At 45.9% G+C, this 245,444-nt stretch overlaps 2 protein-coding genes and 1 non-coding gene across 4 annotated transcripts; 2 read left to right on the forward strand and 1 right to left on the reverse strand.

The window, feature by feature from the left end:
- Positions 1–31,865: 31,865 nt before the first annotated feature.
- Positions 31,866–198,982, reverse strand: N6AMT1 (N-6 adenine-specific DNA methyltransferase 1). 2 transcript variants are annotated; one of them, XM_030215902.1, is made up of 7 exons: positions 198,862–198,982; positions 186,139–186,271; positions 146,246–146,332; positions 108,684–108,774; positions 85,199–85,286; positions 42,067–42,204; positions 31,866–32,143 (listed from the first exon to the last, which is right to left on the reverse strand). In XM_030215902.1, the coding sequence occupies exons 2-7, from the start codon at positions 186,264–186,266 to the stop codon at positions 32,037–32,039; spliced, it is 639 nt and encodes a 212-aa protein (XP_030071762.1). In that variant the 5' UTR covers positions 186,267–186,271; positions 198,862–198,982; the 3' UTR covers positions 31,866–32,036. The 2 variants fall into 2 exon arrangements, with proteins under 2 accessions (XP_030071762.1, XP_030071761.1); XM_030215901.1 differs by having other exon boundaries at positions 42,067–42,208; positions 85,203–85,286; positions 198,862–198,979.
- A 28-nt stretch (positions 198,983–199,010) lies between these two features.
- On the forward strand, positions 199,011–235,219 carry LOC115478513 (60S ribosomal protein L18a). The gene is made up of 5 exons (XM_030215903.1): positions 199,011–199,118; positions 203,227–203,406; positions 224,891–225,020; positions 234,076–234,185; positions 235,059–235,219. Exons 1-5 carry the CDS (start codon positions 199,101–199,103, stop codon positions 235,149–235,151), a joined length of 531 nt encoding a protein of 176 aa, XP_030071763.1. The 5' UTR covers positions 199,011–199,100; the 3' UTR covers positions 235,152–235,219.
- LOC115479377 lies at positions 204,937–205,066 on the forward strand. Its single transcript, XR_003943676.1, has one exon. It is a non-coding gene; the product is annotated as a small nucleolar RNA SNORA68 (small nucleolar RNA).
- Positions 235,220–245,444: the final 10,225 nt, after the last annotated feature.

Raw genomic sequence — 245,444 nt, forward strand, 5'->3', positions numbered from 1 at the left:
GTGTAATTTTGTATCCTGGAGGGCAAAGCTCTAGAATTATTGGATCTTTGGAGTCATGGATCCAAGTTTCACTAATAAGTAGGAAGTCAAGATGGTCTGCTGTGATCCAGTCGGTTATTATTGTGGTTTTATTAACTACCAATCTGGCATTGATGTATCCTATTTGTATTTGTTGGTGGTGTTCAGTTGTTTGAGGTGGTGATAATTTCTAACAGCTGTCTGTTTTCTTGTTGTGTGAGTTTATTATGTACTTTCTTTCCTTTCTGTTGCTGATGAATGTGGATAGGCATGTTGTGTATGGGTTGTGTGGGTGATTTGTGAGTTGTGGGAGTGTTGCTGTTTCTATTGACCAGTTCACCCCTTCAAAGAAATGTAATAGATTGGTGAGGCAAGATTTCCCTTCACTAAATCCATGTTGGCTTTGTCTCATTAATCCATGCTTTTGAATATGCTCTGTACTTTTGTTCTTTCTAATAGTCTCTACTATTTTGCCTGGCACCAACATCAGGCTCACTGGTCTATAATTTCCCAGATCTCCTCTGGTGTAATCAGGTGCACCAGCTGCCTATGTGGGGCTCTGTGAAGGAAAAATCTTCTTCTGGTATGGACTACCTACTTGAATGCCTTCAGTCCTAGGGAATGTAGGTTTTTTTTTTTTATTGAATCAGCTGTAATTAAGGGTACAGTTTTATGAGTTGGTGTTGGGAGGACTATGCCAAAAAGATGGGTTTCCAGTTTGTGGGTGGGAAGGGTTCTGTGGAGGAGGGTGGGAATGTTTTATGGTCTTTCCTGCAGGGGTCTGGGGCTTCAAGAGTACATGACTACAGATCCCGGAGTTTTCCTTGGATCTGTGTTCTGGGGAGGGGAGGGGGTTGGGGGAATGACTCATAAAGCTCTTGATGACTGATTTCTTTCTTTTTTTATTTGTATGAAATCTTTATTGAACAATTTTCAAGAAAAAGCCACAGATTACAGTGATCTGAAACATGCTTACATTAACATATGTGACCAACAATACCAAGACATCTAGGAGTGCTATACCCCAACAACACAACACAATAGTAGTTCTTGAAATACAGCAAGGTAACTTTAACTTCAAAGTGTTTTCCTTTTTCTTTTTTATACCCCCTTCCCCGTAACCCCCCCCCCCCCCCCCCCCGTTCATCCCCCCCCCCCTACCACCACTCTCCCTCCCCAGCACCCTATGGCCCCCTTAAAACCCCCACAGAACCCCCCCCCCCCCTTATCCCACTTAGGGTCTAGTCACAACTTGAATCATCACACTAAGAACAGAGTCAAAAAAGGATCCCAAAGAGGGGCATAATCGAACGGGAACGACCATCTCTAAGGGCGCCCATCTCTAAGGACGTCCTGGCGAAGGGGTGGGGAAACACGTATTATCGAAACAAGATGGAAGTCCATCTTTCATTTTGATAATACAGTCGGGGATGCCCAAATCTTTAACATTTAGGTTGACCTAAGAGATGGTCAACCTAAATGTTGAGATGGTCGACCTTAGAGATGGGCAACCTCGGTTTTCGCCGCTAATGGAAACCGAGGATGCCCATCTCAAAAATCACCAAATCCAAGCTATTTGGTCATGGGAGGAGCCAACATTCGTAGTGCACTGGTCCCCCCTCACATGCCAGGACACCAACCGGGCACCCTAGGGGGCACTGCAGTGGACTTCAGAAATTGCTCCCAGGTGCATAGCTCCCTTTCCTTGTGTGCTGAGCCCCCAAAACCCACTCCCCACAACTGTACACCACTACCATAGCCCTTAGGGATGAAGGGGGGCACCTACATTTGGGTTCAGTGGATTTTGGAGGGCTCACATTTACCACCACAAGTGTAAGGTGGGGGGATGGGCCTGGGTCCGCCTGCCTGAAGTGCACTGCACCCACTAAAAACTGCTCCAGGGACCTGCACACTGCTGTCATGGAGCTGGGTATGACATTTGAGGCTGGAAAAAATGTTTTTTAATTTTTTGGGGGGGTGGGAGGGGGTTGGTGACCACTGGGGGAGTAAGGGGAGGTCATCCCCGATTCTCTCCGGTGGTCATCTGGTCAGTTCGGGCACCTTTTCGAGACTTGGTCTTGAAAAAAAATGGACCAAGTAAAATGGGCCAAATGCTCGTCAGGGACGCTCTTCTTTTTTCCATTATCAGCCGAGGACGCCCATCTCTTAAGCCCGCCCCTGGTCCCACCTTCGGTACGCTGCCAACACCCCCGGGAACGTTGGTCGTCCCCGCAACGGAAAGCAGTTGAGGACACCCAAAATCGGCTTTCGATTATGCCGATTTGGGCGACCCTGAGAGAAGGACGCCCATCTCCCGATTTGTGTTGAAAGATCGGCGCCCTTCTCTTTCGAAAATGCCCCTGAAATTGTCCCCCATTTAGCAAGTGAATTACATTTGAGTGCGCCAAGTCTCTCCATTTCACAAATATACCAGAGTTTATTTAGCCATTTAGTAATAGAAGGAGCACAAGGTTGCTTCCAGTGCGCAGCTAATGTCACACGAGCAGCAGACATCACATGTCTCACCAAGACAGCTTGAAACCTGGTCAGACCGGGAGGTTTTTTACAGAACAAAAAATAAAGCGGACACCAGCTAAGTGATCTACCTAACCACCTCTTCAACCAATACTGTATTCCCTTCCAGAATGCTCTAGCCTTCACACATTTCCACCAAAGGTGTTCCATAATCCCCTTTCCCTCACACCCCGTCCAGCATAACGCTGACACCTAGGGATAAACTTGACTAAGATGTGCCAGCGTCAAATACCACCTATATAGCCCCTTGACATAATTTTCTTTAAGGGGAACTTACTCCTCAATTCGCTGACTTATTTTCCAAGAAGCCCGCTCCAGGAGAGACCAGTCCTCTTCAACAATTTCAATCTCCAACTCATCCTGCCATCTCCACCTATGCGTATAAGAAAGCTTAGCCTGTGATCTCAAATGCTTATACAAACCACAAATCAGACCCTTCGTTCCAACAACTTCCTCACACAAATCTTCCAAAAAAGAATTTTCCCTAAGTATCTGAGTCTTAATGGTGGGGACGCTAAGAAGTGCCTCAGCTGAGTGTAGGCATAAAACTCCTGTGGCAAAATAGAAAACTCCATCATAGTGTCGAAAGATTTAAGGGAATCTCCCTCATAGAATTGACCCCAACATGTGAGACCTAACAAAGCCCATCGAGCAAAAGGCCCCCGACCCAATCCCGGAGGAAAAATTGGATTCATCCAGATAGGACATAAACATGACCACACACCCTCAGGTTTCAGAAACAGAGAGTCCCAATAATATAGAGTGGATGAAATCAAAGGACAAACGCTTAAAGGAATGCTACAATATTTTCTAGGGATCCACATGAGCCCACCAATTAGAGAGGGATTCACGGCCTCCTGTTCCAGTTTAACCCAAAGTTTCTGAGAGGAGTTCTGGTACCATTCTAACGCCGAACGAGCCTGAGCCACCCGATAATACAAAACAACATTCAGCACCCCCAAACCCCCCTTCATCAGGTCCTGATACAGAAGGAAACAGGGCAATCTAGGCCGTTTGTTGTGCCAAATGAACAAATGTTATCTGCTTTGCACCTTGAAAAGAAAAGAACGAGACAATTTCAAAGGAAGGACCTGAAATAGATACATCAATCTGGGAAGAACATTCATTTTTATAGTAGCTATACGCCCAAACCAAGACAGGTCAGAGCAGTCCCACCGATCCAAATCTCTATAGATATCCCTCAAAAGAGGAGAATAGTTTGCAGAAAATAAGTCAGCGAATTGAGGAGTAACAGCAACACCTAAGTACTTCAATCCTTAGAAAACCCAGCGACAGGAAAATGTATCTTTAAGAGACGCCAGCAGGTTGGAAGAAATGCCAACCGGCATAGCTTCCGATTTACTCATATTAAGTTTAAAGCCGGAAACCATAGAATACTCATTTAAGACTTGTAACAAATTAAGGAACGAGATCAATGGCTTCGTTAAAGAAAGTAGTATGTCATCCACAAATAAAGACACTTTGTACTCATGTCCTCCCACTGAAACTCCTGTAACATTAAGATTTGAGTGCAACTGTTCGGCCAACGGTTCCATTACTAAAGCAAAAAGCATCGGAGAGAGGGGACAACCCTGCCTCGTCCCCCTTCCCAGCGGGAACAACAAGGAATTACCACCATTAATCCGCACACAAGCAGATGGGGATGCATATAGAGCCTGAATCCACCCCCTAAAGTGAGAACCAAATCCGAATTTCTCTAACACTTTATCCAGAAAAGGCCAATGGACTCTGTCGAAGGCCTTCTCCACATCCAATCCCAGAAGACAAAAAGAAAAATCATCCTGATGTGCAAGATGAATTAAATTAAGCACCTGATGAATATTATCCATAGTTTGCCAGCCAGGAACAAATTCGACTTGGTCTGGATGAACCAGAGCCGACAACACCGAAGCTAGCCTATTAGCCTACACTTTTGCCACAATTTTAACATCAGAATTGAGAACTGAAATTGGATAGGACGCACACTGAGTCCTACCCTTGCCTGGCTTCGGAATCACAGCTATCCATGCTTCCATCATAGATCTTGGGAGGGGGTTACCCTCTGGAACTTCATTAATAAAACTCATTCGGGAAGCCATCTAAACCCAGTGACTTACCCCCTGGAAGCTGTTTAATAACCTTGTGAACCTCTTCTATTGTGATCAGTGGCTTAGCAAGGGCGGGGCGGTGGGGGCGGTCCGCCCCGGGTGTCAGCGGGTGGGGGGGTGCTCCGCTCCTGCTGCTCCCACCCTGTCCTGCCTTAAAAAAATTTTTTTCGAAGCGCCGGAGTGGCAGGCAGCGCCTCGCGTCTGCCCTGCTAGTAAAAAGCTCCTCGACATCGTCGGCGGGTCTTCCCACATTGAGTCCCGCCCTCCTCTGAGGTAACTTCCTATTACCGCGAGGGCAGGCGGGAATCAATGTGGGAAGGCCCGACGACGACGTCGAGGAGCTTTTTACTAGCAGGGCAGACGCAAGGCGCTGCCTGCGACTTCGGTGCTTTGAAAAAAATTTTTTTAAGGCAGGACAGGGTGGGAGCAGAACGGAGCTGGTAGGTGTGTCGGGTAGGGTGGGAGGGGGGACTCAGAGGGGTGCTCAAAGGGGAGAAGGGGATTGGGGAGGGTGGGGGAAGGAGCCCAGAGGGAAGAAGGGGATTTGGGAGGGTGGGGGAGCCCAGATGGGTGCCCAGAGGGGAGAAGGGGATTGGGGAGGGTGGGGGAGCCCAGTTGGGTGCCCGAAGGGGATTGGGGAGGGTGGGAGAGCCCAGATGGGTGCCCAGAGGGAAGAAGGGGATTGGGGAGTGTGGGGGAGCTCAGATGGGTGCCCGAAGGGGATTGGGGAGGGTGGGGGAGCCCAGATTGGTGCCCAGAGGGGAGAAGGGGATTGGGGAGGGTGGGGAAGCCCAGATGGGTGCCCAGAGAGGAGAAGGGGATTGGGGAGGGTGGGGGAGCCCAGATGGGTGCCCAGAGGGGAGAAGGGGATTGGGGAGGGTTGGGGTACCCAGAGAGGAGAAAGGGATTGGGGAGGGTGGGGGAGCCCAGATGGGTGTCCAGAAGAGAGAAGGGGATTCTCCGAGGACAAGCAGGCTGCTTGTTCTCACTGATGGGTGACGTCCACGGCAGCCCCTCCAATCGGAAACTTCACTAGCAAAGGCCTTTGCTAGTCCTCGCAGCGCGCCATGCGCATCGCGCATGCGTGGCCGTCTTCCCGCCTGAACCGGCTCGTGTTCGTCAGTCTTCTTTTGTCCGCGCTCGTTTCGGTCGTGTTTACGCCGTTCGCGCCCCTTAAGTTGACCCTCGCGCGTCTTTTTGACTTTTCGCTACTAAAAAAAACAAAAAAGAAAAGGATTTCGGAAGAAGACCTTTCGGTCTTTTTCCCCTTCCTGTATTTCCAGCTTTTGCCCCGTTAAGTTTTCTTTCGTTTTTGGGGTAGGCCCTTTTGAGGCCTCAGGTCAAATTTTTTCTCCCCCTCTTTTTGGTGCCTTACCGCAATTATGATTTCACCGGCGTGATTTCTCCGCCCATGTCATCGAAGTCTCCCAGCGGCTTCAAGAAGTGCACTCAGTGCGCCCGGGTAATCTCGCTCACTGACAGGCACGCGTCATGTCTTCAGTGTCTGGGGGCTGGGCACCGCCCGCAGGCCTGTAGTCTTTGCGCCCTTTTACAGAAAAGGACTCAGGTAGCGAGATTGGCCCAGTGGAATGTTTTGTTCTCGGGCTCTTCGTTGGCATCAGCACCGGGAGTATCGAGTGCGTCGACGTCGACAGCGTCAAGACCTCTGCCCTCGGCCGCGACTGCATCGACTGCATCGAGGCATCGACCCTCTGCGTCGTCGGGGCTGAGACATCGGAAGGCTGCGTCGGCGTCAGTGGTACTGGGACCTCCACTAGTGCTGATGTCGTCGGACGGTGCTGCTTCCACTGGAGTGCAGGTGAGGGCTGTCCATTCCCCTGCTGGTGGCGGTGAGCCATCGGGTGGGTCTCCCCCTACCCTGAGGGCTCCTGCGGTACAGCCCCCCCCCCGAGACCGACCTTCTTCGGCCTCGGCCCCGAGGAAGCGATGGCTGGATTCTACGTCCTCCTCGTCGGTACTGGGAAGCTCCGGTGACATGCTTCGTTTGAAAAAGTCAAAGAAGCATCGACACCGGTCTCCTTCCCGTGTTGGTACCGAGAGCTCTGGGTCGCCGAGGGAGTCGGCACCCAGTAGGCATCAGCACCGGGAGGACAGCTCACCCTCTGTTCAGGAGGTGTCGATGCGCTCCACCTTGGACAGCCCGGAACAGCCTCCACGCCCGGAACAGACTCTGACATCGACACCTGCATCGGCTTCCATGTCTTTCTCCACAGCCGCTCTGCACGAGAGTCTCCGGGCCGTTCTCCCAGAGATCCTGGGAGAGCTGTTGCGCCCTTCCCCTCCGGTACCGGGAGTGCTTGCGCCACCGGTACCGTCGAGTGAGGCGCCGGCTGGCCCTTTCCCCGGGGTGAGGTCTCCGACATCGGTGCTGCTTGCGGTACCGACTGCGGTCGCCTCCCAGGAAGGCTCCCCGACGACGTCGGCGGAGGGAGCTTCGCCGGTGCGGGCGAGGGAGTCTACCTCTCGACGCTCCCACCGTGGCCGTGGTTCCACGGAGTCGAGCCGGGCACGGCTTCAGACACAGGTCCGTGAACTTGTGTCTGATACCGATGGTGAGGCCTCGTGGGAGGAGGAGGAGGACATCAGATATTTCTCTGACGAGGAGTCTGATGGCCTTCCTTCTGATCCCACTCCCTCCCCTGAAAGGCAGCTTTCTCCTCCCGAGAGTCTGTCTTTTGCGGCTTTTGTCCGGGAGATGTCTACGGCCATCCCCTTCCCGGTGGTTGTGGAGGACGAGCCCAGGGCTGAAATGTTTGAGCTCCTGGACTATCCTTCTCCACCTAAGGAAGCGTCCACAGTACCCATGCATCATGTCCTAAAAAAGACATTGCTGGCGAACTGGACCAAGCCTTTAAGTAATCCCCACATTCCCAAGAAGATCGAGTCCCAGTACCGGATCCATGGGGACCCAGAGCTGATGCGCACTCAGTTGCCTCACGACTGGAGTTGTGGATTTGGCCCTAAAGAAGGCTAAGAGTTCTAGAGAGCATGCTTCGGCGCCCCCGGGCAAAGGCTCTAGAACCTTAGACTCCTTTGGGAGGAAGGCCTACCATTCCTCTATGCTCGTGGTCAAAATTCAGTCTTACCAGCTCTACACGAGCATACACATGCGGAACAATGTGTGGCAGTTGGCGGGCTTGGTGGACAAGCTCCCTCCTGAGCAAGCCAAGCCGTTTCAGGAGGTGGTCAGGCAGCTGAAGGCGTGCAGAAAATTCCTGGCCAGAGGGGTGCATGACACCTTTGATGTTGTGTCCAGGGCCGCTACTCAAGGTGTGGTGATGCGCAGACTCTCATGGCTGCGTGCCTCCGACCTGGAGAATAGGATCCAGCAGCGGATTGCGGCCTCGCCTTGCCGTGCGGACAATATTTTTGGAGAGAAGGTCGAACAGGTGGTAGAGCAGCTCCACCAGCGGGATACCGCTTTCGACAAGTTCTCCCGCCGGTAGCCTTCAGCTTCTACCTCCACAGGTAGACGTTTTTATGGGGAAGGAAGACAATTCCCTACTCTTCTGGTAAGCGTAGGTACAATCCTCCTTCTCGACAGCCTGCGGCCCAGGCTAAGCCCCAGCGCGCGCGCTCTCTTCAGCAGCGTGCGCCTCAGCAAGGCCCCTCGGCTCCCCAGCAAAAGCAAGGGACGAGCTTTTGACTGGCTCCAGCAGAGCATAGCCGACATCCAAGTGTCAGTGCCGGGCGATCTGCCGGTCGGAGGGAGGTTGAAAGTTTTTCACCAAAGGTGGCCTCTCATAACCTCCGATCAGTGGGTTTCTTCAAATAGTCCGGCAAGGATACACCCTCAATTTGGCCTCCAAACCTCCAAATTGTCCACCGGGAGCTCAGTCTTACAGCTTCCAGCACAAGCAGGTACTTGCAGAGGAACTCTCCGCCCTTCTCAGCGCCAATGCGGTCGAGCCCGTGCCATCCGGGCAAGAAGAGCTGGGATTCTATTCCAGGTACTTCCTTGTGGAAAAGAAAACAGGGGGGATGCGTCCCATCCTAGACCTAAGGGCCCTGAACAAATATCTGGTCAAGGAAAAGTTCAGGATGCTTTCCCTGGGCACCCTTCTCCCCATGATTCAGGAAAATGATTGGCTATGCTCTCTGGACTTGAAGGACGCCTACACACACATCCCGATACTGCCAGCTCACAGACAGTATCTGCGATTTCAGCTGGGCACACGTCACTTCCAGTACTGTGTGCTACCCTTTGGGCTCGCCTCTGCGCCCAGAGTGTTCACGAAGTGCTTAGCTGTAGTAGCAGCAGCACTTCGCAGGCTTGGGGTACACGTGTTCCCATATCTCGACGATTGGCTGGTGAAGAACACATCCGAGGCAGGAGCTCTACAGTCCATGCAGATGACTATTCGCCTCCTGGAGCTACTGGGGTTTGTGATAAATCATCCAAAGTCCCATCTTCTCCCAGTACAGAGACTCAAATTCATAGGAGCTCTGCTGGATTCTTGGACGGCTCGTGCCTATCTCCCAGAGGCGAGAGCCAACAACTTGTTGTCCCTCGTCTCGTGGGTGCGAGCGTCCCAGCAGATCACAGCTCGGCAGATGTTGAGATTGCTGGGCCACATGGCCTCCACAGTTCATGTGACTCCCATGGCCTGCCTTCACATGAGATCTGCTCAATGGACCCTAGCTTCCCAGTGGTTTCAGGCTGCTGGGGCTCTAGAAGACGTGATCCACCTGTCCACGAGTTTTCTCAAATCCCTGTATTGGTGGACGATTTGGTCCAATTTGACTCTGGGACGTCCTTTCCAAATTCCTCAGCCACAAAAAGTGCTGACTACGGATACGTCTCTCCTGGGGTGGGGAGCTCATGTCGATGGGCTTCACACCCAGGGAAGCTGATCCCTCCAGGAACGCGATCTGCAGATCAATCTTCTGGAGTTACGAGCGGTCTGGAACGCTCTGAAGGCTTTCAGAGATCGGCTGTCCCACCAAATTATCCAAATTCAGACAGACAACCAGGTTGCCATGTATTACATCAACAAGCAGGGGGGCACCGGATCTCGCCCCCTGTGTCAGGAAGCCGTCAGCATGTGGCTCTGGGCTCGCCGTCACAGCATGGTGCTCCAAGCCACATATCTGGCAGGCGTAAACAACAGTCTGGCCGACAGACTGAGCAGGATTATGCAACCTCACGAGTGGTCGCTCAGTTCCCGAGTAGTGCGCCAGATCTTCCAGGTGTGGGGCACCCCCTTGGTAGATCTCTTTGCATCTCGAGCCAACCACAAAGTCTCTCAGTTCTGTTCCAGGCTTCAGGCCCACGGCAGACTGGCATCGGATGCCTTCCTCCTGGACTGGGGGGACGGTCTGCTGTATGCTTATCCTCCCATACCTCTGGTGGGGAAGACTTTGTTGAAACTCAAGCAAGACCGAGGCACCATGATTCTGATTGCTCCTTTTTGGCGACGTCAGATCTGGTTCCCTCTTCTTCTGGAGTTGTCCTCCGAAGAACCGTGGAGATTGGAGTGTTTTCCGACCCTCATCTCACAGGTCGAAGGGGCGCTTCTGCATCCCAACCTCCGGTCTCTGGCTCTCACGGCCTGGATGTTGAGAGCGTAGACTTTGCCTCTTTGGGTCTGTCAGAGGGTGTCTCCCGCATCTTGCTTGCTTCCAGGAAAGATTCCACTAAGAGGAGTTACTTCTTTCTATGGAGGAGGTTTGCCGTCTGGTGTGACAGTAAGGCCCTAGATCCTCGCTCTTGTCCTACACAGACACTGCTTGAATACCTTCTGCACTTGTCTGAGTCTGGTCTCAAGACCAACTCTGTCAGGGTTCATCTTAGTGCAATTAGTGCATACCATTACCGTGTGGAAGGTAAGCCGATCTCAGGACAGCCTTTAGTTGTTCGCTTCATGAGAGGTTTGTTTTTGTCAAAGCCCCCTGTCAAACCTCCTACAGTGTCATGGGATCTCAATGTCGTTCTCACCCAGCTGATGAAACCTCCTTTTGAGCAACTGAATTCCTGCCATCTGAAGTACTTGACCTGGAAGGTCATTTTCTTGGTGGCAGTTACTTCAGCTCGTAGAGTCAGTGAGCTTCAGGCCCTGGTAGCCCAGGCCCCTTACACCAAATTTCATCATAACAGAGTAGTCCTCCGCACTCACCCTAAGTTCTTGCCAAAGGTTATGTCGGAGTTCCATCTGAACCAGTCAATTGTCTTGCCAACATTCTTTCCCCGTCCTCATTCCTGCCCTGCTGAACGTCAGCTGCACACATTGGACTGCAAGAGAGCATTGGCCTTCTATCTGGAGCAGACACAGCCCAACAGACAGTCCGCCCAATTGTTTGTTTCTTTTGATCCCAACAGGAGGGGAGTGGCTGTGGGGAAACGCACCATATCCAACTGGCTAGCAGATTGCATTTCCTTCACTTACGCCCAGGCTGGGCTGGCTCTTGAGGGTCATGTCACGGCTCATAATGTTAGAGCCATGGCAGCGTCAGTGGCCCACTTGAAGTCAGCCACTATTGAAGAGATCTGCAAAGCTGTGACGTGGTCATCTGTCCACACATTCACATCTCATTACTGCCTGCAGCAGGATACCCGACGCGACAGTCTGTTCGGGCAGTCAGTGCTTCAGAATCTGTTCGGGGTTTAGAATCCAACTCCACCCTCCTAGGCCCATGTTTATTCTGTTCCAGGCTACACTCTCAGTTAGTTGGATAAATTGTTAGGTCAATCTCAGTTATGTCATCGCCGTTGAGAGGCCCAATTGACCATGTTTGTTGTTTTGAGTGAGCCTGGGGGCTAGGGATACCCCATCAGTGAGAACAAGCAGCCTGCTTGTCCTCGGAGAAAGAGTATGCTACATACCTGTAGAAGGTATTCTCCGAGGACAGCAGGCTGATTGTTCTCACAAACCCGCCCGCCTCCCCTTTGGAGTTGTGTCTTCCCTTGTCTTTGTCTTGCTACATATGAGACTGACGAACACGAGCCGGTTCGGGCGGGAAGACGGCCGCGCATGCGCGGTGCGCATGGGCGCTTGAGGACTAGCAAAGGCCTTTGCTAGTGAAGTTTCCGATTGGAGGGGCTGCCGTGGACGTCACCCATCAGTGAGAACAATCAGCCTGCTGTCCTCGGAGAATACCTTCTACAGGTATGTAGCATTCGCTTTGGGGAGGGTGGGGGAGCCCAGATGGGTGCCCAGAGGGGAGAAGGGGATTGAGGAGGGTGGGGGAGCCCAGATGGGTGCCCAGAGGGGAGTAGGGGATTGGGGAGGGTGGGGGAGCCCAGATGGGTGCCCAGAGGGAAGAAGGGGATTGGGGAGGGTGGGGACAGACCCTGGATGGAAGGGGGGAGCGTGAGGGAGGGCAGACCCTAGATGGATGGGAGAGGGAAGGCAGACGGATTGAAGGGGCAGAGAGAAAGGGGAAGATGGTGGGTGGAACGGGGAGAGAAAAAGAGGGCAGTCTGGGGCAAATGGTGGATGGAAGGGGCAGAGATTGAGGGCAGATGTGGATGGAAGGGAGAGAGAGAGAGGGCAGATGTTGATGGAAGAGGGAGAGAGATGGCAGACTGGAGCAGATGTGGATGGAAGGGAGAGAGAGGGCAGACAGTGGATGGAAGGGACATTAGAGAGGGCAGACACTGGATGGCAGAGAGAGAGAGCGAAGACAGATGCTGGATGGAAGGAAGACAGTGAAAAGAAGATGAGGAAAGCAGAAACCAGAGACAACAAAATGTAAATATATATTTTTATTATTTTGCTTTAGGATATAGTTTTGTAGCTGTGTTAATGTTTATAAATAGAACATGTAAACAAGGTAATCTTTTTATTGGACTAATTTTAATACATTTTGACTTAACTTTCAGAGAACAAAACCCCCTTCCTCAGGTCAGGATAGGATACTATAACAGCACTATACTGTATTGACCTGAGGAAGGAGATTTTGGCCTCTGGAAGCTAAATGTATTAGTCCAATAAAATGGTATTATTTTATTTTCTGTATTTCTTTTATTTCTATTTGTTAATTTGTAAAGTGGTGATTGGTATTTGTTAGTTTTTTCAAATTTACATCTGCTGTCTTTATATTTTGCACAGTACTAGGGGACAGTTTCTGTTTCTGTGGTGTTGCATTGTATGCAGAGTCTGGCATCGGGGGTTCAGTTTAATTTTTGTCTAAATAGAAAGTTTATGATTACTTATTCTATAGTGGATTAGGGTGTATCTGTGTTTGTGAAAAAGACATGGCTTTCAATTGGCATTGACTTTGCTGGATCGACGATCTGTACTATTCTGTCTGGTTTCGTTTTACAATAGGTGAATTGATGTTCTAGTGCTCACTGTAGTGTTTAAGATGCTTTCCTTTTCCTTGTGTGACTCGTAGAAATGACTGCTTATGGTATGGTAGAATTGCTCTATAGGTCCTGAGTGTTTTGTATTCTCGGTATGCCTAGTACTGGATTTGGGGGGGGGGGGGGTGTTAAAAAATGACCGGCCCCAGGTGTCAACTACCCTAGCTACGCCACTGATTGTGATCAAGCCCTCTAATAACTCAAACTGCTCAGGAGATAGCGTAGGCAAAAATCGCGCTGCTAAGTATTCATCGATATAGTCAGATGACAAAGACGTATCAACTGAATAAAGATTATGGTAGAAATCCCGAAATCTGTGGCGAATGTGAGGAGATGTGGTAAAAAAGGAGCCACTACCATCATCTATTTTAAAGATCGTCCTATCAACTATGTTTTGGTGCAGCTGACTCGCTGATGCCCCGGTTGATTACTATGACCATAATGGGTCAAAGATTGACGCTGAGTGATAAACTGGAGCTGCTCTGAAGAAATTCCATCTAAATGCAAGAGCATGGCCTGTAGTTCCCTGAGAGAATTGACCGAACCAGTTTTTTATGTAGAATTTCTAAATTGTGGATTCGAGACAAACATTCAGCTATTTCTGTTCTCCAGAATCTTGCTTTACGGCTCGCTTTTTGAAGAAAATAACCTCTAGTGACCACCTTTAATGCGTCCCACACTACTCCCTTGGAGGAGACCGAATACAAATTATTTTGCAAATACTCCACTACTTTTCTATATCCAGCAACTAATTCGGAGTCCTCTAACAAAGAAGTGTTCAAGGTCCACCTTGTATCTCTAGCCTCATCACAAAAAGATGGTAAAGTCACCCAGACGGGAGCATGATCAGATATTGTAATAGACCCCATTCCAGTTTCAAAATGTCCCTCAGCCAGACGAGTATCCACAAATATATAGTCTATTCTAGAATATGAATTATGGGAATGAGAATAGAATGTACAGTCCCTAACACCTGGATGTTCCAGTCGCCAAGAGTCACAAACCCCCTGATCTCGTACCAATTCAGCCAAAGCGCACGAGATCTTATAATCATTTGCCACAGGAGGACCAGACCTATCCACAGCTGGATGAGTGGTAGAATTGAAATCCCCCCCCCCCCCCCCAAAACACAATCAAGTGAGCAGCCTGAATATCTGGGATCTTAGAACGAATAGTTTGAAAAAAGACCTCTTGAAATTGATTTGGAGCATATATTGAGGCCAGCACTAGCGGATTAGCATCCATGTGCTAAGTCAAAAACAAAATTCTGCCTGCAGGGTCCCTTTTTATGTGATCAACCGTTATCTGTAAAGAAGAATGCAATCAAGTTGCAACACCTCTTTTCTTTGAGCCATCACTAACCGAAGCACAAAACATGAGGATAACTAGGATGAGTCAGCAACCTCTTGTGGTCTCTCCGGAAGTGGGTCTCCTGCAAAAAGACAACCTGAGGGCCATGGTATACAATTTCCTTAAACATTTTTTGGTGTTTCTGGGGAGAATTGAGTCCCTTAACATTGTATGAAAAAACTTTTAAAGATGACATTCACATAACGATTAGAGCTATAAGCAGCAACCAGTCATCAAATGAAAACGATGTTCTGATCCAAAAGAATCTAACATACCCCATATCAATACCCCCCTAACACTCTGCAATCCCCCCAAGCTCCTCCCAGCCCCCCAACCTTTGACCCCACACACACCAACTACCCCATCCAACCCCCCCTCCCAGTCTCAATAGCCCCCATCCCCCTAACCACCAAACAGATATCTGTCAGGTCTCAAAGCAGCAACTAGGTTTGTGAGCCCTTGGGCCGCTGCCAAGGAGTGGCAGTGGCAGGCAAAACCACCCCAACCAGCACTGGGCTAACACACACACAAAGCAGGGACTGCAGACAGGGATAAGTGAAGCAGGAACACACTGGACAAGAACACTTGGACTGGAACACAGGACTGGAGCAAGGCTTCACCTGCACTTGACCACCCTTCCCCAGAAGTTGAGCCCCTGGGTGCAGGCGGCTGGCAGGACTTAGACTGAGCAGGAACTGGATACTAGAGTGGAGGAGTGGCCTAGTGGTTAGGGTGGTGGACTCTGGTCCTGGGGAACTGAGGAACTGAGTTCGATTCCCACTTCAGGCACGGCTCCTTGTGACTCTGGGCAAGTCACTTAACCCTCCATTGCCCCAGGTACAAATAAGTACCTGTATATGTAAGCCACATTGAGCCTGCCATGAGTGGGAAAGCGTGGGGTATAAATGTAACTTAAAAAAAACACACACACACACACACACAACAGAGTCAAGACTACAAGCTGCCAGGCAGCCACTAAGACAGAAACACAGACAGGAGGGAGTCAGGACTAAAAGCTGTCAAGCAGCCACTAATAAAGAACACAGACACAAGACAAGGAAATGCAGACCAGAAACAAGACTAGGAACTAAACAATAAAACCAAAGCTAACTACACACAAACAAACAAGAACCAGGCAAGAACTCAGAATAAAACTGGACTAGGCAGAAGTACACACAGCACAGCCACATACCAGGGACCTTAGATGATGCAAAGGCAAACACAGAAGTTTCTAGGTGATTAATAAAGCCCATCAGCACCTGAGGCTCAGCTGCAGCAATCTCAAGGCAACTACGGGTGCTGTTCAGGCACAAACAAGAAAGACAAGTCTGGCAGCCTGGAAGATCCGGACCGGACTGGGCTGAAGCCTGGAATGGGTAGGGACAGCAAGACAGTCTATGGCAGCCACCGGTTCTGGCCACCAGAGGGCGAGGGGAGCACAAACCAAGAAGCAGGCAGAAAGCATACTGAAGCATAGAGAGGCTCAACATACACAGGCGCAGCACAGTGGAGCAATCAGAGCCATGCTGGAAGCAGCCAGCACACAGAGACAGAGCTAACTCAGGAAGAACAGACAAAAGCCAGCTTAGAAGCTGACCACCAGAAATAAGGTAAGCCTGAGAGGGGTCACGGCCACAGACGTGACAGATATCCACCCTAAAGGGAAACCTGAGTGGGAACCTAGAAGGAGAAAACAAGCCATGCCCCGAATAAAACCACCCAAACCCCCCCCCCCCCCCCCCCCCCCCACTTCCATCCATCAAGCCACATTTGTGCACAAGAATCCCGTTCTTATACAAATATGCAACACAATTCAATAGCTTAGAAAAAAAACCCACAAGTTCAAGCCCAATAATAAGCAGAGGACCGGGCCCATGGCAACAGACAGAACTAAGTCCAAATCATCACTTTTAATTCATCTTCTTTCTCTTTGGAGAAACTCTCTGCCACTGCTGGAGCCTCTCCTTGGTAACTAGAGCCACAGGGTATTTTGGCAAAGAAGAGTCAGTCATATTTGTTTCAATCAGAATTTTCCAAGCTTCCTCCAATTTACGGGGTCTATACGCTTTCCCCTGTATTGAAAAACACAGCACAAATGGAAAAGCCCAACGATAGTTCACTTTCTCTTAGACAGAATATCCAGAACCGGTTTCATGGCCCGCCTCAAGGACAATGTAAATGAGGACAAATCTTGATACACTGAAACCTTAGCATCATTAAACTTCAAGGTAGTAACATTTCGAGCTTTCTGAAGAAGAGTTTCTTTGTCAGAAAAGTTAGCAAATGGATACACGATATCTCAGCTGCTTGTCTCAAGGCTTCCCCAAAGCATAATGAGCTCTCTCAATCATAATAGAGGCTGCATCTCCACCATCACCCAGCAGCTGCCCACATAATAATCGAATTATTATAGGAACATTCTCCAAATCTCTAGACTCAGGGACTCCCCGAAATCGCAAGTTCTTCCTCTGCCCACAATTCTCAAGATCATCCATTTTATACTGTAAATCGTCAATGCGATCATCCACTTTACCCAGGCGAGTCTCTGCTGTAGCGAGGTGCTCCGAGTGATCTAAAGCACACGCCTCCAGCTCCTCCACGCGCCCACCCAGTTCCTTAAGGTTGATGCTCAAAACATCGATTTTGTCCAAGATTTCCTCTTTGGAGGTCTTAATCTCAGTCTGGATATTCACTAAACACCGTTGTAAAGATTTAGAGGAGACTCGCTTAGACTGCGAAGTGCATGCGTCTGCAATAGAAACTGCCGAATCCGAGTAAGAGTGAAGGGCTGGGGAAACATGGCGCTGAGAGGCCTTATCAGTCAATCGAGTCGAAAGGCGCTCCGGGTCCATATGCCCCGAGGAAGGCAACTTACTCATGTTTGTCCAAGAGAAACACATCTATATCAATTTTTTACTCGAGATTGGCACAAACGTGGCTGCTGAATCAGTCCAAGGATGCTGATTATTAGCAAGGAGGTGCGGGGAGCTAAAGATCTAAGCGGCCATTCAGAGCTTTGACGTCACTTCCTCCAGCTTAATGACTGATTTCTTTATCTCAGGGGCTTCCTATTCTGTTGTTTTCTTTTTTTTTTTCCTGTGGTTGTTGTCCTTGCCTCATGTTTACATCGATTTGCTTGTGTTCTGTCATCAATAAAAATTGTTGTATCTTAAAAGTCAAAAGTTTTTCCCTCCTGTCTTTAACATTCACCCATTCTGAATAAACTCTGTCCAGATTTAATATTCCCCATCCTAAAGATAATTCTTAAAATGCATTAGCATTTCCAAATGTTGCAACTGAAGCCTATTCCTCAAATTTGTTTTTAAATTGTACATAAAGCTGAAACCACTCAGGTTTAAAAGCTGCTGTAGTTTGCTTTTGTTTCAGATATCGCAATTTTGACATTTTAAAGATTAGACCATTTTTAAAGTTTATTTATATTGTGCAATAAATTAATACAACAGTACTTGAAGTTTGTGAGCCATGCGGAACTGGAAGTTCATGTACCAAAGATAATAAAAGAATTATGAATTCAAGAGAACGACTAATAGTACACAAAGTATATTCTTATTACAGAGGGGCAAAATTCTGAAGCCAGATGATTTTGTTAGAAATTTAAATTTCTGGGCGCGGGTTTGCCGAGTCATGCGCACAGCTTAGAGGGAACATTGTCACTCACACACACATGCATATGCAGAGGGGCTGTAAAGAATTCCATGAGCCATTGCTCCATGTGCTTTCCCCACTTGTATTTGTTGATTTGTTGTAAATTCTACTGTGAAATATGAAAGGGCATTTTCAATATGACGTCTAATTCCAACTTTGAACGTTTTGCACAAAACGTCCAAAATCCAAATAGGAAAGAAGGTCATTTTCGAAAAGAAAAATGTCTCTCTCTCTTTTTTTTTTTTTTTTTTTAAATACTGTTTTGAACAAGGTTTTGTGCATTGGACATTTTGTTTTTTGGTCCATTTTTGAAAAAAAGAAAAACAAATAAGTGCAAAATGTAGAGATTCATGCCATTGGGATGTAGAAGGAGCCAGCATTTTTAGTAGATTGGTCCCCCAGACATCCCAGGAGAGCAATGGTGCACTTATGTGTGAACTTCATAAAAATGCTCCCAGGTACACATTGAGGCATATTTTCAAAGCACTTAGCCTTCCAAAGTTCCATAGAAACCTATGGAACTTTGGAAGGCTAAGTGCTTTGAAAATATGCCTCATACTCACCTTTGCTCTCTTATCTTGTCCCCTGAGCCTTTCAAAACCCACGGTCCCCCACTACAATAGGCCATATGGGTGAAGGGGGCACCCATATGTGGGTACAGTTGGGTTCTGGTGACTTTGGGAGGGGTCACAGTTTCCAGCATAAGTGTGACAGGTACAGGGAGATAGGGACCTGAGCCCCCCCCCCCCCCCCCCCCCCCCACACTGTATAGTGCACTGCATCGACCACTACACTACTCAGGGACCTGCATGCTGCTCTAACAGACCTGACTTTAACATCTGAGGCTGTCGTAGATGCTGGTAAGTCATATTTTTATTCACATTTTTGGGGGTGGGGAGGGGGTCAGTGACCACAGGGGGAGGTATTGGGGGGTTACCTCTGATTTCCTCTAGTGGTTATCTGGTAATTTAGGGCACCTTTTTGTGCCTTATTTGTTCTGAAAACAGCTTTAGACCAAAACGTTGAAGTTTCAGTCTTAGATGTTTTGGTTTTGTTCCATTATGGCTGTAAAACGTCCAAGAGTTAGGAACGCCCTAATCCTGCCTTTGAAACACCCTGACATACCCCCTTGTAATTTGGATGCACTGCAGACGAATTGCATAGATAAGAGTCTGCAAAATAGGTTTCGAAAAATACCGATTTGGATGTTTTGAGAAGAAAAACATCCAAATGGTGCTTTATGACACTTTTTGGGATCTTTTTTGAAAAAGAGCCCTTCCCCCCTAGTGACCCAATTGTATAGCTTATTTTATGGTTGCTACGTATAGTAACACCTAATGATCAAACAGTGTTGTTTACTACTGGCTGCTATGTTTATAACCTCCTAGTAGTGAAGAAACACAGCAATACCGGTTGCACTGCTACAGTCACAGGCTATGGTTAAATGTAAAATGTGTGCTTTCAAATCTTTCAGCTGTTAATGAAAGGTAATGGTTAGATACAATATCACTCTTGGTTTCATTTTACTATTATTTACAAAACAATGGAATGTTTAGAAACCACATCATTCAAACCAGCTCTTCCCTCTAACATCGGAAATGATGGCAGATAAAGACCTGTATGTTCCATCCAAATCTGCCCAACAAGGTGGCCAGAGTTGCACTTGCTGCTCCATGCAGATTATATCCACCTATGTCCTGTTTACAGTGTCAATATCATTTAATTTTGCTCTAGGTCAGATATAATCACACACACAGATTCCAAAGAATACCATGAGCTGTGTGCGTTCAAGCTTTTTCCGCTTGTGTTAAGTTTACGAAAGGCAGGATATTTCATTATGTTTCCCCTACTGAGAAAAATGCCTCACAGGAGTTTAAACTCAATTTATCTTTAATGTGTTCCAGTTTCTGCCTGTAGGTTCGCATAGTTAAATCCTTAGTACATACTAGTCAAACAGGAAAATGTGGAAGAGATGTTCTGCAAGCCAAATTTAGGCTCTTAGGTAGAAAGCTCAAATCCAGAACCTCTAGGGTAGCATTTTCTGAAGTGCTACCCATTCCACGCGCAGGGCCCAAGAGGCAGGGAGAGCTCCGGAGTCTCAATGCGTGGATGAGATGATGGTGCAAGGAGGAGGGTTTCAGATTTGTTAGGAACTGGGCAACATTCTGGGGAAGGGGGAGCCTATTCCGAAAGAATGGGCTCCACCTTAACCAGGGTGGGACCACGCTGCTGGCATCAGCATTTAAAAAGTAGATAGAGCAGCTTTTAAACTAGAAATGGGGGGGGGGGGGGGGGGGGAGGCCAGCAGTCGCTCAAAAGCGCATGGTTCAGAATAAGCTATCTTTCAAAGATATCACCAAAACAGGGAAGATAAGGTATCCTGATAGTGAGGTTGCAAAAGAGACCATAGTAAATCAGGTGTCCTTAAATAAAAATAAAAAGCAGACAAAAGATTGCAAATTAATTCTGTCAAGTACTGAGCATGATGAAGTAAATAGGAACAACAAACATAGTTTGAAATGTCTATATATGTGAATGCCAGAAGCCTAAAAAATAAGATGGGAGAGTTAGAATATATTGCACTAAATAAAAAATTAGATATAATAGGCATCTCTGAGACCTGGTGGAAGGAGGATAACCAGTGGGACACTGTCATACCGGGGTACAAATTATATCGTAGTGATAAGGTGGATCGAATTGGTGGAGGGGTAGCTGTATGTTAAGGAGTGCCTTGAATCAAATAAGACTGAAAATTCTGCAGGAAACAAAACACACCTTAGAATCCCTATGGATTGAAATCCCATGTGTAAAGGGGAAAAGGATAGTGATAGGAGTGTACTACCGTCCACCTGGCCTGTACATTTCTACAGATGGATGTAGAAATGTTAAAGGAAATTAGGGACGCTAACAAACTGGGCAACACAATAATAATGGGCGATTTTAATTACCCCGATATTGACTGGGTAAAGTAACATCAGGGCACGCTAGGGAGGTAAAATTTCTTGACAAAATCAAGGACAGTTTTATGGAGCAGCTGGTACAGAAGCCGACAAGAGAAGGAAAAATTCTAGACCTAGTCCTTAGTGGAGTGCATGATCTGGTGCTGGGGCCACTTAATAACAGTGATCATAATATGATCAGATTTGATATTAGCTTTGGAGTAAGTATACGCAGGAAATCCAATACGTTAGCGTTTAACTTTCAAAAAGGAGACTATGATAAAATGAGAAGAACGGTGGAAAAAAAAACTTAGAGGAGCAGCTGTGACAGTTAAATATTTACATCAGATGTGGATGCTGTTCAAAAATACTAATCTGGAAGCCCAGGCCAAATATATTCCCTGTATTTAAAAAGGAGGAAGGAAGACCAAACAAAAGCCGGCATGGTTAAAAAGTGATGTGAAGGAAACTATTAGAGCTAAAAGAAAATCCTTCAGAAAATGGAAGAAGGAACCGACTGAAAATAATAAGAAACAGCCTAAGGAATGTCAAGTCAAGTGCAAAGCGCTGATAAAAAAGGCAAAGAGGAACTTTCAAAAAAGACTGCGTTGGAGGCAAAAACACATAGTAAAATTCTTTTTAGAAATATTAAAAACAGGCAGTGGCGTAGCTAGGGTAGTTGACACCCGGGGCCGGTCATTTTTTAACACCCCCCCCCCCCCCCCAAAATCCAGTACTAGGCATGCCGAGAATCATAGGAGCCACCTTTTCAAAATTATTGGGGGTGCTAAGCCCAATGGAAATGACCCCTCTCTGGACACTTACAAGGAATTTTCTCAATATTGGGGGTGCTCAAGCACCCACAGCACCCACAGAGTCTGCTCCAATGCCGAGAATACAAAACACTCAGGACCTATAGAGCAATTCTACCATACCATAAGCAGTCATTTCTACGAGTCACACAAGGAAAAGGAAAGCATCTTAAACACTAAAGTGAGCACTAGAACATCAATTCACCTATTGTAAAACGAAACCAGACAGAATAATACAGATCGTAGACCCTGCACAGTCAATGCCAACTGAAAGCCATGTCTTTTTCACAAACACAGATACACCCTAATCCACTATAAAATAAGTAATCATAAACTTTCTATTTAGACAAAAATTAAACTGAACCCCCAATGCCAGACTCTGCATACAATGCAACACCACAGAAACAGAAACTGTCCCCTAGTACTGTGCAAAATATAAAGACAGCAGATGTAAATTTGAAAAAACTAACAAGTACCAATCACCACTTTACAAATTAACAAATAGAAATAAAACAAATATAGAAAGTAAAATAATACCATTTTATTGGACTAATACATTTAGCTTTCAGAGGCCAAAACCTCCGTCCTCGGGTCAGTACAGTATAGTGCTGTTACAGTATCCTATCCTATCCTGACCTGAGGAAGGGGATTTTGTTCTCCAAAAGTTAGTCAAAATGTATTAAAATTAGTCCAATAAAAAGATTACCTTGTTTACATGTTCTATTATAAACATTTATTAACACAGCTACAATACTACTTTATCCTAAAGCAAAAAAAACAAAAATATATATTTTATTTACAGTTTGTTGTCTCTGGTTTCTGCTTCCTCATCTTCTTTTCACCGTCTTCCTTCCATCCAGCATCTGTCTTCGTTCTCTGCCATCCAGTGTCAGCCCTCTCTGCTGTTCCCTCCATCCAATGTCTGCCCTCTCTCTGCCCCTTCCATCCAATGTCTGCCCTCTCTCCCTGCCCCTTCCATCCACATCTGCCCTCTATCTCTGCCCCTTCCATTCACTGTCTGCCCTTTCCCTTCCATCCACTCCACTGTCTGCCCCTTTCTCTCTGCCCCTTCAATCCACCATTTGCCCTCCCTCTCCCATCCATCCAGGGTCTGCCCTCCCTCTCGCTCCCCCTTCCATCTCGGATCTGTCCCCTCTCTCTCTGCCCTTTTTTCAGCCCCCAGTTCCAGCCCCTTCTCCCCTCTGAACACCCCCCACCCCAGTCCCCTTCTCCCCTCCCCTTCTCCGTCTGTGACCCACCACCCAGTCCTCTTCTCCCCTCTGAACACCCCCACCCCAGTCCCCTTCTCCCCTCCCCTTCTCCTGTCTGAGACCCCCACCCCGTCCCCTTCTCCCCTCCCCATCTCCCATCTGAGATCCCCAACCCAGTCCCCTTCTCCCCTCCCGTCTGAGATCCCACCCCAGTCCCCTTCTCCCCTCCCCTTTTCCCCCTCTGAACACCCCCACCCCAGTCCCCTTCTCCCCTCCCCCTCCCCTGTCTGAGATCCCCACCCCAGTCCCCTTCTCCCCTCCCCTTTTCCCCTCTGAACACCCCCACCCGAGTCCCTTTCGCCCCTCTCCTTCCCCACCTCAGTCCCGTTCTCACTACTGTCTGAATCGGCGAAGCAGCATCGCAGGCAGCGCCTCGTCTGCCCTGCTGCTTGTAAAAAAATCAAATCTCCTTCTCCTCGTCTTGACGTCGACTCGGGCCTTCCAATCAATCACTATGTCCCGCCCGGCGCCCGCCCTCGCGGAAGTTACCTTAGAGGAGGACAGGACATAGTGATTGATTGGAAGGCCCGAGTCGACGTCAAGACGAGGAGAAGGAGAGATTTGATTTTTTCACAAGCAGGACAGACGAGGCGCTGCCTGCGACGCTGCTTCGCCGATTTTTGTTTAAAGGAGGCGGCAGGAGCGGAGCACCCCCCACCCACTGGCACCCGGGGCGGACCGCCCCCACCGCCCCCCCCCCCCCCTTGGTACGCCACTGAAAACAGGAAGCCGGCAAAATTATCAGTTGGACCGCTAGATGTCCGAGGGGTAAAAGGGGCGATCAGGGAAGACAAAGCCATAGCGGAGAGATTAAATTAATTCTGTGCTTCGGTCTTCACCAAGGAAGATTTGGGAGAGATACTGGTGCCAGAAATGGTATTCAAAGCTGACGAGTCAAAGAAACTGAATGAAATATCTATAAACCTGGAGGATGTAATGGGACAATTTGACAAACTGAAGAGTAGTCACAAATAAACAATCTGCAACGAGTGTGTAGCTATAACAAAGAAACTATCAAACACATCACTCAAATATAGTGTCACAGTGGGGATTCAGATCTGAAAGATAAAGTATATCCAAATTTTAAAAAATAGCCTCAGTATATCAGGGAGCCTGACTTTTATGCTCCACATAAATATTACCATCACAGGCTTCCACCACCTTCCGAAAAACAACACAGAGAAAAACTCCCAAAATATTTCAAAATTTATAAAGAAATGGGAGAAAAATCTGTGTTTAAAAAACGGAAGGGAGGATAACAATATTTAACAAAATACAGATCTAAATATCCATGACACTAAATCACGCTATGAATATAAATCACCCAGCCAAACACTAATTAGTAATAACACACTGGACTGAAATCTTCATTCAAAAGAAAAAGCCTTCCTTGGAGTAAAGCCACCTCAATATAGAACAAAAAGTCTCATAACCTTCTCAAAATTGGTCAAACTTTCCATCTATACTAATGAATGGGTTCCTATTTCTAACAGGAAGTGAACTTTACTTAGCTCAAAACATCCAAATTTGTTCCAACGGAGGTACAATCTCTTTAACTTTTCACAGTCTGTAGCAAATCTCCTGGACATAACATAGTAACATAGTAGATGACGGCAGAAAAAGACCTGCATGGTTCATCCAGTCTGCCCAACAAGATAAACTCATATGTGCTACTTTTTGTGTATACCTTACCTTGATTTGTATCTGTCATTTTCAGGCCACAGACAGTATAAGTCTGCCCAGCACTATCCCTGCCTCCCAACCACTGGCTCTGGGACAGACCGTATAAGTCTGCCCAGCAATATCCTCGCCTCCCACCTAATCTCAGCTAAGCTTCTGAGGATCCATTCCCTCGGAACAGGATTCCTTTATGTTTATCCCACGCATGTTTGAATTCCGTTACCGTTTTCCTCTCCACCACCTCCCGTGGGAGAGCATTCCAAGCATCCACCACTCTCTCTGTGAAAAAATACTTCCTGACATTTTTCTTCAGTCTGCCCCCCTTCAATCTCGTATCGTGCCCTCTAGTTCTACCGCCTTCCCATCTCCGGAAAAGGTTCGTGTGTGGATTAATACCCATCCAAGAGTACTGATTGAATTGAAAAATGAACTTGTGGAACTATTGTTAGGAATATATAATTTATCTTTAAAATCTAGCGTGGTACCGGAAGATTGGAGGGTGGCCAATGTAACGCCAATTTTTTAAAAAGGTTCCAGAGGAGATCTGGGAAATTAAAGATTGGTCAGCTTGACATCGGTGCCGGGCAAAATGGTACAGACTATTATAAAGAACAAAATTACAAAGCATATTCCAAAGCATGGATTAATGTGACAAAGCCAACATGGATTTAGTGAAGGGAAATCTTGCCTCAACAATCTATTACATTTCTTTGAAGGGGTGAACAAACATGTGGATAAAGGTGAGCCGGTTGATATTGTGTATCTGGATTTTCAAAAGGCGTTTGACAAAGTACCTCATGAAAGACTCCAGAGGAACTTGGAGAGTCATGGGATAGAAGGTAGCGGCCTATTGTGAATTAAAAACTGGTTAAAAGATAGAAAACCGAGAATAGGGTCAAATGGTCAGTATTCTCAATGGAGAAGGGTAGTTAGTGGGGTTCCCCAGGAGTCTGTGCTGGGACAGTTGCTTCTTAACATATTTATATATTACCTAGAAATGGGAGTAACTAGTGAGGTAATTAATTTTGATGACACAAAGTTATTCAAAGTTGTTAAATCGCAAGAGGATTGTGAAAAATTACCTTACGAGACTGGGCGTCTAAATGGCAGATGGCGTTTAATGTGAGCAAGTGCAAAGTGATGCATGTGGGAAAGAGGAACCCAAATTATAGATACGTAATGCAAGGTTCCACGTTAGGAGTCACCAACCAAGAAAGGGATCTAGGTGTCGTCGTTGATGATATGTTGAATTCTTCTGATCAGTGTGCTGCGGCGGCTAAGAAAGCAAATAGGTATTATTAGGAAAGGAATGGAAATCAAAAATGAGGACGTTATAATGCCTTTGTATCACTCCATGGTGCGACTGCACTTCAAATATTGTGTTCAATTCTGGTCACATCTCAAAAAAGATATAGTGGAATTAGAAAGGGTGTAGAGAAGAGCGACAAAAATGATAAAGGAGATGGGACGACTTCCCTATGAGGAAAGGCTAAAGCAGCTAGTGCTCTTCAGTTTGGAGAAAAGACGGCTGAGGGGAGATATGATAGAGGTCTATAAAATAATGAGTGGAGTGGAATGGGTAGACGTGAATTGTTTGTTTACTCTTTCCAAAAATACTAGGACTAGGGGGCATTCAATGAAGCTACAAAGTAGTACATTTAAAACAAATCGGAGAAGATTTTTCTTCACTCAACGTGTAATTAAACTTTGGAATTCGTTGCCAGAGAATGTGATAAAAGCAGTTTGCTTAGCAGGGTTTTAAAAAGGTTTGGCCGGCTTCCTAAAGGAAAAGTCCATAGACCATTATTAAAATGGACGGGGAAAATCCACTGCTCATTTTTGGGATAAGCAGCATAAAATGTTTTGTACTTTTTGGGGATCTTGCCAGGTATTTGTGACCTGGATTGGCCACTGTTGGAAACAGGATGCTGGCTTGATGGACCTTTGGTCTGTCCCAGTATGGCAATACTTATGTACTTATATTTACTGACAATTGTTTCCCATAAAATAAAATGTTCTATGTATAACAAGTGAAGACCTTACTGTTAAAGAATATAATTCATTTTGTTCGAGTACAGTAGCTGGACTTTTATGACAGAATGAAAAAATTACTTTTTTATTGCTTGTACCTTTTTTGGATCAAGATATAAAAGATCAGGATAAGCTGTAGTTGATAAATCATAGTTTGAAATTCACATAGTGAAGCTGGGAGAAAGTGGTTAAAACTGGTCAGATTTGAGCCCAGACGTGTTGCTTAGTATTTAAAAGATCAGAGGCTTGTGCACATAAGGGGCTCACCCCCAAGCTTAGAATAATTAATCTTAACAACCACAGTAATATGTGCCCACCTAATTTCTAACAATCTGTAATTGAGATCCTCTGGTTTCATCATGTGTACGAACTATGCAAACAACCATATAGTAAAGCCACACAGGAGCAGAGGGTGACAAACTGACTTTCAGCCTGGGAGAGAATGCTCAAAGGTTCTTTATTTAAAGGCACCAGAGATATGACCTGACATGAGTCTGTGTTTTTGCGGACACAGCTGCCTGCCTCAGGGTTCACAAGAAACACTCTATGTCTATGTAAACAGAATTTGAACCTGGTGCAATAGATGAATGCACATTCCAGGATAAAAAACTGCACTAGATATACGGTGTGCAGTCTCTCAAAACAGTTCTCAATATACAGCCTCAATGAAGGGCAAACATATAGTAACATAGTCAATGATGGCAGATAAAGACCTGCACAGTCCACCCAGTCTGCCCAACAAGATAAACTCATAGCATAAGGTATGATGCAATAATACATATGCATACTTGATCTTGATTTGTCCTTGCCATTTTCAGGGCACAGAACACAGAAATCTGGCCAGCACTGGCCTTGTTCCCCAACAACTGAAGCTATCATCAAAGCCCCACTCCAGCCCATTCAAACTTGTCCAGCCATGAACACGGCACAGACCATAGAAATCTGCCCAGCATTGGCTTTGCTTCCTAATTGCTGGAGTTGCCATCTACTCACCATTAAGTTTGTTTGGTTCCATTCTTTCCATGCAAGATTCCTTTGTGTTTTATCCCATGCATTTTTAAATTCTGTTACCGTTTTCACCTCCTCCAACTCCCATGGGAGGGCATTCCAGGTATCTACCACCATGAAAAAGTACTTCCTGACATTATTCTTGAGTCAGCCCACCTGCAACCTAAATACATGTCCTCTAGTTCCACCGTGTTCCTGTCTCTGGAAAATGTTTGTATATTAATACTTTTCAAATACTGAACACACTGGGAGAACAAAAATAGACAAAGCTTTTTCCACATGTAAAGCTTGTTTTACACATAGAAACATATGTATGTAAAATACATGCACTTGGAAAGTAAGCACCTACTGTTATGCAAATCTGCATGTAGGCATTCCCAGGGGCATAGCTTGGGTGGAAAAGAGGTAAAGCTATGATATATAAATGTACATTATAAAATATATATGTGCCCACATACATTGCACACACAAATTCACATCGGTTGTTTTTTTTTTTTTTTTTTAAAGCTGTATATTTCTGTGCTCTTGGGGCTGGTCTCTGGGAATCTATTTTATAAAATCATATAGGCACTTATGTTGCCTTTAAAAAATAGGATCTAAATAGCCACCTTTTGGGGATTCTCACTTAGGTATCTCGTTTTAAAATCAAGCCCCTAGTGACTGAATCATGTACTTTCCTTCTGGTTGCTTTGTGTACAACCTCCTGGTGGCGGAGAAACATTGTTATACCTATTGCCTTGGAACAGAGGCACCGTGTTGGTCAATTTTTTACACAGCTAGTGGTGTGCTGCCAATTTCTTATCAAGAGGACTTCAACAGTTCTGTTCAACTTGTGAGACAGTCCTTGATTCTACAAAATTATTTAAGCATTTACCACTTCTTAAAGAGTAAAATGTGCATAAAATGTGTAATACTGAAAATTGAATTCCAGTTCCAAGATTCTTGATGAACTGACACATATTACTGGGTCAGCATAACAATTTTATAAAAATACTGTGCATGAGTTTTTGAAAACGAAACCATCCTCAGATGTCCCATCAGAGACATTATTTCACAATGGAACAAAAACCTCAGTCATCAAGACAGCACATGTACAATATTTTTGGATGAAGCTTACACTCACAGCAGAGGGCTTTTCATCAATGAATTAATCTGTGGCACTGGCTAATAAAGTCTCTGTCTACTGAGGCCTCTGTTAGAGCTCAAAACAGAGCATCTCTTTGCTGCAGGAGGTCTATGAGTCCACAGTTAGGAGTGCTGCTTTGAAAGAACAAATGTGCTCTTGCTTAAGAATCATGAAGAAGGATCTGAGGAAGCTAGAAGAATGGTCTAAGGTTTGGCAATTAAAATTCAATGCGAAGAAATGCAAAGTGATGCATTTAGGGAATAGAAATCCACGGGAAACGTATGTGTTAGGCTGGGAGAGTCTGATAGGTACGAACGGGGAGAGGGATCTTGGGGTGATAGTATCTGAAGATTTGAAGGCGACGAAAGAGTGTGACAAGGCGGTGACTGTAGCTAGAAGGTTGTTAGGCTGTATAGAGAGAGGTGTGACCAGCAGAAGAAAGGGGGTGTTGATGCCCCTGTATAAGTCGTTGGTGAGGCCCCACCTGGAGTATTGTGTTCAGTTTTGGAGGCCGTATCTTGCTAAGGATGTAAAAAGAATTGAAGCGGTGCAAAGAAAAGCTACGAGAATGGTATGGGATTTGCGTTACAAGACGTATGAGGAGAGACTTGCTGAACTAAACATGTATACTCTGGAGGAAAGGAGAAACAGGGGTGATATGATACAGACGCTCAAATATTTGAAAGGTATTAATCCGCAAATGAACCTTTACCGGAGATGCGAAGGCGGTAGAACGAGAGGACATGAAATGAGATTGAAGGGGGCAGACTCAAGAAAAATGTCAGGAAGTATTTTTTCACGGAGAGAGTAGTGGATGCTTGGAATGCCCTCCCGCGGGAGGTGGTGGAAATGAAAACGGTAATGGAATTCAAACATGCATGGGATAAGCATAAAGGAATCCTGTGCAGAAGGAATGGATCCTCAGGAGCTTAGTCGAGATCGGTGGCAGAGCCGGTGGTGGGAGGCAGGGCTGGTGGTTGGTAGGCAGGGATAGTGCTGGGCAGACTTATACGGTCTGTGCCAAAGCCGGTGGTTGGGAGGCGGGGATAGTGCTGGGCAGACTTATACGGTCTGTGCCCTGAAGAGCACAGGTACAAATCAAAGTAGGGTATACACAAAAAGTAGCACATATGAGTTATCTTGTTGGGCAGACTGGATGGACCGTGCAGGTCTTTTTCTGCCGTCATCTACTATGTTACTTTGTTGAGAATCAAAGTAAACCACAAATCGTTCTTCAAGGATGTTGACTCTTTAGCTCTATGAAAGACTCAAAGACAGAAAGGTGCCAAAGAGTCTGTGAGACACGTTTCTATTTCCAGTTGAAGAGACCAATACACAGACCGAAGGCCTGTGGGCTCTAGGAAAGAATTTGCCTAAAAATACTGACAGTCCAAATAAGGTACAACTGTTACTGCCAAACAGCTTACAATCTGAATTACAGAGCTCTGTGGTAGGGTTTTTTAGGTTACCAGCCAGCTCATTTTCGAAAGTGATCGCCAGCCATTTTCCGACATAAATCGGGAGATGGCCGGCGATCTCGGAAAAGCGGCCAAATCGGTATAATCGAAAGCTGCTTTTTTGGCAACATCGCCACTTTCCCGTCGCATCACCGGCCAAAGTTCAAAGGGGTGTGTCAGCGGTGAAGCGAAGGCAGGACATGGCCGGGCATGGGCGTGGCTACCAGATGGCTGGCTTTCGGCGATAATGGAAAAAAAAAAACGTCGATAAGCAGTATATCGCCGGGTTTACTTGGTCCTTTTATTTTCACAACCAAGCCTCAAAAAGGTACACCAGATGACCACTGGAGGGAATGGGGGATGACCTCCTCATACTCCCCCAGTGGTCACCAATCCCCTCCCATACTAAAAAAATAAAACTAAAAACCTTTTTGCCAGCCTGTATGCCAGCCTCAAATGCCGTACCCACCTCCATGACAGCAGAATGTGTTGTATCCTCCGACAGCCTTTCCCTGGTTGCGATGTGGCTCTCGGGTGAGTGTGATACCTTTTCTGTTAGGTGCCCTGCAGAGTCACATTAGCAATGCATTGTGGTGGGTGTAGGGTACTGGGCCCTGTTTTGTTTCCAGTAGTCCATGAGGTAGTGGCCATTTTTGTATGTAAGCCAGTTTTAGATCCCTTTCATGTGTTACCCACGTTAGAGAACGTTATTACCTTGAGTGTGGCTGAAAGAGGGCATTGTACACCATTCTGCCAGCTCTGACCTACTGCTAATCTCAGTACCAGGGAGACTCATTGCCAGTGGGGCACAACCTCTGATCTGCAGTTAACTGTGAGTAAACGTGCTTATTCAAATAAAGGGCTTTTTCAAAGAGATTAGTCTTCAAGTGTCAACTGGTGTGCCAAGGTTATACAGCAACAACAAGTCCTAGAGGTCTGCGTGTATGCAGGTCCCTGGAGCACTTTTAGTGGGTACCGCACTTAAGGCAGGCAGACCCAGGCCCATCCCCCCCACCTATAACACTTGTGCTGGTAATGGAAGTCCTCCAAAACCCACTCTACCCACATGTAGTTGCCCCCTTCACCCCTAAGAGCTTTGGTAGTGTTGTACATTTGTGGGTAGTGGGTTTGGGGGGGGGGGGGGGGTTGGGGGGGCTCAGCACCCAAAGCAAGGGAGCTATGCATGTGGGAGGTTTTTCTGAAGTCCACCACACTGACCCCTAGGGTGCCCAGCTGGTGTCCTGGCATGTCAGGGGGACCAGTGCGCTACAAATGCTGGCTCATCCCATGACCAAATGCCTTGGATTTTGCTGATTTGGAGATGGCCAGCATTTTTTTCCATTATCGCTGAAAAACAAACCCGGCCATCTCAAACCCGGCGAACTCCAAGGCATTTGGCCGGGCTAAACCATATTATCGCAAAAAAGATGGCCGGCCATCTTTTTCGATAATACGGTTCCGGCCAGCTGTAGCGCCACCGCCAACATAGATCGCCGGCGATCTATTTGGCTGGCGACGTTTGATTATGCCCCTCCAGATCATCTCTAAAACCTGCTTAAACTCACCTAGCTAGCCTATCACAGCAAAAGAACTTACCATAACATAGCACCTTTAATGGCTCAAAATCATGACCTGATATACGTGAAGCCAAACACTGATCACCTTAACAGCAGTTTCATGCAGTACATAAAAAAAATTCAACATAGTAGTCAGGATTTCCAGAATTTCAAAACAGCAAGAGCTTCTCTTCCTGCTTGTCTGGAGAGAGCCACAGTGCCCCCTAAACCATAGTTCTTCATTGTTTCTAGAATTTCATCTGCAAATAAAACATAAACATAGTTACAAGATCATAGGCTTGTTTTAAATATTGATAAAGCCCGGACATGTTGGATTACTGACAGGAGTGAGGTACGCAAAATTACTCCAGTTTTATGGGGATTACCAATTCCAACAGTAGTCATTTAAATATTTGGGTATCGTAGTAGATTCTCAGCTATCCTTTGATTTACAAGTTTTAGCTTATTAAAAAAGGGTTCTACATTAAGATTATTAAGATCAATAAAACATTTGTTTGATGAAAATACTTTACATACATTACTTCATGTGCTGTTGGACTACTGTAATGTAATATATGCAGGGATGTCCACTTCTAGTATTAGGTGTCTTCAGACATTGCAGAATACAGCCCTCAGACTTTTAGGAAATTGTAGGAAATTCAATCATGTGACACCTCTCTATTTGAAATACATTGACTACCAATTCTATATAGAGTAAACTTTAACCCTCCTATGTACAAAGCCGCACAGCACTGCCGACACAGCCCATTCAAAGTGAATGGGCTGTGTCGGTAGTACTGCACTGTCAGCCACTAGCGCGACTTTGTAAACAGGGGCCAAAGTGCTTAGTCTTGACTCATAAAGCATACTATTCATTACACCCAAGATATCTAACCCCCCTGTTTACTAAGCCCCGCTAGTGACTGCCGTGCAGCTGTGTTGGCATTACCGCACCGCCAGTGCTAGCATGGCTTAGTAAATGGGGGGGGGTGAGTAAATGCATTAACAATCCCTTATTTATTTTATTTATTTATTTGTAGCATTTATATCCCACATTTTCCCACCTATTTGCAGGCTCAGTGTGGCTTACATTTGCCATAATGGCAGTTGCCATTTCCAGGTAACAGAATTACAATTGGTATTGCATTAAGGAGCATACATACATGGTAACATATATGGGACATAGTGTATATGGAACAAATTGTGATATATATATATATATATATATATAACATGTGATACATATATGGTCAAGAATAATTTGTGGTAGTGCAAGAGGGTTCCTGAGTAATACATTATGGTAGTGCAAGGAGATTCCTGGGTAATACATACATGCTAAAGAATACATTATGATAGTGCAAGAAGGTTCCTGAGTAATAAGTTAGATTATAACAGACGTTAGTCCATCGTCTGTTGAGAGATTCTGTTCAATAGAGGGATAATAGCAGAGAGGTTGAACAGTCAAGTGATAGAAGTTTGCATTTGTAAAGATTGTGTATCGTGTTAATAATTAGTATTTAAGTTGGATGTTTGTGGTAGGCCTTCTTGAAGAGGTCTGTTTTCAGAAGTCTTCGGAAGATGGTTAGGTCTTGCATTGTTTTTACGGCCTTCGGTAGTGCGTTCCATAGCTGCGTGCAGATGTATGAGAAGTTGGACGCGTATATGGATTTGTATTTTATACCTTTCCAGTTAGGGTAGTGGAGATTAAGGAATGTGCGTGATGATTTTTTAGCGTTCCTAATAGGCAAGTCTTTAAGGTCTGACATGTAGGTTGGGGCTTCTCCATAGATGGACCAGGGTACAGACTTTGAACGCAATTCGTTCTTTTAGTGGGAGCCAGTGTAGTTTTTCTCTTAGGGGTTTGGCGTTTTCAAATTTCATTTTCCCGAATATGAGTCTGGCTGCTGTGTTTTGGGCGGTTTGCAGCTTCTTGATGATGTGTTCTTTGCATCTGGCATAAATGGCATTGCAATAATCTAGATTACTTAGCACCATTGATTGTACTAGGCTGCAGAATACTTCCCTTGGGAAGAAAGGTTTGATTCTTTTAAGTTTCCACATTGAATAGAACATCTTCTTTACTGTGTTTTTCGCATGATCTTCAAGTGTTAGATTTCGGTCAATAGTGACACCCAGAATTTTCAAGCTGTCTGAGACTGGGAGAGTGTAGTCTGGGGTGTTTATGGTCTTGGGTTTGTTTGTGTTGTATTGTGAGGACAGGATGAGACACTGTGTTTTTTCTGCGTTTAGCTTAAGTTGGAATGCGTCCGCCCATGAGTTCATTAGTTGGAGACTATGTGTGATTTTGTTTGTGATTTCGGCTATGTCTTGTTTGAATTGGATGTATATCGTAACATCATTGGCATAAATGTAGGGGTTAAGACCTTGGTTGGACAATGATTTGGCTAAAGGTGTCATCATTAGGTTGAAGAGGGTTGGTAAGAGCGGTGATCCTTGTGGTACACTGCATTTAGGTTTCCATGGTGTTGATGTTTTTGAATTTGAGATCACTTGGTAGGATCTAGCTGTTAAGAAGCCTTTAAACTATCCTAGTACGTTTCCTCCAATCCCAAAGTAGTCTAGGATGTTCGGGAGTATTTGGTGGCTGACCATGTCGAACGCGCTGGACATATCAAATTGTAGGAGAAGCACATTGTTTCCAGTTGCAATTAGGTGTTTAAATTTGGTTATGAGAGTGGTCATCACTGTTTCAGTACTATGGTTGGATCTAAATCCTGATTGCGATTCATGTAATATTGTGAATTTGTTTAGGTAATTGGTGAGTTGCTTGGTTACCATACTTTCCATTAGTTTTACTATCAGAGGGATGGATGCAACTGGTCGATAGTTGGTTGTATCGTTTAATTTTTTCTTTAGGTCTTTGGATATGGGTGTAAGTAAAATATTTCCTTTGTCCTTGGGGAAAAGTCCATGTTGTAACATGTACTTCAAATGTGATGTGAGGTCTGTTATGAATCGTCTGGGGGCGGACCTTATTAGGTTGCTGGGGCAGGTATCCAGTTTGGACTGGGTTTTGGAGAATTTGTTGAGTTCTTGAGTGATGGTTTCTTCGGTTAGCAAATCGAAGTCATTCCAGATTCGGTCTGCTGGGTGTTCCCCAGGAATAGGGTCCAGGCAATCCATATATTTTTCATGATCAGTGGTATTGAGTGGTAGTGTGGATCGGAGGTTTATAATTTTTTCATTGAGGTATTTGGCAAGTTGGTCTGCCGATGGGGTATCTGTGCTGTCTGTGGTAACCGATGCGGTGTCTATAAGTTTATTCACGAGTTGGTAGAGTTTATGTGCGTCTTTATAATCTGGGCCTATCTTAGTTTTGTAAAAAGCTCTTTTGGTTTTTCTTATTGTATATTTGTATTGTCTTTGCATTTGTTTCCAGGCTTTGAGTGCGTGTTCATTCTTTATTTTTTGCCATGCTCGCTCGAGTCTCCTGACTTGTGTTTTTAGTTTTTTCAGTTCTTCGTTGAACCAAGTTATTGAGCTGTGTCTTCGTGTGGTTCTTGTTTGTATGGGAAAATTAGGTTCTTACCTTGGTAATTTTCTTTCCTTTAGTCATAGCAGATGAAGCCATTACGTATGGGTTATGTCCATCAACCAGCAGGGGAGATAGAGAGCACTCAAACTTTCACAGTGCCCTCTTGGCCAGCTAGCTCCACTGCCTCTTCAGTATTTGAAGCTTCCAAAGCAGTATGGCAAACCGCAATGGGAATCACAAGAGCTTTCCTCACAGCGAACGATGGCCCATCACAAGGGCATGAACTCATAAAGGAGGGAATGCACATCCTCCTGGAGGGAATAAACTCATCCTCCTTATTGTATAAGTGGAGGGGAACACACGCGCCTCCTGGAGGGAATCACACATCCTACCAACACACTGGAGGGAATGAACTCATCCTCCTATTTATAGAACTGGAGGGGAACACACGCGCCTCCTGGAGAGAATCAACACATCCTCCAAATAAAAACATGCTGGAGGGAATGAACACATCCTCCTAAATTTAAACTGAACATGAATCCTGAAGATTGTTTTCCAACTTTCTCCCAAGGAAGGAACTTCAGGAAATTAGAACAGAACCTGAAAAACAGATTCACAGCATACAGACAATCATACAGGGAGGGCTCATGGCTTCATCTGCTATGACTAAAGGAAAGAAAATTACCAAGGTAAGAACCTAATTTTCCCTTCCTTGTCATCAAGCAGATGAAGCCATTACGTATGGGATGTAACAAAGCAATCCCTAGATAGGGTGGGAACAAGCCACACCACACGCTAGCACTTGTGCACCAAAACGCGCATCCCTCCTGGCAGCCACATCCAGCCTGTAATGTCGGGCAAAGGAGAGCTTAGAAGCCCATGTTGCTGCACTGCATATCTCTTGAGAGAGTGCTCCAGTTTCAGCCCAAGAGGAAGAAATCGCTGTAGTAGAATGTGCCTTAAAGGCTACAGGCGGAACCCTGCCGGCCAGCAGATAAGCTGAAAAGATAGTTTCTTTGAGCCAGCGGGCAATAGTGGCTTTAGACGCTGGAGACCCTCTGCGAGAACCGGATAGCAAAACAAACAGATGATCAGAAGTCCTGAAAGAGTTAGTAACTCGCAGATACTGCAGCAGAGTCCTGCGCACATCCAAAAGGTGCAGCTGCCCAAAAGATTCTGGAAACTCTTCCTCTGAAAAAGAGGGCAAGAAAATAGGCTGGTTTAGGTGAAAGGCTGAAACCACCTTAGGCATAAAGGAAGGCACGGTCCGAAATGTGACTCCGGACTCTGAAAATTGCAGAAATGGGTCTCTACAGGACAGCGCCTGGAGCTCTGACACCGTCTCGCCGAGGTAATGGCCACCAGAAAAACGGCCTTCAGTGTCAAATCTTTCTCCGATGCTCGCCGAAGCGGCTCAAAAGGAGATGCCTGCAGGGTTTTCAAAACTAGCCCCAGGTTCCAAGCTGGACAGGGTGCTCGCACTGGAGGTCGGAGCCGAAGCACCCCTCTAAGAAAACCGTGCCACATCTGGGTGAGCAGCCAAAGACACGCCTTCCACCTTACCACAAAGGGAGGCCAACGCTGCCACCTGCACCCGCAGGGAATTATAGGCCAAGCCTTTTTGTACACCTTCCTGCAAAAAGTCTAGAATCGGCGAGACAGGAGCCCCGCATTGGAGCAATGGCTCTGGAAGCACACCAAGACTCAAACAGGCACCAAATCCTGGCATAAGCCACGGAAGTGGACCGCTTGCGGGCTTGCAGGAGAGTGGAAATAACTTTATTGGAATAACCTTTATCCCTCAATTGCGCCCTCTCAATAGCCATGCCATAAGACCAAAGCGGCCGGCGTCCTCCATGGCTACCGGTCCCTGAGTCAACAGGTTCGGTACCAGAGGTAACGGCAGAGGAGCCTCCAGGAGCATCTGTCGGAGGTCTGCATACCAAGGTCTCCTTGGCCAATCCGGGGCGATGAGGACCACTTCTCCTGGGTGCAGCCGAATCCGCAAGAGCAGGCGCCCTATCAAGGGCCATGGGGGAAACACATAAAGTAGACCCGGAGGCCAGGGTTGAGCCAAGGCATCCAACCCCGCCGAGCGAGGATCTCTCCGTCTGCTGAAGAAGCACGGGACTTTGGAATTGGCACTTGTCGCCATTAGATCCATCACGGGCTTGCCCCATTTGGCACAGATCTGCAGGAAAACTTCTTCTGCCAGATTCCATTCTGCTGGATCGATCTGATGCCTGCTCAGATAATCGGCCTGCACATTGCTCTGACCTGCAATATGAGCTGCCGACAGACACTGAAGATGCAACTCGGCCCAGTGGTAAATCAGTTCGGCCTGCGCGGCTAGTGCTCTGCACCTTGTTCCGCCTTGTCGATTTATATAGGCCACCGTTGTCGTGTTGTCCGACATCACTCTGACAGCCAATCCTTCCAGGGTCACTTGAAAGGCCAGAAGCGCCTGAAACACCGCTTTCAACTCTAGGCGGTTGATGGACCACTCCGACTCCTCGGGTGTCCATAGACCCTGGGCATGCTTCCCCTTGCAGAGTGCGCCCCAGCCCTTCAGGCTGGCATCTGTTACCACTAGGCACCAAACGGGGAGCGTCAGTGGCATTCCTCGCCGCAGCATGCTGTCCGAGAGCCACCACTCCATGCTGAGTCGGGCCGCAGGGAGCCAAGTAAGTCTGCATTGGTAATCCTGAGAAATAGGAGACCATCTCCGGAGTAGGGAATACTGTAGAGATCTCAGGTGCGCTCTCGCCCAGGGTACCACTTCCATCGTGGCAGTCATCGATCCCAGCAGCTGGACAATGTCCCAAGCTCGCGGACGGGGCATCCTCAGGAGCAGACGAACCTGATTCTGATGCTTGCACCGCCTTAGCTCGGGTAGGAACACATAGCCCGAGACTGTGTCGAACCTGGCCCCCAAAACCTCTAAAGATTGTGAAGGGGACAGGTGACGTTTGGCCATATTGACGACCCAGCCTAGAGATTGCAGTACTGAGACCACTCTGGCTGTAGCTTGTAAGCTCTCTGTTGCCGAGTCTGCTCTGATGAGCCAGTCGTCTAGGTACGGGTGAACCCTGATACCTTCTCGCCTGAGAAAAGGTTCGGGGAGCTGTGGCGAGGCCAAAAGGCAAGGCCCTGAACTGGAAATGTTTTCCCAACACCGCAAACCTCAGAAACTTCTGGTGCGGGAGCCAAATCGGTATGTGCAAGTAAGCTTCTTTCAGGTCTAGAGACGTGAGAAACTCTCCTGGCTGTACCGCCGCAATGACGGAGCGCAGGGATTCCATGTGGAAATGCCGCGCTCTCAGGGACTTGTTCACTTCTTTTAAGTCCAGAATAGGGCGAAAGGACCCACCTTTTCGCGGCACCACAAAGTAGATGGAGTATCGGCCGCAGCCTTGCTCTGCGGGAGGTACCGGGGTCACTGCCCCTAACTGAATCAGACCTTGTAAAGTCTCTTCCACCTCCGCCCGTTTGACGGCAGAACCGCATCGGGACTCCACAAACACGTCTCTTACTGGGGCGTTGAATTCTATTCTGTATCCATCTCTGATCAGGTCCAGAACCCACTGATCTGAGGAAATCTTGGCCCACTCCTCGACAAAGAGGGAAAGCCGTCCTCCGATGACAGGCATCGAGGAGAGGGCCGGTGCACCATCATTGAGAGGGTCGCCCCTGAACTCCTGGTCTTGAGCCACTGGCTGCGGAACGCTTGTCCGAGCGAAAGGAGTTCCTCTGCTGACCACGGGCACGTGAAGTGAACCCAGCAGAACGCCCTGGGTGGTACCTTCTAGCTTCACGGAAGCGAAGTCTGTACGAGGAGTGGACCACCTGGCCCTTAGAGGAAGGCCTCTGCCTATCTTCGGGCAAACGCTGGGGTTTTGGATCACCCAGGCCTTTCACAATTTTCTCCAACTCCTCACCAAATAGGAGAAGTCCTTGAAAAGGCAACTTCACCAACCTTTGCTTAGAGTCCATGTCCGCTGCCCAGTGTTGTAGCCACAGACGACGGCGAGCCGCCACTGCTACTGCCATTTGTTTAGCCGAAGCTCTGACAAGGTCATAAAGGGCATCAGCCAGAAAGGACAAGGCCACCTCCATCCGCGGAGCCACATCCAAGAAGGGCTCCGCTCCATCTCCGGGCTGAGCCACTGCCTGTTGCAGCCAAGCTAGGCAGGCTCTAACAGCATAACAGCTGCATGCAGACGCCCGAACAGTGAGACCTGCAATTTCAAAGGACCGTTTCAATGCTGTTTCCAGCCTACGGTCTTGAACATCCTTCAGGGCAACACCTCCTTCAACAGGGAGGGTAGTTCTCTTTGTCACCGCAGTGACTAGGGCATCCACTGTAGGCATTTGAAAACGAGCCATATGTCCCTCACGCAGAGGGTATAACTGCCCCATAGTCCTGGAAACTCTCAAAGGTCCCTCGGGGTCAGCCCACTGAGCCGAAACAAGCTCTAGGATGGAGTCATGCAAAGGGAAGGCCCGAGCAGCTTTCTTGGTACTAGCCATCCTGGGATTACCCGAGGAGGCCATGCCACTGTCAGGATCTTCAATCGAGAGGGCCTGCAGGGTATCTGAAATAAGCGCTGGCAGCTCATCACGGTGGAAAATCCTCACCGCGGAGGGATCATCCAGATCCTGTGGTAAATCCGCACCTGACTCTGGTTCCTCAGACCAACATCCTCAGGAGCAGAACGTCTGTCAGAGTTCTCCGAATCCTCACACCCCGACCACGGGGGGGAAAAAAGGTGCACCACAATCTGAAGGGGAATTAACCTTTCTGCGCTTATCTTTAGGCCAAGCATCCGGGAAAAAAGCCTCACTGGGCAGTCCCAGGCCAGAATCCATCAGGGGGGCAATCAGAGGAGCCTCAGGCGACCCTTGAGGAAGGGCTCTTTTCATCATGTATGCTTTATGCAGCAAAAGCACAAAATCCGGGGAGAAAATCTCACCCTGGGCACCCAAATCCTGTCCGGTGCTAGCCACTCCTGAAATAACCTCATCTCGAGGTGCCCCACCCGGCTCAGGTCTCTCCGTGTCCACGGAGGCCGCGCCATGTGGTGTAAGCAAAATGGCGCCCGCTGCCAGCTCAGAGCGGGAAGAAACATCGCTCGCCATGCTCGGGCCGGCTCCTACGCCAGTACAGCACGATTTACAGAGCCCTGCTGCTGATTTGCGCTTGCCACAAGTGGAACAGTGCTTTACATTGTCCGCAGCCATCGCTGAAAAACGGCGGTAAAATCCAAGATGGCGGTTTCGCGCCAAAATCGCCCCGATCGCGGGCCCACCCCGGAGGAGTTGGAAAACACTCTTACCTCAAAGGATCTAGTGTACAACTACGATCCTGCTGAAAATCAGGTCAAAAACCTCTGTTCCATTTTTTTTTTTTTTTAAGCTGTGAGGAAAGCAGAGGTATTGAAGACTCCGGAGGCTCAGATGAGTGGGAAAGGCAGGGAAAGGGCGAACCTATATGCCTGCATCCACTGTTGGTGGGTAAGGACAGGGAAAGCAAGGCAATATGTCCACATCCACAGAGGTATGGGTAAGGCAGGGAAAGGGCTAACCTATGTGCCTTTAAAGTGAGGCTGCTATAGCCTCCAACACTCCGGTTAACAACTGGCAAGCCAGGAACCACCTCCCGGCAGATTTTTCTGGAGCTCGAGCAAGCTGCAGCCACCCTGCTAGGGGAGATACTGGTCGAAATTGCCCCATTCCTTGTTATCAAGCAGATGAAGCCATTACGTATAGGTTATGTCCATCAACCAGCAGGGGAGATAGAGAGCACTCAAACTTTCACAGTGCCCTCTTGGCCAGCTAGCTCCACTGCCTCTTCAGTATTCTCTATTTCTTTTCTTTGTGATGTGTTTGTCCCCGTGGGCATATCTTCTATGATGTAAATCACTTTGGATACAGCTACACTGTAATCTAGCAGCATGTAAACACAATAGAACAGAATAAACAAGATCTTTCAGAAACAGACAGAAATACATTAGCATGCTTGGATATTTCCAACTGTTCTAAGAGAAGAAAGAGTAGGAATGAAAAACATTACACAATATGCATCAATGAGACAGACTAATTTTTATGACCAGTATATACTGTACAATATCAAAAATTCCACGTGTGAACAATTTTTTTCAAAATAATGGCTCAACATACCAAAAAGACTAAAATGAAGTAAACTAATGGTCTCCCACTTCAATCACACTGACAAATAGATACTTGCAGAAATTGCCAGCACAAGCATTAAACCATAGGGTGGCTGAAAGAGAATGTCACCACTGGTGTTTAAAATGCTAATAAAACATTATCAGTCTCCCATTATTGGAAAGTGTCAATTGGTACTGAGCAATTGAATGTAAAGTATCAAAACAGTGTCTTAACTGTGCCCCAAAATGAAACTTCAACAACAGCTCCATCACTTAGCTTTATCCAAAAACAGACCAATATGCAACTTAAATAGGGGCAGAGGTCCAACGAGGCTCCTCAGTTTGAAATCTGCTTCAGGACCGGCCTAACACTCACTCAAATGTTGCCAATGATTCACAAAGTAACCATGCCAGAATCCAACTTATTATACATTCCATCTTTCTATTCACTTTATTTCTGTGGATATTGTATTAACTAATGTGAATCATGTAGGAAGAGTGAGAATGATTTTTCTACCTGGATTGTTATCTTTAAGTACAACTAAGTAAAACAGGCCTCCTTCAGAAAGCAGATCAGTGATGTATGGAAAAAGTCTGTCCATGACTTCTCTCCCATTTTTGCCTCCAGCCCAGGCTGCCTCTATGCCACAGCTTCCTACCTATGATGCAAAAGGAAAATGGAAAAAAAATTAGGAATACATATTACTTGGATTTCTGAACTAACTTCAGACAAAGCAAAGATACTTATCTGTAACAGGTATTCTCTGAGGACAGCAGCACATGTGGATAACATGATCACGCATTGCACAGTCCAAAGCTTGTAACAAAACTAAAAGAGCTTTATGGTGTACAAGACACAGTCCACTGTACGTGCCTTCCCGCCCGTCACGAGAGTACAGTTACCACAGTACAATACTATAGCATAAAAAGAAAAATAGGAGACAACTCCAAGGGGAGGTGGAAGGGTTGTGAGAATATAAGGCCTGCTGTCCTCAGAGAATACCTGCTACAGGTAAGTATCTTCGTTGTCTCTGAGGACAAGCAAGCCTATTTCTCAATTATGGGGAATCCCTAGCAACCAGACCTCGCAACGACAGGATATAACACAGATCAACCAGAAACTATATACAAACTGAGAAGAAAGAGTAGGAATGAAAAACATTACACAATATGCATCAATGCAGCCTGGAACAGAATAAAATGGAGCCTAGGGGGGTGGAGTTGGATTCTAGACCCCAAAAAGATTCTGAAAAAACTGTCTGTCCGAATCAACTGTTGCGTTAGATATCCTGCTCAAGGCAGTAACAAGATGTGAATGTGTAGACTGAAGACCACGTTGCAGCCTTGCAAATTTCTTCAATGGAGGCTGACTTCAAGTGGGCTACCAACGCAGCAGCCATGGCTCTAACATTGTGAGCCTTGACATGACCCTCCAGGGTCAGCCCAGCTTGGGTATAAGTGAAGGAAATGCAATCTTCCAGCCAATTAGAAATTGTGTATTTCCTGATGGCGACCCAAAGATGGGCTGACTGTCTGTGGGGCCTTGTCCACTCCATGTAGTAGGCCAATGCTTGCTTGCAGTCAAAGGTGTTATGATTCTGTTAGAATTCTGCTAGTCAGACAGAGGAATGCTTGGGAATGCTCCTGATTGGCCATCAGGGGCTGAGCTGATGTCAGTCTGATCTACTTAAGCTTACCTTTCCCTATAACCCCTGCTTTGGCGTTATTCCTATTCTGCTGAAGCTTTGTCTGAGCTATTAGCTCTGTATTTTCGTGGCGTTTGGTTACTCCTTACCTCACTTGCTGTTTTCTGTTGCTTGTCTCTGTCTGCTGGCTGCTTCCAGTGTGTGTCTAATTACCTCTTTACTCTGCACCTGGGATTCTCTCTATTTGGCTGTGGTGCTGTGTGGTGAGTTCCTACCTCGTCCCATTCTAGTTTGTTTGTTTTAGTTCCCCTTCCTTCGGAGTTACCCTAGTGTGCTGTGTTTGTATTCTGATTGTAAGTCCTGCCCTTGTAGCAGACTCCGGCCCCTTTGTTTCTCTCCGTGGGGGGTTGTTTGTTTGCTCTTTCCCTATACTTTTGATTAATCCTTTATCTGCAGTGTTCCCTGCTTCTGGCAGCTGTGCATTCAGAGCTTGGTTTAACCCTTTGTCTGCAGAGTTTCCCTGCTTCTGGCAGTTGTCTGCTTAGTGCAGTCTTCCCTTGTGACCATTCTAGTTCTTCCTTTACTGTAACTATCTTCTGTATTGCTGAGCACTATTCCCTTTCTGTGCTGGGTGTGTGTGTTAGGCTCCGCACTCCATTTTTGCTGATTTTTTCTTTCCCTGTCTGCTGAGGGTCTCCGCCTACAGTATCTTTATTTCGCAGTCCCTCATTTCCTTTATGTGCCATGGGGTTCTGCGCGACATGTTTCTGTGTGTGCTTCCCTTTCTTCCCTCCCTACGTATGAGTCAGTTCCGGTTCGGCCGTGAGGCCCGCATGCTTGAATTCTGAGTAAATGGGATCTCAATAGGCCGTGAGGCCCGCCTGTATGCCCTATCTTCCCTTCTCTGGAGGTGCAAGTTGGTTGCTGTGTGTGTGTGCAGGGCTTGGTAGCTGGGGTAGTGTGTAGTGCCTGTTCAGCCCAACCTCAGCCTCGGCCTAACTCCTATACTAGGCCTTGGCCTGAGCTCAAGGGCTCACAACCGGAGCAACAAAAGATGTGCAAGGAGCTCACACCAGAATGGGCATAAGGTGAGGAAAGAATGTTGGCAAGTCTAGATAGAACTCTGACCCCACTGTAGGCAGGAACTTAGGGTGCGTGAGGAGGACTACTCTGTTGTGATGAAACTTAGCATAAGGTGCATCCGCTACTAAGGCCTGAAGCTCACTGACTTTACCAGCTGAAGTAACAGCTACCAAGAAACTGACCTTCCAGGTCATGTACTTCAGATGGCAGGAATCCAGTGGATGAAAAGCAGCTTTCATCAGCTGGGTGAGAATGACGTTGGCGTCCCATAACACAGGTGGAAGTTTGACAGGGAACTTTTACAAAAGCAAACCTCTCATAAAGCGAACAACTAGAAGCTGTCTAGAGATGAGCTTACCTCCTACACGTTGATAAGCACTAATTGCACTGAGGTGAACCCTTACTGGGTTGGTCTTGAGACCAGACTCAGATAGGTGTAGAAGGTATTCAAGCAGGGTCTGTGTAGGGCATGAAAAAAAATCTAAGGTCTTGCCCTCACACCAGACGTAAACCTCCTCCACTTAAAAGAGTAACATCTCTTAGTGGAATCTTTCCCGGCAGCCAGCAAGACCCAGGAGACACCCTCTGGAAGACCAAAGGAAGCAAATTCTAGGCTCTCAACATCCAGGCTGTGAGGGACAGGGACTGGATGTAGAAGTGACCCCTCGTTCTGAGTGATGAGGGTTGGAAAACACTCCAATCTCCACGGTTCTTCGGAGGACAACTCCAGAAGAAGAGGGAACCAAATCCGACACGGCCAGAAGGGTGTGATCAGGATCATGGTTCCGCGGTCTTGCTTGAGTTTCAGCAGAGTCTTCTCTACTAGAGGTATGAGAGGATACACATACAGAAGGCCTGTTCCCCAATGAAGGAGAAAGGCATCTGACGCTAGTCTGTCATGGGCCTGAAGCCAGGAACAGAACTGAGGGACCTTGTGATTGAGTGGCAAAAAGATCCACCGAGGGGGTGCCCCATGCTCAGAAGATCTTGCGGGCTAAGCCCATATTCAGTGACCACTCATGGAGGTTGCATTACCCTGCTCAGTCTGTTGGCCAGACTGTTGTTTACACTCGCCAGATAAGTGGCTTGGAGATTGTCCAAGGGCTTCTTCCCTGACCCTCAGGGGTTCCTCACATACCCTCCCCTCCCTTATGTGATTGTCAGACCCGGACTCAAAGACTCTAACCGAGTTTGGGTCGGCAATCCTAGATAATGCATCCGCATTTCCTACGAGCTTCCCTGCCTGATGTTCCACCTCTTATTGGAATGGCTGTAAGGCTAGGTACCAGCGCATCAACCTGGCGTTATTATTCTTCATTTGTGTCAGCCATTTCAGGGGGGCATGGTCTGTCACCAGTCTGAATGGGCGCCCCTCTAAATAATATTGGCTGCTATGGCTTTAGCCGAGATGTTACGTAGTGGCATTGCCCAGGGAAATCTAGAGGCCATATCCACCACCACTAATATATAGGTGTATCCCCTACTGGACTTGATAAGGGGCCAGACAATATCCATCGCTATCCACCCCATGGGCTGGCCTATACGCAGAAGGGGGCACAAAGGAATGCGCCCTGGCCCTTGCACAGATACCCTTTGGCAATTAGCACAGGAGTTACAATATTTTTCTACTTCTTTATACACCCCGGGCCAATAAAAACGATTCAGGACCTGCATTAGGGTATTTTGCCCCCCTTTATGTCCCCCTAGAGGGTGGTCATGAGCCAATCTCATAACCAGCAGCCGGAAGCCCCTAGGAACCACCAATTGTTTCCTATATCCCTCTCCTCCTCCTCCCGGGACCAACCAGAATAGCAAGCCCTTCTCCACCGTAAATCGGGGATAGCTTGTCGCCTCTTCCCCCTTGGCTTGCTCCCATACATATGTTAGAGATGGGTGTGACTCTTGCTCCCTCAAGAAATACGGGAACTGCCCCCTAAGAGTATCCGGGTCAGTAGGGTGCTCACCTTCTGCTTCCCCCATAGTCTGTCTCGGGGCCCTCTGGGTATTCCTTTTAAGCACTCGCTCCTTCCTTGTTTTCCTGGGAGAAGCCAGAATATCTACATTAAAGGGAAATAGCTGAGATATGGAAGTTTCAGGTTCCCGCTCTTGGCGCTCTTGAGCCCTGGTGGTTACTAGGGCCTCCTTTTCTTTTAGACACTGAGAAAAAGGGGGCCAGTCCCTGCCCAAATAAGCTCCTGAGGAAGCCGGGGAAGGACCGCAACTGCTACCCAATTACTCCCCTTGGGCCCCGTTATCCTGACCTTATGCAGAGCATAGCGGGTCATAGCACCATGTTTGCACTGAATCGCTACCTCCCCTTTATAGGATTTAGTTTCCGTCCCTAGCTGGTCCCTAACTTGCTTCCACAATCCCTGAGACAACATTGTCTGATCAGCTCCCGAATCCAGCAGACCCTACGCCTCTACCCTTTGGGTATATTGGGGAGCCACCTACTGACTGGCGTGAGAGGTGAGGCCCACCCTCCCATGATAGTCCTTGCGCCAGTGCCCCTTCTTCCCGCACCTGTAACAAAGCTTTCTCCTCTCCCCTTCCTCCTGTTGGGGACCCAACGGCACCGCCCGGGAGCTCCAGCTACGCTCACCTCCTTGGGGTCCCTCCCCCACCTTCCCATGGTGCCGAGATTCCAGATAGCATTCCATACTTCCTATAGCCTCTTCTAAAGTTTTACAGCCCTCCAAACCAGATCCACCCTTAATCCGGTAGGTAGGGTCTCTAAGTACTGTTCCAGGATTAATTCCTGCATTATCTGGGGAACCGTTTTCCTCTCTGGCTCTAACCACTTCCCTGCCAGATCCCCTAATATCTGGGCCAAGGCCCTGGCTGTCTCCCCCCTCCGCAACTCCCTAAATGTCCTCCTATAGGTTTGCCTGCTCAGCCCATACCGGTCCAGGATTGCCCCTTTTAACTTAGCATAATCCCTTACCTCTAATGAGAGAAGGCTCCGGAAAGCCGCTAGAACCTCTCCTCACAAGGAAGGGGCTAAGCGAATGGCCCACTGCTCCAGGGGCCACCCTGCAGCCGTGGCCACCCTTTCAAAAGCACCCAAATAGTACTCTATATCATCATTGTCCGCAAGCTTGCCCCATGAGAGCCAGTTAATATTTAAAGGTCCTACTGCTGCAGAAGGTCCCTCTAAACTCATCGGGGCTGAGGTCAGACTCTCTGCCTGGGCAGCCCCACCTCCTGACAAAAAGTCTTGGAATAAGTCCAATAAGGGCCGCTGCTGCACCCGCGTGGCTGCCAAGGACTCTTCCATCGACCTCTGGGCCACCTCCTATTGCGACTGGAATTGATCAGTCATGAAGGTGAACAGCTCCCTAGGATCCATAATGATCACCTTCCAGCGGCCCCTGAAAAGGGAAACACAAGAAACACACCAAGTGCGGCCGTCCAAAAAATTTTTTTTTCCCTTTTTTTTTTTCTTTCTTCCAAGCCCAGGTAAACACCTGAGAATCCTCAACTGCTTCCTTACACGCTTACTACTACTACTACTACTACTTATCATTTCTAAAGCGCTACTAGACGTACAAGAGATAAGGGAATATTAAAAGTGAGGATGATAAAATAAGGGTTCTGAACCAGAAACAGGAGAGTATTTCGCCTTTAGCTGCGTCGGCCCCTTGGATGGGCTGCTGGAACCCTTGCCTCCTGACCTCCGTCCTGCCAACGACTGTCCGGAATTCCCTGAGTCTCCTGCACCTGGTAGTTCAACAGATCCCACCACTGCCACCAAAATATGTCAGCAGGCCACCACCTTCAGGCCTTCCTGCAGGTATGAACTTGGCTGACCCTGGAAGGGCCCTTCCCTGGACACAGCACTCCCAGAAGCAGACTCCAAAAATATGCTTAAAACTGTTTTATTCCATCAGCAAGGCCAGGACATTTCCTCTTCCAGACACAGTCCTTGATTACAGCACATATCACCCCTTGTTCCTCCCCCCCCCCCCCCCCCCCCAGCCACAGTTTCTGGATACAGTTTAAATCATTCACTGCTTCCCCAGCATGGCCTGATTCCTGGACACAGTTTTAAATCACTCACTGTTTCACCAGCATGGCAGTGTTCTGAACACAGTTCAAGTCACTCACTGTTCCCCCAGCATGGCACCACTTCTGGACACAGTTTAAATTACTCACTGCTTCCTAGCATGGCATGACTTCTGGACACAGTTTAAATCACTCACTGCTTCCTAGCATGGCATGACTTCTGGACACAGTTTAAATCACTCACTGCTTCCCCAGCATGGCATGACTTCTGGACACAGTTCAAATCACTCACTGCTTCGCCAGCATGTCATGAATTCTGGACACAGTTCAAATCACTCAAAGCTTCCCCAGCATGGCCAGGTTCCTGGACACAGTTCAAATCACTACCTGTTTCTCCAGCTGGGACTGACTTCTGGCCACAGCTGAAATCATTCACTGCTTTACAGCACGGCACCTCTCTTCCCCTTGAGTGGAACAGCTGCTTAACTTTTCCTCCAAGCTTTCCCCAGCCTTGAAGAAGGTTTGTTATGAAGCCTTTCAACTTCTTCCCTTGTACCTGAGCTAGAGCAGCAATCTCCATGGGCTCACTTCCCCAGTCATCTTGGGCTTGGATCTCCTTTCTGACCTCTTTCCCCCCCCCCCCCCCATTACATGGGCTCCTCTCCCTTTATGGTCCCCAGCTGGTCCTCTCCCTCCTGATTATTCCTCCTCAGCCAATCCCTTTCCTCTCCCTTGGGATCCTGGGACTTGTAGTTCCCTTGTTGCTCCTTTTGCTTGCCCCCAGGGCTTTGCAGGGGTTATTGGGAACTGTAGTCCTCCTCCCTTCTCCAGCTCTTGGGAAACTTATGCCTCCGTGGGGGGCGTGGCTTCCCAGCCCCTAGGATCCTGGGACTTGTAGTTAGAATCCCGGGTATGAAACCTACCCATCTTGTTCCTCTCCTGGATCCCTTCTTCCCTGACCCTCAGGGATTCCTCACAAGATACATGCTTTGACAGCATGCCCAATGCCACATCTGAACAGCTTCCTGACACAGAGGGCAAGATCTAGTGCCCTCCTGCTTGTTGGTGTAGTACATCGCAACCTGATTGTCTGTTTGAATCAAGATGATTTGATTGGACAGCCGATCTCTAAAAGCCTTCAGAGAGTTCCAGATCGCTCATAATTCCAGGAGGTTGATCTGAAGACCTGTTTCCTGGAAGGACCAGGCTCCTTGAGTGTGAAGTCAATTAACATGAGTTCCCCACCCTAGGAGGAATGCATCCGTTGTCAGCGCTTTCCCTGGCTGAGAAATTTGGAATGGTCGTCCCATGGTCAAATTAGACCAGATCGTCTACTGAAGAGAATTTCGAAAATCGGTGGACAGTTGGATCACATCCTCCAGATTCCCTGCAGCTTGATACCACTGGGAAGCTAGGGTCCAATGAGCTGATCTCATATGTAGACGTGCCATGGGTGTTACATGAACTGTGGAGGCCATGTGCCCCAGATGTCTCAACATCTGCTGAGCTGTGACCTGCTGAGACGCTTGAACTGTTGACACCAGGGACAGAAGGTTGTCCGCCCTTGTCTCGAGAAGATAAGCCCGAGCTGCCTCCTTGTCCAGCAGTGCTCCAATGAATTCCAAATTCTGAACAGGAGTGAGATGGGACTTGGAGTAATTTATTACGAACCCCAGTAGCTCTAGCACTTGAATTGTATTTGCATGGACTCCAGAGCACCTTCCTCCGAGGTGCTCATTACCAGCCAATCGTCGAGATAAGGAAACACATGCACTCCCAGTCTGCATAGCGATGCTGCGACTACCGTTAGACACTCTGGGCGCAGATGCCAGGCCAAAAGGCAGTACACGGTACTGAAAGTGCTGTGTTCCTAGCCGAAATCAAAGATACTTCCTGTGAGCTGGGAGTATCGAGATGTGTGTGTAAGCATCCTTTAAGTCCAGAGAGCATAGCCAATCGTTCTCCTGAATCATGGGGAGAAAGGTGGAAGGGAAACTATCCTGAACTTTTCTCGGAGTAGGAATTTGTTCAGGGCCCTTAGGTCTAGGATGGGATGCATCCCCCGTTTTCTTTTGTACAAGGAAGTACCTGGAATAGAATCCCAGCCTTTCTTCCCCTGGTGGAATGAATTTGACCAATGGGCCTTTAGAGGGGCGGAGAGTTCCTCTGCAAGTACCTGCCTGTGCTGGGACCTGTAAAAATGAGCTCCCGGTGGGCAATTTGGAGGTTTGAATTCTAGATTTAGGGTGTATCCTAACCAAACTATTTGAAGAACCCACCGGTCAGAGGTTACGAGAGGCCACCTTTGGTGAAAAAACAATAACCTCCCTCCAACCGGTAAGTCGCCCGGTATGGACACTTTTAATGTGGCTATGCTTAACTTGAGCCAATCAAAAGCTCATCCCTTGCTTTTGCTGGGGAGCAGCTGAGGCCTTAGGCGTACACTGTTGATGAGAATAAGCGCGCTGGGGCTGAGCCTGGGTAGGCTGTTGAGAAGCTGGAGTGTACCTACGCCTTGCATAGGAATAGCGAGCACCCCTCTTCCCACCAAAAAACCTCGTAGATGAGGAGGTAGTAGCAGAAGACGCCTGGCGGGAGAGAGAATCCATAGCATCATTGTGCTTCTTGAGCTGGTCAACTAGATCCTCTACTTTCTCACCAAAAAGGTTATCCCCCCGGCAAGGAACATCTGCCATCCGCTGCTGGACCGAATGATCCAGGTCACAGACATGCAGCCATGAGAGTCTGTGCATCACTATACCCTGGGCAGCGATCCTGGATGCTACATCAAAAGTGTTGAACGTACCCTTAGCCAGGAATTTTCGACACACCTTCTGCTGCCTGACCACCTGGCGAAAAGGCTCGGCCTGCTCCGGAGGGAGTGCATCAACCAAGCTAGACAGTTGCCTCACCGAGTTCCGCAAGTGAATGATCGTGAAGAGCTGGTATGTTTGGATTTTGGCAGCGAGCATAGCGACCTGATACGCCTTCCTCCCAAAAGAGTCCAAGGTTCTAGATTCTCTGCCTGGAGGCACCGAGGCATAGTCCCTAGTACTCTTGGCTCTTTTGAGAGCGGAGTCCACCAACATGGAATTGTGAGGTAGCTGAGACCTCATCAATCCAGGCTCCCCGTGGATCCAAAATTGGGATTCAGCCTTTTTCAGGATCACGGAATTAGACAGAGGGAACGACCAGTTTCGCATAAGGACTTCCTTCAGTATATTATGCAAAGGAGCCGTTGCAGCCTCTCTAGGCAGAGAAGGATAATCCAGGACCTCGAGCATCTCAGCCCTGGGTTCATCCTCCATAGGGAAGGAAATAGCCGCAGCCATTTCCTGGACAAAGGAGGTGAAAGATAGACACTGGTGGAGAAAGTCTCCTTTCTAGTGGAGGGGAAGGTTCAGAAGGAATCCCATAGGACTTGTCAGAAGAAAAGTACCTGGGATCCTTCTCTTCCTCCCATGAACGTTCATCTTCAGTATCGGACAAGACATCCCTCAGAGCAGTCCGAAACTGAGCCTGCCTCGAGACGCCGAAGAACGACATCCTCGATGGCGGTGCCAAAAAGTCGACGCCCGCCTGGACTCCGGTGAAGCTTCCTCCACCAACGTCGAAGGAGAGTCGACCTGGGTGGCAGGCGGCACCAAGGTCGGCGACCTCACCACAGGCGAAGGGCCAGATGCCGCTGCAGCAGACGGTACGGAAGGCGCAAGCACCCCCAACACTGAAGCAGACTGGTGCAGCAACCCTGCCAGCAGCTCTGGAAGCAGGGCCCTGATGTGCTCGTCGAGAGCCATCGTCGGACAAGGCTGCGGGGTCGGTAAAGGAGCCGGTGGCAGAATCTGTCAAGGCTCGGGAGCAGGTACCAGGCTGCTAGACCGACGCATCGGCACCTCCTGAATACAGAGCGATCCTCTTGGCGCCGAAGCTTCTTGGGTGCCGAATCCCTCGATGCCCCGGAGCTCCCGGCACCAAGTGTCGAAGGAGAATGATGACGGTGCTTCTTCGCCTTCGCTCGACGCCCGTCATCGAGACTCTTCGGTACCGATGAGGAAGATATTGAATCCTCACATCTCTCCTCATGTCTCCTCGGGGCCGGGTCCAACAAAGGTCGGTCCCGGGGGGGCCTGCATAACAGGAGGCCTCGAGAGAGGTGGAGACCCACTCGATGCCTCACTGCTCCCAGCACAAGTTGGTCGTTCCGCAGCCATTACCTTCACTCCTGACGTTGATGCGTCCCTCAATGTCGATGCCGCCAACCTCGGTACCGATGTCGAAGAACCGGACTGAGCCCCAAAAAGCTTCTCTCGTTGGGCCTCACGAGACGCTTGGGTCTGTTTCTTCATGCGAAGACACAGACTGCAAGGGGCTGGGCTATGGTCGGGCCCAAGGCACTGGATACACCAAGCGTGGGTATCAGCACCCGAGATGGTCCGGTTGCACCGAGTACAACATTTGAAGCCGCTGGGTGTCTTCGATGACATGGAGGAAAAAAACGGCTTTGGCAAAATCAAAAGACGTGATCGTGCCTGTTAAAAGAAAAAAGGGCACGAAAAGAAGGGGACAAGCCGGCCGCATCAAAAAACAAAGGAAACTTTAAAAGGGCAAAAGAAAAATAAAGAAAACTACGGGAATTTTTTTTTTTAAACTGTAAATATTTATTAAAAAAAGAAAGAAAGAAGGCAAAAGCCACAAACGAAGAAACTCTTTCCCGGGCCTGAGAGAGCGGGGAAAAAACTTGACCGCACCTCAATGCGGAGAAAAAAATAACTGAGCGGGAACGCTCACGTGATGGGCAGGAAATCAATCCGTGCATGCGCTGTGCGCGCTGCACGCGTGCCAGAAGACTCTGGTAAAAATTTTAAATATTTTGCTTGCAAAATACCAGTTCCCGGGCCGATGCAGACATCAACCCACATGTGAGAACAAGCAGGCTGCTTGTCCTCGGAGAATCGAAGATACTTCTGGTGGGCTGGAAGTATTTGGATGTGGGTATATGCATCCTTTAAGTCCATAGAGCATAGCTTTTCCTGAATCATGGGTAGAAGGGTGCCCAGGGAAACCATCCTGAACTTTTCTTTGACTAGGAATTTGTACAGAGCCCTTAGGTCTAGGATGGGGCACATACCCCGTCTTCTTCTGTACAAGAAGCACCTAGAATAGAATCTCCACCCTTCTTCCACTGGTGGAATGGGCTCAACCACATTGGCTTCAGAAGGGCTAAGAGTTCCTCTGTAAATACCTGCTCATACTGAAAGCTGTTGTAATGAGCTCTCGATGGACAATTTGGAGGTTTTTGATACTTATTGAGGTTACGTATCCAAGACAGACTATTTGGATAACCCACTGGTCAGAGGTTATAATAGATCAACTTTCTTGGAAAAACTTTAGCCTCCCCCTGACTGGCAAGTCATCTGGAACAGACACCTTGACAGCGGCTATGCTCTGCTGGAGCCAGTCAAAAGCTCATCCCCAGCTTTGACTAGGGAGCAACAGGGGCCTTAGGCACATGATGTTGACTGGAACGAGTGCACTGAGACTGAGCTTAAGAAGGCTGGCGAGGAGAGATAGCATACCTATACCTCTGGGAGTAATAGGCACCTCTCCTCGACTTGCCAAAAGACCTCCTCGATGAGGAGATAGATGCAGAAGGTGCCCGGCGGGAGAGAGAAGACATGTATCAGTGTGTTTCTTCATCTGGTCAGTGACCTTCTCAACCTTCTCTCCAGAAAGGTTATCCCCCGGGCATGGGGCATCTGCCAACCTCTGCAGGTTCCAAGTCTGAGACACGCAGCCATGAGAGTCTACGCATTGCTATACTTTGGGCAGATATACTGGATGCCACATCAAAAGTGTCGTAAGCACCCCTGCCCAAGAATTTACAGCACGCCTTCTGCTGCTTGGCCAACTGGAGAAGTGACTCGGTGGGTCAGAGTCAGCAAAGTCAAGCATCTTGCACACTGAGTCCCACAAGTAGACTCTCATGAAGAGCTGGTATGATTGTATATGTGACATGAGCATAGAGGCCTGGAACATCTTCCTCCCAAAAGAGTCCAAGGTCCTAGCTTCTCTGCCTGGGGATGCAGAAGCATAGTCTCTAGAACTCTTGGCCCTTTTTAGGGTGGATTCCACCACCAAGGAATGATGAGACAACTAAGGCTTATCAAATCCAAGTGTGCTATGTGTCTGGTACATGGTATCGAAGTACTGGAACAGACAGATGGGATTCCCAGTTCCACACACAAGAACATCCTACAGGATCTCGTTCAGTGGTACAGTCACAGCTCTCTAGGAGGAGACTCGTAGTCCAGGACCTCGAGCATCTTAGCCCTGGGCTCATCCTCCACCTCTAAAGGAAATGGAATGGCCTCCACCATTTCCTTAACAAAAGAGGGGAAGGAAAGGCTCTCAGGGGAGACTTCCTCCTTTCCTGTAGAGGGGAGGGGTCGGAGGGGATGCCAATGGACTCATCCTTCAAAAAAAAAAAGTGGCTCCTCCTCCGACTCACATGAGTGCTCCTCATCAGTGTCAGTCAAAAACTCATTTGAGGGCTGAGACCGAGCCTGCCTTGACTTAGAGGAACCATGTCCCAGAGAAGGGTGTCAAGGAGTTGGTTCTGGCCTCGACTCTGGCGAAGCTTCCTCCACTGATGTTGAGGAGATACCAGATTGGGTGGCAGTTGACACCTGCATCGGAGGCCGCACCGCAGGCTGAGGGCTAAGCGGGGCCGCAATGGGAGGAAAAGCAGGCACAAGCACCCCCGATGCAAATGCAGTCCATTGAATGAAGCCAGTCAGTAGCTCAGGGAGCAAGTCCCAGATGCACTCATTGAGGGCTGACATTGGGAAAGCATTGGTTCAGTCTGCAAAACCAGTGGTGTTGAGACGGAGCCTGGTCTTGGCTGCTGAGAGACCAACGCACCGGCACCTCTTATATGGAGGGGGAGCGGTCCTTCCGGCACCATCGTTACTCAGGTGCTGAACCCCTCTATGCCCTTGAGCTCTCAGTACTATGTATCGAGGGGGACCGATGCCAGTGCTTCTTGGCCTTCACCAGAAGCTGGTCATTGAGGCTCCTCAGTGCCAACGAGGACAATGTTGAACCCTCATGCTGCCTCGGGGTCGGGTCTGACACTGGTCAGTCCGGGGGCCCTGCAGAGCAGTCAGCATCGAGGCAGGTGAAGACCCACTCGCTGCACAACTACTCCCAGTGTCAACAGGTCTAGCAGCCATACATACAGATGCTCCCAATGCAGGTGCAACACCTGACGTTGATGTCGACACCACCGACCTCAATGCTGATGTAGACATCGAGGAATCGTATCTGGCTCCAAAAATTCTCTCTTGCTGAGCATCTCTGGCCAACTGGATCCTTTTCTTCTTAGGAAGACAGAGAACACAGTTAGCGGGGCTATGGTCGGGCCCCAGGCACTAGAGACACCAAGAATGGGTGTCCTTAGCACAGATGGCCCAATTGCACTGGGTACACTACAGCACTTAAAACCACCGGGCACTTTCGTGGACATGAAAGGAAAACTTCCAAAGCTAAATCAAATGGCTCGATGGTACCAAAACAGGGGCAAATCACCAGGAAAAAACGGGGAAACCTCAACCAAAGTAAAGGCCTAAAAGTGGCCTGATGACACAGAAAATAAACAAAATTTAAACAAAGCAAAATCCACTAAAACAATAAAGGGAAGAAAAAAAAGGAAACCCAAAATACGGGAGAACAAAACAAGGCTGAAAACAGCACAAAAAGCATACAAAAAATCCCTACTGGACTGAGATATAAGGGACAGAGAAAAAATACGCCATTCTCACTGTGGAAAAAGTAGAACTGCAGTAACTGTGCTCTCATGGCAGACAGGAAGGCACGTGCGTATATGCAGTGGAGTGTGTCTCGTGCTCCACAAAACACTTTTAGGCTTGATATAAGCTCTGGACTGGGCAACGCAGGATCACGTTACCCACACGTGAGAATAAGTAGGCCTGCTTGTCCTTGGAGAAATTAATTGATACTATTCCCTTAATTCTAGAAAGTGGTGCACCCAAATTTCCAACTAGCATGCAAATTTGCCACACAACTTCAAGAATAAGATCAGTTACACACGTAACTTAATTACTTTAGTAGCTAATTGGCCTTAACAACCAGTTATTGGCTATAATTGGTGATAACTGGCGCTATTGGCAGTAACTGCCCTTAGTCAGTATTCTAAAAGTTACGCGCTCAAATTCCAGAGTGCGCAACTTCAAGGGGGCATGGATAAGTCAGGGCGTATCATGTAGTTACACACGCAGATTATAGAATACTAGTATTTACACAGTTAGGTGTGATTCCAAAGGTTAAACTAGTCTGCACAGAGAGACAAATGTAATACTGCTTCCTAACAATCCTCTGTAATAAATATAATAAAGTGAATCTTTATAAACAAACATTATTATTGAAATAAATTATATGCCCAACAACAAGGCTCTAAATTTTTGTAAAAGGAACCACTCAGTGCTCCTCTTACGTGCCATATTTTAACGTGAACAAATATATAGCCTATAATGGCTAAATCACTTCTAAAGGGTCAATAACACAAAGCCCAATAACCATTGCTGTGTATAAATTCACACATTCAAACGTGTAACACAATAAAGATTATATGTGTAGAAAAGACTGACCCAACAAAGGCAACACCAACGTTCTATGAAGCCTCCAGCCGGAAGTGTGAAGGGGCGAGATATCCGGTTTCCCTATGAGTGTCTGCCCCGCCCTCTCTGTAACACAGTCAGTGAAGGAAAACAGCAGAGCACAAAATCAAATCGCTGGCTCTGTAACAGTGAAGGACTCAGAGGGGGGAGGGGAGAGAGGCCAGAGGGCAGGGACACACACACTCCCACATGCACACAGAAGAAAACATTGCTAGCCCCCGTTTCATTTGCATCAGAAACGGGGCTTTTTTTACTAGTAAATTACATATTTCTAACAATAGCCCTGCAAGTTCATTTTTCAATTCTATCAGTACTCTGGGATGAATACCAACTGGTCCAGGTGATTTGCTACTCTTCAATTTGTCAAATTGCCCCATTACATCTTCCAGGTTTATAGAGCTTTCAAAATTCAGTTTATCTGACTCAGTTTTGAATACCATTTATGGCACCGGTATCTCTCCCAAATCTTCCTCAGTGAAGACCAAAGCAAAGAATTCATTTAAATCTCTCCTCTATGGCTTTGTCTTCCCTGAGTGCCCCTTTTATCCCTCGATCATCTAATGGTCCAACTGTTTATTTTGCCGGCTTCCTGCTATGTATTTTTCCTCCAACACAATCTTTTTTTCAAAGACCCACTTTGCCTTCCTTATGTTGACTTGCCATTCCTTATTCTGCTTCTTTTTATTTTCAGTTGGATCCTTCTTCCATTTTCTGAAGGGTTTTTTTTTTTTTTTTTTTAGCTCTAATAGCTTCCTTCACTTCAGTTTTTAACTATGCCGGCTGTCGTTTGGCCTTCCTTCCTCCTTTTTTATTACACAGAATATAACTGATCTGGGTTTCTAGGATGGCATTTTTGAACAGCATCCACATCTAGTGTAAAATTTTGACCTTCGCAGCTGCTCCTCTAAGGTTTTTCTTCACCATTCATAGTAACATAGTAAATGACGGCAGAAAAAGACCTGCATGGTCCATCCAGTCTGCCCAACTAGATAAACTCATATGTGCTACTTTTTGTGTATACCTTACCTTGATTTGTACCTGTCCTTTTCAGGGCACAGACCGTGTAAGACTGCCCAGCACTATCCCCGCCTCCCAACCACCAGCCCCGCCTCCCACCACCAGCTCTGGCACAGATCGTATAAGTCTGCCCAGCACTATCCCCGCCTCCCGCCACCGGCTCTGCCACCCAATTTCGGCTAAGCTCCTTAGGATCCATTCCTTCTGAACAGGATTCCTTTATGTTTATCCCACGCGTGTTTGAATTCTGTTACCGTTTTCATTTCCACCACCTCCCACGGGAGGGCATTCCAAGCATCCACTACTCTCTCCGTGAAAAAATACTTCCTGACATTTTTCTTGAGTCTGCCCCCCTTCAATCTCATTTCATGTCCTCTCGTTCTACCGCCTTCGCACCTCCGGAAAAGGTTCGTTTGCGGATTAATACTTTTCAAATATTTGAACGTTGTATCATATCACCCCTGTTTCTCCTTTCCTCCAGAGTATACATGTTCAGGTCATCAAGTCTCTCCTCATATGTCTTGTAACGCAAATCCTTTACTATTCTCGTAGCTTTTCTTTGCACCGCTTCAATTCTTTTTACATCCTTCGCAAGGTACGGCCTCCAAAACTGAACACAATACTCTAGGTGGGGCCTCACCAACGACTTATACAGGGGCATCAACACCTCCTTTTTTCTGCTGGTCACACCTCTCTCTATACAGCCTAACAACCTTCTAGCTACGGCCACCGCCTTGTCACACTGTTTCGTCGCCTTCAGATCCTCAGATACTATCACCCCAAGATCCCTCTCCCCGTCCGTACCTATCAGATTCTCCCCTCCTAACACATACGTCTCCCGAGGATTTCTATTCCCTAAGTGCATCACTTTGCATTTCTTCGCATTGAATTTTAATTGCCAAACCTTAGACCATTCTTCTAGCTTCCTCAGATCCTTTTTCATGTTTTCCACTCCCTCCCGGGTGTCCACTCTGTTACAGATCTTAGTATCATCCGCAAATAGGCAAACTTTACCTTCTAACCCTTCGGCAATGTTACTCACAAATATATTGAACAGAATCGGTCCCAGCACCGATCCTTGAGGCACACCACTACTCACCTTTCCCTCCTCCGAGCGAATTCCATTCACCACCACCCTCTGGCTTCTGTCCGTCAACCAGTTCCTAATCCAGTTCACCACTTCGGGTCCTATCTTCAGCTCATCCAGTTTATTTAAGAGCCTCCTGTGGGGAACCGTGTCAAAAGCTTTGCTGAAATCTAAGTAGATTACGTCCATAGCTCGTCCCTGATTCAATTCTCCTGTCACCCAATCAAAGAACTCAATGAGATTCGTTTGGCATGATTTCCCTTTGGTAAAACCATGTTGTCTCGGATTTTGCAACTTATTGGCTTCCAGGAAATTCACTATCCTTTCCTTCAGCATCGCTTCCATTTTATCCATTCTTCTCATTTTATCATAGTCTCCTTTTTTGAAAGTTAAAAGCTAACATATTGGATTTCCTGTGTATACTTACTCCGGAGCTGATATCACATCTCATCATATTGTGATCACTGTTATCAAGCAGCCCCAGCATCATTACCTCCAGCACCAGATCATGCACTCCACTAAGGACTAGGTCTAGATTTTTTTCTCCCCTTGTTGGCTCCTGTACCAGCTGCACCATAAAGCAGTCCTTGAGTTCGTCAAGGAATTTTACCTTCCTAGCATGCCCCGATGTTACACTTACCCAGTCAATATTGGAGTAATTGAATTCACCCATTATTATTGTTTCCCAGTTTGTTAGCCTCCCTAATTTCTGATAACATTTCTACATTTGTCTGTTCATCCTGACCAAGTGTCGGTAGTACACTCCTATCACTATCCTTTTCCCCTTTTCACATGGAATTTCAGTCCAAAGGGATTCCAAGATGTGTTTTGTGTCCTGCAGAAATTTCAATCTATTTGATTCAAGACCCTCCTTAACATACAATGCTACCCCGTCCACCAATTCGATCCATCCTATCACTATGATATAATTTGTACCCTGGTATGACAAGTGTCCCTCTGGTAATTCTCCTTCCATCAGGTCTCAGAGATGCCTATTATATCTAATTTTTCATTTAGTGCAATATATTCTAACCCTTCTGTTTCTTCGATTACACTGGCTGCCTTTCCCTTACCAGTCTTTCTTTAAGATTTTTTCTTTGGTTCATAAGTCCTATCACACTTGTTCCCCTTCTTTTCTTTCCTCTCTGGTCATTCCTTACACTCCCTCAAGCATAGGTGGTCGGTGGCCCAACTATTTGGGGAGGCTAAAGGGGGTGGGGTTAAGGGCAGGGCCAGGGGCGGAGCTTACATCCATAATTGTCTGACAACACACAGAAAAAAAAATAGTCACAATACCTTTTTATTAAATTTAGATATTAGATATGTATCATATGTCAAAGAATAAAGTGGTTGCTCAAAGCATATACTAACTGCAAAACACTATGCACAACTTTGTGCAAAAACACACTCAGAACCTTACTGTACCATAAATATTACACTGGGCAGACCCTAATATACCAATATACCACCCACACAGAAAATGCAGACCATCAACAATATGAAACAAGGGATCATAATATCACAATTCTCATGTGGAGCCACAAAACACACTTTTAGGGTGGATAGTGTTCACAATGAGCTCCTTTTATTAACGACCATATGTAGATCCTTCAAGAGGTAGTGTGTCATTATTTAGGCTCTACACCCTTTCTGATGTTTTGGTGCCACTTCAGTATGGCCAACACACAATCTCTCCACTGCAAAACACTATACACAAACTTGTGCAAAAACACACTCATAACCTTACTAAACCATAACAGCACTAATTCCAAGGACAGCACGAGCTACAACCTTATGCGTGGAAAGGCAGCACTATAATTACACCAGGCTCTAAAACACCAGTACACAACCTAGTGAAACAAAAAAACAAACAAACAAAAAAGGCTGCAAATGCTACACGCTAGCAGAATACTACATCTTGATCACACATGAGAAACACATGACACAACAGATATGAAGACAAAAAACTGAACTGGAAAGTTACCTCAAGAAGTCAGACTCAGCATGCAGTAATACTAGAAAAATTGAAACTTACCTGCAAAATATCACAGATGGCACATTTCCAAAAGCTAAAGAAAAACCACACAAAGTATGGAGGTGCACTTGATCCCCACGAAACAAGCAGGAGAAAACAAAGGAGGGCTGGGAAAAATAGGCTCTATCCAAACAATGGGGGAGATGTATATTATAATTACACAATGATATTTATTGCAAATGGTTGACTCAACACAGCCGTGTTTCGGCACCGTAGCACCTTCTTGAGGAGTCTATAAAAACAAATACAGTAACAAATATAAAACATAAATATTGCGAACAAAGGAAATGTATCTATATATACATATATATATTGATATCTATATATATATATTTTTTTGAATTTCAAATGGACATTGTGAAAATGATCCTCCCCTCTGCCTGAGGGTCCTCGGGATCTCCCCTTCACCCTTGCTGCCCAACCTCCTGGTTCACTGCAGTCCACAGGGCAGGGCTCAAAGAAATCCACTTCAAAGCAAACTTAACAAGTTCTTTATTTTGCTTGGGATCCAACAGTCCAGCAGTGCAAAAAGACACAATACTTGAATCAACAAAAAAAAACCTCACAATTCCCCCTGTTGCTCCTCTCAGGGGTACAAACACAGCAAGAAAAAAAACTTTTAACTCCCAGGCTTCCAGCACCCAGCTGGGCTCCTTTTAGACAGTTTTATAGCCCTGGGTCTTCTTTCTCCCCCCCTCTACCTTGGGAGGGGCCAAAACACTGCAAGCAGTTCCAAAAAAACAAACAAACACAGTTCTTGAGGCTTCAGCACACAGCTCAAACCCCTTCAGCTTCTTTTAGGCTTTTTAGCCACAGTTCACACTCCACCTTCTTCCTGCTGGGCTCAGCCCACTCCAGGAAAAATCTCTCGTCCCTCTTCAACCAGAACTCTTTAAACTCAAAGTTCATTCACAGCCTGAGCTCTGGAAAATGAAAAGGCCCCACCCATCTGGGTCACTCTCTCTAAGCACTGACCCATCCTCCCACATGGCCTTTCCTCTTTCCTCTCTTAGCCCAGTTACCATACCATGAAGTTACCTGGTCCCTTAGCTTGTTACCTAAGGAGTGAGCCCAGGCTGAGAGGTCCATAGGCTCTTCCTCGCTCTCCTCTCTTTCTCTCTGCCCAGCTTCTTGATACTCCATGGGCTCCCCGTCCCACCCACTTTGCAGCTGTTCCTCTTTCCCTTGATTACCCTGCAGGGGCACCACCCTTTCCTTGTTAGAGTTCTCCCCCTGTTCCTGCTGGGGAAGGTAATCTCTGTACCAGGCTTTGCCCCGAGGTTGCTGGGAAATGTAGTCTCTTCCTCTCCTCCATTTTACAGGGGTCACGAACCTTTCTCTGCTCTCTCTCGGGGGATGCTGGGTAATGTAGTCTTTTTCCCTCCACCCTTTTCTAGGGGGCATTACTACTTCTCTCGCTCTCTGGGGATGGAATGGAGGGCAGGCTCTGTTCTGCCTATGTCTGCTCGTGAGCCGCCTCCCTTCTTCCTCTTCCACTTCCATCTTATCTACCCCCAGGTCCTCTCCTTCACAACATCTAAAAAACATATATGAATAAAAATAAACATACATAAAATATCATAAATACAAAAACAAGATCATAAACATATTCAAATCAATAAAATAGATAATATTGAATAATATTAATTGTTATTGTTATTAAAATGGTGTTGCAAGATAAATAAATACATGAATAATAGAAAAAAAACAAATGCATATAAAAGAAAACATTAAAAAAATTATATATGTATATATTATATACTTTTTGGTGTATTTTCATGTATGTTTCCATAAACACTATACAGCAAAAATCAACAGTATACGATGGTTTACATATATAAATGTCCAGAAATCTTTTGCCAGAAGACAGTATAAGGATAATGCAAAATATGACAAATGAACAACATTGCATATAAGTAAGGGGAATTCTGATACCTTTAGATCGATATATGACAAAAAGTAGGGAGCATACATGGTCTGTGGGCTGGGTAATTACATATAAACTGTGTCTGAAAAATAGTGTATATTGAGCATAAAGGATAAGGTTTGCTTACAACTTTCCGCCATTGGTAAGTACTCAGAAAAAAAAGGAAAAAATGAAAAGAAATATATAATAAAAAATATATATAATACTAAGAAATGGTAAAAATAAATATAAAAATACTCAGAAAAGGGGGAGAAGGGGAAGTGAGAAAAAAGGGGGGAGTGGGGAGGAGAGAAAAGAGAATGAAAAAGGATAAAAGGATTAAATTTACAGCCACTCCTGGTAGTTCATGTTCATCCTTTTTTCACACATACATTGTTTCTTTCAGAAGGAATTGTGCATTCCTCAGTATCTCCCAGTGTGTTAACCACCAAAACACTGAATATACCTTTGAAAGGTTAGTAATATATTTCTTTTGGATTTGCTTCCCTCTTGGTATATATATATATTTTTTTTCTTTTATCCTTTTTCATTCTCTTTTCTCTCCTCCCCCCTCCCCCCATTTTTTCTCACTTCCCCTTCTCCCCCTTTTTCTGAGAATTTTTATATTTATTTTTACCATTTCTTAGTATTATATATATTTTTTATTATATATTTCTTTTCATTTTTTCTTTTTTTTCTGAGTACTTACCAATGGCGGAAAGTTGTAAGCAAACCTTATCCTTTATGCTCAATATAAACTATTTTTCAGACACAGTTTATATGTAATTACCCAGCCCACAGACCATGTATGCTCCCTACTTTTTGTCATATATCGATCTACTTACGTATATGCAATGTTGTTCATTTGTCATATTTTGCATTATCCTTATACTGTCTTCTGGCAAAAGATTTCTGGACATTTATATATGTAAACCATCGTATACTGTTGATTTTTGCTGTATAGTGTTTATGGAAACATACATGAAAATACACCACAATTCAAAAAGTATATATATATATATATATATATATATATATATATATATATATATATATATATATATATTCTTTGATGTTTTCTTTTATATGCATTTGGTTTTTTTTTGTATTATTCATGTATTTATTTATCTTGCAACACCATTTTAATAACAATGTTCAATATTATCTATTTTATTGATTTGAATATGTTTATGATCTTTTTGTATTTATGATATTTTATGTATGTTTATTATTATTCATATATGCTTTTTAGATGTCCATTTGAAATTAAAAAAAAATATATATATATAGATAGATAGATAAATATTGTGAACAAAGGAAATGTATGTTTTATATTTGTTACTTTATTTCTTTTTATAGAGAAGGCGCTACGGCGCCGACACATGGCTGTGTTGAGTCAACCATTTGCAATAAATATCATTGTGTAATTATAATATATGTCTCCCCCATTGTTTGGATAGAGCCTATTTTCCCCACCCCTCCTTTGTTTTTTTCCACATTTCCAAAAGCTGACATATTCCAATTAATAAATTCTGAACAAAAAAATGTTTTCTACCTTTGCTGTCTGAGCATTTAGTTTTTCTATTAGCTTTGGTCCCAGTGTCTTCTGTTTTATGCAGTGTCTTCTTTCCATTTGATATTTTTTCTCTCACCATGTCCACCATCCTTCTGTGTCCTTATGCGTCCTGTCTACCATCTGTAGCCCTGTCCCTATCCTTTCTCCAGTTTCAACATCTGCCCTTAAAGTGGTCCAATCCAGCCCTTAAATTCAGCAATTTTCCCTCCATCCATATCCAGCATTTCTTCTCACTCCCCTCCCCTCCATCCATGAGCATCTACTTCCTCTGTCTTCCCTCCCCTCCATCCATGTCAAGCATTTCTCCTCTCTCCCTTCCCCTCCATCCGTGTGAATCTCCTTCCTTTGTCTTTCCTTCCCTCCATCCTTGTCCAACATTTCTCCTCTCTTCCCTGCCCTCCACTCCATCCATGTCCAGTATTTCTCCTCTCTTCCCTCCCCTCCATCCATCCACGTCCAACAACCCTCCATTCTCCCCTGCCCTCTCCCTCCATCCACCCATATCCTGCAAATTTCCTCTCTTCCCCGCCCCCATTCATCCATCCATGTCCAGCAATTCTCCTCTCCTCTGCCCTCCCCTCCATCCATCCATGTCCAGCAAGTCTCCTCCATTCTCCCCTGCCCTCTCCTCCATCCATCCATGTCCAGCAATTCTCCTCTCTCCCCTCCCCTCCATCCATGTCCAGGAACTCTCCATTCTCCCCTGCCCTCTCCTCCACCCACCCATATCCAGCAAATCTCTTCTCTCCCCTGCCCTCATTCATCCATCCATGTCCAGCAATTCTCCTCTCTCTCCTGTCCTCCCCTCCATCCATCCATGTCCAGCAATTCTCCTCTCTCCCCTGCCCTCCCCTCCTCTCCAGCGATCTCTTCTCTCCCCTGCCCTCCTCTCCTTTCCAATGATCTCTTCTCTCCCCCTGCCCTCCCCTTCTCTCCATGTCCAGTGATCTATTCTCTCCCCCTGCCCTCTCCTCCTCTCCATGTCCAGCGATCTGTTCTCTCCCCCTCCCCTCCATGTCCATTGATTCTCCCTGCCCTCCCTCAGCTCCCTGACAGCCCTCCTCTCCATTCCTTCCTGCCCCCCAATGCGGTTAACCCTTTTACTCTCCGTGGCAGCGACGTCAGTGAAGAAGAAGGCACTGCAGCCTCGTCGCCAGCTTCTCCCTTCCCTCTTCACACAGTGTCCCGCCCTCGCGGAAACAGGAAATGCATCATTGCAGAAGGCGGGACACTGTGTGAAGAGGGAAGGGAGAAGCTGGAGCCGGAGGCGAGCCTGCAGTGCCTTCTTCACCACCGACATCGCTGCCATGGAAAGTAAAAGGGTTAAAACACGCACACACGCTGTTGGGGGGGAGGGAGGAACGGAGAGGAGGAAGGCTGCCGGTCGGGGAGCTGAGGCCGGGAAGGAAGGAGGGACCGCCAGAGAGCTACCTGGCTGCAGCGCTGCACCAGCCCTGCATTTGTGGGGGCAGCAGCCAAGGGAAGGTCACAGTTGGGCTGGGGAGGCTTAGCCTCCCCAAGCCTCTTATACGGGGCACCTATGCCCACAATATCCTTACCCTCACTAGACTCACACCTAAATTTGCACATCTGGAATCTATGAGACACTCTGCCATTTTCTTGGTCCCACACTTTAGAAAGACTTATCTCCTTCTATTCATTCTGAATCTTCTCTTAAGAAATTCAAGATTTTACTAAAAACACACTTATTTTCTGTTGCCCTTAGCACCGACTTTCAGTGATGATTTATTTCATGATCAGGGTTTCTCTGTTAAGATAACTATTTTTTTTTAAGTTCTGTTTGTTCTTATTGCGTATGCTTTCTTTACTATCTTAATGGAATTCCATTTCTTTTCTTTTTCGATTGTTTAAATTTTTTAATCTTATTTTTTAGCCTTTGTAAACCACCCTGACCTGTCTGTTCAGATAGGGCAATATATCAAATTTTAATAAACAAACTCTCCTATTTTATTTCTTAAGCTTCTGGCATTTGCATATAGACATTTCAAACTATGTTTGTTGTTCTTATTTGGATGTTGCTCAGCTGTTGACAGTAATAAATTGCAATCTTTTGTCTGCTTTTTATTTAAAGATACCTGCAGGCTCATTTTCGAAAGAGATGGACTTCCAAAAAGTGGCATAAATTGGCACTTGGACGTCCAAATCAGTATAATTGAAACCCGATTTTGAACATCTTTCTCTGAAGTCTGTCGCAAGGACGTCCAAATCTCAAGGGGGCATATCGGAGGCGTGGTCGAGGCGGGACTTGGGCGTTCCTAAGACTTGGACATCTTTGAGCCATAATGGAAAAAAGCAAAGATGTCCAGGACTAAAACTTGGACATTTTCACCCAGACCTGTTTTTATTACAAATAAGGCACAAAAAGGTGCACGAAATGACCACTGGAGGGAATCAGGGATGACCTCCCATTACTCCCCCAGTGGTCAATAACCCCCTCCCACCCTCAAAAACATGGTTAAAAATATTACTTGCCAGCCTCTATGCCAGCCTCAGATGTCATACTCAGGTCCATGACAGCGCATGCAGGTCCCTGGAGTAGTTTAGTAGTAGGTGCAGTGCACTTCAGACAGGTGGACACAGGCCCACATCCCCCCTACCTGTTACATTTGTGGAGGAAACAGCGAGCCCTCCAAAACCCACCAGAAAGTGAATGATACATACCTGTAGCAGGTGTTCTCCGAGGACAGCAGGCTGATTGTTCTCACGACTGGGTGACGTCCGCGTCAGCCCCCACCAACCGGAAGAAGCTTCGCGGGCCGTCTTCCCGCCCGTGCGCGACCGTTCCCGCCAGTTGAATGACAAGCAAAAAGATGAAAACGCAACTCCAAAGGGGAGGAGGGAGGGTAGGTGAGAACAATCAGCCTGCTGTCCTCGGAGAACACCTGCTACAGGTATGTATCATTCACTTTCTCCGAGGACAAGCAGGCTGCTTGTTCTCACGACTGGGGTATCCCTAGCTCTCAGGCTCACTCAAAACAAGAACCCAGGTCAATTGAACCTCGCAACGGCGAGGGCATAACAAAAATTGACCTACAAAGAACAACTAACTGAGAGTGCAGCCTGACCAGAATAAATTCGGGTCCTGGAGGGTGGAGTTGGATTTACACCCCAAACAGATTCTGCAGCACCGACTGCCCGAACCGACTGTCGCGTCGGGTATCCTGCTGGAGGCAGTAATGTGATGTGAATGTGTGGACAGATGACCACGTCGCAGCCTTGCAAATCTCTTCAATAGTGGCTGACTTCAGGTGGGCCACTGACGCTGCCATGGCTCTAACACTATGAGCCATGACATGACCCTCAAGAGCCAGCCCAGCCTGGGCGTAAGTGAAGGAAATGCAATCTGCTAGCCAATTGGAGATGGTGCGTTTCCCGACAGCGACCCCTAGCCTGTTAGGGTCGAAAGAAACAAACAATTGGGCGGACTGTCTGTGGGGCTGTGTCCGCTCCAAGTAGAAGGCCAATGCTCTCTTGCAGTCCAATGTGTGCAACTGACGTTCAGCAGGGCGGGTATGCGGCCTGGGAAAGAATGTTGGCAAGACAATTGACTGGTTAAGATGGAACTCCGACACCACCTTCGGCAGGAACTTTGGGTGGGTGCGGAGCACTACTCTGTTGTGATGAAATTTGGTATAAGGAGCATGAGCTACCAGGGCTTGAAGCTCACTGACCCTACGAGCTGAAGTAACTGCCACCAAGAAAATGACCTTCCAGGTCAAGTACTTCAGATGGCAGGTATTCAGTGGCTCAAAAGGAGGTTTCATCAGCTGGGTGAGGACGACGTTGAGATCCCATGACACTGTAGGAGGCTTGATAGGGGGCTTTGACAAAAGCAAGCCTCTCATGAATCGAACGACTAAAGGCTCTCCAGAGATGGCTTTACCTTCCACACGATAATGGTAAGCACTAATCGCACTAAGGTGATTCCTTACTGAGTTGGTCTTGAGGCCAGACTCTGACAAGTGCAGAAGGTATTCAAGCAGGTTCTGTGCAGGGCAAGAACGAGGTTCTAGGGCCTTGCTCTCACACCAAATGACAAACCTCCTCCACTTGAAAAAGTAACTCTTTTTAGTGGAATCCTTCCTAGAGGCAAGCAAGACACGGGAGACACCCTCAGACAGACCCAACGCAGTGAAGTCTACGCCCTCAACATCCAGGCCGTGAGAGCCAGGGACTGAAGGTTGGGGTGCAGCAACGCTCCGTCGTTCTGCGAGATGAGAGTCGGAAAACACTCCAATCTCCACGGTTCTTCTGAGGACAACTCCAGAAGAAGAGGGAACCAGATCTGACGGGGCCAAAAGGGCGCTATCAGAATCATGGTGCCGTGGTCTTGCTTGAGCTTCAGTAAGGTCTTCCCCACCAAAGGTATGGGAGGATAAGCATACAGGAGGCCGGTCCCCCAATGGAGGAGAAAGGCATCCGACGCTAGCCTGCCGTGTGCCTGTAGTCTGGAACAGAACAGAGGCAGCTTGTGGTTGGTCTGAGAGGCGAAAAGGTCCACCGAGGGGGTGCCCCACTCTCGGAAGATCTTGCGTACCACTCTGGAATGAAGTGACCGCTCGTGCGGTTGCATGACTCTGCTCAGTCTGTCGGCCAGACTGTTGTTTACGCCTGCCAGGTATGTGGCTTGGAGAAGCATGCCGAACCGGCGGGCCCAACTCCACATCCCGACGGCGAGATCCGGTGCCCCCCTGCTTGTTGGTGTAATACATTGCAACCTGATTGTCTGTCCGAATTTGAATAATTTGGCAGGACAGCCGATCTCTGAAAGCCTTCAGTGCGTTCCAGATCGCTCGGAGCTCCAGGAGGTTGATCTGCAGATCCTTTTCCTGGAGGGACCACAGACCCTGGGTGTGGAGCCCATCGACATGAGCTCCCCACCCCAGGCGAGATGCATCCGTCGTCAACACTTTCGTGGGCTGCGGAATTTGGAATGGACGTCCCAGGGTCAAATTGGTCCGAATGGTCCACCAGAGCAGTGAAGTGCGGCAACTGGTGGAGAGGCGGATGACATCTTCTAGATTCCTGGTGGCTTGGAACCACTGGGAAGCTAGGGTCCATTGAGCAGATCTCATGTGAAGATGAGCCATGGGAGTCACATGAACTGTGGAGGCCATATGACCCAGAAGTCTCAACATCTGCCGAGCTGTGACCTGCTGAGACGCTCTGGTCCGCGAAGCAAGGGACAGGAGGTTGTTGGCCCTCGCTTCGGGAAGAAAGGCCTGAGCCGTCTGGGTATTCAGCAGAGCTCCTATGAATTCCAGAGACTGGGTTGGCTGGAGATGGGACTTTGGGCAATTTATCACAAACCCCAGCAGCTCCAGGAGTTGAATAGTGCACTGCATGGACCGGAGGGCTCCTGCCTCCGAGGTGTTCTTGACCAGCCAATCGTCGAGATATGGGAACACGTGCACTCCCAGCTTGCGTAGATACGCCGCCACCACCACGAGGCACTTTGTAAACACTCGTGGGGCAGAGGCGAGCCCAAAGGGCAGCACACCATACTGAAAGTGCCGTGCGCCCAGGCGGAATCTGAGATACTGTCTGTGAGCTGGCAGTATCGGGATGTGAGTGTATGCGTCCTTTAAATCCAGGGAACATAGCCAATCGTTTTTCTGAATCATTGGCAGAAGGGTGCCCAAGGAAAGCATCCTGAACTTTTCTTTGACCAGGAATTTGTTCAGGCCTCTCAGGTCTAGGATGGGACGCATCCCCCCTGTTTTCTTTTCCACAAGGAAGTACCTGGAATAGAATCCCTGCCCTTCCTGCCCGGGTGGTACGGGCTCGACCGCATTGGCGCTGAGAAGGGCGGAGAGTTCCTCTGCAAGTACCTGCTTGTGATGGGAGCTGAAAGATTGAGCTCCCGGAGGACAATTTGGTGGCAGGGAGGCCAAATTCAGGGCGTATCCGCACCGCACTATTTGGAGAACCCACTGGTCGGAGGTTATGAGAGGCCACCTTTGGTGAAAAAATTTTAACCTCCCCCCGACCGGCAGATCGTCCGGTACGGACACTTTGAGGGCGGCTATGTTCCCGTGGATCCAGTCAAAAGCCCGTCCCCGGCTTTTGCTGTGGAGGCGCAGGGGGCTGCTTAGGCGCACGCTGTTGACGAGAACGAGCGCGCTGGGGCTGTCCCTGTGCCTGACGAGGCCTTCAGGCCGGCTGGGTGTACCTACGCTTTGCAAAAGAATAGGGTGCAGCCTGCCGGGCCCGGGAAAAACGTCCACCTGCTGAGGTGGATGCTGAAGGCGCCCGGTGGGAGAGCTTGTCGAGGGCGGTTTCCCGCTGATGCAGTTGGTCCACCAGCTGCTCGACCTTCTCACCAAAAATATTATCCCCCCGGCAAGGGACGTCGGCCAGTCTCTGCTGGTTGCGGTTGTCCAGGTCAGAGGCACGCAGCCATGAGAGCCTGCGCATCACTATACCTTGGGCCGCAGCACGAGATGCCACGTCACAGGTGTCATAGATACCCCTGGACAGGAACTTTCTGCACGCCTTCAGCTGCCTGACCACCTCCTGATAAGGCCTGGACTGCTCCGGCGGGAGCTTATCGACCAGGTCCGCCAGTTGCTTCACATTGTTCCGCATGTGGATGCTCGTATAGAGCTGGTATGACTGGATGCGGGTCACGAGCATGAAGGATTGGTAGGCCTTCCTCCCAAACGAGTCCAGAGTGCGAGACTCCCGCCCCGGGGGCGTCGAGGCGGTATCCCTCGAACTCCGTGCCTTCTTGAGAGCAGAATCCATGACCGCCGAGTCATGGGGCAATTGGGGCCGCATTAACTCTGGGTCAGAGTGGATTCTGTACTGGGATTCCGCTTTCTTGGGGATGATGGGATTAGATAGCGGTCTCATCCAGTTCCGAAGCAGTGTCTCTTTGAGGACATTGTGCAACGGCACCGTGGAGGACTCTCTAGGTGGTGATGGATAGTCGAGGACCTCGAGCATCTCAGCCCTTGGCTCATCCACAGAGACCACGGGGAAGGGAATGCAGATAGACATATCCCTGACAAAGGAGGCAAAAGAGAGGCTCTCCGGGGGTGAGAGTTTCCTCTCCGGTGAAGGCGTGGGGTCAGAGGGGAGGCCCGCAGACTCCTCTGAGGAGAAATATCTGGGGTCCTCCTCTTCCCCCCACGAGGCCTCTTCCTCGGTATCGGACATAAGCTCATGTAGCTGAGTCTTTAACCGGGCCCGGCTCGACGTCGAGGCACCGAGGCCTCGGTGTCGTCGAGCGGTGGACTCCCGCGCCGGCGGGGACGAAGCTCCCTCCATCGACGGGGACTCCACCTGCGTGGCGGTCGAGACCGGCGCCGCAAGCGGCGGTGGTGTCGACGGCCTCGGCACCGGGCTAGAGCTCGCCGGCGCCACAGTCAACGGCGCCGAGGGCGCAAGCACCCCCAGCGCCGGCACAGCCTGGCGCATCAGCCCTTCCAGGATCCCTGGAAGGATGGCTCGGAGGCACTCGTCCAGGCCCACTGCCGGGAAAGACGGTGGGGCCGGTAGAGGTGTCGGTGCCAGAAGCTGCTCGGGTCCAGGAGACGGCACCGGTGCTGGGACCCTGACGCGGCGGTACCTCCACCACCGAGAAGGGGATCTCTCCTCTCGACGAGGACGCTTCGGCGTCGACTCCTTGCCGGCACCGGAACCCTGGTGCATCGAGGGCGACCGATGACGGTGCTTTTTTGATTTTTTGCGATGCCCGTCATCGGCGCCAGGTGGAGCAGAGGAGGAGGAGGTCGATCCCCCTCGGTTACGAGGAACCGGGTCCGACAGGGTTCGTTCCCGAGGGCCATGGGCCGAGGGAGTGACCGGGGCCGATTGCCCACGCGGCCTCTCACCTCTACCTTCACCGGAGGACCGGCGGGCCGACGGGACCTGTGCTCCTGGGGTCGATGCCATCGGTGCCGATTTCTCGGGCATCGATACCGGTACCGAAGAACCGGCTGTCGATACCGATGCCGTCGAGGTCGACGTCGAGGGGCCGGCGCAAGTTCCAAAAAGACGGTCCCGAAGAACTGAGTCCGTTTCCGGAGACCGAGACACAGGGAACACGATTTGATATTGTGCTCCGGCCCGAGGCACTGGAGGCACCAAGCGTGGGTGTTGGTCTGCGAGATCGGCCGGCCGCACCGACCACACTTTTTTAAATCCACTCGGGACCTTCGAGGACATCGACGGAAAAATCGCGTCGGCGAAGTTAAAGTCATCGATGGTGGCTGTAATCACACCTCGAAAAAAGAAATCGACCGTGCGGCCACTAGGCCGCAACGCGACGCCCCCGCTAGAAATGAGGGAAAAAGGGAGCGCGTGCTCCTTTTTTTTTTTTTTTAAAAGAAAGAAAAGTGGAGCGCGCGGCAACGAAATAAAATAAAATAAAAAGGTTCGCGTAAACGCGACGGTTTTTCCGGGGCTGAAAACAGAGAGAGCGGCGAAGGCACGACTCTCTCCAGTCACGCAAAAAAAGGAACTGGCGGGAACGGTCGCGCACGGGCGGGAAGACGGCTGCGCATGCGCGGTGGGCGTGCCCTGCGTGCGGACCGCCCGCGAAGCTTCTTCCGGTTGGTGGGGGCTGACGCGGACGTCACCCAGTCGTGAGAACAAGCAGCCTGCTTGTCCTCGGAGAAATCCTCTGTACCCACTTATAGGTGCCCCCCTTCACCCATGTGGGCTATGGTAGTGGTGTACAGTTGGTGGTACTGGGTTTTGGGGGGCTCAACAGACAAGGTAAGGGAGCTATGTACCTGGGAGCAGTTTATGAAGTCCACTGCAGTGCCCCCTAGGGTGCCCAATTGCTGTCCTGGCAAGTCAGGGGGACCAGTGTACTAAAAATGCTGGTTCCTCCCACGTCCAAATGGCTGAAAATCAAAGACATCCAAATCCAAGGATGTCCAAGGTATTTTCGAACACAAAGATGGACGTTCATCTTTTTGTCACACCCCTTAGCTCATCGGCGGGGCTCTCCGGCGACGCGGGGATGCTCGCCATCTCTGCGGGTCCGGCACTTCAGGGCGGTGCTGCACCCTTCTGCAGCCCTTTCCGGCACGCGCCCGGGTCCCCTGGGTCACCCTGCCTGCGGTCAGGTCGGCGCTCTTCCTGGGGAGCTTCCGAGGTTGCTTGCAGCCGCCGGCCCGCCTTCCTGCTCCGTGGGCAGGCTTCTGCGCCCCTCCCCTCACTGCCTTCCTGACCTATCAAGCTCTCTTTCTCCAGGTGCCTCCTGTTGACGTCAGATGCCTGCACTACTTCAGGAGAGCTTTCCTCTGCATTATTGCTTCGGCTTCTAGTTGGTAAGCGTTTATCTTCACGGTGTTCTGCCTGTGTTCCTGGTTCTTGACCTTGCTTGTATCTGGATTACTCTCCCATCTGCTGCCTGCCTGTAAGACCTTGCTTGTACCTGGATTACTCTCTCTCGTCAGCTGCCTGCCTGTAAGACCTTGCTTGTACCTGGATTACTCTCTCGTCAGCTGCCTGCCTGAAAGACCTTGCTTGTACCTGGATCTCTCCTTTACCAGCTGCCTGCCTTCTACTCTCCTCCGGCTGGTTTCCTCAGCGCCCCTCTCATCTTCTCTCTACGTAAGTCCTGTCGGCTGCCCGCACCTGGGGGCTCAACCCCTGGGGAACGGCGGTCACCGCAGGTGAACCTCGGGGTTGCTCGGCCGCCAAGCAGAGTCAGGGTGTGTATCCTCGCACTCAGCAGTGCTCCATTTGGTACAAAGAACTCACAAACGTAACACTTTTTTCGAAAATGACCTTTTCCCCGTCTCCGAATTTGGACGTTCTACAAAGACGTCCAAATTCCAACTTAGACATTTCTTTTGAAAATGCCCCTCCTGGTCTACTATGATCTCTATTGCAACCTTGCTATCAGGATACCCTATCTTCACTGTTTTGGTGATATCTTTGAAGGATACCTTGCTCCGAACCATGCACTTTTGAACGACTGTCAGCCTTCCCTCAGTTTCTAGTTTAAAAGCTGCTTTATCTCCTTTTTAAATGCCGATTCCAGCAGCCTGGTTCCACCTTGGTTAAGGGGGAGCCCATCATTCCGGACATAGGCGGTCAGTGGCCCAACCGTCTGGGGAGGCTAAATGGGGCGGAGTTAGGGGTGGTGCCAGGGGTGGGGCTTATATCTATAATTGTCTGACAACACACAGGAAAAAAAAATAAGTACAAGTAAAATAGTCACAATACCTTTTATTACATTTAGATATTAGATATGTATCATATGTCAAACAATAAAGTGGTTGTTCAAAGCCCATATTAACCAATGTATACTAGTCAAAAATGTTATCAATTATTAAACACTGCTATTTCCATCCATTGAAAATCCCAAAATGAAATGGTCACATTAGTAAAGTAACATTATGCATGAAAAGGCAGCACTGTAAATATTACAATGGGCAGACCCTAATACACCAAAATACCACCCATACGGAAAACACAGACCAACAATATGAAACAAGGGATCATAATACCACAATTCCTCATGTACAGCCAAAAAACAACCTGTTAGGGTGGATAGTATTCACAATGAACTCCTTTTATTAACGACCAGATAGAGATAAGAGTTTTCAATTTTGGTACAGTATAAGTCATCGCAAGAACAAAATATAAGAAAACCAATGGACTGCATTAGGGGCTTATAGCCCATTTAGTTATGTTTCAACAAAAGAGATCTGCATGAAACAAAATATTTATTTTTATTTTGACTTATAAAACCTCTCTCTCCCTCCCTCTCTCTCTCTGCCCCAATTCAACATTGCCCCATTGACTTGCCCCCACCACCATCCAACATTGCCCCTATGTCTCCCCATCTCTCTCTCCTCTTCATCATCCAGCATCATCACCCCATCCCCTCATCAGTCTCCTGTTCAACAAAGCAATTTAGCAATAAGAGACCCAAACCAATGGACTGCATTAGGGGCTTATAGCCCATTTAGTTAGGTTTAAACAAAAGAGATCTGCATGAAACAAAATATTAAATTTTTACTTTAACATATAAAACCTCTCTCTCTCTGCCCCAATCCAGCATTGCCTCACTGTCTTGCCCCTCACCACCATCCAACATTGTCCCTATGTCTCCCCATCTCTCTCGCCTCCCTTCAACATCCAGCATCATCACGCCGACCCAAATACTCCTTACTGCTTGCTTGTGCGATCCGCTGACTCCCTCCCTGGCTCGGTCGGTGTCGGTCACTGATTGAAAAGAGCCGCAGCATGCTGCAACACTCAGACTCACAGTCACAGCCAGGCTCTGACGCAGGAAAGGCAGCAGGCAGGAACTGTGTTACAGGTGGGAGGTTCCCTTCCGTCAGAGCCAAAACCGCTGGGGAAGGAGCCTTAGGGATATATCAAGTCAGGCAGGCAGCTGCAGCCGGTGAGAAAAGAAATGAGCAGGAGGGCGGGGCGGGTGGGTGTCGGCGCCGGCAGGGAGAGAAAACTACAATTTTGATCCTGCCCTGCTGAATTCGAGAAGAAGGCAGGGGAAGCAGGTCAGGGTTGGGCTCTTATACGGGGTGCCTATGATTCCGGAATAGGCCTTTTCCCCAGAATGTTGCCCAGTTCCTTACAAATCTAAAACCCTCCTCCCTGCACCATCGCCTCATCTATGCATTGAGACTCCGGAGCTCTGCTTGTCTCTTGGGCCCACAAAAACCAAAAGGGGTTCACACTTTCCACAAAAGTACAGCAACACAAGAAGAGTGAAAGAAACCAACTTCAAGAGATCAGTCCAAACGCAAGAGTATGATGCTCCCAAATCAAAACTTTATTTGGACCCTACATGGTTCATGTTTCGTCTTTAAAAAGCCTTCATCAGGGGTCTATAGAATAACATAACATATAAATAGTAATTAATTTAAAATCATAACAAACAAGATATATATAAAAACACACAAAAATCAAAAATATAAATTGATTAATTAAAAAAAAGTACAATAAAGATAATCAATTAATAAAAATGTTTAAATCGTTGGATTAATAAATAATATAGCTGTTATAGCACTAATTCTATTTTTACATCAACATATGAACACCATAAATGATGGATGATTATATTAAAAAAGACTCTACAACAAAGCATACCTCAATTCAGCCATAACATAAATAAATTATATTAATCAGCTTAATTGTTCACATAAAGTTATGATTTGATAGAGAGTGCGGTAGAACAATAATATTAAAAAGAGCATATAGCAGAACAAAAATATAAATTACATAATTAAAAATTAATATGATGGGGTGATCCATTAAGCTAATGTAACATACCTAATTATAAAAATAAATCTTTCAATTTTAGTTATAAAGATAAAAATACAAAGCATTTCATAAGGATCAGATTATTACGTTTATAAACATATATAAATCACATAGATATATAGTATAAGATCATAAGCATAAAAGAAAAAAGGAAAACCTACCAATCAATGAGTGCACAGTTATGTAATGACTGACGGTGGAGCACATAAAACAAATGTCTCTGTAAAAGAACAAAAATATAAAAATATTTATAAATAGAAAAATAATAATGTGAAAAATAAAAATAAAGTGAAAAATAAAAATAAAAATGTGAAAAAAGAAAAATAAATGATAAAAAGAAAATAATAAATAAAAATGATATATATAACCCCCCCCCCCCAAATAAAAGAAAAATGACAAATTAACTAAAAAAAACTGAACTAAAAAAAAATTGGGAAAAAACATATCCACGAACATAACCTATCAAGAAGTGTGTAGCCCAGTATCATGGGCTAAGATTAAAATAAAACACAACTAGATTTACAGAATCAACAAAACCGAGTTGCAAAAATAAAAAAATAATAGAATAAAGTAGAATAAAATGTCTCCTGAAAAGCAATATATATCAAAATGATCAGACTACATATAAATATATCCATAACGATAAAAAATTGGTATTATCTTTTAGAAATAAAGTGAAAACGTTAATGTTAACCTTCAGATGTGCAAAAAGTTGTGTAGGTAATAAAATGGGGAAACACAGGTAATGGGATATAAGACTAATGCTAAGAAGACGTTAAAAAGACCCCGCCATCTGTAAAACCTAAAATACATCTCAAAAAGGGCATAATAAACATCTATAATTAAGAATTATATTTTAGCGAATCATCTAGTGATTTATTGCAGCTAAACAAAATACAAAAAATATAATTAAAATAAATATTAAGGAATGAAAAATAAAAGCCGTAGCGAAAGAAAAAGCCACTGAAAGAGAGAGTGAAGAATATCTTAAAGGAAAAATAGTATTTTAACAGTTAATCCAGTGCGCTATTTGCAACTGAAAGATATGTAAAAAATATAAAAAATATATTTTAACCCGAAGCGCACTGAAAAGTCGCCAAAAGGAGAACATACCTTGATCAAGGAAAATAAGTTTTCTCGCACCGGCAGGTACAAATTGAAAAAGTTGGTGCCAAAACATCCGCTTTTAAATAGCACTGTGCGTAAGACGTGGACATGTCCGATAGGATGCATAAAGTCTCCAAAAGTTTGATTGACAAATATGGTAGCTAATAAATTTAAATCGCCAACCGTGACTTAATCTAAAAGGACACTAAACTAATGGGTTGAAAGGAATACTAAGCAATCATTGATTTACACAACCAATCAGCGATCTGTCTAATCTCATAAGTGTGAATCAAGGAAAAATGGCTAAATGTTAAAATGATATGCAAATATTGGTTAAAAATAATGGTTAAAAATAACCAGCCAATTTCTAATCTAAACGGACTTTAAATCAATTGGTGAATGCATCAAAGTAACTCAAAAGGCTAAACCATAATAAAAATTAATAAAAATTAAGGACCAATTGATAATTAATTATAGTGAATAATTATATTCACATTATATTAAATTATAAACGCATTATATTATATATTTTTTGATATAATCTTTTAAAGAAAAATAAATTCACCATACATCCTGGCCAAAATAGTGATGAAGACATCAGGGATATATATAGCTAAACAAAAGAATATTTAAACAGCTAAGCAATAAAATAATATGATAATCTTCTCCAAAAAACTTAATTTGCAAGTGTAGTAGGATTTAAAAAGTGAAACCGAAACCTAGCCTAGACGGTCTTTGAATCAATTAGTAAAAGGGGCGCGACCAAGTAACTCAAAAGAATAAGCACTCGTAAAAGTCAGAAAATAATCATATTGTATGTTCAAACTTAAAAGCTGACTGGCTAATATGTAAAATGAATCTATTTCATGATTTAAAAATTGAAAAAACTATAGAAATAATACAGAAGGAATTCAGCTGAATTAATAATATGTAATTCAACAGTCTGCCTTTAAAAATATGATATAAAGATAAGAATACAAAGCAAGTGAAAAACTGGGAACAAATGTTAGTGTTGTGATAAAAAAAAAAATTTTATTTTTATTTTTAAACCCATCATGCTATATTTATTAAGTGTTGTCTTTTAAAATGAAAAAAATGAATGAACTCACCACGCAACCTAGCTAAAAGACAATATACCAATTTATATTTAAAAAATGGATAACAATATAGAATAATGAAAACAAATAAATACTTTAGAAACCAGAGGCAATATAGTTGAATATCCACAGAAAAATAATTATGAATATAATTAATAACACATAATAATTGAATGTCAAAATTTTTTTTTAAAAATCCATTTGATAAAACATTATGGTAAATGTAATATAAGATAAATTTGAATATATATATAAATATCAAAAACTGATTGTTTGATATGCACATGAATATGAATTAAATGAAAATAAGAATAAAAATTAAAATAATAATAATAATGATGAATAATAATAATGAGGAGTCAGTGGCAAAAATATATATGCATAAAAAATATATATATTCATAAAAAATTCCACAACCATATGTAAATGAAAAATAAAAAGGAAAATAAAAAATGAAAATGAAAAAGATAAAAATAAAAATAAAGGAGGAAAATGACAAAGGACATCCAAAAATTATAATGAATATGATATGAATGATTGTACTAATAAAAGTCACATAAATGGTTATACTAGTCATGATGTCAGTACAAAAAAAGTTAGGAATAAAAACAAAATAACTATGAAAAATATAATATGTATGAAAAAAATATCGCAAAACAAATCTGCACTCATAGAAAGTGTAAGTATTCGATTTCCTTATTTAGCCCTTTTGGAGCTACACAATCAGCTAAATAAATTGCACGTTCTGCTCTCAACAATATTTGATCAATATTACCACCATGGACATTTTGTTTGATGAGCTGCAATACAAAGAATTTTAAATCATCAATATTGTGTTTAGCATCGATCCAGTGTTCTACTAATGGGGCTGATTTAATCTATCTCCTAATGCAGCTACGATGTTCAATTATCCGGGTTTTTATTTTCCTTTTAGTCTTACCAATATAAATATTATTACAAGGACATAAAATCATGTATATAACATTTTCAGAGTTGCAATCACTATCAAATTTTAACTTATATTTTCTACCTGTGGTGAGGTGTATAAACAAATCTAACTGGAGTGAATGTGCACAAACAGTGCAAGAATTGCAAGGTCTGTGTCCGCCAAAAATATGAGTTGAATTGTCTCTAATTATTGGAAGAGACGATGGATCTAAATGATTTCTAAGATTTGGATTGCGGGAAAGAGCAACATTTTTTATATTTTTTACATATCTTTCAGTTGCAAATAGCGCACTGGATTAACTGTTAAAATACTATTTTTCCTTTAAGATATTCTTCCCTCTCTCCTTCAGTGGCTTTTTCTTTCGCTACAGCTTTTATTTATCATTCCTTAATATTTATTTTAATTATATTTTTTGTATTTTGTTTAGCTGCAATAAATCACTAGATGATTCGCTAAAATATAATTCTTAACTATAGATGTTTATTATGCCCTTTTTGAGATGTATTTTAGGTTTTACAGATGGCGGGGTCTTTAACGTCTTCTTAGCATTATTCTTATATCCCATTACCTGTGTTTCCCCATTTTTATTACCTACGCAATTTTGTGCACATCTGAAGGATAACATTAATGTTTTCACTTTATTTCTAAAAGATAATACCAATTTTTTATCGTTATGGATATATTTATATGTAGTCTGATCATTTTGATATATATTGCTTTTCAGGAGACATTTTATTCTACTTTATTCTATTATTTTTTTATTTTTGCAACTCGGTTTTGTTGGTTCTGTAAATCTGGTTGTGTTTTATTTTAATCTTAGCCCATGATACTGGGCTACACACTTCTTGATAGGTTATGTTCTTGGATATGTTTTTTCCCAATTTTTTTTTAGTTCAGTTTTTTTTAGTTAATTTGTCATTTTTCTTTTATTTGGGGGGGGGTTATATATATCATTTTTATTTATTATTTTTCTTTTTATCATTTATTTTTCTTTTTTCACATTATTATTTTTATTTTTCACATTATTATTTTTCTATTTATAAATATTTTTATATTTTTGTTCTTTTACAGAGACATTTGTTTTATGTGCTCCACCGTCAATCATTACATAACTGTGCACTCATTGATTGGTAGGTTTTCCTTTTTTCTTTTATGCTTATGATCTTATACTATATATCTATGTGATTTATATATGTTTATAAACGTAATAATCTGATCCTTATGAAATGCTTTGTATTTTTATCTTTATAACTAAAATTGAAAGATTTATTTTTATAATTAGGTATGTTACATTAGCTTAATGGATCACCCCATCATATTAATTTTAATTATTTAATTTATATTTTTGTTCTGCTATATGCTCTTTTTAATATTATTGTTCTACCGCACTCTCTATCAAATCATAACTTTATGTGAACAAACAATTAAGCTGATTAATATAATTTATTTATGTTATGGTTGAATTGAGGTATGCTTTGTTGTAGAGTCTTTTTTAATATAATCATCCATCATTTATGGTGTTCATATGTTGATGTAAAATAGAATTAGTGCAATAACAGCTATATTATTTATTAATCCAAAGATTTAAAAAATTGTATTAATTATCTTTATTCTACTTACTCTTTTTTTATTAATCAATTTATATTTTTGATTTTTGTGTGTTTTTATATATATCTTGTTTGTTATGATTTTAAATTAATTACTATTTATATGTTATGTTATTCTATAGACCCCTGATGAAGGCTTTTTAAAGACGAAACACAGACCATGTAGGGTCCAAATAAAGTTTTGATTTGGGAGCATCTTACTCTTGCATTTGGACTGATCTCTTGAAGTTGGTTTCTTTCCACTCTTCTTGTGTTGTTGTCTCTTGGGCCCTGCACATGGAATGTGGAGCACTTCTGAAAATGCTACCCTAGAGGTTCTGGATTTGAGTTTTCTACTTAAGAACCTAAAATTTGGTTTCCAGAACCTCCCTCTCACATTATCACTGGTACCCACATATATCAAGACAGCTGGCTCCTCCCCAGCACTATCTAAAATCCTATCAAGGTGATGCGTGATCCACAAAGAATTACCTCCTATTGGTACAAGAGTACCAGAAAACATCAATTATCTGCATGAGTTTTTTTTCTTTATCCAACTTGCAATGTGTGAATACTTTTATAAATGTTTTGATGGGGGTGGAAACAGCAGTGGGGAGGGAACTACACATGGTGGAGTGTGGTGTATGTGTGTGTACTGTATGCATGTGTGGGTGGAGGATATAGGTGACGTATGTGTATATGAGTAGTGGGTTTGGGGAATGTGGGCGGAAACTGTTTGTGTGGGTAGGAGGGAATAGCTGGGGAGACTAGCAGGCTCATTTTTGAAAGAGAAGGACACCCATCTTTCAACACAAATCGGAAGATGGGCGTCTTTCTCACAGGGTCACCCAAATCGGCATAATCGAAAGCCGATTTTGGGCGTCCCCAACTGCTTTCCATCGCAGGGATGGCCAAAGTTCACAGGGGCATGTCGGAGGCGTAGCAAAGGCGGGAATTGGGCGTGCTTAACACACGGGCATCCTCGACCCATAATGGAAACATAAAGGGCGTCCCTGACGAGCACTTGGATGACTTTACCTGGTCTTTTTTTTCTTACGACCAAGCCTCAAAAAGGTGCCGAACTGACCAGATGACCACCAGAGAGAATCATGGATCACTTCCCCTTACTCCCCCAGTGGTCACTAATCCCCTCCCAACCTCAAAAAACATCTTTAAAAATATTTTGTGCCAGCTTCTATACCAGCCTCAGGTCCATCACAGCAGTATGCAGGTCCCTGGAGCAGTTTTAGTGCGTGCAGTGCACTTCAGGCAGGCGGACCCAGGCCCACCCCCCCTACCTGTTACACTTGTGGTGGTAAATGTGAGCCCTCCAAAACCCACCACACCCACATCTAGGTGCCCCCTTCACCCGTAAGAGCTATGGTAGTGGTGTACAGTTGTGGGTAGTGAGTTTGGGGGGGGGGGGTTGGGGGGCTCAGCACACAAGGTAAGGGAGCTATGTACCTGGGACCAATTTATGAAATCCACTGCAGTACCCCCTAGGGTGCCTGGTTGGTGTCCTAGCATGTCAGGGGGACCAGTGCACTACGAATGCTGGCTCCTCCCACGACCAAAGGGCTTGCATTTGGTCGTTTCTGAGATGGGTGTCCTTGGTTTCCATTATCGCCGAAAATCAGAAACGACCAAGTCTAGGGGCGACCATCTCTAAGGACGACCTAAATGTCAAGATTTGGGCGTCCCCAACCGTATTATCGAAATAAAAGATGGACGTCCATCTTGTTTCGATAATACGGGTTTCCCTGTCCCTTCACCAGGATGTTTTGTGAGGATGTCCTCAACAAAACTTGGACGTCCCTTTCGATTATGCCCCTCCATGTGTAAAGATGGGGTTTGTGGGGTACATGAGGGGTGGACAGGCTCTTCTTTTTTCTCTGGGAGTCCCTAGGCCCTGCTAGGGTTTTCTATCTTTATATTTAGATTGCTTTGCTTGGACTTTAAAGCTTTCCTTAAAGTGGAGTGGAGTGGAGGAGTAGCCTAGTGGTTAGTGCAGCGGACTTTGATCCTGTGGAACTGGGTTCAATTCCCACTGCAGCTCCTTGTGACTGTGGGTAAGTCACTTAACCCTCCATTGCCCCAGGTACAAAATAAGTACCTGTATATATGTAAACCGCTTTGAATGTAGTTGCAAAATACTACAGAAAGGCAGTATCAAGTCCCATTTCCCTCTCCGGTAGGGGGTACCTAAATATCTTTCAGATAAGCTAAACAAGAACAGCAACGCTCTTTGTGATCCTCTCAACACTGTTTAAAAGGTCTAGAGCCTTTAGTTGTATTGGCCATCTTTGTGGAACCCTATATCCAATACTGTTAATAATTTATCCAGTTATTTCAGATTCTATAACATTTTGAAAACTTGGATTTTTGAAAATCCCTTTAAAGATGCCTTCCTCCTTCATTGGAGGACAGGCCTTCTGTATGCAGATCCTCCCATTCCTCTCATGGGGAAGGCTTTACTGAAACTCAAGCAAGACAGTGGGATCATGATTCTGATCGCGTCTTACTGGCCTTGGTAGATCTAGTTCCCTCTTCTTCTGGAGTTATCCTCCGAAGAACCGTGGAGATTGGAGTGTTTTCCGAAGCACATCACGCAGAACGAGGGACCTCATCTTTGAGTTTTCTAATATTTTGATGATTTGAATCAGGAAGTGTTTTAACATATTTTAAAGTTGTATGCAGATATGCATTTGATTTTTTTTTTTTTAGATCATAAGATGCATCACATATCTAAACTGTTCTAATGCTAATTTTCAAAAGTGGTATATCAAAGCAACTCAAATATTCTTCAGAACTCTGTCAACCCTGCAGCATTACCTCCACTTCACTTGGTAAAGCCTGGGGAATACTGTCAGCTCTGCTGTTCTGGTCACAGCCAGCTCCTTCTCTTCAGCTGTAGGAACCTGAGGAACCTCACAGGCCTTGCTGTTTCCGCCACCAGCAGCTCCTCTTATTCTTATTCTTTAACTCGTGAGGCCTAGGGAAGTCTGCAAGCCTTGGTGCTTATGCTACCGTATTCAGCTCCTCCAGCAGAGCTTGTCAAATAATGTGCATTCTGTCCTATTAATAGTATTCCTTTCTTTTTTTTTTAATTAATATATTCTAAGAATTATAAAACAAACAATACAAAAAGCGCCCAATTACAAAGAAATGGTTTTACAGCTTCAACAGTGAATTACATATGTGTAATCCTGCCTAAACCCTAACCCATCAATGCCCCCCACTGACCTCTAAACAGCTACTCCAAGCCATGCATCCTGTCTAACCTTTTATTTTAGAATATACGCCACCTTGACCTGTACATCAGATAATGCGGAATAACAATCACTCAATAAACATAAACTTACATTTTCTGTTTGTCCACCTGCCCTATACTACTACCTGCCTATGATATCAGTGATACAGATGGATAGACAAATGGACAAAACATAATAAAATAAATACTTTTTAAATTTTATTTAATAAAGCATGTTAAAATCATGGGAGCACATGAATGGGAAAACACTGACAATAAGTGCAACCAGTACTTTACATTTCTAAAACTTGAATTTTCATATTTTAAATGTGCTTACCTCTACAGATGGAGTTACTACATAAGGAGGGTTGAACATCAGAATATCTACTATTCCACGTAATCTTGGTAATAATCCTTGGACCTTGTTACAAGAGAGAAGATATGAAACCAGTATTTAAATTCATTTTTTAAACTTTGGTTGTTGCTTCAATAACTAGTTGTCATTTGCAGAATACATATAATCAAAGATGTTACAGACAAACAGTGCCTTGCAGAAGTATTCACATCCTTGTACTTTTTTCTTTCTGCTCTTTAAAAAATGCAGCACATGAAGGGCAATTCTATAATAGGGCACCTATAATTATGTGCTTGGGGGGCATGTGGTAGGAGTCCATTCTGAAAAGGAAGGTAGGAGCCTACTTTCCTTTACAGCAGGGGTTTTCAACCAAATCCTCGAGGCACACCTAGCCACTCAGGTTTTCAGGATACCCACAAGGAAGAATCAGGATGTGGGTATAATGCATCCTTTAAGCATGGGCGTAGTTTGGGGGGTGAGGGGGCATTGCCCCCCAAACGCAGGGCAAGCGCAACGATGCAGGCAGTTCTGCCTCCGTCCCACCCTCAGCACTCCCACCGACAGACCTCCTCTCCGTTCCTCCCCCCCCCCCCCCCCCCCGGCGCGTTTAACCTTTTTATTTTCAGTGGCAGCGATGGCAGTGAAGAAGAAAGTACTGGGGATTGCCTCCAGCTTCTCCCTTCCCTCACACAGTGTCCCGCCCTTGCTGAAACAGGAAATGCATCATCGCGGAAGGCGGGACACTGTGTGAGGGAAGGGAGAAGCTGGAGGCAATCCCGAGTGCTTTCTTCTTCACTGCTGTCGCTGCCACTGAACATAAAAAGGTTAAACGTGCCGGGGGGGGGGGGGGGGGAAGGAACAGAGAGGAGGGCTGTCGGGGAGCTGAGGGAGAGCAGGGAAAATCGCTGGACATGGATGGGAGGGGAGGGCAGGGGGAGAGAAGAGATTGCTGGACATGGAGAGGAGGGCAGGGGGAGAGCAGAGATCGCTGGACATGGAGAGGAGGGAAGGGCAGGGGGACGGAAGAGATACCTGGACATGGAAAGGAGAGGAGGGCAGGGGGAGAGAAGAGATCGCCGGACATAGAGAGGAGGGGAGGGTAAAGATAGCTGGACATGGAGAGGAGAGGAGGGCAGGGGGAGAGAAGAGATAGCTGGACATGGAGAGGAGAGGAGAGCAAGGGGAGAGAAGAGATCGCTGGACAGGAGAGGAGGAGAGAGCAGGGGAGAGAGGAGAATTGCTGGACATGGATGGATGAATGAGGGCGGGGAGAGAGGAATTTTTCTGGATATGGGTTGATGGAGGAGAGGGCAGGGGAGAGAGGAGAATTGTTGGACATGGATGGATGAATGTAGGGGGCAGGAGAGAGGAAATTTGCTGGATATGGGTGGATGGAGGAGAGGGCAGGGGAGACTGGAGAGTTGCTGGACATGGATGGATGGAGGAGAGGGAAGTCAGGAAGGAGATGCACATGGATGGAGGGGAGGGAAGAGAGAAGAAATGCTGGACATGGATGGAGTGAAGGGCAGTTAAGAGAGGAGAAATGTTGGACAAGGATGGAGGGAAGGAAAGACAAAGGAAGGAGATGAACGCGGATGGAGGGGAAGGGAGAGAGGAGAAATGCTGGACATGGATGGAGGGGAAGGAAGACAGAGGAAGCAGATACACATGGATGGATGGAGGGGAAACTGCTGAATTTAAGGGCTGGATCGGAACACTTTGAGGGCAGATACATAACACTTGAGGAAGGATAGGGACAGGGCTACAGATGGTAGACAGGACGCATAAGGACACAGGAGGATGGTGGACATGGTGAGTGAAAAAATATCAAATGGAAAGAAGACACTGCATAAAACAGAAGACACTGGGACCAAAGCGAATACAAAAACTAAATGCTCAGACAACAAAGGTAGAAAAAAGTATTTTATTCAGAATTTATTAATTGGAATATGTCAGCTTTTGGAAATTTGCATTTGTGATATTTTGCATGTAAGTTTCAATTTTTCTAGTATTGCTGCATGCTGAGTCTAACTTCTTGAGGTAACTTTCCAGTTCAGTATTTTGCCTTCATATTTTTTTTTATTTCTAGTTCCTTGTGTCATATCTGTTGTCATGTGTTTTTTATGTGTGATCAAGGTGCAGTATTCTGCTAGTGTGTAGTATTTGCAGCCGTTTTGGTTTTGTTTTTTCATTAGGTAGTGTACTGGTGTTTAGAGCCCGGTGTAATTATAGTGCTGCCTTTCCATTAATAAGGTTGTAGCTTGTCCTGTCCTTGGAATTAGAGCTGTTATGGTTTGGTAAGGTTATGAGTGTGTTTTTGCACAAGTTTGTGTATAGTGTTTTGCAGTGGAGAGATTGTGTGTTGGCCTTACTGAGGTGGCACCAAAACATCAGAAAGGGTGTAGAGCCTAAATCATGACACACTACTTCTTGAAGGACCTACATATAGAGCTTATGCATTTCTAAGGTCTACACTGCCATGGTATGGGAAAAGGGGTCTGGAAATACTACTGGAGAGAAAGAAGGAGTGCTGGGTAAGGAGGAAAGAAGGAAGGAAGGGAGAAAGAGAGCTGGTTTTCGGGAATAACCATAATGTATATGTATGAGATATCTCATGCATATTCATTATGGTTATTCCCAAAAAAGCCAGCTCTTTCTCCCTTCCTTCCTTCCTCCATATTAGCATATTCATTTGCATCTATATACATATATATATATACAAATGAATATGCTAATATGCCCCGCCCCATCCTTTGCTCCCCCAAATGAAACAGTCAAACTACGCCCACGCCTTTAAGTCCAGAGAGCATAGCCAATCATTTTCCTAAATCATGGGGAGAAGGGTGCCCAGGGAAACCATCCTAAACTTTTCTTTGACTAGGAATTTGTTCAGGGCCCTTAGGGTCTAGGATGGGACACATCCCCCGTCTTCTTCTGTACAAGAGGTACATAGAATAGAATCTTCACCCTTCTTCCACTGGTGGAACGGGCTCAACCACATTGGTTTCAGAAGGGTTAAAAGTTCCTCTGCAAGTACCTGCTCATGCTGAAAGCTGAAGTAATGAGCTCTGGGTGGGAAATTTGGAGGTTTGAGATGCCAATTAAGGGCATATTCGAGACAGACTATTTGGAGAATCTACCAGTCGGTGGTTTTAAGGGGACGCCTGTCACAAAAAAACTTCAGCCTCCCCCCCCCGACTGGCAAATCATTTGGAACGGACACATTGATAGCGGCTATGCTCTGCTGGAGCCAGTCAAAAAGTCATCCCGTTTGACTGGGGAGCAGTAGGTGCCTTAGGCGCACACTGCTGACAAGAACGGGGCTGAGAATGAGCAGGCTGGCGAGAGAAGGCAGCATACCTACTCCTCTAAGAGTAATAGGCACTCCTTCTCAACTTGCAAAAAGACCTCCTAGATGAGGAGGTAGATGCAGAAGGTGCCCATCAGGAGAGAGAAGATGGTATCAGTATGCTTCTTGATTTGGTCAGCGACCTCAAATTTCTCTCCAAAAAGGTTATCCCCCAGCATGGGGCTTCCACAAACCTCTAATGAACCCCCGTCTCCAAGTACTACTACTACTACTATTTAGCATTTCTATAGCGCTACAAGGCGTACGCAGCGCTGCACAAACATAGAAGAAAGACAGTCCCTGCTCAAAGAGCTTACAATCTAATAGAAACATGCAGCCATGAGTCTATGCATTGCTATACTTTGAGCAGAGATCCTGGATGCCACATCAAAAGTGTTATGTGCCTCTGGTCAGGAACTTACGACACTCCTTCTGCTGTTTGGCCAACTGGAGCAGTGACTTGGCCTGCTCCAGTGAGAGACAATCCGCCAAGTCCAGCATCTTGCGCGCCGAGTCCTGCAAGTAGATGCTCGTGAAGAGCTGGTATGTCTGAATGCGTGACATGAGCATAGCGGCTTGGAACATCTTCCTCTCAACAGAGTCCAAGGTTCTAGCTTCTCTGTCTGGGGGCACCGAAGCATGGTCTCTAGAACTCCTGTATTTTTTGAGGGCACATTCCACCATCATGAAATGGTGAGGCAACTGGGACATCAGATCCAGGTATGCTGTGGATCCGGTACATAGTGTCGATCTTCTTGGGCAGTACTGGGACTGACAGAGGAGACTCCCAATTCTGAAAGAGAACTTCCTTCAGTACCTCATGGTCAGTCATAGTCCCGAACCTCAAGCATCTTGGCCCCAGGCTCGTCCTCTACCTCTACAGGAAATGGAATGGCATCAGCCATTTCTTTCACAAAAGAGGGAAAAGAAAGGCTCTCCAGAGGGGATTTTCTTCTTTCAAGTGGAGGGGAGGGTTCAAAGGGGATGCCATGGGACTCAACCTGTGAAAAGTACCTGGGATCCTTCTCTGACTCCCATGAGCATTCCTCATGGGAGGGCTGAGACCGAGCCTGCCTCAACTTAGAGAAGGCATGCCCTAGAGAAGGGCGTCAAGGAGTTGGCTCCCACCTCCAATCCGTTAAAGCTTCCTGCACTGACGTCGATAGAGTGCCAACTTGGGTGGCAGTCGACACTGGGGCCATACGAGACACCGGCGTTGGAGGCCGCACCGCAGGCTGAGGGTCAAGTGGAGCCACAATGGGAGGCAGAGTAGACGCAAGCACCCCCGATGCCAATGCGCACCATTGAAAGAGGCCATCCATCAGTTCGTGGAGCAAGGCCCGGATGCGCTCATCGACGATTGACACTGGGAAAGGCTGGGGTGCTGGCTCAGGCTGCAGAACTGGCGGGGTCGAGATGGGAGCCGAGTCCTGGCTGCTGGGAGACCGATGCATTGGCACCACCTGAATGGAGGGAGATTGGACCTCTGGGTGTCGAATCTCTCAATATCCCGGAGCTCCTGGCACTGTGCATTGAAGAGCATCAATGCCGATGCTTCTTGGCATTCGCCCAAAGATTGATATTGAGGCTCCTCAGTGCCAATGAGGACAGTGTTGAATCCTCATGTTGCCTCAGGGTCGGGTCCAACGCTGGATGGTCCCGGGGGCCCTGCACAGCAGTCGACATGGAGACAGGTGGAGACCCACTTGATGCATCACTGCTCCCTGTGTCTACAGGTCTAGCAGCAGCCATACGTACTGATGCTCCCAATGCCAGTGCAGTACTCAACATCAATGCCAATGCCGCCAACCTCAATGCCGATGCTGAGAAATCGGACCTGTCTCCAAAAATCCTCTCATGTTGAGCCTCTCTGGCAATCTGGGTCCACTTCTTCATAAGAAAGCAAAGGACATAGTTAGCAGGGCTATGGTCGGACCCCAAACAAGAATAGGTGTCCTTGCCAGAGATGGTCCGATTGCACCAAGTACAGTGCTTGAAGCCACTGGGAACATGAGTGGACATGGACAGAAAAACCTCCGCAGCCAAATCAAATGAAGCAATGGTGTCAGAAACAAAGAGCAAAGTACCAGTGAAAAAGAACGGGAAAGACCGGCAGAAGTCAAGGCCTAAACACGGCCAAATATGTGCATCCTCCATTTCTGTAGAGACACTGTGACTAATGCTAAACATTTTGTGAAGACCCTGGGTGCTGATGTGAGGCCAAATGGCAGAACGCAGTACTGGTAGTTATGTTTCCCTGTTCAAAATCTCAGATACTTCTTCTGACTGAGATGCATCTGTATGTGGGTACAGGCAACCTTCAAATCCAGAGAGCATAGCCAATCTTGTTCCTAAATCATGGTGAGTAGGGTGCCCAGGGAAACCATCCTAAAGTTTTGTTTGGCCAGATATTTGTTCAGGGCCCTTAGTTCTAAGATGAAACAAAATTCCCCTGTCCTCTTGGTGACCAGGAAGTACTTGGAATAAAATCCCTTCTCTTTTTCCCCTGATGGAACGGACTTGACTGCATTGGCCTGTAAAAGGGAAGATAGTTCCTTTATCAGCAAATCCTGGTGCTGAGAACCTAACTTGGATGCTTTTGGTGGGCCTAGCCTGTCCGGTCTACTTTGAGAACCCATCAGTCTGAGTTGACAAGGGGCCACATTCCTTGATATAAATTCAGTTTCCCTCTTACCAGAAGGTCATCCAGGATGACTATAGGTATTGCAGCTATACCCTCTGGAAGCCAGTCAAAAGCTTGCCCCCTGCTTTGATTGGGGAGCTGGCTGGGTCTTCTGGGCTCTCTGTTGCCGCAGACAGGAATGAGAACCCTGGTTATTCTGAGAAGATGGGGGGGGGGGGGGGGGACTATGTTTTGAGAGTTGTAAGACCTCTGCTGCTCTCTGTCAGAATACCTCCTGGATGTGGCGGCCAAGCCAGGAGTGGGCCAGGTAGTATACTTGATTATTTCATTTCACTCCTTGATAAGGTCTGCTACCTCTTCTACCATGTCAACAAAAAAGTTGTCTCCCTGACATGGAAGATCTGCTATCTTCTCCTGAACTGCTGGTTCCAGGTCTGAGGATGCAGCCAGGTGAGTCTGTGCAACCCAGTACTCATGGCGGAGGCTCTGGATGCTGTATCAAAAGCATCCTAGGTTGCCTGGACCATGAACTTTCTGCACTCCTGCTCTTTGGCTACTAGCTGACACAGCTCCTCAGCCTTCTCCCGAGGGATATTGTCTGCAGACTCTGTCAAATTGCACACAATATTATGTAAGTGAATACTCATTTAAAGCTGGTATGAAACTATGTGGGAAATGAGAGTGTTCTGATAAAGTGAATTTACTCACCTGTAGCAGGTGTTCTCCAAGGGCAAGCAGGACATGTATTCTCACATATGGTTAATATCAGCCAATGGAACCCCGGTGCAGATGCTACACAGCATTCTAAAGTATTCTTTTGACAGCATCCCACCTCTTATGTGCGAGTGCCTTCCCACCCAGCATGAGCGTGCAGGACCACCAGTATAATATCAAAGAAAAAGTATACAAATCCTAGAGGAGGAGGGAAGGGATGTGAGAATATGTATCCTGCTGTTCTCGAACACCTGCTACAGGTGAATAACTTTGTCTTCTCAGGGGACAAGCTGAACACTGTTTCTCACATATTATTATTATTATTTATTTGTATCCCACATTTTCCTACCTATTTGTAGGCTCAATGTGGCTTACATATGGGAATCCCTAGCTACCAGGCTCACCAAACATGACAACACAAGGACAACAGGGACTTGGAACGGCAAGGCCAAACAGAACGAACTGACCTGAAACTATATACAATCTTCTTGTGAGGGTGCAGCCTGGAAATGGGCTTAGGTGGATGGAGTTGGATTCTGGACACCACATAAATTCTGCAGGACTGTCTTACCATACTGGCTATTATGTCAGATATGTCAGATATCCAGGCAGTAATGAGTTGTGAATGTGTGGACCGATAACCATGTTGCAGCTTTGCAAATTTCCTCAATGGAGACTGATCTCAAGTGGGCTACTAACATAGCCATGGCTCTAACATTGTGAGCTGTGACATGATCCTCCAGAGTCAGCCCTGACTGGGCGTAAGTGAAGAAGATAGTCGGCTAGCCAATTGGACAATGTTCATTTTCTGATTGCTGTTCCCATCCTGTTTGGATCAAAAGAAAGAAAAACTGGGTGGACTATCTATATGGGCTTTAGTCCGCTCCATATAGAAGACTAATGCTAGCTTGCATTCCAAGGTGTGCAGTGTCCTTTCGCTAGGATGGTCATGAGATTAAGAACATAAGAATAGCAATACTGGGTCAGACCAATGGTCCATGTAGTCCAGTATCCTGCTTCCAACAGGTCCAATCCAGGTCACAAGTACCTGGCACAAACCCAAATAATAGTAACAATCCATGCTACCAAACCCGGGGCAAGCAGTGGCTTCCCCCATGTCCATCTCAATAACAAACTAAGAACTTTTCCTCCAGGAACTTGTCAAAACTTTTTTTAAAAACCCAGATACGCTAACCGCTGTTACCACATTCTCCGGCAATGAGTTCCAGAGCTTAGCTATTCTTTGAGTGAAAAATAATTTCCTCCAATTTCTTTTAAAAGAATTTCCATGCAATTTCATTGAGTGTCCACTGGTCTTTATACTTTTTGAAAGAGTGAAAAATCGATTTATTACTACCCATTCTACACAACTCAGGATTTTGTAGATCTCAATCATACCCCCTTTCAGCCGTCTCTTTTCCAAGTTGAAGAGCCCTAACCTCCTTAGCCTTCACTTATATGAGAGGCATTCCAACCCCTTTATCATTTTGGTCGCTCTTCTTTGAACTTTTCCTGCCAGGTATGTGGCTTAGAGCACCATGCTGTGACTGGTGACTCACTGTCGCTTCCTGACACAAGGAGTAGGATCCCGTATCCCCCTGCTTGTTCACATAATACATAGCAACCTGGTTGTCCATTTTAATTAGAATAATTTGGTTCAGCAGTCAATCCCTGAAAGCCCTTAGAATGTTCAACATCGCCCTTAGCTCTAGGAGGTTGATGTGAAGTTCAGTCTCCTGAGCAAACCAAAGTCTCTGAATGTGAAGCCCATCTACATGAGCTCTCCACTACAGGTTGGATGCATCCATTGTCAGCACCCTCCGAGGCAATGGGAGTTAGAGGGCAATTTGGAGGTTTGTGCTGCCGATTGAGAGTGTAACCAGCCCAGACTATTTTCAGAACTCACTGTCTGAGGTTACAAGACACCACCTTTATTGGAAAAATTCAACCTCCCTCCCACTGAAAGGTCATTCAGGATCGACACTTTTATTGCAGCTATGCTCTCTTGGAGCCAGTCAAAAGCCCATCCCCGGCTTCAACTGGGGAGCCTGCTAAGGTCTCTGGGCCCATCGCTGCCTAGGATGGGAACACTGTTGCTGAAGATGAGAAGATGTAAACCTACGCCTTCGAAAGTAGTTGGAACTTCTATATCCTCAAGAAAATTTCTGCGATGTGGAGAATGCAGAAGGAGGCTGAGATAAGGACTTAATGGTATCAGCATGTTTCCTAATGAGGTCCATGATCTCTTCCAACTTGTCCCCAAAAATACTGGCTAATGTTCCCTGCCGTGAAGACAATCTACTACTACTACTATTACTACTATTTAGCATTTCTATAGCGCTACAAGGCATACACAGCGCTGCACAAACATAGAAGAAAGACAGTCCCTGCTCAAAGAGCTTACAATCTAATAGACAAAAAATAAATAAAGTAAGCAAATCAATCAATTAATGTGAATGGGAAGGAAGAGAGGAGGGTAGGTGGAGGCGAGTGGTTACAAGTGGTTACGAGTCAAAAGCAATGTTAAAGAGGTGGGCTTTCAGTCTAGATTTAAAGGTGGCCAAGGATGGGGCAAGACGTAGGGGCTCAGGAAGTTTATTCCAGGCGTAGGGTGCAGCGAGACAGAAGGCGCGAAGTCTGGAGTTGGCAGTAGTGGAGAAGGGAACAGATAAGAAGGATTTATCCATGGAGCGGAGTGCACGGGAAGGGGTGTAGGGAAGGACGAGTGTGGAGAGATACTGGGGAGCAGCAGAGTGAATACATTTATAGGTTAGTAGAAGAAGTTTGAACAGGATGCGAAAACGGATAGAGAGCCAGTGAAGGGTCTTGAGGAGAGGGGTAGTATGAGTAAAGCGACCCTGGCGGAAGATGAGACGGGCAGCAGAGTTTTGAACCGACTGGAGAGGGGAGAGGTGACTAAGTGGGAGGCCAGCAAGAAGCAGATTGCAGTAGTCTAAACGAGAGGTGACAAGGGTGTGGATGAGAGTTTTGGTAGAGTGCTCAGAAAGAAAGGGGCGGATTTTACGGATGTTGTAGAGAAAGAAACGACAGGTCTTGGCGGTCTGCTGGATATGAGCAGAGAAGGAGAGAGAAGAGTCAAAGATGACCCCAAGGTTTCGAGCTGAGGAGACAGGGAGAATGAGAGAGCCATCAACAGAAATAGAAAACGGAGGGAGCGGGGAGGTGGGTTTGGGGGGGAAAATGAGAAGCTCGGTTTTGGTCAAATTTAATTTCAGGTGGCGTTGAGATATCCAGGCAGCAATGTCAGACAAGCACGCTGAAACTTTGGTTTGGATGCAAGGTGAGATATCAGGGGTAGAAAGGTAGATTTGGGAGTCATCAGCATAGAGATGGTAGGAAAAGCCATGGGATGAGATTAATGAACCAAGGGAAGAAGTGTAGATAGAATAGAGGAGGGGACCAAGAACAGAACCCTGAGGTACGCTGACAGGCAGAGGGATAGAAGTAGAAGAGGATCCACCAGAGTGAACACTAAAGGTGCGGAGGGAGAGGTAGGAAGAGAACCAGGAAAGGACAGAGCCCTGGAATCCAAGTGAGGACAGGGTATCGAGAAGTATGCTGTGATCGACAGTGTCAAAAGCAGCGGAAAGATCAAGAAGAATGAGGATGGAATATTGACCTCTGGATTTAGCCAGTAATAGGTCATTGGAGACTTTAGTAAGCGCAGTTTCGGTTGAGTGGAGAGGGCGAAAACCAGATTGTAATGGGTCAAGAATAGCATGTGAGGAGAGGAAATCAAGGCAGCGGCGGTGAACAGCACGCTCAAGTAATTTGGAGAGAAAAGGAAGGAGGGAGATGGGTCGGTAATTAGAGGGACAAGTAGGGTCAAGTGAAGGCTTCTTAAGGAGAGGTGTGACCACACAATCTCCCCTGAACCACAAGTTCACGGACAGAAACATGCAGCCATGAGTGTCTCACATTCCTACACCCAAGGCAGAGAGCCGGTACACCCTATCAAAGGAGTCAAAAGTGTCCTTAGCTAGGTATTTTCTGAACTTCTTCTGCTTGCTGGTGAACCTCTATGGCTTGCTCCAGTGGGAGAGTGTCCGCAAAGGTAAGCACGCTGGATGTCATGACCTCTCTGCTCTGTGAAAAAAACAAAGACTGCTGGTCCTGTGTGCTCATGCTGGGAGGGAAGATACTCGTGCATGCACAGTGAGACACCATCAAAGGCTTCTTAAAGCTATAGAATGCTGGGTACATCTGTACCGAGGCTCTGTCAGATGACGTCACCCATATGTGAGAACGATGTCCTGCTTGCTTGTCCTCGGAGAAAACGTCTTCCCAAAAGATACCAAGGTCTTAGCCTCCTTTGCTGGGGACATTTTGAAGTAAGTCTTAGAGTTGGCTCTGGATCTGACCACCACGAAATGAGGAGGAAGCTGAAGCTTTTCGAATCCTAGAGCCTTCTGACTACATACATCAAGTTGACCTTATTGACCTGCTGTACAGAGAGGGATGGGCACTGTCACAGCTACCTTTGGGGGGCAGCATATCAAATTATAGGATATCTCAGCCCTGAGCTCATCCTCAGTCTCCGTGTAGGAGTAGCCTAATGGTTAAGGCAATGAGATGAGATCCTGGGGAACTAGGATCAATTCCCACTGCATCTCCTTGTGACCCTGGGCAAGTCACTTAACCCTCCAGGTACAAAAAACACCTTAGATTGTGAGCCCACTAGGGACAGAGAAAGTACCTGCATATAATACATACAGTGCTGCGTATGTCTAGTAGTGCTGAAGTAATGATAAGTAGCAGTAGTAGTAGTAGTCTCCAAATCAAATGAGACAGAGCCATCTCTCTGACAAAGTCAAAGGAGGAGAGCTCCTCTGGAGGTGACTTTCTCCTTCATGTGGTGGGAAAGGTCAAGGGGAAACCAAGGGATCCCTCCTCCAAGAGGACCTCTAGGAACAGCCGAATCAGACTCATAAAAGTACTTTCCTCAATGTCTGAGTCTCTGCCTGCCTTGCACAAATGACATCTTAATTCGGGCTGGGCCAGGGATGTTGAGGTAATGGAAACCCCCAGTGTGCTGAGGCTTCCGCCCTCTCCCAAGACTGGAGATCAACACTGGTTTGGTGCACATCAGCTCTGATACCACTTGAGACCTCAGTGTTGATGCAAGCAGTTCATGGGCCTCCAGAATGGGCTGGAATGCCTGAGATGCTGGCAACAAAACCCTCATATCTTCCTGAATCGTAGCCCAGAGCCACTCCTCAAAGGCTGCCAGGTTGGTCACATCCTTCAAAGTCATTAGGGTAGTATCAGTAACCTGGTCTCGGCTTGATGGAAGCTGTTGTACCCCATCCAGTTCTCAGGAGGGTCAGCTGGGAGTACTTTGAGGGCATCGGTGACATTGATGCCTCAGTGCTCTTGGCATTGTGATTAAAAGGGAGATCGACACCAATGCTTCTTGATCACCATTGGAGTGTCTCAGCATTGATGAGGACGACAAATCCTTTCTCACCCTTGGGATGGTATCAGAGGATGCCTTGTTATGAAGGCTCCCTTAATGTATTCCCAATGTCTGATGCAGCTCCTAGAGACATACAGACTATATCTCCAATGCCGAAGTTGATGGACCAGATTTCTCAGCACCAAAAATTCATTTGCATTGCTTCTCTTGATACCTCTTCTTGACATCTGTGAACAGAGTTTACAAGAAGAGGGAATATGATCGGCCCCCAAGCACTGCAGGCACCAATTATGTGTGTCCATTATGAACATGGTCCTGCCACTTCTTAAAACCACTGGGAGTTTTCTGGGAAAAACAGCCAAAGCTAAATCAAGTGGCTCGATGGTGAGAAGATTCACGACTGGGCACCCGAGGCTTAAGGAGGCCTAATGGGAAAACTTGTAAGTGCCTAAACTTCTGACTAAACAAAATAAATGTGGGGGAGGAGGGAAGGAACACTGGCTCCATGCAAGACACTTACAATTCAGTGTACTGTTAGTCTTGACGTGGCGCTGTGTTTCATCAAAATTGCCTGCTTCAGGAGTCTTACTGTCACTACAAGTTCATCAAAATAGCGTGTCAAATATGTCACAGAGATGGGGCAGTCTTGAAAAAGACTTAGAATATGCTTCAGGAGTGGTGTAAAGACAGCTGACAATTAGCACAGCAAATTCAGTGGGTTTCACTGGATGATGAAAAAACAGAAGAACAAATCTCTGAGGTCCAAGGATAGACACGAACACAGTGAAGGGGACTAAAAAAGACGATGCTCCCAAGTATTTCAATGTTTTTCAGCATCCAAGACCTGACACGGGCTGTATTTCAGCCACTATGCCTGCATCAGGAGTCTCAAAGGATGTTTCTGAAACAGTACGTCCTATAGCGCTGTGCGCCAAGCATAATTCTGGCAAACACTGGCTATCGCCAAACAGTAAAATCAATCCAAACTCAGAATGCGAACAACATTCCACAAAGAACTCATTTGACTCTATCAACACAGCTGCTTTAATGTGTATTTTGAATAACACTTTTTAGATAACAGAATGTGAAAATTGTACAAAGGTGTCATAAATGTGAACTAAGGCCCAGAAGTACTAGGAAAATAGAGCAAAAATAGCTTCTAGTCTAAAGTTAAAGGAAGAGTTCCACACTCAACGTCATAGAATGCACGAAAAAGAGAAATGGTGCATTTGAGAGTTTGTTTTAATTAAAAATCACAATTATTCCTTTTTCTGTAATTCATATAAATATGCACACCACCTAATATAATGTTTAAGATAGTATTGTAGGTGTCATGCATGGATATACCAAGGGTGCAGCCACACAGGGTGCAAGGGAGGCAGGGTGCCAAAATTGGTCACTGTCCATTGTCTCCTCTTCTTGGCTGTGGGCCAGTTGCAGTGGGGAAGTTGTCACACAGGGTGCGATTCTGGCCTGGTACTGTGTGTGTAACTGTATTTATTTAGTTCCATTAGCCAGCCTCCTAAATGGAATAAATGGAGCCTTTCAGCTGGCAATAATATGTTAAAATTTTTTTTACTGAGATTGTGAAGACTTTTCAAGACACTGTGACTTGCTGATATGCACACTTCAAGAGGAGTGGTTTAAGGAAAGATAAAAGAGGAGAGTTAAAAAGGAGCTGTAAAATGAAGAGATGAACATATAGAAAATGGCTCTCTGGAGCTCTCTTCATCTGCTAAATTTGAATCATTAAAGAAATATGAAATAAGATGGCCACCCCACATTTATTTTGATCCACTCTTTTAGGAAGCAAAAATCATTTGAGGAAATAAAGCAAATGTCAACATATGTTCAAGTTCTCTCTTACAATGTGTCACCTTCAAAAATATTATGGGGCTCATTTTCAAAACAGAAAAACATCCAAAAAAACGGCCCAAAGCAGCAGATGGATGTTTTTCTTGCAAAAACGTCCAAATCGCTATTTTGAAAACACATTTTTTTAGACGGTTTTCTATGCAGTCCACATCACAAGGGGGCATATCAGGAGCGTGTCAGAGGCAGAATTTAAGAACTCCCAACACTTAAGATATTTTTCTGCCATAATGGAACAAAGCAAAAACATCCAAGACTAAAACCTAGACATTTTGGGCTAGACCTGTTTTACTAACGATTAAGTCACAAAAAGGTGCCCCACATGACCAAAAGACCACTGGAGAGCTTAAGGTATGACCCCTCCCCCCTTACTCCCCCAGTGGTCGATGACTACCTAAAGATGCAAAAGAAATAGTATATACCAAGCTTTATGACAGCTTTAGATGTTATGGCCAGCCCTATTAGAGCAGCAAGCAGGTTCCTGGAGTAGCCTAGCGGTTGATGCAGTGCACTGTAGAGAAGGGGACCCAGGCCCATAACCCACTCTGTGTCACATCCCTCACAACCGTAGCGGGCCGACACTCCGACGGTGCTGCACTGGACCAATGTTTCTTTCGGCAGTGCTAGGCTTGTGCAGAAGTTGCTGGGGTTGCTGGCATTGCCCGCCGTCCCACCCGTGCTTCGGTGCTCCATCCTGCAGGCTGCTCGGGCCATGGCCCCACCTCCTTGCTCCGCGGGGATTGGCCTCCCCTGCAGGCGGGCTCATGTTCTCCTTCCTTACCATTGGCCTTTTCACAGCTCTTCTCCCCAGTAGTACCTGCTGACATCAGACGCCAGCACTATTTCTGGAAGCCTTTCCTCTGCTTTATTGCTTCCGCTTCCACTTTGGTGGGTGTTGCTTGCTCGGTAGTGCGTTTCTCCTCTGCTTTGTTCCTTGCTACTGCCTGTACCTGGATTACTCTCGTGTCTGCTGCCTGCCTACTGACACTGCCTGAAGCTGGATTACTCTCCTGCCTGCTGCCTGCCCATTGGACATTGCTTGTACCAGGACCATTCCCTTCTGTTCCCTCTGGCTGGTTCCTCAGCGCCCCTCTCCTCAGCTTCCCACACAAGTCCTGCCGGCTGCCCGCACCTGGAGGCTCAACCTCCGGGGAACAGGGGTCACCGCAGGTGAACCTCGGGGTTGCCCGGCTGCCAAGCAGAGTCCGGGGGCGTGTCACACGCTCAGCAGTGCTCCACTTGGCACAAGAACTCACAAGTCTGACACTCTGTTACACTTGTGGAGGAAAGTATGACCCCTCTATAAACCTACTGTACCCACATATAGGTGACACTTGCAGGCATAAGGGCTATTGTATGTTTATGTTTATTAAAAAACTTGATATCCTGCCGTTTCTGAGTGCAGGTCATAGCGGCTAACAATTAAAACAATAGAAATCTACTATAATAAAAAGCATCTCCAACATTCTGAAGCTGACTCCGTGGCAGTGAAGAGTTTTGTAGGGTCCGTGCTGCCTGTAACGCTGTATCCATCTCCTGTCCTGACGGTTGCATGCTTTCTGGTTCGTCACAAGCAGCAGTGACCAACCACAGGATAGCAGCATGAGGCACACCAACTTACAAAGAAGTTTCCTCCTCGAAATCAATGTTCTTGGTCCCCTTCATTGCCGCCTCTCCCGCCACCATACCTGGCGAAACCTGATTCCCCTCCAGCAAGATGGAATCCTCTGCCACCTCCTCCGGCGAGGTCTGCTGCCCCTTCGAGTCGCCATTTGCTTTGGCGCTCGGCACTACGGCCCCATCTGGTTGTGGCGGTGGAGGGGTAGCTGGTCCTAGTGGGCTGATCGAGAATTCGCTCTCCAAACTGGGGCTCTTCCTTGCCCCAGTAGCGGAAGCGCCCATCGGGGTAGACACCAAAAACGAGGAGATGGACGTTTGTCCCAAAGAGGAGGGCACTAGCCTCGGGAGGGGAGGTCCCTTAGGCTTACCCTTCCTCTTTGGCACGCTCGTTCGTGGAGAAAAGGTAAATTTTTAAGTTCTTAAGATGAGCGTTCCTCTCCCGCGTCCTGCTCAGTTGCCATCTTGGAATCTCTCCGTCTGCTCCCTCTTCTGACAACATTGATTAATAGATCCCTTACTGAAGGGTTGTTCCCATGATTTTTAAGAGGGCAGCTGTCCATCCATTACTTAAAAATTAGAAACTTGAGCCTAATGTGGTAAATAATTATCGACCGATTTCATCTTTAATGTTTTTTGCTAAGATTTTAGAAAAGGTTGTTTTACTGCAGGATTTTAACAATATTCTTGATAGTTCACAATTTGGCTTCTGAGCAAAAAACTCAACTTTCACCTTACTAATCTCTATTTTTGACATGATTCAAGTAGGTTTTGATAGGGGTGAATGCTATTTTATGGTGTTTTTAGACATCACAGTGGCCTTTGTGTCAAGATTGTGGTTGTGACCCCTCTCAGACTCACCTTATTTCCGGCGGTCAGCTTCTGAGCTGGCTTCTGTCTGTTCTTCCTGAGTTAGCTCTGTCTCTGTGTGCTGGCTGCTTCCAGCATGGCTCTAATTACTCCACTATACTGCACCTGTGTGTGTTAAGCCTCTCTGTGCTTCAGTATGCTTTCGGCCTGTGTCCTGTAGTTGTGACTTCATCAGTCAGGGCCTTGATAAGGAACTGGTGTTCTTCTATTCAGTGCCTTTGCATCGCCTAAGGTCTCTACGTCAGTTGGTGTGCTGCTGCACTTCGGCTTGTTTCTGTCTGTGGGCTTTTGCCCTCTGCTCTAGTGTGTCTGTTTGTGGGCTTTGGCCTTCTGCATCAGTGTTTCTGTCTGTGGGCTGTTGCCTTCTGTTTCAGTGTGTCTATTTGTAGGCTTTTGCCTTCTGCTTCAGTGCGTCTGTTTGTGGGCTGTTGCCTTCTGCTTCAGTGTGTCTCCCTGTGGGCATGTCTGCCTTCTGCTTCTGTGGGTCTGTTTTATTTCCCTGTGTGTGTGTGGCCTAGCTTTGTGTTTTGCCTTGTTTGTCTATTTTGTGTTTCTTGTTCCCTCCTGCCTTTTTCCTCTAAGCTTGTTGCTGAACCCTGTTCCCTGAGGAAGGTTTCTCCAGTTCTATGTCCTGATTCCTAGTCCCTGTTAGTCAAGCTTGCTTTTGAGTCCTATTCCCTGTGTGTGTTCCTGGATCCCGTAAGTCCTGCCGGCTGCCCGCACCTAGGGGCTCAACCCCTAGGGAACAGCAGTCAAGTATAGGTGAAGTCTGTTCCAGTCCGAGTGTGTTAGTCCAGTGTGTTCCTGCCTGCTACTTTTTACATCTGCAGTCCCTGCCTTGTTTGTGTGCTAGCCCAGTGCTGGTTGAGGTGGTTTTGCCTGCCACTGCCACTCCTCGGCAGTGATCCAAGGGCTCACAAATCCTGTTTTCCCTGGAAAGCCTGACACTTTGACACTTTAGCTCATGGGGTTCTCTTACAGCACTTGAAATCTCTAGGGATTAATGAGAAAGTCTGGGATTGGTTTAAATCTTTTCTATCCAATCGCTCATTTTGTATGCAAAATGTTCTCAACTGCTCTGAATGGAAACCACTTTTAGCAGGTGTTCCTCAAGGATCTGCTTTGTCTGCAGTACTTTTTATTTCCCCATTCAGAAATCTATTGATGAATCCCTGACTTTTCTTTCAATTTGTTTACAAGTGGTTAATAGTTGGACGAAAGCAAATCACTTTAAACTGAATATTGTTAAAACACAAGTGTTGCTCTTGTCAAGTAATAATTCTCCTATAGGTGTACCACCAACAATTAAATGTGATGATATTTCCATCCCAATTCTTACAGAATATAAATATTTGGGTGCGATTGTTGATTCGTGTTTATCTTTGAAAGCCCTAGTAAAGAGTGTAATCAATAAAACTTTTTTCCGCCTTAAAATACTCAGGAGATTAGAAGACCTAGTATCTGTTGCTAATTTTCATACAGTATTACAAGCAATGATTTCAGCTGTTTTGGACTATTGTAACTCTCTTTATTTAGGCCTTCCTAATTATGTGGTGCAGGCAATTTAGATTGCATAGAATGCTACTGCTCGATTGTTATCTGGTATGTCTAGATATGACCATATCAAGCCTATATTGAAGAATCTCCACTGGTTGCCAATTGAGTAGCAGATTAAATTTAAGATCTTAAGCTTATTCAGTGGCATAGCCAGACTTGACATTTTGAGGAGGCCCAGACTTAACATGAGGGAACAATAGGCATATAAGTGTGAGTAGTGCTTGGTATACTCCGAAATAATGCCTGAGAAGGCATTTGATGACAGATTTCTAGTAAACAGTCTATCCTGCACCAAACCTAAACCCCATACATTCTTATGGAAACTTTAGGCTCCTTTTATAAAGCCAAGATAGTGATTCCTGGCATGGCAAATGTGACGAAGCCTATTCAATTCCTATGAGCTTTGTCGCATTTGCTGCATGGGAATCACTACTGCAGCTTTGTAAAAGGAACCTTTTGGAAAAACTGACATTTTAAAATAAATTTGCATTACCCCATAACTTAAACTTTGCCATTAAAGTAGAGTTGAGTCTGGTTAACATCTCAATACACAACAAAGTATCCTGCAAAATAATTACAACAATGGTACATATCCTTCAACTTTGCTTTATAATAAATATAAACACCTTAATAAGCTGTATTAATAAAACAGTTACATACTTTTGAAGTAGCAGTTTAAATACGTAGCCTAAGAAATCTAATATAAAAAAAAATACCAACCCCTAACACTGCACACTGGACTATCAAGCTGTTAATTTAAACATATATTTTGTATCCACAGAAATCCCCATAGCTCCTCCTCTAAAAATGGATGCAAAGCAGAAAAAGGGCATTTCCTCAGGAACTTGCAATTCAAAAAAAAGTTGATTTTGGTACAATCTCAATAAAAACATAGATCCTTTCCAGTCCCAAGCATATTATGAAGTACTGTATCTATAATACAAAGCCTACAGAAATCACTCAGGACCTGTAGAGCTAATCTACTTTACCATAATCTCACTAAGCTACAGATGTAACACAACAAGGACCAGACTACCAGGCCTCAGTCACAAGCACTGAACACAAATATACCCTTGCAGGTACAAAATAAGTGACCACGAACTTAAAATATGGATACATAGACAAAAATTAAACTTGAAGCCCAAGAAGCCACACTCTGCAGGCAGTAAAACACTAGAGAAAGAGAAATAGAAACAGCACCCTGCACTCTTCAAACTACAAAGAAAGCAGTGTAAACTACATTTACTGTAATTCCCATTCACTAAATTAAGAATAAAATTATTCTTTCTACCTTTGTTGTCTGGTTGTTGTTTTTTTTTTTCCAATCATGTTTGTCCCAGTCTCCAGTTTTTGCTTTCCTCTAGCTTTTCTTAATTTTCTTTACAAGATCTCCAGTCCATTTCCTATTTCTTCTCTCCTTCCTCTTCATTTCTTCTCCTATATCCACTTCTGACTTTGATCTTTTCCCTTCAGCTTTCCTTCATTTATTTTTCCACCTCTCAATCTACTCAGACTTCATTTGTTCTTAGAATTCAATCTTCGTCTTTTTAAAGCCACATCTACCTACAGCTTTTCATCTCCCTCACCCCAATCATCCCATTCTTCATCCTGTTATTCCTGTTTTTTTATAACTCTCCCCTCTTCCAACACCTTCTATTTCCTCCCTTCAAATACAGCATCCTCTCTCTATTTTCACTCCTCTGACCAGTATCTTCTCTCTTTCTCTCGCCCCTTCTGTCCAGAATATCCTCCATCCTTATCTCAATCCAACATCTCTCCCCATCACCCTGCTCCCCCTCTTATCCAGCATTCCTCCATGCCCCTCTCCCCTTCCATGTCAGCATCTCCCCTATATCCCTATTCCTCCCATGGCAAGCATATCTCCTCTCTGTCCCCATCCCCGTCCAATGTCTAGCACTCCCATCATTTTCTTACTCCCCACCCCTCATTTCCAGCATCTCCAGTTTTTCTACTCACCCCATGGCCAGCATCCTCCAGTATCCCTTTTTCCTCCCTTCCTGATCTAACATCATCTCTTTCCCCCTCCTCCAAGCCAGCATCTTCATCCATCCATTCTAGTACATCCCTTCTCTTCCTCCCACCCCCATTCCAATTCAGCATCTCCATTCTGTCACCTTACTCTCCCCCATGTCTACTATATCCCCTTCTTCTCCCTCTTTGTTGTCTGGGCAATACTATTTTTCTAATTGGGCTGGTCTCAGTCTCTTTTCCACTTTCCTTATATCAGTCTTCTCCTAAATTCTTTTTCAGGTTTGCCTTTCCATTTCTTCTCTCTTTTGTCTTCTCTATAGCTGTCTGGCTCTAATTCCCCCCCCCCCCCCTCACTTTTCTCTTGTTTTTTATCTGCCTATTTAATTTTACCCTCATTCTCCCCTTCTCTCACCCTCTAGTCATTAGTCTCCTCCTTTCACGTCTCATCTACCTACTGGTTTTTCCCATTTCCCTCTCATCCCCTCTCCAGCACTCCCACACCGCATACTACCTAGTGAGAAAAAAGAACAGATAGGACTGCTACAGATCTCTACACAGAAACCACACCTAGGTCAAATGCACAAAACACAAACAGGCCCTCAACAAATAGGAAACAAAGGACCACAAATTAGTAATACAGAGCTGAAAAGACTGAAATGAACCCTCAAGAAGTCAGACCTTGCATACAGCAAACAGAGAAACAAAAACTAAAATGCAGAGAGGCACATTTCCCAAAACCGACATATTCCAATTAATACATTCAAAATAAAATACTTTTTATACCTTTCTTGTCTGAGCATTTTAATTTTCCTATTCACTTTGGTTAAAGTGTCTGTGTTATGATTCTGCCAGTTTGGCAGGGGAAGGGGGGTGGACTTCACTCCTGATTGGCTGGCAGGGTCTGACTGACGTCAGGGGGTGTACTTTAGCCTGCTTCCTCCTGCCCTTCCTGCTTTGACGTTACATTTCCTTGTAACTAGAAAGCCGCGCAGGTTGTGGCTTTCCTAGAAAGCCGTGCAGGTCTGGCTTTGATCTATGTTTCTGTTTAGGGATTCCTTTTCCCTGCCCCTGTTTGTGTTAGCTGGTTGGTAATCAGCTCACTGCCTCCAGCTGGGCTCTCCCTCTCTGTGTGCAGTTCTCAGTGGGAAGTCGGGCTGTGTGTTTGTTCAGCAGGGGGGGGGGGGCTGCGCTCCGAGCTTTCTTTCTTTCTGTTTGTTTATTTTAGGATCTTCCTGGTGTGCCTGCCTGCTAGCTCAGTAAGTTTAACCCTTTGTGTGCTGTGGCTCTGCATCTGTCTTCTGGGTGTTCTGTCAGAGATTTCTTTTCTCTTCTGTTGTGTCTTTTCCCTGGCTTTTGGCTGGGGCCAGGGTTTTTCTTTTGTTTGCTGTTCCTGTCTCTGGCTTGTAGGGGCTTCCTGTATTTAGTTCCCCTGTCCTGCGCTGGTCCCCTGGGAGGGTGTGGCCCTGCTCTGGTTCCTTTGTTCCTCCCTTTGCCTTGCGGCTGGTGTTCAGCGCGTGCCTGGCACCTTGGGGTCCCGGGGGGACTCCTGGGTCTCTTTCACCCCTCCCTGTGTGTGTCTGGGTTCCAGTTCGGCCGTGAGGCCCACAGGAGTGGCTCTGAGCGCCTGGCTTCCAGTTTGGCCGCGAGGCCCGCCTGTATGCCTATTTCCCTTTCTTCCTGAGGTGCTGCGGGGGAGGGTAGGTTAGGGGTATTACGTAGCTGGGGTGTGCAGTGGTGAGTCGGTCTCCCCTTGGCCTGGGTCGGCGCTCTGCTGGCCTCGGCCAGGGCTCAAGGGCTCACGACCAACCCAACGGATTACAGTCTGTTTTCTGCTTTTCTCAGTTTTTTTTCCTGTCCTTGCAGGGTCTCCTGTCAATTTGACATTTCTTTTCTCACCAAGTTTACCATCTATCTGCATCCCCAGTTGTACGGTCCAGCATCTCATCTGTGTCCCTATCTTTATCCTCCCCCATGTTTAGCATCTGTTCTCTCAGGAACCCCATCTCCCTCTTTTCCAGCATTGCCCTCCCCCCTTGGCCCCTATCTTTCCAGTATTGCCCTCCCCCTTTGGCCCCATCTCCTTCTTTTCCAGCATTGCCCTCCCCTCTTGGCCCCCATCTCCCTCTTTTCCAATATTGCCCTCCCCCACTTGGCCCCCATCACTCTATTTTCCAGCATTGACTCCCCTCCCAGGCCAATATCATTCCCTCTCTCCCCTCTTCCTTCCCCCCATGGTCTGGCATTTCTCCTACTCCCCTGTGGGTCCTGCATTTCTCTCTTATGCTTTCCCTTCCTTTCCCCTCCCCACAGTCTTCCCTACTTCTTTTCTAGTACCAGCAGCGACAGCTGCAGCAATTAGAGCAGGATGCTTTCAGCTGGCATTGGAGCTTTCTCTCTGCAAGGTCCTGCCTATTTTGATGCAACTTCCTATTTCCGTGTAGGTGAGACCTTGCAAAGAGAAAGCTCCGACGCCAGCTGGAAGCAGCCTGCTCTGTTTGTAACTCAATAAAAAATGATTTAAAAAGAAAAAAGAGAGGTAGGGAAGACTGTGGGGGTGGGAGAGGAAGGAAGAGGGTGAGGCAGTGATGCAAGACTGGGGGGGGGGGGGTAGGGAAGGAAGCGGAAGAGGGGAAAACATATAGAGGGCAGACGTGGGGAAAAACTTGCCATTTCTAAAACTGGCCCTGCATAGAAAGCCTGTGCACCTGACTGGGGGGGGGGGTGCTTGAGCCAAGATCAGGGGGCCTGGGCCCCCGAGCCCCCCGTAGCTACGCCCCTCTTAATACATAAAGCATTGAACGATGATGCTCCACTAATGCTGGCAACCTCCCTTTGGTTCTACACACCCTTGTGAAGCCTATGCACCTCGGACAAATTTTTACTTGATATACTTTGCTTTAAACATATCACAGCCAATACTGCGATACAGGTGAGAGTGTGCCAGCGACAGTAACTGGGAGGAGGAAGGTGTGAAAGAGATTCATATAGACGTGTTGGGGGTAAATGGGGAGAGGATGTATGCGATCCAGAGAGATGAAAATGCTGTCATGAGGAGAAGAGCCGCTGTGCATCAGACTGTGGCCTCCTCCTCTATTGGCCAAAGCTTGACTAGCACTTTGAACCTCATTACAATAGCTGTTCCTCATAGTTCAAAGTGCATAATTAATGACTTATCAGTAAAAATGTTTAACAAAGTGTATTTACTAATCATCTATGATTTTCAGAAACAGTTCTCTTTTAAAAAAATGTATTTTTTTTCAAAAACAGTGATGAAATGTAATATTAAAACAAAAAAAGTAGAAAAGAAACCCACTAATGAGATCCAAAAAAGAAAACAGAATCAAGCCAACAAAGAATTTGAGCAATCTTGATAGTAGGGATGCTATAATAGGTTTCTGGGACATGTCTCACCAGGTCAGTAATTACTGGCTGAATATGTACTTTGTTCCGTAGTGCTGTCTGCTGTGTACAGAAAGCTGCTGAGGGGTTGATGTCTGTACATCTGTAACCAAACAAAAAATACTTGATGAAACACATAAAACATGCTTAACAGAGTACTGATATCAGAAACATTAAGCAGGGTGACTGAATGGCTGAGCACTGAATATATATACGGCAGTGGCATACATTCAAATTAAAGGTCCTCAAATAACAATTTGGAAAAGGAAAGCCAGAGTGGGAGTTTCCACCTCAGAAAGTCTAGAAATAGCTGCAAGTGGCCTTTTTCCTTGGGCCCCCCTGAACTGCTGTCAGACTTGTGAGTTCTTGTACCAAGTACAGCGCTGCTGAGCCCGGTACTCGGACCAGGTTCTGCTTGGCGGCCATACAACCCCGGGTTTCACCTGCGCTGCCCGTCATTCCCCAGAGGTTGAGCCCCTAGGTGCGGGTGGCCTGCAGGACTTACGAGACGGGGCTGGAAGCAGGGTGATGAACGTATCAGCCAGGCAGGCAGCAGGCAAGAGAGTGATCCAGGTACACGCAATGTCAATAGGCAGGCAGGAGAGTAATCCAGGTACAGGCAAAGTCAATAGGCAGACAGCAGGCAAGATGGTAATCCAGGTACAGGCAATGTCAATAGGCAGGCAGCAGGCTAGAGAGTAATCCAGGTGCAGGCAAAGTCAATAGGCAGGCAGCAGGCAAGAGAGAGTAATACAAGTACAGGCAAAGTCAGCAACGAGGGACAAAGTAGAGAAGAAGCAAACAACAGAGCAAAGTAAACACCTACCAAAGCATTGAGGCTGGGAAGGGTTCCACAGAAATAGTGCTGGCATCAGGCTTTCACTGGAAACAGCTGAGAAGAAGAGTAAGGGAAGCAGCCAGGCATCCAATAGGGAAAGAGCAGAGGAAGCAAGGGACAGCCCATAGGTAAGGCCTGAGAGATGGACAATCAGTACACCAGTCACAGGGAGCCAATCCCCATGGAGCAAGGAGGCAGGGCAGAGATGCTGTTGAAGGGAACCCCGGCCCTACACCGACTGAGGGAGCGCCATTACCAGCAAGGTGAGGGGCTTGACAACTGCAGGGACTTACTAGGCAAAATAGAGAGTGGCATAGACCCAAATCCTTTGGGCATACCCCATATAATTTAGTATATAGATCAATGCCTCCTGTGTCCGTCAGGTAGCTGGCCTCTGGCCAACTCAGTCATCTATCCACTTTTGGTTGGTAAATGGGTACCCAACCTAGGCGGGAGGTGTAAAGATGACTGGGAGAAGCAATGGAAAACCACATCACTAATAATCTGCTCTCATAAGTTGTTCACAACTTGGTACTTGCATACAGGGGACCAGCTTTACCTCTAAACAAAAACAGCATTTTCCAGTTTAACCTTAAATCTGTAACATATGTATTTGGAAGTGACATCATCGACCTGGATGGCCACTTAATCTGAGAGCTCCACACTCCTCACCTACATTTCTGCTATATCAGCTGTCATCGAGACTTCCAATTCATAACCTTCCCCCGTGCATGTTAAATATTGCTTATGACTTCAAAGTATAAAGCTTCTGAATCAGGTAATTTTAGCCGCTCTGCTTCCCGCTCATGCAGCATACTAATTCTCCAACGCGTGGTGTCCTGTGTGACTCCAAGGTTGAGACATCCTTGGGAGAGGAGGAGGATGCAGGAGCTGTCTGTGGCTTGGCTTGGGAATTGAAACACTGCAAGGGTAATCTGTGGCCCCACACGTGCAGATTTATTTTTTCTCAGTAATCTGGCTCTGTGACGTCTCCAAACTGCCTTTTACCTGCATGGTGGCTTCTGCTGTTGGTGTTCCTGCAGCCAAGCCTCATTCCTAGTTTTGACCTCATCAGCCAACTCCTTTATAGAGGACCTTGGAACTTTAATGCCTTGTTTTTGCAACAGGTCTCTTTACCTTTTTCTTGCTGTAATGTTATTGTTTGAATCTGAGTGTACTGGTGTTCTTGTTAGCTGTATCTCTGGGCACAGCCTTGAGCTGTTCCTGTGTGGGTGTGTTCTTGTTTGAATCTGAGTGAATTACTTTTCTGTTAGCTGGGCTTCCAGGCACAGCCCTGTAATGTTTATGGGTGTGGTTCTTGTTTGAACCTGTGTGAATTACTTTTCTGTGTTTGGAATCTGAGTGGCTGTGTGGCACAGCCTTGCTTCTTTGTGTGGGTTCCCTTTACCCTGTGCTTACTGTATCTGATGTTTGAATTTGAGTGGTTGTGTGGCTCCCCTTTACCCTTTGAGTGTCGTGTAGCACAGCCTTGAGTGATTTCCCTTTACCCTTTGCTAGCTGTCCGAGTGCTGTGTGGCACAGCCTTGAGTGCTTCTATAAGTAGTTTCCCTTTACCCTTTGCTAAATGTCTGAGTGCCATGTGGAACAGCCTTGAGTTGTTTCTCTGTGTGGCTTCCCTTTACCCTTTGAGTGGATCTGTGGCACAACCTTTCTTCTTTGTGTGGCTCCTCTTTATCCTTTGAGTGGCCATCAGGCTTATTTTCGAAAGAGAAGGGCGCCCATCTTCCGACACAAATCGGGAGATGGGCGTCTTTCTCTCAGGGGCGCCCAAATCGGCATAATCAAAAGCCAATTTTGGGCGCCCTCAATTGCTTTCCGTCATGGGGACGACCAATGTTCATGGGGGGGGGGGGGGGGGGTGTCGGCAGCGTAACAAAGGTTGGACTGGGGCGTACTTAACACATGGGCATCCTCAACCGATAATGGAAAAATGAAGGGTGTCCCTGACGAGCACTTGGCCAACTTTATTTGGTCCATTTTTTCTTGCAACCAAGCCTCAAAAAGGTGCCCAAACTGACCAGATGACCACCGGAGGGAATCGGGGATGACCTCCCCTTACTCCCCCAGCGGTCACTAACCCCCTCCCACCCTAAAAAAGACTTTAAAAAATGTTTTCCCAGCCTCTATGCCAGCTTCAAATGTTATACCCAGCTCCATGACAGAAGTAAGCAGGTCCCTGGAGCAGTTTTAGTGGGTGCAGTGCACTTCAGGCAGGCGGACCCAGGACCATCCCCCCCACCTGTTACACTTGTGGTGGTAAATGTGGTGTACAGTTGTGGGGAGTGGGTTTGGTGGGGGTTGGGGGTTTCAGCTCCCACGGTAAGGGAGCTATGCACATAGGAGCAATTTGTGAAGTCCACTGCAGTGCCCCCTAGGGTGCCCGGTTGGTGTCCTGGCATATGAGGGGGGCCAGTGCACTACGAATGCTGGCTCCTCCCATGATCAAATGGCTTGGATTTGGTCGTTTCTGAGATGGGCGTCTTTGGTTTCCATTATCGCCGAAAATTGGGGACGACCATCTCTAAGGTCGACCTAAATGTGGAGATTTGGGCGTCCCCGACCGTATTATCAAAACGAAAGATGGACGCCCATCTTGTTTCGATAATACGGGTTTCCCCGCCCCTTCGCAGGGACGTCCTGCGAGGACAGCCCCAGGAAAACTTGGGCGTCCCATTCGATTATGCTCCTCCACATGGCCCAGCCTTGGTCTGTTTCTTTGTGTGGCTGCCCTTTACCTTAGAATGGCCGTTTGGCCCAGCCTTGAGTTGCTACCTTAGATTGGCCGTGTGGCCCAGCCTTGAGTTGCTTCTCTGTGTGGCCCCCCTTTACCCTTTGAGTGGCCGTGTGGCCCAGCCTTGACTTGTTTCTTTGCATGACTTCTCTTTACCTTAGAATGACCATGTGGCACTGCCTTGAGTTGTTTCTCTGTGCGGCTTCCCTTTACCCTTTGAGTGGCTGTGTGGCACAGCCTTGCTTCTTTGTGTAGCTCCCCTTTATCCTTTGAGTGGCCATGTGGCCCGGCCTTGATTTTGTGTGGCTTCCCTTTACCTTAGAATGGCTGTATGGCCCTGCCTTGAGTTGCTTCTCTGTGTGGCTTCCCTTTACCTTTTGAGTGGCCTCTCTGTGTGGCATGAGTGGGCTGCTCTTCTGTTTAACTGTGGCTACTAGCACAGCCCTGAGCTTCCTCTCTGTTTGGTTCTATTTGAGTGGGTAGTTCTCCCTTTTAGCTGTGGCTACTAGCACAGCCCTGAGCTGCCTCTCTGTGTGGCACGGGTGGGCAGCTTTTCGTTTAGATGTGGCTACTGGCATAGCCCTGAGCTACCTCTCTGTGTGATTTCTGTTTGAGTCCTCTCTGTTGAGGTTTCTGTTGTAGTCTGAGTGGCTTACCCTTTCGTTTAGCTATGGCTTCTAGCACAGTCCTGAGCTACCTCTTTGTGTGCTTTCTGTTTGAGTCTTCTCTGTGAGGTTTCTGTTTGAGTCTGAGTGGCTTATCCTTTGTGTGGGGTTGTCTTTTCCCTTCAGTTTGTTCGAGCCTGTGTGCAGGTTCTTTTTACCTCTTGTTTGTGGCTATGTTTTGTGCAGCGTGTGTGCACTGCTTGGTTAGTATTTGCTTAGAGGATTTCATTCTGTTTCTTTCTCCTTTCTTTCTGTTTGTCTGGGTTCCAGTTCGGCCTTGCGGCCCCCTTATGCTTGGACACTGTTATGTATGGGTTCCAGTTTGGCCTTGCGGCCCGTATGAGTGTCCTTCCTTCCGTTCCTGGTTCCTGCTACAGCCAGAGTCTGTTTCTACCTTGGCTTGAGTGTGCACTACTTATTTGCCTTGTGCCTTGTCTTGGGTTGTTCTGGATCCACTTCTTGGTCTGTCTTGTCTGGATTCAGCGTCTGGCTCGCCTCTGCTTTGTGCTTGTGCAATCCCAGAGAACTTCTCTGCTGCAGCCCTGGTTGCAGTTCAAGGGCTCACCATCCCTGAATCTTGACAAAGGTCATGCGGGTCATGATTTTGGACAAGATTGACATTATTCATACTGACATGAGGAAACGGGAAGCATAATTAGAGCATGTTGAAAGTAAAATGGATGAGGCTCTCACTGAACCACATGCTCAAATGGCTGTGTTCCTGATCCATACAGAGAAGATTCAATTTAAGAATGATGATTTGGAGAATCAGGGACAGAGAAAGAATCTCCGGTTCTGGGGTGTCCCGGAGTCGGATGGGACTAAAAATGTTTTGGTGATTGTCCAGGAACTATTCAGACAGTTGTTGTTGGATACCGAAGTGCGCACAGAGCTCTGTTGAAATAGAGAGAGCACATCGAGACCTTGGATATATGGCGCAGAAATGCCCTTGTAATATCATTGTGCAGTTTGCTAAGTACTCTATCAAGGAGCAGATTTTGCAGACAGTGTAACAAGTGACTAAACTGAAATTTAAAGATGCTCCTATACAGGTGTATCAGGATCTCTCTTCCTACGCTCTAGCCAAGAGGCATGAGATGAAGCTTATTTGTGATTGTTTGAATAAGGAAATGATCAAATACCGGTAGGTATTTTCATTCAGGTTGTGTTTTGGTGCTGCTGGAAAGCTGCATCATGTTCAGTCTTTGAAGAAAGCCCAGAAAATTCTTCATGAAGCAGGCATTGCTCCGGTACCTACATCCATGTCCACTGGCTCCTCCTCTGCAGGCTTCCTGTTTGAAGGTGTTTCAGTGACGTGTATCTGATAAGAATACAGAGGTCGCAAGCAGTCTTCGGGACCTTGAACTGCCCAGTGTATTCCTGGTATTGCCACTTCTTTGTGTTTGACTAGTTTGTTTTTGCAACCAATGCAATTTTTGAAGGAGGTTTTTTTAATGCTTTTTTCTTGTGTGTATATAACTGTTGGTATTTATTCTTAGCTGATCTTTGAGTAGAGTGTATGGGGGGTATGAGTATTTGAGGCATTATTAGTATGATTGGTAGGTTTTTAAGGGGGGAGGGGGTTCCTGGGAGGGCTCTGATTGGGTGATTCATACTTTAGTGAGGGATTTGGCTGGTTCTCTTTTGCGGGGTGGGGAGGGTGCTGGGTTTGTTGCTGTATGGGTAGGGAAAGGGGGATCTTGGATTGTTTTTAAATGAGTAGGATGCTCAGATGGAAGGAATATACTGTTGTACTTTTTTCTAGAGTGGGCATTCTGCCTCTGTTTTTTCTCTTATTTTAAGTGTAAGCGTCTATTTTAACTCAATGTGAAGGGCCTGAATTCTCCAGTCAAGTGACAGTGGCTGTATGTGAAGCTGTACTGTTTGACATCCTCCTTTGTTTTTTGCGCAGGAGACTCATTTTAAACCAGAGCATGAAAGTAGTCAATATCCAACTGTTTTGTTTGCTCTGAATATACTGACACTAGGACGTGTGGAGTAGCTATTTTAGTGCACAGGGATGTACAGGCTTAGATACTCAAAGTCAAGACTGATTTAGGTGGCTGTTTTTTGTTTGTACATTTGCAGGTGGGCATGGTGGATTTTACTTTGGCAACGTTTATGCCCCAAATGTTGATCAACACCTTTTTTAAGGCTTTAGTGCCTCGACTGAAACTTTTCCAGGTGGATAAATTAATCCTTGGAGGGTGATTTTAATACTCTGCTTAATCTCACTTTGGACACCACAGGGGGTACAGGGGGTATGGTACATAATTCTTAATCTTTAGGAAACATTTTGAAGGAGCTGGGGGTCTATGATGCTTGACGGGAGGTGCACCCTGGCAGGAGCAATTATACTTTTTAACTCTCCTCCCCATAAGATGTATTCCCGTATTAATTATAGTTTTTTAGATGGATCTTTTGTGTTCTTTGCACTGCCCGGCAGATACTGGTAACATAATATTCTCGAACCATGCACCTTGTGTTGTTGTTCTTCCACAAGGAGTTGTTGATACTAGTGATAGGGACTGGTACTTGAATGTTAATCTCCTACAAGAGCATCATATTCTTGAATGCTGTAGGTGCTTTCTTTGTATTTAGATATTTAATTTGCATTCTGGGTCCTCATTGGGAGTAGGTTGGGATGCTTTAAAGGCTACCACCCAGGGATTTTTTATCTGCTTGGTAGCTCAGAAAAAGAAACAAAAGCTTGCCCAAATATCACAGTGGTGTGAATTTTTGCAATGCTTGAAAAGCAGCATAAATCTACTCCGTCATTGGCTTTGCTTGCAGAGTAGCAGACAGCTAGACAGCAGCTGCGGGATTTGAAGCAGCTAGTTCTGGATGTCAAGACCGGTCTCTAACCACTAAGCCACTCCTCCGTTTATAGAGGAGACAAGGTTTGGAATGCCCGGGGCAGCTTTTAGATGACGATGAACTTCATGATTTAAAACTGTTTGCTGCTAACTCATCACTATGCTTACCTGCAATTGTTGCATTTTCTTTTTGCTAAGCATCTTAAAGCTCTTGTACTATAAGATCCTACTTATTTGCAAGATTTGTGTGAGGATTACTTGTTTACTAAGGGCCTTGTTTCTGCTTTGTATCGCTATTTGTGCCAGTAGAGTCCGGTCCCTGTGGCTCACTGATGTAGATGGGAATTGGAACTGAGAGTGACCTACTCTGAAGATGATTGGGACAAAATGGGACTTGCTGTCTATTTAACAACTAAGGCCTTAAACTTACAGGAAAACTCTATCAAAGTGCTGTAGCACTGGTATCTCACCCCTGTGCGCTTGCAGCACCATTTTTCTACAGCTTTGCCCTTTTCTTGGAATTGCTGTGAGAATGGGCACATATTTGGTGGTGATGCTTGAAACCTTGGGCCTTTCAGTAGGTGGTTCAAGCCCTTATTTTGTTGCTTTTGGGATATCATGTTCCTTGGGACCCTATTTTCTTCTTGAGCAAACCAGTCCCGAGATTTCCTATTGCAAAGGACTTTCAAGGCCAACAATGTTTTATTTCCATTTAGCTGACCTTAGCCCAGTTCTGGAAGAAACCCGAGTCTCCTTCACTGCAGGCCTAGACATTTCAACTTTGTTATATTTTTGTAATGGGTAAATTAGGAGCTATGCGTTTGAAAGCTCTTGGTAGGTGGGAAAAGTTGCTTCCTTGGGCTCTTGATATGTTGGTATTGTCAATACTCTATTGTTTGCATCATTCCATTTCTGTGCATATTTTGCTTGCTATTTGAGAAGGGGGAAGAGAAGTTGGGGGAAGGGGAGTTTGTTACCTGTTTGAAAACCTTGAAAAGATGAGATTGTGATTTTTGTGATTTGACTTGGCAGAGTGTACTATTTGCCTTGCTGTTCTCTTGGGTGTTAATCTTATAGCTGTTATTGTTGATTCACAGTTTCATATTATTGTGTACAATTTTTGCTTATTTTTGTATTGCTCTATTTTTCATCAATAAAAAAGACCTTGTTCAATTAAAAAAAAAATCTATCACATATGAATTATCAGCCAACACCACAACTTTCAAATTTTGTGTGGTTCATAACAGAAAGTGTGTTTAAGTGCCCAAAGAATGCCTTGATAGTATTCTGGCATCTCAAATTTCTTCATTTTGATGCTACGTGGAGGGGCATTTTCGAAAGGTCGTCCAAGTATGAATGAGGACGCCCTCACAAAGTCGGCCAAAATCAGGTATATATAATGGAAAAATAGTATGGATGTCCTTAGACATTCCATTATCGCAGTTGAAAATGCCCAAATCAGGGACGCCCAAAGTATAGGAAAAATACTGCAAAGACATCCTTAGTACAGTAACAAGGACGCGTTTCTCACAGAACTGCCGAAGGATGTCCATCTTACTAGGCCGACCTAAAGACGGCGGTCCTGTAACAGGGACGTCCCTCGGCGGTTCTACGAGAAAGACGTCCTTATTACTATACTTTGGACTTCTTTGATGTACTTGGTTGTTCCGTAAGTACAGTGCATGTAGTTGCAGACATCCAGATACGGAAAATATAAAGAACATTCATAAATGTAAAATACAGGAACAAGGACGTGTGTCTCAGAGAACTGCCGAAGGACAGCGGGCCTGTAAGAGGATCGTCCTTCGGCAGCTATGGGAAATATAAGGAACATACATATTTTATTGTATATACATGAAGAGGTTCGCACACTTGATAATGATTCAGATAAGAAAGACTCCGCACGAGTGAACACGTACTCATACAAATAAGGCCCCGCACGCATGACGATGGTCCATGCACATCATGGACGTCCATGCGTGATGGTCATCCACGTGGTGACCCATCATATGGGGCCAAGATGTCCACGTGCTGACCAGTCCATATATGGGATGGTCGTCCATATATGGAACTGTGAACGTAAGGACGTCTATCACGCATGGGCGTCCATATAAGACGATGCACGTTTTCCAACGGTTATTCACTGAGAAACATAGCTCTCAGACGGGAGCCAAACTTTAGTGAGCAAGAAACTTTGTGCCTAGTGCACCCGTGCTTGAAGCACAGGCATATTCTTTTTTGCCACCACCACCACCTGCCCCCCAGGACTGTCTCCATCCAAGCCTGGTGTGAGATAAAGGACAGGTTGGAGAGGTAAGTGTTTGCTCCCCCCCCCCCCCCACTCCTGGGCAATCAGGGCTCCCCCTCCTGTAGCCACACATATAAGAGCTCCCTCAGCAGTGTAAGCACAAACTGTAGTCTGCATTCAAGGGCAATCAGTGATATGTGCACATGCACATTCATTAATAGAATCTATGTACTAGAAAGGAAAAATATTCCCACATCCCTACAATACTGCACACAAACGGTACTCTCTGTCCTCATGTCCACCTCAATGACATCATCTGTACCAATGTAATGTGTCCCCCCCCCCCCAATCAGTGTTGTGAGTCTCTCCTATTTGATTTCCAAATGAATTTGTGTACTGAAGACAAGAAGGGCCATCCCCTGACTCCTGCTGTACAAACTTATATCTTGCAGAAGATTTGGCATTCTGAGGGACCTCGAGTCCCTCCAGCGGAGGTTCCGCCGAATGAAGAGGGAGAGCCCTGACATGATCAAGGCACTGAGACGGCGCCTCAGGGCTCAACGTAAGTATTATAAACAGGGCACTGTCCTGTACAATATCAGTTTCTGTGTGGCTAATAGGCAACTAGTAAGTCACAACACCTCAGTCCCAGATCAAGGTCTGAGATTGCAGCTACACTCCCATGAGTGTGGCTGTAACTTCCAAGTAACCTCCTCTGAGATAAATGAGATGACATGCCTCACTTCTGTATCCCCCTTTCTGGGGTGGATATGGTTTCATGGTATTCATGCCTGATGTCCTCCTCTTAGTGGATGTCACAGTATGATTTGAAAGTAATGTAAAGAAATAGTGCTTCCACTCCCCCTCCTCCTCCCCCCCCCCCCAAAAAAAAATGGTCATCCTACCATAGTCACAACTCAAAATGCTGCTGAGGAATGAGTGTTCCCTGCCAACACATCTTATAGTGTATTCCTTTTTCAGACCAGCTTCCAGAGGTCCCTGTCATGTCATCTCATGCATCTCACACCCCATATGTCTAGCCCAGGGCTCACCACTCACCCCACCTTTCCCCATTCCTGCCTTATGCCAGCCAGCCAGTTCCTGCACTATGCAAGCCATGTTGAATGTGATGATCTCAAGGACAATCCTTTTACATACACAGGGCGTCAGCAGCAGCAGGAGGAGGAGGAAGCTGAGGCAGCAACAAGCCAAGAGGCAGACCCCTAGCATGACATCCCTCCCCTTGAGGGGGATGAGGACCCAACACCACCCGCCCTCTCCACCCCATCCCCAGCCCCAGCACTGTGCCTCCTGCAGCAACTGGTGAATAGCCAAAACCAGTTGCTGCAGGAGGTGTCAGCAATGAGGCTGGAGATGGTGGCAATGTGGCAGGCTACGAGCAGCACTTCAGGGCGCAGAGGCTGCTCCTGGTGCTGCTCGTTAGCCTGCTGCAGAGGGCCATGCAGGAAGGAGGACAACACCTCCCTTGAAACACTGTTTCCCAAAAAATATATATTGTACATAGTTCTATTTTTGGTTTTGTTAAATATAAGTTTCATATTTTTGATATAACAGGGTGTGTGTCTCTACTTTGTGCACTACATATTATCAAATGCTGGGGTTGATTTGAGAGGAGGCAGCAATCTGGGTTGCATGACAGGTGAACTGTGACAGAGAAACTTTGGTACATATGTGTGATGTGTGGCCATACAGAAGACCACCTGTTCCTTCCAAACTGCATGGCTGTATAGTAATGGGGGGGGGAGGCTGGGTGGGCATTTTTGTTGAGGAACACAAATGCCCATCCAGCCTCTCCCCCCTTACCATAGAGCCCCACAGCACAGAGTTGTGTAAATAATAGGTATGTTGTCTAGCACTAGTGATCTGCCAAGTAGAAACTTGCAGATAACCATAGGTAGCGCATAGACAATGTTTGCTCTCTGATCACCAGACACCCTTACCCACAACCAAACCTCATTGGTGAGGGCCAGGAAGCAGCTACAAACAGCTGGGTCATCTTTTTACATTGAAGGTATTAGCAATGGTATATAGTGCTGAGGAGAAAAGGGAAAACAAGGGTAAAAGCATTAGATGGATGTTTACTTCATCACAATTGCAATATAATACATCAGGTACAGAAGGGCACATGCTAGGGGAATTATACAGGCACCAGGCTGTAGCCACCTGCAGGTAATTCAGAATAAAAACTGTAACCAGAATCACTCTCCCTCACCATTACTTAACGGCTCAAGGCCGTGGTAGGTATGCACCTGTGGCCACCTTGAAAATAGTTTGCAGGATAGAATTTAGAAATGTTGTTCCATAACTATGGAGGATTGTAGGACTTTGTTGAATAATGTGGAAAAGACATTCAGTGCATACATGCTTCCCCCCTCCCCACCCCCAACAACCTTCAGAATGGGTGGGCACTTCATAAAAGGGGACTGGGGTTCACCACATAAAGAAGGATAGAACCTACCGGGGAGCGTTACAGCAGCTCCAACGGCTGGACCACAGTATCGAGGGCCTACGGAGTGACCTGAAAGCACACAGTGCAGCAATGATGCAGCAACAAGAGGCGTCTCCTTCCACCACTGCACAGCAACCACCGGCAAACCTGTTGAAAATAGAGGTAAGATTTGAATGCAGAGAACATAGAGAGAATAGGGAGCCCTTGACCATGAGGGATGCACACATCCATTCTCAGGGCCTCTCCCCCTCCCCCACCCCACAGGCAGCCACAACTGAGTGTGTCCAACAGAGAACAAGGCATCTGTACAATGAATTGGGTAGAAACAATCATGGCTCTCAGAGTGCAGTGTATTACTTGACCAGCTGTCCTGCAAGATGCAAGAAGTGTTTGTTTAGCACCTACATAGCGGAAAGGGAAGAGGTGGCTGAGAGATATCAGCTTACCTTGAACTTGTGGTACAATGGCACCAAAGCAACCACCCACCCGCAAGGGTAATTTCAGCGACCCTGAAATTGAACTGCTGGTTCAGGAAATGCAGAGGAGGCACATGCATCTCTTTGCTCCCACGGGCCAGAGGCTGGCTGCTACAACGAAGCAGAGAGAAAGGGAGGCAGTAAGGGACCGGCTCAACCGGTCTTCCACTGTGGCAGGGATGTGGAAGACTGCAAACGAAAGTGGCGCCGGCTGGGGCGTGATGTCAGGAGGAAGGCTGGTGCAAACCCCATCAGCAGATGACACCACTAACTTGACCCCCATCGAGCACATCAGCACAGCCTGAGGGTTCAGGTAGGTTGACCATTAGGAAGCTGGGGTATCTGTGGTGCTGTACTACACTATGTTTTACACAAGTGGAGGACAGTGTGGTGCTCCTCAGTAGGGAAAGGGGGGGACGAACACCACATGCAATGCAAATCACTATTCATTACAGACCATGACACAGGGAGTAGGAGGTAGGGGAGGGTTTCCAGCAATGTGTGTGTAGGTTACCACTGTTTCACAGCTTTGGAGGCCTTCCCCATCACCAAACTCTGCATATCTCCTTCCCACACCTCTGTGCTGTAGCCACTGTGTTCTCTGCACTCCTTCCACAGTTCTAGGTCTACCTACCTGCCTATGTGGCTCTCTTGCACATCAGTCTCTGTAGTACACTGCGCTCCTTGTCTCCAGCTCTGTACCATGTACAATGACATCTGTGGCTTGCCTGCCAATGCCATTCCTCACCATCTCTTTGCTGGGTCTTTGCCTGTGGGGCTATGTATATGAATGCTGAAAAACAAAAGTGGGTTATTTTGACCAACACACTTCCTCCCCTTTTGCTATGCAGGTGATGACAGCCAGTCAGAGGAAGAAGCTGGCCCTAGTGGCCACCAGGCCCAGCACACAGAGCAGCAAACCAGTGGGCCTGCACAAGAAACCACACAGGACCATGGGGTGGAACCACAGGACCCAGCAGCAGCAGCGCCGGCTCTCCCTCCACCACCTGCAGCAGAGGCTTTCCCTCCACCACCCTCAGCCTTTGCCAATGGTGGCACTGAAGAAGAAGCTGAAGATGCAGAAGGGGGGGGGCACCTTCTCAGCAGAGGCCAGCCAGCCAGAGGAGGCAGCTACTGCGCCTCACCACACGATTGCTGGGCCAGAATGTGCAGATGGAAGACTACCGGCGCAAGAAATTGAAGCTGCAACGGGAAGCGCTCCAGGCCCAACGGGAAGCACTCCAGGTGCCACGGAAAGTGGTACAGGCCCAACGTGAAGTGATACAGCAGCTCTGACGGCTGGAGCACAGCATCGAGGGCCTACGCCATGACCTGAGAGCACCTAATACAACCCTGATGCAGCAACAACAACTGGCGTCGACTTCCACCACTGCACAGCAACCACCTGCTAAGAGGAGCTTGAGATCCTCAGCCTCCCCAGCCACTGGTCCAGCAACCACCACACCAGCTCCCCTTCTGGATCCTGTGCCCAGGTTGCAGGGCAAGCCACAGAGCGCAAGGTGGCCGGACTTCCACAGGGCAGCCGAGGCAGCAGGCTGCCTTGTGGACACAGAGGAGGAGAGTGGGAGCTCATCAGAGGACTCTCAACAGAGTTCCCCTGCAGCACCAGCTGCAAAGGAACACGGTGGGAGGGGTAGGAGGGGTAAGAGGGGACGGGAACAGGGCCAGGGGAGGGGACGGGGAAAGTGATGGGACATGCTGGGGGGTGAGGGTTGGAGGGAGGGGAAAATGCACAGAGCGGGTGATGGTGGTGGGAGAGGGGGTGGTGTTGGTATTGGTGTGTAAATACACAGTGACAGAAATAAATGTCAACTTACTCTCACACAAAACTTGTCTCGATCAGTTTTTGCCTGGCTATGACCCCCAGCTAAGTACATTACATAAGTAATGCCATACTGGGAAAAGACCAAGGGTCCATCGAGCCCAGCATCCTGTCCACGACAGCGGCCAATCCAGGCCAAGGGCACCTGGCAAGCTTCCCAAACGTACAAACATTCTATACATGTTATTCCTGGAATTTTGGAGTTTTCCAAGTCCGTTTAGTAGCGGTTTATGGACTTGTCCTTTAGGAAACCGTCCAACCCCTTTTTAAACTCTGCTAAGCTAACTGCCTTCACCACTTTCTCCGGCAACGAATTCCAGAGTTTAATTACACGTTGGGTGAAGAAAAACTTTCTCCGATTTGTTTTAAATTTACTACACTGTAGTTTCATCGCATGCCCCCTAGTCCTAGTATTTTTGGAAAGTGTGAACAGACGCTTCACATCCACCTGTTCCACTCCACTCATTATTTTATATACCTCTATCATGTCTCCCCTCAGCCGTCTATTCTCCAAGCTGTATAGCCCTAGCCTCCTTAGTCTTTCTTCATAGGGAAGTCGTCCCATCCCCTCTATCATTTTAGTCGCCCTTCGCTGCACCTTTTCCAATTCTACTATATCTTTCTTGAGATGCGGCGACCAGAATTGAACACAATACTCAAGGTGCGGTCGCACCATGGAGCGATACAACGGCATTATAACATCCTCACACCTGTTTTCCATACCTTTCCTGATAATACCCAACATTCTATTCGCTTTCTTAGCCGCAGCAGCACACTGAGCAGAAGGTTTCAGTGTGTTATCGACGACGACACCCAGATCCCTTTCTTGGTCCGTAACTCCTAACGTGGAACCTTGCATGACGTAGCTATAATTCGGGTTCTTTTTTCCCACATGCATCACCTTGCACTTGCTCACATTAAACATCATCTGCCATTTAGCAGCCCAGTCTCCCAGTCTCGTAAGGTCCTCTTGTAATTTTTCACAATCCTGTCGCGATTTAACGACTTTGAATAACTTTGTGTCATCAGCAAATTTAATTACCTCGCTAGTTACTCCCATCTCTAAATCATTTATAAATATATTAAAAAGCAGCGGTCCTAGCACGGACCCCTGAGGAACCCCACTAACTACCCTTCTCCATTGTGAATACTGCCCATTTAACCCCACTCTCTGTTTCCTATCCTTCAACCAGTTTTTAATCCACAATAGGACATTTCCTCCTATCCCATGACCCTCCAATTTCCTCTGTAGCCTTTCATGAGGTACCTTGTCAAACGCCTTTTGAAAATCCAGATACACAATATCAACCGACTCTGCTCTGCTCTGTGGCTGGGAGGTGGAGGGGGCTCCTCATCCTGTTCATCTGGGGCCTGCTGCTGTGGTGGCTGTGGCTCTTCTGGGAGGGCCTGTCCTCTGCGCATTGCCAATTTATGTAGCATGCAGCAGGCCAAGAATATCTTTGCCACCTTTTGGGGGCTGTACAGGAGCTCCCCTCCAGAACGGTCCAGACATCGGAACCTGTTCTTAAGTTGTCCAAAAGTGCGCTCGATGATACCACGGGTGGTCCGATGTCTACTGTTGTAGTTCTCCTCTGACCCTGTTTGTGGGTGCACTATGGGGGTCATGAGCCAACTCTGCTGTGGGTAGTCTGTCACCTTTGGGGAGAAGAAGGATGAGAAAGATGAGTGTGTATTGTTTGGAGCGGGTACCATGTGGAGGTCGGGGGGGGGGGGGGGAATAGTAGGTTGTGGAGTGAGCTGGAGGGAGACAGTGCTGAGGGCTGCCTGTTGGAGGAGGTATAGTTTAGGCAGATCCATGCTGCACTTACCTAGGAGCCATCCGCCGGTGATCTCCCCTCGCTCAAACCTGCGGAAGATTCCTGAGTGCTGAAATATATAGGATTCATGGATGGAACCTGGGTATCGGGCACACACGTCTAGAATCTCCCCCTGGGCGTCACACACAACTTGCATATTGAGTGAGTGGAATGCTTTCCTGTTCCTATAAGTTGCCTCTCATGCCTGGGGGGGTCTGAGTGCGATATGTGTGCAGTCAATGGTGCCTATGACCAAGGGGAAGCAAGCTACGTCGTAGAAGTCAGCCATGTTGTTCTGCAGGGCCTGGGGGGTGGTGGGGAAGGTGATGTACTCAGAGGTGTGAGTAAGGAAGGCATTAAAGAACTGGGTGAGGCAGTTAGAAATGGAAGCCTGGGTGAGACCCGCGTTCACAGATAGGACAGACTGGAAACTCCGTGGCCAGAAAAGATAGAGAAGCAGTGATCTTTAGGTTCACAGGGATGGGGTTGGTCCTACGGGTTCTGGGCTGCAGGAGGAGTTGGAGCTGGTCACAAAGGTGCTGAATGGCAGCCCTATCAAAGCGGTACCTGGTGAGACACTGCAGGTCAGTGAGGTCTAGAAAACTGCTACGGGACCTCAAAACTCTGGGGCGTGAGTACCTCCTGCGGTGCCTCCCCTCTTCCTCCAACATGTAAGCCACCTCTGCATTTAGTGCCTCCATTTGCCCACACTACTGGTGCAATGCAGTGCCACCAGTGCTCACCTCTCCCTACCAACTTGGTGAAACACAGGAGCAACAAACAGAAGCTGCCACTCACTCTCCCACCACCGACAAACACCCACTACAAACTCTCCTGCCACACCCTCTAGCCACTCACTCTCCAAGCAGCAAACGGCAGTCTTCACAAACATGCTGCAAGAGTACACAGGACAAAGAGACAAACAGAGACTACAAACAGGTAAGGGAATTAAATATGAACTTGGGGACAGTAAATGGCGAGGGATAGGGAGAGGGGATGGGGGAGATAGAGGAAGGAGTAGTGGTGTCTGGGTTTGGGGGCTAGAAGGGGTAGCGAAAGCTGAAAAGGTAAAACACAAATGATGCAGGTGAGGGTGAAAACGTTCCAACTACAGCACACAAAGGTAACAGGTACTCAACAAACTCTCAGCTTTCTCTCCCAACAATGCTCTCGCCACTCTCCAACTGAACAAAATCACTAATGGGTCTAAAGACGACTTCCCCCTTACTGTGGTCCCTTTTATTTCAGGTCTAACTAAGGATGCCCATGTTCTGACCCATGCAAAACCATTTCGCAAGCCGTTATACGCTGGGGGTGCCCATCACGTAACGCTGCCCCTAACACGCCCTCTGTGGGGACGACCATAGATGGGTGTCCTCGCGCTGAGGACGCCCTTACGGCCTGGTTTTGATTATTGGATTTGGGCGGAGGGTGGTCCATGTTTTTTTTTTTGTTCCCCATAGAAATGTCCTAAGAATTTTGTTCCAAAGGGCCAAATCTTGAGATTTAAGTATAAGAGGCAAATGCTGCAAAGATATAGCCATTTGGGCAAAAGTACCATCTTGAGGAGTTGGGACTCTACCCCACAGAGATAATGGAAGATCCTTCTATCGAGTACAAAGGGATTTTATAACCGATAATAAGTACATAAGTGATGCCACACTAGGAAAAGACCAAAGCATCAAGCCCAGCATCCTGTTCACGACAGCAGCCAATCCAGGCCAAGGGCACCTGGCGAGCTTCCCAAACATACAAACATTCTATACATGTTATTCCTGGAATTGTGGATTTTTCCCAAGTCCATTTAGTAGTGGTTTATGGACTTGTCCTTTAGGAAACCGTCTAACTCCTTTTTAAACTCTGCTAAGCTAACCGCCTTCACCACGTTCTCCGGCAACGAATTCCAGAGTTTAATTATGCGTTGGGTGAAGAAAACTTTTTCTGATTTGTTTTAAATTTACTACACTGTAGTTTCATCGCATGCCCCCTAGTCCTAGTATTTTTGGAACGCGTGAACAGACGCTTCACATCCACCTGTTCCACTCCACTCAATATTTTATATACCTCTATCATGTCTCCCCTCAGCCGTCTCTTCTCCAAGCTGAAAAGCCCTAGCCTCCTTAGTCTTTCTTCATAGGGAAGTCGTCCCATCCCCGCTATCATTTTCATCGCCCTTTGCTGCACCTTTTCCAATTCTACTATATCTTTCTTGAGATGCGGCGACCAGAATTGAACACAATACTCAAGGTGCGGTCGCACCATGGAGCAATACAACGGCATTATAACATCCTCAAACCTGGTTTCCATACCTTTCCTAATAATACCCAACATTCTATTCGCTTTCCTAGCCGCAGCAGCACACTGAGCAGAAGGTTTCAGCGTATTATCGACGACGACACCCAGATCCCTTTCTTGGTTCGTAACTCCTAACGTGGAACCTTGCATGACGTAGCTATAATTCGGGTTCTTTTTTTCCCACATGCATCATCTTGCACTTGCTCACATTAAACGTCATCTGCCATTTAGCCGCCCAGTCTCCCAGTCTCGTAAGGTCCTTCTGTAATCCATCAGCAAATTTAATTACCTCGCTAGTTACTCCCATCTCTAAATCATTTATAAATATATTAAAAAGCAGCGGTCCTAGCACAGAACCCTGAGGAACCCCACTAACTACCCTTCTCCATTGCGAATACTGCCCATTTAACCCCACTCTCTGTTTCCTATCCACAATAGGACATTTCCTCCTATCCCATGACCCTCCAATTTCCTCTGTAGCCTTTCATGAGGTACCTTGTCAAATGCCTTTTGAAAATCCAGATACACAATATCAACTGGCTCCCCTTTGTCCACATGTTTGTTTACTCCCTCAAATAATGGGGTAACATTCATAGTATATAACCATTTCAGATCACTAGGGATCCAAAGACCTAAATATCTTAATTTCTCCCCCACCCACTTTAGTGGAAAGGGTCCCGGCCAATCATTAACCAGGTTACCCCCTACAGTTAAGGCCTCTGATTTATCAAAATTAATCCATAAACCTAAATATTGTCTGAAAACTTGTGAGAGATCCAAGACTCTAGGCAACATTCTCTTGGGATTGGAAAGAGCTACCAACACATCATCAGCAAACAAAGCCACTTTAAATTCAGCGGTGCTGACTTTAATGCCTGTAATCTGTAGATCTCCCAATAGGCCAATGCTAAAGGTTCCATGCATAGAATGAAACGAGTGGAGGAAAGGGGACAACCCTGCTTGATGCCCTTATGTATAGAAAATCTCTCAGACATTCACCAGAACCCTGGCCAAAGGTTCCGCGCATATAAATGTTGTATTATGGGCATAATAAGACCATGGAAGCCAAATGCTTGAAAAACCTCCCATAAATATGGCCAGGACACTGAGTCAAAAGCCCTCTCTATATCAAAACCCACCAGTAGGGATTCCAAACCAGCAGCATGCGCTGACTTCAGCGTACACATTTTCCTACGAACATTAATTACAGCATTCCTACCTTTTACAAAGCCAGCTTCTGGGCTGCCCACCAAATGTGGAATGATATTAAGCAGCCTCGCAACCAAAAGCTTTGTGTATAATTTAGCATCCACATTTAGTAATGAAATGGGGTGATAGGAAGCTGCCAACAAGAGCCACCAAGCTGCCTTATTCGGTTTTAAAATGGGCAAAATCAAGGATTCTCTCATCCCAACCAGCAGGGTCCATTTTCTTAATGCATCCTCATAAACCGTACCCAAGGTAAGAATAACATGCTGAGCTAAAATCTTATAAAATTCTGAGGGGAGTCCACCATGGCCCGGACTTTTTAATGGTGTTAAAGTTCTAATGGTATTTGTTATTTCCCCAGTTGAAAGAGGAGAATTCAACACAACTAGAGCATCCTGTAACAACTGGGGAATTGGTAACGTTTGCAAGAAAGCTTGGAGACCAGAAGGAAAATTCCCCCGTTCTGCATATAAAGTTGCATAGTTATTTTTTATCATCTTACAAATAAAAGCATTATCTGCAATACTATCACCTTAGAGTCTTTAAAGAAAGGAATGAAGTGGGGTCCCCCCTCCTGTCTAGCCAATCTAGCAAGACATGTATGTTGTGGATTCCCATATTTAAAGAATTTATGTCTCCCATATTTCAAATTAATCTGCGTGTGCTGATAAAGGAGCTCATTCAGCATGCATTGAATATTAAAGTAGTGACCTTGGGCATCGCTTGATAAATGCTTAGCTAAATTTTCCTGGGCAATTCTGAGAATGAAGGAGGAGTATACGCTGATGCATTTGTTTCTTCTGGTAAGAAAGATAAGAGATCATCTGCCCTCTCATAACTGCTTTTCCTGTCTCCCAGAATAAACCTGGGGTACCTGTATGCTGTTGATTTGTGGCTCCATACACCTCCCATTTTGTAACCAAATAAGCATGAAATTTTGTGTCTGTTTTTAAATTAAAAGGCATACGCCAGAATGTAGAGTGGACTTTCCAGGCCATGGCAATTTCTAACAAGACAAGGGCATGGTCCGAGATGCCACAATGTTCTATCTCCACCATATTAACATCAGGAAACAAATGTTCTGAGATTAGTAAATAATCTAATCTACTTTCATACAAATGAGCTTTAGAAATATGGGTAAAACCAAATTCTCCTGGATGTAGTATCCTCCAGATATCGAATAAATTTAAACTTGAGTTCAATATATCTCCCCCCCCCCCCCCCATTGAGATCTTCCCAAATGTGTAGAAGCTGTGGTTTTCCTATCGTAGTTCTTGTCTGCCACTGCACTAAAGTCTCCCCCTAACAGAATAGGGCAATGGGGGAGATAAAGAAGCACTTTTAAAACTGTAGGAAAAAATGTACGATCATAGATTGTAGGAGCATACAGAGAAACTAGAAATGCAAGGAGGGGTGACAAAAATTTCTTCAGGTATATTAGTGAAAGCAGAATGACTAAAAAGGGAATTGTGAGACTAAAAGATACTACGAACCGCTATGTGGATAATGATGAAGAAAAAGCAAATTTGCTGAATAGATACTTTTGTTCTGTTTTCACAGAAGAAAATCCTGGAGAAGGACCGCGATTGACTGGCAAATGTACAAATGAGAATGGAGTGGATATAGCACCGTTCACGGAAGAGAGTGTGTATAAACAACTTCAAAATCTAAAGGTGGACAAAGCCATGGGATTGGACGGGATCCACCCCAGGATATTGAGGGACCTCAGAGAGGTTCTGGCGGGTCCTCTTAAAGATTTGTTTAATAAATCCTTGCAGACGGGAGAGGTTCCGAGGGACTGGAGAATGGCGGATGTGGTCCCTCTTCACAAAAGTGGCGATAGGGAAGAAGCTGGAAACTACAGGCGGATAAGCCTCACCTCGGTTATTGGAAAAGTAATGGAAGCGATGCTGAAGGAAAGGATAGTGAATTTCCTGGAAACCAATAAGTTGCAAGATCCAAGACAACATGGTTTTACCAAAGGTAAATCGTGCCAAACGAACCTTATTGAGTTCTTTGATTGGGTGACCGGAGAACTGAATCAGGGACGAGCTATAGACGTAATCTACTTAGATTTCAGCAAAGCTTTTGACACGATTTCCCACAGGAGGCTCTTAAATAAACTGGACGGGCTGAAGATAGGACCCGAAGTGGTGAACTGGATTAGGAACTGGTTGACAGACAGACGCCAGAGGGTGGTGGTTAATGGAATTCGCTCGGAGGAGGGAAAGGTAAGTAGTGGAGTGCCTCAGGGATCGGTGCTGGGGCCGATTCTGTTCAATATATTTGTGAGTGACATTGCCGAAGAGTTAGAAGGTGAAGTTTGTCTATTTGCGGATGATACTAAGATCTGTAACAGAGTGGACACCCGGGAGGGAGTTGAAAACATGAAAAAGGATCTCAGGAAGCTAGCAGAATGGTCTAAGGTTTGGCAATTAAAATTCAATGCAAAGAAATGCAAAGTGATGCACTTAGGGAGTAGAAATCCACGGGAGACATATGTGTTAGGCGGTGAGAGTCTGATAGTTACGGACGGGGAGAGGGATCTTGAGGTGACAGTTTCTGAGGATCTGAAGGCAACAAAACAGTGTGAGAAGGCGGTGGCCGTAACTAGAAGGTTGCTAGGCTGTATAGAGAGGGGTGTGACCAGCAGAAGAAAAGAGGTTTTAATGCCCCTGTATAAGTCGTTGCTGAGGTCCCACCTGGAGTATTGTGTTCAGTTTTGGAGGCCGTATCTTGCTAAGGATGTAAAAAGAATTGAAGCGGTACAAAGAAAAGCTATGAGAATGGTGTGGGATTTGCATTACAAGACGTATGAGAAGAGACTTGCTGACCTGAACATGTATACTCTGGAGGAAAGGAGAAACAGGGGTGATATGATACAGACGTTCAAATATTTGAAAGGTATTAATCCACAAACAAACCTTTTCCGGAGATGGGAAGGCGGTAGAACTAGAGGACATGAAATGAGATTGAAGGGGGGCAGACTCAAGAAAAATGTCAGGAAGTATTTTTTCACGGAGAGAGTGGTGGATGTTTGGAATGCCCTCCCGCGGGAGGTGGTGGAGATGAAAACGGTAATGGAATTCAAACATGCGTGGGATAAACATAATGGAATCCTGTTCGGAAGGAAGGGATCCTCAGGAGCTTAGTGGAGATTTGATGGCAGAGGCGGGGCTGGTGGTTGGTAGGCAGGGATAGTGCTGGGCAGACTTATATGGTCTGTGCCCTGAAAAAGACAGATACAAATCAAGGGGCTGGTGGTTGGGAGGTGGGGCTAGTGCTGGGCAGACTTATACGGTCTGTGCCCTGAAAAAGACAGATACAAATCAAGGTAAGGTATACACAAAAAGTAGTACATATGAGTTATCTTGTTGGGCAGACTGGATGGACCATGCAGGTCTTTTTCTGCCATCATCTATTATGTTACTATGTTACTAAAATGTCTTTTTCTGCCGTCTTCTACTATGTTACTATTAAACATATTTTCAAAGCACTTAGCCTTCCAAAGTTCTATAGGTTTCTATGGAACTTTGGAAGGCTAAGTGCTTTGAAAATGTGCCTCTATGTTACTAAAATGTAAGGCTGACCATATATTGAACAATAGAATATTACCCATCTATCTTGTGTATCAGCCAAATAGCATTGTTCAACAAAGGGGATGGATTTATTTATTAACATTGCTGTACCTGCTGTTCTATGGATTGGGGTTGTTGAACTATAGCAATGTCCCATCCATTCCCTTCTAAGCTTTGCATACTCAGTTATACTCCAAAGTTTTTCCTGAATGAAGGCAAAACCCACTTGTCTGCGACAAAGCTCCCCAAGGAGTTTTTTTTTTACATTTGATGTGGGAATTAATGCCACAAATATTCCAGGTGACAATTTTAAGGGTATCCAAAGTAATGCTCACCACTAAAGGTGTGCTTAATTCCCTAGCCCTCATATAAGATGGGTTCTCAATTGTACAAAATCACAATAAATATGGTGTCTATGGGAAGCATCCTTGCATTCCAATGCTTGCTATTTTCATCTCAATGATCCCCAGCCATCTTAACCAGTACAACTATCCCACTATTACCCTTCCCCACCATCCATCCAAAACATCCTAAATCATGTACTCGTTCTCTCAATCATACTGTTCCCCAACCATATCTTTTAACTATGCATAAGAACAAAAGGTGAGCCATTACATAGTAACATAGTAGATGACGGCAGAAAAAGACCTGCACGGTCCATCTAGTCTGCCCACGATAAACTCATGTGTATACCTTACCTTGATTTGTACCTGTCTTTTTCAGGGCACAGACCATATAAGTCTGTGCAGCAGTATTTCCCGCTTCCCAACCACCAGTCCTGCCTCCCATCACCGGCTCCGGCACAGACCCCGTATAAGTCTGCCCTCCCCCATCCTAGCCTCTCAACCACCAACCCCTCTTCCCCCCGCCACCCAATTTCAGCTAAGCTTCTGTGGATCCATTCCTTCTGCACAGGATTCCTTTATGCCTGTCCCACGCATGCTTGAATTCCGTTACCGTTTTCATCTCCACCACCTCCCGCGGGAGGGCATTCCAAGCGTTCACCACCCTCTCCGTGAAGAAATACTTCCTGACATCTTTCCTGAGTCTGCCCCCCTTCAATCTCATTTCATGTCCTCTCGTTCTACCGCCTTCCCCTCTCTGGAAAAGATTCGTTTGCGGATTAATACCTTTCAAATATTTGAACGTCTGTATCATATCACCCCTGTTCCTCCTTTCCTCCAGAGTATACATGTTCAGGTCAGCAAGTCTCTCTTCATACGTCTTGGAACGCAACTCCCATACCATCCTCGTAGCTTTTCTTTGTACCGCTTCCATTTTTTTAACATCCTTCGCAAGGTATGGCCTCCAAAACTGAACACAATACTCCAGGTGGGGCCTCACCAACGGTTTATACAGGGGCATTAAAACCTCCTTTTTTCTGCTGGTCACACCTCTCTCTATACAGCCTAGCAACCTTCTCGCTACGGCCACCGCCTTGTCGCACTGTTTCATAGCCTTTAGGTCCTCAGATACTATCACCCCAAGATCCCTCTCCCCGTCCGTGACTATCAGGCTCTCCCCACCTAACACATACGCCTCCCTTGGATTTCTACTCCCTAAGTGCATCACTTTGCATTTCTTCGCATTGAATTTTAATTGCCAAACGTTAGACCATTTTTCCAGCTTCTTCAGATCTTTTTTCATGTTTTCCACTCCCTCCAGGGTGTCCACTCTGTTGGAAATCTTGGTGTCATCCGCAAAAAGGCAAACTTTACCTTGTAACCCTTCGGCAATGTCACTCACAAATATATTGAACAGAGTGGGCCCCAGCACCGATCCCTGAGGCACTCCACTACTCACCTTTCCCTCCTCCGAGCGAACTCCATTCACTACCACCCTCTGGCGTCTGCCCGTCAACCAGTTCCTAATCCAGTTCACCACTTCGGGTCCTATCTTCAGCCCTTCTAGTTTATTCAAGAGCCTCCTGTGGGGAACCGTGTCAAAAGCCTTGCTGAAATCTAAGTAGATGACGTCCATAGCACGTCCTTGATTTAATTCTCCCGTCACCCAGTCAAAGAATTCAATGAGATTCGTTTGGCACGACTTCCCTTTGGTGAAACCATGTTGTCTCGGATCTTGCAACTTATTGGCTTCCAGGAAATTCACTATCCTTTCCTTCAGCATGGCTTCCATTACTTTTCCAATAACCGAAGTGAGGCTTACCGGCCTGTAGTTTCCAGCTTCTTCCCTATCCCCACTTTTGTGAAGAGGGACCACCTCCGCCATTCTCCAATCCCTCGGAACCTCTCCTGTCTCCAAGGATTTATTAAACAAATCTTTAAGAGGACCCGCCAGAACCTCTCTGAGCTCCCTCAGTATTCTGGGGTGGATCCCGTCCGGCCCCATGGCTTTGTCCACCTTTAGCTTTCCAAGTTGTTCATATACACTCTCTTCCGTGAACGGTGCTCTATCCACTTCGTTTTCAGGTGTACTTTTGCCAGTCCCTCTCGGTCCTTCCCCAGGATTTTCTTCAGTAAAAACAGAACAAAAGTATCTATTTAGCAAATTGGCTTTTTCTTCATCATTTTCTACATAGCGTTTTGCTGTATCTTTTAGTCTCACAATCCCCTTTTTAGTCTTTCTCCTTTCACTAATATACCTGAAGAAGTTTTTGTCTCCCCTCCGTACATTTCTGGCCATTTGTTCTTCCGCTTGCGCCTTCGCCAGACGTACCTCTCTCTTGGCTTCTTTCAGTTTCATCCGGTATTCCTCCCCGTGTTCCTCTACTTTAGATTTTTTGTATTTCTGGAACGCTAACTCTTTAGCCTTTATTTTCTCAGCCACTTGCTTTGAAAACCATATCGGTTTCCTTTTTCTCTTGCTTTTATTTACCCTCCTTACATAAAGGTCTGTGGCCCTGTTTATTACTTCTTTTAGCCTGGACCACTGTCCTTCCACTTCTCGTATGTCCTCCCAGCCCATCAGCTCCTTCCTCAGGTATTCTTCCATTTTGTTAAAGTCAGCTCGCTTGAAATCCAGGACTTTGAGTTTGGAGTGGCTGCCATCCACATGAGCTGTTACATCAAAACAAACCATTTGATGGTCACTGTTTCCCAGGTGTGCAGCCACTCGGACATTTGACACACTATCCCCATTCGTGAGCACCAGATCCAACGTGGCTCCCTCCCTCGTGGGTTCATTCACCATTTGTCTGAGCAGAGCACTTTGGAAAGCATCCACAATCTCTCTACTTCTTTCCGATTTTGCAGACGGAACCTTCCAATCTACATCCGGCAGATTCAAATCTCCCAACAGCAGCACCTCTCTTTTCTTCCCCAACTTTTGAATATCAGTGATCAGATCTTTATCTAGTTCTTCCAATTGTGTCTGGGGTCTATAGACAACACCCACGTGGACCAAGGTTCTATCCTCTCTTTTTAAGGTGATCCATATTGCTTCTTCCTTTCCCCACTTCCCTGTCATTTCAGTTGCTGCGATATCATCTCTCACATACAGAGCTACTCCTCCACCTTTACGTCCCTCTCTATCCTTCCTAAAAAGATTATAGCCTGGTATGTTTACATCCCATTCATGGGAACCATGGAGCCATGTCTCTGTGACTGCAACTATGTCCAAGTCAGTCTCCAACATCAGGGCTTGAAGGTCATGAATTTTATTGCTTAGACTGTGAGCATTTGTGGTCATTGCTTTCCAACTACATTTCCTAGTATGTGTTTTGGGTTTAGTGATTTGTGAGTGTCTTTTGTCTTTGGGTACCTTCTCCTCTTTTTGTTCCCTCTTCTTTGCTTTTTCTTTTTTTTCTGCTTCAATTTTAGTTTCAGAAACATCACAGTGCTGTAGTGGAGCAAAAGAATTTTGTAGTGGCAACACTTGTGCGGGTGGATGCTTCTGTGTCACATGACGAATTCTGCCTGAGCCTACTGTGAGCCATCTGTTCCTTTGTGGTTTTATTCTCTGAGGCAGTGGTGAGAAGTTATGATTCTGCACAGTCCTATAAGTTGCTTTAATTGCATCTAATTCTTGCATTACTTTATATAGCTCTTGTTTTAAAGTAGATAGCTGAAGGCAGATAGGACAAGCTTTAAGTTTCCAGATGATTGGCCTTGAAACCAAAGCAGCACAATTATTGCAGAGAATAAAAGTCATCCTGATTGGTTGAAATGGGTATGAACAGGTGTACTATGTTGGAGTATCCGCCTGCAAGACTGCCTGTGTATGACTGTGGAGTAAAGTTAATAAGGTTTGGTTTGTCTATAAATGAGTGGACAACCCTGGGGTGGGTGGGTTGTGGGGAGGGTGGGTGGGATTATAAGTCCCAATGGGTCAGCTTAAGTGCTGCTATCAAGGGAATTCTCTAGTTGAATGGACCAAAATGGTAGTGTCTGATCCAGCACTTTACAATTTATTATACTTTTTAAAACTGCCCTAAGATATTAATAACTTTCCTTTTAAATAAATCTAGATATTGCCAATAATTATAGCAGTGTCAGCTATGTAAAAATGCCCCTCCCCTCTATCAGAGTTTGGCAGGAACAGAAAGAAAGAAAGAAAGACAGACAGACAGACAGACAGAGAGGTTTCCCAGTGCTAATTAAATTGATTAAGCAACAAGCCTTAAAAATTTTAGACAATATCAGGTAGGTTTCTCACCTAATGCCAGTCAATTTGAGAAGAGTCTGGGATTTAGGGGTCAGAATAAACCTGTCCTTTTTGTAGGAGCTTGGTTCAGTCCCAGCACCTGGAAGGTGGAAGTAATTGAAGTATAGAGACCTAGTAATCTATAAAGTCTCGAAACTAGTTCACATAATCAATGAATCATCTGGATGACTGGAAGTCAAAGGACTGACGCTTTAACCTGGAGTTTTTTGGTCTGAAGTTGATGGAGTCGCCTCAGGTTGTGGATCTTTCCATAGACCGACCTTTCATAAAATATTGCAAGCCTCCAATAGTATAGTCATTTTATGCTGTTTTCCAAAGACAGTGAAGGAAAGACCAAAAGGATATGTCCATTGATACCAGACCCTCTCTCGACGAAGCAAATTTGTAATATCTTTAAAAGTCTGCTGTCGATGTAATGTAAGAGAAGAAAGATCCTGATATAGCTCCACCTGGGCCTCCTTGTATTTCAGAGTGCCAATATTCCGCGCCACAGATAAAATCTTCTTTTTTCAAGTAGAAGAGTGAAATGCTGCTATAAGATCACATGTACGATTTGAATATTGCATGCCCAATGCTCTATGTGTTCTCTCCAATTTTATGGAGTCGGGAGAAACAGAGGTGTCTGGTGCTTAAAAGCGTTATCTCCTTACATATGTTTTGAACCACTGCAGCACAATCCTCAGTGCCCTCAGTTCCAGGACCCCTTGGAAACGGACATTATTTCTGCACCTTCGATTTTCAATATCATCTCATTTTTCCAATTTCTCCTCTTGTGTCTCCAAACTTTGTTCTGCTTCCTCCATTCTCATTCATAAGTCCTCCAGACCATCCCTGAGGTCCTGGATTAGAACTTTGAGCTCATTAAAACTTGCTGCAGCTCTTTAAACATTTTCTTTAAGTCTTGCTTCATTATGGACTCTGAAAAGCTTGATTGGGAGGAATCCTCCAAATTAGAAACTCCCTCTGATGCTATTGCCGCAGGTCCCGAGGCCTCCTCATCCCCAGTGCCACATGGCCCAGTAGAGTCACCTTTACCGAGGTGAGGAAAATAGAGCTTTATCTCGGTAGGTTCCATTTGGACATCCCACCACCCGAAAGTGCAGGACTCTATTTGACAAATAGCATAAATTGGATTCCAATAGCGAAGCTGGGAAGCTAAAATGTCACCTTTAATGGTGGGATACGATGGAGCTTCAGGCTGAAGCTGCCATCACACTGATGACATCACCAGAAACTTGCAGATAAAGTTTTTTTAAAAAAAAAGGTCCAGACACATTACCCATCCTTCTACCTTCTGAACATTAGTGCTAAAATCTTTTGAATCCTGAAAAAAGCCTGACATTCGGCAATCCTAACCTCTTGAGTCCTAAGCAGATCTCACAGGATCCCAAAGCATCTGCTTAGATTGCCAATGCCTTAATCTGACCCTGCACACAGAAACTGAGATTAGTTAGCAGTACGCATAGCAAACAATAAGAAAACTATGTTCCCAAATTGGTTCTATTGAGCCTCCAGAGGGACCTCAGACGTTTTATCTGGGGCAATAAACTACCAAGGTTCACCAAAGACCAAAGTTATCTTGTAGCAGCTTAGGGAGATTTGGGGGGGGGGGGGGGGGGCAGTGCCTAGCATAAATTGGTACTTCTGGGCAGCACAACTACAACAGATACTAGAGTGAGATGTGAGAGGTTATAAAATAGTATAGAACAGCAAGATTTTGCAGTGTTTGATCTTCAGCACCTAGTTTGGGTTTCTAATGTAGATGAGATTGGAAGAAAATCAATTGTGAACCATTTTACACTTCATTTGTGGGAGGTTTGGAAGATTGTTAAAGGTAAATATATTGGGAAACGTGGAGGGGCATAATCGAAATGGACGCCCAAGTTTTGCTGAGGATGTCCTCGCAAAACGTCCCGGTGGAGGGGCGGGGAAACTCGTATTATCGAAACAAGATGGACGTCCATCTTTCGTTTTGATAATACTGTCAGGGACGCCCAAATCTTGACATTTAGGTCGTCCTTAAAGATGGTCATCCCTAAACTTGGTCGTTTCTGATTTTTGGCGATAATGGAAACCAAGGTCGCCCATCTCAGAAACTACCAAATGCAAGCCCTTTGGTCGTGGGAGGAGCCAGCATTCGTAGTGCACTGGTCCCCCTCACATGCCAGGACACCAACCAGGTACCCCAGGGTGCACTGCAGTGGACTTCATAAATTGCTCCCAGGTACATAGCTCTCTTACTTTGTGTGCTGAGCCCCCCAAACCCCCCCCCCCCCCCAAAATCTACTACCCTCAACTGTACCACTACCATAGCCCTTATGGGTGAAGGGGGCACCTAGATGTGGGTACAGTGGGTTTTGGAGGGCTCACATTTACCACCACAAGTGTAACATGTGGGAGGGCGGATGGGCCTGGGTCCACCTGCCTGAAGTGCACTGCATGCACTAAAACTGCTCCAGGGACCTGCATACTGCTGTGATGGACCTGAGTATGACATTTGAGGCTGGCACAAAATATTTTTAAAAATGTTTTTTGAGGGTGGGAGGGGGTTAGTGACTACTGGGGGAGTAAGGGGAAGTGATCCCCGATTCTCTCCGGTGGTCATCTGGTCATTTCGGCCACCTTTTTGTGCCTTGGTCATAAGAAAAACACGACCAGGTAAAGTTGTCCAAGTACTCACCAGGGACGGCCTTTTTTTTCCATTATGGGTCAAGGATGCCCATCTGTTAGGCACGCCCAAGTCCCACCTTCGCTATGCCTCCGACATGCCCCCATGAACTTTGGTCGTCCCTGCAACGGAAAGCAGTTGGGGACGCCCAAAATCGGCTTTCGATTATACCGATTTGGGCGACCCTGTGAGAAGGACGCCCATCTTCCGATTTGTGTCGAAAGATGGGGGTCCTTCTCTTTCGAAAATGAGCCTGATAGGGTTACATCTTTAGCTCCTATCCATCATAAGCCCACTTACAGTAATGGCAGGGAAAGTGGGGTTTTCAAGCGATCGGCAACTTTTAGATGATGGAAAGATGATTACATTTGACAACCTTAGAGAAAAAATATAATTTACTAACTGGAGATTTCTTTCTAGCAATGCAAATACATCATTACATGAGGACTGAGGTGTAAGTTACAGAAAGGTTGGATTAAACTGAATGTTTTGAGAGTTTATGGTTGGTGATAAGGAGACTGCACCACACTGTATCTATTCTCTATAGGTTCTTGATAAGGGGTGAGTTTAAGAAACATAAATATATTTAATTTAATTTGGGCATTTATAGTCCGCTTGGGAAAGAGATTTGGGTGAGAATATGAGTGAGCAAGATTGGAAGGTAATTGATGAAACCTGCAGGGCTTCTAATATGTGTGTTGATCAAAGAGAATGCGTATAAAGTCATGACCACATGTTGCTATACACCAATTCAAATACCCATTATCCTGCTTATAATCGAAAGAGAAAAACGCCTATATTGCGACCCAAATCGGGAGATGGGCGTCTTTCTCCCGTGGGCGCCCAAATTGGTATAATCGAAAGCTGATTTTGGGCGTTTCCAACTGCAAACCGTCGCGGAAACGGATAAAGTTGACGGGGCGTGTCGGAGGTGTGGTGAAAGCGGAACTGGGGTGTGGTTATCGGCCGAGAAGAGATGGGCGTCTTTAGCTGATAATCGGAAAAAAAAAGGCGTTTTTACCGCGATTTTGGGTCACTTTTTGGGGACCCTTTTTTTTCACGAACAAGTTCCAAAAAAGTGCCCCAGCTGACCAGATGACCACTGGAGGGAATCGGGGATGACCTCCCAGGACTCCCCCAGTGGTCACTAACCCCCTTCCACCAAAAAAAACCCCACTTTAAAAACTTTTTTTCCAGCCTCTATGCCAGCCTCAAATGCCGTACCCACCTCCATGACAGCAGAATGTGTTCTATCCTCTGACAGCCTTTCCCTGGTTCTGATGTGGCTCTCGTGTGAGTGTGACACCTTTTCTGTTATGCGCACTGCAGAGTCACATCAGCAATGCATTGTGGTGGGTGTAGGGTATTGGGCTCCGTGATTCCACTAGCTTGTGGCAAATGCTCACGATGTTGGTAGTTGGTAGGCTCTACTCCCATGGTGCTTTTCCTCCTGCTTACTGGGTCAGAGTGTGCCCTATTTTGTTTCTGGTAGTCCATGAGGTAGTGGCCATTTTTGTAAGCCAGCTTTAGATCCCTTTCACGTGTTAGCCACGTTACAGAACTTAGTTCTTACCTTGAATGTGGCTGAAAGAGGGCATTGTACAGCATTCTGCCAGCTCTGACCTACTGCTCATCTCAGTACCAGGGAGACTCGTTGCCAGTGGGGCACAACCTCTGATCTGCAGTTAACTGTAAGCGTGCTTATTCCAATAAAGGACGTTTTTGGAGAGATTAGTCTTCAGGTGTCAACTGCTGTGCCAATGTTATATAGCAGCAACAAGTCCTAGAGGCCTGCGTGTATGCAGGTCCCTGGAGCACTTTTAGTGGGTACCGCAGTGCACTTCAGCCAGGTGGACCCAGGCCCATCCCCCCTACCTGTAACACTTGTGCTGGTAAATGGGAGGTCTCCAAAACCCACTGTACCCACATGTAGGTGCCCCCTTCACCCCTAAGAGCTATGGTAGTGTAGTACATTTGTGGGTAGTGGGTTTTGGGGGAGGGGGTTGGGTGCTCAGCACCCGTGGTAAGGGAGCTATGCACGTGGGAGCGTTGTCTGAAGTCCACCGCACGGACCTCTAGGGTGCCCAGTTGGCATCCTGGCATGTCAGGGGGGCGAGTGTACTACGAATCGTGGCCCCTCCCACGACCAAATGGCTCGGATTAGGACGTTTTTGAGCTGGCCGTTTTTAGTTTCCATTATCGCTAAAAAAAACAAACGCCCAGCTGAAAAACGTCCATTTTGTTCGAAAATACGTTCTGTCCCGCCTCTTCACGTACCTGTTTTCGGACATAGACACCCATGGAGATAGGCGTTCGCGTTCGCTTATGCCCCTCCACGTGTCCTAACACATCAGATCTCTGTTGGAAATATAGAGAGGACCTGGAATCTTTCTACATATCTGGTGTGGTAGACTTGCTCCAAGATCCAGTTGTATTTGAATGACATCCTGAGACATGTAGAGAACTTTGGAGAGATAAGCATATGGGGGGGGGGGGGGGCTACATTTTGTCTACTGGGAATGGGCAATCATCAAGGCAAAAAAATAGCAATGACGTCTTAAGAGGACAAGTCTTGCAGCAACAAACCCTTAAATTCTATAAAGTTGGGTGCCCAAATTTACGCTTAGCAGGCACAAGTTACAAAACAAGGTCAGTTGTGTAAGTAAATTAATTTAATACTGAGGAGCTACTTGGTGTTAATGAACAATATGCTATAAATGGCCTTAATTGGCGCTAATTAGGAGTTATGAGTGCAACTGCCCTTAGTTGGTATTCTAGAAGAAACGCGCACAAAATCTGTTGCATACAACATCTAGTGGGATGTGGACATAGGAGGGGCAGGTCAGAAGCAAGCCCAGGATTAGCATGCACAGTTTATAAAATACTATCACTTAGATGCATACATTTCTCATGCCTAAAGTTACGTGCGTAAATGGGCACTTAAGATAGTATTCTATAATGGCAATTACATGCATAATTGCCATTATAGAATATGCAATTAATGCATTATTTCGGGATGCCCATCTTTAGGCGCCTCTTCTTGAATTTACCCCAAAATGTGTAATTACAGCATTTTGGAAACAACAGGGTGGACCTACACTACAAGACTGGATTCAAAAAATTAAAATAGTGGGGGAAGTACAAAAATTAACAGGCAAAAGCTGGGGTAAATATGACAAGGATCAAGAGGAATAGGCAAAATTATACAAGGTGGTAAAAGAGGTGACTGAAAGGGTGGAAGGGTTCATTTTAGTCATGTTCTACAACTGAATTGTGAATGTTTATACATGATATAGAATTTGTTGTTATATATGTTGAATTCTGTATGGGCAAGATGCCAATCTTATTTTTGTTTTTTTGTACTGTTTAAAATCAATAAAAATATATTGAACATAAAAACTGTATGATTCAATTATTAGTTCTCACAGTACAAATAACATTAACAAAGAAACTGAAATTGATAAACTTAGATCAGAGTGAGTAAAAATGCATCCCATAAAGGACATAGAATTACTTATAATCCTTGTATGTGGGTACATGTGTATGTGTCTTTTCTGTGTGTGAGTGAAGGAGGTATCTCTCATTTATTGTGTGTGCTGTGCTTGTGTTGTGTCTGTTGGGCAGACAGCTATGCGGGGCTTGGGGTAGTGCTGGAGGGTATTTTCTGAGGATGCTGCAGTTTTAGAGGTGTTGGGGTACTTGCATGGAATAGTTTTTGAGGTGGTGAAGTAGTTATGGGGGCTGGTTTCTGAGGTGGTTACAAGAGGTGTGTAGTTTTAGGGTATGGGGATAGTTTCAGGGTGGTGAAACAATTGCAGGGAAGTGAAGGGAGCAGTTGCAGGTCAGTAGTTTTTGGGAATGGAGCAGATGCAGGGGTGGGGACCAGTTGCGGGGGTAGTTTTGGGCAGTCTAGAATGGTGTGATCGTTTTGAGGAGATGGGGTTGTTTGGGGGTGATAGAACAGTTGTGGGGGCAAAGTTATGGGGAGTGTGGACAGATTGAGAGTGTTGGGAGAATTAGTGGTTGCTTTGGGGGTGGGGAAGTCAGCGAATAAGGAGAGGTAGTTTCAAAGGAGCATCCATACCCGTTATGTTTCATATTCATAGTGTCACGCCCCTTACCTGCGCCGCCCTGCCCGCTGTGATGCCTCGCTCCGCGAGCAGGAGAGAGCGGGGTATCGCTGGCTATGGGCGGCGTGTTCGGGGAGTCCTGCCGGCCTCCTGGACGGTGCCGGTTCGCCGCTATAGCGCTGTGGCGGCCGGAGAGCGCCGGCGCTGCCAAAATGGCCGGCGCTCACAAGCTGGAGAGTCTCTTCCGGGTGCGGGACCCGGGAGCATAGAGAACGCCCCTTCTGGGCCCGGATTGGCTGGTCGCGGCTGGACTCCGCCTTCTCTCTGTGACCAGCCTATCCAGAGCCCTGGGGCTGGTTGTTGGCTCCACCTTCCGGATAGCTGATGATTGTCTTCCTGATGGAGGGGGCTATTTAAGTGCAAACGCTGGCAGAACACTTTGCTTCGGCTTCTGCTTGTGTGGATACCTGAGTTCTGTGCGTTTGGATTGTTTTCCTGCTGTGAATCTGTTTGGACCTGGACTTTGCTTTTGCCTGCCGCCTGCCTTGAACCTCTGTTTGGACCTGGACTTTGCTTTTGCCTGCCGCCTGCCTTGAACCTCTGTTTGGACCTGGACTTTGCTTTTGCCTGCCGCCTGCCTTGAACCTCTGTTTGGACCTGGACTTTGCTTTTGCCTGCCGCCTGCCTTGAACCTCTGTTTGGACCTGGACTTTGCTTTTGCCTGCCGCCTGCCTTGATCCTCTGCTTGGACCTGGACTTTGCCTTTGTCTTTGCCTGCCTTGAACCTTTGGTTGGACCTGGACCTTGTCTCTGGCCATCTGTCTGCTGTCCATCCTGTGTACCGTCCTGCCCTCCTTTGGAAGTTCCTGTCCTGACTCTCCAGGTAAGATCAGAACTGTCTGGCTGCCAGACACTGTTTGGCACAGGGGCTCACATATCGTGGTATAGGCCTGACACATAGTTTCTATGCCAAGGGTGGGCAACCATAGTCCTCGAGAGCCACAACCCAGTCAGGTTTTCAAAATTTCCGCAATTATCTCTGCATCTCAAATATCTTTCAATTCACTGGACTCTTGTGTAAAAGCACCAATTCACTCAACCACCATGATTCCTCTCTGGAACAATCCAAATCTTAAAATCAATGGGAAGTGCATTGCATGGCCCAATTGGATGGAAGCTAAAATTTGGTATCTACATCAACTCTTGGACAAACATAAATGGATACCCTTCTCTAAATTACAAGAAACATATAATCTACATAAACATTGCCTTTTCCAGTGGATCCAACTAAAACATTGTATTTCTTCTAGCTTTAACATTAATACTTTAAAGGACGATACACCAAGTTATTTAACATTATGTCATCAACTGGATACAAAAAAGAAAACGGCCTCCATATGGTACAAAATCCTACAAGAACATTCTTCTCATCCTCCATTGGCTTAGCAGAACATTTGGAATAGAGAAATCAACTCTCAACTATCAGAAGATCAATGGGAAGAAATTTGGTCATCTCTATATAAATCGTCAAAATCATCAGCTCTTACACAATCATCATTTTATATATTACATAGAGCTATGTGGACACCATATAAACTATCTAAGATATCAAAAGATGCTTCCAATCGTTGCTGGTCCTGCTGCAACAATATAGGAACCTTGGACCATTTAATATATCATTGCCCATTACTGGATGAATATTGGTCTCAAATAGAGAAAACAATTTCTCTTATACTAAATTTAAAGATTTCTTTAACTTACAAAACGATAATAGCAGGAGATTTCGGCATTAACAATACATTATCACCACATATAATTAAACTACTACGTATATTGATCCAAGTGGCTATAAAATTGATATGTCAAAACTGGAAAGATTTTACAAAGTTAACCTACGAAATGTGGTGGAACTCAGTATGTCTAACAGCTAAATACGAAAAAGTAGCAGCAGAGAAATGTGGTTCCTTTATGGCATATAATAAAATTTGGTCTCCGGTGATTAAATATTCATCCAGCTAAGTAATTAATGTACAGGTACTTTTCAAACATTGGCATTAATACTATAACATCTGATATGCATGCATACTTCATACGAATATACATATATGTATGTATATATAGTCAGAGTACATTGACCTTTCTGTTAACTGTTATTGTCATTGGTACTAAATTTACAATATGTTATAAAATCAATAAAAAACTGATTGAACTAAAAAAAAAAAAATTTCCGCAGTGAATATACACGAGATCTCTTTGCATACAATGGAAGCAAATCAATCTCATTCATGTTTATTGCGGAAGTCTTGAAAATCCAACTGGGTTGTGGCCCTCAAGGACCATAGTTGCCCACACCTGTTCTATGCTGTAGAAGAAGGAACTGCTTCTCCCACATAATGGCAGAGACATTTTTTTTTTTGGGGGGGGGGGGGGGGGGGGGGGGAGAGTGACTTATTTCTCTGGAACCTCAAGTCTGGTTTGACCAATTTTCATTTCAATGAGTCTTTTCATTGGTTTTTCTCCCATGCCAAGTTTCATCTCATATCATTAAATTTTGGAGAATTATGTTGAGGCATATTTTCAAAGCACTTTGGGAGGCTAAGTTCCATAGGTTTCTATGGAACTTTGGGAGGCTAAGTGCTTTGAAAATGAGCCCCTTTGTCTCCCAAGATATGTTAACTGTCCATTTATCTCTATTGAATGAATTCCTTCAAAAAGGCAGTGAATAAATCCAAGTAAATAAATAAATATCCTCCCTCTTCATGCACCCCTGATCTGTTATTAGTACATTTGATTTGTATATCTGACCTCTATTTGTATATCTGAGAGAATGTAATGTACGCCACACAGAACTGAGTCCCTGACTCGGACGTATATGGGGTATAAATCCAATACAGTAAAGACAGACAGCTGGATGGACAGACAGACAGACATTCTTGACCTTTTTACATAATTCTTTCTGATTTCCATTGGGTTGGAAAAAAATGAAAATGTGTTCCTGAAAAGAGTGTTTTCATTTTCTGAGCTTTTTTCACTTGCAGATCTTTTCTGTGCTTCCAACCCATTTCAGTTCAACAATATCTATTTGGGGTTCCAGTCTGAGATTACTTAAACAAGTGCATATATTTTGACTGTATATTGGTAATTCTTACATTAGAATTCATGTAATTTTTAGTACAAATATTATAAACATTCATAAAGGTACTTACAAGTAGAAAGTCTGGGATCCGATAATTGAGCCAAGAAATGTAGATATCACACCAGATCCAGATCCTACTTCTAGAGAGATCTCAATTCTACAACAGAATAAATACTTTGTCAATAAATACAAATTTCATAAAGCAAATACAATACACATAGCATATACCAAGACAAGAGAGCTATATCAATTACAAATGAGTTGTAACTCTCTCTTCCCAACGAATTATGAAAAAGATACAGAAGGGTATAAAACCTTATTAGGTCCTATAATCTAAGAGAAAAAAATAGGTAGATTAAATATATAAAAACAGAATTAAATAGATAAATGTTTGAAGAAGTAGGCAGCTTTCAACATGGATAAGAACAGTTAACTTAGCATGTCAAAATTTTGTTTGGGGAAGGATTGCAATGCTTAGCTGAAATGTTGACTTGGCATGTCAAAATTTTTTTGGGGGGGAAGGACTGCAATGCTTAACTGATATGTTAACTTTGTATGTCATAACTGTCAGCCCTCAGGAACAAACATGTTTCAGGTTCTATGTGTAGTGCAACTCTCTCCTGGATTACTAGGATTAGAGATCCATCATATGCAAATCTATCTCATGCATATTCATCATGTTAATTCAGAAAACCTGAGGTTTGAGAACAGGGGAGGACTGACCATTTGGACAACCAGGCAGTATCCGAGGGCCCAGTGCAGTAAGAAGCCCAGTGCCTCCCAACCATGTGATCCAGCATCCTCCCTTCTTCTTCACATGTTGCAGCTGCAGTACCAGTGCAAGAGCTGAAAAGAGGCAGAGAGTTCTGGCATGCAGGGGACCGGGCTCTGTACCATTTTCTCTCCTTCTGTCCAGGCCAGTTTCCACACAGGTGCCTACAAAGAATGTGTGTGGGTGCTCGAGGCTCACAAAGCATTCCTGTGTCTGCAGCTGGAGAACGAGGAGGTGGCCTCACACAAGGTAGGCAATCTGTGCCTGTTCTATGAGAATGAGCTGGCTGATACCTGCAAATTGCTCAACATCATGGCTACTGGGAGGGCCCAGCTGCAGATGGAACTAGGCAAGAACTGTGACTACCTCCGCCAGCTCCAGACCAGGTTTAGCTCTCCACTCCCAAGTCTCTTCTCTTCTATCCTATGTTCATCCATCTTGTCCTACAGATAGATAGCTCCTAGATGAGGTTGTTGTCATTCCCTCCCTCGTTTCATTCTAGATGCCTAGCTTATCATCCTGTCTATTCAAGACTCTCATCTCCCTAGAAACCCCTATATGCTTCTTCCCCTTCCTAAACCCCTGTCCTATTCTATCCCCTATCCTAGAAGCTCCTATTAATTGCCAACCCAGTCCTAAACTCCTGCCCATCATCCCCTCTATCCTAGGTTCCCATCCTATATCCTAGAAACTCCTAGAGTCCCCTTTCCCTCTCACCCACTCCTTCTAGATCTGTCCTTTTCTAGACCCCTGTCTATTTAACTCTGGCTTATCTAGTTGCATCCTAAATTCCTATCATTTTCACCACTCCATTTAAGATGTCTGGATCATTCCATGTTACAGTATCCAAGAGACTTATCAGCTCACTCTATCCAAAACTTCTATACATGATTCTAGATTCTTATATCAGCCCACTTTATCATCTTATCTTCTCCTTTTCTATCCTACCATTATTGTTTTATCCTGGTTCAGCAGTGATAAGGTAACAGTTTCCCATCAAGAGTTTGTCAGCTCTGATCCAGTCTTTTTCATAAATTTAGCAAGAGAACTATGGAGGCTTTGGACAACACAGTGACTATACACTATTCTACCTTATTCTATTCTTGCTCTTTCACAATGGATTACTGAATTTGAACCCTGTTTGCCCACCATTTTATACTGACGTCACAAATTTATTGACCTTTTACTTTGCCATTCTGTGCTCTTCAGTAACTTGAAGAAGAAGCACACAGCTGTGGGGATTCTGATACATAAGATGATGTATAAAATAGAATAAAGAGTCAAGAATGGCCGAGAAGACCTGTCTTGATTGTTGGGAAATGCCCAAGTTATGACAGAATCCCTCCAACTTGAGTAGCCCACTTCCCCTTTGGCATTGCTCACCTTGCTGATGGAAATATAGTAATCCTAAATAATGGTTGCAAGGCCTGCAGAATCTCTCTATTTGCTGCAGTATTTGTCACTTAAATTTGACTTCCTATCAATGGAAATAAAGGTTAACAAAAAATATTAATACATATTTTTGACTAGCTTTTGGGAGTTAATATTCCCTTCCTCTTGTCCAAACAGAATGAGCTAGTCAGATCATGAAATGGCACTGGCAGAAAGTCCTAAGTCCTAAAGTATATTACAATGGCAGGGGAAAGCAATGTGGAAATGGTGGATGGAGTCTGACATGTTACAGTGAGACAATAAGATTATTTCTGGCAGTGAGCTAAAGTGTCTCTGTTAAATCATTTTATGTGAATTCTCAAGTGTTTGATCATTTTAACTGAAAATATCTTCTGTTTTAAATATCTTCTGTTTTTGATATGTTCTAAATTGTTCTTTTAGTATTCTGATCGCAGTGGTTTGTTTCCAAAAATGTTCCCTTATGGTGGAGATACTGTACTCTCAAATGTGTAATTTTGTGTCTTTGTACGTTTATTCTTGCCTTTAACATTCTACGCAATGTAGCATCCTTTTTCACATTTTCTGCATTGAATAGTATATACTGCAGTATAGGACCATGAACAAGAATCTGTTATTTTATGGTCCTGTGATATGTGCCAACATAGAAGGCAGGGATTTGTGCCATTTTCTTATTTTTGAATTTGTCAGAAGCTTGCTTATTATTTTGGCTTTACATTAGGTGATTGCTGGAAATGATTGGGGAGCAGAGAATATTTCTTTATTTTTCAGTTTCTCTAGTCCTGGATGTATGTTCCTATAAAGGGTATTCTGTGATTTTTCTTTTTTTTTTTTTCTGTATTGCAGTGGGGTTAGCCTGAGTGTGTTAACAGAAGAAGCATAGTGCAGAGGCTACGGGGCCCTTTTACTAAGCCATGGTAAAAAGTGGCCTGCGCTAGTTTTGGCGTGTGAAATTGGAGTGCGCTGGGCCATTTTTTACTGTGACAGGAAAAAGGCCTTTTTTTAAATGGGGCAGTAAATAGCTGTGTGCTAATATTAAAATTAGAAACATAGCTATTTACTACCTGAGCCCTTATCGCCACATACTTAGAAGGCAGTAAGGGCTCATGCGCTACTCGTGCGGTAATCAGGCAGTGCATGGCAATATGGCCGCACTGCCAATTACCGCCGGGAACGCCCCCTGCAGTAGAAAATAGAAGATTATTTTCTACTGCTGGAAACTGCACATGCCAACTCGTCCATAGTACCTGAAGATTAGAGGGTGGCCAATGTGACGCCGATCTTTAAAAAGGGCTCTAGGGATGATCCGGGAAATTATAGACCGGGAAGCCTGACATCGGTGCTGGGCAAAATAGTGGAAACTATTATAAAGAATAAAACTATGGAACATGTAGAGAAACGTGGTTTAATGGGACAGAGATTCCAACACCAGATCACCACTGCTAACACCAATAGATAATCTAACTTCCCAACTCAGCAGCGCTTGTATGTGAACAAGGGAAAAGTCTCAACTGCTACGGCAACATTCAAAAATTCTTATTTGTTTAATTGCACATAGAAAAAGTCATCACAGACTAAAAAACCCTCAATAATTTTTTCAATTAATGTTTTTTTCAATTTTTTCAATCAATGCTTTCAATTTAATAGTTCATATCCCTTTAAAAATAAACATTCAATGTCTTCAAAAAACGCAAGTCAATCGATTACACTTATCTTGCCATGTTGTCCTCCAAATAATGTGTTTTTTGAAGACATTGAATGTTTATTTTTAAAGGGATATGAACTATTACATTGAAAGCATTAAAAAAATTGAAAAAAACATTAATTGGAAAAAATTGAAAAAATGAGGGTTTTTTAGTCTGTGATGACTTTTTCTACGTGCAATTAAACAAATAAGAATTTTTGAATGTTGCCGTAGCAGTTGAGACTTTTCCCTCGTTCACATACAAGCACTGCTTAATGGGACAGTCAGAATGGGTTCAGCCAAGGGAAGTCTTACCTAACCAACTTGCTTCATTTCTTTGAAGGAGTGAATAAACATGTGGATAAAGGTAAGCCAGTAGATGTAGTGTATCTAGATTTTCAGAAAGCTTTTGATAAAGTTCCTCATGAGAGATTCCTGAGAAAATTAGAGAGTCATGGGATAGGAGGCAAGGTTCTGGTGTGGATTAGAAATTGGTTATTGACCAGAAAAGAGAGGGTAGGGTTAAATGGTAATTTCGCTCAATGGAGGAGAGTGAACAGTGGAATGCCGTAGGGATCTGTACTGGGACCGGTACTATTTAACATATTTATAAATGATATGGAAATCAGAACGACGAGTGAGGTGATCAAATTTGCAGATGATACAAAACTATTCAAGGTTGTTAAAATACATGCGGACTGTGAAATGTTGTAGGAAGACCGTAGGAAATTGGAAGACTGAGCATCCAAACGGCAAATGAAATTTAATGTGGACAAATGCAAGGTGATGCACATTGGAAAGAATAATCTGAATCACAGTTACCTGATGCTAGGATCCACCTTGGGGGTCAGCGCTCAAGAAAAAGATCTGGGTGTCGTTGTAGATAATATGCTGAAATCGTCTGCCCAGTGTGTGGCGGCAGCCAAAAAAACAAACAGGATTCTAGGAATTATTATGAAAGGGATGGTGACTAAAACCGAAAATACTATAATGCCCTTGTATCGCTCCATGGTGCATCTGCACCTGAGTATTCCATTCAGTTCTGGTCACCGTATATCAAAAATATATATAGCGGAATTAGAAAAGGTTCAAGGAAGAGCGACTAAAATGATAAAGGAGATGGAACTCCTCTCATATGAGGAAAGGCTAAAGAGGTTAGGGCTCTTCAGCTTGGAAAAGAGATGGATGAGGGGAGATATGATTGAGGTCTACAAAATCCTGAGTGGTGTAGAACGAGTAGAAGTAAATCGATTTTTTACTCATTCCAAAAGTACAAAGACTAGGGGACACTCAAGGAAGTTACATGGAAATACTTTTAAAACAAATAGGAGGAAATATTTTTTCACTCAACAAATAGTTAAACTCTGGAACTCTTTGCCAGAGGAGGTGGTAACAGCAATTAGAGTATCTGGGTTTAAAAACGGTTAGGACAAATTTCTGGAGGAAAAGTCCATAGCCTGCTATTGACACAGACATGGGAAGCAACTGCTTACCCTGGGATTTGTAATATGGAGTTTTGCCACGATTTGGGTTTTTGCCAGGTACTTGTCACCTGGCTTAGCCACTGTTTGGAAAACAGGATACTGGGCTAGATGGACCATTGGTCTGAACCAGTATGGCTACTCTTATGTTCTAACTTCAGAACTACCGTCGGGCACCTGCACTACCCCGGTCATAGGGTCAATTTGGCATGCGTTACCAGCGTAGTACCCCTACTGTGGCTTAGTAAAAGGGCATCTAAATGAATTCTTTGCTTGGGTCTTCACTAAGAAAGATATAGGGAGATACCCATGCCAGAAATGGTATTTAATGGTGATAAGTTGGAATAACTGAAACAAATCTCTGTAAACCTGGAAGATGTATTGGAGCAATCTGACACACTAACGAGTAGCAAATCACCTGCACTGGATGATATACATCCTAGAGTACTGACAGAACTAAAAAATGAACTTGCAGAATTATTATTAGTAATTTATTTTTTAAATCAAGCGTGGTACCAAAAGATTGGAGGGTAGCCAATGTAACGCCAAAGGGTTCCAGAGGTGACCTGGGAAATTAAAGACCAGTGAGCCTGATGTCGGTGCAAGGCAAAATGGAAGGACTATTATAAAGAGCAAAATTATTCAGAGGGTGTATAAGTCGCTTGTATGGTGCCCTGCTCTCCTTCAACACACCGTTGACACACTACATTAATCACTGGGAAAAGGATATAGGGACTTCTTTTGAAAGTAAGCAATGGAAAATAAGTATTCAATACTTGTTGAAGGTCTCTATAGCCACTTACTTAATAAAAATTGATATAAAATCCAGTATAGGTGGTATTACACACCTCATAAACTTTTTAAAATACTTAAGCATGGCTCTGGATTGTGTTCAGAGGGAGTGTGGAATATTATGTGATATGTGTCATATCGGGTGTTCTTACCCTAAAGTGCAATCTTATTTGACTCAGGTATTGGCTTTGATTCACCAGACACTTGGAATACACTATCCAACTAAGACTGAAGTATTTTCTGTTGCATTTCAAACCATTTGGAGTAAAGAGAGAACATCATAAATTAGCATCAAACCTTTTTACTGCAAGCAAAATAGCCCTCTCAGAAGCTTGGAAACAATCTGACACACTTTCTCTGTAACTGGTGCTATGTAAAATGGATTATATTTGCCAAATGACTAAACTGACAGTACTCTAGACTGGTCAATTTTCATATAACTTGGGATACATATATCAGTTGGAGAAACCAGGAAAATAGCCAGTGATGGTTCTTAACTGGACACATAGTCCCAACCCTACTATCTTATGACAATATACATTTTGGGGCTTTATGCTCTTTATGTGGGAGGGAAGAGAGGTAGGTAATTTTTGCTGTATTATATTTAGGGATCTGTGGGTTTGGAACGGATAAATCTTGTATGGTTGATGATTGCCAATAAAAGTTATATAAAGCGAAAGCTACATACCTGTAGAAGGTATTCTCCGAGGACAGCAGGCTGATTGTTCTCACTACTGGGTGACGTCCACGGCAGCCCCTTCAATCGGAGATCTTCTCTAGCAAAGACGTTTGCTAGCCCTCGCGTGTGCATGCACACCGCGCATGCGCGACCATCTTCCCGCCCGAACTCGCTCGTGTTCGTTAGTCCAGTACAAATCAAAAACATAGATAAGGGAAGACACAACTCCAAAGGGGAGGCGGGCGGGTTGGTGAGAACAATCAGCCTGCTGTCCTCGGAGAATACCTTCTACAGGTATGTAGCTTTCGCTTTCTCCGAGGACAAGCAGGCTGCTTGTTCTCACTACTGGGGTATCCCTAGCCCCCAGGCTCACTCAAAACAACAAACATGGTCAATTGGGCCTCGCAACGGCGAGGACATAACTGAGATTGACCTAACTTAAGCAACTAACTGAGAGAACAGAATAAAAATGGGCCTAGGGGGGTGGAGTTGGATTCTAAACCCCGAACAGATTCTGTAGCACCGACTGCCCGAACCGACTGTCGCGTCGGGTATCATGCTGAAGGCAGTAATGCGATGTGAATGTGTGGACAGATGACCACGTCGCAGCCTTGCAAATCTCTTCGATAGTGGCTGACTTCAAGTGGGCCACTGACGCTGCCATGGCTCTAACACTATGAGCCGTGACATGACCCTCAAGAGTCAACCCAGCCTGGGTGCAAGCGAAGGAGATGCAATCTGCTAGCCAATTTGAGATGGTGCGTTTCCCGACAGCCACTCCCCTCCTGTTGGGATCAAAAGAAACAAACATTTGGGCGGACTGTCTGTGGGGCTGTGTCCGCTCCAGACAGAAGGCCAATGCGCTCTTGCAGTCCAATGTGTGCAGTTGACGTTCAGCAGGGCGGGTATGCGGACGGGGGAAGAATGTTGGCAAGACATCTGATTGGTTCACATGGAACTCTGACACCACCTTTGGCAAGAACCTAGGGTGAGTGCGGAGGACTACTCTATTATGATGAAATTTGGTATAAGGAGCATGAGCTACCAGGGCTTGAAGCTCACTGACTCTACGAGCTGAAGTGACTGCCACCAAGAAAATGACCTTCCAGGTCAAGTACTTCAGATGGCAAGAATCCAGTGGCTCAAAAGGAGGTTTCATCAGCTGGGTGAGGACGACATTGAGATCCCATGACACTGTAGGAGGTTTGATGGGAGGCTTTGACAAAAGCAAACCTCTCATGAATCGAACAACTAAAGACTGTCCCGAGATCGGCTTACCTTCCACACGGTAATGGTATGCACTAATCACGCTAAGATGAACTCTTACAGAGTTAGTCTTAAGACCAGACTCGGACAAGTGCAGAAGGTATTCAAGAAGGGTCTGTGTAGGACAAGAGCGAGGATCTAAGGCCTTGCTGTCACACCAGACGGCAAACCTCCGCCATAGAAAGAAGTAACTCTTCTTAGTGGAATCTTTCCTGGAAGCAAGCAAGACTCTGGAGACACCCTCTGAGAGACCTAAGGAGGCAAAATCTACGCTCTCAACATCCAGGCCGTGAGAGCCAGGGACCGGAGGTTGGGATGCAGAAGCGCCTCCTTGTTCTGAGCAATGAGGGTCGGAAAACACTCCAATCTCCACGGTTCTTCGGAAGACAATTCCAGAAGAAGAGGGAACCATATCTGAAGCGGCCAAAAGGGAGCAATCAGGATCATGGTGCCTCGATCTTGCTTGAGTTTCAAGCAAAGTCTTCCCCACCAAAGGTATGGGAGGATAAGCATACAGGAGGCCTTCCCACCAATCCAGGAGAAAGGCATCCGATGCTAGTCTGCCGTGGGCCTGAAGTCTGGAACAGAACTGAGGGACCTTGTGATTGACTTGAGTGGCAAAAAGATCCACCAAGGGGGTACCCCACACTTGGAAGATCTTGCGTACCACTCTGGAATTCAGCAACCACTCGTGAGGTTGCATAATCCAGCTCAATCTGTCGGCCAGACTGTTGTTTATGCCTGCCAGATATGTGGCTTGAAGAAACATGCCGTACTGGCGAGCCCAAAGCCACATTCTGACGGCCTCCTGACACAGGGGACGAGATCCGGTGCCCCCCTGCTTGTTGATGTAGTACATGGCAACCTGATTGTCTGTCTGAATTTGAATAATTTGATGGGACAGCCGATCTCGGAAGGCCTTTAGAGCATTCCAGACCGCTCATAACTCCAGGAGGTTGATCTGTAAACCTTTCTCCTGAAGGGACCAACTCCCTTGGGTGTGAAGCCCATCGACATGAGCTCCCCACCCCAGGAGAGACGCATCCGTCGTCAGCACCTTTTGAGGTTGAGGAATTTGGAAAGGACGTCCCAGAGTCAAATTGGACCGAATTGTCCACAATGGAGGGACTGAAGAAAACCCGTGGACAGCAGGACTATGTCCTCTAGGTCCCCAGCAGCTTGGTACCACTGAGACGCTAGGGTCCATTGAGCTGATCTCATGTGGAGGCGGGCCATGGGAGTCACATGCACTGTGGAGGCCATGTGGCTGAGCAATCTCAACATCTGCCAAGCTGTGATCTGCTGAGACGCTCGTACCCAAGAAACAAGGGACAGAAGATTGTCGGCCCTCGCTTCCGAGAGGTAGGCACGAGCTGTCTGAGAATCCAGCAGAGCCCCTATGAATTCGAGTTTCTGTACTGGAAGAAGGTGGGACTTTGGATAATTTATCACAAACCCTAGTAGCTCCAGGAGTCGAATAGTCATCTGCATGGACTGTAGAGCTCCTGCCTAGTGTGGTGTTCTTCACCAGCCAATCGTCGAGGTAAGGGAACACGTGCACTCCCAGTCTGCGCAGAGACGGCGCTACTACAGCCAGGCACTTTGTGAACACCCTGGGCGCAGAGGCGAGACCAAAGAGTAGCACACAATACTGAAAGTGCCGTGTTCCCAGACGGAATCGACGATACTGTCTGTGGGCTGGCAGTATCGGGATATGAGTGTAAGCATCCTTTAAGTCCAGAGAGCATAGCCAATCGTTTTCCTGAATCATGGGAAGAAGGGTGCCCAAGGAAAGCATCCTGAACTTTTCTCGGACCAGATATTTGTTCAGGGCCCTTAGATCTAGGATGGGATGCATCCCCCCAGTTTTCTTTTCCACAAGGAAGTACCTGGAATAGAATCCCAGCCCTTCCTGCCCCGGTGGCACGGGCTCGACCACATTGGCACTGAGAAGGGCGGAGAGTTCCTCTGCAAGTACCTGCTTGTGCTGGAAGCTGAAGGTTTGAGCTCCCGGTGGGCAATTTGGAGGCTTGGAAACCAAACTGAGGGAGTATCCTAGTCGGACTATTTGAAGAACCCACTGGTCGGAGCTTATGAGAGGCCACCTTTGGTGAAAAAATTTTAACCTCCCCCCGACCAGCAGATCGTCCAGCACAGACACTTTGATTTCGGCTATGCTCTGCTGGAGCCAGTCAAAAGCCCGTCCCTTGCTTTTGCTGGGGAGCTGCAGGGGCCTGTTGCGTCGCACGCTGTTGACGAGAACGAGCGCGCTGGGGCTTGGCCTGGGCAGAAGGCTGGCGAGAGGGAGGATTGTACCTATGCCTATTAGAAGAATAGGTAACAGTCCTTCTTCCACCATAAAAACGTCTACCAGTTCAGGTAGATGCTGAAGGCGCCCGGCGGGAGAATTTGTCAAATGCGGTGTCCCACTGGTGGAGCTGCTCTACCACCTGTTCGACTTTTTCACCAAAAATATTATCCCCCCGGCAAGGAGAATTTGCAATCCGCTGCTGAATCCTATTTTCCAGGTCGGAGGCACGAAGCCATGAGAGTCTGCGCATCACCACACCTTGAGCAGCGGCCCTGGACACAACATCAAAAGTGTCATAAACACCCATGGCCAGGAATTTACGACACGCCTTCAGTTGCCTGACCACCTGCTGAAAAGGCTTGGCTTGCTCAGAAGGGAGCTTATCCACCAAATCCGCCAACTGCCGCACATTGTTCCACATATGAATGCTCGTGTAGAGCTGGTAAGATTGGATTTTGGCTACGAGCATTGAGGAATGGTAGGCCTTCCTCCCAAAAGAATCCAAGGTTTTAGAGTCTCTGCCCGGGGGTGTTGAAGCATACTCTCTAGAACTCTTGACCTTCTTAAGGGCCAGATCCACAACCCCAGAGTCCTGAGGCAACTGAGTCCGCATCAACTCAGGGTCCCCATGGATCCGATACTGGGACTCGATCTTCTTGGGAATGTGGGGATTATTTAGCGGCTTCGCCCAGTTCTCCAGCAGTGTCTTTTTGAAGACATGATGCATGGGTACTGTGGATGATTCCTTAGGTGGCGAAGGATAGTCCAAAAGCTCAAACATTTCAGCCCTTGGCTCATCCTCCGTAACCACAGGGAAGGGAATTGCCGTAGACATTTCCCGGACAAAGGCCGTGAAAGATAGACTCTCGGGAGGAGAAAGCTGTCTTTCAGGGAAGGGAGTGGGATCAGAAGGAAGACCGTCTGACTCCTCATCTGAGAAATATCTGACGTCTTCCTCTGCCTCCCACGAGGCCTCACCATCGGTATCGGACACCAGTTCGTGGACTTCTGTCCGAAGCCGTGCCCGCCTCGACTCCGTAGACACATGGCCACGGTGGGAATGTTGAGAAGTAGACTCCCGCATCGGCAGCGATGAAGCTCCCTCCATCAACGTCGTCAGGGAGTCCGCTTGGGAGGCAGCCGACGCGGGCACCGCAAGCGGTACCGGCAACGGAGACCTCACGACGGGCAAGAGGCCAGCCGTCGCCTCACTCGATGGCACCAGCGGTGCAAGCACCGCCGGTACCGGAGGAGAGGGCTGCAACAGCTCCTCCAGGATCCCTGGAAGGATGGCCCGGAGGCTCTCGCTTAGAGCAACTGTCGAGGAAGGCTGGGAGTCCGGTACAGGCGACAAACTCAGAATCTGTTCGGGGCGTGGAGGCGGTTCTGGGCTGTACAGGGTAGAGCACATCGACACCTCCTGAATAGAGGGTGAGCGGTCCTCCCGGCATCGATGCCTCGTGTGTGCCGACTCCCTCGGCGACCCAGAGCTCTCGGTACGACGTTGGGAAGGTGACCGGTGCCAATGCTTCTTTGCCTTCACATGAAGCATGTCACCGGAACCTCCCGGTACCAACGAGGAGGACGTCGAATCCAAGCGCCTCTTCCTCGGGGCCGGGTCCGAAGAGGGTCGATCACGGGGGGGGCTGTACCGCAGGAGCCCTCGAGGCAGGGGGAGACCTACTCGAGGGCTCACCGCCACCAGCAGGGGAATGGACAGCCCTCACCTGCACTCCTGACGAAGAGGCACCCTCCGACGACATCAGTACCAACGATGATCTCGGTACCGTAGACGCTGGAGCACCAGTCGATGACCTCGGTACCGCAGACGTCGATGCACTGGCCGATGACCTCGATACTGTGACCATCGATACACCAGGCGAGGCCCCGAACAAAACGTTCCACTGGGCCAATCTCACCACCTGAGTTCTCTTTTTCAGCAGACAACAGAGAGTACAGGCCTGAGGACGGTGCCCAGCCCCCAGACACTGAAGGCACGAAGCGTGCCTATCAGTGAGCGAGATCGCCCTGCTGCACTGGGTGCACTTTTTGAAGCCGCTGGGAGGCTTCGATGACATGGGCAGAAAAGTCACGCCGGCGAAGTCAAAATCCACGATGATGGCAAAGGGCACCAAAAATAAGAAGGGAAAAACCCATACGGGCGGCCAACAGGGCCGCTTTCGAAAGCGAAAGGAAACTTGACGGGGCAAAACAAACTAAAAATAAAGGGTTTTTTTTGTTTTTTTTAGACAAACAAGGAACGCGAAGAACTTTTGAAATCAAAAGACTTCCGAATCGGAAGAACGCGGCAAAAGCGCGAGGGTCTCCTCAGGGCACAGAATGACGAAAAACACAGCCGTCCAGAGCGCGAAAAAAAGAAGACTAACGAACACGAGCGAGTTCGGGCAGGAAGACGGTCGCGCATGCGCGGTGTGCGTGCGCACGCGAGGGCTAGCAAACGTCTTTGCTAGAGAAGATCTCCGATTGAAGGGGCTGCCGTGGACGTCACCCAGTAGTGAGAACAAGCAGCCTGCTTGTCCTCGGAGAAATAAAATAAAGAATAAAATTATTGAGCATACATAAGCATGGATCAATGGGACAAAACCAACATGGATTTAGCCACGAAAAATCTTGCCTCACCAATCTGCTACATTTCTTAGAAGGGGCGAATAAACGTGTGGATAAAGATGAGGCAGTTAATGTTGTATATCTGGATTTTCAGAAGGCATATGACGTTACCTCATGAACGACTTCTGAGGAAATTTTAAAGTCATAGAAGGCAGTATCCTATTGATGATTAAGAACTGGTTAAAAGATACAAAACAGAGAGTAGATGGGGGCCTAACGAGTGCTGGAAAAGTGAAGCAGAAGACCCCTATGTATGAGGCCTCAATCACCCTGGAGGTTATTAGAGTTCAATTAGATATATATGCTATGGTTCATTCTCTAGTTGATGTAGAGTTCTGGTGGAGGGGGGGTACTGTTATTGTTTGGGCTTGTGTCTTGCTAGCTGAGTTCGTATAGCTTTACTTTGTTTGGAATTGCTCTTATTTTCTAGTAAACCATTATTTTATAAAACAATTCCGCATTTTTAGGTATAACTTGTCTGGAATGTTTTTACGTTTGGGGAGCGTGCCAGGTGCCCTTGACCTGGATTGGCCACTGTCGGTGACAGGATGCTGGGCTAGATGGACCTTTGGTCTTTCCCAGTATGGCACTACTTATGTACTTATGTACTTAATTCTCAATGAAGAAGGGTAAACAGTGGTATTCAATACACACCAAAAAATGAAACAGTGAGTCATAATCCAAATATAACATTCAACAGATGCACAAAAAAAGCAAAGTAACAATGTAAATTTTCTAAATACAGTTATAATATTTCACACTTCACTAGATGAAAACAATATAATATAGGTGAGGAAAAGCTTCAGAACCCCGTTGGAGACCAAATGTTAAATCCCAAGACTAGATAGGGTAAGTTACTTCATAGGCTGAAAAAATAGTTGGGTTCCCCAGGGATCTGTAATGAGACTACTATTTTTAACATATTTATAAATAATCTGGAAATAGGAATAATAAGTGACGTGATTAAATCTGCTGATGACACAAGGTATTCAAAGTTGTTAAACAACAAGAGGATTGTGAAAAATTGTAAGATGACCTTATGAGACTGGAAGACTGGGCATCCAAATGGCAGATGAATTTTAATGTCAGCAAGTGCAAAGTGATGCACATAGGGAAGAGAAACCCAAACTATAGCTATATGATGCAAGGTATAAACTGTATTGCAATGATAGAGAGGATCAAATTGGGGGGGGGGGGGGTGTTGTGCTATATGTTAAGGAGGGAATTAAGTCAAATAAAATAAACCTTTTACCTGATAGCAGTGTGGAATCATTATGGATAGAAATTCCATGTGTGAAGGGAAGGAGTATTCTTGTAGAGTTGTACTACCATCTGTCTGGACAGAACGAACAGACAAATGAAGAAATGTTTCAGAAATTAGGAAAGCTGGCAAACTGAGCAACTGTAAAATTAATGGGTGATTTCAATTACCCCAACATTGACTGGACAAATGTTATATCAGGGAGTGCCAGGGAGATAAAGTTTCTAGATGTAATGAACGACTGCTTCTTGGAGAAACTGGTCCAGGAACTGACAAGAGGGGGAACCATTTTAGATTTAGTCCTTGGTGGCATGCAGGGCACAGTATGAGAGGTAACAGTTTTGAGTCCCCTGGGAAACAGTGATCATAACATGATCAAGTTTGAGCTACTATCTGGAATGAAGCCACAAAAGAAATCTACTGTAACTGTATTTAATTTTCAAAAGAGTGAATAGAATAAAATGAGGAAAATGGTTAAAAAGAAGCTAAAAGAATTGGTTGCAAAGGTTAAGACATTAAATCTGGCATGGACATTGTTTAAAAATACCAGCTTGGCGCCCAGGTCGGATGCATTCCACATATTTACAGTGGAGGAAAGAAGAGAAAACGACAGCAAAGGTAAAAGGTGAAGTGAAAGAGATTATTAGAGCCAAAAAGAATGCCCTTCAAAGAATGGAAAAAGGACCCAAATGAAGACAATAAGAAGCAACACAAGCACTGGCAAGTCAGATGCAAAGCACTCATAAAGAAGGCTAAAAGAGAAAATGAAGAGAAACTTGCCACAGAGGCTAAAAATCATAGTAACAGGTACATCATAAGCTGAAAGACTGCAAGCGAATCCATGGGACTGTTAGATCATGAAGGAGCAAAAGGGACACTCGGGGAGGACAAGGGACATAGCAGAGAAACTGAATTCTTTGCTTTGGTCTTTATGGAGGAAGCTGTAAGAGATCTACGTGTACCGGAAATGGTCTTCACGAACGGTGATGTGGTGGAACTGAAAGAAACAGAGTAGTAAATCACCTGCACCGGATGCCATACATCCCAAGGATATTGAAAAATGACAAGCATGAAATTGCTAATCTGCTGTTACTAATATGTAACCCGTCATTAAAATCATCTGTAGTACCTGAAAATTGGAGGGTGGCCAATGTAACGCTGATTTTTAAAAAGGTTTCCAGGAGTGAGACCGGAAAGCCTGACATCAGTGCTGGGTAAAATAGTGGAATCTATTATAAAGAATAAAACCAGGGAACACATAAATAAACATTGTTTAATGGGACAGAGTCAGCATGGATTCAGCCAAGGGAAGTTGTGCCTCACCAATCTGCTTCATTTCTTTGAAGGTGTGAATAAACATGTGGTTAAAGGTGAGCTGGTTGATGTAGTGTATCTAAATTTTCAGAGAACTGTTGACAAAGTTCCACATGAGAGACTCCTGATAAAATTAAAAAGTCATGGGACAGGGGGCAATGTTCTATTGTGATTAGGAATTGGTTATCAGACAGAAAACAGAGGGTAGGGTTAAATGGCCATTTCTCTCAATGGAGGAGGGTGAATAGTGGAGTTCCACAGGGATCAGTACTGGGACAGGTGCTATTTAACACATTTATAAATGATACGGAAATCGGAACGGCAAGTGAGATGATAAAATTTGCAGATGACAGAAGACTATTCAAGACTGTTAAACACATGCGAACTGTGAAAAATTGCGGGAAGACCTTAGGAAATTGGAAGACTGGGCATCCAAATGGCAGATGAAATTAAATGTAGATAAATGCAAAGTGATGCACATTGGGAAGAATAATCCGAATCATAGTTACCTGGTGCTAGGGTCCACTTTGGGGGTCAACATCCAAGAAGATCTAGGTGTCATTATAGATAATACGCTCAAATCTGCTGCCCAGTGTGCAATGGCAGCCAAAAAAGCAAACAGGATGCTAGGAATTATTAGGGAAGGTACAGTAAATAAGACCGAAAATATTACAATGCCCCTGTATTGCTCCATGGTGCAACCTCACCTTGAGATCAATTCTGGTCGCCGTATCTCAAAAAAGATATAGCGGAATTAAAAAAGGTTCAAAGAAGAGCAACCAAAATGATAAAGGAGATGGAACTCCTCTCATTGGAGGAAAGGCTAAAGAGATTAGGGCTCTTTAGCTTGGAAAAGAGACAGATGATGGGAGATGTGATTGAGGTCTACAAAATTCTGAGTGGCTTAGAACGAGTAGAAGTGAATCGATTTTTTACTCATTCCAAAAGTACAAAGACTAACTAAAGGAAGTTAAATGGAAATACTTTTAAAATAGGAGGAAATATTTTTTCACTCAACTAATAGTTAAGCTGTGGAACTCTTTGCCATAGGATGTAGAAATAGCAGTTAGCGTATCTGGGTTTTAAAAAAAGGATTTGGATAAGTTCCTGGAGGAAAAGTCCATAGTCTGCTATTGAGACAGATATGGGGAAGGGAAAATTAGGTTCTTACCTTGGTAATTTTCTTTCCTTTAGTCATAGCAGATGAATCCATTACGAGTGGGTTGTGTCCACCTACCAGCAGGGGGAGATAGAGAGCACTGAAAAACCATAGTGCCTCATGGCCAGCTAGCTCCATCTGCCTCATCAGTATGTGAAGCTTCCAAAGCAGTGTTACACTGCAAAGTAGCATAACATGAACTTTCCTCACAGCAGATGAATGCCCCATAACAGGAGCAATAACTCCAAGGAGGGACGAACTCAACCTCCTATAACAGAACAGAAATCCTGAAGACTGTTTTCCAACTTCTCCCAATGAGGGAACAAATCTACAGGAAAAAACTGAACACAAAACAGCATCGAACAAACAATGCATCAATTGGGGCGGGCTCATGGATTCATCTGCTATGACTAAAGGAAAGAAAATTACCAAGGTAAGAACCTAATTTTCCCTTCCTTGTCATCAAGCAGATGAATCCATTATGAGTGGGATGTATCAAAGCAATCCCTAGATAGGGTGGGAACAAGCCACACCACGCGCCAGCATTTGTGCTCCAAAGTGCGCGTCTCTCCTGGCAGCCACATCCAGCCTGTAATGTCGGGCACATGAAAGCTTAGAAACCCATGTTGCTGCACTGCAAATCTCCTGAAGAGAGAGTGCTCCAGTTTCAGCCCAAGAGAAAGAAATCGCTCTTGTGGAATGCACCTTAAAGGCGACAGGCGGAGGGCGGCCCAATAACAGGTATGCAGAAAAGGAGGGCAGGAAAATAGGCTGGTTTAGGTGAAACGCTGAAACCACCTTAGGCAAAAAGGAAGGCACCGTACGTACCATATCTCCGGACTCTGAGAATTGCAGAAATGGGTCTCTACAGGACAGTGCCTGGAGCTCAGACACCCGTCTCGCCGATGTAATGGCCACCAAAAAGACCGTCTTTAGGGTCATATCCTTCTCCGAAGCTCGCCTTAGTGGCTCGAAGGGCGAATACTGAAGAGCCTTTAAAACTAGCCCCAGGTTCCAGGCCGGACACGGAGCCTGCACGGGAGGACGGAGCTGAAGCACCCCTCTAAGAAAATGTGCCACATCCGGATAAGCAGCAAGAGAGAGGCCAGCGACCTTCCCTCGAAAACATGCTAAGGCTGCCACTTGAACACGCAGGGAATTGTAGGCCAGGCCTTTTTGTAAACCATCCTGCAAAAAGTCAAGTACTGGCGAGACAGAAGCCCACATGGGTGTAATCGCTTTGACAGCACACCAAGCCTCAAACTGGCGCCAAATCCTGGCATAAGCCACGGAAGTGGAATGCTTGCGGGCCTGCAGGAGAATGGAAATGACTTTACTGGAATAGCCCTTGTCTCTCAATTGCGCCCTCTCAATAGCCATGCCATAAGACCAAAGTGGCAGGCGTCCTCCATGGTCACCGGCCCCTGAGACAACAGGTTCAGTACCAGAGGCAACGGAAGGGGAGCCTCCACCAGCATCCGCCAGAGGTCCACATACCACGGCCTCCTGGGCCAATCCAGGGCAATGAGAACCACCTCTCCTTGATGTAGACGAATCCGCAGGAGAACTCGCCCTATCAAGGGCCACGGAGGGAACACATACAGGAGGCCCTGAGGCCAGGGTTGAGCCAAGGCATCCAACCCCGCTGAGCGAGGATCTCTCCGTCTGCTGTAAAAGCCCGGGACTTTGGCATTTGCGCTTGAGGCCATAAGATCCACTACTGGCGTTCCCCATTTGGCACAGATATGAAGGAACACTTCGTCTGCCAGTTCCCACTCCGCTGGGTCAATTTGATGCCTGCTTAGATAATCGGCTTGCACGTTGCTCTGACCTGCAATGTGAGCTGCTGACAGAAACTACAGATGAAGCTCGGCCCAGTGGCAAATCTGCTCGGCCTGTGCGGCCAGTGCTCTGCACCGAGTCCCGCTTTCTCGATATATGTAGGCCACTGCTGTCGTTTTGTCCGACAGAACTCTGACAGCCAGTCCTTCCAGAGTCGATTGAAAGGCTAGAAGCGCCTGGAAAATCGCTTTCAACTCCAAGTGGTTGACGGACCACTCCGACTCCTCAGGTGTCCAGAGACCCTGGGCATGCTTTCCCCGGCAATGTGCGCACCAGCCCTTCAGGCTGGCATCTGTTACCACCAGGTACCAATCGGGGAGCGCCAGTGGCATTCCTCGCCGCAGCATGCTGTCAGGGAGCCACATGAGTCTGCATTGATAATCCTGAGAAATTGGAGACCATCGTTGAAGCAGGGAGCACTGCAGAGGCCTCAGGTGTGCTCTCACCCAGGGCATCACTTCCAAGGTGGCCGTCATCGACCCCCAACAGCTGGACAATGTCCCAAGCTTGCGGGCGAGGCATCCTCAGGAGCAGACGGACCTGATTCTGAAGCTTGCACCGCCTTTGCTCGGGTAGAAATACATATCCCGAGGCTGTGTCGAACCGGGCCCCCAAATATTCTAGAGATTGAGAGGGGGTCAGGTGACATTTGGCTATATTGACGACCCAGCCCACAGATTGAAGTACTGAGACCACTCTGGCTGTTACTTGATGACTCTCTACTGCAGAGTCCGCTCTGATGAGCCAGTTGTCTAGGTACGGGTGACCCCAGATACACTCTCTCGCCTGAGGAAGGCAGCTACTACCACCATTACCTTAGAAAAGGTTCGGGGAGCTGTGGCGAGGCCAAAAGGCAAGGTCCGAAACTGGAAATGTTTTCCCATCACCGCAAACTGCAGAAACCTCTGGTGCGGGGGCCAAACAGGAATGTGCAAGTAAGCTTCTTTCAGGTCCAGAGACATGAGAAACTCTCCTGGCTGTACCGCCGCAATGACGGAGCACAGGGTTTCCATGTGAAAATGCCGCACACAGACTTGTTGACTTCCTTTAAGTCTAGAATGGGCCGAAAAGACCCACCTTTTCGCGGCACCACAAAGTAAATGGAGTAACGGCCAGAGCCGAGCTCGGCGGGAGGCACAGGGGACACCACCCCTAGGTGAATCAAGCCTTGCAAGGTCTCCTCTACCGCCGCCCATTTGACGGAAGAGCCGCATCGGGACTCCACAAACACGTCTCTCACCGGAGCATTGAATTCTATTCGATAGCCATCTCTGATCAGGTCCAGAACCCACTGATCTGAGGAAATCTTGACCCACTCCTCGAGAAAGAAGGAAAGTCGTCCTCCTATTGCAGGAATCGAGGAGAGGGCCGGCGCACCATCATTGAGAGGGTCGCCCTTGAAATCCAGGCCTTGAGCCGGTCGCTGCGGAGCGCTTGTCCGAGCGAAAGGAGTTCCTCTGCTGAAATCGGGCACGAGAAGTGAACCCAGCAGAACACCCCGGGCGGTACCTTCTAGCTTCTTGGAAGCGAGGTCTGTAAGGGGAGGGAACCGCCTGACCCTTGGAGGGAGGCCGCGGCCTATCCTCGGGTAAGCGCTGGGATTTAGCATCCCCCAGGCCCTTGACAATTTTCTCCAACTCCTCACCAAATAGGAGAAGGCCTTGAAAGGGCAACTTCACCAACCTTTGCTTAGAGGCCATGTCAGCCGCCCAATACCGTAGCCATAGAAGGTGGCGAGCCGACACCGCCACAGCCATCTGTTTAGCCGAGGCTCTGACCAGATCATAAAGGGCATCAGCCAAAAAAGACAAGGCCGACTCCATCCGCGGTGCCACCTTCGTAAGGGACTCCGCTCCATCCCCGGGCTGTTCCACTGCCTGTTGCAACCAAGCGAGGCAGGCTCTAGCAGCATAGCAGCTACATGCAGACGCCCATAAGATAAGGCCTGAAATTTCAAAGGACCGTTTCAGAGCTGATTCCAGACGTCGGTCCTGCATGTCCTTCAGGGCGACTCCTCCCTCACCTGGGAGGGTAGTCCTCTTTGTCACAGCCGTGACTAGGGCATCCACTTGAGGCACTGCTAGGCGCGCCAAATGCTCCTCACTTAGAGGGTATAATTGCCCCATTGCCCTGGCGACTTTCAAAGGGCCCCCGGGGTCAGCCCATTGAGCCGAAATAAGCTCTTGGATGGAGTCATGCAAAGGAAAGGCTCGAGCAGGCTTCTTGGTACTTGCCATCCTCAGAATTCCAGAGGAGACTTCGCCACTCCCAGGATCTTCAATAGAGAGGACCTGCAAGCCATCAGAAATAAGCGCTGGCAGCTCTTTGCGGTGGAAAATCCTCACCGCGGAAGGATCATCTGGATCCGGTGGCAATCCTGCACCTTCTTCTGGCTCCTCAGACTACGAGGGCCTGCCAGACCCCTCAGAATCCCCACAACCTGACCATGGGGGAAAAGGGGGGTGCGCCACTCTCTGAAGGGGAATTAACCCTTCTGCGCTTGTCCTGCGGCCAGCTGTCAGGGGAAAAAGCACCTGACGGCAATCCCAGGCCGGGTTCCACTGTAGGGGGATCAGTTAGCAAGGTAGAATGAGACCCCTGCGGGAGAGCGCTTTCTAACATGAATGCTTTATGTAGCAACAAAACAAACTCAGGGGAGAAGGGCTCACCCTGGCCTCCCAGTTCCAGTCCAGGGATAGGAGCTCCTCTCCTAGCCTCCATCCGAGACCCCCCTCCGGATTCAAACCCCTCCGCTTCTGTGGGGGTCGCGCCATGAGGCGCGTCCAAAATGGTGCCCGCTGCCAGCTCCACAGAGCGGGAAGAAACATTGCTCGCCATGCTCAGGCCGGCCCTGATGTATGAAGAGCACGATTTACAGAGCCCCGCTGCGGATCTGCGCTTGCCACAACAGGAACAGTGCTTAACAACCTCTGCAGCCATCACCAAAAATGGCGGGAATTCAAAATGGCGGATTCGCACCAAAAACGTCCCGATCGTGGGCCCTCCCCGGAGGAGCTACAAAACACACTTACCTTACCAGACCAAGTCCCAGAGCTCCAGTCACGCTGCACAATCAGAAGAAAGCCTCTTTTCTGGAATCGCAGTGCCAAAGCGCGTTGTGATTTTTTTTTTTTTAACACTGTGAGGAAAGTAGAGGCAACAGCAATAGAGGCAATTTCTCCAACTCCGGAGGTTCAGTAGTGTGGGAAAGGCAGGGAAAGGACGAACCAATGTGCCTGCATCCATCAAGGAGAGTGTGGGAAAAGTCAGGGACAGGGCAAGCCTATGTGCCTACATCCACATCCGGGGCCGGGTAAGGCAGGGAAAGGGCTAACCTATGTGCCTTTAAAGTGAAGCTGCAATAGCCACAACACCCCTGCTACAACTGGCAAAAGCACAGGAGCCACCCCAGGCAGATTGTTTGAAGGAGCTGAATAAGCTGCAACCACCCTGCTGGGGAGATAGAGAATACTGAAGAGGCAGATGGAGCTAGCTGGCCATGAGGCACTATGGTTTTTCAGTGCTATCTCCCCCTGCTGGTAGGTGGACATAACCCACTCGTAATGGGTTAAAGTGGAAGCTCAAACGATTAAAACCTTTCTTCCCAAGAGCAACTTTTCAATACCTAATACAATCAATGGTCCTAAGCCATGCAGATTATTGCAACGGAATCTACACGGGCTGCAAAGAACAACTCATAAAAAAACTCCAGACCACCCAAAATACAGCAGCCAGGCTGATATTCAGCAAAACACGCTTCAAAAGTGCCAAACCCCTCCGAGAAAAGTTGCATTGGCTCCCAATCAAAGAACGGATCATCTTCAAAATCTGCACCTTAGTCCACAAAATCATACACGGCGTAGTCCCAGAATACATGACAGACCTCATAGACTTACCAATAAGAAACAAAGTCAGATCATCAAGATCCTACCTAAACCTACACTACCCAAATTGCAAAGGACTGAAATACAAAACAACTTATGTAGCCGGCTTCTCTTACATAAGCGCACAACTATGGAATGGGCTCCCAAAAGCTGTGAAAACAATCCACGACCACTTGAACTTCAGGAAATCACTAAAAACCAACCTCTTCAAAAAGCCCAACCCCAACGACCTCACGTAACCCTCTTCATCTACCAACACAGCATGACTATGATTGCACAGGACAGCATGCAATCTTCATCCATTTCGACCCTCCACTTATACCTCATACGATCACTATACAACTTTGTATTTGTTATCCACCGACTGGGCAAATGCCTTTGACGGTACTATGTAAGCCACATTGAGCCTGCAAATAGCTGGGAAAATGTGGGGTACAAATGCAATAAATAAATAAATAAATAATTGGCTTTTTAACAATTATTGGTGCTAATTAGATTAAATTGGCATTTATGCATGATCAAAAAAAGGAGGCACGGAAATAGGAGGTTCATGAGCGTAACGGGGGCATTCCTAAAATTAACGTGTGTTGTTATAGTATAATGAGGATACGCGCCTAATGTAGGTTTGTACATTTGCAGCACATTTCAGTTAGTGCAAATGGCCACACCTAAAGTTATGCGTGATTCCCGAGCATAAGCACTATTCTATAAACCGTGCCTCACTTTAAGTGCAGCTTATAGAATAGCGCTTTTTCGGTGCCAATTTTTATATAGAATCTATCCCAAAATGCTTTTAAAATGATCCCTTTAGAGGTCAGGTGATGATGTGAGCAGCTCCGGATGTGTGTTTGGAGGCTGCTCTGGGATTCCCCAATAAATCATTTAATCTGCACCCCTAAAGCATCTATGTAACACCACCTGGACACTAATAGCTTCTGGCGCTTATGGACAAGTATGTAACCCGACGCAGCTCCACAATGACAGAAAAGCAGCAGTGCAAAGAGAGAGGCTTGCATCGACAGAACACCAGCAAGATGGTGGAGTCCTCCCCTGCCCTGCAGATGGCTTGTTCTACATTGATGATTACGGAACTTACTGAGGCAGTAGTGCGTTCACTAGACCCGCGGTTTCAACTGCTTTCAGAGCAAATTGCCAATCTTTCTAAACTCACATCTGATATATCTCGACGAACTGGAGAACTTGAATATTGGATGTCTGACACTGAAGATACACTGGAGACATAGGCGGAAGAGCTGAAACGTATGGCAGAACTTCTTGTAACTCAGCAACAAAAACTCGATGATCTGGAAAATAGGTCACAGAGAGACAACATTTGTTTGGGTTCCTTGAGTCTCTCCCTGACCAGTCTCTCCACCAGACATTGGAAACCTGGTTGTAGGTGACATTTTCTGAGGTGGGCACAACTTTACTGATTAGATTGGAGCAGGCCTATCATGCTGGGCCTGTTTGTGTGGGAGACATCAGGCCACACATCATATTGGCTAAGTTCCATTCATACAAAAAGTGGATTTGCTCAGAACGTACAAGGGCAATCGTGAGGCCATACGCTAACACTATTAAACTGTTTCAAGACTGTGGATCTTATAAAGAAGCATCAAGCCTTTGGCCCGGTATGCTCAAAACTCTTTGCATGTAAACATCGCTTTAAACTTCAGTGCCTGGCCAGAGTCTTTAGAGATGGCCGGTAGGTGACGTATTCTTCTCAAGATGATGTAGCCACGTGGCTTAACAAACCTGATCCAGTGTGAACTTTATCATATTTTTTTTTATTTCTCTTCAGCTGTGTTTAATTTCTACGGACCCAAGCTATTACATTTCCTAATCTATGTGAGTCTTTACAGATGGTTTCATAGACCATGGTGGACCACATGAAACTATATGTAATAACCTTTTATTACAACTTTCAACATTAAGTTATGTCCCTTTAGAAGTGTATATTCTGCATCCATTTATCTAATCATTTCCAAGGGATATATTCTGTAACCTGACACAATCAATGGTACTGAGCCACACAGATTACTGTAATGGAATATATGCGGGTTGTAAAGAACAGCTCATGAAAAAACTACAGACAGCCCAAAACACAGCTGCGAGAATGATATTCAACAAACAACGGTTTGATAGTGCTACACCTCTTCGATTGAAACTACACTGGCTCCCTATCATGGATCGCATAACTTTCAAAATTTGCTCTCTAGTTCACAAGATTATCTACGGTGAGGCCCCAGGATATATGATTGATTTAATGGATCTTCCAGCAAGAAACCAAATCAGTTCCTCGCGTACCTATCTGAACCTTCATTATCCAACGCATCAAGTTTTTCATACTTAAGTACGCGAATGTGGAATGCATTACCAAAGAGCGTTAAAATAATGCACGCCCATCAAGACTTTAAACAAACTTTAAAGACTTACCTGTTCTGCAAGGCCTACCTTCTTGATTCCAACTAATTACCTCAACCCATTACTGCATCTTTATACACATTGTAATGAATATTGTAATTTAAACTCCATGTCCTTGTTGTATCCATTTACCTCTATCTACCTGACCCTTTTAATTTTTGTATTTAATACCTGCCATACTTGACATCCACCAAGAGGTTTTTTGTAAGCCACATGGAGCCTGCTAATATGTGGGAAAATGCGGGATACAAATGTTACAAACAAATAAATAAATAAATAATCTGTAGTAAGGGGGGGAAACCTCAGCTATCATCACAAACATGACAGCTTGCCTCTCTTCACAGCATGGAGGGTGTCATGCAGCGCCTACAAAATGTGGGGAGGGGTAGGGAAGGTTATCCTTATTGTTTGGTGATTTTTTTTTTTGAATTGGTCTATGAGGGTTTGGGAGGATGGGATGTTTGTTCATTTTATGAGAAAGGTGGTATGTCTCTGTCAATAAATGTCACGTCTTCAAAGCTGGAACTATGTTTGTGAGCCCTTGGACCACTGCCGAGGAGCGGCAGCGGCAGACAAAACCACCCTCAAACCAGGGACAGGGCAGGACAGGACTGGAACCCCAGACTGGGGTTGCAGCAGAGGCAAAACCAGCTGGAACAGGCAGAGCAGGAACCCTAGTCTTCACCTGCGCTTAGCCGCTTTTCCCCAGGAGTTGAGTCCCTGGGTGCAGGCAGCCGGCAGGGCTTTGCAGGACAGGGCAGGGGCAGGATACCAACAGGCAACCCACAACAGAGTAGGACTAAAAGCTGCCAGCGCAGCCACTAAACAAGAAACACAAACAGATAAGAAATAGGACTAAAAGCTGCCAGGCAGCCACTAAGCAAGAAACACAGAGAACCCAGAACTAGACACAGAAATACAAACAAGAGTCAAGACTAGGACAGTACAAGCTAAGCTACACAAAAACTAGAATCAGGCAGGGAACCAGAACAAGAAACTAAACTAGGCAGAAGTGCACAAGCACTAACATACCAGGGCCTTAGGCGATGCAAAGGCAAAGCAGAAAGATTTCAGAATGGCTAATAAGCCCAGCAGCAGCTGAGGCTCAAGCTGCAGCAATCACCAGGCAACTACGGGAGCTGTGCAGGTTAAAACAAAAAGAGCAAGTCTGGCAGTCTAGAAGATCCGGACCGGACTTGTCTGAAATCTGGAACGGGTGACAGTAAACAGACAATCCAGTGCAGCCAGCACACAGAGACAGAGACAGAACTAACTCACACAGAACAGACAGAAGCCAGCTTAGAAGTTGACCACAGGAAATAAGGTGAGTCCGAGAGGGGTCACGGCCACAGACATGACAATAAACTCTGAAGGTCCTTCTCTAGTCTGTATGGGATGATCTGTATCTCTTAAACGCTAGACACGTGGTGTATAGACTGGGTATTCTCTCCATGTTCTGGGCAAGGCTGGGTGCCTGGAACAGACAGTATACTTTATTGGTCTTGCATACTTGTTCCACAATGAGTTCTTTCTATGCATATAAGCTCCACCAGGACTGTAACATGGAATGTTTCTGGTGTGTCCTCTCCTGTCAAGCAGACTAAGATTCTAACTCATATGAAATCATGTAAGGCAGATATTGTTTGTCTCCAAGAGACCCGCTTGATGGGCTAGGAACACCAGAAATTGAGTAAGAGTTGGGTGGGGGCGACCTTTTACTCTTCCACCAACTGTAGGCAAGGTGGGGTGGCGGTGTTCATCCATAAAGATTTGCATTGCCAGGCCTCCTTGGTTACAAAAAAGACATATGTAGTAGATTCTCTTTGTTAAAATGTACGACTCAGGAGCCTGCATTTCATCTCCTTGTGGTCTATGATCATTTATTTGTGAACATGCCTTTTTTTCAAAAATTGGTTAAAGTGGCCCTGACAGATATGACTATCCTTCTTTTCATAGTTGGAGATTTCAACCAGGTAGCTAATCCTCAGATGGTCCACAACATGTGTGGACCTGGGACCCACAGAGGACATCAACTACCTTTGCATGCCTTTAGACTTGGTGGACCCCTGGAGATTACTACACCCCATAAAGAGGGACCACACCCATATGTCTAGAGCCCATAGCACCATGTCTAGGACAGACTATGTCTTCATCTCCCAAACACTGTTTTCCAAAGTGGAATTGGCACATATTGGCCTTATTTCAATCTCTAACCACTCCATATGGTTGGACAACACAATAATAATGGGTGATTTCAATTACCCCGATATTGACTGGGTAAATGTATCATCTGGACACGCTAGGGAGGTAAAATTCCTCAATGAAATCAAGGACAGCTTTATGAAGCAGCTGGTACAGGAGCCGACGAGAGAAGGAAAAATTCTAGACCTAGTCCTTAGTGGAGCGCATGATCTGGTGCGGGAGGTAATGGTGCTGGGGCCGCTTGATAACAGTGATCATAATATGATCGGATTTGATATTACCTTTGAAGTAAGTATACATAGGAAATCAAATAAGTTAGCATTTAACTTTAAAAAAGGAGACTATGATAAAATGAGAAGAACAGTGAAAAGAAAACTTAGAGGAGCGATTGCGAGGGTCAAAATTTTACATCAGGCGTGGATGCTGTTCAAAAACACCATCCTGGAAGCCCAGGCCAAATATATTCTGCGTATTAAAAAAGGAGGATGGAAGACCAAACGACAGCCGGCGTGGTTAAAAAGTGAGGTGAAGGAAGCTATTAGAGCTCAAAGAAAATCCTTCAGAAAATGGAAGGAACTGACTGAAAATAATAAGAAACGGCATAAGGAATGTCAAGTCAAATGCAAAGCGCTGGTAAGGAAAGCTAAGAGGGACTTCAAAAAAAAAGATTGCGTTGGAGGCAAAAACACATAGTAAAAATTTTTTTAGGTATATTAAAAGCAGGAAGCCAGCAAAAGAATCGGTTGGACCGCTACATGACCAAGGAGTAAAAGGGGTGATCAGGGAAGACAAAGCCGTAGCAGACAGATTAAATGAATTCTTTGCTTCGGTCTTCACCGAGGAAGATTTGGGTGGGATACCGGTGCTGGAAATGGTATTCGAAGCTGACGAGTCGGAGAAACTTAATGAATTCTCTGTAAACCTGGAGGATGTAATGGGGCAGTTCTACAAACTGAAGAGTAGCAAATCTCCTGGTCCGGATGGTATTCATCCCAGAGTACTGATAGAACTGAAAAATGAGCTTGCGGCGCTATTGTTAGAAATATGTAATTTATCCTTAAAATCGAGCGTGGTACTGGAAGATTGGAGGGTGACCAATGTAACGCTGATTTTTAAAAAAGGTTCCAGAGGAGATCCGGGAAATTATAGACCAGTGAGTCTGACGTCGGTGCCGGGCAAAATGGTAGAGACTATTATTAAGAACAAAATTACAGAGCATATTCAAAAGCATGGATTAATGAGACAAAGTCAACAGGGATTTAGTGAAGGGAAATCTTGCCTCACTAATCTACTACATTTCTTTGAAGGGGTGAACAAACATGTGGATAAAGGGGAGCTGGTTGATATTGTGTATCTGGATTTTCAGAAGGCGTTTGACAAAGTACCTCATGAAAGACTCCAGAGGAAATTGGAGACTCATGGGATAGGAGGTAGTGTTCTATTGTGGATTAAAAACTGGTTAAAAAATAGAAAACAGAGAGTAGGGTTAAATGGTCAGTATTCTCAAAGGAGAAGGGTAGTTAGTGGGGTTCCCCAGGGGTCTGTGCTCGGACCGCTGCTTTACAACATATTTATAAATGACCTAGAGATGGGAGTAACTAGTGAGGTAATTAAATTTGCTGATGACACAAAGTTATTCAAAGTCGTTAAATCACGGGAGGATTGTGAAAAATGACAAGAGGGCCTTACGAGACTGGGAGACTGGGAGTCTAAATGGCAGATGACGTGAGCAAGTGCAACGTGATGCATGTGGGAAAGAGGAACCCGAATTATAGCTACGTCATGCAAGGTTCCACGTTAGGAGTCATGGACCAAGAAAGGGATCTAGGTGTCGTCGTTGATGATACGGTGAAACCTTCTGCTCAGTGTGCTGCTGCGACTAAGAAAGCAAATAGAATGTTAGGTATTATTAGGAAAGGAATGGAAAACAAAAATGAGGATGTTATAATGCCTTTGTATCGCTCCATGGTGCGACTGCACCTCGAATATCATGTTCAATTCTGGTCGCCGCATCTCAAAAAAGATACAGTAGAATTAGAAAAGGTGCAGAGAAGGGCGACGAAAATGATAAAGGGGATGGGACGACTTCCCTATGAGGAAAGGCTAAAGCGGCTAGGGCTCTTCAGCTTGGAGAAAAGGCGGCTGAGGGGAGACATGACAGAGGTCTATAAAATAATGAGTGGAATTGAACGGGTTGATGTGAAGCGTCCGTTCATGCTTTCCAAAAATACTAGGACTAGGGGGCATGCGATGAAGCTACAATGTAGTAAATTTAAAACGAATCAGAGAAAAGTTTTCTTCACTCAACGTGTAATTGAACTCTGGAATTCGTTGCCAGAGAATGTGGTAAAGGCGGTTAGCTTAGCGGAGTTTAAAAAAGGTTTGGACGGCTTCCTAAAGGAAAAGTCCATAGACCGTTATTAAATGGACTGGGGAAAATCCACTATTTCTGGGATAAGCAGTATAAAATGTTTTGTACATTTTTGGGATCTTGCCATGTATTTGTGACCTGGATTGGCCACTGTTGAAAACAGGATGCTGGGCTAGATGGAGGGTTTGGTCTTTCCCAGTATGGCAATACTTATGTACTTACTAGTAAAAAAGGCCCGTTTCTGACACAAATGAAACGGGCGCTAGCAAGGTTTTCCTCGGAGTGTGTATGTTTGAGAGAGTGTGTGTGAGAGTGACTGAGTGAGAGGGAGAGAGAGAGAGTGAATATGCGAGTGTGTGTGTGTGACAGAGAGAGAGTGAGACTGGGTGCGAATGTGTCTGTGAGAGAGAGAGTGTGTGTGATTCTCCTCTCTCTCCTGCCCCCCCCCTCCAGCCACCCAGCGATTCTCCTCTCTCCCCTGCCCCCTCTCCAGCCACCCAGCGATTCTCCTCTCTCCCCTGCCACCCTCCAGGCACCCAGCGATTCTCCTCTCTCCCCTGCCTCCCTCCAGGCACCCAGCGATTCTCCTCTCTCCCCTGCCCCCCCCCCACCCAGCGATTCTCCTCTGTCCCCTGCTCCCCCCTCCAGCTACCCAACGATTCTCGTCTCTCCCTTGTCCCCCCTCCAGCCACCCAGCGATTCTCCTCTCTCCCCTGCCTCCCCCTCCAGGTACCCAGCGATTCTCCTCTCTCTCCTGCCCCCCCCCCCAGCTACCCAGCGATTGTCCTCGCTTCCCTGATTACCTCCGTCAAAGCGGCCGCGTTATTGAAAGCCCTGCCGTCTCCAGCCTTCCCTTCGAGTTCATTCCCTCAGAGTCCCGCCCTCACGGAAAGAGGAAATGACGTCAGAAGGCGGGACTCTGAGGGAACGTACTTGAAGGGAAGGCTGGAGACGGGCAGGGCTTTCAATGAAGGTGCCGCTTCGACGGAGGTAATCAGGGGAGCGACCACAATCGCTGGGTGGCTGGAGGGGGGGGGCAGGAGGGACAGGAGAATCGATGGGGGCGGTGCGCAGGCGCGCTTGTTGTGGGCATGTGAGTGGCGTGATTCTTTGAGACCGTTGGTTGGTTGCCTTGTGCTGCTGTTGTACCGTTTCTTTCCCTCTGATAGGTCCCTCAGGCATGTGACGTCGTGTACCTTTGCCTGGCAACTCTGCAACGTTCCCTTCCCTCTCACTGTTCCGCCCTCGACGTCATCACGTTTTGACGCGAGGGCGAGACAGAGAAAGATGGTGACATAAGTACATAAGTAATGCCACACTAGGAAAAGACCAAGGGTCCATCAAGCCCAGCATCCTGTCCACGACAGCGGCCAATCCAGGCCAAGGGCACCTGGCAAGCTTCCTAAACATACATTCTATACATGTTATTCCTGGAATTGTGGATTTTTCCCAAAGTCCATTTAGTGGTGGTTTATGGACTTGTCCTTTAGGAAGCCATCTGACCCCTCTTTAAACTCTGCTAAGCTAACCACCTTCACCACATTCTCTGGCAACGAATTCCTGAGTTTAATTATGCATTGGGTGAAGAAAGATTTTCTCCGATTTGTTTTAAATTTACTACACTGTAGTTTCATCGCATGCCCCCTAGTCCTAGTATTTTTGGAAAGCGTGAACAAACGCTTCACATCCACCTGTTACTACTACTACTACTACTACTTAACATTTCTAAAGCGCTACTAGGGTTAAGCAGCGCTGTACAATTTAACATAGAAGGACAGTCCCTGCTCAAAGAGCTTACAATCTAAAGGACAAGTGAACAGTCAGTCCGATAGGGGCAGTCAAATTGGGGCAGTCTAGATTACCTGAAAGGTAAGAGTTAGGTGCCGAAAGCAGCATTGAAGAGGTGGGCTTTAAGCAAAGACTTGAAGATGGGCAGGGAGGGGGCTTGGCGTAAGGGCTCAGCAAGTTTGTTCCAAACATAGGGTGAGGCGAGGCAGAATGAGCGGAGCCTGGAGTTGCAGTGGTGGAGAAGGGTATTGAGAGAAGGGATTTGTCCTGTGAACGGCGGTTTCGGGCGGGAACGTAAGGGGAGATGAGGGTAGAGAGGTAGTGAGGGGCAGCAGACTGAGTGCATTTGTAGGTAAGAAGGAGAAGCTTGAACTGAATGCGGTATCTGATCGGAAGCCAGTGAAGTGACCTGAGGAGAGGGGTAATATGAGTATATCGGTTCTGGCGGAATATAAGACGTGCAGCAGAGTTCTGAACGGATTGAAGGGGAGGATAGATGGCTAAGTGAGAGGCCGGTGAGTAAGTTTCAGTAGTCAAGGCGAGAGGTAATGAGAGCGTGGACGAGAGTTCGGGTGGTGTGCTCGGAGAGGAAAGGGCGAATTTTGCTGATGTTAAAGGGGAAGAAGCAACAGGTCTTGGCTATCTGCTGGATATGCGCAGAGAAGGAGAGGGAGGAGTCGAAGATGACTCCGAGGTTGCGGGCAGATGAGATGGGGAGGGTGAAGGTGTTATCAACTGAGATAGAAAGTGGAGGAAGAGGAGAAGTGGGTTTTGGTGGAAAGACGATGAGCTCGGTCTTGGACATGGTCAGTTTCAGGCAGGTAGTTGGACATCCAGGCAGGCGGTTGGACAACCAGGCACCTGTTCCACTCCACTCATTATTTTATATACCTCTATCATGTCTCCCCTCAGCCCAGTGGCGTAGCAAGGGCAGGACGGTGGGGGCGGTCCGCCCCAGGTGTCAGCAGGTGGGGGGGTGCTCCACTCCTACTGCTCCCTCCCACCCTGCCTTAAAAAAAAAAATTGTGAAACCGAGTCACAGGCAGGCAGCACCTCGTGTCTGCCCTGCTTGTAAAACAAGTAAATCTCCTCATCGCCGTCGGGTCTTACCTCATTGGGTCCCGCCCTCCTCTGAGATAACTTCCTTTTTCCGCGAGGGAGGGACCCAATGAGGGAAGGCCCGACGCCAACGAGGAGATTTACTTGTTTTACAAGCAGGGCAGACGCGAAAGCGCTGCATGCCTGCGACTCCGTTTCACAATTTTTTTTTTTTAAAGCAGGGTGTTGGCAGGAGAAGAGGGCGGTCTCTCATAGTAACATAGTAGATGACGGCAGAAAAAGACCTGCATGGTCCATCCAGTCTGCCCAACAAGATAAACTCATATGTGTATACCTTACCTTGATTTGTACCTGCCTTTTTCAGGGCACAGACCGTACAAGTCTGCCCAGCAGTATTTCCCGCCTCCCAACCACCAGTCCCGCCTCCCATCACCGGCTCTGGCACAGACCGTATAAGTCTGCCCTCCACTATCCTCGCCTCCCAACCACCAACCTCTCTTCCCCCACCTGCTCCGCCACCCAATTTTGGCTAAGCTTCTGAGGATCCATTCCTACTGCACAGGATTCCTTTATGCATATCCCACGCATGTTTGAATTCCGTTACCGTTTTCATCTCCACCACCTCCCGCGGGAGGGCATTCCAAGCATCCACCACCCTCTCCGTGAACAAATACTTCCTGACATCTTTTTTGAGTCTGCCCCCCTTCAATCTCATTTCATGTCCTCTTGTTCTACCACCTTCCCATCTCCGGAAAAGATTTTTTTGCGGATTAATACCTTTCAAGTATTTGAACGTCTGTATCATATCACCCCTGTTCCTCCTTTCCTCCAGGGTATACATGTTCAGGTCAGCAAGTCTTTGCTCATACGTCTTGGAACGCAAATCCCACACCATTCTCGTAGCTTTTCTTTGCACCGCTTCCATTTTTTTAACATCCTTCGCAAGGTACGGCCTCCAAAACTGAACACAATACTCCAGGTGGGGCCTCACCAACGACTTGTACAGGGGCATCAACACTTCCTTTCTTCTGCTGATCACACCTCTCTCTATACAGCCTAGCAACCTTCTCGCTACGGCCACCGCCTTGTCACACTGTTTCGTCGCCTTCAGATCCTCGGATACTATCACCCCAAGATCCCTCTCCACGGAGTTGGTGGTCGGGTCGGGGTGGGGTGGGGTTCCGATGGGAGAAGGGAACTGGGGAGGGGAGGAGAGGGAGTTCTCGGATGGGAGAAGGGGGTGGGGGTTCTTGGATGGGAGAAAGGGGAGGGGGTTCTCGGATGGGAGAAGGGGTGGGGTGGGGTTGGGGAGAAGAGGGGTGGGGAGGGGAGGGGGTTCTCGGATGGGAGAAGGGGACTGGGGTGGGGAGGGGGTTCTCAGATGGGAGAAGGGGGCTGGAACTGGGGTCTGAGAAGGGGCCATGCCTGGGGCTGGTGGGAAAATGGAGCATGCGTGGGTCAGGTGGGAGAATGGGTCTGGGGCTGAAAAGGGGGGCCCTAATACAAGGCATGTGGATGAAGGGGGCTGGAACTGGGGGCTGAAAAGGAGGGTAGGTGGGATATGGGGGCTAGTACTGGGACTGGGGGCTGAAAAGGGGCAGGGGCTGAAACTGTGGGGACTGGGGGCTGAAAAGGAGACACGGAGAAGTGGCTGGGGCTGAGAAGGGGACAGGGAGAAGTGGCTGGGGGGCTGAAACTGGGGACTGGTGGGATAATGGGGCTGGAACTGGGGGCTGAAAAAAAGGGGCAGAGAGAGGGGACAGATCCTGGATGGATGGGGGAGCGAGAGCGAGGGCACACCCTGGATGGATGGGAGAGGGAGGGCAAATGGTGGATTGAAGGGGCAGAGAGAAAGGGCAGACAGTGGATGGAAGGGATAGAAAGGGCAGACAGTGAATGGAAGGGGGAGGAGAGAGGGCAGACAGGGGCAAATGGTGGATGTAAGGGGCAGAGATAGAGGGCAGATGTGGATGTAAGGGGCAGGGAGAGAGGGCAGACATTGGATGGAGCGGACAGCAGAGAGGGCAGACATTGGATGGAGGGGGCAGACACTGGATGGCAGAGAGAGAACGAAGACAGATGCTGGATGGAAGGAAGATAGTGAAAAGAAGATGAGGCAAGCAGAAACCAGAGACAACAAACTGTAAATAAAATATATATTTTTATTTTTTTGCTTTAGGATAAAGCAGTATTGTAGCTGTGTTAATAAATGTTTATAATAGAACATGTAAACAAGGTAATATTTTTATTGGACTAATTTTAATACATTTTGGCTAACTTTCGTAGACCAAAACCCCCTTCCTCAGGTCAGGATAGGATACTGTAACAGTACTATACTGTATTGACCTGAGGAAGGATGTTTTGGCCTCTGAAAGCTAAATGTATTAGTCCAATAAAATGGTATTATTTTATTTTCTATATTTGTTTTATTTCTATTTGTTAATTTGTAAAGTGGTGATTGGTACTTGTTAGTTATTTAAAATTTACATCTGCTGTCTTTATATTTTGCACAATACTAGGGGACATTTTCTGTTTCTGTGGTGTTGCATCTTGGAGGTTCAATTTAATTTTTGTCTAAATAGAAAGTTTATGATTACTTATTCTATAGTGGATTAGGGTGTATCTGTGTTTGTGAAAAAGACGGCTTTCAGTTGGCATTGACTGTGCAGGATCGCCAATCTGTACTATTCTGTCTGGTTTCATTTTACAATAGGTGAACTGATGTTCTAGTGCTCAATGTAGTGTTTAAGATGCAGTGGCGTACCAAGGGGGGCGGTGGGGGCAGTCCGCCCCGGGTGCACGCCGCTGGGGGGGGTGCCGCGAGCTGTCAGCTTTGTTCGTTTCCATGCTCCCTCTGCCCCGGAACAGGAAGTAACCTGTTCCGGGGCAGAGGGAGAATGGAAACGAACGAAGCTGACTGGCGCGCGGCACCCCCCCAGCGGCGTGCACCCGGGGGGAGGGGTTGTTTCGCCGGGGTGGGGGGGTGTCCTCTTGCCGGGGGGGGGGCGCTGCACCCGGGGGGCGGGGCACATCAGCGATCCGCCCCGGGTGTCAGCCCCCCTAGGAACACCACTGTTAAGATACTTTCCTTTTCCTTGTGTGATTCGTAGAAATGACTGCTTATGGTATGGTAGAATTTCTCTAAGGTCCTGAGTGTTTTGTATTCTCGGCATGCCTAGTACTGGAATTTGGAGGGGGGGTGTTAAAAAATGACCGGCCCCGGGTGTCAACTACCCTAGCTACGCCACTGCCTCAGCCGTCTCTTCTCCAAGCTGAAAGCCCTAGCCTCCTTAGTCTTTCTTCATAGGGAAGTCGTCCCATCCCCGCTATCATGACAGACTTACGAACATTACGAACCCTTCACTTCAGTGTACCACGGAGTCAGCTTCAGATCGTTGGAGGTGCAAATTATTATAGTAGATGATGTTGACCTTAATCTCTCCAGTGGTACTCGCAATAGATGGCCATTCCCTGCTTATCTATTTCAGGACAAACATTTCCATGCTGTTGAACAAATGGGAGGAATACGCTACTTCAATTCCCAACATATCTCAAACCCACAGTTGAACTTGGAACACTCTGAAAGCAGTACTGTGTGGGGATGTTTCCTATACTGTGGCCCGAGCCATGTGAATTTCACAGGGCATTATTCATTTGGAAAAGCAAATGCTAGGGCTAAGCGTGGCCTTCATCAGCCACTAAATACATCCTCTTACTTACTCAGATGATCCTAAACTCTTTGTTCCATGAACATACGAAAAAAATGTTGTTTTTCTGTAAATAAATCTTTTTTAGATATGGATATCGACTGGGGAAATTGCTCGCACAAATTACTAGAACTTGGCAAGGACCCCATTATGTCTCCACCCTTAAGACTGAGCAGGACCTTCCAAGCCCACTGTATGCCAGATAGAGCAAAAATCTTTTATAATTATTTCAGTCACATGTACAGCACTCCTAACCTGGGAGAGGGCCCCAATCTTATCGACTACTTGAGGATTCAGGGCTGCCTAGATTTAATTCAGAGATGATTATACATCTTAACTCCCCTATTTAGGCCAGCAAATACCAAAAAAGCTGTTAAACCATTAAGAATTGTATAGCTCCTGGACCAGATGGCTACACATCTGAATTTTACAAACTCATGATGGCACCCCTTGCTTTCGTATTATAATACTTCCATCTCAGCATGTGCCAACACGGCATTTATAATGTTAATACCCAAGTCTGGTAAACCTGATGATCTTCCAGAATCCACTGGCCCTATCTGTTTCAGATCTTAAATTATATGGGGTTGGATGGCTGGTATTTGCAGGTCTTGAAGACACTATATACGAATCCTACTGCTAAGATCTTAGTGAATGGTACCCCACTGCCTCTTTTCCTGTCAGGGTACTGGGCAGGGTTGCCCTGTTCCCCTCCTCTTTTTGCTCTACTTGGAACCATTATTGCATACCATTCGAACAGATCCAGACATTTAGCTGTTATATCAAACCAAACTGTTTGATCACTGCTGCCCAGTTGAACACCCACTTGGACATGTATAATTATGGTACAGCCAGAGACCCCCCCCACTGGAATGGTGGCGGGCCCAGTCATAGAGCTCAGGCCATTACAGACCTTGGCTGAGTCAGAAATCTGATGGCTGACATAACTGGGAGCTTACTGGAAAAGTATGGCCTAGTTTGTAGCCCAGATTGAGGCCTAAATAAGCTAAATTAGGAAAAGTTAGGTCAATAGATATGGAAACAAAATGGAGGATTTCAGCACAAAATGGAAGCCGTATCTGTTGCAGAGTGGAATTTTCTCTAATGTAAGTTAGAAAAACAAGTTGAGAAATGAGACTTTCCTGTGAGCAGGATTGTGGTCAGCCATGGTGTGAGAAAGGAAAAGTGTAGCTGGATGCAGGGTCTTGCTTAAGATTTGTGGTCAAGCGAGCTAAAGACAAAACCATGTTAGCAAGATAGAAGCTACTCATTAGCATGAGCCAATCAGTGACAACCATGACATTAGCATAAATCCAATCAGGTATATCTACTGTCATATTATCCATATCCTGAGGGCACCTATAAAAATCAGAGTATTTCCTGGTTTAAGCTAGAGAGAAAAGGGTTGCCACTCTCTCTCTCCAAGGGAAACCAATGTGTCCAGCAGAATTGACAAATTACCTAATTGCTTTCCCTTGTAAAACTTCTAATTGGTAAAAGAAATTATAAAAGATTTGGAATTAACACCTGTTTGCAGCTGGATTATTATATTCCTATAATTAATTGATTGTACGTGCCTGTTGTCAATCACTGATTTGACTTGTACCTTGGCAAATAAACTCCTCATTCCAAATGATGATTTGTGGGCTTCACTTAATGATGAAAGGCTGTAAGTATAAATGCTTTTGCTGTATCAAGCTATCTTTCACTGCATTGTATAACTTGTAATCTAAATCCAGTTTGTCATAAGGCTGGTATCTTTTCCTTAGACCTAACATCTCTCTTAGTGGCAATTCCTTTTAGAACTTCACAACTCCTTGATTACCCCAGTACTAGTGCTATTTAGAGATGGAGTCAGATTTAAGTTCACTCCAGCCTTCTTGGGGGGCTCTGGACCCCTAAATTTACAACAGACATTAGACACACTTTCCCCATTTGTGAGAACCAGATCCAGTGTTGTTCCTTCTCTTGTGGGTTCTATCACCATTTATCTGAGCAGAGCACTTTGAAAGGCATCCATGAGTGAAGGAGTAGCCTAGTGGTTAGTCCAGTGGACTTTGATCCTGAGGAACTGAGTTTGATTCCCACTGCAGCTCCTTCTGACTCTGGGCAAGTCACTTAACCCTCCATTGCCCCTGGTACAAAATAAGTACCTGAATATATGTAAACCGCTTTGAATGTAGTTGCAAAAACCTCAGAAAGGCAGTATATCAACTCCCATTTCCCTCTAATTCTTTCTGATTCCGCAGATGGAACTTTCCAATCCACATCCAGCAGGTTGAAATCTCCCAGCAACAGCACCTCTCTTTTCTTTCCCAACTTTTGGATATCTGTAACCAGATCTTCATCTAGTTCCCCTAATTGTGACGGAGGTCTGTAGACAACACCCATGTGGACAGAGGTTCCATCATCTCTTTTCAAGGTGATCCATATAGCTTCCTTTCCTCAGGCCCCTGGCATTTCAGTCGCTATGATATCATTTCTCACATAACAGTTACTCCTCCACCTTTACAACCATCTCTATCCTTCCTAAATAGATTGTAGCCTGGTATATTTGCATCCCATTCATGGGAATCATTGAACCATATCTCCGTGATAGCAACAATGTCTAAGTCTGTCTCTAACATCAGGGCTTGCAGATCATGAACTTTGTTGCTTAGACTTGCAAGCATTTGTGGTCATTGCTTTCCAGCTACATTTCAGTGGCAGTCTTATCTTCTGTTTAGTTTTTTCTTTAGTCTCATTTCCTCCTGTACTGGTAAAAAGTGATTTGCTAAGATTGTTGTTTTCATCGCTTTCTTTACTACTGGCGTATCTTGTCTTTAGCTGGGGATGACCACTGGAAGTGACCTGCCTCCATAAGCCACCCCCGCCCTCTAGTTTAAACGCCTAGAAATATATTGTCTGAATTTTTCACCAAGGACTTTTTTTCTGCCACAGTGAGGTGCAGCCCATTGTTACAATATAGTCTTTTGTTTTTCCATGTATTGCCCCATCCTCCTATGTATCTAAAACCTTCTTGATGACACCAGGCTTTAAGCCACCCATAGAAATTCTAGGTATATTGTAAACTTTTCTCCAAAAGTAAGTAGTATTTCAGAAAAAAGCTACTATTTGTACCAAAGGTTTTAACCCCTCCCCCAGCTTCTGAAAAGCTTTCTCCGCTGCAAGTGGGGCATTATTGGATAGGTCATTTGTTTCCAGGTGGATAACAACATCACTGTTAGACTCCTTCGTTTCTTCTCTGATTATAGTCAGTATTTGCCTGGTACTCCTAGTAGCTGAGGAGCCTGGAAGGCATTTCACTTTGCTGGGCCCCTTGAACTGTGTTCCAAAGTTAATGCCTCTGATAATGGAATCCCCTAGCAGCAACAGTTTTCTGGTTTGAGATTCTTTATTAGTGCTTTGGGGTGTCTTTTCTCTTTGGACACCTTCATTCCAGTGTAAAGCTGGACTGATAGATGAAGAAAGTATATGTTTTTTTCTGAGGCCCTATCCTGCTGTTCAGCTATGTGCTTGACTTAATTGCAATATATTTTCTCTAAAGATTGAACTGCAGATTTTAACTTTAAAAGGGGTGGCCATCTTAGTCTGATGTAACAAAATATCACAGAGGCAGGTGGTGTCATATAGTCTAATTGATTTATCGAGGCATGAGCATCTAAGAACCAGAGTTCACTTTGTCAGATGTAGATGTTAATAATCTATAGACATGTACAATCATAAACCAACTGTTAAGTGTAAGTCTTTTCATTCACAGCAGTGGTTTTAAACTAATTCAACAAGTAGCACTATCTTAACATATACAAAACAACTGAGTAACATCTGTAACAGTCTGTATAGTTGTAAAAGCCCTGGAGTGCTAAGAAAATCTATTGTGAAACAAAGATGGAGCAATCCCAATGGAAAGGCACTTCAACAAATAATACCTCCGTTTCTTTAATTCATCTGCATCTTTTTCCAGAGCATCAATTAAAAGAAAAGTGTCTTCAGCTGGGTCATACACCTCACTAAAATTCTCATGTCCAACAAGCGAGTAAAGAGGTGTAGGATACATTATACCTAGGGAAAGAAACAGACTATTATCTTCTGACTGTAGGACAAATCAGACCAGAATGAAATAGAATGAGGGCCAGCAGAAACAAGTGATCTTCTTCACAAAATAGAAGATCAGTTTCATTTTGGAGTGGAGGAGTTGCCTAGTGGTTACAGCAGGCTTACAGCAGGCTAAGCACCAGTGTAAGCGCAGGGTTCAAATCCTACTGATGCACCTTTTATTTATTTTATAAATTTCTATACCATACAATCTACCATATAACATACAAAATCATTAATTACATAAAAGAACCACATAAAATCACACATGAAACAAACATCTTGGGCAAGTTACTGCATTCTGCATTGCATCAAGTACAAAATTTAAGGGTCCTTTTACTAAGGTGCTGTAGTGGAAATGAATTTTAAAAGATTGTTTTTCAACTCTGCCTTGACCGACCAGTGCACTTGGGGTCTGTATTTGTGATTAGAAGTAATTCTATTTAAAAATGATTGTTTAACTTTGATTGTGTGAAAATAAGTTGAAATGTAGAAGATAAGACACAGCTCTAATTAATTTATGTGAAGGGAAAGATGGGGCCTGTTTTCGAGTTCAGACCGGCCACCTGGACTAGGAAACATGTGACCACATTCCCACAGTATGGCTTGTTTACCTAAACAGAGAAGCATCCTGTAATTTTTCTTAGCTCTGAACATGAGCTCTAAGCCTAATAAAAAGGGAGTTTCTTTCAGTGAAACTGGGAGCTCATCTGTAACATACGAACTGCGCAGAGAACCATGTTCCTAGTCAAAGAAACTCTTGGCTTTCGCTGTGAACAGGGCCCCCCCCCCCCCCAGTTGATAAGAGCCTGGATGATGTAAGGACCAGTGATGATTGTTTTATTGCTTCTTTTCCTGGTCTAGGAACTCTTAGCATTGCTTAGATGTAGAGACCAGTGATGTAATGATTGTTTATAGATAGGTATTGTTTCTTTTTATAAAGCTCATCATTGTGTGTATATATCTTAATCATTGTAGATTTTAGAACCTCTAATAAAGGTCTCATTTACCTAATACGAATCCAAAAGAATCCACAGTAATTATTAAAGTAGTCTGTGTCAGTAAAACAGGCTGTAATCCATAGCAGTACATATTGGCGACTCTGGTGGGACGATTCATAGAGGGGAGTGGAACATTTTAAGCAGAAAAAGGGAAAGAAGAGGAGAGTGTTGTTGAAATCTCAGGTAGGGATGAGGTAACAATATCACATACCATGTAAAATGAGTTTATCTTGTTGGGCAGACTGGATGGGCCATACAGGTCTTTATCTGCCGTAATTTACTATGTTACTATGTAACAGTATTGCTTATCTGAAAACCTGTTACAGCCGGGATAAACAGCATAGAAAAAGTACAGAATTAGAATGATGTGTGATTTACGCAGTTAAAATGATAACTGAGCGTACCGCGTAAGAGTGGAGCAGTATAAATATAAGAAACGAAGAGAGAAAATTAACAAAAAGAAATTATGTTTAGACTCATTTGGAGCCATTAATTGCACATATAAAGTACAAGGGATGGGAGATAAATCTTAATAAGATACAAGGAAAGTCTCAGGCAGGGAAACTTTTAGGTATAGGAATTTGTTTATTGCAAGCAGCACATAAGTAAAATGCTAGCACCGGGTAATCAGGAAAAACTATGACCTTGAGTGGAAGGGAGATGAGCAACAGTTGTTTTTTTTTTTTTAAACAGGCTTTTGAGCAGACAACACAGATTGCTTTGGATCTGTGGCCAGTGCAACTAGAAGCAGAATTAAGTGTCTCAGTGAATGAACATTATGCTAATTAGAGCTATTGGGGGGGTCACGTGACGCTATGGTGAAGAGAGGTTGCAGGTGAATCTCTCTCCGAAGCCTGCCTGAGAATTCCCGCATTTAAAGGAGAATTAAACCCTTCTAATTTGCAATAATCGCTAGAAAAGGACCCAGGGCAACAATCTGGTCGAGCAAAACGAGAGAAAAACTAGATATGGCGACGAAAGCAGCCCAAAAAGAAAGACAGAGGGGAAGGACGGCCGAAGACAAAATGGCGACGGCCTTCCCCGAAACAAATCCATCGGTGTCTTCGGCGTGGGTGGCTGAGATCACCTCCGAATTAACGGGGGTGATGGAAGATCTATTAGATCGACGGCTGATTCCACTTGACCAAAAATTGGATACTAAATTGGAACAGTTGAACACGAAAATAGAGGATTTGACTAAGGAATGCATAGCGTTCCAAACTACAGTCAGCGAAGTGGAAAACAGGCTGACGGGAGTGGAGAACTCTCAAAAAACTGTGCAGAAAACGATATCCGATTTGGAATCTAAAATTGAGGATCTGGAAAACCGTTCCAGACGGAATAACATCCGCTTGGTTGGCTTACCTGAAGCGCTCGGGGGAAAGCAGCTGGAGAGGATTCTAGAACAATGGCTGACCAAAAGTATTGAATTTCCAGCAGAGCTTGGTCCTTTAAGAATTGAACGTGCGCATCGGCTGGGAGTTCGCCAGATGAACGCTGTTAAGCCACGACTAATTATCTGCAAAGTACTCAATTTTATGCACAAGCAATATATTTTGCAGGCAGCAAGATCAAATAACTCTCTGACCTATGAAAAAGCAAAAATACTCTGCTTTCAAGACTACTCAGCAGGTGTTGCAGCCAAGAGAAAAGCGTTTTCTACCGTGTGTTCAAAATTATTTGCTTTGAAGATCCGTTTTAGCCTGCAATATCCGGCTACATTGAAAATAACACATGGGGGCAAACTACGTTCATTCACATCTGAAAGGGAGGCAAAAGACTTTATTGCGCAGATAGAACACTCGGATAAGGCTGTTCCTGAGGATACAGAACCTGCGTGAGCCCGAAAAGAACGGCAGCTATGAGGCTGGGCGAAATCTAGCTCTGGATGCGATTAACTATATTCAACAAATTTGAAGCAGGAGAATTCTTAAGGGGCAGATACCATTGAGAGACTCTGGCACAGATGGTGGTAAAACTGCTATTCGGTTTTGTTGGTATTTAATTCTTTATGTTAATACTGTTATGATGGTTATGCTCAATATAAAGGGGGGAGTTTAAGAAGGGGAGTATACTTAGAAGTTTAAAGGTTGAGAAATGTTAAAATGTAAAAAATGAAATAATAAGGTTCTAGAAGAACTAAGAATTAACAGTAATAAGGGGAGAAGGTGGGTTAGCGTTAAAAAGTGACGGCTTCATATAAGGAAGCACATGGTAAAGGGAGACGGGGAGGGAGAGGGAGGGATATGGGAGGGGGGGATGGGCTAGCGGGGAATTGGAAGCGGAGAGAATTGATGCGGAGGGTTAAATATGTCAAAGAAATGGAAGAAAAGACACGGTGTACCATAAAATGCATTAACATCAGACTAAGAGAACAGCTAATATGTGACGAGATGGGGAGCCATAGGCTGGGAGGGCTCCTCATGAATTTAAATATGAGTTTGTCAATTAAGGATAATGTGAACTTATATTACACAAGATGATTAAAATTGTCACTTGGAATATAGGTGGTATACACTCCCCTATTAAAAGATCTAAAATCTTACAGCATTTGCAAAGACTAAGGGTAGACATAGCGATACTGCAGGAAACCCATTTATCTGATGAAGAACACGCAAAGTTGGTTAAGTGGTGGGTGGGAGACTGCATTGCTTCACCAGCGGTGGGCAATAAGGGGGGTGTGGCCATCCTTATCAGGAAAGGAGTGGTGACCCAAATTCATAATCAGCATAAAGATACAATGGGTCGCTTTGTGTTTTGTAAGGTTACTATTGCCAGGAAAAAAATAATTTTAGGTAGTGTGTACGCCCCAAATACATTGGACCTTAAATTTTATAAAAAAGTAACTACAACCATTGCCAACATGGAGGCCCTACCGGTGATAATGGGTGGGGACTTTAATATGCCATGGAATCCACAAATTGATAAATCTCACCCATCAATGGCACGAGGGGAAAGGAACACTAGAGGTTTACCTGACATGTGCAATACATTAGACCTTTTAGATGTATGGCGCACGTTGCATCCAACAGAGAGAGAATATACACACCAATCAAGGGCTCATCAAACCCATTCTAGAATTGATTACCTGTTAGTGTCACGCAAGATTTTTACCGATATACATGAAGTAGAAATTGGCCCTTGTGTGATTTCAGATCATGCCACAGTTTGGATGACTTGGCAATTGGGAGATAATAATTCCCAAAGAGGGGGAAATTGGTCATTTCCTAGTTACCTTTATAAAAGCGGGAAATTTAGAGAATATTTAATAGCTAAATGGGAGGAGTACAAACACTTCAATGAAGGATCAGTACTAGAGGCGCCCACGTATTGGGAGGCAGCAAAGGCAGTCATCCGAGGGGAAATTATCAGCTATGTTAGCAATTACAAAAAACAACGTGATAGAGAATTATTGAGATTAGAAAAACAACTTTTACGCTTGAATACTCGATATGGGCAGAACCCGGCTCCAAAGATACATAAAGAAATAATCTCAGTCCAAACAGAGATAAATGCACTGCTGCATGAGAGGGCAATAAAGTCCCAAAGTTATTATCGTTTCCAACTTTATAAACATGGGAACAAAAGTGGTAAATTCCTGGCTAAACTGATTGCATCACAATCAACAGCAAGACACATAGGTGCTATTAAAGGCAAAGACGGAAAACTAATAAACAAGGATGAAGAAATCAATAAAATTTTTCAGGTTTACTACCAACAGCTCTATAGTGCTGGGGAGAATCAGGGTTTACAGAATGATCTTTACTTGCAAAATATTGAAACCCCTTTGCTGAGACAGACAGAACTCCAACAACTGAACGAACCCATAAGTTGTGATGAAATTGTTTGGGCAATTGGCCAAAGCAAATTGGGAAAGGCACCCGGACCTGATGGCTTAAAATCTGAATTTTATAAATTGTTGGGAGAAAACATAGCCCCCATATTAACTGAGGTATTTAATGAATGGGTGATGAAGGGGAAATTACCGGAAAATCTTAATTTGGCTCAAATTATAGTGCTGCCAAAGCCTAAGCGCGATGCGCAGCATGTATCCTCCTACAGACCTATTTCACTACTGAATTGTGAAGTCAAATTATTTGCAAAAATATTAGCCAAGAGACTAGGGGCGGTATTACCAAATTTGACACATGAAGCACAGGTGGGGTTTGTGCAGGGTCGATCTGTAACTAAAAACTTGCGAAGTATTTTACTATCTTTAGAACATCTTAAAGGGTCTGCAGAAAGTGCTTTATTGGTCAGTTTTGATGCCGAAAACGCATTTGATCGTGTGGAATGGCCTTTTTTATTTTCAGTTTTAAGTAGATATGGGTTTTCAGGATGGTTTGTACAAGCAATTAAAGCACTATATACCACCCCTAGAGCACGGATCATGGTAAATGGAATGGTATCGGCAAATTTTGAGATCACGAGAGGGACACGCCAGGGATGTCCACTCTCCCCGTTACTATTTGCATTATACTTAGACCCGTTGATACGAGACATAATTTCAGTAAGATCCATTAGGGGAGTGGAGATTGGATCGATGAAATTTAAAATTGCAGCATTTGCGGATGATTTGCTGGTAGCACTTACTAACCCAAAGACATCACTTGCAGATCTTCTAGAAATAATTAAGGAATTTGGAGATCATTCAGGATTCAAATTAAATCTGGATAAGTCAGAAGCCCTGGCGATACCAGTTAATACCAAATCTCTTTGGAGAGCAGAATTCCCACTGAGATGGGTAGAGGGTTCTTTTAGGTACCTGGGAATTTTGCTTGCTTCTCAGACAGGAGACATATACAGCCTAAATGTCAATAGATTGTTCAGTCAAACAGAACAACAGCTGGCAACCTGGAAGATGTTACCGGTGCCACTAATAGGTCGAGTTTGTCTCATACGAATGGTAATATTGCCCAGATGGCTATATGTATTACAAGTCCTGCCATTGAGATTATTACAGAAAGATATCAAACGATTCTATCGAATGGTAGGACAGTTCTGTTGGGCAAAGAGAAAGGCTAAACTGAAGTTGCAGTTGATGCTGGGGACCTGGCAGCAGAGTGGATTGGGATTGCCTAATCTACAATACTATAATCTGGCAAGCCTGTTGCGGTTAGTGAGAGATTGGATTTTTTCTGCAAACACACACACCCCGCTAGAATTAGAAAAGATATACTTTAGTCCCTATAATATGGTGACCTTGCTGCATCTCAATAATAAATCGGTGCCAAAGAAATTTAAGGGTAGTATAATACTGACTCCTCTACAAGAAGCATGGAAATACTTGGGGGCAAAACTGGGGGGACAACCGAATATGACAGAACTGTTGACCATAAGGGGGAACCCGTTGTTTATGCCAGGATTGGAAAATCAGGTGTTTCGGAGGTGGGCAAGGAGAGGGCTCACATGTCTAAAAACGATAATAGATTTAGAAGGGAAAATTAAACCTCTAAGTCAACTAATACCCACTGACGCTGCAAACTGGGAGGATGTGTTTGGGTATGGTCAGATAAAACACTATATACAAACACTTGATGCAGAAGAGCTTAAGTTTCAATTGGGGGAGAAAATTAAACAGTTTTATGATGAAATATCAGAGGAAGCCCCCACAATTTCGCAGCTCCACAAACAATTGTGGACTTTGAGGTCAGATAGAGATTGGTCACAACTTCGCCGTAGGTGGGAAGCAGATACAAAAGTAGATTTATCTAATTGGGACATAGCAGCATACATTCGGAACATCCCTAAACTGATTAATGGAGCAAATTATAGAGAATGTGCATTTAGAATAATACATAGAGCATACTTCACACAACGCCAGTTCTATAAAGTAGGAGGGATTGACACACCAACCTGTATGAAATGCACACTGGAGGAAAACTCGTTCTATCATGCATTTTGGGAATGCACAAAAATACAGTTTTTTTGGGAAAAGATACTGGCATTTATGAATTCAATCATTTCACGTACTATAGTGGGCACTCCGGTGCAATTACTATTGGATTGCCCAGGAGCATTCCGTGGCCTTACGGCAGATGAAATATTGTTAAGTCGCAAATTATGTTTGGTAGCCAAAAAGTGTATTTTGCAATGTTGGACTTCGGATAAACCCCCAGATTACTGGCAATGGCGAAATCAGGTGCATCTTTTAATGACATGGGAAGCAAGAAATGCAAAAGGCTCATGTCGTGGGAAAAAATGCTTCCTTAAAGTTTGGGGGCCTATGTTGGATACCTTAACGCAGAGAGGCCGGAGTCTTGTACTCAATAAGCTTTGATAACATTATAGAATAATGGTACACATACCTGAACTCATAAACACAATGTAACTATTAATGAATATCAGGGGGGAGAGGGTGGGGGGGGGGGGGGGAAGAAGGAAGGGGAGAAGGAGGGGGGAATATAAAAGATGACTGTGAGGTATATTTAACAAAACACCCCCCCTTAAATGTACGTTTGGCTGTTAATGAGCATGTTTGGGAGGGTAGGCAAAGGGACCAGGGGAAGATGCATAAAACTATTGATGATGGAATTTATTGATGTATACAAGTTAATATGCTGTATTACTTATAATGCCCAATGATAGATGTACTGGCAATGTTAAAATGTTTATAATGTTGAATCATCAATAAAAACAGTTGAAATATAATTAGAGCTATTGGCAAAAACAAAGGATTCGGGTAACACTGGGGATTTAGAGTCATAGGTTTTTAGATGTAGGAAAGAAAACATACTCCTTTTGAGAAACAGCTATTAGCATGTTATTGGGCTCTGGTGGATACCGAGCAGTTAACTATAGGACATGTTGTTGTCCTGAGACCTGAAATACCAACAATGCAATGGATACATAGCTCCCCAAAAACTCATTGGATAGGGCATGCACTAGAAGCTAGCATAATTAAATGGAAATCAGGGATTGGGGGAATTCCCTTGATGCATGAAAAAGTGGCAGCCCTTCCAGAAACAGGACAAACTGGGCTAAAACCCCTTGAACGGGTGGAGAGCCCAGTCAGGTGGGGAAAAGCCTATGCTCAATTAACTAATGAGGAGCAGCAACATGCGTGGTATATAGATGGTTCTGCTAAGTATGTTGGAGGAAAGAAGGAAAGAGAATGTGGAAAGCGGTAGCCTACAATCCAAAAATAGAACGTTCATTAGAATGTAGTGGAGAAGGAGGAAGTAGTCAATATGCCGAGTTATATGCTGCCTATATGGCTTTGAAAACTGAGAATTTAGGGCAATGTCATAAATATACTGATTCATGGTCCATGGCAAATGGATTAGCCATGTGGCTACCTACTTGGTATAAAAATAATTGGAAAATATATCAAGGATTTGTGGGGCAAAGAATTGTGGCAGCATATTTGGAATTGTGTAAAATACTAATGTTATTGTTTTTTTATGTAGATGCCCATTGCAAGGGTGATACTTTAGAACGTCTCTACAGAGCAGTGGCTGATGAATAAAGTAAAATCACTCCCCTGGAGGTGGAAAACTGTGGAAGAGCCAGATAATTGCTCAGGTTTGGCGAAATGGGCGCAACAAAAATGTGAACATCTGGGAAGAAAGGCCACTTACAGGTGGGCAACAGATGGTGGTATTAATTTAATTATGGAAGTTATTAGAACTGTTATTGTTGAATGTCTGGTCTGTTAATACCTGTCATATCCCCTACCTCAACGCAAGCGGCGTCCTCGGGCTGCGCGGGGTCCTGTCGACATGCACACTTGACTGGCACTGCCCTGAGCCATGTGTGTATAGTTCTTCTCTGGGTTTGTTCAGAGAGCGGTGGTTGCAGGCTCCTTGATTGCTTTGCTTCCACCCACCTGTGTCTGCTCTCCCTCTGCCTGGCTTCCCTTGTTTCTCTCCTATTGGTCTTCCGGTTCCTCCTTCCCCTGCTCTTGTCCTATGGCTGTGCTCCTTCTCCCTGCTGGTTCCTGCTGATGTCAGACGCCAGCACATTATCAGTTGAGCTCTTCCTGGACTCCATGCTTCGGCTTTCTACTCAGTAGTTTGCTTCTTACCTACTTGTCCCTCGTTGCTGACTTTGCCTGTACCTGGATCACTCTCTTGCCTGCTGCCTGCCTATTGACTTTGCCGGTACCTGGATTATTCTCTTGCCTGCTGCCTGCCTATTGACTTTACCTGTGCCTGGATTACTCTCTTGCCTGCTGCCTGCCTACTGACTTTACCTGTGCCTGGATTACTCTGTCTCGCCTGTTGTTTGCCTATTGACATTGCCTGTACCTGGATTACTCCCCTGCCTGCTGCTTGCCTGTTGATATTGCCTGTTCCTGGATTACTCCCCTGCCTGCTGCCTGCCTATTGACTTTGCTTGTACCTGGATCACTCTCTTGCCTGCTGCCTGCCTGGCTGATATGTTCACGACCCCGCTTCCAGCTCCATCTGGTAAGTCCTGCAGGCCGCCCGCACCTAGGGGCTCAACCTCTGGGGAACGGCGGTCAGCGCAGGTGAAACACGGGGTTGTCCGGCTAAGCAGAACCTGGTCCGAGTACTGGGCTCAGCAGCGCTCTACTTGGTACAAGAACTCACAAGTCTGACAGGAGCGCACTTCAGTTCATCCTAGGCATCAAAACAACAGGTCTGATAGGCATTCATACTGCCTTCTAGTTCCTATGCTTCATCAAAATCTCAAAGCTGATTGTTCTCAATGTCAGGTTTCTGTTCTGATGGCTCATCTCTGAACCAACATCCTTCCCAGGTTCCAGCTGATTTACTTCAGGAGGACTTTAGGAAGTGTGCATCAGATTCAACTGACCACTTGCAGAATGCTGCTTTTTCCAATTCTTTGGCAGCTTCAACACTTTCTCATCAGCAGCAATCCTTGAATAGACAAGGCTCCTGGTCAGTATCTTCTTCTAAAGATATGTATATATTTCCCAAAACTCCTGAATCATCAGCAGGTTCTCTAAGTGTTTCCTGTCCTCAGTTTCCAGGTACTCAAGAGACAGATCAACAGACCAAACCTCCTTCTGCTGATCACTCTCCACAGAAGAAAGCACAGCTCTCTCTAGAGGAAGCTTCATACTCTAAATCTCTGGTCAAATTGGCTCAAACTTTAGATTTAACTCTTCCTTCCTAGACCACTCAGTCCAATCAAAAGAGATCAGTCACTAAATATTTGAATATTACAAAAGACACTGTTGCTTTGCCTGTTACCCAGGTTCTGCAGACCATCATAGAAGGATGACCCCGTATTCTATTAGACCCTCACAGCAGGCGTTGGAGAATAAATACAAAGTGGAAGACATTCTTGGACATGGGAAACAACACCTATCTCATGCATCCCTAGTTGTTAAATCTGCAATGCGTAAGAATAAGACACAGAATGATTTCACTAACCACTCATCTCCAAAAAATCTTAAGTGTATTGTGAAGACGAGGCTTCTCCTTCTGCTCTCCAGCAGGCCTCACTGGCCTGTGGCTCCTGAGCAGAACTCCAGCCAATCTTTCCCCAGCATCCTGAACACACCAAATTCAAGATCCGGGGTCCCTTTTCCACTCAGGGTGACCTTGTTCCTTCTGCCCCCCCCCCCCTCCAACTGCTGCCGGTCCTTCTGGGGTGCACCCTCTGTTCCTGGGTCACTCCTCAGGCCTGCCTGGGCTGTCCTCTACACTCCTCCTCGGGAACTATAACCTGGTTTCTTTATCTTGTATTAATATGCAAATTAGATGTAGATTAAGCAGTTCTTAACAACAGCATGTTCATCAGGCAGCTCTTTATTCCAGCCCCCTGGGCACCCTTCTTGCAGCTAAAACACTTTCACAGGTCTTCCCACGGAGCCTCCCACACCCAGACACCTGGGCTCAGTACTAACAGCCTTCTGTCCTGGACAAGATGTTTTCTCCTCACCAGGAGTATACAGCTCTGTCCTCTAGCCCCTGGCTGCTAGCTCATTGTGCTTAATACACAGTTCTATCCACAACAGACTAACAAAAGTCCCCAGAATCCAGCCAGTACCTTCAAAGGGGGATATTCTTCTTTCAACTGCCAGGTCTCCAGCTGCTCTCTCTTCTCTTTCCTTTCAAAACTCAGGTAGGTATAAGGTGGTTAATTAGCGTCCTCCACTTTAGGCTCTTCCCCCTAATTCCAGGCAGGACCCAGCCCATAACACCTTCCACATTTTCGAAAGTAACCTCTATGTTTGGATTTGGATGTCTTTGTAAAACGTTCAAATCCGGGGGCGGGGAAGACCGTATTTTCAAAAAAAAAGATGGACATCCATCTTTTGTTTCGAAAACACCGTCAAAGACGTCCAAATCCAAGGACGTCCTTAGATGTGCACGTCTTTGACTTTTGGCAATTTCCAAAACCAAAGATGTCTAAGTCAAAAACGTCAAATTTGGACATGGGAGGAACCAGCATTTGTAGTGCACTGGTCCCCCTGACATGCCAGGACACCAACTGGGCACCCTAGGGGGCACTGCAGTGGACTTCATAAAATGCTCCCAGGAACACAGATCCCTTACCTTGTCTGCTGAGGCCCCCAAAACCCACTACCCACAACTGTACACCACTACCATAGCCCTTACGGGTGAAGGAAGGCACCTAGATATGGGTACAGTGGGTTTTGGAGAGCTCGCTGATTCCTCCACAAATGTATCAGGGCCTGGGTCTGCCTGTCTGAAGTGCACTGCAGTACCCACTAAAACTGCTACTGGGACCTTCATGCACTGTCATGGACCTGAGCAAGACATCTGAGGCTGGCACGAAATGTTTGTAAAGATGTTTTATGAGGGTGGGAGGGGGTTACTGACCACTGGGGGAGTAACGGGAGGTCATCCCTGATTACCTCCAGTGGTCATCTGGTCATTACAGGCACCTTTTTGTGCCTTATTCGTAAAAAAAACACATTCGCGTGAAAACATCCAAGTGTTCGTCATGGACGTCCTTGCTTTTTTTCGATTATGGGTCAAAGACCCAAGTCCCGCCTTCACTACGCCCCCTTGAAATTTGGATGTCCTTGCAACGGACTTCAGTTGGAGAACCCGATTTTGGATGTCTCTGGGAGATGGACGTCCATGTTCCGATTTATGTGGAAAGATGGCTGTCCTTCTCTTTCGAAAATGAGCCTGATAGTCTGTTTGCCAACATTTGTTCATTTCTGCTCTGAAGATGAAGGTATTGCCTTCGACAGCTAATTTAAAAAATGTATAAAGTTAGTCCAATAAAAAGGTATCATCTTATTTTCTTTGTTTTATTTCTTTTTATTCCCTTAAAGTGGCCTATGGCTACAACACCACTATAACTGGGAATTAATAGAACCCTGATTTTCAAAACGGACTCTAACGGTAATCCAAGCAACTACATCTTGTAAGCTCGAAACCCATAATGATGAGAGAAATAAGAGCAAAGAAGAAACAGAAGAAAAGCTCTCAATGCCTATAAAGACCCGACTTCACCCACAAGTACTCTCTAAAGGAGGCGAATGAAGTAAAATTCAAAAGGATTAAATGAAAGACCACCCTACACTTATAGATAAAACACGTCTGTCAATCAAACCAAGGAGGTTAGATTGAGAACCAAACTTACCAGATAAGTCTTATACATCAGTTAAACTGCCTCTACTATAGAAGCTCAAAGCGGCCGTCGTTCTGTCTACCTACATTTGACTGATAAACAGTGCAACCAATAAAATACCATAACTTGCTTCACTTCGTCTAATAGCAGCAGCAGTCGGAAGTCAGTTGTGTGTGTTCCGGTGACGTCACGCCCAGAGAGGGTGGGCTCTGAAGGCTCTTCCTTTTCTCGGTGGCGGTGAGAGAGGCAACATGAAGGCATCGGGGACTGTAAGGCCTTTTCTTAAGTTTGCGTTGTGTTTGACTGATGTTGTGAGTCCTTTGGGGCTAAAGAAAGCTCGAGAGCTAAATGGAACTTGTGAGCTGCTGAGCATGAGTAGTCCGATGCGGCTTAAACGGTTTTTGTGTTTGTGGAGGTTTTTCGGGGACCAACATGGCGGATATGATGGCGCCGCACCATGCGGCAGCTGAAGCGAAAGCCAGGGCTGAGTTTTATTTAGTAGTTATCCCAGGATATTGAGGATTAGTAGATGGTTGTAGGCTGCTGTGTCTTTAGTTACAGTGACCTGCAATTTTTCTGGCTGTAGAAGCCTGTGAAGCGCATGGCAGCTGATTTGTTAAGTGCCCAACGTCAGCTACTCCTTTTGCTGTTTGGGAACGTCTTTTGGCTGGATCCAGATGAGAAAACATGTACGAGAATGTGTGAACGTCGAACCTGGTGATGCTAATTATATAGCAAGAGTGAGTGTACCTGTTGATTTTGTGATCTTGAAGGTGTTTCGTTTGAACATTTATTGGGTTTCCTGACTGCTCCGCGTAGGTTAGAGAGTTTTCTTAGTTTTTTTTTTTTTTTTTGGGGGGGGGGGGGGGGGGTTGTCTTTTTGCTGGTTTGTCCTAATCTTGGTAAATCAGAAAATATGACGGTAGCTAAGGGTTCTTTGATCTGCTGATACACTGCATACGTAGACCCCAGCAAATCTCTATTTTTTTTCTCGTTACTTTACAGCTCTGTGCTTATTCTATGTTTTAGGGTGCCACCGTTCCTGAATAGGAAATCATTCAATAACTTAAAATGTTTAGAGTGCTTTATGGTGCTTTAACTTGGAGAATGAAAGAGTGAACCTTTATTGACTACATTTAGTTGTAGTAACACCTTGGATAATAATTAGATTTGTACTTCATTTTTGTATGTATATAAAAACCAGAAAGATAATTGTGGGAGAGTTTATTTTGTTTTTTTGCTTATGTTCTTGTGCAGGTAGACAGTAAGATACAGATAATTTTAGTGTAGTGTTGCATTTTGAATGTAACATGAAAGGTACAAACACTACATGTACAACTAATTCATGGAATGATTTTTTGTTGTTGTTTTGTTTTGTTACATTTGTACCCCGCACTTTCCCACTCATGGCAGGCTCAATGCGGCTTACATGGAGCAATTTTAAATGAAATGTTATGAATAGTGGGAATATAATTTTATAAGTGTATAGAACTTTTTTTTTTTTTTTTATCAATACAGATTACTTTAAACCTTGGTGGTTAAATTGATCAGCTCTCTTTGAAATGAACATAGTAAGTAAAGATTGTGGCTCATTTTCAAAGTACTTAGACTTACAAAGTTCCATAGGTTACTATGGGGTCATTTTAAAAGAGAAAGTCTAAATTGGTATTTTCAAAACCAGTTTTGAGACTCTTTTTTTCTATGAAGTCCATCAGAAGTGCGTTCAAATCACAAGGGCGGGATCTCAGTGTTCCTAACACTTGGACGTTTTTCTGCTATAATGGAATGTACAAAAACATCCAGGGCTATAAGTTGGATGTTTTGGTCTAGACCAGTAGCATACTAAGGGCAAGGGGTGGGTGTGGTACACCCCGTGTGCAGGCAGCAAGGGGGTGGGCGGAGCAGGCGCGCAGCTGTCGGCTCTGCCGGTCCCCTGCCCCTTCTAACATTATTTCCTGTTCCATGGCAGTGGACTGGTAGAGTCGATGGTCGTGCACTTGCTCTGCGCACTCCCTTATATATAAAAAAAAAGTTATTCCCACTATTCATAACATTTCATTTAAAATCATTCCGTGATAACTGAAGTAGTTGTACATGTATTATTTGTACCTTTCATTTTATGTTCAAAATGCAACACTAACTAAAATTATCTGTATCTTACTGTCTAACTGCATAAGAACATAAGCAAAAAAACAAAATAAACTCTCCCACACAATTATCTTTGTGGTTTTTGTATACATACAAAAATGAAGTAAAAATCTAATTATTATCAAAGGTGTTAATACAACTAAGTAGTCATTTACCACAAAGGTTCACTCTTTCATTCTCCAAGTTAAAGCACCATAAATAGCTCAAAGCATTTTAAGTTATTGCATGATTTCCTATTCAGGAACGGTGGCACCCTAAAGCATAACATAAGCACAGAGCTGTAAAGTAATGAGAAAAAAAATAGAGATCTGCTGGGGTCTGTATGCAGTGTACCAGCAGATCAAAGAACCCTTAGCTACTGTCATATTTTCTGTTTTACCAAGATTAGGACAAACCAGCAAAAAGACAATAAAAACCCACAAGGGGCTAAGAGAACTCTAACCTGCGCGGAGCAGAGACAGGAAAACCAATAAAGGCTCAAAGGAAACACACCTTCCTTCAAGATCACAAAATCAACAGGTACACTCACTCTTGCTATATAATTAGCATCACCAGGTTCAAGGGTGGTGGATATGTGGAGTGCCCTCCCGCGGGAAGTGGTGAAGATGAAAACGGTAATGGAATTCAAATATGCATGGGATAACCACAAAGGAATCCTGTTTAGAAGGAATGGCTCCACGGAATCTTAGCGGAGATTAGGTGGCAACGTCGGTAATTGGGAAGCAAAACCGGTGCTGGGCAGACTTCTACGGTCTACGCCCTGATCGTGACTGAATAGATATGGATGGGCTGGAGTGTAAATTTTAAGGGGTTTCGACGTTAGCTTCAGAACAGTGGCAGTGCTGGGCAGACTTCTACAGTCGGTGCCCCGAGAATGGCAAGGACAAATCACTCTGGTATAAAGTATCGCATCAAAACAAAACAGCAAAAGTAGAGGCTGACAAATGCGCAAACCAATAGGGAGATAATCTCAAAAACCCAGTTTATTCAGAATATTCATATCAATATCAAGGACCCGACACGGTCCGTTTTTCGGCGCCAAACCACCTGCCTCAGGGGTCACAATCAACTTTCTCTGAGAAGAAGCTGATAGGCTTGAATTCCTTTATGTATGCAAGTTAATCCACAGAGAGAACAAAAGAACAGCCAACCGATCAGCAAACACCATGTGACAAACGTATCACATACCATGTAAAATGAGTTTATCTTGTTGGGTAGACTGGATGGACCATACAGGTCTTTATCTGCCGTTATTTACTATGTTACTTGGGAGGAAAGATCAGTTGGTGCACTTTGGGGGGGGGTGCACCTTGGGGAGGTGACACGTTGGGGGGGGTGCAGCAGCGACCCACCCCAGGTGGTGAACAAGCTACGAGCCCCACTGGTCTAGACTCGTCTTAACGAATAAGCCACGAAAAAGTGCCCTAATGACCAGATTCCACTGGAGGGAATCGGGGATGATATCCCCTTACTCCCCCAGTGGTCATTAATCCCTTCCCATTCCCCCCAAAATGTGACTAAAAACATTACTTGCCAGCCTCAGATTACTTGGGTACATTAGAGAGGCATGCAGGTCCGGAGTAGTTTAGTGGTGGGTGCAGTGCACTACAGACAGGTGGACCCAGGCCCATACCCCCCCCCCCCCCCACCTTGTTACACTTGTGGAAACTGTGAGCCCTCCAGAACGCACCAGAAGCCCACTGTAACCACATATAGGTGCCCCTTCACCCATAAGGGCTATTGTAGTGGTGTACAGTTAGGGGTACTGGGTTTTGGAGGGCTCAGCAGACAATATAAGGGAGCACTGGTGACCTGTGTACCTGGGAGCATTTATTTGAAGTCCACAGCAGTGCCCCCTAGGCCCCTAGGGTGCTCTGTTGCTCTCCTGGGATGTCTGTGTGACCAGTTACCATGAATGCTAGCTCCTCCTACATTCCAATGGCTTGATTTTGTGTGTTGTTCAACTTGGACCTCTTTCCCCCCCCCCCTCCCCCCCACGAGAATGGACTAAAAAGATAAATACACAGAGCACAAAAATATCTACCAAATAGCCATTTTTGAAAAAAAAATTTCTGTTTTCAAAATGGCTATATTCCTCACTTGAGTTTTGGACAATTTTAGCAAAATGCCCTTCTATGTAACTTTGTAAGTCTAAGTGCTTTGAAAATATGCCTTCACTTATATGAAGTAAATGAACTGTTATATATGTTTTGGTTTTTTTTTTCCTAGTTGAGGGAGTATAAGGTTGTTGGGCGCTCCCTGCCCACGCCTAAATGCCCAACACCGCCTCTCTATCGTATGCGAATCTTTGCACCTAATCATGTGGTTGCCAAATCCCGTTTCTGGTACTTTGTTTCTCAACTTAAGAAGATGAAGAAGTCTTCAGGAGAGATCATATACTGTGGACAGGTACTGTGGATGTTTATCACATTTATATTGCCTTTCTAACATACTGTCTGGGCAGCTTACAGACAGTAATGAACAACTAATCCATGAAATTTCCTAGAAGCATCCATACCATCACACCATGCAACATCAAGACCCACCTGAAACTACCATCAGTAAACGACAAAATTTAAATCTTGCATCTGTTCCTAAAAAAGCCTCCCATACACTATTAACCCCCACTACAGGGATATTGCACTCCATTCCTAATATGTTACAGAAATATGAAAACTTCCTTCCACCCACCAACCTCGCATCACAGATTTCTGATCTCCCGTTAGCCATATGCTTGGCAAAATAAATCTTACACTGTGTTTTTCTAAAATCCACTTAACGTAGCCCAGAACATCTTTCGTGCACGAATTCCATAACCTTGGGGGCATATAGGAATATGTTGGATTCTGGAGGTACACTTCAGCAGGTAGGGGAATACATATTGGCCTTTCCGCCATAGAGCATAAAGGCTTAATAGGGGCATACACTTTTTAAATGCTGTCAGAAAAGCAGGGTCTTCTACAAACAAAAATCAAAACATAAGTACCAACATTTGGTAAGCTGACTTGAAACTTGTGCAGTTTTTCTAGAGCAGGTGTAACTTACATGTTCAGAATATCCAAATAAGTAAAATACTATATTCATAACATGCCTATTAAAAAATCTATGTAATGGTGTTAATAAAATTATAAATAGCGCATGTTCTTTTTGTGTAATTGCATACATAAGAGCACCAAACAGCACAATTCAAAGTCAGATTATACGTTTGCATATACATACCAAGTGGATGTGAAACTAGAAACTTCTCAAACCCACTTCTAGTGATCAAGAGCTTTGTACCAACTGGATCTAAAACAAAATACTGTTTACATCATTTAAAAAGGTATTGAAAATGTTGTTTCAAATTTAATCTAAAGTGCAGATCTTTTAAAGGAATATTTCCACCAAAGAACCCAGAGTATTGTTATCCCACCCTGACAAATTTGTTCTTTTTTCCTTTTGTTTAAAATAGCCTGACTGAATCTAACTATTTTTCTTCAGCCTTCACATACAAGTACTGCAAGTCTACTGAAAATTAATAAGCTGTATTTCAAAAAATAAACGCGTACTAGACTAATAAATTATATGGTACGATTACTGAAGCTACCAAGAAAACAAATTACATAATGATCCTTCTCAAAATGCTGAGATTGGTTTTGATTGTGTAACCCTTGCCAGTTATGTTCTCAACCCAGTACTTGGGACACCAAGCCAGTAAGATTTTCAGAATACTTGCAATGAATATGTGTGAAAGAGATTTGCATACAGTGGAGACAGTACATGCAAATTTCTCATGCATATTCATTGTATCTTGTAAACCAGACTAGATTGGTGTGTCCCAAGGACTGGGTTGAGAACCCCTGGACTATATATTTTTGTCTATTTGTATTAAATCGGAGTAAGTTAGCCTCTGTGTCTTAGAGTAATGTTACCAGTTGTCATATGTTATTTAAATGTGAAATTGCACACAAAACCCAAAGAACATTATTAATTTTGTAATGTGCTTGTCTGGTGTGCATATATTAACTGTACCTTGTCGCCTTTCATGAGCTGAAGTGCTCATAAAAGTGAAGTAGATGGTCCAACACTCTTGTAATAAATTCTATGAATGTGGTTCCATATCTTCTTTAACAGTCTAAAGGTTGTCTACTCGACAAAGTATTCAGGATTATTCAGTTAGACCCATTTGTGAAATATGCTTTATTTTTTGTAGGAATGCTTTTGTTTGTTTGTTTGTTTAATGACTTTAAGAAACTTGCAGGTAACTATAGTTTATGATAGTTTTATCCTTATTAAGAACAAGTTGTTGTTCAGAGAGCCAGTTTGCTACTGCACTGAGACAGGTCTGTAATGGGGCAATTAAGAGAGATGAATTTATAGGGAAAATGAGAAGAATGTTGTTTGCATAGAGATAAGATGAGATGCTAAACGTTTAAATAAGAGCTGCCAGAGGACTTGGGAACAAATGTGGGAAAAGGTTTGAGCCCTGGGGAACACCACATTCAAATTCTCGCTTTTGAGAGAGAGAAGTAAGGGTAAGCACCTGAAACAAAGGATGTGAGCTTTCTTATCTCAGAACAAAATAAGAATGTAGTTTGCTTAGCGAAGATGTCATAATGGTTTCCATGTTGTGATGAGTCTGGAAACCAGATTGACGGGGAGGTTTGATACAGGAGTTGGATCAGAGTTGGGCTTCTTCAGGGTGGGATGTACTGTGATTGTTTTCCATAAATCAGGGAATTATCCAGTGGTTAAACTGAGATAATGATTGATAGAAGTGTGGGAAGTAGGCCTAATTCGAGAGAGTGGAAAGATTGTGTTTGAAAAGAGGAGTGGCCTAGTGGTTAGGGTGGTGGACTTTGGTCCTGGGGAACTGAGTTCGATTCCCGGCACAGGCAGCTCCTTGTGACTCTGGGCAGGTCACTTACCCCTCCATTGCCTGCCGCATTGAGCCTGCCATGAGTGGGAAAGCGCGGGGTACAAATGTAACAAAAAAAAAAAAAAAGGATTAGCTGGATGAAAGGTCAAATGTGAAGGAAAAGGCTTCAGAAGGGTATCGAGTTTTGCCAACAAAAATGTGGAAAGAGTCTCGGTCTAATAATTGCTTACAATATTTCCTTTAAATAATATTCCTGTTGGTGAAGTCTTAATAGAGCTCAGAGAGCCAGGTTAATTGGTGAAGGTTTTTAAAGGGAGGTTTATTTGAACCTGCAGCTGCTTGTTCATATTGGGCTTCCAGCTCAGGTGTAACTGACCTTTAGTGGGTTATTTTATTTATATACTAGTAAAAAAAGGCCCTGACACAAATGAAACGGGCGCTAGCAAGGTTTTCCTTGGAGTGTGTATGTTTTAGAGAGTGTGTGTGTGAGAGAGTGACTGCGAGCATGTGTGTGTGTGACAGAGAGAGAGTGAGTGTGTGACAATGACAGTGTGTGCGAGTGCGTATGTGAGACACAGTGAGTGTGAGAGAGATTGTGTTTCACACAGATACAGTGTGTGTGAGAGAGATTGTGTTTCACACAGATACAGTGTGTGTAACATAGTAGATGACGGCAGAAAAAGACCTGCATGGTCCATCCAGTCTGCCCAAGACAAACTCATATGTGTATACCTTACCTTGAATTTGTACCTGTCCTTTTCAGGGCACAGACCATATAAGTCTGCCCAGCAGTATGTCCCGCCTCCCATCACCGGCTCTGGTACAGACCGTATAAGTCTGCCCTCCCCTATCCTCGCCTCCCAACCACCACCCCCCTCTTCCCCCCACCTGCTCCGCCACCCAATTTCAGCTAAGCTTCTGAGGATCCATTCCTTCTGCACAGGATTCCTCTATGCATATCCCACGCATGTTTGAACTCCGTTACCGTTTTCATCTCCACCACCTCCCGCGGGAGGGCATTCCAAGCGTCTACCACCCTCTCCGTGAAAAAATACTTCCTGACATCTTTCCTGAGTCTGCCCCCCTTCAATCTCATTTCATGTCCTCTCGTTCTACCGCCTTCCCCTCTCCGGAAAAGATTCGTTTACGGATACAGTGTGTGTGTGTGAGAGAGAGATTGTGTTTCACACAGATACAGTGTGTGTGAGAGACAGCGAGTGTGAGAGTGTGTGCGATACACACTCTTTGTGAGACCGAGAGTGTATGAGACCTAGAGTTTACAGACCCCCCTCCCCCTTCCACCCCTCCTTCCTCCCTTCCCGCTCCGCCTCCCCCCAATCCGAGTTCCAGGACCCCCCTCCCCTTCCAGTTCCAATACCCGCCCCTCCCCTTCCAGTGGATTCCCCCCCCCCCCCCCCCCTTTGTAGTTTCAGGACCCCCGTCCCACTCCCCACCTGTCTGGCCCTCTCCTTAGAAAGAGCTGTCTGCTTAAAAGTTTTTACCTCCTGCACGCAGGGATGCCGCTTCCGACAGCTTTTTCTTTCGCTTGTGTTTCAGCTGTTCCTGCGGGACCACAGGAACAGCTGAAACAGAATCGAAAAAAAAGGCAGACGAAAGCAGCGTTCCTGCGTGCAGGAGGGTAAATACTTTTAAGCAGCCAGCTCTTACGAAGGGGAGGGCCCCCAGTTCATAATGGCATGTTTCAAAGAGAGCTACAGTATGAGACCTAGCCAAGAATACCCAAGTAAACTTCTCTGGAAAAAGGTAACAAAGTCACCAGAAAAAAAAAAGAGGTTTTAAATTCTGTACAAGGATGCTCGCTTCCAGTCCTTCCTAGGATCTATGTTTAAATCATTTTTATTAGGAAATAAAGTACAGTCACATGTCTCAAAAGTCCTTAGCATATCTAGCAATAAACTTTAGCAAAATTTTTAGAAACATTTTTCCGCTTCCTCCGTTTACCTTCACATTAACAACCTTTATCCTAATTCACAATCCTAGGAACTTAACATCTATGTCTCCCTCTCCTATCCCTCCCTTGTTCCCTCTTCTGTCCCCTCTTTCCCCCCTACCCCTAAAAGATACATATGAAAGGCAGCCAGCTCATAGAGTGGAAGGCGACACTAAATGTTTTTGTGCTCTGGTTAACTTATACAATATCTGTCGTTTTGTGGGGGGTTGAAGTGTATTCCAATATATCTCCCAAACTCTTGGAAATGTAAGTGTCACTGGCCCTGCGGGCTGAGATAACAATCCCACATAGTTCTGAATTCAGAAGTTCTGTCATTTTAGACCTCCACAGTTCTCTTGTGGGTGCTTGTGCTTCTCTCCATTGAAGCAGAATCACTTTTTTCCCAACCACAGTTACTCGCTGAAGGAAGCCTACTAGGCCTGCAGGGGTGGGTTTTGCCAGGGTATAAATGTCAAATAAGATCAATGGATGAGTAATCACTTTTTCGTTTCCAGCATAAACTCATCTCTGTTAAGATCTGTGACCAAAACTTATGGATGTGCGGGCAAAGCCAGAACATATGCCCCAGCGTTGCCACAGCTGCTCCACATTTAGGGCAAGCTCCCGTTCCAAAGCCCGCTCTCAACGCTCTAGCAGGTGCCATGTAAGCTCGCAACACAAACTTATAATGTTGCTCCCATTGCCTGATAAAAGGGGACCTATGTTGAATAGCAAGTAGAAAATTCTGCAGCATCTCAGCCGTAAAGTCAGACCCCAGATCCTGTGTCCAGTCTCTTGCAGTTTTTATGTAATCAATGTCCTCTGTTGAATCTAGGAGAGATCTATGATGAAAACGCAATGGCACAACATTCTTAGATCCTAACGTGAGCATTGTAGAAAGAATGTCTTCTACATCTTCACTAAGATTAAATGCTCCTAGCGCATGGGCATAGTGCTTCACCTGGGCATGTGCATAAAAGTCACAGTCAGGAAGTCCATACTCCCTCTGTAATTCCCCAAAGGATTTGATCTGTCCTTCCTCATCTAACAGCTGATAAAGGTAGTATATTCCTTTCCGTTTCCAGCATACAAATGCCTTCACGGAGGTGCCGTCTGGAAAGTCTGGGTTCAAACTCAGAGATGAAGGGAGTTGCTGCTGCAGAAAACCCATGCCTGCGACACAACCATCTCCACATTGCTCGTGCCAAATGCACAAAACAGTTAAATGGTGAAGTATCTACAGGTCTCTTTTTGGTGGTATGAAGTAGATAGCTCAGGTTTACCTCCGGTGTCATGGAGGCCTCTAGATGCGTATTTGTGAACTGCTGGCTCCCTGCCAGCCAGTCTCTGACATGCCGCATGGTACAGGAGATCGTCAGATATCGAACATTAAGTAGCCCCATGCCCCCATGTGCTTTGGGTTTATATAACACGTCTAATGCTATTCGAGGTCGCCTATTTCTCCACAAAAACTTTCGTAATATTGCTTTTAATTTCCTCTCCTCTCTCCCCCGCAGGTGCAACGGCAGCATCTGGAACTTGTACAGCCACTTAGGGGCTATCATCATATTATATAAAGCAATATGCCTCGCCAAAGAGAGAGGACACGAACCCCAAATTTCCAACAAGCACTTAGTTTCTGCTAACAATGGCATTACATTTTCCTTGTACAATATAGGCATATGGACTGGAACTACCACCCCTAGATATTTCAGCTGCCAGTCTGCCCAGCTAAAAGGGAAGGGACCTACCCACTCCTGTCTAGTTATGTCTAATATAGGGAGTGCTAGAGATTTTGAAAGGTTTAGGCTAAATCCCGATATGCTCCCATATCTTTTAATCTCCCCCTACAAGCATGTCACCGAGGCTCGCAGATCATCCACCAAGAGCAGTAGATCGTCCGCGTAGGCCAGGAGCTTCACTGCTTCCTTACCCGCCTTCATCCCCTTAATTTGCGGATTATTCCTGATAGAACACAGTAAGGGTTCCAGTGAGATAACAAAAAACAGCGGAGAGGGGACAGCCCTGCTTCGTGCCCTTTTCTATCAAGAATTCTGCGGTTCTTACCCTGTTCATCAGAAGTCTCGCCCGTGGGTCCGCATATAGCGTTGTAATTGCCTGCAGAAACCACCCTTGAATTCCAACCCATTTAATTACCTCAAACATAAATGACCATAATACCCTGTCAAAGGCACGATCTGCGTCTAGGCTAATCACCAGACCCCCAGGCGTCTTCACAGGCGGCTCTGTCATTGCCGCGATTAACTTTCTCACGTTTAATACTGAGTGGCGCCCGGACGAAACCTACTTACTACTACTACTACTACTACTTAACATTTCTAGAGCGCTACTAGGGTTACGCAGCGCTGTACAATTTAACAAAGAGAGACAGTCCCTGCTCAAAGAGCTTACAATCTAATAGACAAGTGAACGGTCGGTCCGATCGGGGCAGTCAAATTGGGGCAGTCTGGATTCACTGAACGGTAAGGGTTAGGTGCCGAACGCAGCATTGAAGAGGTGGGCTTTAAGCAAAGACTTGAAGATGGGCAGGGAGGGGGCTTGGCGTAAGGGTTCAGGAAGGTTGTTCCAAGCATAGGGTGAGGCGAGGCAGAATGAGCGGAGCCTGGAGTTGGCGGTGGTGGAGAAGGGTACTGAGAGGAGGGATTTATCCTGTGAACGGAGGTTACGGGCGGGAACGTAAGGGGAGATGAGGGTAGAGAGGTAGTGAGGGGCAGCAGACTGAGTGCATTTGTAGGTAAGAAGGAGAAGCTTGAATTGAATGCGGTATCTGATCGGAAGCCAGTGAAGTGACCTGAGGAGAGGGGTGATATGAGTATATCGGTTCTGGCGGAATATGAGACGTGCAGCAGAGTTCTGAACAGACTGAAGGGGGGATAGATGGCTAAGTGGGAGGCCGGTGAGGAGTAAGTTGCAGTAGTCCAGGCGAGAGGTAATGAGAGCGTGGACGAGAGTTCGGGTGGTGTGTTCAGAGAGGAAAGGGCGAATTTTGCTGATGTTAAAGAGGAAGAAGCGACAGGTCTTGGCTATCTGCTGGATATGCGCAGAGAAGGAAAGAGAGGAGTCAAAGATGACTCCGAGGTTGCGGGCAGATGAGACGGGGAGGATGAGGGTGTTATCAACTGAGATAGAAAGTGGAGGAAGAGGAGAAGTGGGTTTTGGTGGAAAGACGATAAGCTCGGTCTTGGACATGTTCAGTTTCAGGTGGCGGTTGGACATCCAGGCAGCAATGTCGGATAAGCAGGCCGATACCTTTGCCTGGGTCTCCGCGGTGATGTCTGGTGTGGAGAGATACAGTTGGGTGTCATCAGCATAGAGATGATACTGGAAACCATGAGATGAGATCAGGGAGCCCAGGGAAGAGGTGTAGATTGAGAAGAGAAGGGGTCCAAGGACCGATCCCTGGGGAACACCAACAGATAAGGGGATGGGGGTGGAGGAAGATCCATGAGAGTGAACTTTGAAGGTGCGGTGGGAGAGATAGGAGGAGAACCAGGAGAGGACTTGTTCTCCAATTACTGAAGGCAACACCTGCGCCATCCTCTGCCAGGACCCGCGACAAAATCTTAATGTCTACATTTATAAGAGAAATGGGTCTATATACGCTGCTGGGTCTGTCTGATCTGTTCCTGGTTTGGGGAGCAAACTAATCAGTGCTTCATTTGCATATCTGGGGAACGGACTCCTCTCAATTGCCTCTTCATATAGTCCCAACAGGGGCCTCACTAGCTGTTCCTTTAGAATCTTAAAAAATTCCCCCGAAAACCCGTCTGGCGCTGAGTGTTGTTTCAGCGCCTGTATTGCCGCCAGCACCTCCCTTTGCACTTAAAGGAGAATCCAGGGATTCTACCTGACCATCTGTAACTGTGGCATATTAGATTGATTCAAATATTCACTGATCTGAGTGCTCATATCGGATTCTACTCTCCGTCCTGCATAAAGAGCCTCAAACTGCGCTTTGAAAATTTTTGTTATATGCTCTGGGTTCGAGGTACTGGTTCCCGCTGCACCACGAAGTTTCATTACCACATGCGGTTTACGAGCCCCTTTAATGAGCCGTGCCAGCATACCCCCTGGTCTATCCCCGAACCTATTCAAGTTACATTTACGTACCACCATCGCCTGCCCGTGCCTTTCTTGTAGCAAACTATTTAACTCTGTCCTTGCAGCTATCAGAGACTCAAACAGGATCTGAGTGGGGTTCTCTGTGTATTTCCGTCTGGCTTTCTTCACCCTCCTCTCCAACTCCACCACCTTCTGTGCTATCTGGCGATTCCGCCGGCTGACGTATGCGATCATCTCTCCCCTGATGACAGCTTTTGCAGTGGACCAAAAATGTCCTGAGTGATCTACATGTTGTGCTTTTGTCATTGCAAAATCCTTCCATTTCTGAGCAAGCTATTTGGCAAATTCGGGTGAGGAGTAAAGGTACGCCGGGAATCTCCAGCCTCCCGACCCTTGATAATAAGGCTGAGGTTCAAAATCTACCCAGATCATGGCATGGTCTGAGATCTCCTCAGGACCAATTGTCGCCTCTACTGCCTATGTGAGCAGCCCTTGCGATACAAGAATATAATCAAGCCTTGACTGGGTCCCGTGAGCCCTCGATGTATGCGTAAAATCACGTTCCATATCATCAAGCTGATCAATCCATAGACTGGTGGGTTGTGTCCATCTACCAGCAGGTGGAGATAGAGAGCAAACTTTTGCCTCCCTATATGTGGTCATGTGCTGCCGGAAACTCCTCAGTATGTTCTCTATCTCAGCAGGTGGTGGTCACACACAGCAGCAGCTCTGGCTAGGCCTCCAAGCCTAATTTTTAGGTTTTGTTGAGTGCCTGGGGTTGAGGGCTCTTCTTGAGCAAGTGCAAACCTGGTGGCGCCAGGTCCCTCCTTTTCTCTCCCCTCCCGCTGGCTCCGTTTAAAAAAAAAAAAAAATTTTGAACGTCCTTAAAGGCGTTTATTTCGACGTTTATTTAAACGTTTATTGCAGCTACTCACTGGGACACCAGGTCGTTACAGCTCGGAGCGGACAGCAGGTAATTTTTACCTTTTATAGCGGGCAGGGGGTTCCCCGATTGGTCTCCACGTGGCCCATGGCGTCGGAGGGCGAGGGCGCAAAGAGTCGCTCCCCGGATCGCGTGTGCGCTTCCAGAGGGGATGCGGGGGTCTTAAAGTCTGATTCGCCCTTGTTGGGTGACAGTTTCGTGACCGATGAGTGTCCTGGTCCTTCCTCCGGTGTGGCGGGTTTTACCGCCATAAACGCCCATCCCCCGCGGCTCGCCTCTGCCATCTTGGTCGGCCACGCGGCTCGGACGGCTTCTTCTTGGGCCGCCCTTGAGGTTGGAGACATTGATGCCATGAACGCCCTTAATTTGGGCGACGGCACAGAAGCGGCTAAACTTAAGCGCCGTTCTTCCCGCGCGGCTCCTTCGCGGAGTGTCGCGCCGGACGCCATCTTGGACGCGCAGCATGTCTCTCCCCCGCTCTTGCGAGCGCCGGTTGAGGGTGCGTCTAGGGCTGTGGCCCAGGCTGCGGAAGTGCACAGTCTGGGGGGTTTCTCCCCCGAGTTTGTTTTGCCACTGCATCAGGCCTTCCTTATGCAAAACGCTGCCCCTGCTCCCTCGTCTGGTAAAGAGGTTGAGGCCCCCGGAGGTAAACACCCTCGGGTTGTTTCCCAGGCCTTGGAGGACTTTGTCTCCTCCGATGTAGATGAGGGCAGCGTATCTGAGTTCTCCCAACGGTCCTTTGCGGATTCCTTGGAGGAGACGGATCCCCGCTCGGATGGAGCGGATGACCCCTCTGCAGCGCAGCTCTTTAGCTCAGAGGATTTGCCCAACCTGTTAGTGCAGGCCATGGGCATTTTGAAGATTTCCTCTCCGGAGGACGTCTCTCCCTCAGCCCCTGTTGGCTCTGCCATTATGCTGGGGACGAAGCGCCCGCCTAGAACCTTCCACGTGCATGATGCCATGCACACCTTAATTTCGGCTCAATGGGATATCCCGGAAGCGAGCCTTAAAGTGGCTAGGGCTATGTCCCGCCTCTATCCTTTGCCTGAAAGTGAACGTGAGGCCTATCTTTGGCCTACCGTGGATTCTTTAATCACTGCGGTGACTAAGAAAACGGCGTTGCCGGTGGAAGGTGGCACGGCCCTAAAGGACGCCCAAGACAGAAGATTGGAGGCGGCCTTAAGGTCGTCCTTTGAGGCGGCTGCTTTAAGTTTGCAGGCCTCAGTTTGTGGCTCCTATGTGGCCAGGGCGTGCCTGACTTTGGTGCAGCGGGCTTCCCCCTCGGATCATTCCTTGAGGGCTGATTGGCCGGCCCTGGAATCGGGCTTAGCCTATTTGGCAGACTTGCTGTATGATGTCTTGAGGGCCTCAGCTAAAGGCATGGCTCAGACAATCTCTGCGCGGCGGTGGCTTTGGCTGAAGCATTGGTCTGCTGACCACGCCTCTAAATCCCGCCTAGCGAAATTGCCTTTTAAAGGCAAGCTGCTCTTTGGGGTCGAGCTGGACAAAATCGTGACCGATCTCGGCACGTCTAAGGGCAAGAAGTTACCAGAGGTCAGGGCTCGGGCTAGTACTCGTCCCGGTACCTCCAGAGGACGGTTTCAGGAAGCCCGTCGGTACCGCCCGGGCAGGTCGGGCTCTTCTGCCTCCTCTTCCTTCAAGAGGAACTTCTCCCCCAAGCAGCATTCCTTTCGCAGAGACCGCCGTCCCGGAGGTGCTCCCTCCGGTCCTCCCCCAGGGTCTCGTACCCAATGACGGGGCCTTGGTCCACACCCCAGTGCAGATTGGAGGACGGCTGTCCTCGTTTCTGGGCGAGTGGACCACAATAACTTCAGACGCTTGGGTGCTGGAAGTCATCAAAGACGGCTACAAGCTAGAGTTCTGCCGACCCTTAAGAGACGGGTTTGTACTCTCTCCCTGCAAGTCTCCGGTCAAAGCTGTGGCAGTGCAGCAGACCTTGGACAATCTGATCCGCCTGGGTGCGGTCGTTCCGGTGCCAGAAAATCAGCTTGGCAAGGGACGTTACTCCATTTCTTTGTGGTACCAAAGAAAGGAGGTTCTGTATGGCCTATCCTCGACCTCAAAGGGGTCAGTCGGGCCTTGAAAGTTCGGCACTTTCGCATGGAGACTCTCCGCTCTGTTATAGCGGCAGTGAAGGCAGGGGAGTACCTGGCATCCTTGGACATCAAGGAAGCGTACTTGCATATTCCCATCTGGCCTCCCCATCAACGCTTTCTGCGTTTTGCAGTCCTGGGCCGACACTTCCAGTTCAGAGCCCTCCCGTTCGGGTTGGCTACTGCTCCGCGGACCTTCTCCAAAGTCATGGTGGTCATCGCGGCCTTCCTGAGGAAGGAAGGAGTACAAGTCCATCCTTATCTGGATGACTGGTTGATCCGAGCCCCCTCTTATGCAGAGTGCGGCAAAGCTGTGAACCGGGTGGTTGTTCTTTTGAGCTCCCTGGGGTGGATCATCAACTGGGAGAAAAGCCAGCTGCGCCCGACTCAGTCCCTGGAGTATCTGGGAGTTCGATTCGACACCCAAGTGGGCAGAGTGTTCCTGCCAGACAATCGGATTGTCAAACTTCAGGCTCGTGTGGACCAGTTCCTAGTAGCCTCTCCTCTTCGGGCTTGGGACTATGTGCAGCTGTTGGGCTCTATGACGGCCACGATGGAAGTAGTGCCCTGGGCCAGGGCTCATATGAGACCACTACAACACTCTCTGCTGCAGCGCTGGACTCCGATGTCGGAGGATTATGCTGTGCGCCTTCCCTTGGACCCAGCAGTGCGCAAGGCGCTGAGCTGGTGGATGCAGACAGACAAGTTGTCTGCGGGAATGCCTCTGGTGACCCCGGAGTGGATTGTCGTCACGACGGACGCCTCTTTGTCGGACTGGGGAGCCCACTGCTTGGGAAGGACAGCGCAGGGGCTCTGGTCTCCTGCAGAGGCAAAGTGGTCTATCAACCTCCTGGAACTCAGAGCCATTCGGTTGGCGCTTTAGGAGTTCCTCCCGGTACTGGCGTTGAAGCCAGTACGGGTCCTGTCGGACAATGCCACGGCTGTGGCCTATGTCAACCGCCAGGGAGGTACCAAGAGCGCCCCTCTAGCCAAGGAAGCCATGAATCTATGCCAGTGGGCGGAAGCGAACCTGGAACAGCTGTCAGCGGCCCACATTGCCGGAGTCATGAATGTCAAGGCGGACTTTCTCAGTCGCCATACCTTGGAGCCCGGAGAGTGGCAGCTATCTGCTCAGGCGTTCTTGGACATCACGAAGCGCTGGGGTCAGCCGAGCCTAGATCTGATGGCGTCATCGGCCAATTGCCAAGTGCCGCGCTTTTTCAGCAGAGGACGGGACCCTCGATTCCTGGGAGTAGATGCTCTTCTCCAACAGTGGCCGACACAAGAGCTTCTCTATGTGTTCCCGCCCTGGCCCATGTTGGGCAGGGTGCTAGACCGGGTGGCAAAGCATCCAGGCCGGATAATCCTGGTGGGTCCGGATTGGCCCAGACGTCCCTGGTATGCGGACTTGATCAGGCTCTCAGTCGGCGATCCTCTGCGGCTGCCAGTGGAGCAGGGCCTGTTGCATCAGGGTCCCGTGGTGATGGAGGATCCCTCCCCCTTTGGTCTTACGGCCTGGCTATTGAGCGGCAGCGTCTGAGAAAGAAGGGCTTCTCAGACAAGGTCATCGCCACTATGCTGAGAGCGAGGAAGCGCTCTACTTCTACTGCTTACGCCAGGGTTTGGCGTACCTTTGCAGCGTGGTGTGAAGCAGGCTCATTTTCTCCATTCACTGCTCCAATTTCTTCAGTGTTGGCATTCCTGCAAGAAGGTCTGGAGAAAGGCCTGTCGCTCAGTTCCCTTAAAGTCCAGGTAGCGGCCCTGACTTGCTTCAGGGGCCGCCTGAAGGGTGCTTCCCTGGCTTCGCAGCCAGATGTGGTGCGTTTTCTCAAGGGAGTTAATCACCTGCGCCCTCCTCTGCACTCGGTGGTGCCTGCGTGGAATCTCAATCTGGTGCTAAGAGCATTACAGAAGCCGCCTTTTGAACCCTTGTCGAGGGCATCTCTGAAAGACCTGACGTTGAAAGCAGTCTTTTTGGTGGCTATCACTTCAGCCAGAAGAGTTTCTGAGCTCCAGGCGCTCTCATGTCGAGAGCCTTTTCTGCAGTTCACTGAGGCAAGAGTGACTATTCGCACAGTGCCTTCCTTCCTGCCCAAGATTGTTTCTCGCTTCCATGTGAATCAGCAGCTCTGTCTCCCTTCCTTTCGTAGGGAGGACTACCCAGAGGAGTACTCTGCTCTTAAATATCTGGATGTGAGACGAGTCATCATCAGATACTTGGAAGTGACCAATGATTTCTGGAAATCGGATCATCTGTTTGTCCTGTTTGCAGGTCCTCGTAAGGGTCTGCAGGCTGCTAAGCCTACAGTGGCAAGATGGGTCAAGGAAGCCATTGCAGCGGCTTATGTGGCCACGGGGAAGGTGCCGCCTATCCAGCTGAAGGCTCACTCCACTAGAGCTCAGGCGGCCTCGATGGCAGAGGCCGGGTCCGTCTCCTTGGAAGAGATATGCAAGGCGGCAACTTGGGCTTCGGCCCATACATTCTTCAAGCATTACCGCTTGACTGTGGCTGCTCGGGCGGAGGCCCGGTTTGGAGCTTCAGTGTTGCGGTCCGGGATTTCTATGTCCCACCCTGGGTGAGTACTGCTTCGGTACATCCCACCAGTCTATGGATTGATCAGCTTGATGATATGGAAGGTAAAATTATGTATCATACCTGATAATTTTCTTTCCATTAATCATAGCTGATCAATCCATAGCCCCTCCCAGATATCTGTACTGTTTATATTCTGGTTGAATTTTAGGTTCAAGTTTAGTCTTCAGTTACTTCAGGAGGACTTCGTGTTCAAGTTTTTTCACTTGGATTCTTCAAGAGTTGAGACGAGTTTGTGTTACAGTGAGCTGCTGCATTCCTCTCCCCTCCGTTTTACGGGGCTGGATTGAGACTTAAATTCTGCCGGCACTCCCTCCCGCTTCGTGCGGCTGTAGGGCAGCTTTGTACCCCTCCCGCTTCGGCGGTGTTAGGGTCAGTCAGCTCCTCCCGCGGTTGCGGTTGCAGGATAAGCCAGATCCCCCCGCATCGGCGGGGTGGTGTCCCTCCCCCGCTCCGCGGGGATGAGCTGGACGGATTCCCCTCCCCCACTTGTGTGGGGATGAGTTGGGTTAATTCCCCTCCCCCGTTTCGGCGGTGGTGAGCTGGGCAGAGTGTCCCTTTGTGGGTGTAATTCTCTAAGTGCTGAGTCCTGCGGATGGAGCTTTGATATCGACATACTGAGCTGCGTAGCGCTATAGAAATGCTAATATAGAAATGCTAAATAGTAGTAGTAGAGTTTCCGGCAGCACATGACCACATATAGGGAGGCAAAAGTTTGCTCTCTATCTCCACCTGCTGGTAGATGGACACAACCCACCAGTCTATGGATTGATCAGCTATGATTAATGGAAAGAAAATTATCAGGTATGATACATAATTTTACCTTCCTCTTCATGTAATACTCTCCAGGGATCCATGACACCCAGTCCTCCGCAAAAGGCCTCCAGCACACCACGCTCAGGGGCCCCCTTACCCACGAGCCGCCCCGTCCTATCTAGCTGGGGTCCAGGACCTGATTCATATCCCCAGCCACTATTATTTGGTCTGTCCCATACTGTTGGCACTGTGCAAAGAGGTCTGCAAAAAATGTTTTCACTCCAGTCTGTGGGGCGTACACTGCCACCCGCAATCTGAGCTGTCCCTGCAGATTCAACTGCACCCCTACATAATGACCTTCTTTATCCGCGAACAGAAGCTTAGCCCCCGCAGCAACAGTCTTATTGAGTAATATAGCTACCCCTCCTCGTCTCCCTGAGGTTGGGGAACATAAAACCTCTCCCACCCAATGTCTCTTCAATTTTTGACTCTCTTCTAAGATAATCTTGTTTCTTGAATACAGGCAATTCCCGCCTCATGTCTCTTCAGCGTGCCCCGTATCTTTGCCCGCTTTACCGGTGATGTAATACTGCCCACATTCCATGAAATTAATCGTATATTTTTCCCCAACAGATTAGCCATTGCAGTCTAGCCCTTCGAATTGAAATGTCTCCATCCCTTCTGTCTTCCCCAAGGGGCCCAGCCTCCCCCCCCCCCCCCCCCCCCCAGGGAACCTCATTAATAGTTCAAGTTCAATCCACTCACTGGCCCGCTGATCTCCCTGAGCATAAATCAACATCCCCTGAGTTCCTTGCCTCCCCTGTTTACTCTTCCACGCTAATGCCTCACCTAGTATCTCTACCCTCCCCCCTCTACTGTTTTCCTCCCGCTCCAACCAAACTTCCCATCCCACCCACCCCCCTGAGCCCATCCCCAGTTAACCCGGCCCATTATAACAAAATGGGTACAAAGGGCTTCCCGCATCCCCTGGCTCCTGCTCCAGCAAGAAATTAACTGTCATTCTAATACCGAAATCACTGTGCATACCCCTGTATACATACACAGCAAGCACATTACATCTTATTTTCTAGTTGCGACTTATCTGATCTCTGGGACCTGCTCTCCAGTCTGTGCATTATCCTTCAGCTCGTTCACAAATGCTTTCGCCTGCTGGGCATCATCAAACAGTTTCCATCTGCCCTCATGCCGGACCTTTAAAATTGCAGGGTAGATCAGCATATCTGGTGTCCATCATAGCGGAGCTTGTTTCTTTTTTGACAAAACCCTGAGTATTTCTTCCTTGTGCACATAATTATGCACTTTGATAATCACCGTCCGTGGAAGCTGCCTTCCGTCTTGTTTATGACCTATGCAGTGGGCCCGTTCAAGGCAGAGCTTTCCCGCGTTATCGGACAAGGCAAACTCATCCGCCAGCCATTTTTTCTAGGACCGTCACAGTTTCTGGCAGTCCTACCAGCATTAGGTTCCCTCATCGTGACCTATTCTCTAGGTCGTCGAGTTTTGCCGACAGCGCTTCCAAAGTGCTAGCCATAGATTTAACTCGTTGTGCAGCAGGGCCCGCCAGGTCTTCCACCTCTGATACCCTTCTCTCGAGCTCCCCAGTTCTGTGAGTTGTCTCCGTTAGGAGCGCCTTAAGGTTCGACACCTGGGCATACAGATTTTCTAATTTCGGATCCAATGCAGCTCCCATCACCTCAGTAAGTTGCTGTAATTGTTCTGTGGTAAACGGGGCACTTCCACCCGACGTCGAGCTCTCTGCCATGCTGTCCGGCCTCTTCAGCTTGTCTCTCTTTTTTCGCCCCTCTGCTCGCCATTGTTCTTGCTGGTGAGTTTAAATATTTGTCCATGGGGTGTTAGTCTTTCGTTGGTATGTCTCTTAAGTCACGATCTTCCAATAACCTCAGTATTTAAGCCAATATTAAGGAGCTTGGGCCCAGGAGAGCGCGGGACCACGTCTTCAGAGCATCACGTGACCCCCCCCCCCTTCCTAGAATCTAAATGGCAAGAGTACAAGACCAGCAATGCGGAACATAGGGGGGACTCTGTTCTAGTTCTCCGGGGAGAGGTGATATATGTTTTCAGCGGAAGGCCTGGCACCGCGAGGTGTTGCGCATGGAGAGAGGGGTAACCTCTCTTTGTCAGCAATATGAGAGAAGTCACTCCGTAGGAGTAAGGAAATTGTTGTTGGAGGGCCAACAGGCATTAAACGAGTTATTGCATAGGCGAGTAGTGAAGTCTCAAGAACATTACAAATACGAACTGTATAGATTCGCAAACAAAAGTGGTAGACTCTTGGCCAGGTTGGTCTATGGGAATTTGGGGTCAGGCAAGATAGCCGCATTGCGAGATGCTGCAGGAAGCCTGGTGCATAGTGATGATAAGATTAATGCACTTTTGAAGGAGTTTTTTGGTCATCTCTATGGGCTGCAGATGTCAGTGCCTCTGAAGGGGGAGGTTTATTTGTCGAGCCTTGATCTACCAGAGGTGATGGCTCAGAATTTGACAGAGCTTAATTCACCTATTACGGCGGAGGAAGTGGAGTGGGTGATTGGTCAGAGTCCTTTAGGAAAGGCGCCAGGGCCTAATGGGTGGCATAATGAGTTTTATAAGCTTTTACATCTTGAAGTGGGGCAAATACTGGCGGAAGTGTTCAATGACTTCGTACAGAAAGGACAGTTGCCCAGACATATAAACGCGGCCCAAATTATTGTCATTCCTAAGCCGCTTGATCAGGTGGATTCATACCGTCCTATATCCTTGTTGAACACGGAAACTAAATATATGGCCAAGATTCTGGCGAATAGGCTGGTAAGGGTGTTGCCATCACTGATCCTGGAGCCACAGGTAGGGTTCGGCTGTGGGAGAATGGTGGCGAAGAACATGAGGCGAATTTTGGCTGCGCTGGAAAGGGTGCATTCGGAGGATATCCCCGCTGTATTGATCAGTTTTGATGCCGAAAAGGCTTTTGATCGGGTGGAGTGGGGATATCTCTTCAATGTGCTGAGAGTATATGGTATCAGCATTTTGTTGTTTTTTTTTTTGTTTGTTTTTGAGCAGGCCGTCCAAATATTGTATAGGGATCCAAGGGCGCAAGTGTTTGCAAATGGGGTGTTCTCTGACTGGTTCCCAATTACTAGGGGAACCAGGCAGGGATGCCCTTGTCCCCGTTTGTGTTGTCTTTGGTCCCTTTACTTAGGGAGATACAAGGTAACGTGGGGATTAGGGGAGTGAAGATTGGAGAGCAGACTTTCAAATCAGCAGCATTTGCAGATGAACTTTTACTGCTTATTTCGGATCTGGGGTTCTCATTACCCCACCTACTGGAAAGCTTGGAGTGATATGGTAACTTCTCTGGCTTCAAGATTAACCTAGCCAAGTCAGAGGCACAGGCCAGTGCCGAGAAGGTCTGGTAACTCTGGGGTAACTCCTTCCCATTGAGATGGGCCCAAGACTCGTTCAGATATTTGGGTATACAGCTTTCAATGAATCCCAAGCATCTATATGACCTTAACATTACCAGAGTACTGGAGAATACTAGGCAGAGACTGGCTCTTTGGACGACACTTCCCCTGACCCTCATGGGCAGGATTCAGCTCTTTCGCATGATAATCTTCCCCAGGTGGCTGTATGTGCTACAGTCTCGCCCTATTCGCATTTTGCGTCGGGATTTGGAGTCCTTACGGAAAATGCTGTTGAATTTTTGCTTGGGGGGGACCCCAAACAGCAGTGGAGATTCTTAGTGAGTCTGCAGACTCAAGGAGGATTGGATATCCCAGATATGGGTAGGTACAACCAGGCTTGTCTATTGAGGCATCTGCGAGACTGGCTCTTGGGTACTAACACATACACAGATGAGGACTCAGAGCATACTTTCACCCTTGGCATTTGAATTATCTGCTCCATACTCCTCGTGGGCGCCTGCCCAGGGAGGCTCAGGGGAGCATACTGTTGAGGCCATTGTGGTCTCTTTGGCGTTCAGTACTTGTCTTGTGGAGGCAGGAGCCCACTAGTAGAGTATTTTTGCCATTGGGGGGAACGCAGAGTTCTTGCTAGGTAGTGAGAGCCGGATTCTGCAAAACTTGAAAGCAAAAGGAGTGCTATTGCTAGAAGATGTAGTTAGGGAGGATTGGATCCTGAAATCTGCCCAAGAACTTTTTCCTCTGGAGGGGAGGGGTCCTTCGGTTGTTCTGGCCTATCTTCAGCTATCGCATTATGTGAGGGCTTTACCAGCCGGCAGCCTGTCAGCAGGTTTCAGCCAGCAGCTGCGGGAGTTCCTGGAGGGGGGTGCACAGAGTCGGGTTTCGGTATCTTGGTTTTGTAAAGAATTGGGAAATCGTTCATCAACAACGAGTTTGCAAATGGTGACTGGTGGGAGCGGGATGTAGGTAGATCAATTGAGGCAAAGCTCTTGTTGGCAACTCTCAAAGGGGGCCCATGAATGGTGCATAGCGCAGTACTACAAGAGTGCCAGTTTCGTACACTGCATAGAGCATACTTCTCCCCTCAGCAGGCTAGCCATGCGGGGGAAGTGGATACGGGACAATGTTGGAAATGTGGAACGATAGGGGCTTCTTTATATCGTGGATTGTGGCAGTGTAGATACATAAGAGCATTTTGGTCAGCTATAGCGGGATTATTCTGTTTGGTATTTGGACGTAGGGTGTCCCTCACGTTTGAAAAAACGGTTTTCTGTGCATTAGGCTGGTGGGGGTCTGGAAAGTTGGGTGATAAGTTATTTTTAGGCAAAGCTTGTATTCTGGGAAAGAAATGTATTCTTAACCATTGGATTCAGGATCATCCCCCCTCTGTATAGTAATGGAGGAATAAATGACATCAACTCATGATATGGGAGTCAGAGGGTGCCCATTTGTGTCCGAAGAGGTAGCAGAGGTTTCTGGGGGGCTTATTTGACTAGAGTTTCTCCTGCAGCTCGGAGTCAAATTTTGAACAGATTTTCGCTGGGCCGTTGAGGGCAGCTGGGTGGGGGGACCAGGCATCACAGGGATAAGTTAGGGGGTTGGGGATAGAGAAATATATTACTTGAGGGTAGGTTGGACTAGAAGGGCAAAGGTCAGGCCTACACATGTGGAACCACTATTCTTGGGTAGGGTTAGTGGGAGGAGGGATTTGGGGAGCGAGTTGGGGGGATAGGAGGTATAGGGAGGGACGTGAAGACACGGAGGTATAATGGTCTTTTGGAGGTGGTTGTTGTTATGTTGGGATGCTTAGGATCTGTTTTCAAAGTCTATGCAAGAGTATGTTCGCTATTGAGAAGCTTTCCAATTAGACTTTCTAGTTAAACACACAGAACATAACACAAAGGGACAGAAACTTTGTGGTAGGAGAATAAGGAAGGATTAAAGTTCCTTAAATAAGTTCGGTGTAGCTGGGAATTGATGAGGGTCTGTTTAATGTTATACATAGAATAAAGGTGCGGGATGGGGATACACTGCTTAAAAAAAAAAAAAAAAAAAGTTGAAGGAATGTAATAGCTTGCCCACACTACGTACTTCAAGTTATTTCAGTCTATATGCAATTCTACTGTGGAGGTGTCTCTTCTGTATTGACCTCAATAAAAACCGTTGAATATAAAAAATGCACACTGATCTACAAGGGGAGCTTAGATAAACAGTTCATTTTGGGTTTATGTCAAATGTTTGGTGCATTCCATTTGTAGAACTGCCAAACGGACCATGGTACATGGCAGCCCTGTTGCTTTTAGTCCCCCTATATACTCCTGAGAGGACAGCTTTGAAAGGTCAAATGCAGACCACCTTCTGGAGGAGTAACCTAGTGGTTAGTGCAGTGGACTTTGATCCTGGGGAATTGGGTTCAATTCCCACTGCAGCTCCTTGTGACTCTGGGCAAGTCACTTAACGCTCCATTGCCCCAGGTGCAAATAAGTACCTGTATATAGTATGTAAACTGCTTTGAATGTAGTTGCAAAAAACACAGAAAGGTGGTATATCAGGTCTCATTCCTTTTCCCTTCCCCCTTCGCTATGCCTTACTCAAAATTTCTTGATTTTAAATTGATTATGGCCAATTTTATCAGCTTGGGGCTTGTACAGTTGACAACAAAAAGTCTGACACAGTAATGTGAATGAGCAGTGGTTATAGCAGCTGGTTTAGAATCAGGGAAACCAAGGTTCAAATCTTTATGCTTTTTGTGATCTCAGGCTGATTTACTTCATTCTCCTGTGTTTCGGATACAAGTTTAGATTATAATCCCCCTGAGGATTCAACCTACATTCAGATACAATAGTTAAGTTGCCTTGTACTGTCAATTAAAAGGGCATGAGCTAAATATAAATACAGCTAAATCTTGAAAGAGCAGGCTGCTAGTAAAGTCAAAAATTCCTCCTGAAAACCTGTTCACACTGTACTGGCATGGAGTGTTATAACTTAATGCAGCCCACCTTATTCCTTGCACAGTCCTGTCCCCCCCCCCCCCCCCCCCCCCCCCTCCCAAAAAAAAAAAAAATTTTTTTCTAGGGTTTTTCATGCAAAGAGACCTGGATAAAAGAATGATGGAAAGCCTCTTTATATGTGCTTCCTTTTCACACACTATGCAGGTTTTTGAGAAATCTCCGCTGAGGGTCAAGAACTTTGGGATCTGGTTGCGCTATGATTCTCGCAGTGGAACCCACAATATGTACAGGGAATACCGAGACCTGACTACTGCTGGTGCTGTGACACAGTGCTGTAAGGAAACCCAATAAGATGGCATTGCTGTTCTGAAACTTGATAATTTGTTTTCTTTGTGCATGGTTCCTGTATCTTAAATCATTGCTTGCTAAAGTATGTTTTAACTGTTTGGTTTTATATTTTGCTCCTCTGTCTTCTGGTGTGTTTGGGGAGGGGGGGGGGGGGTAATGAAAGTATCAGATACTGATTGATATTGATTAAAATTAAGGGTGTTGTTTACTAAAACTTAGCAGTAGGGCCCATAGGAATAATGCAGATAAATCGAGCTAAGCTTTAGTAAATTGGAGGGGGGGGGGGGGTAAGTGAAATAGTAGTGATTTCTGCTACAAGCAGAATCAAAAGTGGTGATGGGCTGCATGTGACTTCTATTTTACGTTTTCTAGAAAGTGTACCTTCTGTACATAGATGGGCTAAACATTTATAAACTAAGTTTCACTGTTATCTACCAGCTTTCTGGATTGTGATGCATATTGCACTGCTATGGAAGTTACTATAAATGAGCATCATGGATGCAAACCATATGATTTAAAAACGATTCCTTTTTAATGTAGTATTGTGATATTTGGAGCAGGGCTCTTAATGTGCCAGAGCTGGTGGTGGGAGGCGGGACTGGTAGTTGGGAGGCGAGGATAGTGCTGGGCAGACTTATACAGTCTGTGCCAGAGCTGGTGGTGGGAGGCGGGGTTGGTGGTTGGGAGGCGGGGATAGGGCTGGCCAGACTTATACGGTCTGTGCCCTGAAGAGGACAGTACAAATAAAAAAGTACCACATATGAATTTATCTTCTTGGGCAGACTGGATGGACCGTGCAGGTCTTTTTCTGCCGTCATCTACTATGTTTACGATGTTTAACTATTCAAGGCAGGCGTGATTAATAATATGCAGTTACAATGTTCTATATCCCATCCAACCCAAGTGCTTTGAACGGTTTACAAAAGAAAATTACGTAGAACTAAGAAAAAATATGCAAATGCAAAACAATTTGAAAAGAAAATGAAAATACAGAATAATGTTATAAAAGGCACTAACAGCCAGATGAACTAAAGTCGTCGTTAGAGCCGTTCCCTACTGAATTCCATAGCGAATCGGTAGGGAACTGCAATGCATCAAAGAAAGGGAATGCAAATGAGCTGCTCGTTGCATCTCACTTGCATTCTCTAATCCCTCGTAAAACGGTCGGAGAATCAGCCGGTAGAGCATGCGCAGAGCAGCCAAGCGTTATGCCAAGGACGTCAAAAAAAAAAAAAGACAACATGCCCATGGACGTCCTTTATGGATATCCTTGCCACCCCCCCCCCCTCCCCGCCCGAGGTTGCCACCGCCACTCCCCCCTGCATTGAAAGAGCTTTCTGCAGCCCCCCCCCCCCTCTCCCCGAGGTCACCGTCGCTCCCCCTCTCTTGAAATGACAGCTTCTATATCGTCCCCAGATCAATCCAGAGACTTGTGGGTTATGTCCCTCCTCTAGCAGGTTAGATAGAGAGAATCAGAAGTTTGCTACAATAGAGCATGTGCAGCCAGCCTCACTTCAGTATTCTCTCTATCTAGCAGGTAGAAGGGAGCATAAAGTGCAGCTCTGTGGCCTGAGGCTCCTATCCCATTCCCTCGGGTGTGTTGAGCTTTCTCTGGGGTTGAGGTGCTGGAGCACATTCTGAGATACACCTGGTGGTGCCAGGTCCCTACCCTTCTCCCCCTATCAGCCTACTTAAATTCTGTTGAGGATTTTGGCTGTATTCCTCGCCTGTCTCTTAAAAAAGAACCAGATGGAACGATTCTCCAGTCCAGCCTCATTTTGGCTTGCTTGGTGCTTGGAACGATTCTCCGTTCAGCTTAATTGGAACGTGAGCAGGGCTGGGACTGCGGAGAAGGTAAGGCTTTTGGGGCTATGTTCGTTCTGTTGGAGTCAGTTAAGCGCGGCTCGCACTGCGAGGCACGGTGGCACGTCGTTTCCCTGCGAGTTTTGTTCCGCGACGGTAGTGAGTCATAGTGCGGATCAGGGGATTGCGTGTTGGGCACCACGGCGCCAAAAGGGATTGTTTCTCGCCTTGGCGGCAAAGTCTGTGACTGGAACGGTTGATCCGCCGGAGCCATTTTCTCGCTAGCGCTGCGGTCTCAGGATGCAGCGCCGGATCTGCTGGGGCTCCCTCCGACAGAGAAGCCTCGATTTCTCTCATGGAAAAGGCTATTATGGGGGCATTTTCCCCGGAGTTTGTACTCTTTTGCTCAAAGCGTTTTTATTGCGCTCTGAGGGAGAGGGGCAGGAGGCGGCCATTTTCGAGGCTCTGCTGCCTCGGGCTCTGAGTTAGTACAGAAGCCACCTAAGATGGCCCGGTTGGGTTTAAGGGGCCAGTAGAGTGGAGGAGTAGCATAATGGTTAGTGCAGCAGGCTTTGAACCTGGCTGTCTGGGTCGTTTCCCTCTGCTGCTCCTTCTGTCCGTGGGCAAGTCACTTAGCCCTCCATAATAACCCTGGGATGACATATGGATTCGGAGGGTGTCCCAGGATCAGGGGAATCCTTTTCAGGGCACCTTGAATAGAGGGAGTTGCTCGCGGGTGAGGGAGTTGACCTCACTGCGACCAGGCTCTTTAAAGGGAAGAACTGATTCTGTTCTTTATACAGGCATTGTAAGGGCTAATTTTATATCCTCCACGGTTAGCTCTTCATTTGGTCGGGCACTAGGATGCCGGCGGAACCCTGTTAGGTTCATGAGGCTATTCTGTTCTTGGGTATATGTGCGCGCTTGATTATTAGCATTTGTATGCGCTACCAAACACTTGCAGCGCTGAACACCTGACATAAAGAGACAGTCCCTGCTCAAGAGCTTACAGTCTAGTGTAGCTCCATCTTTATTGCCACTCCACATGGCACTGCTGAGGCCCCAATGCTCCCCTGGGTTCTGATGTGCTTGCAATTCAGGCAGTTTTATATGTAGATATTTCAGGAATGTGATTGGAAACCTAGTGTGGAGCACTCCAGTTTCTGCATATTGGTTTTCCACAGCTTTGAGTTTTCCTCAGCTTTCCAGGGGCGAGGTAGCTGACCCTTTAGTCCCCTGCAGCTGTGCCGTGACAGGGAGATCCTTAGGCTGCTGCTTGGGAAGTACTGCCTATCTGAAAGTCTCCTGGTAGAGATGCCTGTGCTTCAGGAGGTGAGTTACAGTAAGACTATTTCTGGACCCTCCTTGAGGAGGTTCAGGGGTTGTGTACATCTTTAATGGAAGAAAGGAAGGGATCCGGATTAGGGATCCTACCCTAGGTTTGCACTCTTCCACTCTTCTCCTTTCTCAGACATGGCAGTACAGTGTTTTAGTAGTCAGGCTTAAGGCTGTTGACTACATGTTTCTGTGAGAAATGTTACATTTTGAGGCTAGTGCAGGCCTCTTAGGTTTCTCTCGGTTTCCTTGGTAACCCTGCACCCTCTGGGCTCCCCTCTGGTGGCATTTGCTCTGTGGGTATTGTTTACATCAATCTAGTTTTATTGAGGAGGGCGGCTGGCCTTTCAGCCTGAAGGTTATAGGTTCAAGGCTGGTTTTTCCATCCTATTAGATACTGTGGGCTCAGCTAGATTTCCAGTGGGGCATATTTTATTTCATTATCTCTTATGGCTTGCTTGGCCAAGTAGTTCTTACATGACTGGAACAGTTTTCAGAACTCTTCAGTATTAAATTTTGCTTCTCTCTCTCTCTCTCTCTCTAGCATGCAATGGTACTACAGACATGCTGCTACACCATCTGTCTCTGGTGTACCTGGTAGTACGACTGATACCCGTCAGGGCGGAGTTTTTCTTCCAGAACAGCGACGGGCGAAGCTGTGCCAGGTTTCTTCCCTCATTGGGTGAAGGCTCCAACAGCGTTGGACTATGTTCAGGGGTCGTTCCTTGGGCCCGGAGCTGCATGCGGCCTTTGCAATGTTATCTACTCAACCGTTTGTCTTTCCTTTCCGAGGTTCTTCAATTCGTTTTCCCTGGATACCGCAAGCTTCTTTTACTCTGCGGTGTTGGCTCAGGTCGGATACTGACTCGAGGCATGCCTTTTGCCTCATCGGAGTGGCGTGTGGTTCTCGGCCACTCAGCTCAGGGGAGTTGCTCCCCCTCAGAGTCCAGGTTGCAGTTCAATCTCTGGAACTTCGGGCGTTTCGGTTGGCGCTCCTAGCTTTCGAGATGTTGTTGAGAGTTCAACCAGTCCGAGTTCTCTGCGACAATGCAACGGCGGTAGGTTACATCATTCGGCAGGTTGGAACTTGAAGTGCTCCGCTGCCCGAAGAGGCGTCCGTGCTGCCTCTTGGGGCAGAGAAGAGTCGAGTTCGGTTGTTGGCGGCTCACATAGTGGGAGTGCTAAGTGTACAGGCCAACTTTTTCAGTCGCAATTGCTTGGATGCCAGATAGTGGGAGCTCTCTCCGCCAGCTGTCAGCCAGGTTTTGGATTGCTGGCGGACTCTAGTGATGGATCTCATGGCTTGATTCTACAGTCCCAAGATGACCCGGTTCTTCAGCAAAGTGCAGCTGTGACCAAGTGGTAACAGCACTGGTCTTGTAATGAAGACCAGCTGGAGTCCTGCTCTAGGAGCCTGAGGCCAGGGTGGAGAGCAGGATGGGCACGTGTCTTTACAAACTGTCCTGAAGCGAAGTGCCAGGGAGCCTCAAGAGGGCTTAGTTCAAACAGAGGTAGCCGGTTCAAATCCCACTGTTACTACTAATAAAGCTGTGAGCAACAACAGTTAAGAGGCAGAGAGTTTGAGTCCGAAGGAATAGGCGCCATTCTTCAGCCGTGGCCGTTGGAGCTTCTATATGTCTTTCCTCCCTGGCCGAGGGTCAGTCAAGTAATGGGGAAATCTCTCGTCTTCCAGGTCCGGTAATACTTATTGCGACGGACTGGCCCAGATGTCCTTGGTATGCGGGCTTGATTCGCCTCCTGATCGACGAGCCGTTCCACCTGTCTCACTGTCCGGGTCTTATCCATCAGGGGCCGGTAGTCATGAAAGATCATGCTCCATTTGGGCTTATAGCCTCGCCTTTGTACGGTCGCATCTGAGGTGTCCAGGATAGCCAGAGGCGTTTTTTGGGACCATGTTGCAGGCGCAATGTTCCACTTCTACTGCGTGTGGAGGTCGTTTGTGGCTTGGGGTTCCCTGGCAGGCATTTCCCCTCAATCAGACCCTCTTGTGTCCTTTCTGGCCTTTTTGCAGGAAGTGATGGTTAAGGAACTGTCGCTAAGTACTTTAAAGGGTCAGTTAGCGGCATTGGCTTCCTGGAGGGGTCGTTCGGGGAGCCACTCCTTAGTGTCTCGGCCAGAGTTTGTTCGTTTTCTTCGTGGTGTAGTGCATCTCAGACCTCCTTGGGTTCCGGTGGTGCCGGATTAGAATTTGAACCTGCTCCTTAGGGCGTTTTGGCAGTCTCCTTTCGAGCCCCTGAGTAAAGATCTTGAATGTTTTCAAGTTGAAGACTGTGTTTCTGGTGGCAATGGCTTCAGCCAGGCGGGTGTCTGAGCTTCAGGCCCTTTCGTGCAGAGCCCCTTTCTCCGTTTTTTTCGGAAGAGGGAGTGACAATTCGAAGGGTGCCGTCCTTGGTTTCTAAGGTCACACGTTTTCACGTTAACCAGGGAATGGTGTTGCCATCCATCCTTCAATTTTTGAGCTCTATGGGGTTTAGGCGTTAGGAGACCTCTGATGTGTTATTTGGAGGTTACTAATTTGTTTCGAAAGCAGATCATCTTTTTGTGCTGTTCGCAGGTCATAAGAAAGCAAACATGACCTCTAAGGCCACGGTCTATCGGTGGCTTAGGGAGGCTATTGCATCGGCGTACCTGTTGTTGGGGGATTCTTTCCCTATTCGCATTCAGGCACTCTCCAAGAGGGTTCAGGCCTCTTTTGCGGAGTGTCGTCTGGTGTCATTGGAGGACATTTGTTAAGCGGCATCTTGGTCGTCTTGGCATTCCTTTGTTAAGCATTGCCGTCTTGATGTTGCTGCGCGTCGAAAGGCGCTTGTTGAGACTTCTGTGTTGGCGGCCGGAGTAGGCCGGTCCCACCCTTGATGAGGATTACTTTGGTACATCCCACAAGTCTCTGGATTGATCTGGGGACGCTATGGAAGGTAAAATGATGTCTTACCTGATAATTTTCTTTCCATTAGTCTCTCAGATCAATCCAGAGCCCCTCCCTGGAATTCGCTTTCGTAATCTCTGATCGGTTTCAGTATACTTCAGTCGGTTCTGTTCACGTTCCTTTGTCTCTTGGCGGGTAAGGCTGTTAGAGTGTGTTTATATTTACATGTCTAAGTTATAGCAGCTCGGAGAGTTTCTTCCAAGTTTATGCTGCTTTTGCAGAGACAGGAGAGTGTTCTATGGTTCTTACTGCTTTGGTATCCTTATACTGAAGTGAGGCTGGCTGCACATGCTCTATTGTAGCAAACTTCTGAGTTCTCTCTATCTAACCTGCTAGAGGAGGGACATAACCCACAAGTCTCTGGATTGATCTGAGGGACTAGTGGAAAGAAAATTATCTGGTAAGACATAATTTTACCTTCCCCGCCATCCTCTGCACCCTCATGCCCCCCCCCCCCCCCATGAGGTCGCTGCCGCCGCTCCGCCCTCCTCCGTCTGACACCGGGCCCTCACAGTGCCTCTCACTCACCCCCCCCCCCCCCCCCCCCCCCCCCCGCGTGTGACGGCGCTGCATCGGCCACAGCAGCAACAGCTGATCACTTGGCTTCAGGACTTCCCTTCTTTCCTCCTTGGCCCGCCCTCATCTGACATAAGTAACTAACTTACGTCAGACGAGGGCAGGCCAAGGAGGAAAGAAGGGAAGTCCCGAAGCCAAGCGATCAGCTGTTGCCTGCTACGGCCGGTGCAGCGCCTTCACACGGGGGTGAGAGGCGCTGTGAGGGCCTGGTGGCAGATGGAGGGGGCAGGTGGAGGGGGAGCGGCGGTGGGGACGACCTCGGGGGCGGGGCCATGGGGTGCAGAGGATGGCGGGGAAGCTGTCATTTCAAGAGAGGGGGGGAGCGGCAGCCTCAGTCGGGGGGGGGGGGGCTGCGGAAAGTTTTTCAATGCAGGGGGAGGGGCATCGGAAGGGAAAAAAGAAAGCAGTGCTCGTCAGGGACGTCCTTGAAGGACGTCAGTGTTAGGCACAGACGCGCAGCTTTTTTTTTTTCCTTTCCCACAGCAGTCCCTGCCTAATGAGAGGTGCAGACCTCACATTAGGGTTTCCACCGTAAGGGGAATCGGTAAACGTTAGTGCATATCATTATAATAGCCTTGCAATGGTACTGCAGCTCATTATAATGATTTGCATTCCGTTTTCGTTAGCTGCTACCGTGATCGGGAAATGGCTCATTAAGTTTAGTGCATCTGGGCCTAACTGACATGTTCCTGAAATGAGTTCTTAAGTTTCCTAAATATTAAAAACAAAACAAAAAAAAAAACGCTCTTATCTTTGATTTGATAGGTGGGGAGTTCCATAAGATTGGAGTGACCTCTGGAAATAGATTACTTTTTTTTTTTTCCTAACACTGAGCAGATGGAAGAACACAATTTTTGTAATATTGAGCAAGAATCAGGGTGCAGTATTAAAAGGGTTGACAAATAACTAGGACAGATGACTTAAAATTTTAAGAAAGGCACAGTATCTTAAAATTCATGTTAAGATATTAAGATTGGCAGCCAGTGTAAGAATTAAAGTAGAGGAGATATGTGTGTTGCTAACTACCTTGGCAGCCCATTTTTTTGGAGCAACTTATGCTGTTAAAAACTTTCTTTGGGAGACTCAAATATAAAACATAACAGTAATATAAACACATTGGGTTAACTTCTTCATTATCTATCGAGAAATAAGCCCAAATATGTCTAAGCATTTGATCTATTTGATTCTCAAAAGACAGGGAAGAGTCAAAGATGATGCCTATGCTCTGTAGAGAAGACTGGAGTTTTGTTGCCCCCTAGAATGGGGCCCTTCTCTGGAATTTCACCTATCCATAACATGTTTTCAGTCAGTTTAAGCTGATAGCTTAGTCATGCACTCAGACACTATTAAGTATTTTGATTTTGGTCAAGATGGGGGGGGGGGGGAACCATCTGGATATCGGCTTAGATCTAAGAAAGGCCCATAGATTAGTCATTTTCCCAGTGAGCTCAGATGTGAAACAAAATAGTGAATAATGGGGACTCCTGTGGTACAAGGATAGAGAACAAGATCCTCACGGATGAATGAAAATGTAGTGAGGCCAAGCACAAAAACCAGAGAGTCTAGTCTAAAAAATGTGAAAAATCACTTCACTTTTATTCATCAAAATCACAATGTGAAGACTGCAGCTATCAACCCAGAAGCTGAGTTTGGAAGAATTTCATTCTCAGCATTAGAGAACACAGTTGCTTTATTTGCATTGAAGCTGATGTGCTGAAGTTTAATATAATAAACAGTTGGAATATTGACTCCTGTTGCAGGCACTCTCACCGAAACAGTCATATCAGGTCTGGTTCATCCAGTTCTATTTATTGTTTGGAAACATGGACTACTTTTTTTGTGTATGTGATTTTGAGGAATAAATTAAAGAATACAGTTTTTTTTACATCTTCTGGATTCTTTGGTTTTTGTGCTTGACTTCACTACATTTTCATTTGATCCCTGTGGTACACTACAATGTAGGCTCCTAATTTATGAGATTTTCCCATTCTTGACACATAACATAGTAAATGTCGGCAAATGAAGACTCACATGGTCCATTCAGTCTGCCCAACAAGATCTTATCCCCAGGAAAGCAGTTGAACCAGTGCCACAGTATCAGAAATAGTAATCAAATCAGGTACTTGATGGCATTCCTGTAGTTCAGTTTTATTTGGAACTTCTTGCTACATTGTCCTAGACACAGACCCAGCTGTTGGGATACTGTTGTAATCTGTTACAAGCACTCTATGCTGCTCTCAAAAGTGGAGCTTCCTGCAGCAATTTTATAACAATGTCAGCTCCTCCTACCCAATGTTTGAGAAGACTCTAGAGCCAGAATGCTATTGAGACTCTGCTAAAATCTTTGGAATGCTAAATAACTGCATTGACTTTCTTGCAGATCGTGATATGGGTGCTCGTCATCGTGCCCGGGCCCACTCTATCCAGATTATGAAAGTTGAGCAGATAGCAGCTAGCAAGTGCCGTAGACCTGCAGTCAAACAGTTTCATGTAAGAGAAATCTGTATATTGGCAACTTTCTTTTTCTTCCCTCGTTGGAGCCACAGACAGGATTGTGAACTAAATAGTGAATGTTTATTAATGTAAAATTTTGCACTTGGATACAAAATTAAACCTAGTTGTATAAAAAGCTATTTGGAAATGTCATTTGTGTTTAATCTGTATTCAGTTGATAGCTTGAACCCTAAAATTAGTGAGTGCCATTAGTTAGAATTTTAACTTTATTGCTAAAAATTTGGGTCAGATTAAGAAAATAAAAAGCTCTCTTGTAATATTGAGATGCTGCTACAATACAGTTGGCCCTCTAATAGCAGTAGAGAATGTACCCCTGGGATTTTTGCTCAGTGTCATATGTTTAGTGCAGTACCTGTTTAGATTAGGGCTTCTCAAACCTGTTCCAGGGACCTGAATGCTAGTCAGTGTTTCTGAATATCCACAGGGAATATGCATGATATTAATTTACAGGCATCTGTCTCAGCGTGTGCAAATTGATTTCATGTGTATTCATTTTTGTGTATCCTAAAAACCTTGCTATGTTACTAAACCAAGGCTTCTTCCAGTGTTAGCAGACATTTTGAATGGAGATCTATTCAGCATCTGGAATAACACTTTGAGGAGCCTTGATTCATGAGGCATTCAGATAGCTCTTTTTTGCAATGAAGTTCAGATAATTAAAACAGAGCCTTAAATTCTCCATTCATCTGTATGCCAGAGAGGATCAAAACAAAGGACAGCCACTTACTCCAATGGTATATTTGTGGTGGTGGTTAGATACAGGTGTACTCATTCTGTAATTACTTTGTCAGGACCATACATGCTAACCTTTTCTTTTCTTTTCTTTTTTTTTTTTTTTCTTTCTTGTAGGACTCCAAAATTAAGTTCCCTCTGCCACACAGAGTTTTGCGCCGTCAGCATAAACCACGTTTCACCACCAAGAGACCAAATACATTCTTCTAAAAGGAAAACTGTTCAGCCTTTTGGGCTAATAAAATACTTATCTGAATGTCATGTGTCTTGTGGCACTACGTTGTACTGATGTGTACCTTTTTCTATGGTTAAAGACAATGCTGGGGGGAGGGAGGTAAGTAATGTGCATAAGTGGCAAGTACAACCCTACCCATCTACATACTAAGATAGCAGATGAAAACCAAACTGAGCCATCGTTTAGATATCACCCTTTGAATGTCAACAGTGGCCAATTGAGGTCACAAGTATCGGGTAAACATAAACATAGTAGAAGACGGCAGAAAAAGACCTGCACGGTCCATCCAGTCTGCCCAAGAAGATAAATTCATATGTGGTACTTTTTTATTTGTACTGTCCTCTTCAGGGCACAGACCGTTTAAGTCTGGCCAGCCCTATCCCCGCCTCCCAACCACCAACCCCGCCTCCACCACCAGCTCTGGCACAGACTGTATAAGTCTGCCCAGCACTATCCTCGCCTCCCAACTACCAGTCCCGCTCCCACCACCAGCTCTGGTACATTAAGAGCCCTGCCCCAAATATCACAATACTACATTAAAAAGGAATCGTTTTTAAATCCTATGGTTTGCATCCATGATGCTCATTTATAGTAACTTCCATAGCAGTGCATTATGCATCACAATCCAGAAAGCTGGTAGATAACAGTGAAACTTAGTTTATAAATGTTTAGCCCATCTATGTACACAAGGTACACTTTGTAGAAAACGTAAAATAGAAGTCACATGCAGCCCATCACCACTTTTGATTCTGCTTGTAGCAGAAATCACTACTATTTCACTCTCTCTCCCCCCCCCCCCCCCCCCCCCCCCCCCCCCCCCCCCCCAGATTTTCTGCTGCTTATCCTAGAAATAAGCAGTGGATTTTCTCGTCCATCTTAATAATGATTTAAAGACTTTTTCTTTTAGGAAATTAGCCAAACCTTTTTTTAACCTTTCCTCATAGGGAAGTCATCCCATTTCCTTTATCGTTTTGTTGCCGTTCTTTGAACCTTTTCTAATTTGCAATTTTTTTTGAGGCCGTGAGCAAAATTGAATACAGTATTTGAGGTATGGTCGCACCATGGAGCAATACGAAGGCATTATAACATTCTCATTTTTGTTTTCTATTCATTTCCTAATAATTCCTAACATTCTATTTGGTTTTTTTAGCTGCTGCTGCACACTAACCTGAGGGTTTCAACATATCTTCAGTGACACCTAGATCCTTATCCTGGGTAGCAACTCCTAATGTGGAACCTTGCATCATGTAGCTATAGTTTGGGTTCCTCTTTCCCATGTTAATCACTTTGCACTTACTCATATTAAGTCATCTGTCATTGGTATGCCCAGTGTCCCAGTCTCGTATGGTCCTATTGCAATTTTTCGCAATCCTCTTGTAATTTAACAACTTTGTATAATTTTGTGTCATCAAATTTAATTATTTCACTAGTTATTCCCATCTCTGCATTATTACTAAATGTTAAAAAAGTAGCAGTCCCAGTAAAGACCCCTGGGGAACCCCACTATCTACCCTTATCCATTGAGAATACTGACCATTTAACCCTACTCTCTATTTTCTATCTTTTAACCAGTTTTTAATCCACAAAAGGCCATTGCCTCCTATCCTATGACTTCCTGATTTCCTCAGGAGTTTTTTGTGAGGTAATTTGTCAAATGCCTTTTGAAAATCCAGATTCACAATATTGACCGGCTTAACATATTTATTCACTTCTTTAAAGAAATGTAGCAGATCGGAAGGCAAGACTTCCCTTGACTAAATAAATCTATGTTGGCTTTGTCTCATTAATCCATGTTTATGTATATGCTCTGTAATTTTCGTTATTATCTCTACTGTTTTGCCTGACTGATGTCAGGCTCACCTGTCTTAAGGTTGCCAACTGGCCAGTTTTAAGCCTGCGTGGCCAGTTTTGCAAAGGCCAGGCCAGCTGTTGGCAGACCCTTAAAACTGGCACCCAAAAGGCTGTTCTCTGTGGATGTGTGGGGTTTTTGTTGTGTGTTGATTTTTGTTTTGCTCTCCACCCCAAACTGTTTGTTCCTTCTAGCTCCGGTGGCATGCCTTCTCACTCGCAGTGGAAAATCAACGAGTTGCAGGCAGGACTAAAGGCTTAGTGTGGCTGCCTCAGTGTTTGGTCCTGCCTTTTTTGATGCAATTTCTGTGCGTAGGACTAAGTGGAGAAGTACCGGGGCAGCTGGTCCAGGCATTTTACTATTTAATTTGTCAGATTGCCCATTATGTCTGTTTTCCAGCTTTACAGAGATTTTCAGTTTCTTTGACTCATTTGCAGTGAATACCATTTCTGGCACTGGTATCTCTTTTACATCTTCCTCACTTAAGATTAAAGCAAAGAATTCATTTAATATCTCTGCTTTGGCCTTGTCTTCTTCGAGTGCCCCTTTAACTCCTCGGTCATCTAGCGGTCCAACTGATTCTTGGACCAGTTTCATGCTTGTGATTATACTTCATCATGCAATTTGATTGACCACAAACTTAAACCATGCTAAACAATAGTGGTCTTACAGGTCAAGTTTTAAAATGGTTTAGAGGATTGTTCCTATCTGGTAAAAATGAACGAATCACACTGTGAAAGATAGAATGCAGACAGCGGGGTTCCACAAGGCTCACCACTCTCGCCCATCCTGTTCAATGTTCTTATGGCCTCACTTCATATGCTCTGGAAAATACAGATTTCTATGGGGTTTTTTTTATGCGGATGGTACTGCAGTGTTAATCCCAACTCATGACAACATACATAGAACACTGCATCTCTGAAATCACCTGCTGAATGACCAATAATCACTTAAAACTGAGCTGTGAAAAAACACAAACTTTTCTCCCAGCAGGCTACCATATCTCCACAAATCAGAATGGCACCTCATTCACCTTAGAATCTACCTTGAAAATACTCAGCATCATAATAGACCAGAACCTAACCTGGGAAGCGCAGGTAAATGGGACGGTAAAAAAGTTTCTTCCTCATGCACAACTTTCAGATGCTTAAGAAAATACTTCATGCAAGACCACTTCAGACTTATGGTTCATGCCCCAATACTAACCAAACTGGACTGCTACAACATCATCTACCTCTGAGCAAACTACAAATTGTTTGAAACTCAGCCATCAGGCTCATCACTGGCTTGGAAAAAATTGACAGGCTCACCCTCTCTACAAACAGTTCCACCAGCTACCTATAGAGACCAGAATTGTTTTTAAGCCCTGCTTTATCTTCAGAATTATGCAGGGTTTTGCCCCATTCTATATGTCTCCTCTTGTTACATTTCTGAACTCAGGATACAGCACAAGAAATGTCCACAAACTACTATTTCCACCCTACAAAGACTTTCGCTTCAAGAGAGTCTTCTCATGTCTAGTCTCCTACCAAGCTGCCAAGATCTGGAATATCGCCTGCTATTCTGTTTCACAACACTATAAATACCACACTATACAAGAAACATGTTCTGTGATAAAACTTATTCTCAAAACTCTATTTCCCTAGTAACGTACAGTCATAAAACTACTCTAGAAACATACAACGTTCAAAATCCTTCAAATGTTGCTCACTCATTACTAGACCAAATCACAGTGCTATATCAAATGAAAACTGTCCTCTGGCCCATCTCTTTAGTCTTACATGTTAGCATCTGTTATTTTATGTAAATGTACCACCCAGCTAGTCTTGTATGTTAACCTCTTATTTTATGTAAAATCAAAATCAACCCAGTTGTAATTATTACTGTTGCTTTCTGCTGTAACCTGCTCAAAACCTTTCGACAGCACTCAACTTGGTCATTGCTAGATGAGAGGCTGGTGCAAATGCACCTTACACTTTCATGGGAACCCTGTAGAAATTGTTTCCGTCCCCAAGTACCCCACAGGAACTGCTTCCGTCCTCACTGGAACTCCGTTCCTTTGCAAATCTCTAGTTGGCAGTGGAGGAGAAGGTTACAGATAAGAGATATACCCAATGAACTGAGTTCCCGGCAAGGAGATATAAGAATGGAGAGGTACTGAGGAGCTACAGAGAGAATGCACTTGTAAGGCAATAAGAGCAGTTTGAACTGTGTGCAGAAATGGATAGGGAGCCAATGAAGTGACTTGAGGAGAGGGCTAATATAGTGGAATATAAGTTGTGCAGTAGAATTTTGAACAGGTTGAAGCTTAGTGAGAGACCTGTGAGAAGCAAGTTGCACTATTCTTATCGAGAGGTAATAAGAATGTGGATAAGGGCTTTGGTAGTGTGCTCAGAAAAGAAAGGACAAATTTTGATGATTATAGAGAAAGAAATGACAGGTTTTAGCAGTCTGTTAAATATGTGCAGAGAGTGGAGTCAAAGATAACCCCAAGGTTACGAGTGGATGAGATAGGGTCAATGAGTGTTATCCACAGAGATGAAGAATGGGGGAAGAGGAGAGAGATAGGTTTAGGGGGAAAGATAAGTTCAGTCATGTTTAGTTTCGGATGGCGGTGAGACATCCGGGCAGCAATGTCAGGCAGACTGAGGCTTGCTGCTGGATGCCTGCTGAAATTTCTGGTGTGGAGAGGTAGATGTGGGAGTCAGCATAAAGTTGATACTGAAAACCATAGGATGAGATCAAAGCACCAAGGGAAGATGGAAAAAAAAGAAGAGGTCCCAAGACAGAGCCCTAAGGTACACCAACTTATAGTGGGTTAGAGGTGGAGGAGGATCCACCAGAGTACACACTAAAAGTGCAATGGGAGAGATGAGAAGAAAACCAGGAAAGAACAGAGTCCTGAAATCCAAGTGAAGACAGCATATCAAGGAGTAGATGGTGATCAACAGTGTCAAAAGCAGCAGATTGATCAAGAAAATGAGGAAGAAGAGACCTTTGGATCTGGCCAGGAACAGGTCATTGGAGACTACGGCATGTTTTGAAGGTATCAGGAACAGTTGCAGTGGAAAGTGAAAGATTGAGGATATAACAGAAGGGAAGACAGTAGGAGAGAGAGTACTAAGTCGAGTGGGAATAGGATCAGAGGAATAGGTAGTCAGTTTGGAGGAGGAAAGAAAATGTGCAGTTCAGTGATTTCAGAAAAGGAGGCGGGTTGAGAGAATGGATTAAGGGAAGGAGAGGTAGAGGAGACTTGATTGAGAATTCAAGTTTAATGTTGTGAACTGTCCAGTAACATGTATCCCACTGGCAGTCAAATTAATGGAAGGCTTGGTAACTAAACAACTTAATGATTACTTAGACAAATTCACAATGCTACACGAATCACAATCAGGATTCCGCCCTCTACACAGCACTGAAACAGTGTTACTTACTCTCCTAACTAAATTCAAGCATGAAATAGCAAAAGAGAAAAGTATACTTCTCCTACAATTTGACATGTCCAGCGCATTCGACATGGTCAATCACAATATATTACTAAGACTCCTAGATTACTTCGGAATCAGCAGAACTACACTCAAATGGATCAAGGGTTTCTTAACCACAAGAACATATCAAGTGAAAGCTAACGCAAACATATCACCACCTTGGAAACCAGACTGGAGTACCGCAAGGATCACCATTATCACCGATCCTTTTCAACCTCATGATGACCCCACTAGTCAAGGCCTTAACCCATTCATATATGCTGATGATGTCACAATATACCCTACAAACACGATGTAGCAGAAATCAATTAACTCAAGCTCAGTTTGAACATCATGGACTCATGGGCAAATGCATTCCAATTAAAACTTAACACAGAAAAGACACACTGCCTCATCTCATCCCAATACAACACATATAAACCCACAAACATAAACACCCCAGGCTATACCCTTCCCATCACAGACAGCCTGAAAATTCTCAGAGTAACAATCAACCGAAACTTCTCACTAGAGAACCAAGCAAAATCTACCATAGAGAAAATGTTTCATTCAATGTGGAAACTAAAATGTGTGAAACCATTCTTCCCGAGGGAAACATTCCGCAACTTGATCCAATCAATGATACTAAGCCTTGCTGTCTACTGCAATGGAATCTATGTGGATTGCAAAGAACAAATTATAAAGCAACTCCAGACCACTCAGAACACAGCAGCCAGGCTTATATTTGGAAAAGCGTGTTTTGAAAGCGCCAAACCGCTCAGAAAAACTGCACTGGCTCCCAATCAAAGAGCGTATTGCTTTCAAAATCTGCACCCTGGTTTACAAAATCATCTATGGTGAAGCCCCAGGATGCATGACAGACCTCATAGACCTGCCAATCAGAAACACAACGCGATCAACATGAACATACTTAATTCTTCACTACCCAAGCAGTAAAAGACTCAAGTACAAATCAACGTACGCATTCAGTTTCTCTTATTTAAGCGCATTGCCAAAAATAGTAAAAACAACATACGACCACCTAAATTTCCGGAAAGAACTAAAAACCAACCTATTCAGGAAGGCATATCCCACTGACCCAACATAAGACTAACTAGCCGCAACACAACAAAACCAAAGATCATTATGGACATTTCCCACTTCCTTCTTAAATTCACTATATACCTACCATTCATAACCCTATTCTACCATAATAACACCTTGTATTTGTTCATACCAGAACTGGCGAATGCCATTACGGTACTATGTAAGCCACATTGAGCCTGCAAATAGGTGGGAAAATGTGGGATACAAATGTAACAAATAAATAAAAATACATAAATAAAACCTTATCATGAAAATACTCGGCCAGAGTCTGGGGAGAAAGTGAAGGCACTTTGAGGAGAGAGTTCAGTGTGGAAAAGAGACCCTGAGGGTTTGAGCCAAGAGAGTTTGTCAACTGGATGTAGTTCTGTTTGGATAGTGAAAGAGCAAACTGGAAGGAGGTCAGCAAGAATTTGAAATGTATGAAGTCAGCTTGAGCATGGGATTTCAGCCAAAGGCATTTGGCAGATCGGGCACAGGACCATAGGTAGCAGATTCTATAGGTCGGCCAAGGCTGAGGTTTGGTACGCCTTACAGAATGGGAGGAGCAAGAGTATCCAGAGCAGAGGAGAGAATAGTATAGGAAGAGACAACGTCATTGACAGACTTGGATAACATACTGGTTGACGAGATTTGAAACACTGGAGGACAGAGTAGAAGAGTCAATAGTCTGAAGATTCCTAAATGTATTAGTGGAGATTGGACAGGATTGGGAGGGAAGGTGTTTAAGTGTGAAAGTAATCAGATGATGGTCAGAGAGGGGAAGAGCTGAGACGCAGAAACTGGAGAGTGAACTGTTGGAGAAGATAAGATCAAAACTAGCCATTCTGGTGAGTCGGGGTAGTGGGGCACAGTTGAAGATTGAAAGAGAATGTTAAAACGAGAAACTGAGAAGCATAAGAGTCAGAGGGCTCATTAGCATGAATGTTAAAATCCCCAAGAAAGAGGGAAGGAGATGTAGGTTCAAGAAAGAAGGAAAGCCAAGAGTTGGTGAGAAAGGAAGAAAGGGACTTACCAGGGGGTCAATAAATGACAGCTACTCTTGAGTAGAGGAATGAATAGACGTGGACTATGAAGGAAGAAAAGCAGTGAGACTGAGATTAATAACCTGACACCACCTCCGCGGCCAACCGGGTGAGGAGTATGGGAGAAAAGGTAGCCTCCATAACGCAGGGCCACAGCTGAAGCAGAGTCTCAGGCAAGCAGATGGAGAGTATGAGAGCTAAAGAGGTCATGGATGTAGGAAAGTTTGTTGCAGACAGAGCGGATATTCCACTGGCACATTAGAAAAGCAGAGAAGGAGAGGAACAGAATTTAGATTGGAGACATCACTGTGTGACCTGCATGAATAGGGTGAGAGCTGATGTGGAGGACCAGGATTGGGATTGATATCCCCAGCAGAGTTCAGGAGGAGGAGCAAGAGAGTACGGAGAAGAGTAGGAGAGGCAACGAAGACGAGATGTAATCAGACAAAATGGAAATGGTTGAATAAAAGGAAGGAAACAGGTTGAGAGCTGAGAAGAAGGGATGTGAGATGATAAAAGCAAAAGGTGGGTAATGTGTTCCTGCAATATACAGTGGTTTGAGATTAGAGAAAGAGATCGGGAAGGGAAAGTACCAAGAAGAGGAACTGTATTGGAGTCATAAGAAATATCAGAAAATACAAATAGTTCACAGAAGATGGCGCATTTCACCGTGACAGAAGGCCATGGATGCATCTGGGTGGACCTGGGAGTCACCCTGGACTAGGTTGTGAGGATATGCAGATGGGCTGCAAGTCCACAGCCCCTGGAAGGCATCTAGTGGAAGCGCTAGGCACCTGGAGAGGAGGCCCTGGATGGAGCAGGGAGGACCTGGAAGTTACCTGGACTAGATTGTGAGGATATTCAGATGTGCTGCCAGTCTTCCACAGCACCCATTTCCTTGTCATCAAGCAGATGCAGCCATTACAGATGGGTTGTGTCCATCAACCAGCAGAGGGAGATAGAGAGCACACTTTTTCAGTGCCTCATACCAGCTTGCTCCACTGCCTCTCTTCAGTATTCTCTATCTCCCCTAGCAGAGTGGCTGCAGCTTCTCCGAGCTCCATCTAAAATCTGCCTGGAGGTTACTCCTGTGCTTTTGCCAGTTGTTAGCAGGGGTGTTGGAGGCTATAGCAGCTTCACTTTAAAGGCACATAGGTTCGCCCTTTCCCTGCCTTACCCATACCTCCGTGGATGTGGACACATTGCTTAGCTTTCCCTGTCCTTCCCCACCAACAGTAGATGCAGGCACATAGGTTCGCCCTTTCCCTGCCTTTCCCACTCACCTGAGCCTCCGGAGTTCTATTTACCTCTGCTTTCCTCACAGCGTTTAAAAAAAAAAAAGGAACAGATTTTTCCTTGCCTTTTTGTGTGGGACCGGAGCTGTGATACTCGGTCCAGTGAGGTAAGAGTGTTTTCTGACTCCTCCGGGGTAGGTTTTAAGAGATCTTTACAGATAATCTGTGCTTAAGTAAGGCAAGGTAGCAGGTCTAGATCAAAAGTTATGTTACTTACAAGTCCTTGTTACACAGTATGAACAGCATTAGGTAAGCACATGTTCAGGACAGGAGGGCTTCTGCAGTGAGTGGATCTGAGTTGCTTGCAGTTGAAGAGAATCTGAATCTTGGGGAAACAGCTTTTGCTTTTATATCTTGCAAGCTGCAGGAGGATATGCCATGTGGATCTTTTTCCTGGTTTCCACACGACCCTTGGGCATTTGCAAAGCATTGTGGTATCTTGGTCTCATGTCTTATGACATCACAAGACTTGCTGTCTGGATCTTGCTGACAAATGGTCTTTTGATGTGAAAAGGCTTCCTGCTCAGTCTCTGGAGCAGATACACATTACAAGTCCTTCCTTTCTGCACATGTCTGAAAGCTGATGGGAGGGGCAGGTATACCTTTGACAAGCAAATGTCTTGTTTATGGTTTCCCTTCTGAAGTCTTTGTTATCAATAGCTGGAGTTATGCCTTCTCCAGACTATCTGTCTGCCGGTGGAGATTCTATGTGATTCTTCAAGTAGCCATCTTAGTCATGCTTTTGTTCAGTCTTTTTAGGTGGGAGGGCAGAGAGAGTTTTATTTCTCTTTGAAGCACAGTACCCTTTTGGTCTCTTAAATGTCTTTGTAATTAACTAGTCCTACTACCAGAAATTCCCAAGGAAAAGGGGAAAGAAGGTATATCTTTTAAAAGCTGCCTTTTTATATTGATAAAATAATTCTGACAATTGGCTTATACCATAACAGTCCCTCTCTTGGTTCCGAGATACAAAAATTTTTAATATATTGGAAGGAGGAACCATAAAATGAACTATAAAAGCTAAAATTAAAAAAAAAAACCAACTCTAACCTAGTACAGTAGCATAATTTCAAAAGAACAATAGCAAAGGTACCAAAACGCAAGAAAATGGAGGAAATTAAATCTGACGAGAAAAATCGCTGTTTAAAGTCACAGATACTGAATTATTTTCTTCTGTTTGTTTTTTTTTTTTTTTTTTATAACCCCTCAATCATAATAAAACACTGGAGCTGCCTGCTCGTTAGAAGTCTGGGGAAAGAAAGGCTGCTTCTTTGAATTTCCTTTTATTTGATTAATTCTTTTAAAGCAGCTACCTGTTAAAAGTGGCTGCCTCTCCCAAAGATGGTACACCTTTCCAGAGAAAGGGACGGCCCTTCCCTGCTAAGCCAGGGAGATGGGGAGGAAGGGGGGTGGACTCGAGACACCCGAGTTTAACACCCCCCGAGGCTGTCAAAGAAAGAAGAGAAAGGAAACCCTGTCAAGCCTCTAAATAAGATTCCAGGCACAGAAGAATTATCACAAATATCTG

Source organism: Microcaecilia unicolor, chromosome 10, assembly GCF_901765095.1.
Source record: "Microcaecilia unicolor chromosome 10, aMicUni1.1, whole genome shotgun sequence".
NCBI classification, from domain to species: Eukaryota; Metazoa; Chordata; class Amphibia; order Gymnophiona; family Siphonopidae; genus Microcaecilia; species Microcaecilia unicolor.

Bases quoted from the DNA above. Each gene is read 5' to 3' on its own strand.
- LOC115478513 (XM_030215903.1), top strand. The intron at 203,407-224,890 runs GTACTGTGGATG...CACACTATGCAG, and splicing joins AGATCATATACTGTGGACAG to GTTTTTGAGAAATCTCCGCT. The intron at 234,186-235,058 runs GTAAGAGAAATC...TCTTTCTTGTAG, and splicing joins CTGCAGTCAAACAGTTTCAT to GACTCCAAAATTAAGTTCCC.
- N6AMT1 (XM_030215902.1), bottom strand. From the start codon at position 186,266: ATGTATCCTACACCTCTTTACTCGCTTGTTGGACATGAGAATTTTAGT. The intron at 108,775-146,245 runs GTAAGTACCTTT...GTTTGGTTACAG, and splicing joins GGATCCCAGACTTTCTACTT to ATGTACAGACATCAACCCCT. The intron at 32,144-42,066 runs GTAGAAAAATCA...TTTTATTTGCAG, and splicing joins ACTTAAAGATAACAATCCAG to ATGAAATTCTAGAAACAATG.